At 42.7% G+C, this 288,358-nt stretch overlaps 1 protein-coding gene and 1 long non-coding RNA gene across 2 annotated transcripts; both read right to left on the minus strand.

Moving 5' to 3' along the window:
- Nucleotides 1-20,761: 20,761 nt before the first annotated feature.
- LOC126260854 (uncharacterized) lies at nt 20,762-222,348 on the minus strand. Its single transcript, XR_007546651.1, has 3 exons — nt 222,287-222,348; nt 102,860-102,958; nt 20,762-20,828 (listed from the first exon to the last, which is right to left on the minus strand). It is a non-coding gene; the product is annotated as an uncharacterized LOC126260854 (long non-coding RNA).
- Nucleotides 222,349-269,492: 47,144 nt separating this feature from the next.
- Nucleotides 269,493-282,609, minus strand: LOC126259628 (fucose mutarotase-like). Its single transcript, XM_049956549.1, has 4 exons — nt 282,468-282,609; nt 277,544-277,683; nt 273,011-273,189; nt 269,493-269,704 (listed from the first exon to the last, which is right to left on the minus strand). Exons 1-4 carry the CDS (start codon nt 282,550-282,552, stop codon nt 269,653-269,655), a joined length of 456 nt encoding a protein of 151 aa, XP_049812506.1. The 5' UTR covers nt 282,553-282,609; the 3' UTR covers nt 269,493-269,652.
- Between the last annotated feature and the right edge of the window lie 5,749 nt (nt 282,610-288,358).

Genomic DNA, 288,358 nt, shown 5'->3' on the forward strand with positions numbered 1-288,358 from the left:
GCTCCTGGGGTATCGGCGAGGACCATTCGCAGCCGTCTCCATGAAGCTGGGCTACGGTCCCGCACACCGTTAGGCCGTCTTCCGCTCACGCCCCAACATCGTGCAGCCCGCCTCCAGTGGTGTCGCGACAGGCGTGAATGGAGGGACGAATGGAGACGTGTCGTCTTCAGCGATGAGAGTCGCTTCTGCCTTGGTGCCAATGATGGTCGTATGCATGTTTGGCGCCGTGCAGGTGAGCGCCACAATCAGGACTGCATACGACCGAGGCACACAGGGCCAACACCCGGCATCATGGTGTGGGGAGCGATCTCCTACACTGGCCGTACACCACTGGTGATCGTCGAGGGGACACTGAATAGTGCACGGTACATCCAAACCGTCATCGAACCCATCGTTCTACCATTCCTATACCGGCAAGGGAACTTGCTGTTCCAACAGGAAAATGCACGTCCGCATGTATCCCGTGCCACCCAACGTGCTCTAGAAGGTGTAAGTCAACTACCCTGGCCAGCAAGATCTCCGGATCTGTCCCCCATTGAGCATGTTTGGGACTGGATGAAGCGTCGTCTCACGCGGTCTGCACGTCCAGCACGAACGCTGGTCCAGCTGAGGCGCCAGGTGGAAATGGCATGGCAAGCCGTTCCACAGGACTACATCCAGCATCTCTACAATCGTCTCCATGGGAGAATAGCAGCCTGCATTGCTGCGAAAGGTGGATATACACTGTACCAGTGCCGACATTGGTGCATGCTCTGTTGCCTGTGTCTATGTGCCTGTGGTTCTGTCAGTGTGATCATGTGATGTATCTGACCCAAGGAATGTGTCAATAAAGTTTCCCCTTCCTGGGACAATGAATTCACGGTGTTCTTATTTCAATTTCCAGGAGTGTAGTTATCATAAATAATTTCATGAATTTCTGTAAGTAAAAAAAAATAGTCTGTAAGCTCACATGTCAGTAGTTACACTGTAGTATTCATGAAGTATAAATCCCAAAAGGGGAGAATAATGTTTCTTTATGATAAAAATTTTAATTGTTGTGAAAAGGTCGTTTACTCCGTAAAAGTTAGTGTAAATGCTATCTCAGCAAACATAATTTTCTTATTTGAAGAAGTTGCCAATATATGAATTTATGAATATAAATAGATACTGTGTTTATTCGTGTATGAGGGCAAATGAGTCATGACTGTTTCTATGACCCTCACCTACGTAAGCGCACACACGTGACGGATGTTAATTGAGTGTGAGTTCGAGTGTTTGTATCTGCATTCGCTCCTTAGGGAGCATTTTCCTGTTGTGTACCGTTTTGGTATGTTTTTCCTTACTAGGTTATCTTTGCCGTTTGCTCTCAAGAGCTTTTCTCTTGTTAGGTGAACCGAACATGGACATCTGTCCCATAATCTGGTAATCTGAATGAATGAGTATAAATAAAAATAAATAAAATATATGTCACCAAATATGGAAATGTACTGGTACCTACACGGTTCATTGATGATCCTATGGTCTGAACAATGTAGAGGATTCTAACAGTCATCTTGTCATTTTTTTACAGTATATGATCTTTGTTATCATGTTATTACATTATGAAACAAAGTTAACATGAACAAAAATCATTACTTTGTTAAGCGTCAGTTGTATAGAAGATTGTGTCTTGTGAGGTTTATGAAACACTAGCAGTAATCAGGACAGTGAAGCGTGTCTCACAAGAACTATGGAAGTCTAGTAGACGCGTGAAAATCTGAGTTTTCTTTTAAGGAAAGTGATGAACAGTGATTATAGCTGTGATCATTGAACATATGAACATAACAACATACATACATCAAATATGGTTATGAGACAGTCTGGACAGCCAGCCGCGCGGCAGCAAAATAATGCTACGCTGGTACGCAGCGCCTCGTGGGAATGTTTGCTTACCGCAGAAAATAAACAGAGCACAGGATGGAAACCAGAATGAAAAACGGTGCAATGCCCATAGCCAATTAAAGTTAACAATGAATGACTACCTTCAAATGAACAGTGTTCAGATGCAGGACATCGTCCGAAAACAAACTGTATGAATGCGTGTGAATGAATGTGAACTTGAAACGAACACTTCTTCCACGGAGTGAATATAAAAATTACCTTGTTACTGATACCCCTTTTCGACATTTCAAGAACCTACCTTGTACGAGAGGGACGTGGAAAGAGCGAAGCAGGATCTGCTGCAGTAATACTTCCAGACAGTAGCAGATCCAGACCATGGAGCGGCCGATGGCAGCCGACGCTCCATTCACGCGGTCGGGGGCGTTCCAGCAGCGATTCCCAACTGCCTACGATCCAGCGGCTCGACGTCGTCGGGAATCGTTATATAAACTTTTGATATTTTGAACTAAATGAACTTTTAATTTTCATGTTAAACCTCGGTGAAAGAATCTCTTGACCTCTGATAAATAAACACAAACATAAATACTCGTTTTCAAAATATTATCTGTTATAATCATGTTAAGCCTAACAAATACGAGTAGGTAACTAAATTTTCTTGAAGCCCCTTGGACGGTTTTGTTCCCGGTTTTCCGGATCCAGGGGGTAATTTAATCCAGAAAGTCTCCACCGCATTTTCCATGATTCTACTAATACCGAAGTCATTTACACAATCACATCAACACTAATTCTTTCATGAGTTACTCAATGTTATATCTGAACATTTGCATGATGAGAACAGTGTGTTAATGAAGTGAAAGTGGACAATGGTGGTCTGATAAAAAAAATGCAATGAACAAACTAGATTTTTTTTTCTCAGCCCAAGGGGCAATGTAATATGCACGCCTACATTTTATTCAGAATAATACTCACGACAGCATTGTGTGTGGCATGAGAATGAACATGAATCGTATTCTCGTAATATTAATAAAAAGAACTTCATCGTTAATAAAATAATAAATAATTATTGTCAGTGACATAATTTAATATTTTATAAAGAATTATATCTTAGACAATGCCCATGGAAAAAGATAATGAAAATCTCAATCTTTTGTTATCTATGACTCTTCTAGAAAAATCCTTCTTGTTGTACGAACTGTTGTACTGATAGGATGTGATTAGTGTCTCGTAACACAGTGATCCGTAAAAAAACTGTATTATGTTGCCAATTTAATATTTTAAAAATAGAATTTATGTGTCACTGAAATGAATCTTCTTTGTTTGGAATTTTATTTCATTGTAATTCTCGTCGTATATAAACGTTACGTTTTCTGCTCAGCTTCAAAAGCGCGCAGCCATTAGCGCAATTGATCTACAGCGCGGTTTATTAGTAAATGCTGAATAACAAGCGATTAACATTGAGAAATATTTTTAAATGTTAATACATATAGTGAAGGTACAAAAAGATTTAATATATGTATTATTTGTTAGTAGTAAAACAGGGCCTGAAGCAGAATCGATAAGTGATTGTCTAATGTTAACCGCTATTTTAGTGAAATATTGCAGCGGCAGTTTTAAATTGATAACAAATTGCGATAATAATTGTGCATTGGTGGCCCAGAACCCACTCTGAGGTTATAAATTCCAGATAGACGGTGAATACAGTGAACTTCTATGAATGCTAACAGCATCTTACGTTATATAAATTCTTATCTGCTGATGTATGAAGCCTGGTTATTTCCTTACAACTTTTATGAAATATTTTGACAGGAAATATTACGTTAGTTTTGTGTGCGTGTGGTATTTTGTGACAAAACTGTTAATTTTGCTTAAAGAGAAATGTTGCCACCTCGAATAACAGTAGCGTTAAATTCGATAAACGATCTCAATCTAGTAAAGAGACTACTATACAACAGCACTGAAAATTACTAAGAATCATTAATCTTGTTTAGTTCAGATTACTTATCATACATGTAGCTAGTTTGCTGGTTATATATGAATACTTTTGTAAATGAATGTAGTGCCATACACTACCCAGGTAGAGATTTCTTTAACAAAATAACGATCATTAGCCGGGAAAACCAATGATTAAATGAAACCACGTGTTATATTAATAATGAGTAAATATTTTTATTGTCATCTTGCTGAAATTGTACAACACGCAACGAACCATACACGCCACAGCAATTACCGCTAAATGTGGAACAATGTAAGTTAATGCGGATGAGTAGGACGAACAAACCCGTAATGTTCGGTTACAGTATCACTAGTGTCCTGATTGACACAATCAAGACGTTTAAATATCTGGGCGCAACGTTGCAAAGCGATATGAAATGGAGCGAGCATGTGAGATCTGTGGTAGGGAAGGCGTATGGTCAACTTCGGTGTATTGAGAGACGTTTAGGAAAGAGTGATTCACCTGTAATGGAGACCTCATATAGGATATTTGTTCGACCTTTTCTTGAGCATTGCTCGAGTCTTTGGGATCCATACCAGATCGGATTGAAGGAAGACATCGAAGCAGGTGAGAAATTTTAGAGAAGCGGAACTGAAGCTGACTGCAGGACGATTCTATTGCCACCTACGTACATTGTGCCTAAGGACCACGGAACTAGGATAACAGAAATTAGAACTCCTACGGAGGCATACAGATAGTCGTTTTTCCCTCGCCCCATTGCAAAAGGACCAGGAAAGGAAATGACTAGTAGTGATGCAGTGTACCCACCACCACGCACCGTACTGTGGTTTGCGGAGCATCTACGTACGTGTAGATGCAGACCAGTCAGCCAAGCAGAGACCCACAATAAAGCCCCTTTCAAACACTGTCTGGCGCTCATAAGGCTGTCTCAGACGATTTGGCTGCGTCTCTGCGTTCTCTACAGTGACCACTCAGAATCTGTCGGTGTTGACGCCCTTCTATGCCCCACCAGTCCTGATAAGACTGAACACGAATAACACTAATGCACTCTTGTGGACATTCAACCCATTACAGAGAACTGCAACTCTAACACCGGCCGATGTTTGAAGTTACATTGCCATCGGATATACCTTCTGGGTGCTTCGTTTTCTTTGTCAAGCACTGTACTTACTCGATCTTGATGCGCCTTAAAATAGACAATCGCTGCTTAGATGTGGATGACGTAAGTTGGACTGCCTGTCTTAATGTGCATGGAATATTTTGCAAGTCCGTTTTATTTTGGCCACCCTGTGTGCCTCAGGGTTCCGTCCTGAGCGCCGTCATCTTTGCTATCGACATTAACCCTTCAATGGCCTGCCTCCCACCGGGCATCGCCGGCTCCCTTTTTGTGGACTATTTTGCTATCTATTGGAGTTTTCCACGGACCTGTCTCACTGAGCGGCGTCTTCAGCGATGTCTTCATCGTATTTACTCATGGAGCACCGACAATGGCTTTCGTTTTTCCACTGACAAAATCGTCAGTATGAATTTCTGGCGGCGCAGTGGTTTCTCCCACCATCTTTGCATCTTGGGCCTGCTGCTCTTCCGTTCGTTGAAACTACGAAATTCCTCGGGCTCACGCTCGATAGGAAACTCACTTGGTCCTCCCATGTGTCTTACCTGGCAACCCGCTGTAAGCGGTCCCTCAATATCCTATGTGTCTCCAATGGTACTTCCTGGCGTGCAGATCGGTTCACCCTCTTCCGTTTTTACCGGTCCCTTGTCCGTTTGAAACTAGACTATAGGCGCTTTGTTTTGCTGCGTTTGCACGTCCGTCAATCTTACGCCATCTCAACACTATCCACCATCATGGCATCCGTTTGGCCACTGGTGCCTTTCACACTAGCCCGGTTGAGAGTCTGTATGCCGAAGCTGCCGAACTACTACTGTCCTACTACCGTGATTTTCTCCTCAGCAGGTATGCATGCCGTTTGTCTGCCATGGGTGGCCACCCATCCTATGTCTCCTTCTTCGATGTCACCTTTGATCGCCAGTATGGGGCGTGTCCCTCGTCTCTGTTACCTCCTGGAATCCGCTTTCAGCACTTGCTCCGGCGGCTTAACTTGACCCTACTTGCAACTTTCCCGGTGGGTGTGAATCCTTTTCCACCATGGCCTCTTGCGGTGGTCCGTGTTCACCTAGGCATTCATACATTTCCTAAGGACGCTGCTCCAGCCTCGCTCTATCGCCTTCAGTTTCACGAACTTCGCATGGAACTTCGCGATAGTACCTTTGTGTATACTGATGTTCTCTGACTGTCCTTTGTGTCGGGTATGCCTTCGTCACTGGCGCAGACGTTTTTCGATATCGGTTTCCGGCACACAGCTCAATATTTACAGCCGAGCTCTTCGTCCTGTATCAGGCCACAGAGTACATCAGGCGACACAGGCTCTTCAATTGTGTCCTCTGCTCAGACTCTCTCAGCGTCCTTCAAAGTCTCTGTGCGCTTTCCACCACCCGTACTTTACCGCAACGGCTCCAGGAAAACTGTCACTTGCTCACTCTTGATGGAGCCACTGATGTTTATGTGGGTTCCTGGTCATGTCGGTCTGCCAGGAAACGAGGCTGCTGACGCTGTTGCCAAGGCTGTAGTCCTCATACCTCAGCCCATTTGTTCGTATTTCCCTTCGATGATCTCTGTATTGCCCTCTGTCAGCAGGTGGTGTCACTTTGGCATCGCCATTGGTCCTCCCTTAATAGGAATAAGCTCAAGATTATTAAGCCCCTCCCAGCGGCTTGGACGACCTCCTCTCGTCCCTCCCACCGGAAGGAGGTCATTTTAACTAGGCTGCGTATTGGGCACTCTCGTTTTAGCCACCGTCAATTGTTAAGAGGTGATCCCCCACCACTTCGTACACATTGTGCCATTTCCTAAAGGAATGCCCATTTTTTAACCGTTTACGTTCCCGCTTGGGTTTGCCGTCTGAATTATCGGCCGTTTTAGCAAGCGACGCGCGGGCTGTCGACCGCGTTTTACTTTTTATCCGTCGTAGCAATATGTCGAAGGTCATTTAATTTTTAATTCTGAACCTCCATTTCTGTTTAATGTCTCTTATAGCTCTTTTTCACGTACCTGTTTTTAGCTGTCTTCTCTTACGTCACTTGGGAATGATGTATGGTCGTTTTTTAACTCTTCTGTCTTCGTGTTCTATATTTTTGTCTTTGGCGCGTGTGACCCCAACTGTTTTTGCGCCCTAAAACAAAATAACCTTGTAATTGGTAGACACCAGATATCAACCTACATCTGGTTTGAACCTCGTATGACTGCTTGATAATGAGGTTTTTGTCTTGAAAACAGTTCTCGGTAAACAAATGCAGAAAGAAACTACAGCTTTTGAGGAGTATCTGAAACACATTGAATGTTTCGTCTATTATTGTGTATACAGTTGCAGAATATATAGTATAATTCCGTTATTAAGTACATACAACCAGAATCAATACAGACAAACGAATTCTGTCAGACTGCTGTAGGTCTACGGTGGTCTGTCAGATACTGAGTATCTCTCGGTGTGCTCAGCTTGTACGAATAAACGGTACAGGCCTAAGGCTAAGATGTCAGCATCAAGAGCAAGCAGTTCAGTATGTGAACGGAACCACAAAGGCTATTTTGTAAGGTTTATTATCACGCGACCACGACTGCACTCTCATGCCAGTCTCTCCCCGCAGGCCGCAAGCAGTGACGTCAGTTATCGCTGAAACAACAGTTTCAACGCCACTTTACCCGGACTGTTAAAATCGCTCAAAATAGTCGTTTTCTGAAACAACCGGTTTTCGGTACGTTATTCCAATTATTCCCTGTAATAAACGTAGAAATCGAACAGAGGCTGAAAACTGTTGATGCCCTCGGTTTCAAGTTACGTAAAATCAAAATATTATATTAAATATGGAAATAAAATAAAACTTACTCTGTCCACTGTTAGCTGCTTTCCTCTGACCGTGATAACTGATTGATTACCAGAAAAAGTCAGCAGTATTCTCCTTTTTGTCCGAAATATTTTAAACTCTGCTCAAAAACCATATTGTAATCGGCGATCATATCACTATTTGGACACTACGAATAGTCAGTACTAAAGAGTGAAAACTGAGGTTGAAGAACTCTATTTTTCGTATTAATTTGTCGGTGTCCAAGGGATACAAGCAGATAAAGGCGCGTTATGTAGACACGGGCAGCATATCAGCCGCTTGCTATTTTAATTGTAAACTGTGAATCAACTGGTCATTTTTAAGTTTTCTCCTTATATTATGTCACTAGTTTGTTGCGTTTCCAATCGCTTTTAATCTTTTAAAGCAAGTGGAGCATTTACTTAATCGATACCGCACTTTGTAAAATATTTCCAGACTGGAGATGGTGCCTTCCTGTAATACACGACAGTGTGAAAATACCAATCGGACCAGATGGGGCAAGGCTTGCAAACTGCTTGTACACCCGTACCGCCTAATATTACACGTCACATGGCGTCATAAAATATTGTTTTACAAATGCTGTACCAATTCTTATTTAATGTGTTTGTTGCTCGTTTCTTTCGGGATTGTAATTAAAATGGCAGTGATCGCTTTTCCCATTTTCTATAACAGCACAAAATTATTTTGCAAGTAAAAACTATTCGCTCTTTAAAAAATCTGTATTTAAAAATGAATAATTTTAGCACTGCTGCTATGGCTAATTCATGTTTCGGTTCATTTACCCAGTTAGTAGTAAAAAATAAAAATACCTGTTAAAGTCGAGGCCAAACAAATACCTAAAAGTACCGGTTATTCAGAACTAAAATACCGGTATCGGTTATAACCAGTTGGTTTTTCCCATCCCTAGTGCACACGACTAGGCCACCCGCAACCAACGCGCAAGAGGCGCTCCGCTAGTATAAACTTTGAGACAGCCGCAGTATCTCGACACTTCCCCACAACATAATAGGTATGATAACCGTCGTACCGTCAAACCGACCTTTCCGTCTCTACATTATCATTGTTATAGGTGTTATGGAGTCATGTTGAATTTAATTTCTCGAAATATGAAGGTAATGGATAACAAGAAGAGGAGAAGAGTGAATGAAGGCAAGACTACATCTAACAGTGAAAACCTTCCTCAGGTAATCACAGAAGCGGCACGCAAATAGCCGCGTTGCGGTGCCGGAATGGCCGCAACCAATACAGCAGCGCGGATATTCCGGTTGCATAAGTTACAGGCGAACACGTAAGCGAAGGCAGCCGAGCGGCCTTATTCGTTTATCAAAGGACACGAACGCTCTTAGGTCGTCACCCGATCCTTCAACAATTAGAGGCCTACGCGGCTAAAGGCAGCTGCTGCGTGTGCTCAGTCATTTCATAGACCTTCGAAAACAAGCGAGTTGATAGACTTGCCGCCAGACTGTTGAGGACAGATAGCAGTTCAGATACAATATTCTGTAAATGGCAGATTTGTAACTATTTATTACTCCTTTGATTCACTGCGAAACAAGTGCAATTTCACACATTTTCGAACAGAAAATGGACGATAGTATCACGTTGACACGCTGGTCTGACATAGAATGCCCAGTGATAGTTGAATCAAGAAAGGTTAAACATTTAGCACAGTGGCTAACAAGATCAATGAACACTTTCGACACTGTATCATGCCTCCGTATGTTACTAGATTAGCAACACAAAATCTAATGCATTTCCACTGGAGTCACAAAATGCGTCAGATATGCACTGTCGGCGACAAAAATCGCCAAGCGTGCGTTTCTCTGTGCTAGGACTTGTTATGGCGAACAAAATACTTACTACACTAAAACTTGGTATGTATATGAAGGGTGAAAGTTCGTTGGATTCGGATCCACTATTTGGAATCAAAAAGCATCGCAGCTAATATTGAAATAACAAATTGCCTTATTGCATCAATCAAAAACGTTAAGAAGAAATGTTGATCTCTATTGTTTCATACCTTGATGACTCTTCGTTCAGATCAAAATAGACAGCAATTTAAACAATGAGTAAAAATAAAAAAATTAGCGCAGCAGTTTAATTAGCATTTAGCACAATATATTCAAATGTTTCTTATTTTCACGTTCTGTGCAACGTACTTTTGTTTATTATGAAAAATTCTAGCGCTACTTTTACGTATTCACATTCGTTCAAATGTATACCATTTATCTACCATTGTGATTGATGACAATAATTTCAGCGTGACTAGTTCACACACCACGTAATGGGATGGCTGAACGAAAGGCAGGCTAGTGCTGCTATCTGTCGACGAACTTGCAGTGCACACCGTTTCCTCCCGACGCTGTACGCTGGCGGCATCTGGTGTGTAGGTTTTGAAACACAAAGCTCCAGCGCCACCGGTAAGATACAGCAGCTCCATTATGTGATTTTTACGGCTTACATTTACCCTGAAAGACGCTAAATCATCCTTCATCACTTTATTAGAACCGTAAATTTTGACGGAAGCGTATACTGCAACGAAGTCTATAGGCCCCCACTCCCCCTGCAGAATCCCATCGTTGGCATTAAAATGGAAGATATAGTATATAAGTACATTATACTCCAATCAGCATTTTCAGTAGCAGACAAAAAGGATTAACAGGCAATTAACGAAGAAAAACAGAAACTAGAGAGAAAGTTCATCATAAACATGTCAAACAGTACTATCTTACTGTTTATATTTGCCACTGGCTTTTACTGTGTTCCTCTTTCTCACATTCCCGTCACGTAAGTAATATCCCGACGGTTCACTGATACATAAAAGTCATGTCACGCATTTTGAGCTATGAAACCCAGCAGCACGACGTTTCATGTTGATGAAATTGCAAAACGCCAACACTTCCTTCTTTTTGGCCAGCCAAGTATTCTTTTCATTGCGGAAAACGATATTCCTCTAGGAAAAGTAGCAACTGATACTACCAACTAATGATCGTAAAGTACTAACCGCGTCGAAATTTATCTTTAATAAATACATCAGTTAATAGAATAGTATTGGGAGAATTTTGAACTCAATTAAAAACATTGACTTCTAGTCGGACAGAATGGTGCATTTTTGAATTATTGTGAGATATTTTAAAAGTCAAGGGAAGTTGTTTCTCTATAGAACTACGTTGCATCTGAAGGGATCTAGGAAGATACGTAGATTTCAAATGGACTTAGGAGCAAAATCTTTCCCTTTTTGTATAATTCTGTCCTTAAATATCTTGTTACAAACAGCCCTCATTAAATGTATAAAATATTTTAACGTTTATAATTTTGTTTAGAAGTACTGTCGTCGAAAATATCATAGCTCTGCCGGTATGAGACTTAGAGCTCTGTCTGCTGATGTGTTACACTTCTCTCTTTATACAAAATGCAGAATAACGCATATTTACTTCTATATTTGAAATATTTTTATCTTCTGCGTATACCACTGAATTCCCAATGTGCAGTTATTATAAAGAGATGAGCTGCCAGATGGTTCAATGTTTTTTGACATTGTTTTGAGAAAATAAACTTTGAGCGTTGGCTATTGAAGCATTTGGAGTCAAACTGCTTTACCAAGTTTTTAGTCATTCTTGTTACTCACTGCACATAGAAATTCCGCTACAACTTTGTATTGTACAACATGTCTTGCTGGTAGATCGAAATCCTGTTAAAGAAGTTTGAATGCATCAATTAATCCGGGGGCAATGGGCATACATAAAACATGGAAGACGTACCTAGTCCAGCTAAATGAAGCATATGTGGTTAAAGCAAAAGCATAAAATTCAGCTGCAAAAGACTGATAATAGTTAATCTTACCTGCAAGACAGAGGTGCCGAAATTGCAAATGACGAAGAATGGTCGCAGATATCAACAATACGCGATTGTCGAGCCAGTGCAGTCAGTAAAAGGTATGTAACAGGTAGCTATGCCACATACATAAATCACCATTATGTATTAAATTACTGTGACATATCAATTTTGTGACATTTTTAGTCAGTTCTGGGGTGTAATGAGGTGCTGTTGTCCACTTGAAAGACATAGTCTGAAGTTCATTCAGCTGAAGATACCATCTCTGGATCTCTGGTCATTACAGAATGAATGGCCTAATATCCATCAGTCATCGAACACTCAATACATTTTCTTTCGTGTGAATTATTGATGTTACTTGCAGTCATGTATAACGTACAATTTATAGTCAGACTCCGAGTGAGGTGGGTGAACGTCGTATATTGAACCAAAATGTATTATGTATCTATTACGCAGGAGCCAAGGTAGCCCCTGAGGGCGGCAACCCATATTACACCACAGAGGACGAGATTGTCTATGGCCAAGGCGTACCAAAAGCGCTATGGTAAACACCGGCTCTTTACACACAAGATAATGGAAACACACATTCCGAGCACTACATCCTGCACGGGGAACTCGAACCACGGCCTGCAAGAAGTATCACTACGCCAAAACCTAATCGGCTGAAGACAGCTATTTAGGGGCTAGAACCAACCCCGAAGTTCAGTTCACTCTGGATGCCGACCTCGTGTACTTCGACTGAAGATTACGTCTTCGTCTCTGAATTGAACTCTTACTAGTGTATGTGTGTTACCACGAACCTTTGTGGAATATTAGAAGTGAACATTTGTTTGCCTCAATTAGGAGACTTTCACTGGCTTCGTTATTGTTACCTTTCGTTTGTTGTTCAGTCATCAACTTTGTGAACTTACATCAATAAAAGTTGTGTTTGTGAAAATTGCGAATTGTCAGTCACAACAGTATTCTAGCAAATACTGGAAGTAAAAGTGTCGTTTTTAAATATGTACTCTGACATGTTCATATAGTTCAAGTGTAGTTCAAATGGTTCAAATGGCTCTGAGCACTATGGGACTCAACTGCTGTGGTTATTAGTCCCCTAGAACTTAGAACTACTTAAACCTAACTAACCTAAGGACATCACACACATCCATGCCCGAGGCAGGATTCGAACCTGCGACCGCAGCAGTCGCACGGCAAGTGTAGTTGTTTCCTGTGACATTTGTATGCAATTTGAATTAATGTAATATAAATGAGTTCTGTACAAAGGTCTTCATCAGAATATGTTAACAAATATTAATGTTCATAATGTTCAAGAAGAATTTATCATCTCTGGACAACGTGTAACGAATAGAATCTCTGCCATTGACAGTGGCTGAATTAATTCAGGTCATCGACCATTTCATTCCTTACAATATTGTGAAAGTTTATTAAGTTTCTACCTACCGAACCGATTTAGAAACAACAGCATAAACGGAAGCGCATTTGGCAAAGTCCTATATCACATTATAGCCAACATTAATTAACAAGACTATACGTCACAGAATTAAAGAGTAAGTAAACCATTTAAAATGGATTAGAGTAAACGATGTTTAGTGTGTACCAGTACAACATACTATGCCCTCTTCCCCCCCTTCCCCTTCCCCCGTACTCAACGTTTTAAGGTAAATTACAATTTGTCCACAACGCTTCGAGGTGCGAAAATCACAGCTCCCTGCGCCAGATGGCTCGTACTCACCTCTCTTATGCACACAAATTACATCGTGTAATAAGGTGGTGTGTACACTCAGCAGAAACACTGGACAACAAATTCGTACTTTACGTTTGTCGATTATTTTTTCACTATTTATGAATGGTCATGTTTCCCTAAATTTAAGGATAATCTAGGACATAAGGGTTCTGATATGCCTTTTAGTTTATCCATTGTTATCAAATGCCTCCATGATTCTTTATCAAATATTTTTAAGAAACGTTTGTTCAGAATTTAAAAAAATGAAAGGAAAAATAGAAAAATATCTTCCCAACCCCTACCCAACGATAAATTATTTCAGATCCGCTGCAGAAAGAAAATAAAAATAAATTTAAATTTATCATTTTTTTTAAACATGGATCTTTCAGAATTCATAATATCATTTCACTGAAATAAAGTTTTACGCTATCTTAAACACAGAATGGTCGTGGACAGAACACTACTGCTGCGTATGTGTTGCACATGGAACTCTCATATTTTGAAGCTGTTAAGTGTTTCGCGGAACTTCAATCTGTACCCATGTTCAATTGCAGCTTCGAAGACTTCAGCAAACGTCAATTAAAGCGTGTTGTATTATCCACTTGCATTCTAATATATCATTAAAGTCCTTATCTCAGCAGAATGGTAAAAGGTTTACGATGACAGGCATTATTTTTAATTGAGACGTAGAACCTCTGTATGCGTTGTGCGGTGGCAAAGCCTTTTTCGGTACAGAGAACTTTATCGAAGATTTTAGGGTAGAGCAAATTTTCAGTGGTTTTCCAGAGCAAAGTTTGGCCAAATTACAAACTAGGAAAATCGTAGAAAAATCAAAAGCTCTAAAGGCACATCATTACGACTATATCATTGGTTTTATGTTGTTTTTACGGCAAAAGCAATCATCTCTATAAGGGAAGAACCGAGAAACTGTATTCATTTTGACCGGCATAATTGTGACATCACTGAAGTGAATAGAATAGGAACGTCTATGGAGGGTTTGTTATATGACATGTACAACGATGTTTGTTTACACTTTATCTCGAAACTGTAACTATTACACTGCAAGTTCTTTCCCTGTCTAGCCGGCCGGAGTGGCCGAGCAGTTAAAGGCTACAGTCTGGAACCGCGCGACCGCTACGGTCGCAGGTTCGAATCTTGCCTCGGGCATGGATGTGTGTGATGTCCTTAGGTTAGTTAGGTTTAAGTAGTTCTAAGTTCTAGGGGACTGATGACCACAGCAGTTAAGTCCCATAGTGCTCAGAGCCATTTGAACCATTTTCCCCTGTCTTTACACATTATTTATTAGTATAAGAACTGATGAATAATTGTAGCTGCTACGGATGCAAATCGGAGTACGTGAAAGGAGGAAAAGTCACTTTTCATGCGTAAGTACCAAAAAGGTCTCACTATAGTTATGATACCAGTAATAGGCGCTTTGTGTGTTGCAGAATATCGAGAGACAATCTAATAATTAGTAAGGCTAATTATGTTAGTGCATAGCCATATATTTGTGAGACAACTGCTAGACGAATTATTTAGTGTTGGAGTGTGTTGCCAGTCGAACCTTTAAAGTTATACATATTTTGAGCTATTTGCACCTGTAGATGGCATTTATGTATGACCGTCTGAGTCGTTTCCGCAGGCGCACACATGACATGTCTCCGTGCCATTATGCTTATTTTAAAACAATCACAATAGTAAACTTTTGTACTGGTACCTACGAAATGGAGAGTGATCGTGTGCGATTAATACTCTAGTTTCCCTAAGAATGAAAGAACGTTAAAAAATATTTCAGTACTTGATAAATCGCTAGATTGCTGCATGTCACAGTTCCAAATTCGATGTTCCTCGCTACTCTTTCAATTTGGTGTACTAGGAAACCATTTCTTAATGGTGCCGGAACATAATTTATTAAAACAAAGACTCGAAAATACCATCAAGTGCAGTTTAAAATCTAAAAATAAAGGTTTAGCTTTTAGTTCTATTCCTGTAAGATCATAAAAATAGCGACATCTAAGCTGTGATACTTGTAAACAACAAAATGCCCCTGCATTTATCTCTTAAACGCTTTAAGGCAATCTCATTCCAGATATTAAGCGCGAACAGTTAAGATGCCTACGAATCACGTGTGGTAAATGGATAATATTTTTTATTTTAGTATGTCTCTAACGGTCATGTAAATTTTTCGGGGTCATTTAAGGGCAAGACTTACGCCATGCCTTAGTCACTTGACCGTCAGTGTCGGTGAATGTTTGACACGAAAATCCTGTTCCGGGAATCTAGATGCTGATTTTATAGAAATTGCTAGTCTGTGCCGAACCCAGGGAAGTGAGCAGCGCTCTCGGAAAGGCAGTGCTGAAAAGGAAAGATCCCGATCGCAAGCCCCCATGAATTTAGTGATAAGATGACCCAATGGACAGCCAATAAAAACTGAACACAAATCGAGGATGAAAACAGGAAGAAGGTGTACTGAATCGTGAAAAATGAAACAAAACAGAAACGGCGAACGATCCAAGCTCATGACGTGCAACTTCGGCCGAACTTGAATAGCCCCGGCGTTGTGGTTATGTGGTCACGGTGTTGTACTGCGCGGTGGGTGATCCCTATTGAAGGGATCAAGTGGTAAGGAAGGGACGTCCAGACGTATGTATCTCCTATTTGTTCTACGCAAGTACCACATGTTATGACCCTTGCGTTTCGTTTTTGAAATTTTGGTTTTTAATTCCTTTGTTGTAGCATAGTTCACACTAGTTTATTCGTTGTTTTCATTTCTATGAGAAACGTATTCGACATCTGTCCTGCAATTACGTGCGACGGTAGTATATTCTTACCACATGACTCATATTCTGTGATCAACCTATTGTATGACAATTGCCAACGCTACAGAAGACGAGCAGGATCTCGTCAATGGCCGGACGGACAGTCCATAAATTTGCAGAAAAAATGTGGCACGAAAGAGATTTGAACACGGATCTATCGGTACGCAGTCCATCATGACCACACAGCCACAACTTTTGACTATTCAAACTAGCTCGATGTTGCGTATCTTGAATTTGGATTTTACGGTGTTCCTGTTGTTCGTTTTTTCACAGTCCAGTACACCTTCTTCCTGCTTTGATGCTTGATCTATGTTCTGTTTTTGACGAGCTATACAGAGGGCCATTTTACCATTAAATCTGAGGGGGTGTCATGGGTAGTTTCTCTTGTGAGCATCGTTGCCTGCGGCTGCCAGTTCATACTGCTTCTTATAACGGAACACAAAATGTCCCTCCACGTAGTGTGTTGTCTAGATCTGTTTATTTAGTAATTTTCTTAAAAGTTTAATTAGAGTCCTAAATGCACGATTGAATTACTGTTCTGCAATTAAGAAGAAATAACAAATCTGAGCTACTACTTAACTTGGCATTGTTATTACCAAAGGTACAACAGCCGGCCTCTGTGGCCGAGCGGTTCTAGGCGCTTTAATCTGGAACTGCGCGACCGCTACGGTCGCAAGTTTGAATCCTGCCTCGGGCATGGATGTGTGTGATATCCTTAGGTTAGTTAGGTTTAAGTAGTTCTAAGTTCTAGGGGACTGATGATCTCTGATTTTAAGTCCCATAGTGCTCAGAGCCATTTGAACCATTTGAAAGGTACAACAATACGCATAAGAAAGAGTGAAGACATTAGGTCGGGCAGAGGCCAGACTTGCCGTTCAACTTTGGTGAACGTCTTTCCTACAAGGGAAAAGGCGAAGTACGCAGACCTGGCGGGCGGTGTTGCTATAGGACTGACAGGTTGCCTTGTCGCGTTCCGTTTTGAGAAACACGTTTTATGTGGGAAAAAAAGTTTACCGCAGACAGACTGAGCAGTAATTGAGCGGTCGTGTCTTCTTGCGCTCTGCGAGACGTAAGTTTTTTGTGCTATTATAGGCACATATTACTGGAGGACTACATTTATTACTGCTTCTGCATTGAGAAGTAGTCTTTGGTAATTATTCACCGTCGATGTAAGACCTACTAGGCTAAATTTTGGTTTTGCAACGTTTGTAAACCTGGCGTCAAGTAGGCTTAACCCTTTTGTGGTTGATGGGACACATATGTGCCAATTAAGTAATATGAGGTTTTGAGCGTTTAAACGTCTACGTCTCAAGTGCTAGCATGTAGCGAGATGCTTTAGGAACTTCGAGGAAAATCCCAAAGACCACGAGATGGTTATATGTAGAAGACTGAGTGAACAAGTGGAGCGGCGAGTGTTTATAGTTGGTCTGTTTCACGAAAATCATATCAAATCGCTGTCCTATCCATTCCAACAATGTCTGAAGTAAGCGATTATGTTTTATTATACGTAACAGACACCTCTGTAGTTCTGATCAGCTATACATAATCAGCTGAAGAAATTTTAACCATGAAAGTGTTAATAAGGGCATCCATTGTCGTACCGTTTTAATCAGAGACGTGAAGAGATTGTAAAAGTGCTTTTGGCGTCAGATCCTCAACTGCATTTGTGATAACAAACTCCAAAATATTTATTCATTGTTTCTTGTAAAAGGAGGACCAGACAATCCAATACGCACTGTGAACAAGTGTAGTTTTGGTCAATATAGAGACATTTAATTTTTAAAGCTTGTGAAGTTTAATTTCAGATAATCATTTTATTTTTCTTAAACCCTACATCAGAATTCATTAATGCTGGATGTAACAACAGTAGTTTCATTGTTATAGTCAGTTCACTGAGACAGAGTATGAAATATCTTCAACGGGTTACATTGTTGCATTGCTTAAGTAACTTCAAATAACAAATATCACATTTAAACATTTGTTGAGTAGACTTAAAGTAACGAAAGGAAGTCGATAAGCATCCTGTTATTTTCATTCTGATCCCGAAAAGCAAATTATAACGTTATTCAGACATAAATTAAATAACAGTTATAAGTTGAATGAACAGATTTGGATTTCAAAATCCGTTCCATTAGACTTGGCGCATAAAATTCCAATAACTGAGTTGAATTTCAGGAGGAACTGCTCAAGGTGAATTTAGTCACGGTCCTTGTTCCAGTTGTAAATGCAGTCACTGTGTTTAGTGGTAAATACAAATTGTCAAAATGATAATTCAAGGTAAGCAAAGAAGTGCGATGAATACTTTGTTGATGAAAACAATAACCCAATAGTTTGTTTACTAAACCCTTCAGAAGAAGTTCGATAGCCAAGTTAAGATAATTTCCAAGATACGGTTCGCATCAAAGTCGCGACCTCACTGCGAGCGACATATATATCGAACGCTCGACTCTCGAGATGTCGAGTTGTTGACAAAAGAGACGACTAAAGACGATCGTATTCAAGACGAAGTTATTAAAAAAAAGAAAGTAACAGCACTTCTTTCACTCAAGGCAATTTATTTAAGATATCAATGTTATGAAACCTGCATTTGGATCGGACTTCCTGAAGTCTTGTGCAACAAGGTGTGCGGTATACTTCTGGATCCATTTTCAATAAGCTACCAGTCGAATTTAAAAATCTTATCAGTAATCCACGCGCTTTCACATCGAAACTGAAGAGTTTCCTCATGGGTCACTCCTATTCTGTCGCGGATTTCCTTGAAAAATTAAGCTGATTCTTGCTGTATTGTGGATTGAGTTTACTTAAACTTATGGACTGATTTTTTTCGGGTTCATAAACATTTATTTTATCTGTTATTACGTTTATGTTGTAATTTCATGTGCTGACAAGTTAGATGACTTTGGAGATTTGCTCCTCAATTTCGTACTACTGAACTTGACGTGTAAATAAAATTTAAAGAATCACTTACATTACTCATCAGCTTAATCATCGTCGTGCAAAATATCGTGCATGGTGTAGGCAAATGATCACACTGCTTTTTTCTCGCACCCAGAATACAATTTTGTCATATCTTTTGGAAAAATTGGGAGATTTGCCATATAGGCGTATTTTGTGAAAATATAAAAAAACTGAAATATGTACAATTCATCTCGATGCCCAGGTCTCTCCTATTTCTTACCAGATGATTTAAGTGACTCCCAGAGACGTTCAATGATTTGTGTGTGCACAGATGAGTTTTCGGACGATACAAATTCTACTGAATGACCGACGAATTCATGATCAATTCGCCAGTCAGTTTTTCAGTGTTATGTTTTGTATGATTTACAGCCATCGATGATCACTTTCACACCTGGTAAAATGAATTGTTGAATGAGAGGTACAATCGGTTTCTTTCCCCTGGAATCCACAAGTAAAATAAAACGCTTACTTGACTCCCGCTGGATTCCGCGAAAACACAAACATGTTTTGTTTGATTCTTAAATAATCGTCTTTCCACACTTGCGGGTGGCCACTTGAGATTCAACTACTTCTATAGATTTGTTTTGTCCACCTATGAGGACGCTACTATTAGTAACAATAACATAACACACCTTCCTATAAAAACTGTAGCCGCGCGGGATTAGCCGAGCGGTCTCAGGCGCTGCAGTCATGGACTGTGCGGGTGATCCCGGCGGAGGTTCGATTCCTCCCTCGGGCATGGGTGTGTGCGTTTGTCCTTACGATAATTTAGATTAAGTAGTGTGTAATCTTAGGGACTGATGACCTTAAGAGTTAAGTCCCACAAGATTTCACACACATTTGAACATTTTTTTTAATAAAAACTGTAGTAACCGGAAACCGTTTCACCGAAATTTCACCCCCGTTCTTCCAGTGCAAAATTAGGCATCTAGTACGCAATTTGTATGACGCTCTGGCAATAATTAGCTTTGCAATATCAAACCACGTTTTCTTTGTTTTACTATTTCTCTTCCTACATTTCTTACACATGAGCTGGAAAGGAAAATTAACTTTCACTGTCCTCTTCGCCAGGGTCACAATTTTCGGAACCACAGTGAACGCAATTTATCGCACCGTGATTTGGGAGCAATCCATTTTTCCAACAGAGTTCAGGGCATCGTTCAGTATCGTTCAAACGGAAAAATCACCTCCTAGCACATAAGAGAATTCTATATGGGCATTGCAGTAGAGTCACTTATCACTTCTACTGCTCTCATGCGACCTTCCGTTGTCAAAGCAGAAAACAGTACGTATATTTCGAGCGTTCGATATGCATCTCTCGCACTGGGGCCGCGCCTTCGATGTGCACTGTTTTTTTAGAAATTATCCAAGTTAAAATTCAGTGAGGTAAATACCCGGTAAAAATTAGTGAACGAGTGCATAATAGCCTAATATAAGCCTACTGATCAAAGTGTTAATATCGTTGATGGATTTAGCAACTCCGAATTTAGGAACTAGGGATAGCAGACAAAGTCGTAGCAAAGTCACGTTGTTACACAGATGCGAACAGACTCTCGCAAAAACAAATGTAAAGAAAGCTCTGTATTTGAGAATAGGAAAGAGTGTGCCAGTGTGGTTATACCCTGAATCACTACCACTGGAAACGCCTGGGAAGGCTGCTGAGCGTACTCACCCTCCAGGTAGTCCCACGGCTCCTCCTTTGGCCGCTCGCTCTCCGGCCGCTTCATCTTCTCCCAGGCTGCAACACACAACAGCGCCACAGTCAGTTGCTGAGCAACGTCTAAACAAAGTCGCGTGCGAATGCTCAGTGTTGCAGAATGGAAAGAACATCTCCTTCAAACTCAAGACCTCTACCTTTCTCTCTCCATCCCTTCCTCATTTACTTTCATAATTTAATATTTTAACATTAGGATGGACATACGAAGCGTTTTTACCAGTGCCTGCTACACTACAGGCCATTAAAACTGCTACACCACGAAGATGTCGTGCTACAGAAGCGAAATTTAACTGACACGAAGAAGATGCTGTGATATGCAAATGATTAGCTTTTCAGAGCATTCACACAAGGTTGGCGCCGGTGGCGACACCTACAACGTGCTGACATGAAAGTTTCCAACCGATTTCTCATACACAAACAGCTGTTGGCCGGCGTTGCCTGGTGAAACGTTGTTGTGATGCCTCGTGTAAGGAGGAGAAATGCATACCATCACGTTTCCGACTTTGATAAACGTCGGATATAGCCTATCGCGATTGCAGTTTATCGTATCGCGACACTGCTGTTCGCGTTGGTCGAGGTCCAATGACTGTTAGCAGAATATGGAATCGGTGGGTTCAGGAGGGTAATACGGAACGCCGTGCTGCATCCCAACGGCCTCGTATCACTAGCAGTCGAGATGACAGGCATCTTATCCGCATGGCTGTAACGGATCGTGTAGCCACGTCTCGATGCCTCAGTCAACAGATGGGGACGTTTGCAAGACAACAACCATCTGCACGAACAGTTCGACGACGTTTGGAGCAGCATGGACTATCAGCTCGGAGACCATGGAAGCGGTTACCTTTGACGCTGCATCACAGACAGGAGCGCCTGCGATGGTGTACTCAACGACGAACGTGGGTGCACGATTGGCAAAACGTCATTTTTTCGGATGAATCCAGGTTCTGTTTACAGCCTCGTGATGGTCGCATCCGTGTTTGGCGTCATCGCGGTGAACGCACATTGGAAGCGTGTATTCGTCTTCGCAATACTGGCGTATCACCCGGCGTGATGGTATGGGGTGCCATTCGTTACACGTCTCGGTCACCTCTTGTTCGCACTGACGGCACTTTGAACAGTGGACGTTACATTTCAGATGTGTTACGACATGTGGCTCTACCCTTCATTCTATCCCTGCGAAACCCTACATTTCAGCTGGATAATGCACGACCGCATGTTGCAGGTCCTGTACGGGCCTTTCTGGATACAGAAAATGTTCGACTGCTGCCCTGGCCAGCACATTCTCCAAATCTCTCACCAATTGAAAACGTCTGGTCAATGGTGGCCGAGCAAATGGCTCGTCACAATACGCCAGTCACTGCTCTTGATGAACTGTGGAATCGTGTTGAAGCTGCATGGGCAGCTGTACCTGTACACACCATCCAAGCTCTGTTTGACTCAATGCCAAGGCGGATTCAAAAATGGTTCAAATGGCTCTGAGCACTATGGGACCTAACTACTGAGGTCATCAGTCCCCTAGAACTTAGAACTACTTAAACCTAACTAACCTAAGGACATCACAAACATCCATGCCCGAGGCAGGATTCGAACCTGCGACCGTAGCGGTCGCGCAGTTCCTGTAGCGCCTAGAACTGCTCGGCCACCGCGGCCGGCGCCCAGGCGGATGATGGCCGTTGTTACGGCCAGAGGTGGTTGTTCTGGATACTGATTTCTCAGGATCTATGCACCCAAATTGCGTGAAAATGTAATCACATGTCAGTTCCAGTATAATATATTTGTCCAATGAACACCCGTTTGTCATCTGCATTTCTTTTTGGTGTAGCAATTGTAATGGCCAGAAGTGTACATATTCAAGGGGGTTAGAGGGGAGTACGTACATAAGGTTTTGATACGGAAGCCATGTCCGGAAACGTAGCACTTTTATGTGCAGTGATGATCCAGAACATTATTACTATCGACATACTATCAAAATAAACTCGTCCAGGCGATAGCAGCGTCAGCTGGAGCGGCATGACAGCTAGTCAGACAGACACGCAGCGGTGCATGTAGTGTCAGCTAGCGTGCTGTCCGTGTGTAGAGTGCGGATGACGCGCAATCAGAATTTGACCGAGGGCAGATTGTAATGGGCCGGAGGCTCTGCACGGGCATTTCTGAAACCACACGACTTGCCGGGTATTCGAGGAGCGCTGTGGCGAGTGTCTCCAGCACGCGGCGAGACCAAGACGAAACGACTTCCAGACGTCGTGGGGTTGGGCGGCTACCGCTCATTACTGATGTCGGACGTCGTAGGCTGGGGAGACTGGTAGAACGGGGCAGGCGGTAAGCTGTGGCGAAATAACACTAGAGTTCAGTGCTGCGCAGAGCACAAGGGTGTCTGAACACACAGTGCACCTAAAGCCGTCGGCACACGGACCGTGCATCCAAACGTTGAGCGTTGAGCGTGCCCAGTTTCCGACGTCATAGCGTGGAATAGCACGCTCTGGAGTCTTCTTGAACGTGCAGAGCAATATTCGGCATGTCAGATACTCTGAGCGTGCGCCTGAGCGTTGACCAATGAGATGGCACAACACCACCTACGTCACGTGTACGCCATCTCCCTTCAGTACGGAGTTGTGAGGCGCCATATTGGCATTCATTTCAAGCCTATATTTGTAAACGCCGTTTCTGAGCACCAGCAAATTGAGAATCACTAGAAAACCCGTTGTTCGTTGTGTGATTAGTTCCAATAAAATAATGAGGAACATCATATTCGTGGCAAAAGTATTATTGTAACTTGCGTATTATGAGAGTAGGCTATTTGAAGAGAGCGACAAAATGAAGATCCACCGAAAACGCATTGTTCTTGGTACAATTTGTTATAATTAAATTGCAATCAGTGACATATCTACGATTAAGGTTTTGAGCGAGAGGTAAGACAATATAAATAGAAGCAAAAGGCGTGATGTTGGTTTAGCGTAATGGATAGCGTCACTGTCCTGTAGCTACTTGTATGTTGGGGTGGTGGTTTGCGTCATGGCACTTCCTAATTTTTTTTCCTAACATTCGCGTTTTTATTAGATTCTGATACTTGATTATTAGTTTAACATAAGTATATACTATAGTATTTGATGTTATGTAAATATAAGTTCACCTTTTTTTGATGGGTGACTTCGTTCGATTGGCTTAATCTACAGGACAGCTTGCGCTACTTCTATAAAGATATTTTTCTCCTTTTTCTTTTACGCTTCGTAATTCACATGTTTCAAAGATTCTGCTACTAGGTAGGAACAGTGATCAAGTAAGATTGACCTTGGGGTTGTACTAAAATGTGGAAATGATGAAATAATGTTTATCTTATGTGGAGAAGTATTCCAAATTTGTAACGCACTGTTTGTAATGCAACTTTTATAAGCCTGTGTCCTTATTGATTGGACATGGTACTTTCCTTTTCGTGGACGATGGAGGAAATGTGCGTTTCAATAGAGCTAACGTGGGAATTTTAAACGCGCCCGTTGAGTAAACTGTGTGATTTACGAACTAGGAATGTCGCTCAAGTGCCGCTGGAGTGCGTTGCGATCGCGTATACCACGTTGGGGCCAACGTACCGTAAGCACGAGTGGCATCGTTCCTGAGCGTTCAGCAGGACGTTGAACTTGGCACGCTGAGCGTTAACGTTCGACAGCACGGTCCGTGTGCCGACGGCTTAACGCTCCTAACGACATGCTTCCGCAGCAGACGACCCACGCACGTGACAATGTTAACACCACGACATCGGCAACTACGACTGAAATGGGCACGTGAGTATCGGCACTGTTGCGTGGTCTGACCAATCCCGGTACCTTCTCCATCATACCGATGGGAGGGCGTGAATCCGTCATCTTCCAGGGGAACAGCTCCTTGACACCTGTACTGCGGGACGAAGACAAGCTGGCAGTGGCTCCATTAAGCAGTAGGGAACACTCACGTGGGCATCCATGAGTCCATAGAGTTCGTACAAGGCACCACGAGGAGTATCGTTCAAATGGTTCAAATGGCTCTGAGCACTACGGGACTCAACTGCTGAGGTCATTAGTCCCCTAGAACTTAGAACTAGTTAAACCTAACTAACCTAAGGACATCACAAACATCCATGCCCGAGGCAGGATTCGAACCTGCGACCGTAGCGGTCTTGCGGTTCCAGACTGCAGCGCCTTTAACCGCACGGCCACTTCGGCCGGCGGAGTATCGTACACTCGTTGCAGACCACATATACCCTGTCATGACAATCATGTTTGCCGAAGGCAACGGTATTTTTCATTTTTGAAGTGCACCATGTCAGAAGGCCAGGAGTGTGATCGAGTGGTTAGAGGAACACAGTGGCGACTTGCAATTGATGAGCTGACCCCGGAACTTGTCAGATGTGAGCCCTATCTAACACACCTGGGATGTGTTTGAACGTGGCGTCAGAGCTCATCCCTCCCACCATACCCCCCCACCCCCCCACCCCAAATTACGGGAATTAGGAGACTTGTGTGTGCAGGTGCGGTGCCAGCTCCCTCCAGCGATCTACCAACATCTCCTTGCTTCCATGCTATGACTCGCCACCGCTGTTATCCGTGTCAAAGGTGCACGCACCAGGTATTAGGTACGCAGGTTCGAATCCTGCCTTGGGCATCGATGTGTGTGACGTATATAGGTTAGTTAGGTTTAAGTAGTTCTAAGTTCTAGGGGACTGATGACCTCAGAAGCTAAGTCCCATAGTGCTGAGAGCCATTTGAACCATTTGATCGGATCACCTTCGAATCTCCCGCTCCACGGCACGCGCACAGCGAATCCTGGCCTATGATCTCTAGAGGGGCTGCTCCACGTGGCAAAACTGCTGTTCGTTGTACAACATGTATCTGCGACACCTGTTTTCATACACTCGGAGCCGCGCGAGGTAGCCGTGCGGTCTCAGGCGCCTTGCCCCGGTTCACGCGGCTCCCCCCGTCCGAAGTTCGAGTCCTCCCTTGGGCATGGGTGTGTGTGCAGTCCTTAGCGTAAGTTAGTTTAAGTTAGATTAAGTAATGTGTAAGCCTAGGGACCGATGAACTTAGCAGTTTCGTCCCATAGGAACTTACCACAAATTTCCATAATTTCCACTCAGTCCCGAACTGTGATGATGATGATGTTTGGTTTGTGGGGCGCTCGACTGCGCGGTTATCAGCGCCCGAACAAATTCCGAACCTTTGCTGAGCCCAATTTCATGACGACGATTAAATGATGAGGACAACACAAACACCCAGTCACCTCGGGGCACGTGATCCACGAGCTGTGGTGGGCGCCCGCCGAACACCACAGTCGACCCTTTCAGTTACGAGAGTACTTCTAGCTCGCAGGCGTTGTTGTAGTCTGACGAAAATGATATGAAATGGACTGACGCGACCTGGAAAACGTTCTTGATGCATGCTTTGTGCAGTTCTACCTTTATTTACCGCACCGTTAAGCGGAAAGTTTGAAAGTGACCCGATTTTCAAACTCGCTTTACATCGAAACTCTGCTTTTTTTGATTTGTTCCTTATCAAAACTTCATCTATTAAGTATCTCAACAACCCCAAAGAGCTGTACTAGGAATTGTGAAAGGCCCTGTATTTCCTTTCTGTAGTCCTCCATAACAAAATATCTTAAATAAGCGATATATGTATCTTAAATAAGCCGAGGTAGTTCTCGGTTGTGTGGATCTATTCAAAAAATTGGGAACAAACCATAATTTGGTAATTAGCGCAGCAGTTATCATTAACTTTCAAATTTATACATTATAACAATATCTTCATAATGTTATAGTGAAACATTGTAAAAAGAAATGACAAAAATATTTCTAATATTGTAGCACTGAGGATCTGCAGATATTATATATACCTGACAGAATTGAAGTTGTCCATCAGTAAGTCTTTCACGATCAACCTATAATGTACCGTATTACAAACAAATTACTTTATAATTGCTAGGAAGTTATTGACTATTTGTATTCCTGAATAATGGAGACCTTTTCGTACGAAATGGCGCGGTTTCAAACGAGTCGCTGTGTAGCACGTTCGTACTCTTGGATCTGATTCTGTGAACTTAGCTGTTACTTGGAAAAAGGAAAAGGATAGTTTACTTACAGATTTTCCGGTATATATGTGTTGAGAATCAGTAGTTAGTGTAGATAACTTGGAAGAGACTTTTCAGGGATTTTGTGGAGATACACCAGGACTAGTTCTTCATTACAAGCATTCGGCCTGGGAAATTGTGACTTGACTTGCTGAGTTACTCCCTAGGCCCCAGATATGGTAAAGAACGGCGTTACGAAGTATGCGAGTAAAATGCGTCAGCTTCTCTTGTTCGTTCGTTTCCTGTGTCTGACAATATCTGTATTACAAATACGAACTTGTTTAATTGTTTCAGCACGGTTTTATAACATGTTTCTAAAGCTATTAACAACTTTCAATCTCAAGAATATATCGTTTTCGACTTATCATTCATATGCTATATGGAAATATCGTACAGGTTCTGATCATTGTAGGGCGAGGTTTTTAAAACTTAAATGGCAAAAGGTTTATTGTAAACCAATTTATTAATGTCCATTAAAAGTTTATCAGCAGCTCTTATCAGACCTGTTCTTTATTTGTTGTTTTCAGCAAAATTTGAATCATTTGCAAGTCAGAACATTTTTAGGGTCGTCTAAATAACGTTGGCCATAAAATCGTTTTCGCTGTTTCGGACAACGTGATCAATACATCGAAGGCACTAATGGAAAACTATTAGATAATAGTTCGATTAGCAGGAAACATTACTCCTGAAAAAGATCGGCTGCGGAAATGACCCGGAGATTCGTGACACCTGTTGGGTGTGCGAGTGGAAATTAAAAATTATGGTGTCAGACTCACCAGAAAGAACCTGTCTCTTGATACTTAACACATATGTTTTTGTGCATGGATTACGAGTGCAGGCCAGCTGGTGTGTGTTCAGTTCTCCCCGTGGTGTCTGAGATTCCCAGTTCGTCATTTCTTTAGAATAGTTCTGTGTCAAGTTTTCTGGATATGGGAAGTCAGAACAAGCACCATTATGCATTAGAAAATCCTGAACATAATGTTGAATAGCCGTAACATATCGTTTAGATTATTGTACGGTGTGCAGTTTAAGATCAGCTTCTGTGAGAAAGCGACAGAAAGGTAGGAGAGCCATCATTGAGGATTATGAGGTGATTGTCTTGTATTACGTTAGCTGAGATCTGTACTGAGCCTCTGAAATACCCACAGAGCTTCGCTTACCTTGCTTTACGGGGAAATGATCCGATAACAAAGTTAATGATATGGTCCTTATTTAATTTATACTACTGCTAATTGTAGCTTTGTGGTGGTGCAGTTGATTAGTGATTCCTTTTCGTAGCAGGATCGCGACATAATCTTTTCCGTCTGGTCTGTATAAACCGACAACACAGAATCCTCTAAAGTTGATATGTCAGGTTTGAAGCACGTTTTGGAAATCTAGCCGCAGATGTATTCTGTGTGTTGGCTGCGGCTGACTGAGCATTCCACTCAAGGAGCCCGAAAGTCATTATCCGATATATTGATTACAACTCTGTTCCTTAAGTCTATGATAAGTAACCCTGAGTTGGTAGAGACTATACCACAATTGCTTATATCCTACGTAAATCATATCTGTGAGTTGATTTCTGCTACCATTTTTCCTAGAATCAGACGAATGACTCTAAGGGCTAGAGGGATTCATGTTCATAAAACTTCCGACGCATCATCTCAGGTGGGGTCGGGAGACAGCGCTCTAAATTCCTGAGACTGGAAACCAGTAAGTCTACTAAACAGTCGAATGTAATGTTGGGGATTGTAATCTCTGAAACCTGAAGTCTGTGCTGTGTTATTCATGTTAGTCGTTTCGGAGAGTTGAGTCGACTGGTAAGCTCTTTACATGTCTGCATCTAAGGGATGGGTCTTGAGATGTCTATGGAGGAACACGAACCTCCTTGTGTGATCGTAATTTAAGGGAGGAAATGAACTGTAATCCCGTACATCGAAAATTTTGTGCTGAATTTGAGAACTGAATGCATATCCACGTGTACTGTCAATCAAAGTGTCATGTGACAACTGCATAGTTAATTTCATTAAGTCTGACCTCGGCGTCTTTGAACGACATGTTATTTGTGGAAATTAAACTTGCGTTTTCTGAGAAAAACGAGGTAGCTCGCGTCTTGTCACGGTCTATGAGGCTCCCCTCGTCGGAGGTTCGAGTCCATCCTCGGGGATGAGTGTTTGAGTTATTCTTAGCATACGTTAGTTTATGTTAGATTGAGTAGTGAGTAGGCTTAGGAATCGATGACCTCAGCAGTTTGGTCCCATAAGACCTTACCACAAATTTCCAAATTTTCCAGTGACCTGGCCTCCTGCACAACGCAAACACTGTAAATTAGTAGCTATGCAGTTAGTTGAAAGGTGTTCTCCGTCACATTTACAACAGCGCTTGGGACGGGAGCACTGGTTGCTGAAGTGCCCGAACCTGAGGCGTTTGTAACACTGATGGATAGAGGAATCTGTGGATGCTCGTTTACTTTTAACGTCAGCTTAAATGGTAGTACATGCTTCTTCAAAGTAACTACAATATTGGGCAATTTACGTTTACACTTCTACTTTTTGAGTTCCATTTAATAACTGAATTTTCGGAACCTATTTTCTTTCATATGTGTCTTGACTAACTGCCTGATTGCCGAGTGGTGAATGTGATGTTATACATTGCTCTATAGTCAAAAGGCCTCAGAATTTTCATGATTTGTAACGTCAATAGTTGAGGTTACTAGACTTAGTTTCCTACACTCGATTTATTCGTTCACCAATCTCCTGAAATATCCAAAAAGTGATTCCGGATAGTTTTGAAATAACATATGTATTACAAAAATAACAATAAATCTTCTCCATGCTTACTCCAGTAAAAATACTGAATTTTACCGGGAAGTAAGCTTTCTTCAGAACACATAACATATCTTGACAAACGTTATGTAATATCCCTTACCTCCACTATAACGTAAGGAAAGATTTGGGTAGGCTACAAATGACTATTACTGAATTCAAAGTCTCATTATGAGTGATCGTAGCTACCTCTTTGTAAATTATTTCTGGCCACAAATGACGATTGTTTTGAAATGAACTGAATATTAGAATTGAAAACTTGGAACACTGTCATCTTACGACATATTTTGCATGCTCTAAAGGTGAGGAGTGTACACTCTTTCATCTTTTGTTGTTGTGGTCTTCAGTCCTGAGACTGGTTTGATGCAGCTCTCCATGCTACTCTATCCTGTGCAAGCTTCTTCATCTCCCAGTACCTACTGCAACCTACATCCTTCTGAATCTGCTTAGTGTATTCATCTCTTGGTCTCCCCCTACGAGTTTTACCCTCCACGCTGCCTTCCAATACTAAATTGGTGATCCCTTGATGCCTCAAAACATGTCCTACCAACCGATCCCTTCTTCTGGTCAAATTGTGCCACAAACTCCTCTTCTCCCCAATCCCATTCAGTACCTCCTCATTAGTTATGTGATCTACCCATCTAATCTTCAGCATTCTTCTGTAGCACCACATTTCGAAAGCTTCTATTCTCTTCTTGTCCAAACTATTTACCGTCCATGTTTCACTTCCATACATGGCTACTCTCCATACAAATACTTTCAGAAATGACTTCCTGACACTTAAATCTATACTCGATGTTAACAAATTTCTCTTCTTCAGAAACGCTTTCTTTGCCATTGCCAGTCTACATTTTATATCCTCTCTACTTCGACCACCATCAGTTATTTTGCTCCCCAAATAGCAAAACTCCTTTACTACTTGAAGTGTCTCATTTCCTAATATAATACCCTCAACATCACCCGACTTAATTCGACTACATTCCATTATCCTCGTTTTGCTTTTGTTGATGTTCATCTTATATCCTCCCTTCAAGACACCATCCATTCCGTTCAACTGCTCTTCCAAGTCCTTTGCTGTCTCTGACAGAATTACAATGTTATCGGCGAACCTCAAAGTTTTTATTTCTTCTCCATGGATTTTAATACCTACTCCGAATTTTTCTTTTGTTTCCTTTACTGCTTGCTCAATATACAGATTGAATAACATCGGGGAGAGGCTACAACCCTGTCTTACTCCTTTCCCAACCACTGCTTCCCTTTCATGTCCCTCGACTCTTATAACTGCCATCTGGTTTCTGTACAAATTGTAAATAGCCTTTCGCTCCTTGTATTTTACCCCTGCCACCTTCAGAATTTGAAAGAGAGTATTCCAGTCAACATTGTCAAAAGCTTTCTCTAAGTCCTCAAATGCTAGAAACGTAGGTTTGCCTTTCCTTAATCTTTCTTCTAAGATAAGTCGTAAGGTCAGTATTGCCTCACGTGTTCCAGTATTTCTACGGAATCCAAACTGATCTTCCCCGAGGTCGGCTTCTACTAGTTTTTCCATTCGTCTGTAAAGAATTCGTGTTAGTATTTTGCAGCTGTGGCTTATTAAACTGATTGTTCGGTAATTCTCACATCTGTCAACACCTGCTTTCTTTGGGATTGGAATTAATATATTCTTCTTGAAGTCTGAGGGTATTTCGCCTGTTTCATACATCTTGCTCACCAGATGGTAGAGTTTCGTCAGGACTGGCTCTCCCAAGGCCGTCAATAGTTCCAATGGAATGTTGTCTACTCCGGGGGCCTTGTTTCGACTCAGGTCTTTCAGTGCTCTGTAAAACTCTTCACGCAGTATCGTATCTCCCATTTCATCTTCATCTACATCCTCTTCCATTCCCATAATATTGTCCTCAAGTACATCGCCCTTGTATAGACCCTCTATATACTCCTTCCACCTTTCTGCCTTCCCTTCTTTGCTTAGAACTGGGTTGCCATCTGAGCTCTTGATATTCATACAAGTGGTTCTCTTCTCTCCAAAGGTCTCTTTAATTTTCCTGTAGGCAGTATCTATCTTACCCCTAGTGAGACAAGCCTCTACATCCTTACATTTGTCCTCTAGCCATCCCTACTTAGCCATTTTGCACTTCCTGTCGATCTCATTTTTGTGACGTTTGTATTCCTTTTTGCCTGCTTCATTTACTGCATTTTTATATTTTCTCCTTTCATCAATTCAATTCAATATTTCTTCTGTTACCCAAGGATTTCTACTAGCCCTCGTCTTTTTACCTACTTGATCCTCTGCTGCCTTCACTACTTAATCCCTCAAAGCTACCCATTCTTCTTCTACTGTATTTCTTTCCCCCATTAATGTCAATTGTTCCCTTATGCTCCCCCTGAAACTCTGTACAACCTTTGGTTCTTTCAGTTTATCCAGGTCCCATCTCCTTAAATTCCCACCTTTTTGCAGTTTCTTCAGTTTTAATCTACAGGTCATAACCAATAGATTGTGGTCAGAGTCCACATCTGCCCCTGGAAATGTCTTACAATTTAAAACCTGGTTCCTAAATATCTGTCTTACCATTATATAATCTATCTGATACATTCTAGTATCTCCAGGGTTCTTCCATGTATACAACCTTCTATCATGATTCTTAAACCAAGTGTTAGCTATGATTAAGTTGTGCTCTGTACAAAATTCTACCAGGCGGCTTCCTGTTTCATTTCTTAGCCCCAATCCATATTCACCTACTACTTTTCCTTCTCTCCCTTTTCCTACACTCGAATTCCAGTCACCCATGACTATTAAATTTTCGTCTCCCTTCACTATCTGAATTTCTTTTATTTCATCATACATTTCTTCAATTTCTTCGTCATCTGCAGAGCTAGTTGGCATATAAACTTGTAGTACTGTAGTAGGTGTGGGCTTCGTATCTATCTTGGCCACAATAATGCGTTCACTAAGCTGTTTGTAGTAGCTTACCCGCGTTCCTATTTTCCTATTCATTATTAAACCTACTCCTGCATTACCCCTATTTGAGTTTGTGTTTATAACCCTGTGGTCACCTGACCAAAAGTCTTGTTCCTCCTGCCACCGAACTTCACTAATTCCCACTATATCTAACTTTAACCTATCCATTTCCCTTTCAAATTTTCTAACCTACCTGCCCGATTAAGGGATCTGACATTCCACGCTCCGATCCGTAGAACGCCAGTTTTCTTTCTCCTGATAACGACATCCTCTTGAGTAGTCCCCGCCCGGAGATCCGAATGGGGGACTATTTTACCTCCGGAATATTCTACCCAAGAGGACGTCATCATCATTTAATCATACAGTAAAGCTGCATGCCCTCGGGAAAAATTACGGCCGTAGTTTCCCCTTGCTTTCAGCCGTTCGCAGTACCAGCACAGCAAGGCCGTTTTGGTTATTGTTACAAGGCCAGATCAGTCAATCATCCATACTGTTGCCCTTGCAACTACTGAAAAGACTGCTGCCCCTCTTCAGGAACCACACGTTTGTCTGGCCTCTCAACAGATACCCCTCCGTTGTGGTTGTACCTACGGTACGGCTATCTGTATTGCTGAGGCACGCAAACCTCCCCACCAACGGCAAGGTCCATGCATGGTTCATGGGGGGTCTTTCATCTTATCCTCAATAAAATAGTTTTTGAGCAGCTTACGGTTTAACGCTATCCATCACGGGGTCTTTGCAGGTGATGCTCAAGCTCCGATTGGGAAAGAAAGCAGACAGTATTCTTTTCAAAGGAATCATCCCAGCATTCGCCTAATGCGGTTTAAGGAAACTAGGGAAAACTTTACTATTTACTTCAGCTATTCCATATGTTAGTAATGAAATTATAGTTTTGGCATTTTTTGGCTGCAATACCCCATCTGGGGTTGTTCTGCCACCTAGTGCATGTCTATTTTTCGCCACTTCGGCGACTTGTGCGTCGATGATGATGATGATAACACAACAACTAATCCCAGAGCGAATAAAATGTCTGACCCGGCCGGGTATCGAACCCGAGTCCAGTGTATGGCAGTCAGTCTTAAGGCCATCGTTAAGTCGTGAGATGCCGGAACATAGTTCCCAGCAGTCTGTATCCAAATATGTCTGGTGGAATAAGTATACCCGCTATTCACACACACACACACCGTGTCAGCAAAAGCCATGTGGCAAGCACAATAACAGTAGTCATCTTGCAAAAAAATAAATAAATAAATAAATAAATAAAATAAAAAAAATTACTACATCCACAATACATGCCGGAATGAAGCGCTTTTGCAGCCACACAGTGATTGGATTACAATTACATTAAGGGTGCGACTCAATCCTCATGATACTTCTAAACCATAATTTTTGCTGTCAGATGGAGACCTGAACAACTATCCTCCCAATTATAATTAGTTTCGTGCAAGCAATATCTCTGCTATGAAACTTATCTACAATGTTGACATCTCTCTCATCACTTACATGTGGCATACTTTTCCCTAGTCAATAATTCGTATTATAGCTAACGAGATTGTTGTACTCACATTTGATGCAGGTTTTTTTTAAAAAAAGAATAAGACTGTGCTAGTACCTAGTGGGCAGACAGTAATACGTTCTTAGATCTTAGATCAAGCGAATATAAATAAAAAAGGCCGATTGTACAAGAGGGTGTGAAAACACGCATTTGGTCTGATAGAAAATGCTTACATGAATCGTCTGAATATATACGTGTGTGAGATTAAGCATGACGCTGACATGTTATTGTCACCTAACATATAGGAAATCTATTAATACATACATCTCTTCTTAGTGATTTTAGTATGGCTTTATATATACAAATTTGGCTGACGGCCTTTTGCAGACCTTACTACAATTCGCAATACGATTAAAGGATCAACTTTAAAAAACCTGTCTCCTATTCCGACTCAGAAATTTTGAATTTGGTGCAAACGTGCCTTCAATGTTCCTCTGCGATGGTGCAAAAGTGTGGCGTCTTGCGACGTGGACCTCGAGCTCCACGATCCTTAATCAGTGAGTTGCTGCACATGCTAAAAAGGCCATACTCAGAAATTAATGTGACGTGTAAGGTGAGTTGATGGTGTCGTATTGGCACCAAATTTCTGCACAATTGCTCCCACTTCCACAGTTCCACTATGGCCATGTCAGACGACGGGAAGATCATCACAACCCCCTTACCCACATGTCACCCCTTCTCTTAACGTCTCCCCGATGTAGGTCAGAACCACGATGCCCAGCATGGAAATCACGCTGTTTTCGGATGGGAAGTCGAGGAAAACATATCACACACATTGCCACTCAGAGTCGACAAGAAAAGGCCTTATGGGGTGGCAAAAATGGCGTCAGTGAAACCATCCCCTATCCTGGGGTGCTGATACCCCCCACATTTCGCGGTCAAAACAACAGTTCGCTGTGCGATGAGGAACACGACAACGTTGTTGACAATCTTTGATATTTCTGACACACCAGACGTTTCAACCATTCTCTATTTTTTTCAGATCCCTTCCGAGTGCAGCGCGACCACAATTTTTGCACTCGTCGTCGACCCTTTCCTGTATTACTTCACTATGAATATATCACAAATTTCCTCTTATTAACTATTTTATTTTGCCATCCCCCTTCCCACGTTCACCCCACTTGTTCAGTGTCTTGTATAGCCATAATCTGAGGAAGAATTTTCTGAGAATGACGTTTGGAGCATAGCGTCAAATGGTAGTCAATCATGGACTGCGAGAAAACGAAAAAAGAAGCGAATCGAAGGTTCTGAGACAGGACCCAACATGTCCAAAATTATGTGGAAACACCGAGGTTCGTCACAACTTCTGTGCAGCAAGGGCCATATAGAAACCACTGCTGAGAAGAAGGGAGATGTGGTAAGACATCAGAGAATAACTTCCGTGGTACTAACAGGGAGCTGTTGGAGATACAAAACAGTAGTGGAAGACAGAGTGGAATACATCCAACAAATAACTGAGAAAATACGATGCAAGTGTCACATTCGTGGTGGGATGCTTCTAACCAATCAGAGAACATATGATTTTTTAAAAAAAGTAAATAAAATAAAAAAGAGCGTGAATTTCTTGGAGGAATACTACCATCATCGTGAGCGCAGACTTCCTGATCGGTTAGAATTAGAGTTTTACAATTGCTGACCCACATATTAATTTTTTCAGCAGATTCGGATAAGTTTTGTTTCTTTCGTGGTTTGTAAAACTCTAATTCCTCTCTCTCAAACCCTGCCCTATGAGGAGAGAGGGAGAGTTTTAGTTTTAGCGAATCAAAATTTACGAAGTAAATAAGTATTTCTTATTCATCCGTAATCATTTTCCATGCAGAAATGAGAACATAGGTTTTCTTGAATTACAGGGCCAACTACCGAGAACCAAAACAAATGTTTAAGACAAAATGTAAGTAGTTTAAGTAAGAATCTGATTCTGCAATAAAAAGTGGGCGTTCCCATTTGAAATTTTGAAGTTGCCTACCGCTCCATCCCCATGGGACTGGGGTGGCGAGCTAGTTTTAGCACCAGCAGATGTCTCCCTCGAAAATAACCAATTTTGAATTCTACATATTTTTTCGTGTGAAGCTTATTTTTCGAGTTATTCTGGTTTGTCAACTTAAAATTTACACCCTGTATATTTAAACAAACTTAGTTACTGAAGTCTAACAACAGCACTCTTAAAATTGTGTTTTGAAGTGTCTCATTATACTAAGAAAACAAACCAGAAGTAGCTGAGTAACGTGTGAAGAAGAAGCTGAAATGAAACTTGGGTTATAAACTGATTTTGAGTAAACTAGAGGCGGAATGAGGTGAAAGAAAAGGAAAGGGAAAGGGAAGGAATCAGTGATGTCAGCTGCACTAGGACTTTGTGCGGAATCGGTGACGAAGAATGAAAATGTGTGCCAGACCGCGCAATTGCGATAAACACTGCGTCCGGGTGGCGCAGTGCTTAACACAACTGCCTAGTAAGCAGGAGGTCCTGGGTTAGTATCCCGGGCCAGCACACATTTTCACTCGTCGCCGCTGATTCCGCATAAATTCCTGATGAAGCTGACATCAACAGCTCTTTCCCTTTCCTTTACGCCCCTCCCACTTTCAGTTTACATAAAATTTATCACAGGTATGTCCGAAAGAACAGACAGCACACGTTGATATGAAACTGACTTTGCCTTATGAGGACTGCACTACTCTTCATAAAAGAAAGACTGCGATTCAATATTTCGAATTTACAGCTAGACACAAAACGAAGTTATCTGTGTCAGAAGGTATGGAGGGAACTGTTGTAGGAAAAGAAGTGTATCCGTAATGGGTCTAGTAAGGCATGAAACATTGTACATATAAATCAAATTAGAAAATCTGAATAACAACGAGTGACGCAACCACGCGGGCTTGCTAACAGATATACGTATAAGGAGACTGTTTGAGATTATTTTACGCGGTCGTCTGTTTTACGAAGTACGATCTGAAATTACTATCTGGAAATGAACAGATGATAGAATTATGAAAATCGAATAGATGTGAAAAAAGAACCTGCAACACGCAAGACGTAAAAATAGTTATCTTTTCAGAGAAATATTCATACAACAAAAGTAGACTAGACAATACTGAAATGTTCAGAGACAAGTATTAAAGAAAACGACGGATTTAGGAACGTGTTTTAACATACAACGAAAAACTGCCTGCTACACGTTTATAGCAAGTACATCACCTGATCAAAAGAATCCGAATACTTATTTCTGGGCATTAAGGTGACATGTGTCAACCCTTCGCCCTTGAGACAGTTTGGACACTGCGGGGGACACTTTTTAAATGAGGTGTCTGAATATCTGTAGCGAAGCTGACGTTCTAACTCGTCCTACAGGTGTCTAATTATGTTCAGGTCGGGACTGGGCAGGCAGTCCACTTCATGAATGTTATTGCCCACGAACCATTGCCTGCTAGAGGCTGCTTTATGGCAGGGTACATTGTCACGCTGACAACTGTCGTCCCTGAAACGTTCTTCTCTACGTATTATACAACGCTGCAAAATATGTTCATGTTCTTCCTCATTTACCGTTTAAGGGGACAACACCATAACCACCAAAATCACCCCTGTACCACAACACTACCCCCTGTGACTCCACAAGTGGTACTACACACGATAGCAGATAATGTACGCTAGGTATTCACCGACCACAAATCCGTTCCACGGACTGCCACAGGGTCTAGCATGCTTAATCACACCAAATTACTCGTTTCCAGTCATCCACTTTACACCACCTCAACTGTCGCTTAACGTCGACTACAGAAACGAGTGGCTTATGAGAAGACACTGGAACATGGCACCTAAGTATTTTTAACTCCCTACGCACAGTATTGTGTGACTCCTGGTAGCACTATGAGTGATTCCTTCCGCTGAGTTTGGCCCCATAAGACCTTACCAGAAATATCCAAAAATTTCCTTCTGCTGATTCCACTCGATTGTTTACAACCAACCTCCCCAATGTTGACGGTTCTTGTCCTTCAGTACATGAGGTCTGCCTGATTTTGGTTGAAGCTCTCGTTGTTTCTTCGCGTTTTCACTTCACAGTCACATCACCGCGATTCCACTAGGGCAGCATTAGAATGGCTGAAATGTTCCTGATGATCTTTTTTACTCCGGTGTATTCCGATGATTAGCGCATTTTCGACGTCACTGATCTCTCCTGACGTACCCATTTTGCTGTTACTACTTCTCTACTGACACAACACTCCCCCCGTCTCGTTTTATACAAATACCAGCTGATCACCTCTCGTAATGCCTAGTGGTCTACATAAGGAATGTCCGGATACTGTCGATCAGATAGTGCGTGTGACAGGGCTGGTTCTCTTTCTCCAGAGTTACTTTTCAAAATGATAAGACAGTGGTACGAGAAAAAAAATCAAAGTAAGACATTTCATTACAAGAGTGCACTTTAATTCCTCTTTGTGTTTGTTGTTCTGCAGTCAAAATATTACGAAAATTTTGGAATGTTGTTGTTTTTGTTCATTGTCGGTGGGACAGATGAAGTTTGCTACCTTCCCAGTTCTCACAAATCCCAGAATTGTTGGTGACACCACTGCCCTTAAGCATATGCTGGTCATGTCCGTAAACTGTCCGTCTGTCTCAAAAGTTGACAGCTGGGGCTACGGTGCTTAAATCCACTATGAAGAATGTTTTCCATGCTGATCGGGTATTTCCAAGCGAACAATTCTGAATTGAAAAGTTAATAATAAATTCGGCCTATTTTCTTTCAGTATCGTATTTACTTCATCAATGTACATTTCGGGGTACAGCTTCATCATTATTGTTTATCGAAGTAGCCTCATTGTGGCGTGAATGTCGTGCGACTAGGGCCTCCCGTCGGGTAGACCGTTCGCCGGGTGCAAGTCTTTCGATTTGACGCCACTTCGGCGACTTGCGCGTCGATCGGGATGAAATGATAATGATTAGGACAACACAACACCTAGACCCTGAGCGAAGAAAATCTCCGAGCGAGCCGGGAATCGAACCCGGGCCCTTTGGATTAACATTCTGTCGTGCTGGCCACTCAGCTACCGGGGGCGGACGCCTCATTGTGATGTTAACGCGCCACAAATGCTTATCCTTGGGAGGCGGTAAAAACGCTGTTTAAAAGAGACACGGATGCAACTATTTTTACGTTCCTTTGATTGCCTCCTTATTGCCAAGAATAGCCACTAATTATAAACTCAAGCATTAAACGTTGTTATGCATGACTTTGATGTTAGTACTTGTTACATTTTGTCATTTCACTGTCGCGAACGTCAGGTAACATCCTGTTTATCCACCTCTGCTGGATGTTTACGAAGATATCAGTGCTCGGTCAGAAATGTTATTGCTGTAATAAAAGTGTTTATGGCATTCAAGGTTTTTCAGAGAAGTTCCACCTGCTAGTGTCAGATTTCTGCCAGACTAAACAACGCGCTATTCATCTCCAGGGAAAAATTAGCAATGTAGATGTATAAAGGGGAACTGCTCCGAGAATAACGCTGATTCGAGTGATGACGTACAGATCTCCAGATGGTACCGATACAGCGGTTGTTTCCAAATGAGATTTTCACACTTGCGACGTACACAATTATGTCTAGATCTTTGACAAACCATAGAATGCTGTAAGATTGGTCCAGCATCAACGAATATGTAGAAGAAGTGCAGTGCTAACTCTACTGGATGTGGACACTGCTCTCAGTTTATTTTCCTGGACTTGAAAAGGACAGGCGAAAATTCGTGGCGCCGCTCTTGTCTCCTAATACTTGCGGACTTCCAAAATAGATCGTATAAAAGGGGAAAGAAATTTGTATGAGCTTATCTACTATTTGAACATTGATTTCATTGATGTCAATACATGGATCTCCCCTAAACCTAAAGTTCAAATTTTCTTTTCCCTTTTAAAGCCTTGTTACCCAGAGACATTAAGTTCAGAAACAGAGTTTGGAAACTTTGCTCCTGTGGTAGTCGAGACGAAACTATTCAGCTTCACGACGATAAACTGTCTGTTGTGTATGTTTTTAGGTTTGGTGGTGTTTCAATAAATGGGAAATGGAATGTGGGATTGAGAAAGTTCCTAGTTTTCGGCAATTACACTCTGTGTAGGTACTTGTGGGCAAAGTACGATGTAGTGATGCGCTCGAAACAGTTCCTCGTTATACGTACAACGAAGGAATGACGATGCCGGAGCTACTGACAAAAATAGACTGTATAAAATAATAAGACATCTACGATTAATAATGATCGCTTCCTACATTTGGAAAGTTATGTACAAGCGATTAGGCCAATATGTATCCATCCTGACATCAGAAACATCTGTAACAAATACGCCAATTGCGTGCACTGGAATGCGATATGGGTTGTGCAGGGACGAGGAATAAAAATCTCAACTTGCTAAAAAATTGTGTTCCCCTATTTCATATTCGACTATAATGGTTCACTCTTTAGTATATCTTCTTTCCTTACAGCATCTTAAACATTGCTACGATCAGTGAACTGTTGTCGTGGCTGGGATGCCATCTTAGTTGCACACTGTGACGCGCCTATTATCGGTAGTGCAGTAGAACTATGTGTGCAGGATACCCGGAACATATAATGGCTGCTGAAAGTGCGCCACTGTGTTAGTATAATGGTCTTAGAGCAGGATGACACGTGAAACAACATTCTCAAATCTCTACATACACGGCCCAGTCACATTAGTGTGACCACTGCGTATATACGACGTCAACATACAGTAACCACTCACAGACGGTAGGCGGCAGCACTAGTGGTGGAGGCTACAGAAAACATGTCGGGGGAGGGGGTGGGAGGGGGCAGGAAATCTGTTCAGTCGTAGTCGTAAAGAGGAAACAGAACGAGGTGTCTGACGTCCGAAGTGCACACTCATGGGCTTTCTACCTGCCCCGATAGCTGAGTGGACAGCCGGCTAGGTAGCTTAGCGTGTTCGGTCAGAGAGCTGGTTGACCACTGTAATAAAAAACTGAGTGGATCAACATACGAACTAGACCGGATGTTACGTGACGTCCGCAACGACCAAACACACAAAAAAAGAAGTGGTGAGTGCAGTGGACTGTCATGCCAAGGGGCCGTGGATCGATTCCCGTCACGGTTGGAGATTTTCACCGCTCAGGGACTGGGTGGTGTGTTGTCTTCATCATCATGATATCATCCCTATCTACGCGCAAGTCGCTGAAGTGGCGTCAATTCATAATTTTTGCACCAGGCGACCGGTCTACCCGACGGGACGCCCTAGCCACACGACATTTCCGATTTCCAAGGGACTTTTTGGCCGAGAGTGGAAGCATATCCGAAACAGCAAAATTTGTGAACTGTTCGCGTCCTTCCGCGGTTAAAATGTACCGTGCAAGACAAAGTGGCGATACCCAAAACTGGGGCCGAGGCTTCTGTGGTGAACCACGGGTAAAAGACGGCTGCAGAGATATGTACGGGCGAATAGACACGCAACTGTTGAATAGTCGACCGCCCAGATGAACCAGCAGGCTTCCAACGGTGTCTCCTCGCCGTCAGTTCAGCTAACGTCGCTACGTATGTGCCGCCGAAGCAGGCGCCCATACTGACTGCTGTTCATCGGCGACGATAGCTGGAATTTGCACGCCAGCATAGCAACTGGACCTCCAGGATGAGTTTATCGTACTCCCGTGATCACTAAACTCCCCGGAGTTAAACCCAGTAGACAATCTGTGAGACCACCTCCAGCGGTCTGATCGCGCCATGGACCCTTAACCGAGAAAGCTGGTGCAGTTCCCCAGCTACTGGCGTCGCATCACTGTCGGTACCTTTCAGAACCTCTGTCTTCCTGCGCGTCTCGCAGCAATTCGCATTAACAAAGTAGACTCATATTAGGCCTACGTTTCAGTTAAACTTCTTCGAGATTAAATGTTTTAAAAGCGTGTGCAAAATTAGAATTATTATATTACGGACTGAGAGGACAGATTCTTAGTGAAGTTAAAATCTTCTGGGTTATTAGGCCGCGTCATGTTTCTTCTAAAATGTTGGACGTTTCGACCCCTCTGCTGGGATCTTCTTCAGGATCTTTTGGTGTCCACTACTGCTAGTACAGTGTTCTAGAAGTAGTGGACACCAAAAGATCCTGAAGAAGAACCCAGCAGAGGGGTCGAAACGCCGAACATTTTAGAAGAAACATGACGCGGCCTAATAACCCAGAAGAATTTAACTTCAGTGACAACGGCCACGAAAGCCTGCAGACTTACATAGACAGACTCTTGTTTGGAGACGGCCGGTGTGGCCGACCGGTTCTAGGCGCTTCAGTCCGGAACGGCGCTGCTGCTCCGGTCGCAGGTTCGTATATTGCCTCGGGCATGGATATGTGTGATGTCCTTAGATTAGTTAGGTTTAAGCAGTTCTAAGTTCTAAGGGACTCCTGACCTCAGATGTTAAGTCCCATAGTGCTCAGAGCCATTTTTCTTGTTTGTAATGCGTTTGGAACCTACTGAAATGAAGTAGGTCTCTATAAGCATATCCTTTTCGAGCGTCAAACAGATGTGCATCATCATGGTGATGAATGCTCAATGCGAGGCAGGCAGAAGATGCGGCATTCCTGCCGACCGCTGGGCTACGGCAACACTCGGTTGGAGCGACGCGTACGCCCGGTGCGTCACGCAGAAGGGATCCACGGGACGTGGGCCGCGGATTCTTGAGACTAGGCCAAAGCGCGTCAGCCGCGCTCCATCCAAAGCGGAACCGCCGAGCCTCCTGGCCGCTCGTAACGCCAGTCCTGCACTGCGAGGCGCGCGGCGACACCGCCAGCCCACCATAGGTACTGCTCCCTCTGACCAGCCGGCCGCTAACGAAAAGTGCTGTGACTAGCAAGGGGAGGAGCCACGACGTAGGGATCACAGATTTATTTCAAATTTTGTACATCTTCAGTAGGCAAGTTTCGCAGAGGAAGACTGCACTGTAGTTCATAATGGCTCTGAGCACTATGCCACTTAACTTCTGAGGTCATCAGTCGCCTAGAAATTAGAACTAATGAAACCCAACTAACCTAAGCACATCACACACATCCATGCCGGAGGCAGGATTCGAACCTGCGACCGTAGCGGTCGCTCGGCTCCAGACTGTAGCGCCTAGAACAGCACGGCCATTCCGGCCGGCACTGTAGTTCCTTCTCTAGATTGTCCCACAGATGATAAAATGGTAGATATCGAAATAGATGACAGAGGGAGAGAAAAACAATTAAAATCTCTCAAAAGAGGAAAGGCCGCTGGACCTGATGGGATACCAGATCGATTTCACACGGAGTACGCGAAGGAACTTGCCCCCCTTCTTGCAGCGGCGTGCCGTAGGTCTCTAGAAGAGCGTAGCGTTCCAAAAGATTAGAAAAGGGCACAGGTCATCCCCGTTTTCAAGAAGGGGCGTGGAACACATGTGCAGAACCATAGACCTAAATCTCTAACGTCGATCAGTTGCAGAATTTTGGAACAAGTTTTATGTTCGAATATAATGACTTTTCAGGAGACTAGAAATCTACTCTGTAGGAATCAGAATGGGTTTCGAAAAAGACGATGATCTGAAACCCAGCTCGCGCTATTCCTCCACGAGACTCAGAGGGCCATAGACACCGGTTCACAGGTAGATGCCGTGTTTCTCGACTTCCGCAAGGCGTGCGATACAGTTCCCCACAGTCGTTTAATGAACACAGTAAGAGCATATGGACTATCAAACCAATGGTGTGATTGGATTGAAATCCAGGAGGATCTGCAGCGAATTGACTCATGGTGCAGGGAATGGCAACTGAATCTCGATGAAGACAAGTGTAATGTACTGCGAATACATAGAAAGAAATATCCTATATAATTTAGCTACAATATAGCAGGTCAACAACTGGAAGGAGTTAATTCCATAAATTATCTGGGAGTACGCATTAGAAGTGATTTAAAATGGAATCATCATATAATGTTGATCGTCGGAAAAGCAGATGCCAGACTTAGATTCATTGGGAGAATATTAAGGAAATGCAGTCCGAAAACAAAGGAAGTGGGTTACAGTATACTTGTTCGCCCACTGCTTGAATACTGCTTATCAGTGTGGTATCTGTACCAGATAGGGTGGATAGAAGAGATTGAGAAGATCCAACGGAGAGCAGCGTGCTTAGTTACAGGATCATTTAGTAATCGCGAAAGCGTTACGGAGCTGATAGATAAACTCCAGTGGAAGACTGTGCAAGAGAGACGCTCAGTAGTTCTGTACGGGCTTTTGTTGAAGTTTCGAGAACATACCTTCACCGAGGAGTCAAGCAGTATATTGCTCACTCCCGTATATATCTCGCGAAGAGACCATGAGGATAAAATCAGAGAGATTAGAGCCCACAGAGGCATACCGACAATCCTCCTTTCCACGAACAATACGAGACTGGAATACAAGGGAGAACCGATAGAGGTACTCAAGGTACCCTCCACCACACACCGTCAGGGGGCTTGCGGAGTATGGATGTAGACGTAGATGTAGATGTAGGCCATCAAAGCAAGAAGTAAGGAGCACAACCCTGGCATTTCCCAGAAAGTCGCGAGAAGTTTTCCGCGTCTGTTATGTAACTGATATACCTGTGCGTAGGCACCGGACTTTACGCTTCATGGTGGTCATGACGTTACCGCTCGAGCTTCGTATAGACGCATTTGTATGAGGCAACACTTCGACTCCCGCTCAAGGCCTTACTTTTGTAGTGCAAGTGGGAATTGTGCAATATTAAAAAAAATTGCACCTACGCTATTCGTTGTTGCTACATGAGCAACGTCTCACCGCTACGCAGGTTAAATGCCAAAAGGGGCCGCCCTCTGTGTCTGCAGATCGAAGCGCTGAGGTAACATAAAAAAAAAAATTGCATCACCTCGGTTCCTATAGACATGCTGCAGCGTATTGACATTAATGCCACGTTCCTGGAAAGATGTATCTTGTCAGATGTGGCAACCTTTCACGTATCGGGAACGATTAATTGGCATAATGTTCGGATTTCGGTCTCGCAACATCTATGACTGAACACTCCGTGATAGCCCTAAAAAGGAATGTCTGGTATGGGCTAATGTACGACAGAATTGTTGGACCTTTCTTCTTCGCAGGAAACACGGTGAATGGGTCAGTGTATCTAGACATTTTGTGAAACTTCCTGGACCATTAAAACTGTGTGCCGGACTGAGACTCTAACTCGGGACCTTTGCCTTTCGCGGGCAAGTGCTCTACCACGTTTGGAAGGTAGGAGACGAGGTACTGGCAGAATTGAAGCTGTGAGGACGGGTCGTGAGTCGTGCTTGGGTAATTCAGTTGGTAGAACTTTAAATTGTGTTTCCTGAAAAGTTTGTTTTTTAAAGTTTATGCACCTTTTCCTCAGATTCTACGAATGCTAGAATTATGAAATTTTGTACACATATTTCTGTAAACCTAGTAAACGTTGTCTCAAGAGCAAATTTTGAAATTCTGATTGCAAGCTGAGATATCGGGCAAAGTGCTTGGAACTTTGCATGAATTTAAAATTGTACTTGTGGAATTATAATTAAAAAATTATGAAAATTCTCCTATTTGACTTATTCGAAAAACCTCATAAGAGAAGCTTACTACATATAAGGAATTTTTTGTAGAAACCTCTTGAATAATTTCCGAGAAAAAGGAAGATACATTATTTTTTGAAAATAAAACTTCAAGTTTCATTCAAAAAAGTTGAATACATGTAATCAAAGTATTTTATATGTAAATGTGTTACTTTCAAGTAAAGCGTAGTACAATATCTCATTGCCATATCTCCAAAATTGTGGATTTGATTCATTTTTGAAATAGAGTGTGTGTTTTTCATCAACGTCCCCCCTTAAGTGTCTTACCCTGGCAAATGTATTCCCGAAAATTCATTACTTTATATTGTATAGTTTTTGGTGTTGTGACTTATTTCGGTAAGTGTATATTAACTTAGAGGCGTATTAAAATGCAGAACGAGATAAATTTTGACTGTCTGCGACTGCACAAGCGGTAGAGTAGGAGCGTCAGTGTCTACATCTACATCTACATCTACATCCATACTCCGCAAGCCACCTGGCGGTGTGTGGCAGAGGGTACTTTGAGTACCTCTATCGGTTCTCCCTTCTATTCCAGTCTCGCACTGTTCACGGAAAGAAAGACTGTTGGTATGCCTCCGTGTGGGCTCTAATCTCTCCGATGTTATCCTCATGGTCTCGTCGCGAGATATACGTAGGAGGGAGCAATATACTGCTTGACTCCTCGGTTAAGGTATGTTCTCGAAACTTCAACAAAAGCCCGCACCGAGCTACTGAGCGTCTCTCCTGCAAAGTCTTCCATTGGGGTTTATCTATCACCTCCGTAACGCTTTCGCGATTACCAAATGATCCTGTAACGAAGCGCGCTGCTCTCCGTTGGATCTTCTCTATCTCCTCTATCAACCCTATCTGGTACGGATCCCACACTGGTGAGCAATATTCAAGCAGTGGGCGAACAAGTGTACTGTAACCTACTTCCTTTGTTTCTGGACTGCATTTCCTTAGGACTCTTCCAATGAATCTCAGTCTGGCATCTGCGTTACCGACGATCAACATTATATGATCATTCCATTTTAAATCACTCCTAATGCCTACTCCCAGATAATTTATGGAATTAACCGCTTCCAGTTGCTGACCTGCTATATTGTAGTCAAATGATAAAGGATCTTTCTTTCTATATATTTGCAGCACATTACACTTGCCTGCATTGAGATTCAATTGCCACTCCCTGCACCGTGCGTCAATTCGTTGCAGATCCTCCTGCATTTCAGTGCAATTTTCCATTGTTACAACCTCTCAGTATACCACAGCATCATCTGCAAAAAGCCTCAGTGTCGACAATTTTGTGGCAGTGCAAGCCTTCACAGCGACGTGGAAGCGGGCGTTCTCCCGCAGAACTGGCCGCCACGCCCGGGCTTGTAATCTTCCAGCGGTCCGCTTCCTTGGCGCCCGGCCGCGACCAACGTGGTATTTATTCTTAGTTTCTTATATTCGCACTGGGCACAATGCCACCCCTGTCCGCGACCGAGACGTCGCATTGGGCACCTCCGTGCCCACCGTGGACTCCAGCGGAATTAATTCTGCTAGGAATACAGGAAGCGTGGTTAGTCGTAAGAAAGTCAAACTTCTACATCTACATCTACATCTACATACATACTCCGCAATCCACCATACGGTGCATGACGGAGGGTACTTCGTACCACAACTAGCATCTTCTCTCCCCGTTCCACTCCCAAACACAACGAGGGAAAAATGATTGCCTATATGCCTCTCTACGAGCCCTAATCTCTCTTATCTTATATTTGTGGTCTTTCCGCGAAATGTAAGTTGGCGGCAGTAAAATTGTACTGCAGTCAGCCTCAAATGCTGGTTCTCTAAATTTCCTCAGTAGCGATCCACGAAAAGAACGCCTCCTTTCCTCTAGAGACTCCTACCCGAGTTCCTGAAGCATTTTTGTAACACTCGCGTGATGATCAAACCTACCAGTAACAAATCTAGCAGCTCGCCTCTGAATTGCTTCTACCTCCTCCCTCAATCCGACCTGATAGGAATCCCAAACGCTCGAGCAGTACTCAAGAATAGGTCGTATTAGTGTTTTATAAGCGGTCCCCTTTACAGATGAACCACATCTTCCCAAAATTCTACCAATGAACCGAAGACGACTATCCGCCTTCCCCACAACTGCCATTACATGCTTGTCCCACTTCATATCGCTCTGCAATGTTACGCCCAAATATTTAATCGACGTGCCTGTGTCAAGCGCTACACTACTAATGGAGTATTCAAACATTAAACGATTCTTTTTCCTATTCATCTGCATTAATTTATATTTATCTATATTTAGAGTTAGCTGCCATTCTTTACACCAATCACAAATCCTGTCAAAGTCATCTTGTATCCTCCTACAGCCACTCAACGACGACACCTTCCCGTACACCACAGCATCAGCAGCAAATAGCAGCACATTGCCATCCGCCCTATCCAAAAGATCATTTATGTAGATAGAAAACAACAGCGGACCTACCACACTTTCCTGGGGCACTCCAGATGGTATCCTCACCTCCAATGAACACTATCATTACTTTACAATACTAAAAAGTTCGCTAAGTGAAATGACAGCACGCATAAAAATGGCGTGGACAAGAATGTACGTGCACGTGGAGAAACATGGCGACAGGCGTCGGACACATTAAGCTTAAGGCATCCGTGACCCATTTATATAGCTGCTACTTTAACTAGAGGCGCATCTTCGTGAGCGGTTTTGAGCACGGGTTTTAATTTCCGGTGTATGACCCACCAAGGACGTACACAGGTTTATGTCAAAGTAGGGGTTCCAATTTGTTAAATAAGAACTTAAAAATCCTCATGTTTTTATTTATCTGGGAACAAAATTACTTACATTTTAATTTTTATGTACGTAATTTTCTTTCGGGGAGCTTTAAAACAAATAGTATTTGGTCTGTTAAATTAAGCAAGAAAAACTATTCTTAAACAAGTATAACATATATCCTCAACAGAAATATTTGTTTGTTTGGCAGTAAGATAACTTCACTTTATTGCCAAACGAATTAAAACTCTAATATAATGTATTGCTTATTGGCTCTTTGCTAGAAAAACACAACACAGTCTTCTAATGTAAGGATCATTACCGCAGAGGAGAAAAAGTTTAACTTTGGGTTGAATAATTTGTAGTTAAAGGGATCAAACGTCTTTTGACAGTAGCTATCCTTCTCCTACTACTATCTTGTATTTAAATTTCTGATTTGCCTGAAATCAAGTCAGAATTCCTTCACCACATCAAAGCATCCCACGTTCCTCAGTTCAATCTTAAATTTTATTAAGGTCTATTTCACTTTTGTAAAATGCTTCAAGTTCATTTATTGATCAAGAATTTCGTTTTAAATATTTCAATAGTCAACTTCAAGCTATAGGAACCCAGTTTGTTTATAAAACAAGTCAGAATTCACAAATACTGTGAGCTACGGTTTTGGGATCATGACACTGATTCACAATTGATTTCAACTGGATTTGTATGCTACCTCACAAAAAGGTTTGCATTTATCCTCAATAAAATTGTTATACAGTCTTTGATGCTAATAAACTCCTGTGTGATGTACAACATAAGTTGTCGCTTATAAGACGTTTATACAGCCGTGCTGGATGGACTCACTGTTGTATGGATGTTACGAATACACTTCACAGTAGAATATTTTCCTTGCAGTAGAACTTGAAGACAAGATATATCGCCATTCCACAAGTGAGCCACATTTATGCACATTTACGCAAAACAACATTAAAATTAAACACCTATCTGCCCCAGAAACAAAAAACTGTTCTCCAACTCAAGACATGTACTGTTGGAAAAGTAATGAAAAAATTATTTTAGCATAAATATCTCTTAAACTTGAAAACATTACGTTCTGAAGCTAATCACAGAACATCTGAAAACGCCCCAAGAGCGTAAAAAGATTATCGGCTAAAGTGGAATGGGGTGGGGGAGGGCGGAACTGCAGGGCGCAGTCGGCTCGGTCGAATTCAAGCAGTCCGCTGAAAAAATATTTTAGAAACGAACAAACTGTGGAATACAAAATTTTTTAGGCTTTCGTGGCCACTTGCTGACAAACTGTAGAACGCGCTGTCATCGGATACCCCTTCCGCGGTCCATAAACACCTTCCCATCATTCAGCGTCGGCACTGGTTTTCGTAATTTAGTACCGCCTGTGTTACCAGATTGGGCAATACTTTGCCATTTGGGCTACTAATGATAAGAATTTTGAGCAATTTTTTTAAAGACATAAAACCATTGCCGCTTGGGCGATATTTTTGTTGATCAACTTGATTTTCGAGTGAAGGCAAATCCAAGCATATTTTTACGCGATGATTTTAATTTAAGATCATTTGTAGTTATGTTTACCCCTCCACTACCTTGTGACATACTGAAATATTGCAACCCTGAAGTTCTACCAGTCTTAAAATAAGGAATTCAGTGTTAACATTAAACTCTGTAGACAGGTATTTAGGGTACTATAGCAGCGTGTAATATTTTTAACTTAGCACAACGCTAGTCGATGAATCAAAATTGGATTTCCTCTTCTTTCTTGTAACAAACTTACGTGTAATTATAAAAAATGGTTCAAATGGCTCTGAGCACTATGGGACTTAACATCTATGGTCATCAGTCCCCTAGAACTTAGAACTACTTAAACCTAACTAACCTAAGGACATCACACAACACCCAGCCATTACGAGGCAGAGAAAATCCCTGACCCCGCCGGGAATCGAACCCGGGAACCCGGGCGTGGGAAGCGAGAACGCTACCGCACGACCACGAGATGCGGGCCGTGTAATTATAAACTATCACAACAGGACACAGAATAAAAGTAATAAATAGCAGGACTTGGATTAAATTCAGCTGCAAGTAAGACCCGACCGATGAACACAACCACAACTGAGATCAAGTAAGGTCAACAATGTCCAGTGGTTGGTTTTGTCTAAAGTATGGATGGGCGACAGCTGGCAGTGCTATCGATATACAGATGCTTTAAATCTACCGAAGCCTTCTTGACTACCGACATTGTGTATCCCTGTTTCGTCGTATGACTGAAAACCAAAATACCATTTCAATTTCACTACACGACAACAATGTCGTGTGTGAGTTCGTTTAGGCGAGAGGGAGGGGGGGGGCGTGTGGACCCCTGGATTCCCCTCCCCCTCCCCTGCTTTGGCTGCGTCCTTGCTCCCAGGAACAACAGGTATAAGGTTTTGGGTTCAGTCCTTGTTCTGTGCATACTGGCACATTCTGGTGCATACTTGCCCAACGGTGTCATTCCTGTCTCAAGTCGATATGATACGTGCCTTGACAGTTGATAGTAAACAATGAATCGGACAACTACACATTTTTCAGATACTGCTTGTGTGGCCTGTTTAAACATGACTGCCATCCTGCCTAAATTTCAGGATAAAATTAGACTGGTAGCCCTCCACGCATTTTAATCGGTGTAATGTTATAGATAGACTTGAAACTAGAGTCGATATTATCCGAAATCGTTGTCTATAAAATTTCTGCTGTGAAGCTACACTTTAGTAAATGGATTTCCTACTACCTTAACAGTCTAGCTAACGTGTTCAAATGGTTCAAATGGCTCTGAGCACTATGGGACTCAACTGCTGTGGTCATCAGTCCCCTAGAACTTAGAACTACTTAAACCTAACTAACCTAAGGACATCACACACATCCATGCCCGAGGCAGGATTCGAACCTGCGACCGTAGCAGTCGCACGGTTCCGGACTGCGCGCCTAGAACCGCGAGACCACCGCGGCCGGCTAATGTGTTCAAATGAATTTGCGTGTACAAGTTGGCGCGTTTTCAGGGGACGTTCATTTTTCTACCGTGCGGCAGTAGCACATCGTAAAAATGGGTCCCTCATTATTGCAATTACACTACTGGCCATTACAATTGCTATACCAAGAAAAAAATTCGGATGATAAACGGGTATTCATTGGACAAATATATTATACTAGAACTGACATGTGATTACATTTTCACGCAATTTGGGTGCATAGATCCTCAGAAATCAGTACCCAGAAAAACCACATCCGGTCGTAATAACGGCCTTGATACGCCTGGAAATAGAGTCAAACAGAGCTTGGATGGCGTGTGCAGGTTCAGCTGCCCATGCAGATTCAACAGGATACCACAGTTCATCAAGAGTAGTGACTGCCGTATTGTGACGAGCCAGTTGCTCGGCCACCATTAACCAGACGTTTTCAGTTGGTGAGAGATCTGGACAATGTGCTGGCCAGGACAGCAGTAGAACATCTTCTGTATCCAGAAGGGCCCGTACAGGACCTGCAACACGCGGTCGTGCATTATCCTGCTGAAACGTAGGGTTTCGCAGTGATCGAATGAAGGGTAGAGCCACGGGTCGTAACACATCTGAAATATAACGTACACTGTTCAAAGTGTTGTCAATGCGAACAAGAGGTGACCGAGACGTACAACCAATGGCACCCCATACCATCACGCCGGGTGATGCGCTAGTGTGGCGATGACGAATACACGCTTCTAATGTGCGTTCACCGCGATGTCGCCAAACACGGATGCGACCATCATTATGCTGCAAACAGAACCTGGATTCATCCGAAAAAATGACGTTTTGCCATTCGTGCACCCAGGTTCGTCGTTGAGTACACCATCGCAGGCGCTCCTGTCTGTGATGTAGCGTCAAGGGTTAACCCCAGCCATGGTCTTCGAGCTGATAGTCCATGCTGCTGCAAACGTCATCGAACTGTTCATGCAGATGGTTGTTGTCTTGCAAACGTCCCCATCTGTTGACTCAGGGATCGAGACGTGGCTGCACGATCCGTTACAGCCATGCGGATAAGATGCCTGTCATCTCGACTGCTAGTGATACGAGGCCATTGAGATGCAGCACGGCGTTCCGTATTACCCTCCTGAACCCACCGATTCCATATTCTGCTAACAGTCATTGGATCTCGACCAACGCGAGCAGCAATGCCGCGATACGATAAACCGCAATCGCGATAGGCTACAATCCGACCTTTATCAAAGTCGGAAGCGTGATGGTACGCATTTCTCCTCCTTACACGAGGCATCACAACAACGTTTCACCAGGCGACGCCGGTCAACTGCTGGTTGTGTATGAGAAATCGTTTGGAAACTTTCTTCATGTCAGCACGTTGTAGGTGTCGCCAACGGTGCCAACCTTGTTTGAATGCTCTGAAAAGTTAATCAGTTGCATATCACAGCATCTTCTTTCTGTCGGTTAAATTTCATGGTCTGTAGCACATCTTCGTGATGTAGCAATTTTAACGGCCAGTAGTGTATCTGATAAGCTATTATCTGTACAAAAAATATCTTTAGTGTTTTCTGTAGAATTTTTTGGGGAGCTATCCGAAATTGTGATGATAATCTTTTTTGCAAATTGTCATATTATTTGTTTACAAGATTAAAATTTCTCCCGTTAGTATTACTTTCTTCGCGAAATGCTGTAGAGCTATTTTGAAAGTTTGTACGGAGGACTCTAGAACTAAAACATATCTGTTTTAAAACTGTGAAAAAATGTACATTTCTGGATAATCGGTGCCAAGTTCACCGTACTCACAATATTCTGCAATAATGCTCATGCCGAAATCTGATGCACTGATATGCTGCAATTTATACTGCTCCGATGCACTCTGGTATAGGCTGAGGCTGCTCACCAGCTCTACGTGGTACAATTGTATATTCATCACTCGCGTGCAGACAGAACCTACTTTCAGCACTGAAGACGACAGTGCCTATCTTCACTCTTTTACACCAGATGGTCCGGGGTGCCATTTATTTCCATAGCAGGACGCCTTTGGCTGTCACCGTGGCACCCTTCCATCACAGCGGTAAGCCGATGTCACTCTATGCCCGGATTTGTTACTTTTCATAGCAAGAAGCCATCATGAGCTGACATTACAGCAAGACAGTGGTCTCTCGTACACGGCGAGAGTTTCTAGTGCTTGTCTTCTTGCTTTCCATACCCTACCTCGGCCAGTAAAGTTGCCGGGTCTCTCCACAATTAAGAACATTTGGAGTGTTATAAGGGCATGGCGCTGGCCCGCCAGCCAGCTAGGGATTTTGACAGTCTAAAGTGATAGTTGGACAGAATATCTCTCAGCAGGTTATCCAACAACTCTGCCTATCAGAGGTAAGCCGAATAAATGATTGCATAAGGGCTCTCTTCACTACGACACTGGTATTCATGAACAGTAATCATCATTGGTGAAGTAAAAAGAATACCTCAATATCTTACAATTAAATCACATTGCCATCGCCAGAAAAAGTTTCTAATCGGTGCTATTAGAACGAGGAATACCTCAGTATGTTAAATTTAATACAGATTATCATAGCTGGAAAATATTCTAATGAAGCAGTGTTAATAGGACCAAGTTCTAACACCGATACTCGCTTACCGAAGACGGCCTGTTATTCGGCATGCTCGGTTCACGCTTCCCCGAGGGACTGGGCGTGTACGAAATCAGATGCGCTTTCTGGTCGTACTCAACTGATCCCAAAGAGGGCAGTCTCTGGGATGTGGAAGTACTCCAAGGACGTAATACTTAACGTTTGAAATACCATTGGGTTACAGTGCTAATGGTAGATTAACCTAAAATACTATTTTAACAGTTTCTTTGAAGATAATCTTGACTGGAGTAGAAAGAGCTGCCAAAAAGAGAGTTCTTTAATTCAGTCTTAAGCTCCTCCGTATTTTCTATATGACATTTAATATGCTTTGCGAGGCTGTTAACTGAAGATCTGTCCCTGTATCTTACTTATTTTCTGTGCTGATGTTAACCGTTTTAAGACTCTGTAGAATTTGTTAGTACATTTTTATCATAGTTTCAGAACAGAGAATATTGGTACTGACAATGGGCATTAATGAGTATGTAAGTAGGCTGTTTACGTTTTTATATTGGTAACGCCACGTAGCGCTCTGTATGAAAATCACTGGCTGTGCTGTGTGCAGTCTGTGGCTGGTTAGCATTGTTGTAATATTCGCTATTGTAGTGTTGGGCAGTTGGCTGTTAACAGGGCGTAGCGTTGCGCAGTTGGAGGTGAGCCGCCAGCAGTGGTGCATGTGGGGAGAGAGATGGCGGAATTTTGAGAGCGGATGATCTGGACGTGTGTCCATCAGAGACAGTAAATTTGTAAGACTGGATGTCATGAACTGATTATATATATATATATATATATATATATATATATATATATATATATATATATATATATATAGTAATCTGCAAAAACCATGACCTATTTTTCAAATCAACATTTGTCAAGAAAAGAGCCTCGAAAACGAAAACTTGGATCTCACCTAATCCATTACTAGGTGAATATCAGTTGGATCATGTAATGATCTCCCGCGTAAATACAGTAGAAATCATGAAACTTAAAGTCCTTAATGGGTTAGACCTAGATTCCGACCATTACCCAACAAAATTCTCCCTAGATATCATTCCAGAAAAAAGAAAATTCACTAAGAAATCTCCACACCGTAAATATGATGTACAAAAGATAAATGGCAATGAACAATTTACAAAAGAAACGCAATATTTAAAACCACAAAATTGGCAACAACTGCAAGCAGGACTTTTAAATGCAGCTGAAACTGTAGCACCGCAAACAAGAACACGTAAACACCCATGGTGGACAGATGAGTGTGACCAACTGATAAATCTCAGACAACAGACGTGGCAAAATTGGTTGTCCAACAAAAATCAAAAGACCCTGGAAGATCTCAAAGATACTAGGAAAACAGTCACAAAAGCAATACGAACAGTCCGTAAACAACACGAAGACAAAAAATTGCAAGGCATAGAAAATGATTTCAAGAAAAACAATTCCCGAAATTTCTACAGAGTATTCAAACAAAAATTAACAAAGTACTCTCCTCCATCACTCCAGTTCAAAAATGACCATGGGGAAATTGCTCATACCAACACCGAAAACTGTGAAATTCTTGCAAAATACTTTTCTAAATTACTGAATTGTGAAAAGCCTACAGAAAAAATTTGAGTTCCATCGTACACAACGAAACCCAGACTCACAGCCACCAAGTTTACAAGAGATTAAAGAGATAATTCAGTCACTGAAAAATAACAAAGCATCAGGAGAAGACCAAATCATCGCAGAATTATGGAAAAATGCAGGAGAAAATCTTATTGCAAAACTCAAAGAAATTATACATGAAATCTGGAAAACTGAAAAAATCCCCACAGATTGGAAGACTGCAATCATACATCCTCTGTACAAAAAAGGAAGTAAAACAGACCCCAACAACTATCGTGGAATCTCTTTATTGTCAATAACATACAAAATTCTGTCTAAAGCCCTACTAAACTGCGCAGAACCTCAGCTGGATTCAAAACTAGGCGAATACCAAGGTGGGTTCAGAAAAGGTAGATCTTGCGTAGAACAGATCCTTAACTTGAAAAACGCAATGAAATATTTACATAGTACTTCAAACAAAAGTTATGTCATCACGTTTGTCGACTTTAAAAAGGCATTTGACAGTATAGACCGAGAATCCCTTTTTGAAGTATTAGCAGAATTTGGACTAGATCAAAAGACAACAAACATCATAAAAGAAACACTCACGGAGACCAAATCCAAAGCAAAATTTATGGGAGAATTGAGCACAGAATTTGAAATAGACACAGGAGTGCGACAAGGGGATGTACTGTCCCCAGTGCTCTTCAATTGTGCTCTTGAAAAAGTTGTTAGAGAATGGAAAAAAGCAGGTGCACCAGCACACAGGCTGGGACCAAGACATAAGGGCATAGAATTACACTGTTTAGCATTTGCTGATGACATGGCACTGATCGCACAAGACATTACTGATGCACAGAAACATCTAGAATTATTACAAGAACAGGCAGCTAAAATAGGATTACAAATTTCATTTGAAAAAACAAAATCTATGACTGACGTCAAAGATGCACCTTGTTGTTGTTGTTGTTGTTGTGGTCTTCAGTCCTGAGACTGGTTTGATGCAGCTCTCCATGCTACTATATCCTGTGCAAGCTGCTTCATCTCCCAGTACCTACTGTAACCTACATCCTTCTGAATCTGCTTAGTGTATTCATCTCTTGGTCTCCCCCTACGATTTTTACCCTCCACGCTGCCCTCCAATACTAAATTGGTGATCCCTTGATGCCTCAGAACTTGTACTACCAACCGATCCCTTCTTCTGGTCAAGTTGTGCCACAAACTCCTCTTCTCCCCAATCCCATTCAGTACCTCCTCATTAGTTATGTGATCTACCCATCCAATCTTCAGCATTCTTCTGTAGCACCACATTTCGAAAGCTTCTATTCTCTTCTTGTCCAAACTGGTTATCGTCCATGTTTCACTTCCATACATGGCTACACTCCATACAAATACTTTCAGAAATGACTTCCTGACACTTAAATCTATACTCGATGTTAACAAATTTCTCTTCTTCAGAAACGCTTTCCTTGCCATTGCCAGTCTACATTTTATATCCTCTCTACTTCGACCATCATCAGTTATTTTGCTCCCCAAATAGCAAAACTCCTTTACTACTTTAAGTGTCTCATTTCCTAATCTAATACCCTCAACATCACCCGACTTAATTCGACTACATTCCATTATCCTCGTTTTGCTTTTGTTGATGTTCATCTTATATCCTCCCTTCAAGACACCATCCATTCCGTTCAACTGCTCTTCCAAGTCCTTTGCTGTCTCTGACAGAATTACAATGTCATCGGCGAACCTCAAAGTTTTTATTTCTTCTCCGTGGATTTTAATACCTACTCCGAATTTTTCTTTTGTTTCCTTTACTGCTTGCTCAATATACAGATTGAATAACATCGGGGAGAGGCTACAACCCTGTCTTACTCCCTTCCCAACCGCTGCTTCCCTTTCATGTCCCTCGACTCTTATAACTGCCATCTGGTTTCTGTACAAATTGTAAATAGCCTTTCGCTCCCTGTATTTTACCCCTACCACCTTTAGAATTTGAAAGAGAGTATTCCAGTCAACATTGTCAAAAGCTTTCTCTAAGTCTACAAATGCTAGAAACGTAGGTTTGCCTTTCCTTAATCTTTCTGCTAAGATAAGTCGTAAGGTCAGTATTGCCTCACGTGTTCCAGTATTTCTACGGAATCCAAACTGATCTTCCCCGAGGCCGGCTTCTACTAGTTTTTCCATTCGTCTGTAAAGAATTCGTGTTAGTATTTTGCAGCTGTGGCTTATTAAACTGATTGTCCGGTAATTTCACATCTGTCAACACCTGCTTTCTTTGGGATTGGAATTATTATATTCTTCTTGAAGTCTGAGGGTATTTCACCTGTTTCATACATCTTGCTCACCAGATGGTAGAGTTTTGTCAGGACTGGCTCTCCCAAGGCCGTCAGTAGTTCCAATGGAATGTTGTCTACTCCGGGGGCCTTGTTTCGACTCAGGTCTTTCAGTGCTCTGTCAAACTCTTCACGCAGTATCGTATCTCCCATTTCATCTTCATCTACATCCTCTTCCATTTCCATAATATTGTCCTCAAGTACATCGCCCTTGTATAGACCCTCTATTTACTCCTTCCACCTTTCTGCTTTCCCTTCTTTGCTTAGAACTGGGTTTCCATCTGAGCTCTTGATATTCATACAAGTGGTTCTCTTATCTCCAAAGGTCTCTTTAATTTTCCTGTAGGCAGTATCTATCTTACCCCTAGTGAGAAAAGCCTCTACATCCTTACATTTGTCCTCTAGCCATCCCTGCTTAGCCATTTTGCACTTCCTGTCGATCTCATTTTTGAGACGTTTGTATTCCTTTTTGCCTGCGTCATTTACCGCATTTTTATATTTTCTCCTTTCATCAATTAAATTCAATATTTCTTCTGTTACCCAAGGATTTCTACTAGCCCTCGTCTTTTTACCTATTTGATCCTCTGCTGCCTTCACTACTTCATCCCTCAAAGCTACCCATTCCTCTTCTACTGTATTTCTTTCCCCCATTCCTGTCAATTGTTCCCTTATGCTCTCCCTGAAACTCTGTACAACCTCTGGTTCTTTCAGTTTATCCAGGTTCCATCCCCTTAAAATCCCACCTTTTTGCAGTTTCTTCAGTTTTAATCTACAGGTCATAACCAATAGATTATGGTCAGAGTCCACATCTGCCCCTGGAAATGTCTTACAATTTAAAATTAAATCAAGAGTCCAGAAAATGGAGACGGCGTTTCTGTTAACAAAAAACATTTACAACAAAAAGAGTCTCTCGTGGAACTGCAAAATACGACACAACACAACAGTAATTAGACCCGAAGCCCTCTACGCATCTGAGACACTAAACCTTCAACACAGAACACTAAAAGAGGAATTAGAAGTGAAAGAACGTAAGATATAGAGGAAAATCCTAGGACCAAGAACTAAAGATGGGGTACATTATCCAAAACCCAATGCAGAAATATATAAAAATATCTCCAAAATAACAGACACAATGCGCATGAGAAGAATCCAATTCATGGGGCACTTAGAAAGAATGGACTCAAACAGGTTAACGCACAAAATCCATACATTTTTAAAGAACAAAACCACAAGACCGAACTGGTACAAACAGACAGAAAAAGACCTGAGAGAATTAGGGTCTCCAAATCTACATGATAGAAATGAAATCAGAAAAATCACAAACACACGGGGTTTTGAGGAAGAAGAGAGAAAAACTAACCGACATACATGGTCTACGCAACGAAAGCTAGCCTATTCGTTATTTATGAATGAATACTGGGTGAAAAGGAAGGCCAACAAATGTTGATTACGCGTGGTCCTAAGTGATCCATCCGCGAATAAGAAGAAGAACAGTAGTTAGTGCCTTCAATAGTTTGAATCTTTTATTTAGCTGGCAGTAGTGGTGCTCGCTGTATTGCAGTAGTTCGAGTAACGAAGATTTTTGTGAGATAATTGATTCGTGAAAGGTATAGGTTATTGTTAGTCAGGGCCATTCTTTTGTAGGGATTATTGAAAGAATGCGTTGCGCTAAAAATATTCTGTGTCAGTTTAGTGTTGATCAGAATAAGTAAAGAGCGAAATGTCTGAGTATGTTCAGTTCTGCTCAGCTGTTTGAAAATCAAATAACGTAAGGGGATTACCAGCACAGTAATTCAATCATTTTTCTAAGGGGACGTTTCAAGTATTCCGATTCAGTCCTCAAAATACTAAGCATATTTGAAGAAATCTGTGCAAGATATTCGAAAATCAACACTAGATGTAATTCTTACAAATCCCTTTTTTATTATGAAAATATTATTCCTCTACGTCAGATTCGCCAACCCCCCCCCCCCCCCCTCAAAAAAAAAAATTCCGTAACTTGTTAGTGAATCGAAATATGCAGAAAAACTAGTCTCTTTATTGGTGAATTACCAACAGCTGCAAACGTGCAAATGCAAACGTAGTGGTACTAAGACGTCTCTTTAATTATAGGGATCAGGTTTTTAGTTGTAAAAACCTAAATTTCTACTTCTTGTGTTACATGGTCTAAAAGTGCATGATGATTGGCTTTCGGTCCATGAGTGGAAGCATTATCGCAGAGGCTAGGTTTCGAAACTGTTCGCGTGCCGCCATTCACCTTTGAACCGGATGGATGAGAAACACAAACCCTCAAGTCTTCCGTAAATCCACCTTAGCAAGACTCTTGATGGACAAACAATACTTGAGGTTTGATCGAACGAAGCATTTGCAGGGTACCTCCTCACGTTTGTATATTAAAGTTACTTAGTATTCTTAGGAAAAATACGAATCCTCCCTCTTCCTTCCACATGGTTAAATGCCTGTCATTATTCATTCGACATTAAATCGATCTAGACATACGTTTCCAGATGACTGATTAGTGATTCCAGTGGCTAGTCGCTGATCGAATGCTTAAAAAATTATGCTTTTACGACTGTTTATAAATTTTACATTAAGTTTATTTGTGTTTCTGTAAATCTATCACTCTTCTCTCCAAGGATCATCTACAGGACTTCTTGAACTTTTTTTATAGTTTTCTAGCGACGTGACCTCCCTGAACAGAACTGTGTCGTTTGCGAAAAGCTTCAGAGAGCTACAAACAATGTCTCCTATTAGGTGTATAGTTCAAATGCTGTATTAACGTTACCTCATTCACAGGGTACTCATTTCGCCAGTTTCTATTAGAAACGAAAACAAATAATAAACTGCGTTTCTAGTGAAGTATAGAAAAAATGCTGTCTCCATGTATTCGTGATAACTCCTTTAAAATTATCAAAAGCCTAAGAAGGAAATATCGATAATGCACAGATGTATAGGTACAGTATTCAAATTAAGAAACATGATCTCTGACAGTTTCTATACACTGAGCTCAGCTGCTTCGCATGTCTCCAATGGGATTTTGTAATCATCTCCAAGCCAATGCCTCTTCGTACCTCTATAAGAGCCTATCTTTTTCATCTGCAGCCAGTTGCTCTTCACTATTGAAAACTGTCCAAAGCGCTACAGGGTATCAGGGATTTCCTCAAGTTGACTCGACTGCACCAGTGTCTTAGTACTGAAGAACCAATGTATTGAAACTTCATGTATGTAGCGGCATTTTCTCACGCATCTCAGTGTCTATCATGACATATCTCTTGAAATGTGTATCGTACAATTATGCATCTGTATAGGTACCTTCAGCGGCATATGTGGATGCTGTCTGCAAAATGTGCTCCGAATGTAGTTACTGGAAAAGAAATTACAAATTTCAAGGTCATCTACAATGCGGCTGTGTCTTATTGTTTATGACGACATCTCTCCTGAACTGTGATAGGTAGGTGGTTCTTACCCCCACAACGATTGTCGCCTGACAATAACGGATTTGAGTACCAAGTATGGTTGATGTCGTTCCAGTGATTTAGGAGGAGATATGGTATACACCACACACACAAACACACACACACACAAACACACACACACACACACACACACATATATATATATATATATATATATATATATATATATATATACTCCTGGAAATGGAAAAAAGAACACATTGACACCGGTGTGTCAGACCCACCATACTTGCTCCGGACACTGCGAGAGGGCTGTACAACCAATGATCACACGCACGGCACAGCGGACACACCAGGAACCGCGGTGTTGGCCGTCGAATGGCGCTAGCTGCGCAGCATTTGTGCACCGCCGCCGTCAGTGTCAGCCAGTTTGCCGTGGCATACGGAGCTCCATCGCAGTCTTTAACACTGGTAGCATGCCGCGACAGCGTGGACGTGAACCGTATGTGCAGTTGGCGGACTTTGAGCGAGGGCGTATAGTGGGCATGCGGGAGGCCGGGTGGACGTACCGCCGAATTGCTCAACACGTGGGGGCGTGAGGTCTCCACAGTACATCGATGTTGTCGCCAGTGGTCGGCGGAAGGTGCACGTGCCCGTCGACCTGGGACCGGACCGCAGCGACGCACGGATGCACGCCAAGACCGTAGGATCCTACGCAGTGCCGTAGGGGACCGCACCGCCACTTCCCAGCAAATTAGGGACGCTGTTGCTCCTGGGGTATCGGCGAGGACCATTCGCAACCGTCTCCATGAAGCTGGGCTACGGTCCCGCACACCGTTAGGCCGTCTTCCGCTCACGCCCCAACATCGTGCAGCCCGCCTCCAGTGGTGTCGCGACAGGCGTGAATGGAGGGACGAATGGAGACGTGTCGTCTTCAGCGATGAGAGTCGCTTCTGCCTTGGTGCCAATGATGGTCGTATGCGTGTTTGGCGCCGTGCAGGTGAGCGCCACAATCAGGACTGCATACGACCGAGGCACACAGGGCCAACACCCGGCATCATGGTGTGGGGAGCGATCTTCTACACTGGCCGTACACCACTGGTGATCGTCGAGGGGACACTGAATAGTGCACGGTACATCCAAACCGTCATCGAACCCATCGTTCTACCATTCCTAGACCGGCAAGGGAACTTGCTGTTCCAACAGGACAATGCACGTCCGCATGTATCCCGTGCCACCCAACGTGCTCTAGAACGTGTAAGTCAACTACCCTGGCCAGCAAGATCTCCGGATCTGTCCCCCATTGAGCATGTTTGGGACTGGATGAAGCGTCGTCTCACGCGGTCTGCACGTCCAGCACGAACGCTGGTCCAACTGAGGCGCCAGGTGGAAATGGCATGGCAAGCCGTTCCACAGGACTACATCCAGCATCTGTACGATCGTCTCCATGGGAGAATAGCAGCCTGCATTGCTGCGAAAGGTGGATATACACTGTACTAGTGCCGACATTGTGCATGCTCTGTTGCCTGTGTCTATGTGCCTGTGGTTCTGTCAGTGTGATCATGTGATGTATCTGACCCCAGGAATGTGTCAATAAAGTTTCCCCTTCCTGGGACAATGAATTCACGGTGTACTTATTTCAATTTCCAGGAGTGTATATCCGTTTATATAATATGCATAGATTTACCGGTTTCGGCTTGGCAGCTACACTGAAGCGCCAAAGAAATTGATACAGGCATGCGTATTCAAATACAGACATATGTAAATAGGCAGAATATGGCGCTGTGGTCTGCAACGCGTATAGAAGACAACATGTGTCTGGTGCAGTTGTTAGATCGGTTACTGCTGCTACAATGGCAGGTTATCAAGATTTAAGTGAGTTGAACGTGGTGTTATAGCCGGTGCACTGGCGATGGGGACATAGCATCTCCGACGTAGCGATGAAGTGTGGATTTTCCCGTACGACCACTTCATGGGTGTACCGTGAATATCAGGAATCCGATAAAACATCCAATCTGCGACATAGTTGCGGCCGGAGAAAGATCCTGCAAGAACGGACCAACGACGACTGAAGAGAATCAATCAACGTGACAGAAGTGCAACCCTTCCTCAGATTGCTGCAGATTTCAATGCTGGGTCATCAACAAGTGTCAGCGTGCGAGCCATTCAACGAAACAGCATCGATATGGGCTTTCGGAGCCGAAGACCCACTCGTGTACCCTTCATGACTGTACGACATAAAGCTTTACCTCTCGTCTGGGCCCGTCAACACCGACATTAGACTGTTGATGACTGGAAACATGTTGCCTGGTCGGACGAGTCTCGTTTCAGATTGTATCGAAAGGATGAATCCATGGATCCTGCTTGTCAGCATGGGGCTGTTCAAGCTGCTGGTGGCTCTGTAATGGTGTGGAGCGTGTACGGTTGGAGTGATATGAGACCCCTAATACGTCTAGATATTACTCTGACAGCTGACACGTACGTAAGCATCTTGTCTGATCATCTACATCCATTAATGTCCATTGTGCATTCCGACGGACTTGGGCAATTCTACCAGGATAATGCGACACCTCACACGTCCAGAAGTGCGACAAAGTGGCTCCAGGAACACTCTTCTGAGGTTAAACACTTCCGCTAGTCAGTAAACTCCCCAGACATGAACATTATTTAGCATATATGTGATGCCATCCAAAATGCTGTTCAGAAGAGTTCTACACCCCCTCGTGCTTTTACGGATTCATGGTGTCAGATCCCTCCGGCACTAGTAGAGTCGATGCCACGTCGTGTTCCGATACTTCTGCGTACTCGCAGGGCCGTACATGATGATAGGCAGGTGTACCAGTTTCTTTGGCTGTATAGTGTATAATCAGATCAAATGATTATGGCATCGTCACGTAGGCGCTGTGTCAACGTAATGATTCATATCACATATACAATGTATTGACATCACCATACAGTTGTTTTGACTCAGTTCAGCTTTTACTGGTTCAAAATGGTTCAAATGGCTCTGAGCACTATGGGACTCAACGTCTGAGGTCATTTGTCCCCTAGAACTTAGAACTAGTTAAACCTAACTAACCTAAGGACATCACACACATCCATGCCCGAGGCAGGATTCGAACCTGCGACCTTGCGGTTTCACGGTTCCAGACTGCAGCGCCTAGAACCGCACGGCCACTTCGGCCGGCCAGCTTTTACTGGCAACAAGAGTTCAGATTTGTTTAAATAAAATAACCAGGCTTACAGAACTACGCACACTGCCTGAAGAAAGAGTGAAGCACTCGCACGATACGGTCGGAAGTCCCTGTAACTTCGTACATTTAGACTTCATAGGAGGCTGTGTAAATGGTCAGAGTTGCAATTCTCTATGACAGGTAGAAGAGCCAGCTGAGTTCATTAGTGTGTCTCGTGTCTAATGTTGTTACCAGGCCTGGTAGTGTATATAAGGGGCGCGAAAAGCGTCATACGTTAAGTGATCACTGTGAAGAAGTGGACATGCTGGGTACTCGTATGAGACACTGTTATCAACACACGTCAGAATTCTAAAGGGGGCTGTTGGTTGAATCGTGCAGTATCCAGATTTGTGTGTCATTCGGATGTCACGCAGCCCGGTACTACGCTGCATGGCAGTGCAAAGACAGGAATATCTGTCGTCATGGTTCTGGCCCCTATCACCACGAACGACGATAGCTGTATTATGCACAAACCACGTCTTTACCATTTCACGATTGGTCGGAGACTAGTAGCAGTTGACGTAGGAAATCACCGACCTATGCGTCGACTGCCATTAACGCCACAACACAAACGGCTGAGTGTGGAGCGGTGTCGTGACCGGATACCATGGAATGTTGGTGAATGACGTCGCATCCTATTCAGCCTCGAATCACCATTGTCGGCGAGTATGATGGTGACCTGTTGAGAGATCCCATTCTTGAAACGTTTTGTAGAGGTACAGCGGTGTTACGCCTGGCCTTATGGTGTGGGGAGCCCGTGGAGTATGCCTCCAGATGGCGGCCGGTAGTGACTGAGGGAAGTCTGACGACACAATTATGCGTCATGCACGTCCTGCCACTCATGGGTTACCACTCATGCGACAGTATCGTGGTTCCATTTTTCAACAGAGCAGTTCTCGTTCACATATGGCATGCGTCTCTGTGAACTCGTGATGCTGAAGTGACTCTTGCGGCCAACAAAATCCACATTTATTTCCCTGATAGAACATCAGTTCTGTCCCTTGCCACTATCCAGGATCAAGGACCAGTCACAAAATTTGTGGGTCGCCTTGCCTCTGGAGAGGATACAGCGTTTTATGGCGTGCTTCCCCAACGAATCGGTCCATGCATCCAGGCCAGAGGCGGTGCAACGTCATAGTGGTAACTGGCCTCTTACTGCCAATTTCTTCGTAAATTTGACTCGATTCTGTAGTCACGGAAAGAACATCACGTACCACCAAAACCCATGAAATTTAATTTCGTTTCGTCCTCCCCGCCTGGGTGCCTCACTCTTTTTGTTTAGTAGCATATAAATGAATTTAGATTTAAGAAATTTAGTATTATGTCAAGCTTCAACGTGCTGCAATCAGATCTTCTGAACTTCTTGTCACGATATCACAAGGTACCTCGCCGTGTTACGGTGTACCGCACACCACTGCAGTGTTTATGCGATTCCTCATAGCATGCTACATTCCTGGAACAATTTCAAAATTAAAAGTTAGAAACCAGCGATACAAGATACGGCAAGTACATTGCGGATTCTTATATATCGAAATGCTGTGCGTGGTGCGCTGCGGAACCTACACTTTGGTAAAGTGCAGATTTAGCAGCATGTGGTTTTGGTTTGGCGCTGCATTGCTGGATAAAAATTATGGCACCTGGCCATACAAAATAGATTTTACTTCAATGGCTGTATGTGTAACTTTGTATCCATTCTGATAAAGGTTTCTGCGGCGTCTGTCACCATACAGCATAGTGGGGCGACTACGAGAGCTCTATTTGAATGCACCGTTGCCTATGAATGTATCGTTGCCTATAAAATTTCCGCTGCATAGCTACACTTTTGTAAATGGATTTCCTATTGGCTCCGAGCATTATGGGACTTAACATCTGAGGTCATCAGTCCCCTAGAACTTAGAACTACTTAAACCTAACTAACCTAAGGACATCACACACATCCATGCCCGAGGCAGGATACGAACCTGCGACCTTAGCGGTCGCGCGGTTCCAGACTGTAGCGCCTAGAACCGCTCGGCCACCTCGGCCAGCACCGCTATTGGTGTTTAAACAATTTAGCCAATATAAAATTTAATTTCAACAATTAAAGTGAAAATAACGTATGAGAATGCAGCCTGGTAAGGTCGTTGATAACCGCCGATGTTTCGACAAGTGAACAGCCGTCATTTTCCGGGCACAAATGAAACGAGTGAGGGCTGAGCACGGCAACGTAACACTAGGTTGACGGGATTGCATTAACCAGGAACCAAAAAATAGTGCATGTAGAATGATTGAACACAGAGCTAGTGGCTCCACACAACCAAAGACAACCAACGTCGATAGTGAAATATAAATTAACAACGGAGTGGTAAGTAATGTTAAATCTATCATTTACTATCAGACTAGGGTAAGAGTAGGATTCCAAGCAGAATTTAACATTACCTCCGTCTGTATTCATATGGTCACTTGCTAGTTTAACTCAACAGCTTCCTTTATAACGCTACCCCAGTAACTTTGCGTTCTAGAATTTCTGTGTTATTAAATTCCATCGGATGGTCAGAACTAAAGCAATGTTCCACAACTGCAGATTTTTTCGATTGTCGTAAACAGGAGTGACGCTTATGCCATGTACACCGGTCTACTACGGCCCTAATAGTCCGACTTATTACAGAGAAAAACAGTACGAGATACGGTAGACAACTGTCTTCAATAAACCAAGCTTATGCGTTACAGACACTTAAAACTGCTCTAATCTTAGATGGTCGAAAATCGCCTTCCCTTCAGTCTGGAACCGCGCGACCGCTACGGTCGCAGGTTCGAATCCTGCCTCGGGCATGGATGAGTGTGATGTCCTTAGGTTAGTTAGGTTTAAGTAGTTCTAAGTCTAGGAGACTGATGACCTGAGATGTTAAGTCCCATAGTGCTCAGAGCCATTTTAACCATTTGAAAATCGCCTTCAAGCAGTGTTCCCTCAGAATACGATCAAACCTGTTCCAGATACTGACTGCGTAAAGCGAAAAATGTTTGTATTTGGGAACCATGTCATTATTCTCATCATTCATCCAATTAGCGGCTGGTCGACAGTTCAACACGAGTCGGATTTATCTCGCACTGTACCCTTTCTAAGGAAAGGTGACTTCAGATAACTGAGCTGACTGAATTCAGGATCTGAGATTACGTAGACCGTATGAATCAAGAAACAAAGCACGTCTTTACGTTAAGCCATATGTGCCTTGGAGCCATACGCTCGACGCCTATAAAGGCTCACTTGGTGGAGGCAGGAGAGATGCCCTTACTAGTAGACGTCAGACGTTCTTAGATAAATTTTTCGCTCAAGAAATGGCGTCCATGGAATGTCCTGTCTATAAGAGCAGAGAACTCATTTACCAGTTACGGAAGGTCTCCAACAGAAGAACTCTAAATTCCGGTTGTCTGCACAAACTTTGACAAGTCCCGTCATACATTCTATGCGATGTTCTTCACGTTTGCCCTTATTTGAATGTGATCGTGACACACTCAGCTGCCAGATTCCAGTCTATTATTGTATTAGAATATGACGAGCTCGTTGACTGTTATCGTACACTGCATGTTTAATGTCTCATTGAAGCTCAGTGTGCCGGCCGCCGTGGCCGAGCGGTTCTAGGCGCTACAGTCTGGAACCGCGCGACCACTACGGTTGCAGGTTCGAATCCTGCCTTGGGCATGGATGTGTGTGATGTCCTTAGGTTAGTTAGGTTTAAGTAGTTCTAAGTTCTAGGGGACTGATGACCTCAGAATTTAAGTCCCACAGTGCTCAGAGCCATTTGAACCATTTTTTTGAAGCTCAGTGCCCTGGTTATGTACCTATATGCACTGATGGAACAAAGTCCACAAGAGGAATAACCTGGATGTGTTCTTCTACGCCTTCAGACCCAAATCAGTAAGGCCTACAAACTGCCTAAAAGTGGTTCAGTTTTTACAACGGAGGCTACGGATATTTTAGAAAGTTGGAAAACTGTGGAAAGTTTGTAATTTCAACTTCCTTCTTAAATCCAGGGTGATTCAAAAAGAATACCACAACTTTAAAAATGTGTATTTAATGAAAGAAACATAATATAACCTTCTGTTATACATCATTACAAAGAGTATTTAAAAAAGGTTTTTTTTTCACTCAAAAACAAGTTCAGAGGTGTTCAATATGGCCCCCTCCAGACACTCGAGCAATATCAACCCGATACTCCAACTCGTTCCACACTCTCTGTAGCATATCAGGCGTAACAGTTTGGATAGCTGCTGTTATTTCTCGTTTCAAATCATCAATGGTGGCTGGGAGAGGTGGCCGAAACACCATATCCTTAACATACCCCCATAAGAAAAAATCGCAGGGGTAAGATCAGGGCTTCTTGGAGGCCAGTGATGAAGTGCTCTATCACGGGCTGCCTGGCGGCCGATCCATCGCCTCGGGTAGTTGACGTTCAGGTAGTTACGGACAGAGAAGTGCCAATGTGGTGGCGCTCCATCCTGCTGAAATATGAATTGTTGTGCTTCTTGTCCGAGCTGAGGGAACAGCCAATTCTCTAACATCTCTAGATACTGTAGTCCAGTTACAGTAGCACCTTCGAAGAAAAAGGGACCAAAAACTCTATTGGCTGAAATGGCACAGAAAACGTTCACCTTAGGCGAGTCACGTTCATACTGAGTTGTTTCCCGCGGATTCTCAGTGCCCCATATACAGACATTGTGACGGTTGACTTTCCCATTAGTGTGGAAAGTTGCTTCATCACTAAACACAATCTTTGAAACGAAAGATTCATCTGTTTCCATTTGAGCAAGGATAAAATCACAGAAATCGATTCTTTTAATGTTATCAGCTGCAGACAGTGCTTGAACCAATTTCAGACGATAAGGTTTCATAACTAACCTTTTTCGTAGGACTCTCCATACAGTTGATTGTGGAATTTGCAGCTCTCTGCTAGCTCTGCGAGTCGATTTTCCTGGGCTGCGAACAAATGCTTGCTGGATGAGTGCTACATTTTCATCACTCGTTCTCGGCCGTCCAGAACTTTTCCTTTTGCACAAACACCCATTCTCTGTAAACTGTTTATACCAACGTTTAATACACCACCCATCAGGAGGTTTAACACCATACTTCGTTCGAAATGCACGCTGAACAACTGTCGTCGATTCACTTCTGCCGTACTCAATAACACAAAAAGCTTTCTGTTGAGCGGTCGCCATCTTAGCATCAACTGACGCTAACGCCTAGTGAACAGCGCCTCAAGCGAACAAATGTACAACTAAATGAAACTTTATAGCTCCCTTAATTCGCCGACAGATAGTGCTTAGCTCTGCCTTTTGTCGTTGCAGAGTTTTAAATTTCTAAAGTTGCGGTATTCTTTTTGAATCACCCTGTATATTAATCGTGTCCGTCTCCCGGAGTGTTCTTAGAAGTATTCAACACAGAAGAGGGAATAAAACTACCAACCATTATTTTTGATGTGATATTGGATTATGTTCGTTGTAAACGGAGAGAGCACACAGTCGTTCTGCTCTGGGTGCATTCCGCGCTGGCATCCGCTATAATGCGGAAGTTGACGTCTTAGCGAAGCATGCTGCAGCTACAGCACTTATTCTCGACGTAACTTTACAGTGTACGTACTACTTACATGAAGTCAACAGCCACGGAAAACAGGTATGGCAAGTGATGTGGAACGTGTCCCAACAAACTGAATGACGATATTGTGCGGCATTACAACCTCAAATTACTGCAAGGCAGTGGTTTACGAGGATACATTTGGACCGATCAACGATATCTTGCCATGATTCGACTCCGCGTTAACCATAGCTCGTTTCCTATACGTCTGTATGGAACCAACATTTACGATTCCCCGACATGTGAGTGTGATTCAGAGTCAGAAGCTGATGTAAACAACTCTTGTTTTCATGCTCAAAATTTGACAGGAGGCGATCGGAATGACTAATGTTTTCATTTACCTGTATCACTTATTATTAAATTGAATTGGTAACATAAATATGTCCAGTTCACTTATCATCCTATTTGTTAAGCATTTGTTGTGGAAAAAGTTCACGGTTTGAGCTTTCAATTCTGTAAATAAGCTTTTTTTTATTTTCTTTGTACAGTTATGTATTGTAAGTAGAAATGTTATCTCGGTGGGTAAACAGACTAAAATTTCTGGAGTCCAGATAACACAAGCAAACAGGTGTGAGTTGGCTTCAATAAACGGCATTTATGACATACCATTGTCCTTCCTTCTTACCAACAGTCAAAGGAGGAAAGGTAATGTTTCTTTTCCCTAGCGTAATGAAATGAATATCCAGGTGGACTCAACTGAGATGTTCCAAGGGGTTGTGCAAGCTCTCCCTGCCACGTGGCCAGATAACAAGAATATCATGTACGTATTTAAAAAAAACCGGAAAATTGCGAGAAAGACTCGTGCTCCAAAGATTCCGTACTAACTTTATTATGTCTGCAGATATTCGATCCATCGTGGGAATCGAGAATCTGGACTATAGTTGCCTGTTATCGATACTGATACTAGCAAGATATCGGTTCCGGGATGTCCAAGACTTTCGACAATGTTTTAATTTTAAGTTTAAATTTTTTGTGTGATTTGACATTTGTCATGGTAATTTTTCAAATATTTTATTAATTTTAGAATTATTAAGCATGCTGTGCTAACTGGCAATTGCAGATGCGTTGACTTCGTCTGCCATTGGCCCCATTCAGATTACTGGTAAGATCTGACGGAAGTCTCCGCAGAAGAAAACGCTAATACCCACCGTAGGGTTATTCTTGTTGCCAAAATGTCCAATTGTTCAATATAATACTTCAACGGATATTGTGACATATTGAAACCTCATCACAAACATAGGAAGTTGAATCCCGCTAGATGTCAAAGTCATCGTTTTCACAGCGGTAGGAGGCTTCGCTATTGCAATTGAACCAGTTAGCAGGAAATACTTATAAATTACTCATTCATACACAAACCTTTCTCCTGAATCACTCTATACATTACTGAAAACCAGATCAAAGTTCGTACAGCAAGCAGTTCCTGAAACCTTTGACACATTACGAATCCAATGGATGTAATGGTAAAAAAATATTTATATATGAAGATGGTATCTCTTCTTTCGGACATCTCACATCTCGGAAAGAACAGGTACCATCTTCAAGGCTCACCGGCCATTTGACCATCTTCTTCTGTGTGGATGCACAAAGAGTGCCCGAACTCTTACGGGAATCGGCAAAAAGCCGCGAGTAATGAGTATAATGGGCAGGGGCACTATGGAAATAGTGTGGGACAATAAGTTGGGAATGTGTGTCTCACGGGAGAGAGAAGTCCCTGCAGTCGCATTATCCTGTGTGTCCTCGGTGACTCAGATGGATGCCGGCACGGTAACTCAGCGTGTTCGGTCAGAGGATTAGTTGCCCTCTGTAATAAAAAAAAACTGAGTTATTGGATCAACGACGAACTGAAACGGGTGTCTTACGACGTCCGCCGTGAGCAGATATAACGAACGAGAACGAACAACAAATGAGATTAAGAAAAAAAAAGTTGGACAGAGCGTCTGCCATGTAAGCAGGAGATCACGGGTTCGAGTCCCGGTTTGGAGCACACATTTTCAACTGTCACCGTTGACTTATATCAAGGTCTGTTTCATTTCATTGTAAAAAAAAATATTTGTGTGTGTGATATAATTACAAATTTGTTTTCGGATTTTTTCCTTTACTTGTTCTGTGAAACCTTACTTATTGTCAAATTTCATGATTTTTGGTCAACGAGAAGCACTCTGCAGGTTTTGATGAATGAGTTTGTCAGTATCAAGATATAGCTCTATCCTTTGATCGCATTGACTTTGGGGCTTAAAGTTTCTACGCCGCCCGGAGACCGTACACCTGAGTATGTGTCATAAATTTAAACTTGATAGCAAATTCCACGCTTCAATGCCTCCATCTCTTTGGCAGTTTCCACAAAACACATAAAAATGTTTGCAACAATAAATGACAAAGGACTCCTCACTGCAATTTTATCTGTTTGCTCATGGAACTAGCCTCTGAACAAAAAGTAGGTGGAAATCAACGCTTGTAGAAATCAACTAGTTAATCCACCACCGAACCTGAGCGTAATGAACAGTAACGAATCCGACAGATGGACACAAATGAAGAGAACGACCACATCAAAAAACGTGAGAGATTCAACCCTCTATTCGACTTATGAAATTTGCATATTTCCTAATGTGATTTGCATAGTAATCCACCCGTGGACTCAATACAGTAGTACGTCTCAGCACCGTTGTTACTAACTGGGCTAAGAGCAACCACTTCCTTACCGATTTGCCGAAGGCCATATAATCTAGGAGGAACAGTACACTGTGTTGTTGTGGTGGTCTTCAGTTCGAAGGCTGGTTTGATGCAGTTCCCAACACTAATCTACAATGTGTAAATCTCTTCACCTCTCCATAACTACTGCAACCTATATCCATTTGAACCCACCTACTATATTCCTCCCTTGATATCACTACATAAATTTTACCTCCCATCCTTCCTTCCATTACCAAAACTGACTATTCCTTGATGCCTCAGGATATGTACTATTAACCGCTCCCTTTCTTGCATCAAGTTGTGCGTAACTTCGTTCTCCCTCAATTCGTTTCAATACCTCCTCACAGTTATTCGATCTACCCATCTACCCAGCGAGGTGGTGCAGTGGATAGCACACTGGAATTTCTTTCTGGAGGACGATATTTTAAAACCGCGGCCGGTCATCCTGATTCAGGTTTTTTGTGACTTCCTAAATCAGCTCAGGAAAATGCTGGGGTGATTACTTTGAAAGGGCACAGCCGGCTTCCCTCCCCATCGTTTCCTAATCCGATGGGACGGATGACCTCGCTCTTTGGTCCCCTCCTCCGAACCAACCAACGAACCAACCAACCAACCGTCTACCCATCCAGTATTCAGCGGTCTTCTGCAGCACAAAATTTCAGAAGCGTCTGCTCTTCTTGTCTGAACTCTTTATCGTCCACGTTTCACTTCCGTACATGGCTACACTCCACACGAATACCTTCAGAAAACACTTCCTAACACTTTAATTTGCAGTATACGGTAAAAGGCCCCTATCTTTCTGGAACAAGTTCCTTGCTATAGCCAGGCTGCATTCCTTCAGCGTCAACTGATTCCATTCGACTCGTACCATTTCTGTTGTTTCACTCTTGTTGTTGCTCATCTTACAATCTCTCTTAAATTTACTATCTACTCCGTCTAGCTGTTCTTGTAATTCCTTTGTTGTCTCTGACAGAATGACAATGTCGTCAGCAAACCATGTATAATTTATTTCTTCTCCCTAAACATTAACTCCCTCTCCCTATTTCTCCTATATTTCCTTTACTGCTTGTTCCAATCTACAGATTGAATAACATCATGGATATGTCAAAGCCCTCTCTTACTCCCTTCTCAACTACTGATACTCTCTCACTACCTCTGTTGGTTTCTGTACAGGGATTAAATAATCTTTCATTGTTTATGTTTTATCCTTGCTACTCCCAGAATTTTAAAGACTTGTTCCAGTCAAAAGCGCCAAAAACTTTCACTAAATTTACAAATTCAATAAACACAGATTTTCCCTTCTTCAGTGTATCTTTTAAAGTGAGTCGTAGATTCAGTACGGCCTCACGTGTTTTTTCATCTGTCCGGAATCCAACCTGTTCTTCCCCGAAGTCGGGTTCTACCAGTTTTTTCCATTCTTCTGTAAATAATAAGTACAGGTATTTTTCAAGCTTGACTAAAATTCTTAGTAAACTGACAATTTGGTAATATTCACGTATGTCAGCACCTGTCTTCTTAGAAATTAAAATTATTACATTTTTCTTGACGTCCGAAGGCAGTTCGTCCTTCTGATATACTAAGTGGGTATAATTAAAGTGCAGATACTCAGAGATCAAGTGTGAGCTGTAATTATTTCATGACAGCGAACTTCGTAGGTATTGTAATGTGTTAATGCGGAACTGATTTACGCTGGAAAAAAATTAGTTCCAATTTTGGTCACCAGGAGCAAATATGGCGTTGTACGACGTTTCTTCCGTGTGTCTGATGCTCATATTGCACAAACTGTGTAAGTGGTGGTTAATAATAAAATCGTCATTATCTCTGTCTCTCTTTTTTGACCTTTTCTGCCCACGTCCCGTTCCTAAGCCATTACATATGAAAACATTTCTATACGTCTCTCTTTCAGTCAGAACGCCATATTTGCATCTGGTGGCGAAAATTTGAGCCAGTTTTTTCTGGCGGTAATCCGTTCTACTTTAACTCATTGGAATATCTACCAGGTTCCGCTACCATATGATAATTCTGTGAATAGCTGCGCTTTTATTATAACCACTCTATATCTTGTATACAAGCTAGAATCGTTTGGTCATGGCTAGCTCTCCCGAGGATTTCAATAACTTCCGCATGAAGAGATTGTATGAGCATTTCTTAGGTACTAGTCGGTAGTACGCTAGAATACCAATCGCATCTCCCTACAAGTCTGCCTGTTCGATGACGTCTAGTGGTGGTAAGAAATCGTGTGTGGAAGTTCAGAGCTGCGTGTCACACAAGAAGTGTTTCTCGAACTCGCGCTCAGCCTCTGATAGAAGATTACTTTCACCCTGAAACGTCAAAGTGTTCTGCCTTAGGCTATGCTCCAGCATCTAGAAAATGACTGATGTGAAGGAAATTGTGAGCTGCAGAGGTATTGGTTTTGTTAACGTGCCGTTGCAGGACCGAAGCAAATGAGGTGGAAACGCGCGGCAGACCGCAGAGGAAATGCCCGAAGACCTACAGCACAGCGCAACACTGCCTCTCTCTCTCTCTCTCTCTCTCTCTCTCTCTCTCCACCCTTTCATGTTCACCGCCCGCCCCGTGGCCTGTGGCCACGCCTCCCAAATTACAGGGGTATACCGGCCGCTGTCTGCAGGCGGGCACACTCTATGGAAATACCCACGGTCGGCGCTTACTCTTCTGATCCGACAACACGCCCAGACCTCGTTTGCGAAACGCCTCTATATCTCTCTGAGACAGTCACGCAGAAGCACCTTGGAAAATTTAGTGTTCCACGGGTAAAAAGAATAATTTCGCTTTCCTTACAGGGGAAGTGGTTGTTTCTGTGAAATCTGTGGCGCTCATAGTGTAAGTAGAACAAATTAAACAAATCTTCGGCCGTTGCGTTTTCAAAGATTCCATTGACGTTTCGCCAGCACAGGTGGCTGGCACTGTGAAAGACACGCCCTCTTTTCACAATGGCATTCACTTGTGCTGTTGAAATGATAACAAAATGAGTTGAATAAACATCGGAGGAAGATCTCGAGACAAAAGACAAGATGGCCATGAAAGCTACAAGAAATCTAATCAAAGTCTGATTTTTCGATATTGTTTCGCACTTGAGTCAAAATTATGCTCGTCAAAAGAGCATTGTCATTTTCAGATGCTGCATTTCTGCCTTACGTTAATGCTTTTTGTACCTTTTACGGTTTGAATATGCAGGTAAATATAAAAGATTGTTATTTGTTCCCAACTGCAATTACTTCTTGCATTAGACCTTTAGACCTATTGTGATCTTCAAAATTTATTCTTTCATTTTCTCCTTCGTCTGCCCTGTCTGCGGACCCCTCTAGCCTTATACATGTAGACTGACTTTGGAAAGCGTTCTTTACGATACTTCCAGTTCGTAGAGATCGAAATTCGGAAAGTTGGACTCCGCTTTTGTCTTTGCTAGCGCGGATTCACTCTTCAGCCCGGTAAAAAACCTCCTCGTACAGCCTTCATTTTGTAGAACTTAACATTGTTTCCTTTCTTTTTCTTAGCGTTCTACTGATTGTATCACACATTTTGTTATTTTTTTCATTTTTGTTGTCAACGCAAGGTTATTGAAATTCTATAGTTTTCATAATGACATAAAACTTTTCGTTACATCATTTACTCAGGACGTTTTTTCAGGCGCGTTTGTTGAGCTAGGCCAGCATTTACGATTCATTTTTCGTAATTAGTGTCCTGACTTTCTCTACAAGAATATCAAGGGGAAAAAATAATGCACATACAAAAACCTGAAAATGTAACTTGGGATGTAGACCGTGGTCATCACAAAAAGGTTTTGCGACCAAATGGTACAAGATAATTGAAATTCTCAGAAGAACAGGTATGACTTTTAGGAACAGGTAATACACAATACGTACAAGGGCCGAGTGGGAACAAGATTAATGGGAGACCAATGGAGAACTGCTCGGATTGAAAAGGGCGAAAGGAAAGTGCTCAGTTTCTCTCCGTTACTGTTCAGCTTAGAAAACGAAAGAGCAATAGGGGATGTAAATGAAAGATTCTCGTGTGGAAAAACAGAAAATGCTGTTGCCGTTACCCTGTAACGGTATCTGTATTGCCCACGTATCCAAGGCAATACCAGCACATTCTAGACTTGAGCAAATGTTAATGTAGCTTCGATTATATTTAATATTGTTCTAATTTTCTTGCACAGCTATACATCTGACATTCCTACGTCACACAGGATGTCATGAATTTTTCCATGGAAGTGTCAGATTGCAAAATATCATCATCATCATCTTGTGAGTATTCTACGATTGACGCCGTTTCTAGCTTTACGCTCTCCATTTCTTCCGATCGTGCCAGTCCTTGTAACCCTTTGGCAGCCATCGCGATCTCTTGATGGCAGTTCCTCCCAGATCGTCAGGCTTTCTTCTTTCCGTAGGGGTCCACTGCCACATTGTCTTTGTCCATCGGCTATCGTCCAGCGTTTCTACATGTTCATATAATATTAGACGTTTTATCTCCATAGTGTCTACTATTGATTTATCGACTCCCGCAGCCTCTCTTATGTTGGTATCTGCTATCGATCCAGCTTGGGAATGCCACAACTTCACTTTCAGAAATTCATCTCCAGCGCAGACAACTTGTTTGTCCGTCGCCTGTTATTTTGCCACGTTTCTGCCCCGTACGTAGTGATGTTTTCAACATCTGGACGATATATCACCTATTTGGTTCTTTTTGTTATTCCAAAGGACCGAGTTCAGCTGAAAGGCCCTCCTGTCTTGCTCTGTTTTATTATTTATGTCATCTTCAATTTTTTTCCGTTTAGCAACATCAAAGACCCCAGATGCTTAAAAGACTTACGTCCCCTGATCTTACTGGCTCCAGTCTCCAGATACTCTATGGTACTGTCGGATATTCAGTTTTCGTGGCGCTTATTTTGAGGCCACATCTTTCAGATTCTCTTAAGGTGTCGGTATGCGGTCTTAAAATTCTGACTCTTACACTCGCCCCCTTGTGTTCGAGACTTTTTTTCTCTGGGACTTGTGGGCGCTTTGAAATTTACGCCAGAGCAGTTTGCTGCTGTCGGCAGCAGCTCGTAAGCTATCGGATTAGTGCTCGGTGGTCACCCGTTAGAAAGAGCACAGTGGGCGTGGCTGCCCCACCCACATGCTACAACGTAGTTGCTACCCTGGAGCCCTCCATAGCTCACAGATATTCCGCTAGCGGCATCTGTGTTCGCTCTGCTTTCTACGAATCGCTGGTTAATAAGCGGGCAATCTTTCACCACCATGTTGCTACCTAGCTGAGTCTGAAACGCTACCGAAAGAAATACAACTGTTGCTTTTTTAATATCATTTCGTCTTCATCAGTATGTGAGATATTGGAACCAGATATGCATTTCTTGTCTCAGGCAATCTGAATTAGCAACATACGAAAAATTACTCTTCGTAACATAAGACCGCACTGGTAAGCGAACGATATCTGTCCGAGAAGTACTGCAGAAGTTATCGAATTACTTTTTGTAACTGATGTACATACATTAATCAGCCATAACGTTATAAACTCGCCCAGTCGAAAGAAGTGTCACCTAGCGAGGAATGACTGCTAGTCAGACACACTTGCGGTGCGAGTAGTATCTGTGAGAGCTGTCCGAGAGTAGAATGGGGAGGCCCGCTATCTATCTCAGTTTGACCGAGGGCAGATTTTGATGGAGCGGAGGTTCGGAACGAGTATTTCGGAAACGGCTCGGCTTCTCGGAGGAGTGTTGTGGCAAGTGTCTTCAACTAGTGACGAAACCAAGGTGAAACTGTTGTGCTGGCAGAAGAGCCAACACAGTGTTATTAGGGGAGGCCGAAATGCACGCGTTTTAGCTCACGCAGGCTGGAGTGAGGAGGGAAGGACTATACTGACGTGAGGTCTGGAACATGACAAGGAATTAGAATTCAGAAAGCGTACGTAATTAGTTTCATACTTAACTTTAATCCATTAATGATGAACGTTGCTCTTGACGGTATATGATTCACAATATTATCCGTTCAGAATACGTAGTAACTGAATATGGCGCCTTGCTAGGTCTTAGCAAATGACGTAGCTGAAGGCTATGCTAACTGTCGTCTCTGCAAATGAGAGCGTATGTTGTCAGTGAACCATCGCTAGCAAAGTCGGCTGTATAACTGGGGCGAGTGCTAGGGAGTCTCTCTAGACTAGACCTGCCGTGTGGCGGCGCTCGGTCTGCAATCACTGATAGTGGCGACACGCGGGTCCGACGTATACTAACGGACCGCGGCCGATTTAAAGGCTACCACCTAGCAAGTATGGTGTCTGGCGGTGACACCACAGAAACCACAGCCAGACGTCGTGATGTTGGGTGGCCACCCCTCATTACAAATTTGGAACGTCATAGGCTGGGCAGACTGGTAGAACAGGACTGCAGCCAGCTGTGGCGAAACTAACATCCGACTTTAATGTTGGGCAGAGTACAAGTGTGTCTGAACACACAGTACACCGAACACTCCTGACGATGGACCTCCACAACGGACGACTTACGCATTTGCCAATGTTAACACTACGACTTTGGCAACTACTACTGAGAAGGACGCGTGACCATTGGCACTGGACGTTGGCACAGTGGCAGAGCGTTGCATTGTCTGATGAATACCTATATCTTCTTCATCATGCCAATGGGGTGAGGGCGGCGCCAGACCACGTACACCCCTTGTGACCATCATGTTTCTCCCGGCAGTACCATTTTTTTTAACAAGATAATGCGCCATGTTACGAGGCCAGGAGTGTGATGGAGGTACACAGTGGGGAGTTTCAGGTGATGTGCTGGCTCCCCAACTCGCCAAATCTGAACCCCATCAGACGTATCTGGGATGTCAGTGAACGTGGCGTCAGAGGTCATCGCCCTACTCCGCGGAATTTATGGGAGTTAGGTGACGTGTATGCAGATGTGGTGGCAACTCCCTTGAACGACCTGCCAATATGTCATAGCTTTCATGCTACGATGCGTCGCCGCTGTTAACCTGCCAAAGGTGGACACCTGTTCGGTAGGAGGTCACAGTGTTCTAGCTGATCAGTGCATTTCCATGCCCGTTGTTCAAATTACACGTGGAGTTTATGCATCCAAACACGGTGTTTCGGGAAAAATTCTAAACATACTGGGTGACCAAATAAAATTCGCCGAGAAGATATTTAGATGAAGACTGACTCGGGCATTAGCCTTGTCAATGAACATCACAGACGATCGTATTTATCTTGTTGTTTTCCGTCTTTCCTCTAGTTGCTTTAAATTCGTGGAGGTATATACCGTCTATGCAACTAACTGAAGACAGTTTGTTTATTGCCATACGCGTTTCGCTTCATTTACTTGGGAAGCATCATCAGTGGCCTGTAATACGTTTTCTTTTATACATACAATAAATGTATTTTGTTGTAGATATAATACGCTACTATAACTCATTTTGTCGCATCTTTCTCTTGTTTTTTAGGTTCATATCAACTTTGTAGCACAAAGTTCGTAATGTGAACTTATCGTTCGATGTTACTTACGATTTCCAGCGCTGTTAACTCATGTGTGTGTTCCTGGAGACGTATTCGTTAATTTCCAAACACCAGCTGGCTGATTCCTGGCGTTCTTTCACTCCCATTTGTCACATCACGTATGTTCCTTGCACTTTCCATTTTGTGATCAAAATACTTGTGTTTTCGTGTGTGTAGTGTTGCCAACTGTTCAAAAAATTGTTCAAGTGGCTCGGAGCACTATGCGACTTAACTTCTCAGGTCATCAGTCGCCTAGAACTTAGAACTACTCAAACCTAACTAACCTAAGGACATCACACACATCCATGCCCGAGGCAGGATGTAACCTGTTACACAGACTAAATAACTCTCAGCAAAGAAAACTATGAAAAAGAATTACAAACAGTACAACTCACAACCACAAACAATGATTACTTGGGCGGCCAGTGTGGCCATGCGGTTCTAGGCGCTTCAGTCTGGTACCGCGTGCCCGCTCCGGTAGCGGGTTCTAATCCTGCCTCGGGCATGGATGTGTGTGATGTCCTTAGGTTAGTTAGGTTTAATTAGTTCTAAGTTCTAGGGGACTGATGACCACAGATGTTAAATCCCATAGTGCTCAGAGCCGTTTGAACCAATGATTACAACACCAATATAATACAAAAACTCAACCAAAAAATTTACACACAACTAAAGAAAAATCAAAACAAGCAGAGAACACAAACACTGAAGAACCCCACAGACACTACAGCACACACGGAAACACAAAATAATAACAATCATGACATGAAAAACAGGAAAAAATGGTACACTCTTACAAACAGACACAAAGTAACAAATGTACTAAAGAAACAGGGATTACACATAGCTTACAGAACAACAAACACACTCCAATTACATTTACGAATAACAGACAACCCATATAAATATCAAGGAACAGGTATATAGCAGCTAGAGTGAGAAGAATGTAAATCGGTATATCTGAGGATGACAAGCAGGAACTAAATATAAAGAACATATAAGAAGTTGGATATATGAAAATAGCCATCCTACCTTTGCTGAACACCTGATAATATATGGACATGAACCATCCAGCATGGAATGTGACATGACAGTTGTCAGAATGAATAATCACAACATAAAGCTCCTGACATTGCAACAAAACTTTCGAATATGAAGAGACATTGCAATGAAGAAGATAATCAGTGACCAAATCCATATAAACAATAACTCTCTGGTCATGCTAGCCACCTAAACAATAACAAACTGAAATGTAGCTAGCATAAATAATTAATGAATCTCATTTAGACCCCTCCCCCCCACCCACTCACACATATAAACACATATTTATGTATGTTAAAAAAAACACATATACACACAGCAAAATACTCACACACACACACACACACACACATATATATATATATATATATATATATATATATATATATATATATATATATATATATATACGGTGGTACATTGATAGTGACAGGGCCAAATATCTCACGAAATAAGCATCAAACGAAAAAACTACAAAGAACGTGACTCGGCCAACTTGAAGGGGGAAACCACATGGCGCTATGGTTGGCCCACTAGATGGCGCTGCCATAGGTCAAGCGGATATCAACTGTTTTTCTTTTTTAAATAGGAAACCCCATTTCTTATTACATATTCGCGTAGTAAGTAAAGAAATATAAATGTTTTAGTTGGAGCACTTTTTTCGCTTTGTGATAGATGGCACTGTGATAGTCACAAATACACTCATGGAAATTGAAATAAGAACACCGTGAATTCATTGTCCCAGGAAGGGGAAACTTTATTGACACATTCCTGGGGTCAGATACATCACATGATCACACTGACAGAACCACAGGCACATAGACACAGGCAACAGAGCTTGCACAATGTCGGCACTAGTACAGTGTATATCCACATTTCGCAGCAATGCAGGCTGCTATTCTCCCATGGAGACGATCGTAGAGATGCTGGATGTAGTCCTGTGGAACGGCTTGCCATGCCATTTCCACCTGGCGCCTCAGTTGGACCAGCGTTCGTGCTGGACGTGCAGACCGCGTGAGACGACGCTTCATCCAGTCCCAAACATGCTCAATGGGGGACAGATCCGGAGATCTTGCTGGCCAGGGTAGTTGACTTACACCTTCTAGAGCACGTTGGGTGGCACGGGATACATGCGGACGTGCATTGTCCTGTTGGAACAGCAAGTTCCCTTGCCGGTCTAGGAATGGTAGAACGATGGGTTCGATGACGGTTTGGATGTACCGTGCACTATTCAGTGTCCCCTCGACGATCACCAGTGGTGTACGGCCAGTGTAGGAGATCGCTCCCCACACCATGATGCCGGGTGTTGGCCCTGTGTGCCTCAGTCGTATGCAGTCCTGATTGTGGCGCTCACCTGCACGGCGCCAAACACGCATACGACCATCATTGGCACCAAGGCAGAAGCGACTCTCATCGCTGAAGACGACACGTCTCCATTCGTCCCTCCATTCACGCCTGTCGCGACACCACTGGAGGCGGGCTGCACGATGTTGGGGCGTGAGCGGAAGACGGCCTAACGGTGTGCGGGACCGTAGCCCAGCTTCATGGAGACGGTTGCGAATGGTCCTCGCCGATACCTGAGGAGAAACAGTGTCCCTAATTTGCTGGGAAGTGGCGGTGCGGTCCCCTACGGCACTGCGTAGGCTCCTACGGTCTTGGCGTGCATCCGTGCGTCGCTGCGGTCCGGTCCCAGGTCGACGGGCACGTGCACCTTCCGCCGACCACTGGCGACAACATCGATGTACTGTGGAGACCTCACGCCCCACGTGTTGAGCAATTCGGCGGTACGTCCACTCGGCTTCCCGCATGCCCACTATACGCCCTCGCTCAAAGTCCGTCAACTGCACATACGGTTCACGTCCACGCTGTCGCGGCATGCTACCAGTGATAAAGACTGCGATGGAGCTCCGTATGCCACGGCAAACTGGCTGACACTGACGGCGGCGGTGCACAAATGCTGCGCAGCTAGCGCCATTCGACGGCCAACACCGCGGTTCCTGGTGTGTCCGCTGTGCCGTGCGTGTGATCATTGCTTGTACAGCCCTCTCGCAGTGTCCGGAGCAAGTATGGTGGGTCTGACACACCGGTGTCAATGTGTTCTTTTTTCCATTTCCAGGAGTGTATATGGCTCACAATATTAGACGAACAGTTGGTAACAGGTAGGTTTTTTAAAATAAAATACAGAACGTAGGTACGTTTGAACATTTTATTTCGGTTGTTCCAGTGTGATACATGTACCTTAGTGAACTTATCATTTCTGAGAATGCATGCTGTTACAGCGTGATTACCTGTAAATACCACATTAATGGATTAAAAGCTCAACATTATGTTCGTCAACCTCAAAGCATTTGGCAATACGTGTAACGACATTCCTCTCAACAGCGAGTAGTTCGCCTTCCGTAATGTAAGCACATGCATTGACCATGCGCTGACGCATGTTGTCAGGCGTTGTCGGTGGGTCACGATGGCAAATATCCTTCAACTTTCCCCACAGAAAGAAGTCCGGGAACATGAGATCCGGTGAACGTGTGGGCCATGGTATGGTGCTTCGACGACCAATCCACCTGTCATGAAATATGCTATTCAATACCGCTTCAACCGCACGCGAGCGATGTGCCGGACATCCATCATGTTGGAAGTACATCGCCATTCTGTCATGCAGTGAAACATCTGGTAGTAACATAGGTAGAAAATTACGTAGGAAATCAGCATACATTGCACCATTTAGATTGCCATAGATAGAATGGGGGCCAATTATCCTTCCTCCCATAACGCCGCACTATACGTTAACCCGACAAGGTCACTTATGTTCCACTTGTCGCAGCCATCGTGGATTTTCCTTTGCCCAATAGTGCATATTATGCCGGTGTACGTTACCGATGTTGGTGAATGACGTTTCGTCGCTAAATAGAACGCGCGCAAAAAATCATCGTCCCGTAGTTTCTCTTATGCCCAGTGGCAGAATTGTACACAACGTTCAAAGTCGCCGCCATGCTATTCCTGGTGCATAGAAATACGGTACGGGTGCAATAGATGTTGATGTAGCATTCTCAACACCGACATTTCTTAGATTCCCGATTCTGGCGCAGTTTGTCTGCTACTGATGTGCGGATTAGCCGCGACAACAGCTAAAACACCTACTTGGACATCATCATTTGTTGCAGGTCGTGGTTGACGGTTCACATGTAGCTGAACACTTCCTGTTTCCTTAAATACCGTAACTATCCGGCGAACGGTCCGGACACTCGGATGATGTCGCCCTGGATACTGAACTCCATACAAAGCACACGTCCGTTGGGGATTTCGTTCACAATAGCCATACATCAACACGAGATCGACCTTTTCCGCAATTGGTAAACGGTCCATTTTAACACGGGTAATGTATCACAAAGCAAATACCGTCCGCACTGGCGGAATGTTACTTGATACCACGTATTTAGACGTTCGTGACTATAACAGCGCCATCTATCATAAAGCGAAAAAAGTGGTCCAACTAAAACATTCACATTTCTTTACGTACTACACGAATATGTAGTAAAAATGGGGGTTCCTATTTTAAAAAAACAGTTGATATCTGTTTGACCTATGGCAGCACCATCTAGCGTGCCGACCATAGCGCCATCCGGTTTCCCCCTTCAAGCTAGACAAGTTTCGTTCTTTGTAGTTTTTTCGTTTGGTGCTTATTTCGTGAGATATTTGGCCCGGCCAAATATCTCACGAAATAAGCGTCAAACGAAAAAACTACAAAGAACGAAACTTGTCTAGCTTGAAGGGGGAAACCGGATGGCGCTATGGTCGGCACGCTAGATGGTGCTGCCATAGGTCAATATATATAGAATCACCCTCTCATAAAGGATTACAAAGAAAATACACACACAACAAATAAAAATATCAAAGCACAACACAAATAAAAGACAGACAAACACACAACAACGGTTGGCAACACTACACACACGAAAACACACATATGTTGATCGCAGAGTGGTAAGTAGAAAGTGCTAGGGACATATGCGAGGTGACGAATGGGGGTGAAAGGACGCCAGAAATCAGCCAGCTGGAGTGTGGAAATTAAAGAATACATTTCCAGGTGCACACACATGAGTTAACAGTGCTGGAAATCGTAAGTAATATTGAACGATAAGTTCACATTACGTATTTTGTGCTACGAAAGTCGATTGTAACATAAAAAAACACGAGAAAGACACGACGAAATGAAATACAGCAGCATATTATACCTACAACACAATAAGTTTATTGTGTGTATAAAAGGAAACATGTAGATTAGATTAGATTAGATTAATACTTGTTCCATAGATCATGAATACGACACTTCGTAATGATGTGGAACGTGTCGGTTAATAAAAGACATCTGTAAATGATATTACATTACACAAAATATTGCATGACACTAACGTTTAAGTTGGGGTTTTTATTTTTTTGCCCCCCTTAATTTATATCTAAAAATTCAGCCAATGAGTAGAAGGAGTTGTCATCTAGAAATTCTTTTAACTTATTTTTAAATGTTAGTTGGCTATCTGTCAGGCTTTTGATGCTGTTTGGTAGATGACCAAAGACTTTTGTGGCAGCATAATTTACCCCTTTCTGTGCCAAAGTCAGATTTAACCCTGCATAGTGAAGATCATCCTTTCTCCTGGTGTTATAGCTATGCACACTGCTATTACTTTTGAACTGGGCTGGATTATTAACAACAAATTTCATAAGTGAATATATATACTGTGAGGTTACTGTGAGGATCCCTAGATCCTTAAATAGATCTCTGCAGGATGACTGTGGGTGGGCGCCAGCAATTATTCTGATTACACGTTTTTGAGCAATGAATACTTTTCTACTCAACGATGAATTACCCCAGAATACGATGCCATACGAAAGCAGTGAATGAAAGTAGGCATAGTAAGCTAATTTACTGAGATTCTTATCACCAACATTTGCAATAACCCTAATAGCATACGTAGCTGAACTCAGACGTTTCAGCAGACCCTCGATGTGTTGCTTCCAGTTTAACCTCTCATCAATGGACACACCTAAAAATTTTGAAAATTCTACCTTAGCTACAGACTTCTGTTCAAAGTCTATATTTACTACTGGAGTTGTGCCATTTACTGTACGGAACTGTATATACTGTGTTTTATCAAAATTTAAAGATAGTCCGTTTGCTGAGAACCACTGAATAATTTTGTGAAAAACATCATTTACAATTACATCACTTAGTTCTTGGTTTTTGGATGTTATTACTATACTTGTATCATCAGCAAAAAGAACCAACTTTGCATCTTCATCAATGTGGAATGGCAAGTCATTAATGTATATCAAGAACAGTAAAGGACCTAAGACCGAACCCTGTGGGACCCCGTACTTGATAGCCCCCCAGTTTGAGGAATCAGCTGTTGTTTTAACATTACATGAACCACTTATTTCAACTTTCTGCATTCTTCCAGTTAAGTATGAATTAAACCATTTGTGCACTGCCCCCCTCAAACCATAATGATTTAGCTTATCTAAAAGAATTCCATGATTTACACAATGAAAGGCCTTTGAGAGATCACAAAAAATACCAATGGGTGATGTCCGGTTATTCGGAGCATTCAATACTTGATTAGTGAAAGCGTATATAGCATTTTCTGTTGAAAAGCCTTTCTGAAAACCGAACTGACATTTTGTTAGTACTTTATTTTTACAAATATGGGAGGCTACTCTTGAATACATTACTTTCTCAAAATTTTTTGATAGAGCTGTCAGAAGAGAGATTGGGCGGTAGTTGTTCACATCCGACGTATCCCCCTTTTTATGCAGTGGTTTTACAATGGCATATTTCAGTCTATCTGGGAAAACACCCTGCTCCAAAGAGCTATTACATATGTGGCTGAGAATCCTACTTATCTGTGGGGAACAAGCTTTAAGTACCTTGCTGGAAATGCCATCAATTCCGTAAGAGCTTTTACTTTTCAGCGAGTTTATTATTTTACTGATTTCAGAGGGAGAGGTTGGTGGAATTACAGTTGTTTCAAACTGCACAGGAATGGCCTCTTCTATTAGTAGCCTTGCCTCTTCTAGTGAAGATCTAGATCCTATTTTCTCCACAACATTTAAAAAATGGTTATTGAAAATATTTTCAGTTTCTGATTGTTTGTTAGTACACTTGTCATTCAGTTTTATGGCACTGAAGTCTTCCTGTGCTCTTGGTTGCCCTGTTTCCCTTTCAATAATATTCCAAATTGCTTTAATTTTATTATCAGAGTTACTGATCTCAGACATGATACACATGCTTCTGGACTTTCTTACAACTTTTCTTGGTACCGCACAATAGTTTTTATAATATTGAACAATTTCGGGGTCAGTACTCCCTATTGCTGTTAGATACAGTTCTCTTTTACGGTTGCAAGATATTCTTATTCCTTTAGTTAGCCATGGTTTTTTATATGTTTTATTGGAATTATGTTTAACTATTTTCTTGGGAAAACAATTTGCAAATACCCTTAAAAATGTATCGTGAAATAAGTTATATTTCAAGTTTGCATCAGGTTCCTTATACACTTCATCCCAGTCTAGTTGCTGTAGGCTTTCCCTAAAGTTTGCAATATTTATATTGTTAATTGACAGCACTGCTTTGAAAGTCTGATTTGATATACTGCATGGAGCTATGTCATGTACTGTAACTAGCTGTGCACCATGATCTGAAAGACCATTCTCAACAGGATAAGCATTTATGTCCTTAAACTTATCTTGGTCTATAAAAAATTATCTATTAATGTACTGCAGTTCTTTGTTATCCGAGTAGGAAAATCAATGGCGGAGCTCAAATTGAAAGAACTGAGTAATACTACAAGGTCATTCTTCCTATTACACTCTTTCACGGAGTCAACATTGAAATCCCCACAAATGATAATTTGCTTCCCCCTGTCTGACAGATAGCACAACAAAGCATCCAAGTTTTCTAGAAATAGCTGGAAGTGCCCTGAGGGGGACCTATACACTGTTACAATTATGAAAGTGCCATCATTTAGTTTAATTTCAGTGGCACATGCTTCCGTATGTTGCTCTACACAAAATTTTTTAGTTTCTAAATTTTTTACACTGTGGAAGCTTTTGACATATATGGCAACTCCTCCTCTCATCATATTATCTCTACTTACATGTGCAGCTAATTTGTACCCATTGATATTAACCTTTTGCATATCAGTGACAATGTGATGCTCAGACAGGCATAGTACATCTCTTACATTCTCAGCTTCTGTATCTTCTAAACAAAGCAGAAGCTCATCAATTTTATTCTTGAATCCCCCAATATTTTGATGAAATATACTAACCTTATTTTTCACTTTACTTTTGTAAGTATCTTGAATTTTTTTAACATCTTTTGTACTTGCCTGGCTGAGTTTCCCACTGGACACTGATCTTACACTAAAAAAGAGTTTCCACCATGAGATGTAGTTCCTCCCCCCTTTAAGTTTCCTGCTATCAGCCCAGCCAGTTTACCCTTCCCTTTCTTGTTGAGGTATAGGCCATGTCTAGTATAGTCCCACCTACAGAGTGAATCAATAGGAACCACACCAATGTGTGACCCCGCACCAGATCCAAGTAGCCGTTCCAACTCCAAATTAACTCTCTTGACAGAACAGCTCAAATGAGGTCGGTCGTGGCGCTCCAGAACCGACACAAACCCAACACTGGTATGACTCGATGTTGATGCAATCTTTGCCAGGTCACACTCTATGCTGTACCCCGGATCTCTGTCAATACTGTTGCCCGGCCCACCCACAATAACCACGGTATCTTCCTTAGTAAAGCCTCTACATAGTGAACCTAAATCCTCTGTAACCTGCCCCAGTCCAGCACTAGGTTTGAAAAAAAACTTGTGACCTGGTATTCTGACCCTAATTCATCCTGCAGAAGTTGGCCCACACCCCTAGCATGGGAACTACCTAGCAACAAGACTTTCTTTCTCTTTGCAGACTTCCCTACATTCTTATTCAATTTGCTGCTGAAAGCTTGTTGAGCCCTGTCTACATCTACTTCTGTGAGAGGCTCATCAGTTTCTGACTGAGGCAACAGGTTAAACCTATTTTGTACATTAATAACAAAGCTGTCAGAAGAATTTCTTGGCCTGTTCCTTATGCCTGTTGCCACCCCAGTTTACCCTTCTCCCCGTTAACCTGCCCAGTTCTCGCCTAGCCTCATCTAACTCAGCCTGAAGGGCAGCAATTTTCCCCTCCTGTTCCACAATCTTTCTATCTCTACTGCATAGCCTACAGAACCACTGATGAGTCTCGCTCATTTTCCCAATTCCCACGCCACTACAATCGCCCCAATGAAATAAGTTACTACATAAATCACACCAGACCCCGGAGCTAACAATTCTACGGCACGTCAGGCACTTTACACTCATGGTACAAATCGATTTTAGTGACAGAAAGACAATTAAGTTACCGGAAAACAATGAAAATACGTGTACGAAAAATTAGGCCTACTCGCGACTATGTACACAGTGGTTCAGAAGTTTTTTTACTGGAAATTACTTGAGAGATGACTATACTCTGCAGATATAAAGGGGCAGCAAACGTATTTAGCACACTAAACGATCAGTAAATGCATTTAAAATTGCGGTATGAAGTTTAATCTGAAAGCTCAAAAGTTCGGCCTGGCCGCGATATGTAAACAAAACGTACTTTACGTGATTACTGTGAAAATACGCGAGTAAGACAAAAACCTTTAATGGTGCGCTTGAAGAGCACTATAATTAACGTAATTAATTAGTTTGAAGTGTTAAAAACAGTTTATCACTACTTAAATTACTTATCTTGTACGAGAGCTGTGACACAGACGTCCGTATAGCAGGCGCAGGGCTACCAACCCATGTATTAAGGCCACTGATGATGCTTCCCAAATAAATGAATCGAAACGCGTATGGCAATATAAAAAACAGCCTTAAATTAGTTGCATAGACACTACACACCGCCACGCATTACAGACGATGCTGGAAATGGCCGCCGTTGGTGTCGATGCAGCGCTGGTGAGAGACCGCAGTGTTCTGCTGTAGCTCTTCCACTGTGCGAGGATTACTTCAGTACACGTGACGCTTCAATGTGCCACACGAATAAAAAAAATAGGGACAGAGCCCAGGCGATCGACGTAGACAGGAGATTGTTCTGCCGCTATTGATTTTTGTGTGCTTATCGAACACCTCATGAAATCGTGACAAAGTCATCAAGGCGGTGTATTGCATTGGTCCACCTTGGTGAAAATATCTCTACAGTCGCTCTGTGAGTTGATCCACATATGGTTTAAAGAGTTTCTGGACATGTTAACGTCAATAATTTTATGAAATACACTTGTTACGATGTGGACGCCAGACGTAGCGCACCAAACAACAAACTTTTAACTATACGAATACAACACCTCTTCAGAGTACTGACGGGGATTGTCCTATGCATAATGACGCATTTTCTGTGAATTCCTGTACCCAGACTGGCTGAACCCGACCTCATTTGATGAAAAGAAAAATCATGGATCCAAAATTCCTGGTTCCACTTTACTCAGAAACCACCGGCAGAACTTATCAAGTGGAAGTCCAGTTGATCAATTTAACTCACCAACAACTGAAAATTTGAAAAGTTTTAGCTTCAGGTCATTTTTGATAATGTTCCGACGAGACGAACTGTTAATTCCCTTAGGACAAACGAACGGCGTTGAGATTTCCTAGGACTTTGTTCTACATTTTTCTTCTTCCGAGCAGTGTTTCCAAGTGATCGAACTCTTTTCCGATAGTTGTCGTTTTTATTCGCCACAGTCCCCATTTTGAATCATGATGATGATGAGATCCCATACTCCGAGGAGCGTAGGGGACGATACGGGAGACCCGCACCGCCGTACTAGGCAAGGTCCTAGTGGAGGTGGTTTGCCATTGCCTTCCTCCGACCGTAATGGGGCTGAATGATGATAAAGACGACACAACAACACCCAGTCATCTCGAGGCAGGAGAAATCCCTGACCCCGCCGGGAATCGAACCCGGGACCCAGTGCTCGGGAAGCGAGAACGCTACCGCAAGACCAGTCATATTCTCCACTAATTGTAGACTACGCTGGAGGTTTTGCCAAGAAACTTCGAGTCTTAAATTCTCGAGTAAATAGTTCTACACATTTTCCACAAAGTGTGATTCACATAAAACTCGGAAATAAATACGCTCTGTTTTTCGTGAGAAACATTTTGTGTTGCATTGAACTGGTCACTAGTCACGCCTACTCCTCATACGAGGTGTGGCTAGAAAAAAACCGGACTAGTACTGGTGAAACAATAAATCGAATGCAATAAGGCTGAAAGTCGCGTGGCCTGTCACGTGACTCTCGCTCCGCCTACTGCTCGAGTTTCATCTGCCTCCTGCACTCAGTCTGCCCGTGGCGTCTGTTTTAAGTAGTTGACGTTTTGTCTGTGCGTCGGAAAATGTTGAGTGTACAGAAAGAACAGCGTGTTAACATCAAATTTTGTTTCAAACTAGGAAAATCTGCAAGTGAAACGTTTGTAATGTTACAACAAGTGTACGGCGATGATTGTTTATCGCGAACACAAGTGTTTGAGTGGTTTAAACGATTTAAAGATGGCCGCGAAGACACCAGTGATGACACTCGCACTGGCAGACCATTGTCAGCAAAAACTGATGCAAACATTGAAAAAATCGGTAAACTTGTTCGACACTTTCCTTGTCAACTCCTGTTAACTCAGACACTGCTCTGATTGTTAAACGGCGATCTTGTCGAACAAGTTTACCGATTTTTTCAATGTTTGCATCAGTTTTTGCTGACAATGGTCTGCCAGTGCGAGTGTCATCACTGGTGTCTTCGCGGCCATCTTTAAATCGTTTAAACCACTCAAACACTTGTGTTCGCGATAAACAATCATCGCCGTACACTTGTTGTAACATTACAAACGTTTCACTTGCAGATTTTCCTAGTTTGAAACAAAATTTGATGTTAACACGCTGTTCTTTCTGTACACTCAACATTTTCCGACGCACAGACAAAACGTCAACTACTTAAAACAGACGCCAGGGGCATACTGAGTGCAGGAGGCAGATGAAACTCGAGCAGTAGGCGGAGCGAGAGTCACGTGACAGGCCACGCGACTTTCAGCCTTATTGCATTCGTTTTATTGTTTCACCAGTACTAGTCAGGTTTTTTTTCTAGCCACACCTCGTATTCTTAAGGAGAAGTACGTGGGACAGAGCATGCATGAGATGCTCATGTGCAGCATGAGACACTAAGAGATTGGTGACTCGAAATCAAAGTTTCCAGCATTTTCTGTGATGTGCACTGTTCACGTTCGTTAACAAAGTTCAGTTCCGCGTCAGGCTTATTAATACGAGGGGTGTTCAATAAATAACGCAATGCACTTTTCTTCTCAGCCAATTCTGGGTGAAAAAAAGACAGAATTTGTTGTGCGACATCGCGGAATATCCCCGCTTCAGCCGCTATAGTTTCACGAAGTTCCGATAGGTTGCGGCGCTATTAGTAGCGTTCAAAGTGGCGTCTGTAACTGAGGTGCGTTCCAAGCAGAGAGGTGTCATTGAGTTTCTTTTGGCGGAAAACCAGACCGTCGCAGATATTCACAGGCGCTGTAGAATGTCTATGGAGACCTGATAGTGAAGAAAAGCGCAATGAGTCGCTGGGCGAGGCGTCTTACATCATCGCTACAAGCTCGTGATAACCCTTTGTGACTCCCGCGTGCTGGCCGACCGCATACAGCCGTAACTCCAGTAACGATGGGAGTTGCAGAACACTGTCATTCAAGGTAATCGATGGACTACAAACATCTCGCTGCTTAATTGGACGTCTTTGTTCGCAATGCTGACATACTCGTCCGCCAGTTGGAGCACTAAAAGTGTGCGCTTCATGGGTTTCTCGCCGCCCAACAGAAGATCATAAAGAGCAATGAACTACCGTCTGTGTGGAATTTATTGTGTGTCGCGAGGCTGATCGTGACAGTGTTTCGGTTGAACACCGCCACAGAAAATGTACCCCGGATCCATCACTTCGAATCGGAGACAAAACGGCAATCAGTAGAGTGGTGCCACGCCACCTCTACTTCGAAGGAAAAGTTCAGAAACGCACCCTCACCCGGTAAACTCATGGCGACGGTCTTCTGTAACTTTGAAGAGGTTATTATGTTTGATGTCCTCGCTCATGGCGCACCGATCAAATCAGATGTGTGCTGGACTACCCGTTGGAAATTGAAAGAACGACATCGGCGTGTTCGTAGCCGCAAAAATGCGAACGAATTTCTCCTTCTCCAAGACAACGGAATGCCTCACGCAAGTCTGCGGACACGAGAGGAGCTCAAAAAGCTTTATTGGACTTTTCTTCCTCATCCACTCTCAGCCGGGATCTCGCACTTTTCGGCTTTCAACTGTTGGGCCCAATGAAGGATAGACTCCGCGGGATGCAGTACGTGGATGATCGGGAGGTTATTGGTGCAGCGCGATGTTGGCTCGGATGTCGACCAGCAGGGTGGTAACATGCGGGCAAATAGGCCCTCTAAGTAAGGTGGCGTGGCCTTCGCACTGAACTGAGATTGTATTGAAAACTAGTGCTTTCTTGCTAAAGCAGTGGAGAATAGTATGGTGTATTGGAATACTGAATAAAACCAATCTGTTTTCAGAAAAAAATAGTACAATTTTGAACATGGCCGATAATGCAGCAACAGTAGACGAAATTTATAATATTACTTGAAAATACAGCTCTTCGGTTGCACAGGTAACAAATTTTCAACTTTACCTAGGTTTCAACTGCTCTAAGGCAGCCTTCATCAGAAGTAAAAAAAATTTACATTACATAGAGTAAATAGTTATGAAATGGTTTAGAGCAACAGTGATCACGTTAAAGATGAAAATATATATCAGTCTGATGCTGCTTACAGCGCCGGACGCACACACGACCCTTAGCGGCGCGTCTTAATCAAGTTGTGCATTCCTAGGAAAATTTTATAATGTACAAATATATTTTTATCTTTAACGTGAGCACTGTTGCTCTAAACCATTTCATAACTATTTACTCTATGTAATGTAAAAAAATTTTTGCTTCTGATGAAGGCTGCCTTAGAGCAGTTGAAACCTAGGTAAAGTTGAAAATTTTTTACCTGTGCAACCGAAGAGCTGTATTTTCAAGTAATACTAGAAATATAGTGTTGCTCTACTTATTGAACGACCCTCGTATCTTCCGGTCCAGCTTAATTTTCTCCTCTCTGCATCAGAAGGTGGTCGTATACACCAACTCTAATAAAACATTCAGTATAACATGAGTGTAATATTTATTGGTCACGAAGATACTACTCTTCGAATGTAACTGAAGGCGTTAAGCGACGGCAAATGACTAAGTTTACTTTTTTTTGTGGTCTTCGCCCTTTAACATTCCCAACAGGCAAAAATGTAGATGGGTAAGCTTCAGGGACCTACGTGGCCAAGAAACGTTATTATTTCTGCATCCGTCTACCGCTGTGTACTAGGTTTAGATGAAAACTCACCCAGTGACTAGAATGTACGAGGGTTGCCTGAAAAGTATTGCCTCCACCTTCGCAACTCTTCAACAGTTTGCAGCATTGGTATGCGGCAGGTACTGGCTTGTTCCGTAGCCTCCTCTTTGCAGCTCCAGTTGGCCGGGCCGGCCGCTGTGGCCGAGCGGTTCTGGGCGCTTCAGTCCGGAACCGCGCTGCTGCTACGGTCGTAGGTTCGAATCCTGCCTCGGCCATGTCATGGATGTGTGTGATGCCCTTAGGTTAGTTAGGTTTAAATAGTTCTAAGTCCAGGGAACTGATGACCTCACGTGTTACGTCCCATAGCGCTTGGAGCCATCTGAATTTTTTCAGTTGGCGGGAAGCCTTAACATTGAACGGTTGTGTTGTTACTGTGTAAAGTATGGAACCCTGCGCAGACACTCGGTCAATGCGATTTAAGTAACGTGCTGTCATTGAATTCTTGACAGGAGAAGGTGTCACCCAAAAGGTGATTCTTGAGAGAATGAAAGCAGTTTTTGGTGATTTTGTTGATGTGAGCACTGTGCGTCGTTAGGTCCGAAAGGAAAAGGGAAATGTTTTCCTGAGGCATGACAATGACAAACCACGCACTTCACTTGCCACCACAGCAGAACTTCAGAGACTGAATCTCACCCACGTATGGCATCCTCCATAAAGTCGAGACTTAGCACCGTTTGACTACCATCTGTTACCGATAATCATCATTATGCTTCTGATGAAGAATTTGGGAGACGTGTGAGACTGTGGTTGCGGAAACAGAGTGTCAACTTCTTCCGTGACGGTTTCAGAAAACTTGTTCATCGTTACCAGAAATTTATTCAACTGGCTGGCGATTACGTGGAAAAGTGAATAGTGGTAACTAAAGATCACATTCTAAGGATTATTTCTGCGTTTGATTTATCAAAAGATTCCCATCCAAAGCCAATTAACGATGGTGGAGACATTACTTTTTATTTGACCATCGTACCGGGCACTGTTATTCTGGAAGAACAACATTCCCGTTCGGGTACCCAACGTAACATCTTTCAATAATGCTGGTAGCTCGTTGTCCGAAAAGTCTAAACAACGAGGAGGTGGAAGACGATGCGGTGACGCAAAAGACTCAATCAACTGGCTGTCACACCACTCCACGTTTTTACAGACAAGCTTTCTTAACCAATCTCATACAAGAATTATTTTGTTTCCGAGATCTTCCCATTTTTACACATATTCAGCATAGTGATTAAAGTATCATATGTTTTAACATTTCCTGCCAATGTTAAATGAAAGGATCAAATAATGAGGAATTACGATAAGCGAGTTTTAGAATAAAACGAATTGATGTAGGTTCTGAAGAATGGTTTATTTTTATAATAAGCAATAAAATACACATTCATATGTCTTAAAATGTATACTTACGAACTTTACCAACGTTTTACAAATTGTTTCTTTAGTACGCCTTTTACTGTACATAATAAAGCTTTTGACACGCAGGGTGCAGAGCAGTATTATACGTTTCACATCTTAACAATGTTATGCATTCACAACGCTTTCATCTTTAATTTGGCTGCTCAGTTCTGACCATCCAATGACCCTTGCCATCGTATCTTATGGCACTGAGAACATTAGCATTCTACTGCCGCCAGTGTACTTTTCGCGTAGATAAGATAAGGGAAATTATGGTTCGTACGGAGGCATAGTGACACTCGTTTTTCCGTCGATCTATTTGCGAATAGAACAGGAGAGGAAATGACTAGTTGTGGTTAGGGATACCTTCCTCCACCCGCCGTGCTATGGCTCGCGGAGTAGATGCGGTGACGTACGACTCATCTAGTGCAAGCTCTTTGCTCTCCATATTTTGGGAGGAGTTAGTATGGACGAAAAGAAGAAAAAGATATCCAGTAAAAATGGGCTCAGAAATGCATAGGTTAAGAGCTACAACCACTTGCTCGTCTCTTCTATAGTGAAACACGGCCCTTCTATTGAAAAAGTGCTGATAGGTCTTAAGGCACGCATTTTAGAGCCTATGTTTGCTAGAATTTTTTTTCTTGTTTTGGTGTAAGGAACCTGTCTTCAAAATCTGTGTAGGGAATTTGGTTGTATATCGTATACTGCGCAGTACATTGAAGCAGCGTCAGTATTTTAAAGCTCTGCTGTCTCCTTCAATATACTGCGAAAACCAATCAATACCATTTTGAGACAGTCATTATTACTACATATTGCTCAGTATTGCGCAATAAAAATGAAGCGTGTGAGAGTCCCTTCCGTGTCGGAAAAAGCGCGAGTGAAATTGTTTGTGAACTGTGATATGCTCATATAACGTGAAATACTTGTCACTGGGGAAACTTCATCGTAAATATATTCGGTATTATATAGAATTGGGTGTTACTCTGACTCTCCTTCATCGCTGCAGAACCATTGTAAAAGGGAGTATCAAAAATGTAAGGCAGTTTCCTTATTTAAATGAACCGACAGTAGTCATACATCTTGCTTTATTCAATCACGACGTCTTGGAAACAGATAGATGTAGTTGAACAGATAGAATCAGTCTTCTTACATTTCAGAAAGTTGGACATTGTAACACATTGACGACATTGAAACAAGATACAATCATGACAGATATGTGACTGGTTAGATCAATATCTCACTAACACAATCCAGAACGTTATACAGACGGAGAATATTATTCAGAAATGAAAGAATCCTCGAATTTGCCCCGAATAAAACTAACAGCGCCTCTTATGCTTCAGTATACATGAAAGATTTATCAGACAGGATCAGCAGCACAGTTAGATTGTTCGCTGGTGATGATGACGTTGTTTACGCGAATGTATCGTTGTTGGACGAAAGGAAGGACGTGTTGGAAGACTTGGGCGAAATTTCCATTTGATACAATGAATGGTAGCTCTATTTAAATGTCTATCAATGTAAGATTAAGCTGTAAAAAAAAGAAAGAACCCAATGTATATTCTTAAACCACTATGCCAGAACCCAATATCACTTAGGCGTTGCCTATCTAACGGCTTCCAGGGGAAGGAAAAATCTGATTTTCAGTATTTTGCGTAATTATTGAACGACTTATAAATTCAAAATGCTGTCATAATCCGCTCACTAAGACGTATTATAATTGTAAGTTTCCACAGCAAGACAAGTATCACAGTCAGAAACTGCTTGTTTCTCGTGAAGCACCGTAACTAATGACGTGCAAATACACGGACTACGTTCATCCAGTATTTTGGAATAAGAGCGCTTAGCGACTTCCAACAAACTTCACGCATAATTCCAAACTTGAACGAAACCTTTTCGCACTGATATTCCCAACAAATTGGCTAAAGGAAAAGGTTTATCGCGTACTACATTTACGCTGTTCATTTAGTCACAGTTCAGTATTAGGTATAATGTTTTAATTTATTGTTTCTTTACTACTAACTCTATTAGCAACGCACTTTGGGGGCAGTTTCTACGTATATTTCTCAATATACGTGCAAAATTATGTCATTGTACGAATCATTGTTCAGGAGATATTACATCATAAACACTGAGACATATGAAAAACTTGCTTTTCCTTAAAATGGAGCGCAAATTACCCAGACTACATTCATCCACTGTTCCGTAATGAGAGTACTTTGCAACTTCCAACAGACTTAATGCATAATTTGAAACATGTAAAACTGTTCTCTCTTACGTGCTTAAAGTCAAATATTTAACACATTGCGTCATTTTTAATCGGACGTTTGAAACCGTTTTATACATGGGAGTGCGATTCTTTAAGAACAGATGTAGGAAAGAATGTGAAAAATAGAATTTGTTTATTGTTTAATTTATTTGATTTATTCTTTAAGAAGAACATCACAAAGTTTCATAATCGAATTCTGGCTGGAAATATGTTTTTAAAAAGTTTCTTTGGCCGTCTGCGCTTGCCACGCCCTCTCTTTCTGTTCTGTGATCCACACCTTTTCTACACTTGAATTTTTGTGTGTGTTAATTTTTTGTTCACGCAATCTAAAAGAACTGCATATGAGTCTAGAAGGCTTTGAGGACGATTATATTTGCTTGTTCCTTTGTTTACATTTTTTTTTTTACACACAGGAGATTAGAAGACGGAAAGCCACTGGGAGGTGTTAACAGAGTGACAGACAAGAAAATTCACACTTTACAAATATATTATGGAAAAGTTATCACGGATAACCTATATAGCGTGAAAATAATGCAGTAAGCCCTGTGGGAAATATTCTTTCACAAACGTTCCACAGATGATAATCCTCAACATCTCCTTTGTGACATATCATGGAGCAAATATCTTTAGGCAGAAGCCAGTGAAAAACCCTACACCAACAAACATGGTTTGCCATTTGTTGTTTTAGATGTTATGAAACCAGCTTTCTGGTACCTAGATATTCCTGAACTGCTGAAAAAAAGTGTACATGGGAAAACACAAAATACAATCATACAAATATCACCTTATATGGACGCATTGTCCTAAAACAGTATGTCCTCAATTGAATTGATGAGAACATAGCTGCATGTGACGTCTGTATAGTGCTGAATAATGGAAACGTAGGTGGGATTAAGTGCGTGCAGAGACTAGGCCTCCATCCAGGTGCATTCACACTGAAGATACTCTGCAGCATCGATGAAGCGAGACTGGACAAAGCTCAGGCAGCAGAAGAAAAAACGCAAACGTTGGCTAGGCAAAAGGAGGCAGGGGAAGAGGGTACTCCAGAAAGACGAGGAAGTGAATAAAGATTATGGATATGGACAGCATTAATCACTAGAGGTATAGCGAAATTGTCGAAAATTGAAATAAAAACAGTCAATACGAATTGACATAAAGAGACTTTTTTGAGCTATAATGTACCTTTTCTCAGGAACTATAAAAGCTAACATCCTAAAATTTGGCATACTTCTTAAGTATTAGTTACTAAATAATCCTATGCAGCACTTCTCCGTTACCTTTTCTCTGATAAATGTTCTCCTTTAAAATTTGAGAAATGTAGGGCAGGCCCAGGCAGCACAAAACTGAAAAATTAATTTCAAAGCAACTGTGACCTTAAACAAAAATGTGTCGCACACGTTAATTCAGATGCAAACTGTGAAATTCCAGTTTTATTGCTTGATTAGTTTATGAGAGAAGGTACAGCATAGAAACAATGGTAATTAAAAATTCAAATCATTATAACATTTATGTCGATGTGCGTTTTCAAACAAAAATAGGCACAGAATATCAAGCATTATGACTGTACATAACAGTCTCAAATTTACTGTTTTAGCCGTAATATTTTTGGAGATACGTATGTACAAGAATGCTCTTTGCCCTACGTCTGCCCTTAACGAATCTGGGTTTTGTGATTCTATTCGATTACAGTGTTGGTAGTAAACATCTGGAGAACATCACATTGTATAAATATTCAGGGGTAATAAGTACTACGGAGTTACATGAAATGAAAGGCTCACATAAAATCGGTATTAGAGAATAGGAGTAGAGGGCTTTTATTTGTTAGAAGTGTTACGGAAAGGTGTAATACATCCATAAAATAAATCACAGACAAGACGCCAGGACGACCAGTTCTGTTGCTTCAGCATCATCAAGGGTGTATGACAACGGACATCGAACAATTCAGAGGTTCACTGTTCGGATCGTTAGCAGGATTGTATTGCCAATATTACATGTAAAAGTGGAAAAGCTCGGAGAACTTAAGTGGGGAAGACGATGTTCTGACAAAATCGTGTTAGGTAAATTTGAAGAACCCATATTCGAAGCAATTATCATGCATATCAGGTATGGACTACGAGAACAGGATAAAAGGGATTAGCGCGCTTACAGAGGCATGCAGTCATTTTTTCTGTTACTCAATACGCCAGTGGAATAGGACCGAAAATTGCGGACCATACAGGGTGAAGAAAAATTTGTGCACTTGGACTTCGCAGCGCGATTCCTCATATACTAGCAAATACAAAAATTTCTCTCACAAAATTTCGTCCTGTACGTATTTCGGGCAGAAAAAGGACGTTAAAGGCTGGCAATCTGGGAACTTCGTTATCACGTACGCGTACCGTAACTACCTCTGCCGGATACAGCGGAAGTAGAGTGCAGTTGGTGCAGTGGATAGCATTTTGGGTTACCATGCAGGAGATAAAGAGTTCAGTTCTGGGTCGAGGCTTATTTTCTTTTATTTGCTAAAAGTAGTCTGCATGGTACGGTATATGGCATGTTGATCGTCATACAGCGAGTACAGAGGGTCTTCTATAAAACATTTACAGTTACGTACCACGAACACGGAAGTGGAACTATCTAGAATCGTTTTCATCGGTCAGCATTTAATGAAACCTTCTGTAAGCCGTGGATGCGACTTGTTTGGCACCACTGCATCGACTAGATTCGAAGCCTGTTTTGTGTGTACCGAGCGATTAATAACAACTATTATTCTTTGCCACGTTCAGATCCATTACGTTTCGTTAGAGCCTTACGTCAACAGTACGACTAGCAACCCGCTTTCCAAATAATTTTGATGAGACCATTGGGGGATGGTAGACAGAAAAACAGGTTTGGAATCTAGTACGAGGGCTGTTCGGAGAGTAAGGTCCGATCGATCGCGAAATGAAAACCTCTCTAAATAAGTCGCCTCTCCGACCTAGACATTTGTCGCGGCGTTGTACAAATTTTCCAGTACCCTCGTCAGAGCATCCGCCTGCGCTTTCCACCAATTCTCAACGCTGGTCTGCCTTTCGTTGTTTGTGCCAAAATGTTGTCTTCGTAGCCGGCGGTTCATGTGAGCAGAGATGAACAACGGAGGGAGCCAATTAAGGGCTGTATTGTGGGTGATCATACAATTCCCATCGAAAAAGCTGCAGGAGCGTCTTCAGTGCCTCTGCAGAATGCGGCTGAAAATTGACTTGAAGAAAGAAAAGCATGACATTTATGTAATGTGGCTGCATAGCTTTAGGCGAAATCTCTCAGCAGATCCACGTTCTTGGCGATAGACACTGTTGTTTTAGGCATTTCCAGGTGATCACTTTGCGCTCTGAGCGACGTGAAGCCATCGACAGGCATACTAAAGACACTGCCCAATACATCTGTGTAAGTTCCATCGGATTTTCACAGTGATTTCCATTTCGTGTCTAACTGGACCTCACTTTCCGAATACGCTCATAGATGCACTGGCACGAAACAATTCCCGTCAACGCCGTGCAAAAGGTTTATTTAAAAGCAGACTAATGAAAATAATTGCTCTTCCAGTTCTGTTTTTGTATTATGTAACTGCAAATGTTTTGTAGGAGACCCACTGTAATCGCTGTATTTGCTACTTTTAGCAAACAAAATCTAACTCTCGACCATCTGCATGCTAACCCAAAACGCTCTCCCTTGCACCAACTGCACACCACTACCACATCTGCCGACAGGGATAGCTATGTTGCAGGTTACCAAACTTTAACTCCCATTTACTGCGCGAAATATGGGCAGGACGAAATTTTGTGAGAGAAATTTTTATATTTCCAGTACGTGTGGAATCACGATGCGAAGTCAGACTTCGCGAATTTTTCTGCACCCAGTATATCTAGATGTCGAATTTCTGACTGTGTTAGTTAGCCTTACCCTTAAAAAGACGTACACCACATCTTTTTTCTCATATGAGATGGGGGAGGGTATGGTGGAACATAATACAACAGTCCCCTGGGTTGTAAAGGAACTGAATGTGCCCGTACAACAAATATTGGTCCTGTATTTATGCAAGACGAAAGGCGACCTACCCTTCTTGAAGAACCTGCCGAGGAAGCCCTTCCGCTGTCGGGTAGATGTGGAGGACGGCGTCATTTCTCTGGAAGCCCGGCGACGGCTCGTCGAGGGCTCTGCAAAACAAGATTTCAGGTTTTATGGATAACTGACATTTTCATTGGAAAGACAAATTCATATAAACCCAGTTAAATATTTTTTTTAAGTTAAACATATAAGTTCAGAGCTTGTGAGAAATGCGTTCTCTCTTGACTTTTCTGTTCGTACTTAGACCAGGGCTGTGAGAAATATAACCATCGGAGCGCTATCTGTGACATTAATAGTTATCTTCTGGTCACTAGGACGTGCGTAATGGTAAGGAGTGGTCCCGTCAAAACGCAGCATTTGATGTAATTCCAAGTACCAGATGACGTGCATGCTTATTAGATCAATTGGACCTACAATCTCGATAACAGACTGACTGCTCTGGACAGGAATGTCTTTGGCCAATAATCTAAATTTACTTACATTTCAGTTAACTCATGTGGGGAACCTAATACACACGTTCAGTTACCAGTTCTCTGCATGTGCGAAGTTATTCACGGAATACGTGCTTCACCGCATCCATTAACTGATGTGTTCTGCGTCAACCGAACATCTCTCAGCGTTAACACAGTTCCTGGGATGATCAAAGATGTGCAAGGATCTGTGTGAACTTACCGTTCTGAAATTTCACTCAAAGTCGCATCACAGTTTAAGTAAATTCTTAGGTAATGTAAAATATTGCCTGTGTGATCGCCTTTCTGGAGTGCTTAAGGGGCTTGTGTCAGAGACAGAATCAAAGTGGCTCTAAACCTATATCTTCACTCTACGAATTACTATAAAAATATACGGTACTTCTTAACCCTACCACATGATACATTGTCTTTTAGTCCAACTGAAGCATTAACTGTAGAAAATGTGATTATTTATTAGCTTTTGCACGTTCAGTTATTCCTCTAAATTTATTTTCATAGTCTTTACAGGGAAAAGAAGTAGCTGTATGTACACACTCATTTGTAGACTTCGTCGTGAAAGATTGTTCTTGGACATTTCTGTGCATATTTTGCGAGTTATTCAACTTGCAGTTTGTGTCGGATCAAATTCATTAACACATTTTCCTAGGGGGGAGGGGGGCGGCGGCGGACAAGGCTGTTGTTACCCACATTGCCCTTCTTTGCGAACGCCCCCAAGTAGTATAGTCAGCACAGCATTTCTTTGGTGCAGTTTGACCGACCTTCAACCCTGGAAATGTCAACGCTGTACTTGGCCATGAACACATGGCGTCAAGAGCCAAATCCCTCCCATCTGTGACATCATTACCCTTTATTAATCATGCTGATCATTGAATTGCTTCTGGACTGCTGATGTTCAGTTCGGTACCTGGATTTTGAAGTCAGGAAAACTATCCATTGTATGGGTACATTCCAGCAGCCCTAAGTTTGACATTCAGAAGAAGTTTCATCAAGACCGCTGCAGTGTTTGAAACATTAGCTACAGCAAGGAAACAAGTGTGGATCTAGCGACCTGAGAATAACTCGACCTGGCCGTCTCATTCGGAAAGCTTCCCACCTTGGCTTGAACAGAATTGGATCGTGTGGATGTCACTCAGCTGCCTTCGATCTAGAGTTAGAAGATCTAGCAGTGACCTCCAGAAATGGCACCTATCTGTGGATACCACCAACTGTGACTCCGGAGAACAACACACCATTGAACACCTACTGGTGTGTCAACTATGCCCTGCATGTTGCCTAGAAGAAGATCTTCCGCTCACCACTACGAGCACAATTGATTGTACAAGATTTTGAGCAACAATAGTGTAGCTTAATAATACTTTCTGTATTTTGTTTTTTATTATAATGCATTCTGTTTGCTGATGATTCGCATATATAAATCTCTCTTTCTTAGTTATATCATAATCATGATGTCACTAGGCACACCCCTTTTTATGACGTCTCATTGGTGGGAAATTCAAAACTATTGACGAAACAGGCAAGTTGTAAGTATCCATGTTCGATCCAAACGTCTAGTATAATTCTTTTTAAACGATACGCAATCTTCACTGCACCTGAGAGAAATGGTGCCAGATAATCCCAATGCTACAGTATTTCCAAATCGAAAAACACACAGGCATTACCTGAACTACGTAAAATGATCCTCACATTAACAAACAAAACAAAAAAGTATTGTCAGTACTACAGTAGTTTAAATAGTTATGAGAGCATGCTGAAACGTAATGTTTCCAATTCTTTTTATTCTGCTCTCAATATCGGTTACCGTATTACATGTCATGCATATTACTCGGTCGACTTTACCGGCTTGGAATGGACGAACTCTACAGCAACGGATGACACTCATCGAAATCGGTTCATGAACTCATCTGAGAAAATCGTCGGATAATACACACATAAATCTGAGTTACGCGTGGCAAATCACGAGAGCGTGTATGGGCGAAGAATTTATATATATATGAACAAAATACATATTTTCTGATACAGCAAATTTGGGAAAGGGAAATTTAAGAAAACTGCATCGGATAAGAACACTGGGACATGAGGAAGATCAGGTTGATAACTATTTCTAGGCGCCGTGCGCTTTCTGTGTAAAATCTTGAGGGATAACACCGCTGTGATCAGTAATTTGAAGTAACGAGTGCACACAGGGACAATGGTAACCCTTACTGCTGCTTTAGCACGCATGTCATTAACTGTCTTCTGAAGCTGGAAATGTTATTAAGTTCTCTGATATAATGCGGGCGGATATTCCAGAGTCTGATTGCTACTGAGAAGGATTTCGAGAAAATGGCTGAACGATGGAGTGAGACAGAAAGGATTTTGCTCAGAAGGGAGCAGATGTTCCTGCTGTGTTGTTCGGACATGTCGAGGAGAGATGCGGGAAACAGTGCACGTTGATAAGACAGTACAGAAGGCTGAGGGTATGGAAATCTCTAGGCCTGGAAATCCCTACGCTTGTCTGCATGCAGCCAGGATAGCTGTCCATATAAAGGTGAAATATGAACAATGAGTCGAAATCACAGATATAACGAACATAGACATTGATAACTATTTCTCGGCGCCGTGCGCTTTCTGTGTAAAGTCTTGAGGAATAACACCTCTGTGATCAGTAATTGGAAGTAGAAGTGTTTATGCTTTGTCTACAGTCCTGAGTTACTTATTTCACTATAACAGAAGTATACAACTATGCCCATATTTCACTTCCCCTATAGTTACTTTTGACCCTTCGTTTTGGCTACTGATCAGAAATTGTTTGTCTAATTATTCCAGTTATTGCTTTCGGACCCTTGCTGCATTTCGTGTGTTGTTTGTGCGGAAGTATTTCCTGTGTGATTGCTATTGATCTCTCTAAACCAGTTCAGTGATGTGCCCTAATACTTACCATACAATTGCTATGAATGTCGTTAGTTACATATGTTTCACGAATCATGTTTGCGGCCGTACATGTAATCCAGCACCAGCTGTTTCAGTATAATAGAAGTATACAACTGCGCTCATGCTTTCTCTGCTCTGTAGTTACTTTCTGATCCTTCATGTGAACTACTGATTCAGAATCATCTCTCCACTTATACCAGTTAGATCTTCCGTCCTCATAATCTGCTTCGCACTTTGTTTTCGACGACGGGTTCCTTGCTAACATACTACTCATCTCAATACACCTGTTTAGGCGAATAGTTCCTAAAATTCCCATCCATTGCGCCACCTGTCATTTGTACTAACATGTTTTATTTTCCATTAATAAGTAGGATTCTGCATATTAATTAATAAGTTAGCTACGTGCACTTACAAATCGTTTATTTTTTGTGGCAACTACAGTTATGTAAGACGTTGTCTCGTTATTTTGTCTTACTTTTGTCCCTCTCTGAGACCAACCTCAACATATGCATGTCATTAGCTTGTATTATGTCCAAATTTGTTGTCTGATTTCCTTACACCGTATCTGTACATGCAGTTTTATCCCTAAATAAGCACTTACAAGCTCTCTTGGCATTAATGTATTTCATTGTTGTTTACATACTATTCCTCTTATTTTTTGGGACTATAGTATTATGCTGGGCACAACTTGATTTTTAAATCTCGTAATATTGCGGTAATTCTTATTAAGTAGAATTTGTATCTTTAAATTTTTTTGTAGTTTTCTTTCTTAAAATTTAATATTCTTGTCTAACTTGTACTGAATTGTCGAATGTATAGTTATGTGAAGAAGACGACGAGGTGCCAGAAACCGGTCAATATATAATATTTTTTTTTTTGCGCAACTGGTTACTGATTTTTTTCAACAAACCAGAAATTGCGTAATAGGTGTAGTTTACTGTATTACCAAACATATCAGCACCTAAAATTCTGTCTCATCATCGTACTCCTTCACAACTAACAGCAACAAAAATTGCATCCTAGTGTAGTACATTAAAAATATGTAAACACCCACAATTCTGCCTCATCAATAAATTTCTCTCTGTATTATGTACTTCATTGCAAAGGTATGTCAAATTTCATCTGACTTTCTCTCTCGCTCTTTCTCTCTCTACTTATCTGTCTATATATCACTCTGTAGTGGTTACTTGAATAAGTCCTCAACAACATAAAATATTTCAGACGGGAATGAGAGGAAAAACCCCAAACAAGAACACTGTAAATGTAAATTTTATTACAATTTTTTTCAGTATCACATTATAAATCTCTTTTACATTTTTTTACAGTTTCATGCATACCCTGAAATCATAGTTAACTTTTTCTTGCAGCACAAATTGTTTAACGTTTTATGCTGTCACTCAGTGGGAACATAAGAATTTAAACACATTACTATTCACCTTCAACACTTTTTAGATTAGCGTTTATTGCAAACAGTAGGTTGCTCCAGTTCGAGTAAATACGTGTGACTTCGCCATCATATAACCAAGTTTTAACAGTGTATTTGTCTTACTACAAAGTGAATTGCATTTTTCGCAAAACTATATAAAATATGAATAATATATCATTAATGTAACAATCAATTAGTGTGTTGTACTGGAATACAAACAATTCAGTGTAATAAACACATTCATTTAATCATACACTTCAAAAGCAACAAAGCGTTCAGAACCCATAAATCACCCCTTCTTGAGCGACTGTATTATTTCACATTAACTTCTGAAGGAGCAAATAGATCATAAGCAAAAGCAATGATTTGTTTATGATAAATATGCTTGCAAATTAAACATAATGCCGAAAATCTGTTTTTAGAGAATGAACATTAGTTTCTCTTATAGTTCCACTTTGTGTTACTTAACTGACATTATATATATATATATATATATATATATATATATATATATATATAGTTCTCTAGTACAAACAGATGACTGAAAAGAAATTAGGTTAAGTAATATCACTATTTTCGAAATAATTTGTGTTCATATTGTTCAGTTGTTCACTCTATCTTGACGAATCATACACACACTGTGTCATTGTTGATAAAGTCAAGTTCACCATCAGAAACAGCCAACAATCTTGATGGTACATATATTGTACAGTTCCTCAAGTAAACCAGCACTGCCACCCCAAATTTGGTGTTGATGCATCTGCCACTGAGGAATGGGTGTACTCTCTCTTCTCGAATGACAGTAATCTTCTGGTACATCTACGCTTCCACCGTCACCCTGGTGCTTCAAGTTCTGCGACATGGAAGCAGAAGAATCCGTATGTTCAATAAGGAAGTGCCTTTATTTTTCAGTGTACTTGTAGTTCGATGCAATGTGAAATATCAAAATTTATGCCCGATTGCATGTGACCCCTGATTTGCATTTGTGAATGTATTTCATAGTCCCCATTATCTTGAATTGCAGCAAGTAATTTAACTATAAATTTGATACTTGAGCCCTGACTTGCATTTGTAAATGTATTTCATAGTCCCCATTGTCTTGAATTGCAGCAAGTAATTTAAGTATAAATTTTATACTTCATTGATAGAAGTGGTATGTAGTGCATGGGAATTTTACATTTTATTTCCAAACAGAAGAAGAAAGAGTTGAACTAAGACAACTATTATGATGAAATGACAGCATTAATAACGTCCTACTTATAGGGGCTGGTCTACTTTTATAATATACCCACTTGCTGCGGCAACAAGCTACGGCTTGTTCCGAGTTGTTCCAACTTATTCCAACAGGCAAAAGTGATCCATCAGCAAATTGTAACGAGTCCTGTCTTGTCGACATCTGCTTTCAAGAAATCAACATATTTCAATGAACTGAGTCGAATACACATGCACTTACACATTCCAAGGAAGGGGAAACAAACTAGAATTCAAATACACCTTTAATATATGCACATTTTGCACATTTAAGAAAACGTAACACAGTCTCAAATGCCTCTCCGTCTCGAAGCTGCATATCAAACGAAAATGCTTACTTTGACTATCATAGCAATAATTACAATTTTGTGGTGAAAATCATCTCTCACTAACATACGAACGTTTCTGATAAGCCGAACCGCCACTTCTTGAGTGTCGAAACAACAGAGACCGCTATGAGCCAGGATGCGAGATTTGATACACATACACAATGGCTGGCCAGAGAACACATTACGGTCCCCTCTGTCACTCTGTTAAGCTCTAACCTTTTGTCACTGTGAGTCCATAATGATGACACTATAATTCGGCCTACATATTAAGTTCCCCTTTAAAAACATATACCCTTCCTCAATATTTGTTCCCAAGTATCCAGTGCATGCTTCTCAATATGCTACATAGCATGCCATAAATATAAGAACTTTTCTAAATCCGCAAAATGCACCTGTTCTGGGTGTTTTTAAATTAGTGGAATGTCCTCATATACACCTTCCAAATCTGCTATTGAGTCTTCCATTTTATTATTTTTATAATTTTGGTAAACATCAAGCAATAATCGATACCTTACAAAGCTCCTATTCACTAGACATTATTTTATTATCATGTGAATCATTACCCACTGCTTTGAAGCTATCAGTAAAACTGAACAAAATCGATATGTGCTGATGTTTAATTGGAGACTATTTTCCAATCGTGAACATCAAATGCATTATCGTTCTCCCCAATAACGATATGTATGCCATCACCTCTCAGTCACATGTATTTCATGCAGGCGTGAGATTTGGAGATATATATATATATATATATATATATATATATATATATATATATATATATATAGCCTTTGTTTGAATTTTAATATTCTGGAGGAGAGATGGCTTTATTAAGGGCATCAGCAATCCTGAGAATTTTACCGTAATTAGTTCTGAAGAACTTGTGTAACGCTGTTTAGGAGGTTTAGTTTTAAACAACAGGTTATCTAGTCCTTTCATTCCAGGGTACTTCACGTTGCGAATTACTTAAATATTTCCATCATCAGTTACCTGTAAATTGCGAATCACCTACACTTTTCCTATCAGTTCAAATATGATGGCGTATACTGTACAACACATTTTCTTTGTCGGTCTACTAAGAATTGATGCTGCCAGTTTCCTCTGCCTGTACTACAATTTTCTCATGTGACTTCTCATCATTTCATCATACTTCTCATTATAATCATTATCTCCATCTTTTTCATTGCCCTCATCTTCTTCTTTCCTTTTATTTGCGAATGTTTCCAACTTCTGCTTTCATAAATACATTAGTTTTCGTTTGTTTGTTTGGATTTATCTTCTTCACCTTGATCTGTCTTCTTTCGAAACAATCAACTGTATTTTACTAAATCTTTTTAGCAGCTGAGAAACTGGTCTAAATTCTTTTTCCAGTACAGGCTCAAATTAAGTTTTCCTTTATTTAGCTACAATGGTTTCCTGTGGATATTACAGCGCAATTTCAAAACTTCTTTCATCCAATGGAACTGGGAGGCATGTTGACAATCGCAATGCTCAGTCAGCATAATGAACTGGTGACATGCAAAAGTCTCCATTTACATCACAATGAAGAACTGCTCTTACGTAGCACAGGATGTGAATTACAAATATAGGTAAAGAAATTAATACAATAACGTCCGTTATTTAAATTATCTGCTTATAGCTAGGAAATTGTAGGCATTATCACTCGATGCTCTTTTACGTATTTCGAGGAATGCATTGAAATTCATATCTGAATTAACATGATCGCTAAATGCATGTGTCAAATTACGTACGTCTTGTTTGACTTGAATTGTTACATTTGCATTTTCTCTCATTAACTGTTTCAGAATTTTGCTGCAAATGAAATGAAACCGTTTCGCTGTCACGCAAAGTGGTAGCTATCCGACTCAGCTTAGGACATTATCAAAACCGTGCTAGGTGAACGAGTTCAGCGCTCGTTATACATCAGTTAACCAACTGATCACAGTATCTGCGTATAAGATGAGTCAACAGAAGGCTCCGCCACTGAAACGGAACAACGTCACACTTAGACAAATGAATTGCAAATGAAGATAAATTGGCTATGTTTATTTTTAGAGGGTTGTCTAAGCAGGGTCAGTGGTTGGACAAAGAGTTTGGTTCTCAGATTCAAATCAAGTCTTAGTTTAATTAGTCAGTTATTTACTCTAAGATCTGGACATGTGACACATTAAAATGTCAGAGAATAAGGTTCCAGCGAAATAAACGTAAAATTTCGCAAAACTGACTGGGAAACTGCTCCAACACAACTAGCACGACCTCACCTAAAATAATGAAATTTATAGCTATGTAGAAGCTCAGTTGAATCAAGAATATCCCGCTAACACTGTGGGTAGGTACCTTATTCACGTGGAAGATAGCGTGGGAAACACTATAATCTTTGCTTATGTTTGCAGATAGCTAAAGCAAAGTAAACGTGTCTAAGATACACGAAACAATACAACTGATCAATAAACACAAGTTACATAGCAAATCCTGCAAATTGTAAACTTCTCGGATAGTATACAGTGCTAATGTGAAATGCGTCACTTACGCCAAACTCAGGAAATAGGCGTGAGATCCGGAATGTAATGGCAACTGGGTTAATGATGCATAGAAAAAGGTGAAAAAGAAGCCGGAAGAAGCTATAGTGAAGAACCGCTACGGTCGCAGGTTCCAATCTTGCCTTGGGCATAGATGTGTGTGATGTCCTTAGGTTAGTTGGGTTTAAGTAGTTCTAAGTCTAGGGGACTGATGACCTCAGTTGTTAAGTCCCATAGTGCTCAGAGCCATTTGAAACCAAATCAAAATCACCTGTGGATATAATTGTTTTTGTTAATGTTGTTTTGCCCATAGTTACCGGTTCAAGGATTAGATACCTGCGGTGGTATTATAGTTTGAATGAGGAAGCAAAACTTTCTGGACTTAACATTCCCCCTCGTTTTAATCCAATACAAATATGTTCGTTATCTTGGCAAATCACGTCAATTGTGTAAAATTTATGTTTCATGTAGTTTATTTCTTCTTCGTATTTACAGAAACGTAGCCTGGACTTCAGGCCAATAGAATAAGCTTAACTCAGAATTTTTTCTGTCAGATCGTGTTTTGTGGTAGTTTATTTTAATGACTCTGATAGTTCGGGTTTAATTTTCTTGATTTCGCTGCGAGCAGATAGCCCCAGAATGAATCATCCCGTATTTCCTGCAACGGCTACGTAATGAATGTATCTTAAGCAGTTACTCTCACGTATTTTCTATTTATTTATTATTCTCCTACTACCTTCAGCTATCCATAAGATAGGGCTTCTCTTCACATGCAACCATCACTTTACAGCGCGATGAAAAACAAGTACAAAAAAGGCAAGTAAAGAGCAAAGGACAGTTAACACAATTGTTATAGCAACAAACAACCTTTACATATCTGTTTCAAACAGATGAGGCGCAATACTACAGATCCCTTTGCAAAGAGAGTGAGCTGTCAGTCTCTGCTCCTATGCGGATCTTCCGGCATTTTATTACAAGCATAAATTTTTGGAGTTCCTTGTATTCTGTACCATTGCATATGGACAGGTTCACCTGGCTTTCAACGCCATACACCAAGTCATTGGTAGCAGGAAAGAGATACAGAATTAAGAAAATCCCTTTTACCCCTAGCGATAGTGAACGGTTTTACCGCTACGTGGCTATTTTACATTGTGTAGAGCGAGTTATTAGCACAGTCATTTGTGCTGAAGCCCCAGAAAGTGAGAATGTTCTACAAAAAAGTGCTCGGTGTCCCGCAAATTCTATCAACAACTCCTTCCGACTTGGAAACACTGTCCACGTGACTTTACGGAACATATTCCAAGCATTATCAAACAAATCGAAATCTTGAGAACCACGTAAAGAATATGTTGGTTGTTCTTCGACATTAACGACGTAATCCACCATGAATTTGTTTCCGAAAATACCGCAGCTGACCAGTATTGTCATCTTCAGCTGAAAAAATTACTGTGTATTGCCTGAAATGTGGCGATCAAAGAATTGGTTTCTTCAGCATGACAACTGTTCTGTTGATAAAGCATTGAGTGTCATTTACATTGTGCCCCCTCTCGTAAATAATGTCAAGACTGTGGGTCGTAAAACACCTTCTTGTGTGATCTGGACACTATTTTTACATCTGATGAGTTTATTCCATAGAGGGCAACAAAACTAGCCAGAAATTTGTTAATCTTCTGTTTTGTTCACTCGATGAAAGTGTGGAACCGTACAGATAGTCCTGTGGTAGTCAATCAACACAGCATTTAGTTCGTAGTAACCTCTCACCTGCTGTGTGACGTAGGCGGACACAGAGAAGTTACTTTACTACGCTGCGTGCAGATCCCATGTACGACAGCGTGCTCAAAGGTAATGTCTCCGTATTTTTAGGTGAGAACTCTTAATGCTTTTTGAATAAAGCAAACGTTATTAACATTGTGAATCTTTATTCTTCATTTCTACGTATTTGCAACCCTTTGCCGCTAAAGAGCTCCGAATTGTAGCGTGTAACATGGCGATGTTTAACGTAGCAACGTTGTTGCGTGTGAAACAGTGTGCTGTAACCGAGTATCGAAATGGAGGAGTCCTTTCACACATAGCGTACCCTCTCCTTCAGCAAGACAATACTTGGCCACACACGAGTGCTGTGACATCTGCAACAATCCGAACCCTTGGGTTCAGTGTCATCGGCCATCCTCCTTTCAGCCCCGACTTCATCCCGTCCGATTTTCATCTGTTTCCAAAATTCAAAGATCACCTTCGAGGATTTCACTTTGATAGTGATGAAGAACTGCAAGCAGAGGTGAGGCTGCGGCTCCGTCAACAAATTCAAACATTCTATAGTGATGGTATCTATCGACAAACTGGTCTGTTGTCGGAGGAATAGTGTTTGTGGCCAGGGTGACTACGTTGAGAAATAAATACGTGGATTTGAAGAATAATGACTTAGAATGTTAATAAAGTCTGTTTTATTTAACAAGGTTTAAGAGTTTTCACAAAATAAATACGGAAGCATTACTCTTCAGCAACCCCTTGTAGATTCGTAAACAGGAGTGTTTCAGACTGTGAAAATGTCACATAAAACGTGTTCCACAATTCCACAGAGTTTTGATATCAGCGATATAGGTGTTCGGTTATATGCAGCTGTCCGACGTCCTATTTTTGCAACCTGGAATGATTGTCATTTCTTTTAATTGCTTCGAACACTTCAAAGCTCGATCTATGTAGGTTAAAACGATGTTAGAAATAGACCATGTTCTTTGACATAATCTTTGTAGAGTCGAACTAACACTTCAGAATGTCCAGAGAGCTATGCCATACTGAACTATTTTAGTTGTTTTTTAATTATGCTGCCCTTTGTCTGTGTATCATTTCAGCGTTAGTGCGACAATCTAAAGAGGAATAAAAGACAAACCACGTCCACTGAGAATAAACCTAATTACGTTTCTCTTATTTACATCGCAAGCTTCTGTCTTAAAGAGAATTTTGCTATGGTCGTAAGAGTATAATGTGTTCACTCAAATTGTTCGGTTGATCATTACTCTTAGCAAAACAAAACAAATAAATAAAATCCTCTGGGGGGATTGACGTACCGCGTATTGTTGCAATTTTTTTTTCATAAACAAATGTCGGAATGTGTCAAATTTCCTCGCGATTGTGTCGTATGCCCGTCGTGGAATGCCTGTCTCAGTTATGGAACCTTAAAATTCAGATTGGTCTCTAATGGAAAGCCAGCTACCAACAGCAGAAAAATTGTGGACCAACGACGAGAAACAGTCATAAAAAAGTGGGGCTTTAATTTTTTGCTTATTTACAGGCACATGCCTGCAGTCCCGGCACACACTGAAATCCTCGTGTGATATTACCGTAGCACGCCGGTAGGAGACCTAAAGACATATGACGCATCACGTGCACCAGTGGACCTGAATTGCGACGTTTGCTATTCGGTCCTCTAGTAGCGGCGTGCCACGGTACTGCCACGCGAGTGTTTCAGTGGGTGTCCAGGCTGCAGGCTTGTGCCTGCAAACAAACAAACAAATGTTACGCAACTTTATTGTTTCGATCCGATAATTAAAACTTCATCACTACCTCTCGTACATCGTACCGGATGGTTTTAATGATAGTGCAGCTTTTTTTATAACGTTGTCAGAGAGCCTGACTTTTTTTTAATTGACTAACCACGTCCGTGAACCTTATCACGAGGTGTTGGCAGAATTCTCTAACAGCTGCTTTCTAGAGATTTGAGATGTGGTATCGTCAACAAACTGTCGTCTCTTTTCTTTGGGCACATGGACTTTTAACCCAAAAAGAAAGGTCATTGATGTTCCATTTGTATCTATAACCCACCGCACTATTTGCATCCGTCGATTTCCTTTAGGTCTTGACACTTGTAGTGATATTTGCAGGTAATTCAAAGGTAACCGGAAAGTCCGCGACGGTAACCCGTGACTGGAGTATGGGACTGACCGCAGGTACACTGCATCCTTTCTATTCACCGTGACTCTAGGAGGGGGAGGAGTGGCGTGCCCATCACCGTGGCCGCCTTTTAGCTCCCACTAAACGCCTCGGTACTCATTTTGACAGCAGGATGATGGAGCTGGAGCATTGTTGATGGGACTGGAACTACGAAAATTCCCCTCCCCACTACCCACAATTGAACCCGGAATCTTGTGGGCCGGAGTCTACTGCTCTATCCGCTACACCCCAAGGACAAGTAACAAAGGATAATTGTTGAATACGGCATTCCAGACGAGCACAGACACAGAGAGGTCTTTACCCTCTGTGACAATAACACTGGCTCGTCGGTTGGCTGATTTGGGTGAGGAGACCAAACAGCGAGGTCATTGGTCCCATCGAAGGATGGGGAAGGAAACTGGTCGTGCCCTTTCAGAGGAACCATCTCGGAATTTGCCTGAAGCGAATTAGGAAAATCACGGAGAACCTAAATCAGGATTCCCGGATGCTGGTTTGCATCGTCGTCCTCCCTAAAGTGAGACCAGTGTGCTAACCACTGCGCCACCTCGTTCGTTTGTGACAGAAAGAAGAGTCCACTTACCAGTTTGAAAGAAATCCTCCGCATTTAATCAGATGACTCAATCAGTTCTAAAGCTCTGTTGAGACCGTGACAACAATTAAATACATGAAGGCTGCCGTTGACCAGAATTTTCAGCCTTATCGATGCGAAGTCTATCATACTGAACGCAATTGCCATCTTTGGACAGCTGCAGGAACTGAATTGTTCGATGGAACTCTTTCATGGACAATAACAAATGGTTCATAGTAAATCCTTTGTCGCTAAACTTTGAAAAAACACGCTACATGCAGTTTAGATCTTATATGAGGTTACCTGCCAGTATGTGCCTAAATTCTGAAGACAAACAGATAGAAGAAGGTGACAACCTTAAATTATTGGGATTACAGCTTGATAATAAATTCAACTGGTAGGAGTAAAGTACAGAACTGCTGAAGCGCGTGAACAAATCGCTGTCTGCAATGCGAAGGGTGTCAGATACAGGTGATATAAAAATAAAAATCTGACTTAGTGTACTTATTTTCATCCTCTAATGTCGTATGGGATTATTTTTTAGAGCAAATCAACAAGCATAGCTAAAGTTTACTGGGTCCAAAAAGGTGTAATAAGAATTATTTGTGGTATGAACACAAGAACATTCTACAGAGGCCTGTTTAGGGAACTAGGAATACTAACTACTGCTTCCCAGTATATATATTTCTTAAATAAATCTTTTTTTCAAACCAGCAGCTCAGTTCATTGAATGATTCAATGGGTAAAAACAGTCTTGGTTGCAATTTTAGTTTTTTTATTTTTCAACTATGCGTTTCGCCTTATTTAGGCATCTTCAGGTTGATCTTAATTTGGTATTTCTTAGAACGATCTTTTAGACAGTGTAGTCAAAGGGCATTGTCGAATACATCAGGCCAACATCGTCTTCGTTAAAGTCAGTAAAATCTTTCGCGTCCACCTAGAAAAGATTTTACTGAGTTTCACGAAGGTGATGTTGGCCTGATGTATTCGACAATGCCCTTTGGCTACACTGTCTAAAAGATCGTTCTAAGAAATACCAAATTAAGATCAACCTGAAGATGCCTAAATAAGGCGAAATGCGTAGTTTAAAAATAAAAAAACTAAAATTGCAACAAAGACTGTTTTTAAACAATTACTGTTAAGCACTAGTTTGCTGTATGCCACATATGGATTTGAAGAATTTCATAGAATCATTACTGGAAATAGGAATAATTTTCAGAACAGTTAAAGTCACTTACTTTGGTCCAGAAAGGTGTCCTTTATTCAGGAACACACATTTTCAGTAACTTACCAGCAGTCATAAAAAGTTTAACTACTAATAAAATTCAGTTTAAGAGGAACATAAAATTTATTAGTAGCCGTCTCTTTCCACTGATGTGTGTGGTACCAATAATCAAGGACGGCCATACCTGGAGTCAAGAGGGCGCGACCCCTCCCCCTCCCAACCATCCCCTCCACCCCTCGCCCCATATCCCCCAAGGAACGGAAAAATATAGTGTAGTCAGCGGTTTTTCTTTCAATATCGTGATTTACGTAAATGTCGCTACTACGCATTTTCTTTAACAGTGTTGGAGATTTTTTTGCTACTTAAAAGTCACCATCAGTCTTGCAAAATATTAAAAATATTCGATACCTCCAGGTCTACCCGCCCTCCTCCCCTAGAAACTTGCTAATAATATTAAATAATGCGAGTATTAATATAATCTGACCCCTGTACAAATTCAGTGCAGTAGTTTTCACTTGGGAACTGTAGAAGGTACATTAGCACATTTGTTTCTCTTTGTAAATATTTATTATGTATTATAGTTTTTCTGACTTGGTCTACATTCTGCAGGATCTCCTCATTATGGATCTATTGGAACAAAAAGTGCACCTAAACTTATTGAATTCACTGTACGATTGACTTTTACAAGGAGCGTTCAATACGTAATGACACATATCCTTTTTTTAATGAAAGCGGGTTGGTTTTATTCAGCATTCCAATACACCATATTATTCCCTACTCTATTGGCTTAAAAACCCTGTTATTCAACATAATCTCTGTTCAATGCGACGTCCTTGCGTTACTTAACTGGGAGGGCATCTATGCCCGCATGATACCACTCTACTAGTAGATGTCGGGGGCAACTTGCTGTAGCAATAACCTCTCTCGTACCGCGAAAGCAATTCCACACAGATGGTCCTTCGTCCCTGTTTATGGTATTCTGTTTGGGTGCGAGAAACCAAGCGCGTGCACACATTTGACTACCCAACTGGAGTACGAGTGTGTCGCCATCACCAACAGAGGTGTCCAGTTGTGCAGCGATATGTTTGACTGTAATCCGTCCATCACCTCGAATGAGAGTGTCCGCACGTTCCAACATTGCAGAAGTCACAGCTGTGCACGGGTGAGCGGCACGTGGGACGCGGGTGGTCGGATACGTGTGCGCGGACTTGTTGCGGTCATGACAGACGCCTCGGCCAACGAGTCGTCGTGCTTTTTGTTGACTTTCAGGTCTACTTAGACATTCTGTGAGCGCCTATGAATACCTGAGATACTCCAGTTTTCCGTCAAAACAAACTCAATGACAGCTCTCTGCTTGGAAGGCGCTTCCGTGACGGACGTCATTTTGAAGGTTACGTATAGGGCTGTTATCGACTGGAAATCTATGAAATTGTAAGGGGTGAAAAGGGAGTATTCCACAATGTCCCACAATAAATGACGCATTTCTTCTGTGGTGCCACCGCCAGACACCACTCTTGATAGGTGGTACCCTTTAAATCGGCCACGGTCCGTTAGTATACGTCGGACCCGCGTGTCGCTACTATCAGGATTGCAGACCGAGCGCCGCCACACGGCAGGTCTAGTCTAGAGAGACTTCCTAGCACTCGCCCCAGTTGTACAGCCGACTTTGCTAGCGATGGTTCACTGTCTACATACGCTCTAATTTACAGAGACGACCGTTTAGCATAGCCTTCAGCTACGTCATTTGCTACGACCTAGCAAGGCGCCATATTCAGTTACTATAATTACTTCAAGAAAGTATTCTGAACAGATAATATTGTGAATCATGTACCATCAAGAGCGACGTTCATCATTAATGGATTAAAGTTAAGTATGAAACTAATTACGTACGCTTTCTGAATTCTCATTCCTTGTCATGTTCCAGACCTCACGTCAGTATAGTTCTTCCCTCCTCACGCCAGCCTGCGTGAGCTAAAACGCCTGCATTTCGGCCTCAACTCGTAACACGGTGTTGGCTCTTCTGCTAACACAAAACCTTCAATGGAAATTGACTGAGAAAAAGGGTTGATTTACTTATTTAACGACCCTTGCGTACATTGCCCTACAAGAGAAAACGACTTACGATTTTTTGGTAACTTACATGCTTTCCCCTTTCCAACGCCTCACTAGTGTGTAGACAGAGATTGTTTATTAACTCATAATAAGTCTGATTAAACGTATTTTCCGATAGACGTCCCTTTCTGCTCAATGATCGTGGGTCGTGTGAGTGAAGCAGTACTCTGAGCTATCGAGGTTCGCTGGTTTACAACAGTGGATGCAGCGGACAGCATTCGGGCGGCAAAGCGGAGAATGAGTTGTTTATATGCCGAGTCCAGTGAGCAGTACGAGAGCGGGGAGCGCGGCTGTAAGTGGCGGGAACAAGCCGGCCAACACTATTTCTCGTTTAAGCACCCGTTAACGTGTTAAGTCAATTAGAAAGCGCGCCCCGGCGGGCGCGCGGCCGTTCGCGGCTAAACGAGTCCTTACTCGCTGCTGCCTGCTCGGACCCCCGGGGCGAGCCCTCGTAAAACCCGCGCTGCGTCGAAGGCCGATATCCTATCCCCGCTTACGTAAGCCTATTTATTTCGCTCCTCTAAAACAAACCCGCCGCTGCCGCCACCTTTCCAGCCCCGGGGAGAACACTCTTCGGCTTTCGGCACCTTTCATCATTACCAGATGCCACTAATGGGATTCGGAGTTTTTTTATCTGCTCGCTTCGGATACAACATCTACTGTAACACGTAACCGTATATTTTTTACGGCTTTATTCCATCTTTCCGGTGTCTTTTTATTAACGTCCGGAGAGCCGTCCGAACGCCGGTCGCCCCGGCAGCAACAAAATGGACGGCGGAGGGAAGAGAAATAACAACTTGTGCCGTAATGGACCTCCGGAGTGGATCGCCGCTATTAGAGAGGCCCGCGCCTCGTTAGGCTCTGCGGTTTGTCTTTGGCGGTGAGGATGGCCACCCCGAGTGCGAAACGTCGGCTAAGCAGCACCGTCACGCGCCAATACCTGCTCTGGGCGACGGCACGCCACACCATCAGCTCCTGCAAGCAGTTTACAGCTCACGGCGCACAGTACTTTGTACCATTGTCAGCAACAAGCAATACGGGCCTCAAGTTCAGCATTAGTCATCTAATACAGTACTGGACATTAAAATTGCTGCAGCAAGAAGGAATGCAGATGATAAACGGGTATTCATTGGACAAATATATTATACTAGAACTGACATGTGATTACATTTTCACGCAATTTGGGTGCATAGATCCTGAGAAATCACTACCCAGAACAACCACCTCTGGCCGTAATGACGGCCTTGATACGCCTGCGCATTGAGTCAAACAGAGCTTGGATGGCGTGTACAGGTACAGCTGACCATGCAGCTTCCACACGATACCACAGTTCATCAAGATTAGTGACTGGCGTAATTGTGACGAGCCAGTTGCTCGGCCACCATTGACCAGACGTTTTCAGTTGGTGAGAGATCTGGAGAATGTGCTGGCCAGGGCAGCAGTCAAACATTTTCTGTGTCCAGAAAGGCCCGTGCATAACCTGCAGCATGCGGTCGTGCATTATCCTGTTGAAATGTAGGGTTTCGCAGGGATCGAATGAAGGATAGAGCCACGGGTCGTAACACATCTGAAATGTAACGTCCATTATTCAAAGTGCCGTCAATGCGAACAAGAGGTGACCGAGACGTGTAACCAATGGCACCCCATACCATCACGCCGGGTGATACGCCAGTATGGCGATGACGAATACACGCTTCCAATGTGCGTTCACCGCGATGTCGCCAAACACGAATGCGACCATCACGATGCTGTAAACAGAACCTGGATTCATCCGAAAAAATGACGTTTTGCCATTCGTGCACACAGATTCGTCGTTGAGTACACCATCGCAGGCGCTCCTGTCTGTGATGCAGCGTCAAGGGTAACCGCAGCCATGGTCTCCGAGCTGATAGTCCATGCTGCTGCAAACGTCGTCAAACTGTTCATGCAGATGGTCGTTGTCTCGCAAACGTCCCCATCTGTTGACTCAGGGATCGAGACGTGGCTGTACGATCCGTTACAGCCATGCGAATAAGATGCCTGTCATATCGACTGGTAGTGATACGAGGCCGTTGGGATCCAGCACGGCGTTCCGTATTACCCTTCTGAATGCACCGATTCCATATTCTGCTGACAGTCATTGGATCTCGACCAACGCGAGGAGCGATAAACCGCACTCGCGTTAGGCTACAATCCGATCTTTATGAAAGTCGGAAAAGTGATGGTACGCATTTCTCCTCCTTACACGAGGCGTCACAACAACGTTTCACCAGGCAACGCCGGTCAAATGCTGTTTGTGTATGAGAAATCGGTTGGAAACTTCCCTCATGTCATCACGTTCTAGGTGTCGCCACCGGCGCCAACCTTGTGTGAATGCTCTGAAAAGCTAATCATTTGCATATCACAGCATCTTCTTCCCGTCGGTTAAATTTCGCGTCTGTAGCACGTCATCTTCGTGTTGTAGCAATGTTAATGGCCAGTAATGTACTTACTTTTTTTTGTCACCTTATAGTAGTCCCCTGCCTTCTCCAATACTACTTCTTCTGCGCTTCAGGGCTTACGGACGTATACCTACTTCATTCCTGATATCTTCATTTCTTGCGCGGTCTTCCACGGTAATACTTCTCACTTTCCTAAGGAACGTCACTTCTGCTGATGGTAGTTTTCTTTTATTGCGCTTTTTGAGGATCCATTACTCGCTTCCATATGTCAACAGAGGTGTATCCATAGTTTTATAAAAAATGTTTATTTCATTTCGTTCCGCATCTGTTCTAGAATGTTTTGTTTATCATTCCATATATTGATTGATACTTCTCAACCTTATTTTCTACGTCCTTTTCCATGTCATAGCTTACGTCGTATCATAAAAAATTAAAGTTGAAGACCTGCTCAAATGGTATATTATCTATTATTATTTTTGAGCTTGTGGGGCATTTCCCCTGATGCACAATTATTTTACTTTCCTTTTTTTTTATATTGGAAGGTTATATATCTTGTCCGTAACTGATGTCATTAATATACAGATATTTGTGGCTCATCTTCACTTTGTTCCAAAATAGTAACATTATCTCTGTGTGCAAGGATATTAACATATTTATTTCCATTTATCTATATACTTGGATTTATCTCCTGTCTCCAGTTTTCAATCTGATCATTTAGATATACATTAAATAAGGTTGGCGACAGGCTAGACTCTTACGTAAGTCCCGTATTGGTAGTTACTTCTTCAGTTTTATTATTACCAATTTTTATTATTGTTTTTGTGTCCATTACAAGCTTTTTATAGTTTATGTTAGATGTCTAAGGTATTCATCTTTAGTCATTATGTTCCATAGTTTTTTCTGTTTATACTGTCAAAAGCTTTTTAGAATTCAGTAAAGGCTATATCTGTCTGTAAACTCAATTCTCGTCATTTCTCTAAAATTAGTTTGATGGTAAATACATTATCACTGGGTGAACGACCTTTCCGGAATCCGTATTTTTCTTCCAATAGTAGAGTCTCTGTTATGGTTCTTAAACGATTATTGATTAATTTTGCAAATATTTTATGGGCTGAGCCTAGGAGGCTAATCCTTATAATTTTCACAATCATTTCTTTGACCTTTTTTAAAAATTAATATCACTTATCATACTATTCAAGAGTTTGGGATTTGACACCAGTGCCAACGTTCATAAATAATCGAAAATGTTATAATCTAAAATCAGAAAAGGTATCATCGTATTTTAAAAGTTCAATGTTAGTACCATCTGGTTTCCTGTTTTTCATACTTCTTGAAACAAAAGTTCCTGTGGAGGACAAATTGAAACCTTAGGAATAACTTTGGGTTCTCCATTATCTCCAGCAATGGCTATCTTTTTTATGGAAAATTCTGGGGACTGTGCATTAAATTTCGCTCCCCTTCGTTCATCTTCATTTTATCGTTATGTGACTGAATCCACCGTAAAATTATGTGATGCGATCTACTCCTCCTTCAATTCTTGATGGTTTTTTTTGACACAATTTTTGTAAAATTCTATCCACTGATATTTGCTAATTATATTTCTGCAGTACCTTTTTCAGTAATATTTAAGTGTTTCATTAATTTATAGGCAAAAGTCTGCCTCCCGTGTGTCTACCGACGTGTAAACAAAATCAGAATTGCTACAGTGATCGCCTGAGAGCTGACTGTAGTTTTCTTTGTGGATACATCTTCGCCACTAGGCCATTATCTATCGTCTGACAACCATATAACTTCTTGTCTGATCAAGCACTTGGAGTAGTTCTCTGCGGTAGACTTGGTGTGATTGGTAATAGTTGACGCCAGATGTGTAGCCAAGTTAACTGACAGAAGAATGTAGTGTTCGCACACACTCGCTTCCGAGACGCTGCTTTGAGAGGTCTGACTGCTGCAGCTGCAGTTGCTGCTATCTGCGTGCAGAATGTGGTAGAGTGTACGGGCGCTTTCGAGTGTACCGCTATCTCTAAGTATTTTATAGTACGACCAGTAGTGAATAACAACATTGAGAGTTATTCTTGTGATATGAGAATCCTGAATAGAAAGCCATTGGCTTCGTAGCTGCTTCGCGATAGCCACTTCGTTTTAAGTATAAAGTTGGATTAGTTTATTTGGGCCTACAGCTCGATACCATACGACATCATATTATTATAATTATTACGTGCAGTCAGAATTTCACTCTACACACTCAGTGGTGTAATTTGGTATGTTCAAACAGTAGCCACATGCTGTAGCCTTAAAGTAATTTACGTTGACGGAACGTCAGTTATTTCTCGTTTTGCACGTGTTGAGGAGCTTGGTGTCCGATCCCCTTCCTTCTGAGGATGTACACATATTTAATGTAGAAATCTTTCGACTAATATATGTGGTGTTGTACCAGCAGGGGTTCTGTATTCCATGCTTGCCTCAGCGTTGTCGTGACTGACAAATTTGCCTAAAGAATCATGTATTTGAAACTTAAAATATAAATGGCCTTCTTTAATCACCTTTTCTACTATTTGCAGTATGAAATTTCTTCTGAAGTAAACTTTTGATTCAGATTGCCTTATGACTATATACCTCTCGCTTACTGCCGGAAAACCACTTTGTACAAAAAAAAGCGCAATCGCATTGCACCGTAGTGTGCTTCAGGTGCAGATACAGGCGACTATCTTTCACGTACCGATATAGAGGAGAGATTCAGTTACGCTGGTAATTTTGTATTTCAGGGCCGTCAGGAACTGTTTATTTTGTTTGTTTTACGGCGACACAACATATATTTAATTCCTTGTAAGTTCAGCGTAGATCACTAACCGATAAATGCTTGGATTAGCTTACCACGCTGATTTTAGACATATTCAGGACTTTACCCACAATGTTCCAGTATTTGAAGATGATTAAAGTTACAGTCAAAATTTCAGCAGCGGAAAAAATAAAATAAAATAAAAAAGGCATTGCACTGAAAGTTAATGATCACACATTGTGATCAACAGTTCAGGTTTAATGTTTTCACTACTGTTGTCTCAAACACTGAAGTTCTGCAAAAGAATAACAAAGTTTCACACTGTTGATTTGGTGTAAATAAGACTTACTACAGTCGCAGGTGACAACATAGCCCCCACATTATTTGTGAAAACCCCCAATGTCGAAGGGAAGGATCAAAAACAAAAGACAACATGAATATCAGCAACTTCCTAGCTTATTCATGCAGTGTAGTAATGACCCCGTCCTTGCTTTAATCTTAACACCGATTAAGTGAAAGCCAGCTTGACCCGTTCGTCTTCAAGATGCAACAGGCTGTAGATGGCCGTACTTCTCAACTTCCGGAGAGCGTCCGAAACAGTTCCAGTTTCTAGTAAACAAAATTAGTGCTTAGGGAACATCGTAAAGCGTGTGGGATTGGACTACAGATTTACAGCGGGGAATATGTTGGCAGGACAAAAAGTATCAACCTTGAGGTCCATGGACTGATACAGTAATTTATAATGTCAGTATTGCCAAATTATTTCAAGAATTCACATTACTGGTGATAGCATATTATTGTCATTTTCCGATATGATAAAAATCCACAGATAGTTTCGTCATGGTGCATAAAGTCAAGTTATATACTAACCCAGCATTACGAAAATGATGTAAAGTGTGTGAACACTATATGCTTCATGACGGCTATATGCATTGTAGAACATTCTCGAACATTCTATAACTTTGGTCTGGAACATTCAGTATCATTCAGGTGTATCGGCCACTTTGTCAGTCGATTTCCAGCTGCTTCACCAGCTTCCCATAATAAGTCCATTGGTGCGGCGCCCTCTTTTTACACCAGTTTCTTCGAATCCAACCCCTGCATTTCCAAACTGAAATGTTCTTCAAGGATTAGGTATGTGGGACTACCACGTCATATATGTGCTGGCGTACGCTGGCGCCAGCACACCATGCGGCATAGAGGCTACGAGAGTATCGATAGAGGCCAACGACAAGACTCGCTGAAAAAGCGCCACCAACGCCCTCTCAGCTGCCAGTATTTAGGATCGCCGGAGGGCCTCTTTATACCGTGAGTTATCCAGTTAGTTCGAACCTGTTACGCTGAGTTAGTCCGTTCCAGTTAGTTCCAGTCTGTATGCCTTGGAACTCCAGCATATCGCCGAGACGGAGCCGCAGACTTCGCCTCTAGCACAGAGACAGGCAGCACATTGTAACCTTATAGTGATCATAGCGGTCTTCTACTCCAACAGCACTGAGGCTACGTGGACTATACAGAAGAGAGCATGTACCACAGCACATGGAAACTTAAGTTAAGTATCTCTTTAAGAAACCAGTTATTAATTGCGTGCAGTTTGTGTTATAGAACGAGGATACCAGCGGCCAACCCACATCCTCTCCTTGATTCCCATGGTACAGCTCTACATAGACAACGAGACGAAATAAAAGCTCCTAAAGTGAGTACAGCAATATAAACCCATGGAACTGGGGAGTAAGTTGTAATAGCACGCACGGACAAACGACGCTTATATCTATTGTACGAACAGATATCGATTTTCAAATAGTTCATTCACCAACTGTGTACTTTTCCTGCAATTATGTTTAAAGAAGTATCGGCCGATTTCATAAGAGTATGTCATTTACATGAATGAAGACAGAAACGCACACTGAGTTTTGACTTCCACATAGAAACTAAAAGTTTACCTCGGCGCCAGTTGTAAGTTGTCGGTTCATGTGGTTGCCGGTTGTGGTCCCCCAGGACCAGCTAGATTGCTGGATTCCTCGTTCACTACCGAATGTGAGTCAGTTGACCACAGACAGGCAGTGACTCAGGAAAGGGAAATCCACGGAGGATGCGGTAAATCGCGCAGTGAATATTGTGAGTAGTTTAGACAACAAATATGTTATAGGTATAATGACTGATGTAGCTGGGGCGTTTGATAGTTTCTGGTGGCCTGCCCTGTTCAAAAGACTGAAGCAGATGGACTGTCCCAGGTGTCTCTATAACAGTCAGAGATTGTTGCAAAGACAGGCAGGTGCAATGATAGTGCCCTGTAAAGAAAATTGTGAAAGTCATCGCCAAAGGCTGCCCAAGGGTCTTTGTTAGTGGTCCAGAGTTCTGCTATGTTGGCAAGGAGGCATTACTGAACCAACTTCAGGGTATGACAAACACTAGAGGCTGCATCGCCCATGTAGACGATCCGCTAATTACAGTATCTGCGAACACAAAGGCTAAATTACAGGAAAATATTAGAGTAGTTTTGAAAAGACTAAGTGAATGATGCGTAGAAAACAAACTAACGATAGCACCCCACAAAACAGTCTGTATGCTACTAAAAGGAATATTATCGAGAACGAGAAATCCTACTGTCAGAATAAATGACCATTCTGTGAAAAGAAAAGAAATATACAGGTACCTTCCATGTACATGTAGAAGTCGTCTGCCAGAGAGAGATTACAATCCTAAATAAAATAGCAACAATTGGTCAAAGAAGTTTTCAGCCACGAGTAAGTGCAATAAGAACGTACCACAGCGCAATCTCACTCGCTGTTGTGGGCTACGGGTCTAGTGTTTGGGCTCGTAGAACCAGAAACATTAAGGGCAGCACAGGCTCTAAGGCGAGGACAGAGGAGTGTACTCCTGCGCGTTAAGAACGAGACCGACTGAGGCGGTGGTGGGGGTGGTACGACGCTTGCTACACCTAGACCTAGCATTAGGAAAGAGAAGTGTGGTATACACCACTTCTAACACACACCGAACAACGCGCTCCAGTACGCGACCGCCAATTACATCGCTGGCCGCATTTCTCTGGGCGGCCCGCTGCTTCCATCGCTGGCCGTCTTCACACGCACGCTTCCTTACGTGGCCGAGAAATACATCGCTGGCTGCACTTCTCCGGGCGGCTCGCGGTTACCATCGCTGGCCGCCTTCGCGCGCGCGCGTTTGTCAGCACACAGCAACTGGCTACGCCAGAAAACATTGCGATTGGTTTTCTCTGGAAAACAGCGACCCCAGCCGACGGCTCCATTAACTAGCAAGCCTTATATAAACACGGCCGCCGCCGCAAACGACAGTTCTCATCGGGAAGTGCAGTACGCCGTGTTCCAGCTGCTTGTGGATGACTCGCCGCACCACTCGAGGTTACCTGGCTGCTCGGCGGAAATCTTGCGACTTCACTTGGAGAGACTGAACTTCACTGGACATGGGAATAATTACGGGACGTGCACCCCACCATGCACGTTTGGACATTGGTATAACCAAACTTTAATTATGCATTACTTCTGAGTGTGAGCCTGGGTAGACGCTTGGCTAACATAATTGTTAAAGTGATTTGTGATTTAATAAACCAGACTGAAGAGGTTATTGTGTTATTCCTGGTTATAACAAGAAGTGCCCAATACTGGCTCAAAAAGCGAGAATATGATAAGGTAAAAAAGATTCTGGGCACAAGAGCAGTATGGAATAAAGGAATGAAAGCATACGTTTATAGAGAATGGCAAGAAATCTGAGGCAGGGCAGAAACACGGAGGAGAACCTACCAGTTGCTTCCTAACACAAAAGAAAGCACAATAACAACACACTTCTTTCCGACCAAGGGAGCTTCACACAACCTGTCGAGACACGGTTAGTATCCCAGGTACTTATCAAAAATACGACAGCGCACTACAAACACTTGTGAATGTGCAGCAATGGGCAAACCAGATTTTATCGTCTGAGAATGTGCCATTAGACAAGATGTTACGGATCAGGATAGGAACGCATTTGGTAATGCAACAGTGTATAATGTAATGAGGAACTGTGCTATGAACTGAACTCGCTGACAGCTAAAATGCCAGCTTATGAACTTCAAGCCTACATGGCTAAGAGACAAACCAAGAAGAGGCCATACATCATGAGAACGAGACGCGCCACGGCAGAACGTCTACCTACAGTAACCTTCTTGAAGCAATGAGGAGATGGGCCTTGGGAAGGACCAGGGAAGATTTCAACAGATCCTGACAGCCATCCCCCAATTTCCACCGCAGCACAGCCCCTGTGAATCTCGAGTTGCTCCTCAGCGCGCCGGAGGCTATCCATCTAGACAAACGAGAAATCCAGCACCCAGACCAGTAGTGTAACGTACAAAAAATGTTCAAAGCTTACACACTACTAATCCTAAATTATCCTAAGGACAAACACACACAGCCATGCCCGAGTGAGGACTCGAACCTGCGCCGGGACCAGCCACACAGTCAGTGTAACGTAGTTCAGTGATCTGTAGTGTAGTGTTATGTAGTAGTGCAGTCCAGAACTGTGAATTACATAACTGTGATCTACCAGTGCTGTTTAGTGTAACAGACCAGTAGCGTGTGCCTTCTGGGTTCCGGATACAGAGGTCTGTGCGCCAGATGGCCGCACAGCAGTAAATAGACCGTTATTAAATACTATTATTTTCCTTATCGGGTAGATATTCTATGTAGATTTTTTCCTCCCCTTAAACGGCATAATGCTTAGTTATTGCTAACACATTTGAAATTAGGTTACAATATTATGTCCTATATTCATGCCAATTCATGTGCAACATTGTTCTTTTATAGCCTACAGATAAAAGACTAAAAGAAAATACCAAATAAGTAAATAAAATAAATAAATGTGATTCGAGTCGATATCGCGGTAACAGAACGACACGAAACACTTTCCGTTCTCTTTTCATCATGTGCAGGTCAGTTATAACTGTGAGGCATGTTTTTCGTCGAGGGTGTGGCCTCCAAAAAGGATTGGCCGTAAGGGGCGTGAATATCTCGATTTGCATCATTGGCTTCTAAAGTCGCATGAGTGGACAGCGACGGCGAAAACTACAGTGAACAGCTTAACTCCACACATACTTGCAAAAACCGAGACCTCTTTGACTATTGTTAGTACGTTTGTCGTTCGTTTGGTGGAAGGCATATGTGAAGGTCGTACAGAATCTATTACTTGGAACGGAAGGATTCTTTGCTATAAAACAAATGATAACTGATAATTAATCGAGTTTTATTAGTGTCTGAACATTTTTCCCCCGTCTTTAAAATGGAAGTTTGTGTTAGTTGCCAATAGCTTCTGCTTCAAAATGTTTTTAACTCATGACTGATTTTTGATAATATTTCTTCTTAATTTGTTTTCACTTACTGACTGTTGGTGTGTAGTAGAGTAATAATGTAACACCTAGACTATTAAATGCAATATTGACAAGATTTTCTCGATTGGAACATTTTAAAATTTGAATGGAATATTTCTTCCTAGGCACATAACCCAACTGTACCTTGTAAGATGCTTACTCCGTTATTAGTGTCTACCACAGCTAAGTTTCTCTTTCAAAGCACTGTGCTGATATAGCCACGGCGTTCGGACTCATGTTTATGCTACCCAGCTTACAATGGGCATCTTACTTCCAAGGAACATGCACCCGCAGACTAAAACGGAGGCCGTGTGCTTACTGGTACAGGTCCTGTCAAAATCATCACACTTGCAATTAAAAATCTTTACACTCACTTCTAAGAGATATGAACACTGACTTCATAGAACTGACAGGTCTATTGTCTCTATTGCGGTAAACGTGTCGAACGTTTCTGCGCACACATACTGTCGTTCACTCTTCATTCGGCTTTTTATTATTTTTCTGAGGTAATCATCGCTTCTACCAGTCTTTGCTAACGACCCGCTTCTAATATTGATGTGTTTTAAGTCCCGTCCACGAACGGTGCAATATTTAACAGACCTGTCGAACTTCTTACGGGACGCGGCCATGTATCGTCCAATCACGCGTGGCATCCCGACACGACTTCCCACTACTCGTTGCCTTCTGCCCGACCCGTAACGGTTGGCACCTAACAGAGCTTCTCGATCAGTGGGGGTTCCCATGGCGGCAGTGCTGCTGCACAAGGCCGCCACATGTAACGTACAAACATCGATACTCAAGAACTAACTGCATCTGTAACCTTACAACTTTGGAAAAGTTTCCCACATTTCGAGAATCCTTACTTTTCCTGAGCAATTTCATTAAGACTTGTAACCTCCGCCTCACTTATCGACCTTAATGACAGTGAAAAATCAAACCGCTTGCACCTAATGGAAACTTGGGAAAAGCAATCGTCACCGAAGTTAAGAGGGAGGAAAGGGTTACATCTAAATGAAGGAAAAAATGTAAATGAAATTGGTGGAAATTAATTTTGAGAATAGGGTAAAACTAATAATGAAGGTAAATGTGCGGTCGTTACGTTAACAATTAATTGGCAGTAATTAGATATTTGAGATTTGGGGAAAATTACTGTCGCCAGTCCTTTGGACAACTACTATAATAACTGAAAATGAAAAATTAATGCACATATAATTAGCACTAAAGGCGTGTCAACTGAAGGTTGATACGTGTTGTGTGAAAACTGAATGTTTGTCAGAAGTAATAAATTTCGCTACACTCTGACTTAATTTAGCAAAAGAATTAATAAAACAGGAAAAATGAAAGTTAATTTAGTGTCTCAAATTAATAGTGAACTTTGTTTCTGAAGCACTACGAAATTCAATAAAATAAGGTTAGTCTTGGGCTACCTCAACAATCATTTCAAAAGCTACTTGAATCTACGCAATTAAGAAATAAGAGATTTAACTTTGAACTTGAATTAAATGATTCAGAACAATTAACAATAGTAAAATTTAGTACGTACGAAGCTGAGCTGCAGTCACAGGTAAGCCAAAATACGGTAACAAAACTCGCACTCTTAATTTGTGCTTGTGCAATTTAAATATTGTAGCCAGCTATGAATGCCTTAACTGAACTTTGAAATTAAAGTAGTGAAATCGAATGACATTAATTTAATGCTGGCGTTTGAATTTCAACGACACTTGGGTTCATTCCGGAAAAGGAAGGGACCCTGCTTGGTAATGCAATTGGGACAATGGGCAACAAAGGTTCATGCTACGTTGCTGTAATTTAGTGAGAAAAATTTAACAGTTTGAAAATCTGAGGTCTGCCATACAGTTCTAAGACTTGACGTGCTTTTAGTCTTCCTTGTTGGTTGATTGAAGGTTTGCAGTCGTCGATCGGGGAGGTGGCGACAGTCACTCATTGTCGGCCGTCGCTGTTGCAGAAGCTGGATGTTGGCGCGCCTTCTTCTCGATACGGTCACCAGGCGAAACGGGCTTTTGATGTGCGCCAGCTAATGCTTCCCGTCCGCGACACCGTTTCAGAAACTTTCATAGCAAGTCGAGCGCAATTACATGCTGCTAAACCCCGAAAGCGCGGCAACTCGCGGGAGCGTCACACAACACACCTGCTCCACTGCCCTACTCCAGCCATACTCTCTTTGCCCGCGCTCCAAAGATCCTAAACACTTTGGTTCTCCACACGACCCATCGATGTAGTCGTTCGATAGCATAGTTTTCCCTAGGCCAGACCCAGCGTAAAAATACAAATAATATTTACAAAACAAACCAATTATACATCAACATATATATATATATATATATATATATATATATATATATATATAAAACAATTACAATATATAAAGACACAGAAATGAGAAATGTCAGATCTTCAGGTAACAAAATAAGGAAAAAAAATTATAGTACAAAAGATGGAATTAGGAGGATATGCATTTCCATCGTTACAGACTGCACCACACACAAAATGAGTACTATCATTTCCAAATGGAATGAGGAAGTATTTTGAACTTCTATTACAGGAATGAGTGGTGACCGAAGTCTGAAAAGTATTACGTGATACAACACTCCCCCCCACGCCCGCCCCGCCCCGCTCATCCCCCTCACACAGCATGACAAACAGATAAACACGTAATAACTGTCGGTGTGTTTTTCAACATGACTCTTACAAAATAGTTGAATGGTTAGCTGGAACTCTGGAGGCTGTAAAACGTGGAGAAATGTTGTTCAGCCGTTAGGTGCGTATTTTTCGCTCGCACTCCTCTGCCTTATGGGGTACTTGAACCCAGCGCTGGCCGATGGAGTAACGCTTTGTGTCTTTCTCGCTAACTAAAACATTTAATTGTTGGTCTTAGATTTGGGCCAAAACTACATTGGATTATGATCGCCAAGATTGTATTAAAGACGAAAATGAAATATTTTTTCTCTTAATTATAACCTGTTTTCTGAGTTAAATAATTTAAAACTTAGTGCTGCTCAGAGAGAAATTTCACATTCTGCATACCACTAAGTTGTATCTTTTCGAGGGCCTCTTCGCGTGCATACTCCACAACTCCCTGTTGGTCTTTCCTTGGTTATGATTATCGAATTTCTGGAAAATGCGTGACTATGAGACGAATCGTTTTTTATGTTCGAAACGGGTGTCCAATTGACGACTCTTGTTTCAGAGAGTATACGGCTGATTGTTTCCCGAGGCTTGCCATGAATTCCAATCTGATTTTTTTCCACTGCCGCGTTTTTTGTACAGAACGTATGCACTGAAGGATGAGAAGTCAGTAAAAGGCGAAAAATGCTCCTGGCCATGTGCTATCTTTGCTGTAATCCACGACTATACTTGGCTTTTGTACGATTCCATTCTTCGAATTCTTGAACTGTATCGTCATAGAACGTTCTGACAATTACGTCTCTATTGCTCTCACGTTTTATCAGCATCTGCTTGTTTCTGTATGCCGTTACGTATTCGACCTCCTCCTGTTTCTCATCTTTCGTGAAGTCGGGCAACTTGTTTCTGTCTTGTTGTATTGTGCAAACAACATCGGTGTTCTTACTTATTAGTTTGTCAACCAAATCTGGATTGATATTGTCGAAGTGAATAGGTTACCACAACCCTTTGCAGCAAATCACGAGCAAGTTCCAAAACAATTATTTCCTATTCAGGATAATAACTGCAATAATTCATTTACGTAAAAAAATGGTTCAAATGGCTCTGAGCACTATGCGACTTAACTTCTGAGGTCATCAGTCGCCTAGAAATGAGAACTAATGAAACCCAACTAACGTAAGCACATCAGACACATCCATGCCCGAGGCAGGATTCGAACCTGCGACCTTAGCGGTCGCTCGGCTCCAGACTGCAGCGCCTAGAACCCCACGGCCACTCAGGCCGGCACGTATACGGACTAGTGTAAACAATGAAACACTAGGAATACGTTATGTAGACCAGGGATGGTCAAGATTTCGACTCGTGGGCCATGCCCAGGGTCCGAGTGGCAAAGCACTCAACCTGGTTTCACATTTCCCCCAGCGACACGCCGCACTATCTGAGTGCGAGAAGGGTGAAGAGGGGGAAGCAGCGAACGCGCCGCATTTAAACAGCCGTACAGTCGTATTGCATATGACTTGGTTTTATATTTCACATTTCTCAACAGCACAGATCACAAACAAAACAAGTTTTCAGTACTAATTAACTACTTTTGGCGCGCTGAAGAATAATTTTTATCGGGTACGAACGGCCGGCATGTAAGACAGATGCAGATAATTTCATAGAGTTTCGGACTCAAGTTGCCGCGTAGCACTTTCGCAACCTCATCATGAAGACTTGGAAAATCTACCTAAGAAATGCAATGCAGACGCCCTGGGCAGTTTTAACGTAAAAATATTTGTGATTAAAACTGAAATTACATTGCAGATCAATCAGCTACATCCGCACATGTGCAGGAACGCTTTCATCTCAAACGGCAAATGATCTCGAGCACATCTCGAAAACAGATGTAAGACAGTGTCCTCAAAACTATCGTCGTATTTCTTACAAGGCTACAACGAATTCTTCAGACCGCATGCTTTCTTTGATGCCAGTGAGCTTAGGTGATTGGATCGCCTTTGCCAGAGTGTATCCCTTCCACAACGCGATTTTCTTTTTAAATGCATTTCCATTAAATAAGAAAGAAGTTAACTTGCAGTGTCTTACAGTGGGCAGTGTGCAGTCAAGTCCACTTAAAATGGCGGTGGTCGAGCGGTTCTAGGCGCTTCAGTCCGGAACCGTGCGACTGCTACGGCCGCAGGTTGGAATCCTGCCTCGGGCATGGATGTGTGTGATGTGCTTAGGTTAGTTAAGTTTAAATACTTGTAAGTCTAGGGGACTGATTAACTCAGATGTTCAATCCCATAGTGCTCAGAGCCATTTGAACCCTTTTTTTTTTTTTAATGCGAAGTCTGCAATCCATTGTGCCTGTTCTAATTTTCGTTCCTGCATTCCTTTTTCCTTCATGCGCTCAACAATAGAGAGATTTAAATAGAAAAGTCGTCCCGGGCATGCCTCTTGACGTAATCAAGGCACTTTGCAGTAACATATGAAGTCTACAGACTCTTCGTTGATTTCCATTGAAAACCGTTGCAACTAAAAATGGAATTACAGGTACAACGTGAGAAATTTTGCTATTCGTACCACCAGTTTCTTCAGTTGCTCCGTGCCGGCAGATTTACACAAATCGCTTCTTGATGTACAGAACAGTGAATCCCGTCTGTCGATCGTTGTACTTTTTTGCGCTTTTATTGTCATCTAAAAAAAAATGGTTCAAATGGCTCTGAGCACTATGGGACTCAACTGCTGTGGTCATCAGTCCCCTAGAACTTAGAACTACTTAAACCTAACTAACCTAAGGACATCACACACATCCATGCCCGAGGCAGGATTCGAACCTGCGACCGTAGCAGTCGCACGGTTCCTGACTGCGCGCCTAGAACCGCGAGACCACCGCGGCCGGCTGTCATCTAAAAGTTTAAATTCTATCTGCATGGTACTGTAACGTCGTTTCGTAGTAAGTAAGCAGTACCTGTCCCTTATGCGAACTGAGAATTTTCATCCCTGTCTTCTGTCAGTCCCATTCATTTCAATGGATTGTGATGATGGATCGCTAGGTTTTATCTCTTTATGGGAGCAGCCAGTGGAACTGTGAACGTCCTTCATATCACGAACAAATAGCGAAGGGTTAGCCGCGCTGACACGACGATATTTAAAGAGTTATGCCGACCGCAAAATGCCGCACCGCATTGCTAAATGAAATGTCCCGCTCTTCTGGATACTTCCGAGAAGGACCGAATAAAGCCGAGTGACTGGCCGTGTCTTGGCCCGCCCGTGGCCTGCACACGATGCACGCGTGGAACTTGGCACGCCGTGGCCGACGTTGGCCTAGACCAGGGCCGGCCAGAAATTCTGCACGCGTGCGGTGCTGCTGCACATGTGCAACTTCCGGGTCACAGCGTGCACGCCGCAGCCGTCAGCGTTCATGTAGTGCGTGTTTCTACCCACAGATGTCGCTTTATCCACTTGCTGGGATACTCTGCACCGGCGCATTCTAGTGCTCTTTCCACAGCTTGCAAGCCAACCATGGGAAGGTATTTCGCGTATTAAACATTTAAAATACTGTCACAGTCTACTCATTGAGACGTCTACTTTTATGTTAACACTTTAACCCAGTAAGACAAGTAGTACAGTTAACAACCGTGGGTTTTTATTAAGGCAGCTTGACTGACGGCACGTAAATACGCGTAAAGTTTTTGATCTAGTATTTAAGAAAGAGAGCACTTAGCGACTTCCAACGAACCTTGTCATGATTTCAAATAACATTAAACCAATGCAAGGTTTCCTATAACTAATTCTCGGTGCCCTCAGTTACGCCCACATAATTTCTGTCTCACTGACCTCTGAACAGAATGACAACCGCAGACCTCTCGATGATCACCTGTACCATTATTGCTGTATCTTTCATCAGTTCCGTCTGAAATCTGCATAATAGCCGACAATTAGATGAATGTTATGTTTATCGACTTCAGCTGAGCGTAGCCCTTCACACATTTAAAAAAACACTAAATGTAAGTATACAACAATCGGTTTAATGACCAATTTTCCTGATAATAATGTAACATGGAGCAGAATGAGGCAATAATGCACAGTTAGTAAAAAATAATTTTTAATTATGAAAGGAATAAATCCAAACAGGTTTATCACTGGTCATGAGAAATGATATAGTTAATATCGGGCACAAAAGCACGGATATCATTGACTAACGCAAGCAGTTGCGGGAGATTTTCATTACTGATGCTTGATCGAAACGACTGGGAACATAGATCTCCCGTCCTTTGCTTTTTCACAGTACCTGCCATTTCTCAGTACTTCTCTGTTAAGGGAAACGAGACTGGGTATGTTGCGCTCTTGCTTGTACCACATAAACCGGGAAGAGGAGCCACCGCCGTTCATTTAGGACACTCGTCTAATAACAGATGTCGCTGTCGCACACGTGTGCACATGTGCAGCACTTCCGCAGGTGAGCACACTGTGCAGTGTTTGGCCGACCCTGGCCTAGACTGACGAGGGCTGCCGTCTAATGGAGGAAGTATATCCTAATAGCATACCCGATGCAGCAGCGAACTGACAGCCGACCGCACACGGCCGGGGCAGCTGCCTTGGCCGCACTGCAGTTGGTCGATCACCGTCCTGCCCAGCTTGCCCAGCAGGTAGCCACATCGGATCCTCCACTTACATCGGCTTTGGAGCCAATAGGAACACCTTTGATGTTGGCTGAGCAGGTAAGAGAAGGGGATGCCGAAGGGCTAGGGTCCTACATGAGACTAGCAAGCCCGCGTCTCCCAAGGTCAACGTCCAGATCACTGACAAGGCATCACTCTGTGGACAGGACCGTTGCTCTTACGATCTGTGAGCCATTTTCTGTGAATGTCTCCCCTTCCATGGGCTACAGAACTCAACAAATAAGTAATAAAGATGGACAACGGCGTGACCAGCTTGCCAGAGACAGGGCCGCCCGACTAGGGAAAACTGCACCTGAACGTGACGATAAAGGCTCTTCTGAGGGGGAGGGACTGCGAAACTGCACTACTGCATCCGGATCAGGCACTGCCTGCCATTCGAAGGACGATGAGCATCTCCAGGACTACTGAAATGGTAAACAACCCTTTCCATTGGTCGGACGTAAGACAGCTGTCCGGAAAACGAAAAATTCCCAACAACAATAAAACTTAACTGAGCGACAGAATCCACTGCCAACGTCAGCCAATTCACTCCACTGTAGGCAGACAAAGAACTAATGGAAGTCACCACTCACCCAACTGGCGATGCACAGTCTCAAGTACCTGCACTTCCAACGACCCAACAACTTTGTACAGCAGCAAATAAAATAACTCTGACACAGTCCAGCACATAATGTGCTACATGACACTGAATTTGAAATTGAAGAAACACATTGCTCAACCGATCAAGGGGATATTCAAGGGCGATACAATCAAGTACCTTCTTGAATTCCTCGCAGATCAATGTGCTGACCTACGATTCTTTTATGAGTCCCGAATTCCGTTTCTCTGTCGCCCCCTGCCAACAGAGGAAACACAGAGCTGTTTACTTGCCAGCTAAGATAACCTTTGAGGAAGCTGAGCGGAAACTCCGAACCATGGAATTCACCCACGTCTTCGCCCATCAATTCCAATCACGTGGCAAACGAACCAAACAGCTAAAGGGGCAACCTGTGTGTTGTGTTTCACTTGTAGGTGGACGAATTAACGACTCGATTTACGGTAGAACGTTCGCCACTTCATAGTCACCAAGATCCAGATGGAAACGTATCGCCCGAAGGACGCACCACCGCAGTGTAAGCGTTGTGACAGCTTCTTACAAACGGTATCTATTGTTCACTACCACCCGGATGCGTCAAATGCCCCATACAAAACTTGCACTAAAGCAACACCGCAGCAGGCGAAATGGGTGTACAGCGAAGTCGACCATCCGCCATATGGAAGGGGTATGTCACTTTTCGGTAGGTGCTGAAAAAGTAAACTGCACAAGTACAAGCAGCTCAGTCACACTAACAACATCTAGCCAGTGCTCCTCCGTCAGGAGGACTTCCCTACATTACCTAAGAGGACAACATCAGCACAACGCACTGGACGATCTTCATCACGAACTAGCGGCCGCAACCCACCTGCTACCTCAACACGTTCACCACAAGAATAGTCCCATTTTAGAGACATCACTCAAATTTTCTCGAGGATATCGGAATTCATAATATCACTCCGCCAGAAAAAATTTTTTGCCATCCTTAAGGAAAATTACCAAAAATGATAAAGATGCACTGGACAGTCCCTCAAAATTATTCATCCTCTTCGAAATTGCTATTAAGATCCTCGCCACCAATCATGGCCTGTAGATCTTCAGAGCTACAAGACCATGCCAAAGGTGTCAGCACTAAGAAGCATGAACTGGATGATTTTTCTCATTCGACATAAGATGGGAATTCTGTTCTTAACGGAAAAACAATGGCAACCCACTCAAACATTTAAACTTTGGAACATTACAGGAGAGACTGAGTGAGTCGACGTCCGAGAGGGTGGAATTACCATATATCTTCACAAGGCCCTCACGGACGTATCACTTGCACTTCCTCAATTCACATCTCTTGAGGCAACAGCAGTGAACGTCTGTTCTTCTCACGCCGTTGTCACTATGGTGTCTGCATGCTTTAGCCCACAACGACAGTTCGACGAACAAGACCTCAAGACACTCTTCGGCCGATTTGACAAGACCCTCATGTGCCACGACCTTAACACAATATATTACGGTTAGTACTCTTGACGCAACAACCCAAGAGGAATACGACTCCATGTCCATAAAAACGGCTATAAGCCATTACCTTACGCCCTAAAGAGCGGAACCACGTCTCAACCTACCCCAACTATCATCCAGATCATCTCGATGTTGCAATACTGAAAAACCTGCGACTAGATCTACACCTCACCACTGTTACGGATCTGATTTCGGAACATCAGCCTGTCATTGGCTCCGTCCAAGAAGCTTTTTCCCCCTTCGTCGGCCTACATCTGTCACAACAAACTGGGATCAATTCAGCTCATGACTAAATAACAATGTTCGTCCAATGACAGATATCTCCACCATGTCAGCCTTTGAAGAAACCATCTCGGTACTAACCAGCAAAATCAAGAGGGCATACAAGCAAGCCTCCGTACAAACAACTCATCAAATCCACCAGGACGAGACCTTTCCGCTATTACTTCAACATCTTAAGTGCACTTACGAATTTGCCTCCACAGGTACCTGGTACTCGAACTCACTACACGGGCGAAGGTCAAGAAGTTCATCAGCCGATTAGGAAATGATTTCATCCTTCACCCGGTCGGAAAACTGACGAGCAGTTGAACCACCTCCCAAGACAGCCTCTACCACTTCTTACCAACATCTACAAGTAGTGCATGCTCCTAGGACACTTCCAATTCGAATGGAAGATAGTTCGGGTCATACCGTTGCCCAAACCACGCAAGCGCCTCACGCAACCTTCCAGTTACCGACCAATTAGCGTGCTGTCGACATTTTCCAAGCTGCTAGAACGAATCATACGTCAGCGGATCAGACACCCTATCGTGGTTGGCTCTGAGCACTATGCGACTTAACTTCTGAGGTCATCAGTCGCCTAGAACTTAGAACTACTTAAACCTAACTAACCTAAGGACATCACACACATCCATGCCCGAGGCAGGATTCGAACCTGCGACCGTAGCAGTCGCGCGGTTCCGGACTGAGCACCTAGACACCCTATCGTGGAAAATGACATTATTCACCCAGAGCAATTTGCTATCTAGCCCACATTATCGGCTTAACTGCAGTGCTTCCGCTTCAGCTTATAAAGTAAACGTCTCCAACTAAGCTGCGTCAATGTTCCTGAATGTGGAGAAAGCCTTTTATAGGGTATGGAAGGATCACTGATCCAACTCCAGAACCTACGATCTTTACGTGATTGCTTTATACCGCTCATCAGTGGTTCCGTACAATATCGCAGAATATTGGTAAATATCGATGGGCTACGTTCCAGTCTCAGCTTGCAGACAGCATCCCACAGGGAGCAGTCCTCTCACCAGTGCTCTTCGGTATATACGTGAACAATCTCGCGACTTAGCACAGGTGATGCTCGCTCAGTCTGCCAACGACATTGCCCTCTTCAGCAGCTGACGAGTAGTTGTTGTTATGTGGCGCTGATAACGGCAACTGGCAATCACTGCTCTCAGTGTCTATCGTCGCTACATCGGGGCCGCTTCGTCGCCATTCTTTCCAACCGTCCTCACGATCTGATGATGGTCGTACCAAAATCGAAACTGGTCACCAGATTAATAAATTTTATATTTTAACAACTTACAAGCGATCCTAGATAGTTTTTATCCAGAAACTTTATATACTGTAATGAATAAAAAAAACCGCATTCCAGGAGTAAGTGCACCCCCTTCCCCTCACCGCGACGCCATTACGAATGTAGATGATTACAAGCCAAAACATGGAAGAAGGATCGGCTAACGACACAAGAAGAGGTTGAACCAAGAATTTTGAAGATGCAACACACCTGGAACACTTCAATCTTTGTTGCAGATGATGATGAAATTCTGCTTTACTGATTTCCAATTAGTCGTAGCGTAATCTGAACTTGTAATCTAATTCGACACACGAAGCGTATCTTCCTAGTTCTGAGTTTAATTGTAATGTTTCCTGGTAAGTGATAATTCCGGCGTAAAATGTGATTATTTCATCACAAAACAAACTCAAAATTCCGTGATATTTGACTGTACAGTGCCTGTGTCGTTCAGGAGTACGATGCAGTAGTGCTCCTTCGAATATATACGCATGTCCAAAGGAATAGGTGCTGTAGCGACTACAGGCGTTACGAGATACATGAAATGTATTCGCAGTTGCGAATACGAGCAACCATCACCTTTATAATATGATGACGTCGAAACTTTGGACTGGAACGTGACTCGAACCTGGGTTTCCCCCATATCGTTAGCGATCACCCTATCATTAGGCTATCCGACCACGCTTCGTGATCAGACCCAAACTTCCATATGTTGGCGACCGTTTGTCTACACCTGATGGTTGTTCATATTCACAACTGCGAATATGTATTTCATAACGACTGTAATCGCCGGAATGCCTGCTCCTTCGAAGATGCATGTGTGTCAGAAGGAACATTGCATCGTACTTTTGAACAACACAAGCATTCCAGTATCGTATTTATACGCCAAGGTCGGACAAGCGACTTTCAATTAAAATATATCCCCCGTACCGGAATACAGATAACGGATGTACGAGTGCAGGTGGTTTGACATGGCCGAAGAGATATGGAGGTTTTGATCTGGCCGTGAAGCGTGAACGGAAAGCCTACTCTGCAAAGTTTAACTGGTAGGATTATCTGGCGCCACTCTGTATTTAGCGTGCGTTATGGGGTCATGGCGCGCCCCCGTTTGCAGGGAGGTTTGGGCCTCCCTGACATTCGGTGGTGGTGGTGGTGGTGGTGGTGGTGGTGGTTAGTGTTTAACGTCCCGTCGACAACGAGGTCATTAGAGACGGAGCGTAAGCTCGGGTTAAGGAAGGATTGGGAAGGAAATCGGCCGTGCCCTTTCAAAGGAACCATCCCGGCATTTGCCTGAAACGATTTAGGGAAACCACGGAAAACCTAAATCATGATGGCCGGAGACGGGATTGAACCGTCGTCCTCCCGAATGCGAGTCCAGTGTGCTAACCACTGCGCTACCTCGCTCGGTAGCTGACATTCGGGTTAAGGCTTCTGCCTTCTTCATCCGTCGCACCGCTTTAATATGTCAACGTACGCCCCGGTTACTTACAGCTCGACTTTATGACTGTATCCGACCGGCGAGTTTAACACCTCCAGTAGATATTGGTAAAATTAGTTATAAACTACGGCACGTTGAGGAATTTTTTCTTGAGGTCAGTTATTTAGGAGTAAATATCCTTTCCCAAGCGAATCTCTCCCTAAAAATGCTGACCAATTCCTCATAGTATTCCCTCTATGGAAGCACTGTCGCCAGAAAGGAATTGGAAGATTGTTTGGTCTAACATTAGCCTCCCGATTTTCCCGATGGAAGTGGCGTCCTCGTGGTACCAAGTAGTTCATGATATTGTACCTACCAACGTGCGACTTTTTCGTATTGGCCTCAGTGTAACGGATCGCTGCAGTACTTTCCATGAAACTCATACGTTATCTCATCGGCTGATTTCCTCCGGTCATGACCATTGGAGATGGCATCGCCGGCAACCGGCTTTTCTCCTCAAGACGTCGGAGGCGGGCCGGCCGGAGTGACCGTACGGTTCTAGGCCCTACAGTCTGGAGCCGAGCGACCGATGATGTCGCAGGTTCGAATCCTGCCTCGGGCATGGATGTGTGTGATGTCCTTAGGTTAGTTAGGTTTAATTAGTTCTAAGTTCTAGGCGACTGATGACCTCAGAATTTAAGCACATAGTGCTCAGAGTCATTTGAACAATTTTGAACCGTCGGGGGCGGCTATCTCGGGAGAGATTCTCGTGCGTCCCAATTCAACCTTCTTTCCCCGATCGAAGAACAATGGCATCATGTGGCTTGTTGGACATTATGTCCACTACGTGATGGTGAGTGGATATGACGCAGATCCGTGTGCCTTTTCCCAATATATGGTCACTGCCCGTTTGACGTGGCTCAGGATGCCCCGTTATCGTGAATTTTTTTCTAATCTGTTGTATGTTGTTTTTCATCGACAAGGCGTTGGATGAGTTTCCATTCCCTCCTTTTTTACTAACTTATTTATTTATTTTTTTTAAATTTTGGTGGACACTTCTATGGATTTAGATGTTCCACGATGTAGAAGTGACGGAGGAAAGAAAATTAACGCCCCATTCCTTCATATACGTTTTTTTCATGTCACCCTTTTGTTTTTGTCGCAATGACTTCTTTTGTTTTATTTTAATTGATTGCCTTCAATAAGTGCTTTAGAACAAAAAGAGTGAATATTTTCGTTTTTTGAAGGAATACACTGCCATTTGAGTGTATATTTCGGTGTGTTTCCTGTGTGCAAAAAAGAAAAAGGTATAGCATCTTTTATTAGTTACTCGAAAATGTCAACGGTCCAGGATTCGAAACCAGCCACCGCTTAAATTTTGATTAATGAGCACCTTTGGTGCCCGAAGATTTTCGGCATGGCAAAAAAAGTGGCAAATGTCGGGCAGTGTAGATGTAAAGTAGCCAAATCTACTCCTCGACGTTTTAATTTTGGAATCGTATTTCTGGTGTCTGCGGAAGTTATGTCTGTTAAAAAAAATAAATAAATAAACGAGGAATGCGGGTTCGAGTCCCGGACATGCACAAATTGTCATTGTCGTTATTCCATTATACAGCTGGTCGTTGTACATATTCGAAACTGCAAATACGTTTCATGTTTTCGACTGTAGTGCCTCTTCCGAAGTTATTCACCAATATGCTACAGTTATCTAACGACCATAATGAGCTTGTATCTGACGTTGGCATTACAAGCCGTAAGTTAGTTCGCAATATAAGGATGTAATGTACGTCATAGAATGTTGTGCTTTTTTCAATAAGTGGCTGCATATACATAAAAATTGCCATTGACGGTTCGTCACAGTAAGAGAAAAAAATTAGTAAATCGCGTTTCCTTTGCTGAGGCTCGCGCAGTCCTTTCCTATCTGCACCAGCAGGTATGCAGCGGACGAGTGCTCCCGCCCCCAAAGCTGCAGTCCCATGTTGCTGTCCCGCGTGCCAGTGGCGTGGCGTCGGAAAACCGCAGCAAACCAGTCACCCTGTTTATTTTAGCCGCATCTCGACGGCGGGGAGCCTAAATGTGTCGCCGGTGTCACATTATAAATAAATCACAGACCACATTCGCCGGATCGAAGGCACCCGTCACGCTATTTCGGGAGCGGAGTTAGCGGCGCTCGGTGTTTACAGCGTATTGCAACGCGCTCCAGAATTACGATCCGGTGACGGCTGCCCGGAGCTTGTCGACGTGGGGCACAGCGAGAGATACGAGGGTCAGAGGTTCAGCGATAGACATCCATTCTGCCGTGTCAGGTCGCGACAGCAGAGCTTCGTCACCGAATACATCGTGGGGAATCAGCTATCACATTTCGTGCCTCCCACTGCCGCAGCGTCGTCGATGCTCCGTCAACAGTTACTGCTTACACACACACACACACACACACACACACACTACTGGCCATTAAAATTGCTACTTCACGAAGATGACGTGCTACAGATGCGAAATTTAACCGACAGGAAGAAGATACTGTGATATGCAAATGATTAGCTTTTCAGAGCATTCACACAAGGTTGACGCCGGTGGCGACACCTAGAACGTGATAACGTGAGGAAAGTTTCCAACAGATTTCTCACACACAAACAGCAGTTGACCGCCGTTGCGTGGTGAAACGTTGTTGTGATGTCTCGTGTAAGGAGGAGAAATGCGTACCATCACGTTTCCGACTTTGATAAAGGTCGGATTGTAGCCTATCGCTATTGCGGTTTATCGTATCGCGACATTGCTCCTCGCGTTGGTCGAGATCCAATGACTGTTAGCACAATATGGAATCGGTGAGTTCAGGAGGGTAATATGGAACGCCTAGCTGGATCCCAACGGCCTCTTATCACTAGCAGTCGAGATGACAGGCATCTTATTTGCATGGCTGTAACGCATCGTGCAGCCACGTCTCGATCCCTGAGCCAATAGATGGGGACGTTTGCAAGACAACAACCATCTGCACGAACAGTTCGACGACGTTTGCAGCAGGATGGACTATCAGCTCGGAGACCATTGCTGCGGTTACCATTGACGCTGCATCACAGACAGGAACGCCTGCGATGGTGTAATCAACGACTGACCTGGTTGCACGAATGGCAAAACATCATTTCTTCGGATGAATCTAGGTCCTGTTTACAGCATCATAATGGTCGCATCCGTGCTTGGCAACATCGCGGTGAACGCACATTGGAAGCGTGTATTTGCCATCGCCATACTGGCGTATCACCCGGCGTGATGGTATGGGGTGCCATTGGTTACACGTCTCGGTCACCTCTTGTTCGCACTGACGGAAATTTGAACAGTGGACGTTACATTTCAGACGTGTTGCGACCCGTGACTCTACCCTTCATTCCATCCCTGCGAATCCCTTCATTTCAGCAGGATAATGCTCGACCGCACGTTGCAGGTCTTGTACGGGCCTTTCTGATTACAGAAAATGCTCGACTGCTTCGCTGGCCAGCATATTCTCCAGATATCTAACCAATTGAAAACATCTGGTCAATGGTGGCCGAGCAACTGGCTCGTCACAATATGCCAGTCACTACTCATGATGAACTGTGGTATCATGTTGAAGCTGCACGGACAGCTGTACCTGTACACGCCATCCAAGCTCTGTTTGACTCAACGCCCAGGCGTATCAAGGCCGTTATTACGGCCAGAGATGGTTGTTCTGGGTACTGATTTCTGAGGATCTATGCACCCAAACTGCGTGAATATGTCATCACATATCAGTTCTAGTATAATATATTTGTCCCATGAATACTCGTTTATCATCTGCATTTCTTCTTGGTGTAGCAATTTTAATGGCCAGTAGTGTACATACGTATGTTTGTATGTGTATGAATTCCTAGGGGACCAAACTGCTTAGGTCATCGGTCCGTAGACTTACACACTACTTAAACTAACTTATACTAAGACCCACACACACACACACACACACACACACACACACACACACACACACGCCCTCGGCGGCAGTGGCCGCGCAGTCCGTGACATGACGCCTCAAACCTAGCTGCCACTCCGCGTGGCTCATTCATACGTACAGATAGCTATTTAGGAAGGATGCCGAATAATTCGGGATTCCGTAGGAGGCGTAGTTTTGACTTCACTCTGTAAACTGTGGCAGCTCACCCATTATTATAAATAAGCTGTCACCTAATTAGTTACAGCCACTTCTGTTTGCAAAACAGGACAGGATATTATTCTATAAGATGTGCAAAAAACAAAAAGGGAAATAAAACAATTGCAGATCAAGAACAAAGAGCTCAGATTAGAAGTCGTCTAAGAAGGGTAAGTAGTTTTTTGCCCCACCTTTTCAGTATATACATCGAAGAAGCCATGACGGAAATAACAGAGAGATTAAGGAGTGAGATTGTAATTCACGTTGAGAGGATATCAGATAAGATTCGCTGATGACATTGCAATTCCCAGTGAAACTGAGGAAGAATTATAGGATGTTTCGAATGCAATGAAGTCTAATGAGTACACATTGTGTATTGAGAGTTAACCGAAGCAAGACGAAGGTGAAGAGAAGCAGCAGGCGTCAGAAGAGTGATGGAATTCGCGTTAATATTGAGGACCACGAAGTAGACGAGGTGAAGGATTCTGCAAGCTTAGAAGAAAAATAACCCATCACGGACAAAACAAGGAGGACGGGAAGACTAGACTAATACGAGCAATGAGGAAATTCCAAACCAAAGAATGTCCACTAGGATCCACCATCAGCGTTAATTTGAAGAGGACATTTGTAAGTATACAGGATGATTAGGGCACAGTACTGCATGCAAGTACACACAACAACAAAATTTTTGCGTCACCTCGGTTCCGGAACCTGTACAGAAAATTGGAATAGAGATCAACATCATTGCCGCCCTTTTTATTGCTCATGAACACCACACATTCCGTGTTGTACCACCATACAGCGAGACCTTCAGAGGTGGTAGTCCAGATTGCAGCACACATCGGTACTTCTAATACCCAGAATCTCGTCCTCTTGCATTGATGCATGCCTGTATTCGTCGTGGCATACTATCCACAAGTTCATCAACGCACTGTTGGTCCAGATTGACCCACTCCTAAACGGCGATCCTGCGTAGATCACTCAGAGTGGTTCGTGGGTAACGTCGTCCATAAACAGACCTTTTCAATGCATCCCACGAATGTTCGATGGGGTTCGCGCCTGGAGAACACGCTGGCCGCTCTAGTCGACCTTTGTCGCTATCCTGAAGGACGACATTCACAAGAGGTGCACAATGGGGGCGAGAATTGTCGTCCATGGAGACGAATGCCCCGCCACTATGCTGCCGATATGGTTGCACTGTCGGTCGGAGGATGGCATTCACCCATCTTACAGCCGTTACGGCGCCTTCCATGGCCACCAACTGCGTACGTCGGCCACACATAATGCCACCCCAAAACATCAGGGAACCTCCACCTTGATGCACTCGCTGGACACTGTGTCTAAGACGTTCAACCTGAACGACTTGCTCCAAACACGACTCCGACGATTGTCTGGTTGAAATCATATGCGACACTCAAAGGAAATAGAACTTGACGCCAATCCTGAGCGGTCCATTCGGCATGTTGTTGGGCCCATCTGTACCGCACTGCATGGATTCATGGTTGCAAAGATGGACATCACCAAGGGCGTTAGGAGTGAAGTTGCGCATCATGCAGCCTATTCCGCACAGTTTGAGTCGCAACACGACGTCCTGTGACTGAACGAAAAGCATTATTCAACATGGTGGTGTTGCTGTCAGGGTTCCTCCGAGTCGTCATCCGTAGGTAGCGGTCATCCACTGCAATAGTAGCACTTGGGCGACCTGAGCACGGCATGTCATGGACAGTTCCTTTCTCTCTGTATCTCCTCCATATCCGAATAACATCGCTTTGGTTCACCCCGAGAAGTCACTTGTTAAGAGCCCTTCCTGGTACAAAGTCACAAAAAAAAAAAATGGTTCAAATGGCTCTGAGCAGTATGGGACTTAACATCTGAGGTCATCAGTCCCCTAGAACTTACAACTACTTAAACCTAACTAACCTAGGGACATAACACACACCCATGCCCGAGCAGAATTCGAACCTGCGACCGTAGCGGTCGTGCGGTTCCAGACTGAAGCGCCTAGAACCGCTCGGCCACACTGGCCGGCCAAAGTAACAATGCGGATGCGATGGAACCGCGGTATTGACTGTCTAGGCATGACTGAACTATGGACAATATCTCCTTCCTGTTGGAATGACTGGAACTGATCGGCTGTCGGACCCCCTCCATCTAATAGGCTCAGCTCATACATGGTTGCTTACATCTTTGGGGGCCGGCCGCTGGTGGCCGAGCGGCTCTACGCGCTTCAGTCTGGAACCGCGTGACCGCTACGGTCGCAGGTTCGAATCCTGCCTCGGGCATGGATGTGTGTGATGTCCTTAGGTTTGTTAGGTATAAGTAGTTCTAAGTTCTAGGGGACTGATGACCTCAGATGTTAAATCCCATAGTGCTCAGAGCCATTTGAACCATTTTACATCTTTGGGCGGGTTTAGTGACATCTCTGAACGGTCAAAGGCACTGTGTCTGTCAGCGTCTATCTTGAGGAGTTATGGGAACTGGGGTGATGAAAACATTTTTTCATGTGTATATGTCAAGGACTATGGAAAAAACAGAAAAAAGTAAATCGAAGAGTTTCAGATGTTGTATAACGGAACAGTGACGAAAATTAGGTGAAGTGAAAGATTCTCAAGTTGTCCTTAAATTCGCCGAGTAGAGAAACGTGAGAAAATCTTTGATAGCAGGATAGAGCAAGATGAAAGGACATGTTTAAAACATCGCAGAGTAAATTCAGTGGTATTAGAGGGAGCTGTAGAAGGTAGAAATTATACGGGAAGACAGAGTGGAATACTTCCAACAAATAATTGAAGACGTAGGGTGCAAGTGCTACTTTGAGATGATGTGCGCGGGAGAGCAGTTCATGGCGGTCTGCATGAAACAAATGAGAAGACTGATGACCTAAAAATATAAATAAGTAGTTCGTACCAGCTGATAACATAAAGCATCTTTAAGGACAGATCTGATGACTTGTTGTTCACTTTGTTAAGTTAATAGGCAACTAGCAACAGCACAGAGACTGTTCAGATGAAAACTCTGGGATGCTGCCATACTGATCTGAGCACTAGACTGTCAGATATTTATTGTACGAAAATTAAAGTATAAAAATCACATAATTATCATTTGTACTCACATTCACTTACAAGAACATATGTACACAGACACACACACACATTATATATATATATATATATATATATATATATATATATATATATACACCGGGTGATCAAAAAGTCAGTACAAATTTGAAAACTTAATAAACCACAGAATAATGTAGACGGAGAAGTAAAAAATGACACACATGCTTGGAATGACATGGGGTTTTATTAGAACAAAAAAAAGTTCACAAAATGACCGACAGATGGCGCTGGACCGCAAAACGTCAGTGACTGCGCATGACAATCGTGTATAAAATGAGCTGTAATGAGAGAGAGAATCAAATGTGCCAGCAGTCGCAGCATATTGACGTTACCTGAAAAGGCGCTTTTAGTGAAGCTTTATTATCAGAATGGGGAATGTTCTATTTCAGCGTTACGATCCTGTCGCCATAGGAAGGGGATTCGGAGGGGTAAAGGTCCGTTGACAAATGCAGCTGTGGCGAGAATGATTTCGAATCCATGGGTTCTTTAGACGATAGACCCCGTAGTGGCCGACCGAGCACAAGACGTAATGCTGCTGAGACAGTTCAGGAAGAAATGGAGACTGAAGCGGGTTCATCTATGCACGGGGAAGTCAGCGCTCGTGCAGTCGCACGTCGCACCGGCATTCCATACACTACTGTTTGGTTGGCACATAGCCGTACCCTCCGATGCTATCCGTACAAAATCCATCGGCATCATGAACTGTTACCTGGCGATTTAGTGAAGCGGGCCGTGTGGGCGTTTGAAAAGATGGCGGAAGATGACGATTGGTTGAGTAACGTATTGTGGACCGACGAAGCTCATTTCACGCTCCGAGGGTCTGTCAATGCCCAGACCTGCAGAATTTGGGCTACCGAAAACCCTAGAACTGTCGTGGAAACTCCACTGCACGACGAGAAAGTCACGGTATGGATTGGATTTACCACATCTACCGTTATCGGGCCTTTTTTCTTCGAGGAAATGCGTCATTCTGATTTTTTAACTTCTACCGTGACGGGTGAGAGGTACGCCGATGTGTTACAGAATCGCATCATCCCCAGGCTCGCTTATAAACACCTGCTGGAACGTACGATGTTCATGCAGGACGGCGCTCCACCCCATATTGCTTCACGGGACGAGTTTGTCATCGCGAAGCAGGCCGCCTTGAAGCAGACCACAGGTGGTGTCCCTAATCGTTGCTGTGCACTACATCTTACGTAACATGTTCCCCAACGTGCTTTGCGACCTCATCATTCTCCAGTGGTGGTCTGCGGCATCTGGCGCATAAATCCAAGTTTCCTCTCTAAAACGGACGCTAGTAAAATAGCAGTATTAATTCTATCAGAAATTTGCCGAAGGAAAGCGGATTAACTCGAAGAGACGATTCTGGTCTCATCGACGGCCTGAACAGCGAATAATGCTATACAACGATCTGTATAAGTGGCTTTAAATTGAATGTACTTGAAGTACAGAGTTTAATCTCAGTTTGCGCATGCATAATGTGGCTCTGAGCACTATGCGACTTAACTTCTGAGGTCATCATTCGCCTAGAACTTAGAACTAATTAAACCTAACTAACCTAAGGACATCACACACATCCATAACCGAGGCAGGATTCGAACCTGCGACCGCAGCGGTCGCTCAGCTCCAGACCCATGCATAATGTCCATATTCTCAATGCAGCGTTGACTACCATCACTCTGTAGTAACGTACTTCATCCCATAGACTTCAAGGTCAAAATTCGTTTTGTAATTTCCTAAGGATGGAAGAGGAGGTTTTATTCGAAGCTGCTAGCCGTCACTGAAAAACATATTTACGCAAAAGGAACAAACATGAGGCAGTTCATCAAACCGAACATTTTACACAAAGTTTCATAAGAGCAACAACTTTCAGTGTGTAGCGTACATTTACCTTTGGACAAAGAGTGACTGTTACGCTAAATACTTCTGGCTACTGGTGCAACATTCCAGTCGTTGGCCCTTGCAGCACGAATTGCAGCAAATGAATCATTTATAATAAATAACATCAACTACAGCAGTAAATACGTCTATTAAATTAATAAAAAATATCAGAATCTTTCAGAAAACAAAAGCGGAAAAAAATTGAAACAAGACGTACACAAGTCTGTTGCCTTTCCCTTTGCAGCTCACGGCCCAACCATCTCCGCCTTGACCTGAACACGTCAGACTGCCTTCTCTACTGCTATATTATTTCCTCTCATTTTATTATAAAAAATCGTAGCTAAAGTGACGCGTTTTGGAGGGACCCTCAATTTGCTAGTGTTTTGAAACAGATCATATTCATATCATGTACTTTACTATGAAGAAAACCCATAAAATCCGTGAGCCGTGCGTGGCTCATGTTCCCGGCAGCATGTATTTTACACCCCTTTTTTAACGTAATTCCACCTCACCAGGTTAATTTAAATTACTTGTGTCAGTGAGCTGCTGCTTTGCCTGACCGTGAGTGGCCTTAGCAGAGCGTATCGATATATCCTCTCTCGTAGTATCTTTGCTGGACTGCTACTACTTTCCGATCGTTGTCGGTCATAGGGAGTTCGGGCCGCGAGTTCGGGCTGCCAGCCAACTGGAACGCGTCTGGAGCGCAGTCCGGACCTGCCAGTCAGGGAGTTGCAATGCGGCACTAGTGCAGCCGGGTTGGAGCAATAAGGTCTGCGCCGACATGGCTCGCCCGACCATTGCCGCGACGCATCACTTGAGCCGGGCCACGGTCTTGATGGATCGTCGGTCGGTCGTCCTAACGGACGGCGCGTTTTGGCTCGCCAATCTTCCATGAGTCGGCTCTGTGTATGTGCATCGACTCCCGATTTCTCTTCGTGTGTGTTTAGTTACTATTGGCTATTATCCAGGTCTTCGTGCAAGTGTTTATCAGGTATGTGTAGTTGGCGTTATTTCCACTGACGACTATTTTAGACGTTGTCGGCATCCTGAGTGCAGTCTGTCGGTTGCTGTGGACTAGGGAATTTATTTCCGCACAGTGCAGTCGGCTGGGTCCGCTGTCGGTCCCTCCGCAGTGTCGGAGCGTGTGTGGAGCTGTCCGATAGCTACGAGCTTCGTGGTTCACCGATCCAGGACGTAAAAGTTGAGTAGTGGTTTCAACTACCCAAGCCATGTCCATTCATGTTGTGTGGTTCGTTTCGGTGATTCGTTGTTGGGTAGATGTTCCTGTGAGCAACACCGAGTGTTTCATTTGCTGAAATTTAGCAGCCAAGCGGTGCAATTCACTAAACTGGTTGACTACAATTCAAGTGCACCTGCGGAATTTTCTGCCTTGTGGCCGACAGTGTTTTGGTTACATGTCCTGGCCACTAACGTAACTTCAGGCAGCGTCCTTTCCTCACCTGTTGTCGCTGTCCAAGATGGTGTGTACTTTTGACAGCTAATACATATTTCATTGTGGATAATCACGTTGGAAACTTTGGTACTTCAGTTCTCATGTACCTATTGGTGGCTAGCAAGTCGTTTTGTCGGTCGGTCCGTGGCTGTCCCCTGATTGGGTCCCGACGGATCGAGTGTAGTTGGGCTCACCACCTGTCGCACCTAAGTGAACGAGGGCAGACCGACCTTCCTGGAGGCTTCTGAGTGCCGTTTTCTTTACTGTCCTTCTCAGCGGTGTCAGAGGTGTTTAATTTTCTGTTTATGATCATAGCCAATGTTCTTGCTTTTATGGGTTTTATGTATTCTGAATTTTGGAAAATCAACTGTGGCCCTTCAGTCACTTAAATCCTTATTTCCAAAAAAAATAAATAAATAAATAAATAAAATCGCGGCCTTTTGCCTTTGACAAGTTATGGTAATTTATTTTAAAATCATGAGAATTTTACTGTGGGCTTTCAGCCGTTTGTATTGCATCTTGTTTATGTTTGTCTATTCACCCTTGCCTTGAGGCCCTCAGTCTCGCCGTGTATATATATGATTACTTTATTTTCAGTTTTAACTGCATGTTTTTACCACTTGAGATTTATGTTGTTGCTTTAAGATTTCTTGTTTGGAGGCCTTCAGCCCTGAAATAATTGCTTTTTTGAAACTCGTAGTTCTAAAGGCTCGGCTATGTGCCGTTTTGGTTTAAAGATGTTATTAAATTACAGTTTTGAGTGAACCTGACCCACACCTTATTTGGTCCTTTCCACAATCCTAATCACCTGTTCTGCTCAGCGGGTTTAGCGGGCGTTTCAATATCTAGTTAATACAATATGGCGGCTCCTGATTTCCGCTTGTGACGTAAAATGATTTCATAGCTCATTGTCCACATTCCTCTCCACTAGGCAAACATCTGATATGCCAGATCTTCAAAAATGGTTCAAATGGCTCTGAGCACTATGGGACTTAACATCTGAGGTCAGCAGTCCCCTAGAACTTGGAACTACTTACACCTAACTGACCTAAGGACATCAGACACTGAAAGGGTACAGTACCGCCCGACATTGAAAATAGGTACAACATACTTCAGTATTCTTGTCAGAACAACACATTTTTTTTTTGTAAAACTAACTCAATTTCAATTAATACAGCGAAGCCGGATACCAGTGTGGGAAAGAATGACAATTTATTTATTTAATTGATCACATGTGCACTCCCACAAAGTAAATCCCTACATCCAGTTTGGTGAGATCTGTGAAATGAATGAATGTGTGGTCGTCTGCTAACCGCAGATAGTGAATGTGAATATATTATCATCTTTGAGACGATCCTTTGGCCACCTTTGGTGGGACCAAAGAGATGAAATTTACCTGAGCTTTGAGCGCCTGAAATGTGGCTGTGCTCCCCCACTTCAGCAGAGGTGCGAGAGGACCTCGAGTACGGACATGTTTCAGCACTCTGCCGCTGGATCTTGTGCTGTTAAGACCTTTCTTAGTTGTGCTCCGTAATGACAAAAGAGTGGAGACATGGTATGCGTGTGGAATATGTAAGAGTAGTTTGAAATAATAATTTCTCTATTTCAGGAACTTTTATGGGGAGAATTAAATGTCAGGCAGGTAATATTAAATGGATCGTAGTAATCTTCCGAAGTGACCAACGGTCACAATAAAACCACGTGTAGCAATAAGTTGAAATACTTCTGTGTGCGTAAGTTAAGCTGAATTACTAGCGTGTGTACAGTAAGTTGAAATATTTAAGAAATAGCGTGTGTACCATAAGTTGAAATATTTAAGAAATGGCGTGTGCAGGACTTGAAATCAGAGACGAGTACTTCCACGTGGTGAGTACTGTGTGAGTCTCAATCTGTGTATGAGACAAAGGATAAAGAGAAGTACTCGTCCATGGTATCAGTTGAGGACTCGCGTGTGTGATGAATATGTTCTTAATATTACTTTGCGTGATATGATTCCGTGTGAGGCTAGATTCAAACTCAGAGAGAAGCAAGGTGAGTCGGCCATCTATCCAGCAACGCCACTTGGCTTGCATTGCACAGGAGAACGTGCAAATATCTCCAGAGTTCATAGTAGGAAAGTAGAATTACAAAGTGGGGCAGTGTCGTGTGAAACTGGGATAAATACTAATTGAAGTGGGAAAGCTGAAAGTGATAGTGTTGTGACTATGTAGTGTTTTGTATTCCATGTCGTAGTGTGGTGTATGTCATGTAATTTGGGTATGTGTGGTTTGCATGGGAGAGTAGCGAGGTAGTTTCAAAAGATTAGTGGGTTATGCATGTTCCTTTTGTACTGCTCGGTCTAGAGGAACGTTTCGTGATGATGATTGTGAGAGTCGAAGTGTGAGAAATAATAAAAGATCCACCATCCTATCCAGAAAGTGCACTGTAGCGTTAAATAATTACGAGACCATAATATAGAGATTCACCAATGTAAAGCCATGCCCACTGGGCGGAATTTCTCATGTGTTATTGTTGTAGGTTATAGAATTTGTGTGTTTAGGTTAGAGAATTTATCGGAATAAATAAGATAGTGAAAAGAAAAAGATTGGTGGACTTTTCCTTCGAATTGTATGTTGTCATAATGTCCCGAATTTATAATGTGTGCGCCATTCATATTCAGTGCGGTGGCCACGTGTTGACAAAAGCCGTTAAATAAAAAAAGAAAGAAAATGTGGTATTGCCAGTGCGTAGTGTACAGTCAGAGTTCTGTAAATTACTGATAGTCAGATGTGCGTTTCTGTTGCGTATTATTCATACAGGAGGTTGATTAGTGACTTAACTGTGAGTACGAGAGTTCATGTTACTCGATAAATTAAGAATGAATCCACTCGCTTGGCAGACCACTCATCTTGCAGGCCTGACTGCTTGATGCCACAGTATGAGCAAGGCATGTGGGCGCCTCTCATAATTTCGACCCTGCCAGGATATTTTCTGCTAGGATAGTTTGCCAGGATATTTTGCTTTTAGGGTTTGCTGTTAAGATTTTTTTTTATTTTGATGGAATATATTGTGATAGCGCTAAGAAATAAATTTTTTTCTGTTTTCAATTTCTTTCCGGATTGGTGAGGATCTTTTATTTTTTTATGTAATTAATTGCTATATCGTCCAAGGCTAGAAGATCGTTGTATAATTTTTATTTTTTTGCGTAATGTCCGTAGTAACTAGGTCGCAGTCGAAAAGTGTAGTCACCATGGAGAATAGCGATTCTGGGGTGAACGTAGCAGTGCAGCAGGAAGTAGGTGTCGACCATGGGCTAATGAGTGGGAACGGCAAACACTCGGAAGGGCCTGAATTGTTCAATGGACCGCTGCTAGGTGATCCTTTGAGCGGCGGGCTCTGTTCACAATCGGGGGCTTTTCCCGACGACGCGGGCGAGCCGGGACTAGGTCAGGTATGCAGTGAAAGTGCAGCTACCCTTAGCGAAGCTACAGTTTCTCAGGCGAACGAGGTGAGCGCACCGAAAGTAGCAAATGACAGTGTGCTACTGCAGTTTTTACAGAGGATGGATAGAGATAATAAGGAAAGATTAGAAGCGATGAATAGAGATAATAAGGAGAGAGATAGGGAGAATAAGGAAAGATTGGAAGCAAATAAGGAAAGATTGGAAGCGATGGATAGAGATAATAAGGAGAGAGATAGGGAGACTAAGGAAAGATTGGAAGCAAATAAGGAAAGATTGGAAGCAAATAAGGAAAGATTGGAAGCAAATAAGGAACGATTGGAAGCAAATAAGGAACGATTGGAAGCAAATAAGGAAAGATTGGAAGCAAATAAGGAAAGATTGGAAGCAAATAAGGAAAGATTGGAGGCAATGGATAAGAGAAATAAAGAGGCAATGAGGAAGCTACACACAGTTATCGATGAGCGTCTGTCCACAGTTAATAATCGGTTAGATGAGGGGGAGAAGAATCTGGATGCGTTGAAGCAAGTATGTGATGCCGTGAAAGAAAGAGCCAATGATTTGGAGGTACGAATAAGTGCAATAGAGAGCGATATTACAGAACGTAGGGACGTGTTGCCGGATGAGCGAATCAAAGAGATAGTGGAGGACTTACTTGCAGATAAACAAGGGGTATTAGACAGCGTGGAAGCTCAAGTCACCCGGCAGGAAGTGGCGCTAAATAAACACAGGGATGAAGTTGCGGAGGTAGTGGTCAGAATGAATACGATTAGCGCAGATGTAGAAAAGATCAGTATGAGAGGCGAAACAGGCTCTGACAGTACGCACCTCCTCGTCCACGTGTGTTTTCACTTCCCGTGACAGGACGGCTTAACTAAGGGTAGCCGAATTGTTTGTTGTTTCAACGCGCATCCTATCGAAGATTTATACGCATAAAGAGGAAGCAGAAAAACAGCATCCGCGAAATGACAAGGCGGACGAAAGTAAGTTGAGTGATCGTGACGGGCGGTCATTGAAGAGGATCGCGACGAAAAGTAAGAGACGATAACTGCTGAAGTCACTGCAGAACTGAATGCCGCACTCATGGACCGTGTCAGCATGAAACAACATGAAGGGAGTTCCAGAAGCAATGAATTGCAGGTCGCGCTGGAATCCCAAAACCATTCACCAGTGATTCAGCTGACTGTAAAAAGGGAAACGTGGTGCCGAAGTCCTGAAACATGAGCTATGGAGCAGTGGAAGAACGTCATTTAGTCGGATCAGTCTTGTTTCACACTGTCTCCCAATTTTGGCCGAGTTTACGTATCAAGGGTGAAACATGGAGGCGGTTCGGTGATGATTTTGGCATCCTTGTCGTGGTATTCCTACTCTGCAAGGCCGCATTACTGTGAAGGATTATGCCACAATTTTGACTGATTAGCCCCATGCCTAGGTACAATGTTTGTCCCCAATGGTGATGCTGAGTTCTATAATGAAAGGATCCCTGTTACCACAGATCACATCGTCCAGGGCTGGTTTAGTGAGGACGTGGATGAAGTGTCGCGCCCTCATGCCCATCACATTCACCAGATATCAATGTTATTCAGCCTATGTGGTTTGCTTTGGAGAGAAGGATACTTGATCGTTATCCTCTTCCAGGACCGGTTCCTGAATTTGTCGTCTTGTTTCACTACCAATGATCTAATATTCTCCTGGAAACCATACATAACTTGTGTTCATCCAGTCCGAGAGGACTGGAAGCGGTTTTGAATGCCAACGGTTGTTCTACACCGTATTCAGAATGGGAATGTGTTGCGAATTTGGTGTTTCAATATTTTTGGCCACCCACTGTATATGTCCTTCACTGACAACAATTCTTCTTCTCGCAGTTGCATGGCGCTCTCATTCAACAGTGAGATGGCAATCACAGGGAAATGGCACATTACGTTGTGTTTTACTCTCTGTAGTTCCAAGCAAAAGATAACAGAACATACAAAGTGTTAAAAAAAGGTTGTCACAAATTAATACAGGAGGTAATATTGGTCAAAACTAGAAGAAAATTCGCTATGTCCTGAAATGAATACCTATTGAGATATGGGTAATTGAAGAAGAGAAATTCACAGTTTACCTTTTATTCATAGATGAGACAGGGTTCACTAGAGATGGCGTACTAAAGTACCAGATTATGCATGCGTGGGCAGAAGCAGATCTTTAACTATCATGGAATTGAGGCATTGAGACCGCTTCAGTATCAGTGTATAGGCCGGAACTGTCGGCGCCTTACAATTTGGGAAACAGATGTTCTTTATCACCGATTTCTGTGAAATACCAGCGCTACTGGAGAACGGTACCCTTGCAGAAAGACAAAAACTGTATTTTATGGACTACGGGGCACTATCTTAGGTTCTACGGACCACAAGACACTACCTCACCGCAACGTTTTGTGTGCGATCGATTGGTTGAAGAAGTCTGATAGTTCGGCCTCCCCTTTCACCGAAGTGGATTTCATTGGATTTCTGACTGTTGATACATTTACAAGTATTGCACTATGCCCAGCCTATCGAAAATATGCAGACGTTACAGAAGCGTGTGAATGCATATAACGCAGTCCGAATGGAGCCAGGGCTAGAAGAAGAGCTGAAGGATGATTCATAAGACGTGATAAACATTTACAGTACTGCCTATACCGTCTGCTTCTACGTAGCAAACAGATAGGAATGAGTGTCTAGAATTCAAACATCACTTCCAGAGAGAAATTAACGTTTTAAGGGGGATGACCTGCAAGAATATGGTATGACCCTGTTGTTTATCTAATGTAATCAACAGTACGACGAAGAAGCAGCATTGATAACTTGCCAGCTTCCACTGCACAGAGCTGGAATTGAAATTTAAACATTACAAAGAAATAGTCAGAAAAAATAATTTCTTTTAAAAGTTGTCGGAATAGACAAGTAGTCACGACGGACGATAGGACATATTTCTCAATGTGGACACTTACCGCAAAACGTAATATTAGTGTGCAAACGGCAACTAATTTCATATTTTAAGAAATCTTTAAGTTGTACTTCACAGCTCTGGAAAAGTGAGTAAAATAAGTAAGGGAATAAAGAATTATTTGAAAACAGTTTTGTGGTGATGTAAAATTCTCCTTTAAATGAAATATAAAGGCTGTTTCAAACGATTTAAGGATTCCATTACACTATGTGATACGATATTGCTACTAGAGCGTCAAAGATAAAAGTGAATGTATTGTATAAACAGGCGAAACGCGAGATCTGAAATGCTGTAAACGGATTCGTAAACAAGGAGCACACAAAGAGCAGCAGTTTCGGATTTCTGTGAATTTACTTCGGCAGCAGACCTTACACAGCCGCTAGGATCAACCGTGCGCTAGATGTAGTCACTAACTGTACCAAATATTTACAAACCATTAGTAGCTTTGTGAATACATATGATCCTAGAAGTACAACGTCAGTGTGAATTTCACAAGAGGTGAAATTCGATGACGGCATTTCCTGACTTTTGTGATCTGGAAAACATTTTAAAGAAATTATCGTGAAATTCAGTTCTGTACGACAAAGCGATAGAGTAGCAGTAAAGGAAAAAGTCGAAGTACACTGTAAAAACGAAATAATAAAAGGTAAAGAAAAAAGAATATGAACGTACTTCTGTGATTGAAGAAATATTATCCTTAAAATCTGCTGACTTTTTGAATAATAACTACACAGCATCAAATATCTCGAGGATTCAGAGAAGTCGACTTATCCTGTAATATCTAAAGTACGTAGTCACTGTAACTTCTTACATAAAGGGCAGGGACACGAAGCGTTAGGACAGTACATCTCTGTAAAATACAAAGATAAAAACAGTCTTCCACACAGTCGGCTTACTTGCATAGAGAACAGTGAATGTCTTGGAATGGAAATATTATTATTGTAATTTAGAGCTTCCGGGTGCACAAATGGTATCATCGCCAGTTTCACAACGCCTATCCCAGCCTGTAACGTTTTCAAGGGTGTGTAGTCGTACACGGACGCTAAATTGATTTTGTGATTCGTTTTCCCAGTATTTTACTTTCCTCTCGTTTCTTTCTGTTTTAAGCAGATCGTTTGACTAGGTCTTTCTAAAACGTCGAAATCGGTCGTGATACTATTTGCATGACGTGAGATAGAAAAATACAATAAAAGGTTTTCTTAAAAACATTCATTTTGTGATAGGTTTCGAAGTGACAGTGAATTATTTTGCGTCTGAAAAATAACTACACTAAGGGAAAACACAATTCCATTTCTCTGTGATTATTTCATACGAATATTTTAAATGCATGTTTTATGTGAACATATTAGATGTTACATTGCGCACATGCTAACATGTTTAATGGATTCTTAGGACACAACACTTCGCCATCTCGTTATGTCTTTAGCTTTCAAATGTTGGTTTACCTGCACACTAGCGTCTTTGTGGAGGCTAATCAGTTCTTACAGTCCACGACAATCAAGCAGTAAACCGCTTTATTATACATCTTATGTGCAACTCGACATATTTTATCAATAGACTAGAGGTTCTTCGTGTAAGCAGCTCGGACCGCTTGTTAGCTTTGACGTAGTATCACTTTTTATAAAGATCCCTCTCGTAGATTCTTTGGTGCTCATTGAAATAGGAATTCAGACGGATATTACTACTTTGTTTCGGCACGCTCTTTCCTTAACCTATTGTGTTCAACAAGAATATTTTGAACAGATTGACGGCGCCGCCATGGGTAGCCTATTCTCTCTCCTCGTGGCCCAACATTTTAAAGAGGACTTCGAGGAATGTCAAGTGAATCAGCGTCTCTCAGGCGATCTGTATTTTGGAGTTGTGGGGTCGGTACATTCACAGTGTCGTCTCATGAGGAAATTAAATTAATGAAATTTTTACATGACCTTGACTTCATTCGTAAGAACATTCACGTCACTGTGGAAATAGAGAAAGATGGTTGTCTGTCTGTCTTGGATGATTTGGCTAGACAGAAGAATTGTGGGTCTGTGGGCCATTCAGTTTACCTTTAGCCTACTCATATCAATTTGTGTTCGCAGTCGTCAAGCTATTACCCACAACAAACGATGAGTGTTCTTAAAACACTTGCACACAGAGCTCACTGAGCCCTAGACGCAGACAGTTTGCCTAAACAGCCCGCCCACCTGAAGACAGTGTTCAGGATAAATCGATATTCTACGAACTAGATAAACACGACACTAAAACCAAGACGCAGGAAATGGACAAACTGGAGAGCACGCCGGCCAAATCTCTAGCCTCTCTTCTCTTTGGTGGCAACATTTTATTTAAGATACGAAGAATCCTCCGTAAATATCCGGTGAAAGTGGTTTTCTCTCACACCATCTAAGACTGCAGATCTTCTGCAATCAGTGGAAGACCACTTGTTATTATGGAAGACTGGATTTTATAGAACACCTTGCCAATGTGTTCCGGCTTATACAGGACGGACGAGGCGCAAGTTGTACGAACCCTGCACTGAACATAAATACTGCAGTCGCCTTTTGCTACCAAGAAAGTCTGCTGTTCTCAAACATTGTACCACCATCCGAAATTCACGGAAGTATGATAATAATTTCAGTCCCAGTACCATCTTTATGGGATTCCCCTATTAAAGCATCCATAGAAATCCTCACGGTGGAAAATCAGATTAACCATTGTAGCAATGTAGGGGTCGCCCATTACCGGTCTGGAAACTCCTACTGTTTTGTCAGGATGCAGAGAGAGGACCTCTGTGGCCTCAGTACATGGCAATAAAACAGTATTATTATCCCACTTGTTACTCAGGCGTTGCCGTGTCTTTTGCGATGGCTGGGCTCTACGTACTATGGAGAGGAATCTGCTCAATCCAACACCGGACTCAAGGCTGCCAAGGACGCAGCATCAGATCGAGGTGAAGTCCATGACACGTTGGTTCGGCGGTATGCCGCCCGCTAGCAAGGTAGACACGCCCCATCAGTTGCCCTGCTTGGCGATGGCGAAGACCGCGATGTGTGTGTTTCGATTTACTCGCCGTTTCTTGGAAGTTCTCAATCTGTCTCACAGCACTGCCTGCATTCTCCCATCAACTGGACCACGATGTCGGATGATGTGATGTCGCGTTGAATGCTGTACCTGGCCTGCCGGTTCGGCAGGCTGTCAGACTCGTGCAATGCTGGAGTTTTAGGGCAGCTTCTACCCTGGACCGGAGCTGAGATGGTAAACCCCTGGATTACCCGTCAGTGCTGGCACCCGTTATGACCTCAGTACTGGATGCTGGACTTCATTATCCATGTCTGCAGATTGCTGATCTTCTCGTAGGGCAGCAAGTGTAAGACCAACGGTAGAGCAATCTTTACCATACAATAACCAGAGAATCGTATGCGAACGACATGAACGCCATCGGTCCTACTGATCGAGGGCCCTAGGCTAGTGAGGGTGGAGTGTTTATCTCGTTGAGTATAGGCTCCGCCCTATGACATCATTTGTAATAACCAAATCGGTTTTTCTCTTCTCGCGTAGTCAGTCATCTACATTTCCGCAACATTTGCTTAGTGAATTTGTTACAGAGTCGTTAATGTTTAGTCAAACCTGAGCTAGGTCAAGTTGCATCCTACCTACTTACATAACCTACCTACATAACGCTACGAAGCCAATTCGGTCTGCACCCATCTAACGATTTTCTGCTGAGCTCGCTCGCAGTCTCGCTCAAGGATCTCGAGGTTGCTTTCTTCCTAACCGGTGTTGACATGTTTCTGCTTCCTGGTTGGTGGCTGTTGACAGTTCCGCGTTCAGACTTAGAACATTTTACTCTCTGTTTCCTTTGTACTGTATTGCATTGTATGGAACTGGGGACCGAGAAACGACGGAGAGGCTTCGTCCCCGCCGTAGCCGTCAGTGGTACAGAAGTCCACTTACCCCAGCGCCGCCCCACATCGAACCCAGGGTTATTGTGCGGTTCGGCCCCCAGTGAACCCAACAGGGAACGTCTTACAGCAGACGAGTGAAACCTCAATGTTTGCGTGGTAGAGTAATAATGGTGTACGCGTACGTGGAGAAAGTGTTTGCACAGCAATCGCCGACATAGTGTAACTGAGACGGAATGAGGGGAACCAGCCCGCATTTGCCGAGGCAGATGGAAAACCGCCTTAAAAACCATCCACAGACTGGCAGGCACGCCGGACCTGGACACTAATCCGCATGGCTAACCAGGCGGGCCCTGTTTCCTTAGTCCGCAGCTCGTGGTCGTGTGGTAGCGTTCTCGCTTCCCGCGCCCGGGTTCCCGGGTTCGATTACCAGCGGGGTCAGGAATTTTCTCTGCCTCGTGATGACTGGGTGTTGTGTGCTGTCCTTAGGTTAGGTTTAAGTAGTTCTAGGGGACTGATGACCATAAATGTTAAGTCCCATAGTGCTCAGAGCCATTTGAACCATTTTTCGAACCTCTTTCCTTACTAATTCTTCATATAACGTTCCCCTCTACTCTAATAAAATTCTTGCCCAATTTTACCCTTGTCTTTTAATTTGGTGAACTATCTTGCATATTTACATATACGGCCGGCCACAGTGGCCGAGCGGCTCTAGGCGCTACAGTCTGGAACCGCGCGACCGCTATGGTCGCAGGTTCGAATCCTGCCTCGGGCATGGATGTATGTGATGTCCTTAGGTTAGTTAGGTTTAAGTAGTTCTAAGTTCTAGGGGACTGATTACCTGAGAAGTTAAGTCCCATAGTGCTCAGAGCCATTTGAACCATTTATATCTACTTACAGCCTTTAATCCCATTAAGCACAAAGAAAACATTTCCTAACTCAACATTAGGTTTCTACCTTGTTTCTTCTCGCTTTTTACTCTAAAGTCTCTTACTTACTAGTACTAATTCAAAATGGCTCTGAGCACTATGGGACTCAACTGCTGAGGTCATAAGTCCCCTAGAACTTAGAACTACCTAAACCTAACTAACCTAAGGACAACACACACATCCATGCCCGAGGCAGGATTCGAACCTGCGACCGTAGCGGTCGCGCGGTTCCAGACTGTAGCGCCAGAACCGCTCGGCCACCAGCGGCCGGCAGTACTAATTCATTTCAAAGGAAATTCCCTTTGCACGATTTGTTCTCTTTCTGAGACAAAAATAAACTTTTCCAATATAGGCTAACATCACAATAATACTAAGTCATTGATACACTGATTGTAACAGTATTTTGTTTATGCTTCTTTTCATAGTTACGCACATGTCATGACATTTTATCTACCGAAATTAGTTGTTTTTCTTCAATGACTAATTCCTCTGTTGACCATAGCAAAGTACTATTCAGGAAGGTTAGGGTTTCCACAGATAACACGCAAAAAGGCTTCTCCGCTCAATACAACATTCGTTGAGTCCCTGTACTTGTGGTGGTATCTGTTATCGTAGCGGTAAGGTACGTCCTTCTTCAGCCTATACCACATTTACTAACAATTCACTTTTTTTCAACTCTTATTTTATCACTCTGTAAATGTCTTATTATTGTAGCAATTCACTATTACTGTCTCTGGCGGGTACATAGAAATAACTAGTACCTGCCAATCCGTTGTAAATATGGTTGTGCCATGGAAACTTTCTTTTTTACGGTCTGGTGCTTCTGTATATCGTAGGAACAATTGAATTTCACGAGATCGCTTGTCATTTCTGTGGTATCGATAGTTACGATGCCACAAATGGTTCAAATGGCTCTGAGCACTATGGGACTCAACTGCTGAGGTCATTAGTCCCCTAGATCTTAGAACTAGTGAAACCTAACTAACCTAAGGACATCACAAACATCCATGCCCGAGGCAGGATTCGAACCTGCGACCGTAGCGGTCTTGCGGTTCCAGACTGCAACGCCTAGAACCGCACGGCCTCTCCGGCCGGCTTACGATGCCACAACGTAGGTGCGCTCTGCTAGGTCGGCACCACAACACCGACACCGACGACAGCGCCCTCTAGCCGGCGCTGTGCAGCTCCACGAGTGCCGCTCCGGATTGAGCCCATTTGAACCCGAGTAGAATACCAAGCAACGCTGGTTCTATCTCATAGTGGGCTTGTGTTGTGTACATACAGGGCTATTACAAATGATTGAAGCGATTTCATAAATTCACTGTAGCTCCATTCATTGACACACATTGACACACTACAGATACGTAGAAAAACTCAAAGTTTTGTTCGGCTGAAGCCGCACTTCAGGTTTCTACCACCAGACCGCTCGAGAGCGCAGTGAGACAAAATGGCGACAGGAGCCGAGAAAGCGTATGTCGTGCTTGAAATGCACTCACATCAGTCAGTCATAACAGTGCAACGACACTTCAGGACGAAGTTCAACAAAGATCCACCAACTGCTAACTCCATTCGGCGATGGTATGCGCAGTTTAAAGCTTCTGGATGCCTCTGTAAGGGGAAATCAACGGGTCGGTCTGCAGTGACCGAAGAAACGGTTGAATGCGTGCGGGCAAGTTTCATGCGTAGCCCGCGGACATGCTGGAAAATTGGCTCATGCCACAACTGGAGACCGACAGCGCCGACTTCATCTTTCAACAGGATGGTGCTCCACCGCACTTCCATCATGATGTTCGGCATTTCTTAAACAGGAGATTGGAAAACCGATGGATCGGTAATGGTGGAGATCATGATCAGCAATTCATGTCATGGCCTCCACGCTCTCCCGACTTAACCCCATGCGATTTCTTTCTGTGGGGTTATGTGAAGGATTCAGTGTTTAAACCTCCTCTACCAAGAAACGTGCCAGAACTGCGAGCTCGCATCAACGATGCTTTCGAACTCATTGATGGGGACATGCTGCGCCGAGTGTGGGAGCAACTTGATTATCGGCTTGATGTCTGCCGAATCACTAAAGGGGCACATATCGAACATTTGTGAATGCCTAAAAAAACTTTTTGAGTTTTTGTATGTGTGCGCAAAGCATTGTGAAAATATCTCAAATAATAAAGTTATTGTAGAGCTGTGAAATCGCTTCAATCATTTGTAATAACCCTGTAGTTCCGCGTAGTCAGCACGTACACAACTTTCCCACTAGAGCGCGTCCCGCTAAGCACAACAGCGCAGGCACAGCGCTCGTCCGTCTCCGCACTAAGAGATGGCGCTGTCTTAGAGACGGACCAAATTCTGCTTCCGCCGATCCGCGTATTAATATGTCTCGCAGATCACACTCGCGCAGTGATACCTGAACGCTCGAGGTATTATAACGAGTGTACAGACCTCCGATTAGTCAGTCTGCATTAGTCTGCATTAGTCCAAAGTCAAGTTTCAGTCTGCGCCTAATAAGATTACCATATTCCTGTGCATAGCCATGAAGATAAATGTATAGACACTTTTGTCAAGTATCAGAGATATATGTGAGAATAAGATTAACGTACCAATACCAAAGGAACTTCAGATTGTCAATTGTAAATAGCATCCAGAACCAAGTTAAGTAATTTTTATGCTTGTTATTATTTTAATAAATGTGTGTGAAAATTAATCAAGTTCTGTTTAAAGTTGGTCACCGTCAATCTGCTACTATAAGCGTGCAAGTGTCATTTCTATCGTCTGACCTAACGGCAGAAAATAAACACGCCACAATAAGACCACGAGACATATTGCTGACACTGGCCTACTTCATTAGAGAGACAAGTCAAATAATCTGATGGTGTGTGTACCGAACGTCTTACAGTACGCTCACCACAGCTAGCCACTACAGAATTTGCCTGTGTAACTTTTGTGAGCTATGAGACATCTGGCTTCGTACCTACGTGCTCCTCAGTGCAATGTCATGTGTTCATATTCTTCCTATAGTAAACGTGATTTAAATTTACCAGCAGTACCGAAGCATTTCACCTTTTCCTGCTCCTACTCGCTTCCTACATTCGGCCTACCCTTCCGTTTACAGGAGCAGACCCACGCGCCGCCTTCCAGGCAGGATACAAAAATTTCGAACCACCTACAATGGAAAGATGGTGGCTAAGACCTTGAAACAATTGATAAGGTCTCCTACTGACTTAACAACATGTGTATCTCTTTGTTCTGACACAAGTAATACTTTGTTTATTTTTACTTGTTCCCACTTATCAATAATTTTCCATTTGATCGGATATGGATGGACCGTAAAATATTGGTGATGACAATTTAAACTTTCAACTGGAAACAGAATGTTAATATTCACCCTAGGTCGATCTGAATAAACGTTAATTGTAGAAACATGAAAGAAAAATACCATATTTGGTTGGTTGGTTTGGGGAAGGAGACCAGACAGCATGGTCATCGGTCTCATCGGATTAGGGAAGGACGGGGAAGGAAGTCGGCCGTGCCCTTTCAGAGGAACCATCCCGGCATTTGCCTGGAGTGATTTAGGGAAATCACGGAAAACCTAAATCAGGATGGCCGGACGCGGGATTGAACCGTCGTCCTCCCGAATGCGAGTCCAAATACCATATTTCTTTTCACTAGTGATGCAATGTGTCATGACCCCGTTGCCAATTCTTTTTCTGCATGCTGCAGGCACAGTGGAAACTGCTGTGGTGTTAACGATGTTGTACTTTACTGTCCATGTGTGACATTGTCTATTGCTTCTAATACCCTCTCAGTTTCTGTTCTCCAACGGCTGGGTTCTAATCACACCTGCTTCGCATTCGTGCAAGAACTCTATATACATGTTAATATATTTGGACATCGCTGTCCCAGGTGAAAAAGCGTATCTCACAGAAAACAATTACAGCAAACTAAAAAAAAAAAATCTAGGTAACGCAACACAAAATTAAACACACACTCAGAAAATTATTTTGAACAATTAGTTCATGAGCCCACTCGAAGCGAAAATGCTTGCGAAAGCATACTTGACCTCTTAGCAACAAATAATCCTGGACAATTAGTGAGTATCGTGACGAGCACAGGGATTAGCGACCACAAGGCACTAGCTGCTTGCCTCAATACCGTAATTCCTACAACCATCAAAAAGAAACGCAAAGTATATCTATTTAGAAAATCTGATAAAAATCCTCTTAATACGATTTTAAGAGACAGTCTGCACTCATTCAGATCTGATCATGTAAGCGTAGAAAAGTTGTTGAATGATTTCAAAGAGATAGTATCGTCAGCGATTGAGATATATATATATATACCCCATAAATTAATAAGTGATGGTACTGAACCCCCCTGATACACAAAACGAGTCAGATCGCTCTTGTAGAAGCAGCGAAAAAAGCATGCCAAATGTAAAAGAACGCAAAATCCCAAAGACTGGCAACGTTTTGCACAAGTTCGAAATAAAGCGCGTACTTCAATGCGAGATGCTTTCCGTAATTTGCACAACGAAACTCTGTCTCGAAATGTAGCAAAAAACCCAAAGAGATTCTGGACGTACATAAAGCACACCAGTGGCAAGACGCAATCAATACCTTCACTGAGCGATAACAACGGTGATGTCATTGATGACACTGTGAAACGTCTCCTTTGAAAAATTTATACAAGACTGTGCTTAACCTGATACACAATATTTTTTAGCGCAACGCAATCTGACTTTCAAAATTCCCTACAAAAGAATGGCCCTGACTAACATTAAACTATACCTTTCACAAATCGCTTACCTCACAAAAATCTTCGCTACTCAAGCTACTGCAATACAGCGAGCGCCACTACTGCCAGCTAAATAAAAGATTCAAACTACTGAAGGCACTAACTACTGATAGGGATAGTTAGCAAATGAAAGATATTAATAGAGAACAAACAATGTATTTACCTTGATATCATCATATATAAATATAGCAGTTCATGACAAATTTCAAAACTCCGCCATCTCTCTCCCCACATCCACCACTGCTGGCGGCTCACCTCCAACTGCGCAACGTTACGCGCTGTTCACAGCCAGCTGCCTAACACTACAATGGCGAGTATTACAACAATGCAAAGCAGCCACAGACTGCACACAGCACAGCCAGTGATTTTTATACGGAGGTGGCGTTACCAATAAAAAAACCTAAACAGCCTACTTACATAGCCCCCATGCTCCCCACAAAAAATTTTACAAATTGGTTTGGGCAGTGGCCAATACAGATTTGAAAAATTCTTTTTATAATTACAATAACAAAGAAATCAAATGCACACACTTATTGATACAATGTTGGTCAAAAGCTAAAATTTTCTCACAGTCCATAAAGACAGTCCTGATCATTAATCACATTGCAGTGTTTTTCTCAAAGTCTGAGCAGGAAAAGAAAATGCACACGGAAGTAGTGGATTTCCATGCAATCTTGAAGAAGTAGCGTTGTCCTTCCAACGGAAAGACAGTGCAGACTCTCGACATGCAGACAGGTCATGGGCCACAACAGAGCAAACCCACAGCGGAGTCAGTCGACGTTTTGAAGAGTATTGGTGGGTAGGTCATCACAGAGCAGACCCACTGTAGTCCTGGTAGAGATTACGGTATTGGTGGGCCACCAGAGGTGCAGACCCAATGCAGTCCTTGTAGAAATAATGGTATTGATGGATCATCAAGGACGTAGACCCACTATAGTCCTTGTAGAGATGGCCAGCAGCCATCTGTTGTGACTATGCAGGTGCACAATCACCATTGAAGAGTCTTGCGGAGAATATAGCAAGTCCATAAACCACCACTTGTCCACTCACGAAATTTTTGGAATTGTCCTTAGAACGAGCAATGCTGTTATCCAGTCCCTTGCCGAATCATTAACACACGTGCAATCACTAACAGTCCCTACTTCTCACATATCGTCCATATACTATGACCAACAGAAACGTGTGCAGAAAAATGTAACTTACAAGTTACTTAATTTGATGAACTACAATTACAAAGGTACAAAATACTTCATTAAAGAACATAACAATACAGATAACATTTGTAGTACAGGCTTTACAAAAGAATAAAAATATATACATCAGTGTTACAAAAATAATGACATAAGTACATACATAAAAGCTCAGAATAACTTTTGAAACATCAACTTCACACATGAGCAACAAAACAGAACAGATAAATGTCTAAACATCTTTACAAAGTAAATAACATATTATTAATGCAAATTATATTTGAGGATAACAGTATTCCTCATCATAGTGAATAGTATTAGAAAAAAAATTCTATGAAACTACACAGAGACAGGAAGAAAACAAATACGCAAGGGTACACAAACATATAGTGGGAAATCACAAGGAAAGGACAGGGTTTCTTTTACTGCAGTATTTGGCAAACAAAACTTTCTTTACTTCTCGGAGATCTCCCTTCGTTCCTCATTATTTCCAAAAAGTCCTATCAATACCTGCTTTCTCTACTCTGTTCATATTTCTTTCAAAATAATTATGGATCATTGTACAATACTCATTTTGGCCCAAAACGTTTTCATATACCTTCAATGCATTTCTTTCCATTCATCACAACTTGTTACTTATATAGTCTACCCCCTCTTAAGCTAACTTAAATCTACTGAGCTCAGATGCTAAACTAAGGGACGAGGCAATGCAGCAGCACATAAAACAACTAACGCAAACAGCAATGACAGAAAAGTGCAGATTTGCAAAGGAAGCAGCATTTTAGAAATTAGCGAAGCAATTGCAATATTACGACTAATATAAGGCAATGTGCAGCAAACAAGAAAAATAAATCTGGCTTAGCAGAGTAACACAAATTAAAATTTAGTAGCACTATGCCTGGCAAACAGCATAACTTATACCCAAACATGACAAAGTTCAAGCAGAAAAAGTATTACACTAAAAATGGCCATGTCTAATACCTATGTCACATCTTAACACTAGAGTGATGCATCACAATTTATTCTACAAAAGAAATTAACAAGTACTTGAAAAGAAAACTATGATTGCAGTTACTGTGAAGGTAAATGTCTTTTTGTGCTCCCTCATTTTTTTTTGAAAAAATTATTATTTACTCGATCTGTAGACAGAAAATATTTATATTAGTACATCTATAAAATTTTATTTTAACCAATGCTGCAGTGCAGCTAGAAACTAGATATCAAATGAAATAAGCAATTACGCAAACCAAAGCATTAAAATATCATTCAATAGTCATGTGACATTTCATAAGTTAGTAGACATTCTCTCAACTCTCGTAGAAAGACGCTTGTCATAATCAGGTGTGCAGATGTAAAAATATTTCTCGTCATTTCATTAGGCATTCCTGTAAATATCATAAATTAAGAGCTCCACAGTGTCAACATATGTTTTCAAGTTCGACCGTGTCGTTTTTGCGATGCTCTCTACAAAGGAACGTCAATAGCGAGGATAATGGCCTCCCTTTTATTTTCCTACATGTGCCGCTGAAAAGGGCTCGATATAATGGCTTTTTCTCCAGGCGTCTGACACACCTGGCCGCTCACAACGAATTACTTCACGGTCACTTACCTTTCTTAACGAAATATTTACGACAGCAGTTTTCGCTACAGCGACAGTCTCATATAAAAATTTCATAGGTCAAGAATTTGCGTTACAAATCTGTAGAAACAAAATCGTATGAATATAACAGTGTCCAAAAAATTTTCGCCGGCATTGTGATACATTCACGCATTTACACACATTTCATAACTCTTCAAGTACGATTCTCGGTTTACAACATCCTTTTTCACCAGTCAGAGTCCCTACCTTCTATTCATTATTCATATACATATAAACACATAATCACATTCCTTATATAGCATCATCTTATTGATCATAAACATGCCGCAACAGCATAATACACATTGTCGTCGTAAAAATAACATCATAACACCTCAGTCAAATCTCAAAATCGTCGTAGCTTTCTGCAATAATTTCAAAACCTAAAAAAATTCTCTGCTCATTTCAATAGTGTCATCTACCTCAAACGTACTTTAAAAATCATGATCCCATACCAAATACATCATTCAAAGCTCTCATAGTATCACAATGGTTCCGAAAAAATATGAACAGTTCACAAAGTACAGACAAAATACAATTTCGTAAGTGTGAAGTTATCCAACTGTGTAATTGCGTAAACATGTGTCACTGATGTATATAAAAAAATGTTTATCTCTTAGTTAAATGATCAAATAGCTGTGTAATTTATGTGTTAGAGAAATATGGTACCGATGTGTAAAGTTGCATAAGCAAATACCATATTAGCTAGGGCTCCTTGTGGTTGCCACACACATGGTACACAAAGTAAGCGTGTACCCCCCTGAGGATTAATGTAATTATACCCTCAGGTGTTACAGATTACAGCAATGGAATGAAATGTATCACGGAAAACCCTTGTATCATTGCACTTCAAATATCTTAAAAAAAATGTTTTAAGTGCGAAATTAATCACTCAAATACGTGTACTGTAGCGCTAAACTGTGCGTCATGTTGTAAGATAACCTCTGTGGAAGTCTCGTAGTTATCGTCCTCCGAAAGCAAAGTTCTGCAGAAGTCAATGTACTTACCTCACGATAAACAAAAGTGAAATGCTTTGTGTATAGATATCGTAGTTATTACGCTTATTGTTGTGATGAAGAAAGTACTGTACTGTAACGTATTGTTGTGCCACGAAAAAGGCTGTCTCATTGTTGCTATACCACAAAAGTTACTACTAAAACATGTTTTTCTTTCCAGAAGAATTCAGAAAACTGTGCAGATATAAAACAGATACACCGGAAAAGCAACATTGTAAATTGTCATTCATTAGTAGCGTCGTGATAAAATCGTGTAGCTGTCACATAAACTAACCTCTGTGTCATCTGGTATCTCTCAGAAAGCACTTTAATTTCAGAATGTATTTTCAAATAAACCAAAATGTTGCATTAAAATCTCATTAACAGTACTGGTAAATGTTCTAAGTATGTGAGCCTTATAGTCGTTATGTAATTGTACAACAAACAAGGAAGAATGCACACACACAATAACACTGTGTCGTCTGTTCACAATAACAATGCATTCGTAATTTCTGTTTAAATAAGTTCTCTTGGTCCTTGATTGGATATTTAACTTCAAACATTGTTGTATGTTAACAGATTCTAAGTCTGACAAAGCTTACTAGCAATGTAAAGTGAAAAGTTATATGGCAAAGACAAAGTTAAAAAGCAGATTATCTTCCAATAAACGGATTTACATGTGAAGTGTGGTGCAATCCTTTACTCTTCATAGTACTCAGAGTTTGAACTTGAATGCAATTATCATGCGGTATACGTCAGTAAAGAATACTGCAATTTTTCTCAAGGTTAGCGTCTATGTTATTTTTCCGTGAGCTAGCCGGCGCACGCGGCTGCCTGCTGTGCGAGTCATTGTCTGTCTCTTTGTTGGCGTGCGTCGTTATTGGGATTAGGAGACCGAACTTCTACAAATTCGCCTTGCCGAGAGGACCCTGCCCTGTTTGAAGCTCGCCAGTTCTGATGCAATTCAGGTCTGTCGTTACGATCATATCGTCTGTCGTCATGTCGGTAGTTCCTGTAGTTTCTTTTTTGTCGGTTAAGTGGTGGAGAATTTCTCCCTGAATCGTAACTGCGCGCTGAACTGTTGCGTCTGAAACTCTTCTGTCTCCCTTGATAATAATAGTTCTGGTTACCATATTGTCTGTTTCTATAATTGTCTCTGTCATATTCATTACTACGGAAATGCGATCTTTCCCTGTAACTATTACTCTCCCAGTGTTTGTCATATGGGTGGTGTCTGTTTTGGTCACGATTTGCGTTGTAAGAATAGCCTTGTCCTGTCCAGTTATTGTTTCTGTCGTCACGGAATTGTGACGTATGTGACCTGCACTGATTGTTTTCCTGTTTTCGCGTTCCGCGATTGTCAGTGTCAATTTCCAGTTCTTGTAACAGTCCCTCAAAAGCTTCAATGTCGTCTTTGCAACGTCCTGCCAAAATAATATGTCGTAAATGTTCAGGCAGTTTGATTAAGCAAATTCGGATAAGTTCTGGGGGGCTGTATGGGTTTGAAAGATACTGATTCTTATGCAACATGTCTTCAAAATATTTCATAAGACTGGAAAATTCAGATTGTTCGAAACGTTTCATCATTATGATGCTATGTTTTACTCGGTCTTGTGTAGCTTGAGACCAATACGCTGAGAGGAAGGCATGATAACATTCTCCTTCACTGTGACAATCGTGAATGACCGATCGCATTCTTACAGCTGGTTCATTCTCCAAGTAGCCACACATAAATTCTAACCTGTGTTCTAATGACCAGTTGGGAGGAAAACAATGAGAGAATTGATGGAGCCATGCTTGTGGATGAATGTCGTTGCCAGAATTCTTAAATGTTTTGAATTTACGTGTAGTAATGAACAGCTTATAGTCAAAATCATCATGTCGGTGAGTCGCATATCGGTCATTGTTAGGTCGTGTCGGCCGTTCCATCTCAAAATTCGGTGCACATTGCCAATTTCTTTCATAACTTCCGAAATGCCCTGTGTTATTATTTTGCGGCTTTTCCGTATTTCTAAGTCCCTCATCCCGTATTGGGGCGCGAGTGTCCTCTGAAATACGTAATTCTTGTATTACCTGTGTCAGCTGATCTTGTACTTCCCGGATTTCTCTTTGGTGTTGATTCAGATTTTGTTTCAGTTTCCTAATTTGTTCGCTCTCTTCTGTATCATTAAAGACTACCGGTTTTGTGTCATTCAGATTATCATCTACCTTCGTAGATAAATTAGTGAACTGATGCGAAAGTTCGGCTACTTTCTCCGATAGTGTACTTATTTCCTCAGTGTGTTTTTCTGAACCAAGTTTCAGAGTATCTACTGTGTCCTTTAAGTTTTCCTGAGATTTTGCAAGTTGCGTAACCGAATCGGTAGATGCAACTGAGTCAAATTTAGCTTGCAAGGTCTCATGATTTTCATGAACAATAGTTTGCAGTTCTTTTATGGCTGCTTCGTGATTCTGTAATGCATTTTCATGCCGCGAAAAAATAGGTTGAAAATGCTCACAAATTTGTGTTTTTACGTCGTTACAGACTTTTTGACATTTCGATTCGATTTTATGTAACTCAGTAGTTAAATCTTCACGTGTTTGTTCAAGTGTGGTGTGAAGATTTTGTTCCATTGCGTCTAACTGTTGCTGTGTTTGTCTCTGGTGGTGTTCCATTGTGTCTAACTTTTGAAGATTTTGTTCCATTGTGTCTAACTTTTGTAGCTTTTGCTGTGTTTGACTCTGATTTTGTTCCATTTGTTTCTGAATTTGTTCAAGCGTTATGTCTAACTTTTGTAGCCTTTGTCCCATTTGTTGCATTAACTGTAATAACAATGCACTGGTGTCTGAAACACGTTCCTCAGTGCTTTTCGGCAGTGAAGTTGCTCCGGCAACATTCACATTTTGACAAGCAGAAAATGTGTCTTGACTTATTTGAGAAAACGGTGAGGACCCAAAACCTGAATCTACAGTATTTGCAAAATTGTTTCCTGTCATTTCGGATTCCTGAGGCGAGCTGTTGCCGACCGATCGATCGATAATGCTTCCCCCTTCACTAATTGTTTCACTGTCCACGCCATTGTTTGCCGCCCGCTCCATTTCCCTATGCACAGTTACCAAATTACTAATTTGAACATCAGTTAATTCATTACTTGGTGGCGCTAACACACTGCTTTCGTCTTCGCTGTCATTTCTCAATTTATTTTGGAGCCTAGTGTTACGTTTTTCACACGCCATTATTGTCACAATATTTCACACAACAACACAGAAAAACACAATTTGAAGAGCAAAAATAGGGGAACACATTAACATAGCACTGAAAATAATATCTAGTTAATTGCAGCTGCGAAATACTTGGTGCAAATCTACATGCATGCCACAACTGTTTTACTGTACAACAATGAAAAACTACAACTACAATGGAAATTCTCTCTATAATTACGCGCTGGCAATAAACAAAAACTACACTAATTACACAAACTACAAGAAAAAAAAATCAGAAGATTCCAGTGAGGTATCCTCGGCTAAGGGTCGACATATGAAACGTCCCCTTTGAACATTTATACACGACTGTGCTTAACCTGATACACAATATTTTTTAGCGCAACGCAATCTGACTTTCAAAATTCCCTACAAAAGAATGGCCCTGACTAACATTAAACTATACCTTTCACAAATCACTTACCTCACAAAAATCTTCGCTACTCAAGCTACTGCAATACAGCGAGCGCCACTACTGCCAGCTAAATAAAAGATTCAAACTACTGAAGGCACTAACTACTGATAGGGATAGTTAGCAAATGAAAGATATTAATAGAGAACAAACAATGTATTTACCTTGATATCATCATATATAAATATAGCAGTTCATGACAAATTTCAAAACTCCGCCATCTCTCTCCCCACATCCACCACTGCTGGCGGCTCACCTCCAACTGCGCAACGTTACGCGCTGTTCACAGCCAGCTGCCTAACACTACAATGGCGAGTATTACAACAATGCAAAGCAGCCACAGACTGCAGACAGCACAGCCAGTGATTTTTATACAGAGGTGGCGTTACCAATAAAAAAACCTAAACAGCCTACTTACAACTGCCACTAAAGCAGACTTATTAAACACGGTTTTCCGCAACTCCTTTACCAAAGAAGACGAACTAAATATTCCTGAATTCCAATCAAGAACAACTGCCAAGATGAGAAACGTAGAGCAGATATCCTCGGAGTAACGAAGCAGCTTAAATCACTTAATAAAGGCCAGGCCTCCGGTTCAAAAATGGTTCAAATGGCTCTGAGCACTATGCGACTTAGCTTCGGAGGTAATCTGTCGCCTAGAACTTAGAACTAATTAAACACCGACCGAGGTGGCGCAGTGGTTAGACACTGGACTCGCATTCGGGAGGACGACGGTTCAATCCCGCGTCCGGCCATCCTGATTTAGGTTTTCCGTGATTTCCTTAAATCGCTCCAGGCAAATGCCGGGATGGTTCCTTTCAAAGGGCACGGCTGACTTCCTTCCCCGTCCTTCCCTAATCCGATGAGACCGATGACCTCGCTGTCTGGTCTCCTTCCCCAAACCAACCAACCAACCCTGGCTCTTGAGAATCAATCAGTTGTTTCATGGGAAAAGGCTAGGAACCAGAAGGGGCGAGAGAAGTCGCAGAAGGAGGATGGGAAACAGAGTCGACAGGAGAAGTGTCCGAGAGAACCGGAGAAGACAAGTGGGAACCGGAAGCAGGTCCTTCACGGACGTCTGCGAAGGGGCGGCCGCGACATCAGGAACAACGCCGGTGTCAAGGGTCTCCAGCACCTGTGGCGTCCTCATCCACGACTTCAGGCTGGAGGCCCACCGGAAGGGCGAGGCGATAGGGAAGAGTCATCAGCCGCGCCATCCTGTGTTCGGCGACGCTTGTTGTGAGAAATCACGGCTAGCACCTCGGAAGTAACGGCATCAACATTCCTACGCAAGGACAGTCGGGTAAAATCACAGGCGTTGTCGGTCGACGAATCACTGCGTCCCTCAGTAAAGGGGGGGGGGGGGGGGAGTGGGGGACAGATTCAGTATGTCGGTTTTAATACCACCACACGCTGTGGGCAGTTAGTACTAAACTAACTGTTTAATTACATGTTCAAATGGTTCAAATGGCTCTGAGCACTATGGGACTTCTGAGGCCATCAGTCACCTAGAACTTAGAACTACTTAAACCTAACTAACCTCACACACACATCCATGCCCGAGGCAGGATTCCAACCTGCGGCCGTAGGGGCGTCGCGGTTCCAGACTGTAGCGCCTAGAACCGCTCGGCCGCCTCGGCCGGCAATGACATGTTCCTTCTTTGCCACTGTACGTAATATGGACCCTATAATCACACACCTGTAGATGAGAAGGAATATGTTTTCTGATCACCATTTCCACCGACCGAATACCACTATAGACCTGTAAGGGTTGCTGGGCAGGCCAGCGTTCCTTTCGAATACGACGTGTTACCCCATAAGGAAGCAAAACGGGCGTCAGAAAACAGTCGTCTGCCTCGGGCAGAAGGTTAAACAACCGGACATTCGTATATATCACTTTTGCATTTGCCAAGAGAACAATACTAGTGGGTGCGTAAAGGGTAACTGAGGACCGTGACGAAGTATCATATCAACCTGGAGCGGGTCAAGAAACTTAACAAAAAATACATTTAATTCACTGTCAAAATATGCAGTATGCACCTGATAAGTAGTGACTTCAATTGTATCGGCTAATATCGACTAACCAGTCATGTACCTACAAATAGCAGGGCTGGGCGTGAAGCGTGGATTTGTCGAAGGTGAAGCTGACAGTACCTGTACGTGGAATTTTCGTGGGAACCATGGTGGACATCACTGCGTGAGACGACGCCGCAACAGGAAGGGCCGCACGAATACCAAACAGCAATGCGACGCGCACGGAGACCAACACGACGCTAAACGGACACGAGGAAAACACGCATTGCTACGATAGAGGCGGAACTAATAGCACAACCTAGTGGCCCGACGCGCAAACCGGGAACTGAAAATGGTTCAAATGGCTCTGAGCACTATGGGACTTAACATCTATGGTCATCAGTCCCCTAGAACCTTGAACTACTTAAACCTAACTAACCTAAGGACAGCACACAACACCCAGCCATCACGAGGCAGAGAAAATCCCTGACCCCGCCGGGAATCGAACCCGGGAACCCGGGCGTGGGAAGCGAGAACGCTACCGCACGACCACGAGATGCGGGCCCGGGAACTGAGAACCGTTCATCTATTGGGGCGGACAACATGTCTACTATACAGACTGCTTACACCACAATTGTCCGTCCTATTCAGGAGTATTGCTGTGCGGTGTGGTATCTGCATTCGTGGGACTGCCGGATGACAACGAAAAAGTACAAAGAAGGGCAGCTCGTTTTGTATTACCGCGAAGTAGGGTGACAGTGACACAGGCATGATACGTGAATTGGAATGGCTATCATTAAAAGAAAGCCGTTTTTCGTTGCGACGGGATCTTCTGACGAGATTTCAATCACCAGTTTTCTCCTTTGATTCTGAAAACGTTCTGTTGGTACCCATCTGCATAGGGAGAAATGATCATCAACACAAAATAAGAGAAATCAGGGCTCGCACAGAAAAATTAAAGTGCTCGTTTTTCCCGCGTGCCGTTCGAGAGTGGAACGGTAGAGAGACAGCTTGAAGATGGTTCATTGAACCCCCTGCCAGGCACTTTATTGTGAATAGCAGAGCGACCACGTAGATTTTGATGTAGATGCTACGTTATAACTTCTGTCTAGACCTGAGCTTCTAAGCTCCACTTTGTGCTACTCTCATTCTTCGTGCTAGTTTCTTTTTCTGTGGTAACGGTGCAGATACTTACTGTAACGCATCAGCTGTCCCCTTAAAGTTCAACTTGACTAACATATGCTACTGATGTTTTGATCGGTAATCGGGTAATTGCAACTTGACATTGATTGTTGGAGTCATCTCCTCGAAATTCTTTGAAACTAAGCCAAGTGTTTTCTGGTTTTGCAGTGCTCGTATTTGCCAGTCGTACCCTGCTCTGAGGTAATTTACTTTACCCTGCCCAGTTCGATCTTGACGCTTCAGTGACTTTGTAATTGTAAGTTTCAGTCGTTGCAAAACCTCTTTCAATAATTTTGCGAATTGCTTCTCATGTCTGCCCTGCATTCTTATCTCCGTCTCGTACAGTGAACGACCTGTCCCTGCGCAGGTTTTTGATTTGTACATGCTCACCACATGGTTCATGTAGACATCCCAATCCAAATGTTGACTGTTCAAAAAATGGTTCAAATGGCTCTGAGCACTATGCGACTTAACATCTGAGGTGATCAGTCCGCTAGAACTTAGAACTACTTAAACCTAACTAACCTAAGGACACCACAGACATCCATACCCGAAGCAGGATTCGAACCTGCGACCGTAGCGGGCGCGCGGTTCCAGACTGAAGCGCCTAGAACCGCTCGGTCACAGCGGCCGGCTTATAAAAGCTACTTTCGGCCTGCCTTCTGGACATAATTCAATCACATACTTCACTCTGGTGATACCCCCTCCTTAAAACTATCACAGAAAAGAATTTACACTGTCCCAAGTTATTCAAAGATTCGGTAATATTTGGAATCGGTTACTGTAAGTTCATTTACAAACCTGTAATCACAACAGAATCTATATTTTTTCGTTGAGTCAGGTGACTTTTTTGGCACGATAACTATCTTTACTGGCCATGGACTACCGCTGTGCTCTGTTAATTCCTTTCTTAAGCTGTTGATCTATGATCTGTTCTATTAATAGCTGGAGATGTTTTGGTAATCTATATGCTTACAGTGCGCTGGTGCATGACTACCTGATGGAATCCAATGCTGTTTTATGGACGTGACTGGTGAAGGGCCTTGTGAATTACGCTAAACTCTCTACCAGATTAGCAATGATTCCATGAATGATCGATAATAACTCTATAAGAGACTAAACTTTTTATGTAACACAGAAATGCTGACGGTTTGCTTGACATTGTATTTTATCTCTGACCTACTCATGACTTCTTCATCAAGTAGCTGTAATGTAGCTACGAGCTAAAGACCCCTTCAGAAAACTTACTTCGTTCATTCCGAAATTATCCACGCTTACTGACACAACATCATATATTTTCCTAGCATGTGCTACACTTCATAGGAACCAATACTATTCGTGCATCAAGTCATTAGTCGACAGATGTTCTATTAAACGTAAAACTTGTTCTGGAACATCAACATCTACATAATTCAAAGCCGACCAGGGTGGCCGAGCGGTTCTCGGCGCTACAGTCTGGAACCGCGAGACCGCTACGGTTGCAGGTTCGAATCCTGCCTCGGGCATGGATGTGTGTGATATCCTTAGGTTAGTTAGGTTTAAGTAGTTGTAAGTTCTAGGGGTCTGATGACCTCAGAAGTTAAGTTCCATAGTGCTCAGAGCCATTTGAACCATAATTCACATTAACTTCCTGTATCTGCTGGTAATATGTTATGATAAACAACTTCTAATGTACTTGTATTCAGTTTAGTTGGTAGTACCTTAGCAATGGGTGTACGTTGTGACTCACAAACGTTTCAATGATTGCACCCATCGAGAAAAAAAAACTCTCACTGAGTTCAACAGTTTGCTGCCAAAGGTCGATTTTAGCACGATGCCCAACCCTAAAGTGTAATCCGAGTAATGCAGAAAATCCCTGCCCCACAGTTGGCAACACTTCCTTTTACTCCTGAACCTCGTGTTTCCTGCCCTAAACTTGAGCTTTGTTGTCTGCACTGAATCTATTTTGTTATCCCCTCTTGCGCACAATCTGTATCTCAGCGTTTTCAGTCTCCTCTGGTCCACGAGGTCCAGATTCACTTCCGATACATATGCCTCAGTATCTATTAAAAACTTATGCCTCATTTTATTTATGCAAGCTATCAAGAAACAATCCATCTCCGTGTACGTTTTTTATAGTACTGCGATATACTGAGAACACTTCCCGATGGGATATCTGTTTATTTTACGCATTTTACTTGCCCTCTTTTCTAAATTCACAATCCTGAACCGTAAGCCCAAATTATTCTCAATTACAGACACTGTGCCTTTAAATGCCCCTGCGGGTCGCTATCCACTTCTCGTAAATGCGTAGCAACGTGGAGTGCTGCGGCTAAATCCTCAGAGGTTTCTATTCGCAACCACCGTGAAAAATCTGGGTGAATCCTTCTGAAAAACAGATCTACCTCTCTATTTTCCACTTCTTAGAGCAAGACTGTTTGCATCCGGCTTGTGCGTCAGCTCACAAGTCTTTGCATCCATTTTACGTATTCTCTCTGAAATTGGTACCACTATTCCATTCGCCTTCTTTGTTAAACTATTGAGTTTCATCCTAAAAAACCGTGTACTGTTCTCTTTTCTGTGCCTCAGAGACAAACTCTCCGCTAACTCACTGAATTTGGATATCTTATTAAGCACCTCATGATACGAGATATAGGTTTTTGTCTCGTCTCTGATATGTAACTTAACAATCCGCAATTATGGTTCACCTAACCAACTATTTAACGCAGCCGTGGCTAATACATCGTTTATAAACACAGAACTTCCTCTGTGGTTTTCCCGGAGAAGGATCAAGGGACGAAACGGGCACTTGAACTACAGTTTTAACTTCAGTCAGACCTAATTGGAGCTGCTGTTCTATCAATAAAGCTTGTAACTACTGACTTGTCTGTTCATTGAGTGATTTCTGTTATTCATTATCCTTCAAAAATTAGGAAACTTGTCCCGTCAGAGCTTCTATCGCCTCGTTAGTACTAGCTGATCGTGTCTGTCATTTTTGTGAAATTTACCTTTCTCTCTTTCACACGAATCACACTAGTATTACTTCCGACAATAGCTCTGCAGCGACAGTTGCAAAAAATAAAACAATTACCTCGAATTCCCACGACTAATCATCAACCAATAACTTCGCATGTGGCAAATTCTTTTTTGGTATGTGTGTGTTTGGTGCTTTGCACAATATGGAGATGTACAAATTACATAAGTGCTGGATAAATTTAGGAATATTCGAAAAATACAATCCTGCAACTTCGCAAAACAATCGCGCGGAATTTTCGACGTAAGTACCATAACCACTTTACCTCACATGTTTATTTACGCTGTATTTCATCGTTTGGAGGTTAGTTATTTTCACATAGGGCGCTTCTAACACTGTTTTCTACCGTAGGGCAACAACATACCAAAAATACTTCGCCACGGTGGAATAATAAAAATCGAAAACGGACGATAATGTAAAGTGTATCTTGAAAATCATGTGAACAGCCGTCTGATGATGAACTTGCCAGTTAGAAAAAGGTAGTGGCTGGTTGCTGTTTTCTTCTTTGTAAGAATTAACCTACATTAACCAACTACACTCTGAACAAATTACATAAGTGCTGTTATATTTAGGAATATTCGAAAAATACAATCCTGCAGCTTCGCAAAACAATCGCAGTCGGGAAGAACGACTGCCGGAAAGCCTCCGTGCGCGCTCGAATCTCTCTAATTTTACATTCGTGATCTCTTCGGGAGGTATAAGTAGGCGGAAGCAATATATTCAGTACCTCATCCACAAACGTACCCTCTCGAAACCTGGACAGCAGGCTACACCGCGATGCAGAGCGCCTCTCTTGCAGAGTCTGCCACTTGAGTTTGCTAAACATCTCCGTAACGCTATCACGCTTACCAAGTAACCCTGTGACGAAACGCGCCGCTCTTCTTTGGATCTTCTCTATCTCCTCTGTCAACCCGACCTGGTACGGATCCCACACTGATGAGCAATACTCAAGTATAGGTCGAACGAGTGTTTTGTAAGCCACTTCCTTTGTTGATGGACTACATTTTCTAAGGACTGTCCCAATGAATCTCAACCTGGCACCCGCCTTACCAACAATTAATGTTATATGATCATTGCACTTCAAATCGTTCCGCACGCATACTCCCAGATATTTTACAGAAGTAACTGCTACCAGTGTTTGTTCCGCTATCATATAATCATACAATAAAGGATCCTTCTTTCTATGTATTCGCAATACATTATATTTGTCTATGTTAAGGTCAGTTGCCACTTCCTGCACCAAGTGCCTATTCGCTGCCAATCTTCCTGCATTTCGCCTGCAGTTTTCTAATGTTGCAACTTCTCTGTATACTACAGCATCATCCGCGAAAAGCCGCATGGTACTTCCGACACTACTAGGTCATTTATATATATACAAGGTGCGTCAAGAAAACGTATACACACTTTGAAGCGTCATAGGAAATTTATTTCCCGTTCTACAATGTTAAATTTCTGGAAATGGAAAGCTTAAAGTTCAATTGGAAAAATAAATGTACTTTGCAAATGTGATTAATGTTCAAACTGGTGGCCTTCAGCATCAATACATTTCTGAGTATGAGTCACCACTGATTCCGTACATCGTACCAAAGTGTCCAATGAGATTTCTGCGGACACCGCCTGAATCTCATTCCAAAGTGTGTCCAGGTTACGTGGTTTACGTTTGTACACCTCATCTTTTACTGTGCTCCATAAGAAGACATCCAGCGGCGTGAGGTCTGGAGAGCGTGCAGGAAACTCGATAGGTCACCTGCGTCCTATCCACTGGCCTGGCACATTGTGATCCAGGTATGTTGGTACTTCCCTATGATAGTGCAGCGGGGCACCATCTTGTTGGAAATAGAACTCAACATTACCGTATAATGCACGAATGGCAGGGAATATGGAGTCAGCAGGCATTGTTAGGTACGTTTCTCCAGTAACAGTACCTTCAAAGCGGAAAGGCCCAATGAGTCCCCTTGCAGACAAACTACACCACATTTACACCAGGCAAATTCACAGCCTTTTCAACTGTAACGTGAGAATTATCTTCAGCCCAGTACACACAATTGTGCCTATTGACAGTTCCATTGAGTTTGAATTGGGCTTCATACGACCAAATTATGCTACCTACAAATCCCGGTTCACGTCTCACCATCTACTGAACCCATTCACAAAATTCTAACCCTCGATCTGGATCGCCGTCACTTAGCTGCTGCACCAGCCTTAGATTGTACACACGAAACTTGCCTTTCTTCAGAACGCGTAGCACACTACTAGTACTTACATTACTCTCACGTGCCGCTTGCCTTGAAGATTTTTGAGGCGAACGCTGAAACAATTCCAAGACCACAGTTGTGGTATCATCACTTGTAGCTGTACGAGGTCGCCCTGACCGACCTTTATGCACATCACACACTGTTCCACGAATTTCGAATTTGTCTCGTAGACGTGTAATTGATAACCTTGAAGGTGGTGCTGTACCATACTCACTTCTCCACTGTCTTCGAACCGCAGTTACATTCTCAAACTTCCAGTACCACTTAATTATCTGCTTCCGCGCTTCAAAGCTCAAACGCACGTCCGCTATGTTGCAGTTACGTCCTTGCCACTGCTGCCACCTGTTGAAGAAACATGACATAACTTTCTCACAGATATTTAACCTTGTAGAACGGGAAATAAATTGTCTATGACAGTCCAAAGTGTGTATACATTTTTTGGCGCACCCTGTATTGTGAAAAGCAATGCTCCCATAACACTCCCCTGTGGACTCAAGACTGCCGAGGACGTTGCATCTGTTCGGAGTGGAAGTCGATCTATCGATGACATCCAGATCCGGCCACCTGCCACCCGTCGGCGAGGTGAGCACGTTCCGTCGGTAACCCTGCTTGCAGATGGCGGTGCACGTGGCGCACGTGGCGGAGTAGTCTGCCCCTCCCAGATCACTGCCTACCTTGCCCCATCAGGTGGACCACGATGTCGGATGCTGTGATGTCGTGCTGAACGCGGAACCAGGCCCGCCGGAATGGTAGGCCATCAGACTCGTGCATCGCTGGAGTTTTAGGGCAGCTTCTGCCCTGGACCGAAGCCATGTTGGTAGATCCCTGGACTATCCATCGCTTCTGACTGCTGTGCTGACTTTAATACTCGATGCTGAACGCCATCAGCCGTGGCTTCGGATCGCATATCGTCTCGTAGGGCAGCAAGTGCAAGATTAACACTACAACAGTCTCTCACATTAGAAGTAACCAAACCACAACGGGAGAATCGAGTGAAAACAACATGAACGCCATCGACCCTACTGAGTGCTCTGGGCTAATAGAGGAGGAGTATTTATGTCACTGAGGAGAGGCTCCGCTCTACAACGTCAATCGCAATGACCGAATCGATTCTGCTCTTTTAGAGTCATGAGCCGTCTTCATTTCCGCTACATTTGCTTAACGAATTTGTTGCAATGTCGTTACTTCTTACAAGGGAACCTCCCCATCGCACCCCCCATCAGATTTAGTTATAAGTTGGCACAGTGGATAGACCTTGAAAAACTGAACACAGATCAATCGAGAAAACAGGAAGAAGTTGTATGGAACCGTGAAAAAATTAGTAAAATATACAAACTGAGTAGTCCTTATGCAAGATAGGCAACATCAAGGAGAATGCGAGCTCAGCAGCGCCGTGGTCCCATGGTTAGCGGGAGTAGCTGCAGAACAAGAGGTCCTTGGTTCAAGTCTTCCCTCGACTGAAAATTTTACTTTCTTTATTTTCGCAAAGTTATGATCTGACCGTTCGTTCATTGACGTTTCTGTTCACTGCAATAAGTTTAGTGTCTGTGTTTTGCGACCGCACCGCAAAACCGTGCGATTAGTAGACGAAAGGACGTACCTCTCCAATGGGAACCGAAAACATTTCATCGCAAGGTCATAAGTCAACCGATTCCTCCACGGGAAAACACGTCTGATATATTCTATACAACATTGGTGACGGCATGTGCGTCACATGACAGGAATATGTTGTCGACCCACCTAACTTGTACACTTAGCGAATTGGTAAAAAGATTCTTCTACCTTGCCCGATTTAGGTTTTCTTTTAGATGTGATAATCACTCCCAAAATAGCGACGAAAACATAAGAGTTTGTCACATAAACTGAAAATAAAAAATTAAACTTTTCACTCGAAGGAAGACTTGAACCTAGGACCTCTCGTTCCGTAGCTGCTCTCGCTAACCACGTGACCACGACGCACCTTGACTCCCAGTGTCCTTAATGTTGCCTATCTTCACATGGACTATTAACTTTGTATATTTTACTAATTTTTTTCATAGTTCCATACAACTTCTTCCTGTTTTCTCGATTGATCTGTGTTCAGTTTTTCAAGGTCCATCCACTGTGCCAACTTATAACTAAATCCGAGGGGGGTGCGATGGGGAGGTTCCCTTGTTAGTCAAATCCTTGCAAGGCGATGTTGAGTCGTGCCTAGTGTCTCTTAGAAATCGTCACGAAGACATTCTTCCAACGATTTTCTGCTGAGGTTCATTTGCAGTCTCTCTCAAGCGAGTCGAGGTTGCAGTCTCACTCAAGAGAGTCGAGGTTGCTGTCTTCCTGACCGATTAATGGCGTTTCAGTGTTTTCACTTCCCGGCTAGTGGCTGTTGATAGTTGACTCAGTAACGCTGGCTGTTGGAACTTTTTACCCTCCCATTTTCTTACTACTTCGTCTCGTAACAGCAGCCACCAGTTGGATAACGCATGGGACCCTCTGATTTTCAAGATTTTGTCTAATCAAAGACTTCAGAATAGGCCTATGGCGAGCGTGCAACCATCAGGAGAGTTGAGTTCTGGAATTCCACCACATATGGTACTGTCTTCTGGGTAGTGCGGGCAGTGCGTCTGGGTCAGGGCTTAGGTTCTCCATGATATTTCGGCAGACAGACTCATAGCCATCTTCAGGCGGCTCCTGATCTCTGTTGCTCCGCTCTTGTGCTGTGTAAGTTAGCCTTTATCGCCATCACTCCGCTTCTGTCGCTGTCTGTGCAGCCGTCACGATGGGAATGGCGGTGGCGGGGATGGCGACACCTAAATGTGGAAAATGGTTCAAATGGCTCTGAGCACTATGGGACTTAACATCAGTGGTCATCAGTCCCCTAGAACTTAGAACTACTTAAACTTAACTAACCTAAGGACATCACACACATCCATGCCCGAGGCAGGATTCGAACCTTCGCTGCGACCGTGGCGGCCACGCGGTTCCAGACTGAAGCGCCTAGAACCGCACGACCACACGGGCCGGCCCTAAATGTGGACTCCAGTTTCCAGTACCTGTGCTATCTATCGTAGTCAGATGTGGGCTTTACTGTACGGGATAGCTTTTTTTTCCTAGTCTCAGTGCAAGGTTTCACGCTTGGCGCAGTTATAGGCTGCTATCTTTGTTAATTAGACGATCTTGACTCCTAATTACAATGGTATTTTTAATCACAGTATCCCAGAAGGAGGAAGATTTTCAATATTTTTTTCTTTTTTGTTTTAATCCGTAGTGTGGCAAGTTTTCATGCTGTGCTTGGACCCGATTGAATTAATTAGTGGTCTGACAAAATTCAGTGAGGTGTCTACAACATCTACAAGAACTTCGCCTCAATAATAGTGGGCTGTTGGTGAAGTTCGACGTAGCGCCCCCGTGCACCAGGGTACCGCTAAAGGACTCCAAGGGGTTGATAAGCAAGAAACTCTAGTCCAACCTGACAAGATTCTTCGAGTTTGTGCTCAGATCAGCTCACTTCCTGATCGATGGAAATTGTACAAAGAGACGAATAGCACCGTCATGCAGTGTCTTTTGCCATGGTCGTGGGGCACTTATTTACTGGACATGTCGAACAGAGGCCCCACAGTAGGACCAAATAAAATCATCTTGTTTCTATCGTTGCGTGGATGAGTCCTTCGGCGTTTCGTCACATTGACGGGACAGCTTAGGTGTATTTCTTCATCTCCTCAAGTAGCTGCATCAAAACTTAGAGTTTAGTACAGAGAAGGAACAGGATTGCCCCATCCCGTTTCTTCACGTCCTACTGAAACGGAAACCATATGTCAAGCTACAATACAGCTAGTACTGAAGTGGAATGCACATTGCCCTACACTGAGGTGACAAAAGTCATGGGATAGCGCGATGTACACATGCATATGGCGGTAAATGGCTCAAATGGCTCTGAGCACTATGGGACTTAACATCTGAGGTCATCAGTCCCATAGACTTAGAAGTACTTAAACCTAACTAACCTAAGGACGTCACACACATCCATTCCCGAGGCAGAATTCGAACCTGCGACCGTAGCGGTCGCGCCGTTCCAAACTGAAGCGCCTAGAACCGCTCGGCCACACCGGCCGGCTCAGTTTGCATTCCGGAGAAATGTAGGAACACGAGGGGCAATACTGACCCTATGGCTTCTCATACAAGATAGGATAAGGAAAGATAAACATACGTTTATAGGATTTGTAGACTTAGAGAAACTTTTTGACAATGTTGACTGGAATACTTTTTCAGATTCTAAAAGTGGCAGGGGTAAAACACAGAGAGCAAAAAGCTATTTACAGTTGATACAGAAACCAGATGGAGTTAGTTATAAGAGCCGAGGGCACGAAAGGGAATGAGTGGTTGAGAAGTGCCCGCATCTCGTGGTCGTGCGGTAGCGTTCTCGCTTCCCACGCCCTGGTTCCCGGGTTCGATTCCCGGCGGGGTCAGGGATTTTCTCTGCCTCGTGATGGCTGGGTGTTGTGTGCTGTCCTTAGGTTAGTTAGGTTTAAGTAGTTCTAAGTTCTAGGGGACTCATGACCAAAGCTGTTAAGTCCCATAGTGCTCAGAGCCATTTGAACCATTTTTTGGTTGAGAAGTGAGGGAGACAGAGTTGTAGCCTATTCCCGATATTATTTAGTCTGTATACTGAGCAAGCATCAAAGGAAACAAAAGAAATATTTGGAGTAGAAATTGAGGCCATGGAGAAGAAATAGAAACTTTGATGTTTGTCATTGACACTGTAATTCTGTCAGAGATAGCATATGTTTTGTGAGAGCAGCTGAAAGGAATGGACAGTGTCTTGAAAGGTGAACATCAACAAAAGCAAAACGAGGATAATGGAAATGTTAAAAAATATATCGGCTCAACCACTTCTTTATAGTGTAAAACGCTAAGATTGACGCTTTTTGGAAGTCAAGCTTCCATCATCAGAATAATAAAAAGTAAAAGAACCTGTTAAAACTCGCTAAAGTGGAACATGCACCAGGCACAATAAAATTGATAATAAAATTAAAACATCGTGGCTACTTCCCTTGTTGCAGCCGTGTCTTCCAAGGTGCATCACCTCATAGTCGTCAAAACAAAAAACTGTAAAATAGTGCCGCCTATGGTGTTCAACATTTAACCACATGGCTCTCTCCTCTATCGTCGTAAACCGCCCGTGCGTCTTCGTTGATACCACACACCACGTAGCCAAACACGACACTGAAACGCGAGGGAGTTCACGCGCAAGTAAACAAGGAAGTCACAGAGATGTCTATACAAACAGATAACGTACACATGTTCCAAGGACCTCATGAAATGATGGTATCCTGCCAATTGCTAAAAATGTAGTTACTAAAAGAAACCAGTGAAATGTTTGAAAAAGTTATTTGTATCACCAGTTAGCTGTTCATTCAGTGTGTCAAAACATGAATAATGCAATCTGAAATTATCTAACGCTGAACAGACTTAGATGGATTCATTTACAGAAAAGTTATACTACGTTGACGCAGCTGAGAACAAGTGGCAAGACTGTGATTCTGTTTGACCTGTCAAGCAAGAGCAATTCTGAACCCCTTTCTCGTTGCGTAGCAGTGTCTCAGCTGAAGGTCATGGTGCAGGCGTCTGCAGAGCAGCGATGTATGACGCCCTGTGTCGCAATTACTCTCTCATTGGGACCTGAAATCTTGGCAGATGCCAGCACGTGACACTCTTGTTCGCTGATTGTACCCTAAACCGATTTGACTCACTTATACCGCAGTGTACAAAACGTCAAGGCGGTAGACCAGATACGAATAAGATTGTTCTCGGCACAGCGAGTTCTTCACGATAACTCAGGCCTGAAGTGTTGGTACAGCAAAGACTCCACCATAGGCTCCCCAATCAAGACCAGTGCCACTGCAAAGTCATTTTCAGGACAAATGTCCCAAGTGCAAACCACTTATAACAAGGGTCAAGACCAGACTCTGCTCTCCAGACCAGCTCCATGTCTGTGCTTGTCCCTTCCCATCAAACCTCAGTAAACTCAAAAAGTGCACCCACACAATTGCCCCCACTGTTTTGTGCCAATTACAAGACTCCACGTGTGCCATGTCTCTCCCCCCCCCCCCCCCCCCCTCTAAGTCATCTGTTCTACCTCTTCGCCAATATTAAAGTTAATAATATTCATTTCCTTGCTGAAGAAGCAGCCGATACCTGACTCGTCAATTTCCGTGCAGGGAGAAGAGATTACGCTTTCGAATTGTTTTTCCGACGGCCACTTTAGACAGCGTGTTTTGAGATTTCGTTTAGGTATAATGTGAACAACACATGTATCACACAATAATTTTCTTGATGGGCCAAACGTCACAGCATGTTGGGCCAGGGCCCTCAGCTAAATAAAGAGAAGTGCTTTTGTCTCATTATACGGACCATTTCAGAGCCTCCATGAGTGTTGCGTTCCATCCAAAAATTCTTCTGAAGGCCTGAAGCTTCCAAAAAAATCTGCAGGCAGAGGGCAGAAAAAAAATGGCTCTGAGCACTATGGGACTTAACATCTGAGGTCATCAGTCCCCTACAACTTAGAACCACTTAAACCTAACTAACCTAAGGAAATCACACACATACCTGCCCGAGGTAGGATTATAACCTGCGTCCGTAGGGCAGAGGGAATACACCACCTGATTGCTCCATCGATAGTGTCTGGTCTAATTCGAACATGAAAACATGCGGATTTTTATGGATGCCAGCTCTTTACATATGGCTTTGGCCATGCGGCCACTTCTCTCCTGCTCCCCTGACTCTGCTATGGCCAGAAAAGCACAGCAGGTAGATCCAGGTAGGCAGTTCTTCGTCTCTGTAGTCGAAAGCATTGTCTGCACGCCGATGCGGGAAATCCTTGAGACTAGAGTTCGGTCCCTGGTAAATGCTTTTACATGTTTCTCTCGCTAACAGGCGCATGTGGCTCCCAAGCCCTTAATGTCCACTGCAAGATTTGTTGTTAGATAACCAAACCACCTGCTTGTTCTCAAGTGCAAAAATACTATTCGAAGGAGAGCTATCTTAAAGATGTCACACCAATTAACAATGTACATGCTCCCATCAATGTCTTTCTATCACCCCACAAAAATAGTATCTAGGGTGTAATAACAACATTAAAGAATAGCCTTGAATATGAAAATAAGTGAGAGAGTGATTTGTCCTCTCTCAGTCGTCTGAACACAGTGTAAAATGATGCAACCATAGTAGAGCTTTATGGACCAGTGTTGCCTGTTCTCCCTCAGACTTGGGTGGAATGGAATAAACGTATCATTCAAGTGTCCTGCAGGATGAAATTGAAAAGACTGAGGTAATGTGAGTATGGAGGCATTAAAACTGATCTCAACAATCGAACCTCTGTTCAAATACCACTGCACTTTCATTCTAGAGTGCGCGGGTGCAACAAAATGTTGGTTGCCAAACAGAAAGTGAGGAGGTATATGACAGCTCTCTACCGCTATCATTGCCAAATCCAGAACTACATAACGACCCTTGACGACACGGGATAAGGGCAGGAAAAACAGGAAAGAACAGAGAATGCAAGTTATCTGCGAAACAGTTGGTAGCTCTACAAGTGACGTAATCGCCATATTATATCTATCGAAAGGGGAAAGAATTTGAAGGGTAAGTGGTATCTGATGAGACTAGTTGCAGAAGAATATTCTAGCAAATACTGTGGAAATCTACATCCAAATTCAGTGGATGACTTGGTGCAAAACCGAGCGAGGTGGCGCAGGGGTTAGCACACTGGACTTGCATTCGGGAAGACGACGATTCAAACTCGCGTCCGGCCATCGTGATTTAGTTATTCCTTGATTTCCCTAAACCGTTTCAGGCAAATTCCAGGACACGGCCGACTTCCTTCCCCGTCCTTCCCTAATCCGATAGAACCGATGACCTCGCTGTTTGGTTCCGTTCCCCATATCAACCAACCAACCAACCAACTTGGTGCAAAACAGTACGTGTGAAAACCCATATTTAGTGAACGAAATGGTGTGCAGCAGAACACTTATAAATGGTGTGATTATATATGACTGACTGGAGATGGCCAAGAAAAGCTATCGTTTCATCAGTGGAGAATGAGAAAGGTAGTGGTAGCCTAAAAATAAGATGGAGTCCCTTCGAAGACATATATCTAATGAACTAGAAGTGCTAACATTTGATTAGTCAATTTGAAAGAGTGTACACACTTGAAATATAAATGTAATGTGCCAACCAGAAGGGACATCCAGGCGCCACGAGAGGCAGGGAGAGAAAGCCGTTTTTTCTGAACAGTACTGGCGCAAGCCAAGGCGCCTGACCAGACAATGAAGCTGTGGATACCTTCTGGTAGGCCACTGTATATGTACATCTGAAGAGTCAGATACAGAATGTGGTGATGGCTTGCTATCAGGATGGAGATATTTGCACAGCAAAGGTTCTAGTCAAAGGCATCTGATAAACTGGCGACATACCTGGACATGGTATCAGAGAACCTAACACAACTTGATATAACTATAGAACAACTACAGGGAAAAACTTATTTCGTGAGTATAAGTACGTGTCTTTCGGTGTGGGAAAGCAGTACATTGTGGAACAGCTACGAAAATTGCTGTTAACTGAGTCAACTGGTGAAACGAAGTATCCGAACTGGCCAGTAATATGGATTGACACGCTCATAGCAGTTTGTTACACAACGTTAGAGAACGCTAGGTACAGGTCCTCCTGCAACGATTGTTCGAGTGGGGGCTTCATGAGAGGCACTTGTTGCTAGAGCTAATCGAAGACGCTTCAGCGTTTGTTGAGTGAACTTTGCTTATGTTCGAAAGTGATGACTGGCAGTAATATTCATAGCCAATAACCACTAGTAATACTGAGCTGCTACCATTCATAAGGACTTCCCTTTTCCAGAGCACAACACGAACACCGCTCAGAAGCCGTATTGCTAACAGACCGGTCATCGCCCGGAAGGAACACCTACTTAAGTTTTCCTATGATAGTCTGACTCACACGGTACACTTTGTCTCACCAGAACGGCTAAAATGGAAAAACGACTATGAGGTCCTTATTAATTTAACGGACATATCATGGTTTTCCCTTCTCGATTGTAGTCACGTAAAAATATTAATAAATTTTGTATTTCGGGTTTTTCAATGGTCATTAAAATTGTTGTTGTTGTTGTTGTGGTCTTCAGTCCTGAGACTGGTTTGATGCAGCTCTCCATGCTACTCTATCCAATTAAGTAACACAAAATTTAGTGACAAATACAACTAATGCTGGTACTTTATCTACAGTACTGTAAATGGTGCAATTAATATCATTGTTTCTTGCTAATTCCAAATGCCACCATCAATCAACATTAATTAACTCTAAAATCTGAAACTAATTCCAGTATTAGAATGTGTTTAAAAATGGAACTGTCAAAATGTCTTTATCACATTCCCATGTCAGTATAAAGTAATTTATACTTATATGGATATGGTGTCTGTTCTTTCGGACATGTCAGAAAGAACAGACACCATATCCATATAAGTCTATAGTTCTGGCAGTACCAGCCATGACCTTCTTCTTCTGTGCGGATGCACACATATTCCCCGAGATCTTACGGGACTTTGAAAGAATGTCTTCCACGAGTAATGAGTGTGTTGGGGTGGGACACTACGAATGTAGTGTGTGGATATACAAGGTGGGAATGTGGGTCTCACGGGATGCGTGGGCGAGATAGTCCCTGCAGTCGCGGTATCTTCTGTGCCCTCGGTGGCTCAGTCTGCTTTCGGCTGCGGTGGGGCGAGGACGTCCGCTGCGCCCCGCCGTGCGCGACCGTGAGCGCTTGCTTGTGTTTACGTTCTCGCGGCGCGAGATGTATTTGTTCCAAGTTCAGTGCGACTATGGCACACACATGGCGCCACGATACGATCAAAATTACTTTCCAACCAGATCACGCGCGTCCTCGAGCCTATGAAATAGAACAGTTAATACGCGACGATCTACGTTTAGATCCGGCGACTGTCGTCGGAATACATTTTTCTATAACGGCGAGCGTGGTTTATGTTAAAATGACCAGTGCAGAGGTCTGCGCGACAGTGGTTTCTAAATACTCGAACTCTCTGCGATTCAAACATTCTGACGGGCATGTCGGTGCAGTGACGGTGGATCATGCAGGCATGAGCCTAAGGACTGTAAGGGTTTTTGAGCTCCCCTTCGAGGTCCCAGAGGAGGTTGTCAAGGACGCCTTCCGACCATATGGCAATGTCATCAGCCACGTTGCAGAAAAGTGGCAAACTTTCTCGACGTATAAGGTCTACAATGTTGTTTCTGTTGTGGTCTTCAGTCCTGGGACTGGTTTGATGCAGCTCTCCATGCTACTCTATCCTGTGCAAGCTTCTTCATCTCCCAGTACCTACTGCAACCTACATCCTTCTGAATCTGCTTAGTGTATTAGTCTCTTGGTCTCCCTCTACGATTTTTACCCTCCACGCTGCCCTCCAATTCTAAATTTGTGATCTCTTGATGCCTCAAAACATGTCCTACCAACCGATCCCTTCTTCTAGTCAAGTTGTGCCACAAACTTCTCTTCTCCCCAATCCTATTCAATACCTCCTCATTAGTTACGTGATCTACCCACCTTATCTTCAGCATTCTTCTGTAGCACAACATTTCGAAAGCTTCTATTCTCTTCTTGTCCAAACTGGTTATCGTCCATGTTTCACTTCCATACATGGCTACACTCCATACAAATACTTTCAGAAACGACTTCCTGACACTTAAATCTATACTCGATTTTAACAAATTTCTCTTCTTCAGAAATGATTTCCTTGCCATTGCCAGTCTACATTTTATATCCTCTCTACTTCGACCATCATCAGTTATTTTACTCCCTAAATAGCAAAACTCCTTTACTACTTTAAGTGTCTCATTTCCTAATCTAATCCCCTCAGCATCACTCGATTTAATTTGACTACATTCCATTATCCTCGTTTTGCTTTTGTTGATGTTCATCTTATATCCTCCTTTCAAGACACTGTCCATTCCGTTCAACTGCTCTTCCAAGTCCTTTGCTGTCTCTGACAGAATTACAATGTCATCGGCGAACCTCAAAGTTTTTACTTCTTCTCCATGAATTTTAATACCTACTCCGAATTTTTCTTTTGTCTCCTTTACTGCTTGCTCAATATACAGATTGAATAACATCGGGGAGAGGTTACAACCCTGTCTCACTCCTTTCCCAACCACTGCTTCCCTTTCATGCCCCTCGACTCTTATAACTGCCATCTGGTTTCTGTACAAATTGTAAATAGCCTTTCGCTCCCTGTATTTTACCCCTGCCACCTTCAGAATTTGAAAGAGAGTATTCCAGTTAACGTTGTCAAAAGCTTTCTCTAAGTCTACAAATGCTAGAAACGTAGGTTTGCCTTTCCTTAATCTTTCTTCTAAGATAAGTCGTAAGGTTAGTATTGCCTCACGTGTTCCAACATTTCTACGGAATCCAAACTGATCTTCCCCGAGGTCCGCTTCTACCAGTTTTTCCATTCGTCTGTAAAGAATTCGCGTTAGTATTTTGCAGGTGTGACTTATTAAACTGATAGTTCGGTAATTTTCACATCTGTCAACACCTGCTTTCTTTGGGATTGGAATTATTATATTCTTCTTGAAGTCTGTGGGTATTTCGCCTGTCTCATACATCTTGCTCACCAGATGGTAGAGTTTTGTCATGACTGGCTCTCCCAAGGCCATCAGTAGTTCTAATGGAATGTTGTCTACTCCCGGGGCCTTGTTTCGACTTAGGTCTTTCAGTGCTCTGTCAAACTCTTCACGCAGTATCTTATCTCCCATTTCATCTTCATCTACATCCTCTTCCATTTCCATAATATTGTCCTCAAGTACATCGCCCTTGTATAAACCCTCTATATACTCCTTCCACCTTTCTGCCTTCCCTTCTTTGCTTAGAACTGGGTTGCCATCTGAGCTCTTGATATTCATACAAGTGGTTCTCTTCTCTCCAAAGGTCTCTTTAATTTCCCTGTAGGCAGTATCTATCTTACCCCTAGTGAGACAAGCCTCTACATCCTTACATTTGTCCTCTAGCCATCCCTGCTTAGCCATTTTGCACTTCCTGTCGATCTCATTTTTGAGACGTTTGTATTCCTTTTTGCCTGCTTCATTTACTGCATTTTTATATTTTCTCCTTTCATCAATTAAATTCAATATTTCTTCTGTTACCCAAGGATTTCTATTAGCCCTCGTCTTTTTATCTACTTGATCCTCTGCTGCCTTCACTACTTCATCCCTCAGATCTACCCATTCTTCTTCTACTGTATTTCTTTCCCCCATTCCTGTCAATTGTCTCCTTATGCTCTCCCTGAAACTCTCTACAACCTCTAGTTCTTTCAGTTTATCCAGGTCCCATCTCCTTAAATTCCCACCTTTTTGCAGTTTCTTCAGTTTCAATCGGCAGGTCATAACCAATAGATTGTGGTCAGAATCCACATCTGCCCCTGGAAATGTCTTACAATTTAAAACCTGGTTCCTAAATCTCTGTCTTACCATTATATAATCTATCTGATACCTTTTAGTATCTCCAGGATTCTTCCAGGTATACAACCTTCTTTTATGATTCTTGAACCAAGTGTTAGCTATGATTAAGTTATGCTCTGTGCAAAATTCTACAAGGCGGCTTCCTCTTTCATTTCTTCCCCCCAATCCATATTCACCTACTATGTTTCCTTCTCTCCCTTTTCCTACTGACGAATTCCAGTCGCCCATGACTATTAAATTTTCGTCTCCCTTCACTACCTGAATAATTTCTTTTATCTCGTCATACATTTCATCAATTTCTTCATCATCTGCAGAGCTAGTTGGCATATAAACTTGTACTACTGTAGTAGGCATGGGCTTTGTGTCTATCTTGGCCACAATAATGCGTTCACTATGCTGTTTGTAGTAGCTAACTCGCACTCCTATTTTTTTATTCATTATTAAACCTACTCCTGCATTACCCCTATTTGATTTTGTATTTATAACCCTGTAATCACCTGACCAAAAGTCTTGTTCCTCCTGCCACCGAACTTCACTAATTCCCACTATATCTAACTTTAACCTATCCATTTCCCTTTTTAAATTTTCTAACCTACCTGCCCGATTAAGGGATCTGACATTCCACGCTCCGATCCGTAGAACGCCAGCTTTCTTTCTCCTGATAACGACGTCCTCTGTAGTAGTCCCCGCCCGGAGGTCCGGATGGGGGACTATTTTGCCTCCGGAATATTTTACCCAAGAGGACGCCATCATCATTTAATCATACAGTAAAGCTGCATGTCCTCGGGAAAAATTACGGCTGTAGTTTCCCCTTGCTTTCAGCCGTTCGCAGTACCAGCACAGCAAGGCCGTTTTGGTTAATGTTACAAGGTCAGATCAGTCAATCATCCAGACTGTTGCCCCTGCAACTACTGAAAAGGCTGCTGCCCCTCTTCAGGAACCGCATGTTTGTTTGGCCTCTCAACAGATACCCCTCCGTTGTGGTTGCACCTACGGTACGGCCATCTGTATCGCTGAGGCACGCAAGCCTCCCCACCAACGGCAAGGTCCATGGTTCATGGGGGGGGGGGTCTACAATGGTGTGCGCCAAATTAAACTTGAGCTCAAGAAACATGTGCCGTCCTATTTGAACATCGGTGGCTGTCGTGCTATCATCATGTACGACGGTCAACAGCGTACCTGTTCCGGATGTGGGCAGGAAGGCCATGTTCGATCGAGCTGCTTACAACGTAGAATTACGCAGATACCCGTGGGAGACTCCGTTTCCCCGACGGGGACGACAATCCTGCCCCTCACGTACGCTCAGACGACGATGCGCACCATAGTTGAGGACGAAACTGGCGATCAGACACATCCATCGACGCCAGAAGTACCAAGGGTGGAAGAGGAAGGACCCTCGGTGCCAACCCATATGTCGCCCCCTCCACAGCAACAACAGCAGCAACAGTCCCACGGACTCCAGACGCAACATAACATTCAGAACGCGATGGACGTGGACGCGAACATTGTCCCGACCGCGGCTTTCCTAGCGGAAGGTGATACGACGCTGGATTGCCTCCCTCATTCGGATAAGGATGTCCACGTTCGAAAGCAACGTTTGCCTCGACGACGCAAGCGACGTCGGCGGACCGCTTCTGACGATTGCCTCCTACACACGGCCGGTCAAGAAGGTGACATCTCATCAGACAGCATGGATGTTGCGCCTGCTGAGGATCTAAGTGGTGTAGACGGTTCACTTGCCCATACTACGAGTGCCCAGTTACTTCTTGCACCACAAACGCGGCAGATCGCGTCGATGGATGGCGCTCCGTCTACCTCTACCAAAGACGACGTACGTGAGAGAGATTTAGGTGCCGATCAGCGACACAGCATCATGTTGCACCCAATGTGGTCGGACGATGTTGAGGATCTTCCTGAAGAGGGCACTGGTGACAGGGGAGGGGGCGGCATTGGGGATGCCACTCCTAGCGTGAAAGACTCATAATTTGTAACGGGTTTGGTGGGTCCGGCATCTCTTGCGGTTAGCTTTTCTTGCCATGGCGTCTACCCTAGGTGAAGAGGCTAGGCAGCACACCTTTCGCCTTGCCACAATCAATATCAACGCGATAAGGGCACCACACAAACTGACAATGCTACAACGCATGCTTGATGCGGCGGACATCGACGTGGCCCTCTTACAGGAAGTATGTGTCGCTAGTTTCCCTGACTTCTACGGATATACCGCCCACATCTCCCACGCCTCTTCTACCGATTGTGGCGTGGCTGTTCTGCTACGGGACGGTTTGGCGGCTACGGACGTACTGTACTTACCGAGTGCAAGAGCCATGGCAGTAACTGTCAACGGTGTACGACTCAATGTATATGCCCCTTCAGGATCAGGGAGACGGAGAGATCGGGCCCGCTTTTTTTCGGAAGATATTACGCGTCTATTTATGGGCCGCATAGACGATATGGTGACCGGAGGAGATTTTAACTGTACATTAACTCCATCTGATCAGCAGCCACATCACGTCCCGTGTGCGGAATTGGAAATGCTAGTGCGTGACCTCCACCTGATTGACACGTGGCGCCACATCCATGGCCCAGCTCCTGGTTACACCCATTATACAAGCCATTCATCAAGTCGGTTGGACAGGATTTACGTCACAAGCACCCTTTCGACGGCGACGAGAGGAGCAGAGCTCTGGCCCACTGCATTCACCGACCACACAACCTATATTTGCACCATTGCCCTCCAACCTGCACGTGTGTGGCGCAGTAGGCCCCCCTGGAAACTGAACGTCGCCCATCTGGACGAGCCGGCTTGTAAAGGTGCAGTCGAAGAGTCGTGGAACGCGTCCTTACGGCGTCGCTGTCGTTACCGATCGACCCTCAGTTGGTGGATTGAATGTGCGAAGCCAGCTCTTAGGCGCACCTTCATGGCTTACGGCCGGGAAGCAGCGGCATGGAGGAGGAGCACGGAAAACTTTTATTACACCGTCCTACGGGAATGTCTTGCTATGGAGCCCTCACCTGACAGGCAGATCACAGTCAATCGCGCGAAAGCGCAGCTCGTCTCCTTAGCATGCCATCATTTACAAGGCGCTGTTATACGGTCGCGTGCTCCAGACACGATACAATCAGAAAGGCCATCTATGCACCACGTGCTCATAGAACGCAGGAGGCGCCGTAGGGCACTGGTAACCGACATGATAACCGACGACGGTCGACATGTGGTAGAACAAGCAGATATAGCAGAAGCCTCCTATGGGCATTACGCTCAACTTTATTCAGCAGTGCTCCCTGATATGGCGACGGTAGACACCGTTTCAGCACATGTCCACGGTACAGTTCCACCAGACATGGTACCGACTTTACTGGGAGAAGTGACAGAAGAGGAAGTGCTCGACGCCATTGGTAAAGGTGCTCCCCATAAATCACCAGGAATCGATGGGTTACCATTAGAGTTCTATCGAGCCTTTAAACAACTGTTGCTACCGTGTTTGATTGAAATTTGTCAGGAATTGATGTCCCCGGGTATAACATTGCCTGCGCTATTCTTGGAAGGTCTGATTGTCCCCATCCATAAGCCGAAGGGACGGAATCATGTCCGCGACTATCGTCCCTTAACGTTATTGAACAGCGACTTCAAGATCTTTTCGAGGCTGCTATCAGAACGTATTCGCGGCACACTATTGCACGTCTTGTCCGGCGATCAGACGTCCTTGGGGGGACCCAACAACATCAGAACAGCGTTATGTCGTTACAGAGACCTCACCTCCCTTGCACGGGTGAGACGTTTGCCGGCAGCCCTCGCGTCTATCGACTTTAGCCAGGCTGTTAACCGTGTGGGCCACACTTTCCTCACGGCCGTTCTACGGCGCCTGGAGTACCCCGACCCCTTTATCGCAGTGTTGACACGCCTACTACATGGTGCAACTTCTCGAGTTCTTGTCAATGGAAGACTGACGGCACCCATGCCGATCCGCCGATCAGTACGACAGGGATGTCCATTATCAACATTGTTATTTGCATTGGCCTTAGGACCTTTGTTGTGTGGTCTCCGAGACAGGCTCACTGGGATACAGTTCGGCGGCTCCATCTATCGTTGCACCGCATATGCGGATGATTTGATGATCGTCATACGTGGAGCTGACGACATGGCCGCGGCTTTGGACTGGATTGCAACCTACGGTACAGCTTCTGGTAGCCAAATCAACGTTGACAAGTCCGTCGCCTTGAGCATCTGGATTGGGCTACCGCAGGAACACATTGCCCCCTTACGCTTCAGCGATACTGTACGCTGCTTGGGCTTAGATTTCATGAACGACATGCGACGCGCGACGACGCTCAATTATCGACGCCTTCTTAACCAAATTAGGGCCGGAATTGCAAATCAGTGCTTGTGATCCCTCAACATCGTTCACCGGGCGTATTATGCCAATGTATACCTTACGTCCCGCATACCGCATGTCGCCCAAACGCTACCCATTCCGAAGCCCTTGGCTCGTAGCATTATGGCAGCGCTGGGATACTTCGTCACCGCTGGTATGTTACTGAAGATCAGATACGTATCTCTTACCCTCCCCAAGGAAAAAGGTGGTCTCTGCCTAGTTAACGTCCATGATAGGGCCATTGCCCTCTATGTCAGCTCACATTTATGTCTGCTGCGCCGTTGTCCTACGATCCTCACGAGTCTGCTTCTGACGGCGCTACGACCTGCTTCACTAAGAGCGCCGGTGCCACTACAGGACATCCCAGCGCCCCTCTTTTATATAGGACGTTTCTATTTAGAACAAAGTTATTGCAGTGTCGCGCTCACAACACCACAAATGGCCACAACTCGACGCCTATATCATGACATGATGCAACGCCGCCCCCTAAATGTGGTCGAACTAAAATATGCTGACGTACTGTGGCGCGTGGTGCGGAAGACTGTACACGATGCCATGCTTGATTCCGATGTTTCTCAATGGTACGTAGTCGTTAATGGGAAGCTCGTGACGCAAGAACGTCTCTACAATATTCACATGGCAGAATCTCCCAATTGTGTGGGTTGTAATACAGTAGATTCTGACGAGCACCGCCTCAGCTGTGGAGAGGCGGAACCGGTTTGGCACCTAGTGCGGCAGATGCTGGCTTATCTCTTGCGAGTTATGCCGGAGCATATATCTGCACGCACGTTATTGTTTCCGGATGAGACATTTTACCCCAAGACTCGAACCAACTCTGTCACCTGGATACGTGGACATGCAGTCCATTACCTCCGTCGTGACGGACACAAGAATTTCCTTGACTTCTGGCTCTATTTGCAAGAAAGACATCATGCTATTTCCGAGCATACCAGGTATCGACAGTGCTTCGCAAACTACGTATGGAGTGCCTTTCACAGCCCGCCGTGTAGCTGGAATGTTCCAGGCAGTGGCAGATGAAGTCAGAACGAACTGCAAACGACCATATATTGAACAATCTTTATCAGTGGGCGCAGTCGCTGGGAAGCCTCACTACGACGTGGTAGCTTTCTTTGCATGTTATGTATGTTTCATATCTTCGATGGCGTCTTCATTCTGTTTTAGTTTTCCTGGCTTGATTAACTATGACTGTTCGCACATTGATATCTATATATATTAAAAAAAAAAAGTGGGCAGGAGATCTGCGTTCGAATCGAAATAAATACACAAGAACAAAATGAACAAAAAATAAAATATAATAAAGTATTATACCCTTTCCTTTCTCCTTTTATTTTATTTTTTTATACAAAGTTCAGAGGCATATTTAATTTTTGTTCGTTGGCGGGACCTGAAGTGGTTAGCTTTAGGATGAAAGTGGCGGTGGCACTAGCTTTGTTTTTGTTTTTAGGCTAGATAGGTTAAAAAAATAAATAAATAAAAAAATAAAAAACGGAACGAGAGGTCCTTGGTTCAAATCTTTCCTCGTGTGAAAATTTTAATTTTTTATAAAATAAAAAAAAGAAAAAAAAGAAAAAAAGTGGCTCAGATGGATGGAGCGTGTGCCATGTAAGCAGGAGATCCCGGGTTCAAGTCCCGGTCGGGGTACACATTTTCACCCTTTGATATATATCAACGCCCGTCACCAGCTGAAGGTATTAATACAATTCCAATTTCATAAGTAATTTATGTACTGCATACGACTAGCTGTAATGACGATTAGCAATATGTGCAGAATAAAACAGACAAATAAAACCAGATACCGATTACATGAATTATGGATTATGTTGTGAGGCTTGTAACAGTTAACTAGAACCAATAAGTTACGTAATTATGCATCAGTTACTAGAGTTCGCTGTAACTCTGGACACGACAAAAGTGTTACTATACTGTGATACATCTTATCTCCCATACCTTATAGTCATAAATCTCATAACCTAGAAAGTTTATACACAGATATTTTCGTGTACGTGTAAAGAGTACCTACATTACATTTTCTATATGCTATTACACAAAAATTTGTAACAGTAAAATTGTATGACATTAGGAAGTAGTTTAATCAGAACCAACTGTTGTCCAGCGTATACAAAACATCCTCTGTGCCTCAATAATGCAAGATGCGCTACACATATATGTCTTAATCATCACCTTTTGGTAATAATTCTGTTATGTAAACTGTTTGATTTTAAGCTCTTTTGCCAAAAAATATAAGTTCTTTGCAGCCTTTCATATACAGGGTGATTCAAAAAGAATACCACAACTTTAGGAATTTAAAACTCTGCAACGACAAAATGCAGAGCTAAGCACTATCTGTCGGCGAATTAAGGGAGCTATAAAGTTTCATTTAGTTGTACATTTGTTCGCTTGAGGCGCTGTTGACTAGGCGTCAGCGTCAGTTGATGCTAAGATGGCGACCGCTCAACAGAAAGCTTTTTGTGTTATTGAGTACGGCAGAAGTGAATCGACGACAGTTGTTCAGCGTGCATTTCGAACGAAGTATGGTGTTAAACCTCCTGATAGGTGGTGTATTAAACGTTGGTATAAACAGTTTACAGAGGATGGGTGTTTGCTGGCCGAAGTGGCCGTGCGGTTAAAGGCGCTGCAGTCTGGAACCGCAAGACCGCTATGGTCGCAGGTTCGAATCCTGCCTCGGGCATGGATGTTTGTGATGTCCTTAGGGTGGTTAGGTTTAACTAGTTCTAAGTTCTAGGGGACTAATGACCTCAGAAGTTGAGTCCCATAGTGCTCAGAGCCATTTTTGATGGGTGTTTGTGCAAAGGGAAAAGTTCTGGATGGCCGAGAACGAGTGATGAAAATGTAGCACGCATCCAGCAAGCATTTGTTCGCAGCACAGGAAAATCGACTCGCAGAGCTAGCAGAGAGCTGCAAATTCCACAATCAACTGTATGGAGAGTCCTACGAAAAAGGTTAGTTATGAAACCTTATCGTCTGAAATTGGTTCAAGCACTGTCTGCAGCTGATAAGATTAAAAGAATCGATTTCTGTGATTTTATCCTTGCTCAAATGGAAACAGATGAATCTCTCGTTTCAAAGATTGTGTTTAGTGATGAAGCAACTTTCCACACTAACGGGAAAGTCAACCGTCACAATGTCTGTATATGGGGCACTGAGAATCCGCGGGAAACAACTCAGTATGAACGTGACTCGCCTAAGGTGAAAGTTTTCTGTGCCATTTCAGCCAATAAAGTTTTTGGTCCCTTTTTCTTCGAAGGTGCTACTGTAACTGGACTACAGTATCTGGAGATGTTAGAGAATTGGCTGTTCCCTCAGCTCGAACAAGAAGCACAACAATTCATATTTCAGCAGGATGGAGCGCCACCACATTGGCACTTATCTGTCCGTAACTACCTGAACGTCAGCTACCCAAGGCGATGGATCGGCCGCCAGGCAGCCCGTGACAGAGCACTTCATCACTGGCCTCCAAGAAGCCCTGATCTTACCCCCTGCGATTTTTTCTTATGGGGGTATGTTAAGGATATGGTGTTTCGGCCACCTCTCCCAGCCACCATTGATGATTTGAAACGAGAAATAACAGCAGCTATCCAAACTGTTATGCCTGATATGCTACAGAGAGTGTGGAACGAGTTGGAGTATCGGGTTGATATTGCTCGAGTGTCTGGAGGGGGCCATATTGAACATCTTTGAACTTGTTTTTGAGTGAAAAAAAAACCTTTTTAAATACTCTTTGTAATGATGAATAACAGAAGGTTATATTATGTTTCTTTCATTAAATACACATTTTTAAAGTTGTGGTATTCTTTTTGAATCACCCTGTATAACGACACTGTGTGGCTGATGTGCTGTGAGAAGAATTTACGAATTTCAGCAGCAGAATGAAGAACACTCACGGTTCCTCTTGCACCCTAAGTACCTTAAATATCTTTAAGCCAAGTGCTGTGTTGTATCTGTAAGTTTTATTGCTGATTCACTTTATTATTAATAGTGTAAAACGTGCCCATCGTTTCGCTTCACATAAATTCACTAAATTTCGCACTTGCGTGTCATCTTTGTTACGCCGTTATCGAGCCTTAAAAATGGTTCAAAGGGCTCTAAGCAGTATGGGACTTAACACCTGTGGTCATCAGTCCCCTAGAACTTAGAACTACTTAAACCTAACTAACCTAAGGACATCACACACATCCATGCCCGAAGCAGGATTCGAACCTGCGACCGTAGGAGCAGCGCTGTTCCAGACTGAAGCGCCTAGAACCGCTCGGCTCCAGCGGCCGGCTATCCAGCCTACCACGCAAAATTTTTACTCTGGCAAGATTACATTAAAACCTCCGGTGAGGAAATGGACGAAGTTAGATGTTTAGCATCCATAGCAATAAATTAAATAATTTTTAATTTCCTTTAATCTGTTTCATAAGTGATTGTCATTGAATTATTGTGTGCGAATTGACATTGCAAGGAAACAGAGAAACAAAAAGGCTATAAGTCATATTGTGAGAAAGTTGGTTGGGAGATTCAAACCCAATGAATTTCCCATCCCCTCTACTTGTTAAAAGGAGGAACCGTTCTCTGATCAGAGTCGTTTTTGGAAGTGACAGAAGGGAATTGGCCATGAGAAGAAGAGAGAAATAGAACCCTGAGGTAAGCGAGTGGTTGGTCATTTCAAACCGAACGAAACTCTCCCCTCTACTTTTTTAAATGAAGGGTCCATTCTCTGAATGGCGTGGTGGTAGACGCGACTGATACGGGGACAGGTTCGGACAAGGACGAAAAGGTTAGACCCGGAGTAAGAGATTCTGCTTGCTCATTTTTAAAATTAACGAATCTCTCACTCCACTCGCAAGCTCAGAAGAGTTTTTTCGCTAGCAGTAGTGTTTTCGAATCACTTCTGGTTAAAGTGGATAAGACAGCCGACGTACTCGTCAGAGCATTTGTGTACGGTCTCGTGAAAACGCTATCAAAATGCGTTAGTTTTGTGATTTATCCCTTTCAATTTAGTTTAGATCAGTTAAGATAGTGATGCATTTTGTCTTGTTATCACGTTTCACAGCTGTTTTTCGATTTAATGGGAGATTCATTGGCTCTCGATTCTGCGTTAGGCAGTGCTATTCTGCTACCCTGTCACCAGTGTTTTGCATTATTGAACGGTAATTAATAGAATTGCATGTTTTCCACGTGACTATGTAAGCATCCGTAGACCAGATTTAGCTGAAATTCAAAGGAATCGTATATTCATCTATTGAGAGATAAATACAAAATAAATTAATAGGAGATGGTACTGATCGCTCATGGCACACAAAACAGGCCACAAAGCTGTTGCAGCAGCAACGAAAATCACCCCAAATTCAAAAGAACGTAAAATCTCCAAGACTGGCGGTGTTTTGCTGAAACTTAGTGCTCACTTCAGTGCGATATAATTTTAATAGTATTCACAATGAAACTCTGTCGCGAAATCTGGCAGAAAATTAAAAGAGAATCTGGACGTAGGTAAAATACATGAACGGCAAACACAATCAATACGCCATAATAGCAGTGTCGCTAAAGCAGAGTTATTAAACGCAGTTTTCCAAAATTCCTTCATCAAAGAAGACGAAGTAAACATTCCAGAATTTGAATCAAGAACAGCTGCCAACATGAGTAACTGAGAAGTAGATATACTCAGTACAGCAAAGAAACTTAAATCACTTAATGAAAGTAAGGCCTCCAATCCAGTCTGTACACCAGCTAGGTCCCTTTCAGCATATATTGATAGAACAGCCTCTTACTTAGCAATCATATACAACCTCTGGATCGACCAAATGTCCGTACCTAAACACTGTAAATCTGTGCAGGTCACACCAATACCGAACAAATGAAATAAGAATAATCCACTGAATTACAAATCCATATCGCTAATTTTCATTTCCAGTAGAATTTGGGTAAATGTACTGTGTTCAGACATGATGGATTACCTCGAAGAAAGCGACTTCTCGACAAATAGTCAACACCGATTGAGAAAATATTTCACTGTGAAACACAATTGGCTGGTTACTCAAACGACATAATGAGTGCTATCGTCAGAGGATGTCAGACTGATTGCATATTTTTAGACTTCCAGAAGGCTTCATACGTACGGGTATCGTCTCAGTTGTGCAGCTAGATTCGTTGTTTCCCGTTCATAGTGACTGACAGAAAATCATTGAGTAAAATAAAGGAGTTGATTCTGTCATTTACCGCCTCTTAAAGTCTTTAGATGATCAAAACCAATTGCAGAATGATTTAGAAAGATATTTGTGTGGTGCGAAACGCGGCGATAGACTCTCAAATGGTTCAAATGGCCTTAACCACTATGGGACTTAACATCTAAGCACATCAGTCCCCTAGAACTTAAAACTACTTTAACCTAACTAACCTAAGGACATCACACACATCCATGCCCGAGGCAGAATTCGAACCTTCGACCGCAGAAGCAGCAGCGCGGTTCTGGACTGAAGCGCCTAGAACCGCTCGGTCACAACGGCCGGCCGATAGACTCTACTTCATCCACATGAGTACGAAAAGGAATCTGCTAAATTTCAGTTACGCGATAAATCACACAAACCTAAACGCTGTTAATTCAACTAAATACTTAGGGATTCAAATTATGGTATTATAGGGTGTAAATTTTAAGTTGAGAAACCAGAATAACTCGAAAAATAAACTTCACACGAAAAAATGTGTACAATCCAAAGTTGATTATTTTCGAGGGAGACATCTGCTGGTGCTAAAATTAGACCGCCACCCCAGCCTCCTGGGGGTGCGGCGGGAGGCAACTTTAAAATTTCAAATGGGAACCACAATTTGTTATTGCAGAATCAGATTCTACATAAAAAAACTACCTACATTTTGTCTTAAACATTTGTTTTGATTCTTGGTAGTTGGCGCTGTAATTCAAGAAAATCCTTGTTCTCATTTTTTGGTGGAAAATGGTTACAGATAAATAAAAATAAATTATGAACTTTTTTACGTTTTTCCACCCGAAACAAAACGACTCAAATTAAGCAAGCACCCCAGTTATGAGACTTCTCGACAAACAAGAGAGATTTTTCCGGATCTAACAAAAAATTAGGTTCGTGAGTCAGTTACTTTTCTTAGTTAATGAGTCCACTCGTTAGTAAGTATGGTGTTTGGTTAATTAGTTAGCTAGTCAGATGATTTGATTGATAATTAAAAGTTGTGTGGCCTCATGACCACGAAACAGACAAAACTTATCCGGATCTGCGGAAAAAATTAATATTTGGGTCAACATTTGTAAAACTAATTCCTCTGTCTCAGACCCCACCCTATGGGGAGACAGGGAGAGTTTTAGTTTTAGCGAATCAAAATTTGCGAAGTAAATAACTATTTTTTTGTCTATCCGTAACCATTGTCCAGGCAAAAATGAGAACTTGGATTTTCTTGAATTACAGCGCCAACTATGAAGAATCAAAACAAATGTTTAATACAAAATGTACGTAGTTTTGTACGTAGAATCTGATTCTGCAATAATAAATGGGGGTTCCCATTTCAAATTTTAAAGTTGCCTCCCGCCCCACCCCCAGGGGGCTAGGGTGGCGGGCTAATTTTAGCACCAGCAGATGTCCCCCTCGAAAATAATCAACTTTGGATTCTACACACTTTTTCGTGTGAAGCTCGTTTTTCTAGTTATTCTGATTTGTCAACTTAAAATTTACACCCTGTATGTACCTTGTATGCCCATGTGACACTGCATGGAATCACAGTTACTTTGCAGATTTTTTGTTATTTGACTGATTTTAGCACTGATGACGACTGTTCTGTAGTTGAAATCGATAAAAAATAAAATTCTAATTGTTTGCGATGGATCGCTGTTCTTCCTTCCTGAAAATCCAACGGTCATTGCTTAACAGTACATCAAGGATTCGAACATAAATTGCGAATAACTCAAGTTGGAACGACGACGTGGATAATGTGGGGAAAGCGAACCGAAGATTGCGATTTATTGACAGAACACTTATAGGATACAACAATTCTACTGAAGAGACTGTCTATACTTCGCTAGTCCGTCCTCTTCTAGAGTACTGCTCTGCGACATAGGATCCGCACCGACAGCATTGACGGTGTATATCGAAAAAGTTCGAAGAAGGGAAGCTGATTCTTTTTATTATTGTGAAACAGGAGACAGAGTGTCACGGGTATGATAGGCGACTTGAATGGCAATCCTTAAAACAAAGGCTTTTACTGTTGCGGTAGGATCTTTTCAAGAAATTTCAATCAGCAACTTCTTGCTCCGAATTCGGGGACAAGGAGGGGGGTCCCACTCAGTTCTGACCTTAGCAGTCGTCGCGATGCCACCTGCTCTGTTTCTAGTTTGGCGCTCTGCCGTGACACAGCTGTGAGAACTGCGGGCGTAACTGCTGCTACCTAGGCAACCGTCCAACCAGACAAGACACACGCGAGGCCTTCCTCTCTGCCATCTGCCAACTACTCCCACCCTCCATCACCAGTTCCCCTCCCTCCGTACAAGCTCAGCGCGATGGGGGCCTCTTGAAGCACCGTTTGCCACGGTGTTCTGAAAGAGCAAGCCACCCATAAATGGAAGGAAATGTGCTACACCGTGAAGTACTAGGCCAATATTTATTAAACACTGTTGTCATGTTCAGCAGACAACGAGTATTAAATTATTACCTTTCATTCCATTGAAAACTAATATCCACTCCCAACATCAGCTTGTGATGTGACCCCAAGGATACAAACAAACTATCGCATTTCTTGTGACATCAGAACAAACAACCCACCAATGTCATCTGGAGCAATTTCTTGTCATGCCTTAAACACTTGCCATTTCAAATGGAACCATATGGTTCCAGAGACCTCTTGGATTCTCGTACTTCTATGAGAGACATTTCATAAATAATGCTCACAAATTTTTTTATAAGTATACTTTTTTTCATTATCTTTTCGCAGTCGTTCAATATATTCTCCCTGCTCCTCTATGACTGAACCCAACGTCTCGGTAGCTTTCTTATTCCACCCAGGACACAACTTCGGTTCATCTGACTTAGGTAACGGTGGAAGAAAACTCTTGTAGAGAAAGGTAACGACGCCCACGCATAGGTTTTTCCACATTCGGGAACAAATCCGGGCTGTAGGGAGGATGCGGCAAAACTTCCCACCCGTATTCGAGCAGTTTTGGGGCTACAACATTGCTGATATGCGGGTGAGCATTGTCGTGGGGAATGAGTGACCGAGCCTCGAGCAACTGAGATCAGGTTTTGTGCATTTTTATGCACATGTTTTGACTGAAGTTACGATAACACAATGCTCTGATACTTGTTCCACATGGGATTCTGTCATGATAATAATGAATAGTAATGAGCGTATGGCATTGGTGGCCGGGAGACCCCTCGCGGGGCGGTTCGGCCGCCGCTCCCAAAGTTCTTTAACGCCACTACGGTGACTTGCGAGTGAATGAGGATGAAATACACACTACACCCAGTCATCCTGAGGCAGAGAAAATCCCTGACCCGGCGGGAATCGAACCCGGACCCCGTGCGCGGGAAGTGAGAACGCTACCGCCAGACCACGAGTCGCGGACACTGTCATGATAATTCTTCGGTGATCATAAGCAACAATGACTGAACGCGTCGAAAACTTTTTGAACGTGGAGAATTTGAAGCACTCCACTCATTAGACCGTGATTTCAGTTGCGGTTCTAAGTCACTAATCTACGTTTCATCAATAGCGACAACTCGAGACAAGAATCCTTGACCTTTACAGTCAGATCGTTATTTGAGGACGGTTACAATGTCCAGACATTTCTGCTTCTCTTCAGCAGTTAAACGGTGTGAGAAATTTTCCTCTTCTTCACATCATTTCCTAGAATGCGGAATACTGAGATGGAGGAATTCCCATGGCTCGAGAGAGTTTCTTAAGAGTCGCACTGCGTTCTTCTCCTGCTACAGATTTCGCACTTCATTCATCTCTTGACGTTTCTGGCCTTCCGGGGCTTGGATTATCGTCTTTGCTCGTACGACATCACGAAAACGATTAACCCAACGTGAAATTGTACTACGGTCCACTGAAAATTCACCCCAAACTTCACTTAACGCACTGTGGATTCCTGTTGGCATTTTGCCGCGAAAATTTTCGATCTTGAAGTACACCTTTGGTTTTCAACAGTCACAGTACGCGAAACCCCTGCAGGGTCCATTTCTACCTTTCACCAATTTTATGTTAGGCCGGTATTACACTATCAAATTTCTTTGTCAAACATTTGATTAAAGATGTGAGCAAATATTCGCCAAATATATTAGACAAAAATCTTTGACGTGGCGCTAAAAAGGGGTATTACACCGTCATCAGATTTTTCGTCAAAGTTCAAGATGGCTGGCAACAACAACTTGTTATTAATCGCAGTAGTTGCATGTACCACAGTTGCACTGTGTGCACTTGCGGATGAGAAGTGGGGGAAAAAAAGGAAACGTACCTGGGTGAAGCCGTGGGTTTTACGACGACGCGATAAAAGTATTCAACAAAACTTTTTGCGTGAGCTTGTAGTTGAGGCCGTCAAGTCGTACATCAGTTATTTAAGAATGGATGAGCATACATTTCGGTATGTGCTTAGTGAAGTATGTGCTTAAGAACTGTTATATCTGCAGAAGACAGGCCCACTGTAACGCTCCGATTCCTTGCTACAGGAAAGAGCTAGGTTAGGTTAGGCTAGGTCTCCAATCTTCTTAATCTATTTTTGTATTTAGGGTGCCTAACGGTGTAAAGCGCCTCATCAGCTTCACACATCTCTATTTATTTTGTAATTGTCGGTACACACCAATTGTATTTACCGGCAATATTTATAAAAACACTACAGATGACAGAACGCTGCAGCGATGCTAGCGCTCCACGTGGTAACATGTCACATTGCATTGAACAGAAGACAAGCGACTTCTTTGATCAAATCTACAGCGAGGCCCTAGATTTGATCAAATTTATTTGACGACAGGCGAGATTTGACAAAGTTTCCTATTACACCATCAAATTTCTTTGACAAAGATATTTGACAAAGAAATTTAATAGTGTAATACCGGCCTTAGAGTACACAGCGAAAAAACAGAATCACGTGCTTCTTCCTCAAGTTTCCAAATTCATCTGATATAATTTTCATTGCTGTTGCATCAAACAGTCCACAGTAATATCAATCTGTGCATTATTTATGAAATGTCTCTTGTATTTGTATCATGTATATATGCAGACTGAATCAATTTTTTGACGGGGGGGGGGGGGGGGGGGTGTCAAGAGGGCTCACGTGCAAATGGGAATTTGGATTGAGGAGGGTGGCGTGCTAGGGTAGCCAGTGCTGTAGTGCAAAGCCACTGTGCCAGGGTGGCGTAGTGGTTAGTGCATCTGCCTCTTGAGCGGAAGACCAGGCTCAAATCCCGGTCTTGGAACGAATTTTCATACGTCACTTCAGTCTGGGTACAAATATGCCACGTCAGTTCACGAAATTTGTTGGCTGGAGGGCAGTGTGAAAGGATACGTTTTATCATAACCTAAATAAGCTATACAGGAGACAAATCAGAGGACCCGACAGCCGAGTCAAGCACCTGTACGTGCCTCAACGAGTTTGTGGTGGAAATTGTAGTATGGGGTCTCCATTATGCTGCTGGAATAAGTCACTTGTAACAGTGGTAGAGAAGGGTTGTACCAGTCTTCGCACACCCTGTTGAACGTTGGACTCCCTTCAATAATTACCACATCAGATATGTTGTCATATCCACATGATTAAAGACGTGCAGGTCTCAAGAATCGCTGCTTCTTGTGACCTTTCAGATCGTCTACGGATACCTTTGCGTCGACCACATCGACACAGACAGAAGCGAGACTCGTTGCCAGTCTATCTCCCAGTTGATCTGACACTACACTGTGCAAGTCTTTATTTTCTCTGGTAGTGTGGCAGCGATAAGCGACTCACGGTAACTCGATATTCCAACTCGAATTATAGTAATAATTTATTCACGGTGGGGCAGTTGATGGCAACACTCTTTCATATATGTCTGTTTTCCACCTGTTTCGCCCATTTGTTTCGGAGAGCGAGTGAAACACTCCCGCGATCTCCTCGCTTTGCAGCCCTCTGGGAAGGATCCTCGCCTTCCGTGAGGTTATGGCACAGCAGTCGACATACCGCTTTGGTTATCAGAATATTCTTACCAGGTGACCCTACCCATAAACAGATCGATCATCAAAGGATCACGAGAATTTAGTTGCAGGTGTTGAGCAATGGATAAGTTGATTAATTGAATTAATTAAGCAGGTGTGGACTAACTTACATGGTACATGTGCAATGTAACTCACAAAGATGATAAAAATTTACAGTTAGTCAAATTACTAAATGAAACACCTGGTAACTAGAAACTATTGTCTATTACAAATCCCTGTGTACTTCAGATTATACAAAAAAAAATGCACAAATGACAAAGAATAGTTATGTTCATGAATGATCCGGCAGGAATAAGTTAGAATCAGCACAACATTCCAGGAAACAACTAAGTTCGCGGAAGCCGTACAGTGATTATCAATTATTAATCAAGAAGTAAGGAAAGAAAACAGAAAGGGTCAGTTACTCACTTACTACCTCGATTGACCACATGTTGAATCTGCAGTTGCTATTAAGCGTACTTCAAACATAAAAGTGAAAGTCCTAACATTAGCTGAAGTCTTTACGGTCCTTCTACAACTTAGTTTGTGAACGCTGTTGTTGCCCGCCGCACTTGGAGTTAGCAGTGACAGTGAGTCAGTGCTGTGGAAGCATTTTTCCTACATCGACAGCTGCCCTCTCTCAGGACCTGGAATTGAGGTCTGCCTCTCACGTCCTTCACTACAGAGCACTTCCAGCAAGAAGTGAATTTTTCCTTTTCCTTTGTGAGTGTGAGCCTTGTGCATGATTTCCGTCAACAATCACTGTGGTTCTTCTGAGTGCTGACCAATCAGATACGATCTAAGAAGACAGTAGTCTACCTTCCATGCTCAGTTTTTATATAGCAAACAGTGGAGATTTTGAGTGCTGGACTCAGCAACAGACAGCTTCTGACTCCCAATATCTGTCCCATTTCGTATTTCAGCCAAGTTGGTCCCCTCGACATATACAGAGGTGAGCACCGTTCTCCCACTCCAGACTTTATTTGTATTAGCTAACGGTAGTTGCTCTTACTGTTTGTTAGCAGGAGTCTACAACCTGAAGTAGTTTCATGTCAGCCTGACAACTGCTGGTGCCACGCTCCCCAGCACCGAGGTGCAGGATGGCCTGTCTGCATTGAACCTCACAGATCTTATCTCTGATCCATCTCTTACTCGGCGTTTCCCAGAATGAGACTGCTGCTGCATTCATTTCTTCATGATTTTGCACGTCCAATCGCAATTGTCTTATGGGAAAAATTACCCAATAGTCTCCCACCGCGTAGGATGCAAACTACTTATACCTTGCCATCTGAGAAAGTGTAGATGGCAACTGTCCTGCTCACATACGATACACTGACGACTTGCGGCCCTCCGCAGTCGCAGGACGTGTCTTTTGAAAAGCATCCGTGTCCTCCACAGGACTAATGGCCCGATGCTGGCCCTCTCATATTGACCCTGGTAGGCTTCACTCCACATACTTTCAAAAAGACTCAACTACTCATATACGTAATCCTCCATAAAAAGAAATTAACGTGGAGTTTTATTAGTTACATATGGTAGTCAATGGCAGTAACTATCTCAATATTCTTATTTTCATTTCTTAATGGAAATTAATTTTGATTACATGGGTTTATCACTTTAATGGAGTTCGATTATAATATTTGGAAGTTTTGATAAAAGAAGGTGGCGCATCAGCACCCCTTCTGCCTCACTGTTGCCTTGAGTCGATGTCCTTACCAGTCGTTCTACAGCTGTTGCCCAGTAGCTGGCTGTCTGTTCAGTCTGTCGGTATGATGCCTCCATGTCCCTCATACTAATAATTCGACCTTCCTCAAATTGCAAAAGATGGAGATAAGCAGAATGTTTACGGTACGCCCTATTGGTGTACAGTGCTCTTTATCTGAAAATATCCAATAACGCTTGGAAACACTCAGTAACCATAATGAACTCGCATCATTCTTCATTGTAAGGAGTAACAGTTTCTTAATAAGCCTATCCAGTTAAGGTTTCTATGGTGTAACTTTTCATTTTGCGTTAGTGTATTTTCTCGTAACACTAGAGAAAAAAAGTCTCGCAGCATCAGCCCTACTGCATTTATGAACAGAGTGGTATTTTTCTCATTATCGTCAGAAGAAAAACAACACAAAACAGAAAAAATTGGAAATATTGATGTTATCAGTGCGGAACAGAAATCTTATTTCTTCAGAACACATTTTATTGTATCTACATATTAGCATTTCGTGGCTCATGTTTCATCGGTCGTAACATTATTCTTTTTAATTAAATTTTTCCTTGTGTCATATACGTATCTGAGACAAAACAGTTGATTGTGTTGCTTCCCTGTATCCATTAGCTATGTGTAAATGAAGTTGTTTCCTTAAATTTTGGCTGTACAATGTCTAATTCAGTGTATATATGCGTCAAATTTTTCGATTTTTAACAAATTATTCCTACTTTACTTGAAGTGTTAGGTGAATTGTGCATTTAAATTTTGGTTTTACAGCTTTGGCGACACCAACAGTAAGTTACTGTCTCACTGTTATCCACGTATCGAACAGGCATTAAGACAGCCATTCGCAACAGATCACGACGGTAACGTGTGCAGAAATAGTGCAATCTTAAACTGTTTTAATTTTGTCAACAGGCACTGATGAGTCGAAAGATGGTGATCACAGCCGACCGCACGTTTAAATGATTCCCGATGGCACTGCGGTAAGGAAAAATAGTTAACGGAGTACACGCTGATGAGTAATCAATCTAGCGACGATATGGGCTGTAAATGAGGAAACCCAAAGACATAAGATTGTTTCGTACAGAGCACATTGTTAGGCTCCGGAAAGTGGGAATATCGTCTAGGAAATGGCGAACCTGGTCAGCTGTTCTTGTGCTACTGTCGTGAGTACGCTTGGAATGTGGTTGAAGGACCGTGAAATCACGAGTAGGTGACAGGGCGTCAGACTTTCATGCTTCATAATACAGGGTGATTCAAAAAGAATACCACAACTTTAAAAATGTGTATTTAATGAAAGAAACATAATATAACCTTCTGTTATACATCATTACAAAGAGTATTTAAAAAGGTTTTTTTCACTCAAAAACAAGTTCAGAGATGTTCAATATGGCCCCCTCCAGACACTCGAGCAATATCAACCCGATACTCCAACTCGTTCCACACTCTCTGTAGCATATCAGGCGTAACAGTTTGGATAGCTGCTGTTATTTCTCGTTTCAAATCATCAATGGTGGCTGGGAGAGGTGGCCGAAACACCATATCCTTAACATACCCCCATAAGAAAAAATCGCAGGGGGTAAGATCAGGGCTTCTTGGAGGCCAGTGATGAAGTGCTCTGTCACGGGCTGCCTGGCGGCCGATCCATCGCCTCGGGTAGTTGACGTTCAGGTAGTTACGGACAGATAAGTGCCAATGTGGTGGCGCTCCATCCTGCTGAAATATGAATTATTGTGCTTCTTGTTCGAGCTGAGGGAACAGCCAATTCTCTAACATCTCCAGATAGTGTAGTCCAGTTACAGTAGCACCTTCGAAGAAAAAGGGACCAAAAACTTTATTGGCTGAAATGGCACAGAAAACGTTCACCTTAGGCGAGTCACGTTCATACTGAGTTGTTTCCCGCGGATTCTCAGTGCCCCATATACAAACATTGTGACGGTTGACTTTCCCGTTAGTGTGGAAAGTTGCTTCATCACTAAACACAATCTTTGAAACGAAAGATTCATCTGTTTCCATTTGAGCAAGGATAAAATCACAGAAATCGATTCTTTTAATCTTATCAGCTGCAGACAGTGCTTGAACCAATTTCAGACGATAAGGTTTCATAACTAACCTTTTTCGTAGGACTCTCCATACAGTTGATTGTGGAATTTGCAGCTCTCTGCTAGCTCTCTGAGTCGATTTTCCTGGGCTGCGAACAAATGCTTGCTGGATGCGTGCTACATTTTCATCACTCGTTCTCGGCCGTCCAGAACTTTGCCCTTTGCACAAACACCCATTCTCTGTAAACTGTTTATACCAACGTTTAATACACCACCTATCAGGAGGTTTAACACCATACTTCGTTCGAAATGCACGCTGAACAACTGTCGTCGATTCACTTCTGCCGTACTCAATAACACAAAAAGCTTTCTGTTGAGCGGTCGCCATCTTAGCATCAACTGACGCTGACGCCTAGTCAACAGCGCCTCAAGCGAACAAATGTACAACTAAATGAAACTTTATAGCTCCCTTAATTCGCCGACAGATAGTGCTTAGCTCTGCCTTTTGTCGTTGCAGAGTTTTAAATTCCTAAAGTTGTGGTATTCTTTTTGAATCACCCTGTACAATGACGAGTAAGAAGGCTCGCCCGCTCTGTAACACAGGATACCGCCGCTCTGTCGCAAATGTGATGATAGACAACAATACTGGTGCAAGCGCAGGTGTTTCGGAGCACACCGTTGTGCACACTGATTAATCTGGTGTTCCGCTGCAGACGATTCCTACGTGTTCTCATGGCCAGTTACCAATGCAGCGGGCAGGGGAAAATCGAGATTGGACCATAAATTAATAGAAAGGTGTCGCCTTGTGGAATGAATCACAGTTTTTGTCCCACAAAGTCGATGATTATTGCAGTATACCCAGTGATCTACACGTATGGCTGTTCAAAACATGCATCGCACCACGTTCGCAGGCTTCTATGGACCTGAGTAATCTTAGGCATCGTGACAGCTGTGGATTATGTGTACATGACTGTGGACCGCCTGCGTCCCTTCATGAGTAAACAAGGCCTAAATTGTGTTTTATAGATTTAAGGAACATGTTAGTGAATTCAAATTGATGTCTGGTCACCAAATCAGCGTGATCTGAGACAGCTAAAAGGCATCTGGGATACTATTGGGTGTAAGATCCTCACCTACAAACCACTAAATTCACAGGAATCATGTGCCCTGTGCGTAGACATCTTCCGCCTCTTAACTCCCTACACCTACCAAGAACTTGCCGAATACATCCCAGGCAGAATCGCTGCTGTATTGCGTTCCAAAGATGGACCAGTACATGATGAAGCCGGCTGTCTTAATGTTATGTTTCACCATTTTACCATCTATGATTATTATTGTGGAAATTCGTAACATATTTTTAGTTTGTTCCTCATTGCATTCTGTCAAACCTGGACTACCGTTTCAATAATATTGCAGTTTTCCTTACATGATCACTTTAAAATCACATTTACGTTGTAATTATATTTATTTCAGTAATATTCTGTTATTTCTGCAGCTATCACGCAACTCGTAACACCATAGTTTATGTTCATATTTTCCGTTAATTCCTTTCAGACGCCGAAATATTGAATTAGAAAACGAAATTGTCTATTCAGCGGAAAGCCCGAATACGTACCACCAATCGACAATGCCAATTCACTCTATTTCACCCACTAATTGGTTGTCTTCTGAACGCTTCAGCACCAGTAGCTCTTCTTATTAACACTGAATTATTTCTTTCTTAGTCACCGCCATATTTAGAATGCAGAATGACCTTGAAAAAAAAAACAAAAGATAACAGTCTCTTGTCAGTAATGTACAGAGACTCGCTAAAAGCTGACGGAAATGTACGAAAGAGGATACCGGCGTAGTCTAGTAGCTGCGAATGGTTCGCAAGAATAATCTTTCGACAACGACTTTAGCTTCCGAAATGAAAACAGTAAATAATTAAATCAAACAAAAATATGCGGAATCAAACTTCGAGTGTCTGCAGAACATAGGCATTTCGCAACATCGTTTTTTGCATAAAACTTTTAATGGTTTTACAAGTATATTTCATCGGACTGAACAAGAAAATCTGATAACTTACTACTCTACTACCGATATTTTTTTCCCTAATTAAGTTATGCGTGTTTGCGTGAATTTTACCCCTAAACTTATGGAAAGAGTCTCCTGCCAGAACAGTCTGCTGAACTGGCAATACAAAAAATAGAAATGTACGAAAGGCTGTTCTGGATTCCGTGGACGGTGTAGAGAACTGCTTCTAAAGTGCGGCCAAGGGCATTACGTGTAACACAGTACCTAAATCGTCAAGTCGGATCAGACATCATCAAATGATCACTATACGGTCACATTATTTTCACATTAAGGAGTCACATAAAGACAGCCGCCCGTTAAAGTATTAAGTATTTTGTTATTTTGCAATCGTTAAAGAGGGAACTTGTGTTTGTGCTAACGCCTATGACATAACGTAGTGGCGAAACACGTAATTTAATTTGCTAGTGAACTATCTGCCCTGGAGTAAAATATTATTCCACTCTCTTGAGAACGCACTTCACAACAACCACTCTTAAACAAAAACAATTAAACGCATCTCGTAAATAAAACAGTGGTTGGAGACGCTTGTAATTATTGGGTAATAAGTAATGGTTGAAAAATACTGTTATGTGTCATTTACAGAAGAACATAAAAACTGGTAGTATCCGATCTCAGGGAAGATCAGTTTGAGGAACACATGAAGGCATACTGGTCGTGCGACGTATCATAGAAGATAGACTGAAGAAAGCCAACCCTGCGTTAATAGCATTTGTAGATTTAGAGAAACTTTTGACAGTGTTGACTGAAATACACTCTTTAAATTTCTGAAGGTAACAGGGTAAAATACAGGGAGAAAAGAGTTATCTACCGCTTGTACAGGGAACAAATTGCACTTACTAGGGTCGAAAAGCATTAGGGGGAAACAGTGGTTGAGAAGTGAATAAGGGAGGGCCATAACCTCTTCTGTACGTTGAATAGCAATATAGGAAAGCAAGTAGAAATTTTGAAAGGGAATTAAGGTTCATCAAGAAGTAATAATAATTCATTGATTCCGAATGATATTGTAGTTCTGTCAGAGGCAGCAATGGACTTGCGAAAGCCGCTGAAAGGAAAATGCATTGTCTTGAAATGAGGTTATGTGATGGACATCGACAAAAGTAACATAAGGGTAATGTAAATCTGCAGGCTTTCGTGGCCGTTGTCATTAAAGCCTATGACTATGATCCACCAGTGGTATCCATATGAATTTTAACCAATACTATCAGTTCTCCAGCACGAACGCCAGGAAACTCCCCCTTTATAAGTGGACGCGACACTCGTCTCTGACAGTGTTCTAGCAGTAGTGGACAGCAAAAGATCCTGAGGAAGATCCAAGCAGAGGGATCGAAACGTTGAACGTTTTAGAAGAAACATGACGCGGCCTAATAACCCAGAAGATTTTAACTTCAATAATGGTAATGGTCTGTAGTCGAATTAAACCAGGCGACGCTGACAGTATAGATTAGGAAATAAACATTAAAAGTGGTAAATGATTTTTGCTATTTGGGTAGCAAAGTAACTGAAGACGGCTGAAGTAGAGAAGATATAAAATACAAACTGGCAATAAGTAGAAACGCGTGACTGAAGAAGAGAAATTTGTTATGGAATGTAGATTTAAGTGTTAGGAACTCTTTTCTGAAGAAGGTGTTAGTATGGAGTGAAGCCTTGCACCGAAGTCAAATGTAGAATATAAAAATTCAAAAAAGAAGAAAACTGAAGCTTTTAAAACATGTGCTACAGAAGAATGGTGAAAATTAGATGGTAGGTCAAGTAAATAACGAGTGTAGGGAATAATGGGAAAAAGGAATTTATGGCATAGTTATTACAAGAACGGATCTGTTGATGAGACATTCTGAAGTATCGTGGTATCATCAGTTTGGTTAAGTGTGTGTGTGTGGGGGGGGGGGGGGTTGGGAGTGAGGCTAAAAACTTTAGAGCGAGACGAAGGCTTGAATGTAGTAAGTAGGTTCAAATGGACGTAGTTGCAGTAGTTACGTAGAGATGAAGAGGCTTGCCTGGGTAGACTAGACTGGAGAGCTGCAACAAACCGGTCCCATACTGAAAAACACAACAAGGAGGTCACGATCACGTTGCCCTACATGTATTTGGTTTGCACACTTCGAAAGTCGTAGTCCGCTGTTGGCGCAGGTTGAGTTCGCGAATGTGAGGCAGGGTGCCTACGCTGCGACAGTTAAGGGGCGCAGCCAGCAGCCCTGCTGACACTGCAGCAGGTAAGGCGGCGGCGGCGGCGGCGGCGGCGCTCTCTACCTTGGAAGTCGTCTTCGTACATGGCTGCGGGCGGCGGCGTCGCGGCAGCGCGCGCGGACGGCGGCCACTCACTGGCGGCGCCCTGGCGCTGCCTGGACCGCGGCCAGAGGCGCCGCCCACGGCTCCCCAGCCTTCCTGTTTGCGACACTGTGCGGCCTGCGGGATATCCGTACATTTCACCTGTGTCATCGCGTTTGGTGATCCACTCGTGAAATACATGCACGGAAACGGTAAGGTCGCGGGATCTAAACCCAGTCGGATCATGGAATATGTCTTTGGGGTAATAAACGACCAAGCGCTCGAGCTAGCTGCACCAGCAAGAGCTCCACCGGCAATCGTGTAAACACGAAACTTAATATAGGTGCCAAAGTCTATGTCAAAAAATATATTACCAGCCCAAATTTCTCCCTCCATGTACAAGGAGAGTTCAATAAGTAATGCAACGCATTTTTTTCTCGGTAAATTTCGGTTTAAAAGCGCGGAATTTGTTGTGGAACGTGTACGAACACTCACGCTTTAGCCCCTATAGTTTCATGAAGTTCCCATACGTGCCGAAGCCGTACGCAATCTTCATAATGGCGTCTGTAATATAGGTGCATTCCAAGTAGGGAGCTACCACTGAGTTTGTTTTGGCGCAAAAGCGAAGCATCAAAAATATTCATAGGCGCTTGGAGAATGTCTACGGAGACCTGCGGTGAACAAAAGCACGCTGAGTCGTTGGGCGAGGCGTCTGTCACCATCGAAATAAGACAGCCCAAACCTGTCCGATCTATTTGACGGCCGGTTTCACATTGTTGTGAGTCCTGCAGTGTTGGAATGTGCGAAAACTCTCATTCAAGGTGATCGACGGATCACAACCAAACGCCTCGCTGCACAACTGGACCTCTCTGTCGGTAGTGCTGACACACTTTGGGTACTGAAAGGTGTGTGTCCACTGGGTTCTCCATCGCCTAACAGAAGACCTTAAAGAGCATCGAAGAAGCACCTGTGCGGAATTAACTGCGCCTACCGAGGCTGATGGGTACAATGTTTTGTTGAACATCATCAAACGTGATGAAATATGACAGGAAACATGGTCTGGCGTTACACCATCTCTCTCCTGAAGAAAAAGTTCAAAGCTGCAGCCTCAGGCGGTAAAGTTAGAGCGACGGTCTTCTGGGACTCTCAACGAGGTTTTCCACTACACGCAACTTCATGGTGCATCGATCAACGCGAAAGTGTACTGTACTACCCTCATGAAAGTGAAGAAACGACTTCAGCTCGTTCGTCGCCACAAAAATGCAAACAAAGTTCTTCTGCAGTACAACGCAAGGCCTGACTCGGGAGGAGCTCATAAAACTTCATTCCACTGTTCTTCATTATCCACCCTACAGCCAGGATCTTGCACTTCCCGACTTCCATCTGTTTGACCGAATGAAAGATGCACTGTTAAAACGAGTAATAACAATAACACTGTATAGCCTACAGCGCATTGTAATGGCCTTTATTCACAGACTGTTGTTTGAATTTTCTCATGTCGAGAAATGAGGAGGAGCGATCTGTGGTACTTGGTAAAAAGCTTTCTATAGCCAAGATCGCATAAATATTTCTTAATTTCACCACCCGGTTTCCACAGACTTTGCTGACATCTTCTGGTCTTGAGAATGTTTTGTTACAGAACTCACAACGCCGGCCGGAGTAGCCGAGCGGTTGTAGGCGCTACAGTCTGGAACCGTGTGACCGCTACGGTCGCAGGTTCGAATCCTGCCTCTGGTATGGGTGTGTGTGATGTCCTTAGGTTAGTTACGTTTAAGTAGTTCTAAGTTCTAGGGGACTGATGACCTCAGAAATTAAGTCCCATAGTGCTCAGAGCCATTCGAACCATTTTTTGAACTCACAACGAACACGTTTTGTGACACAAATTTTTGAAAACCAGATGATGACAGTAAAATCTGTCGAATCAGATTGTTGGAAATAAAGTATTTATGAGGTAATGGCTATAGAAAGTTTTTTCCAAGGTACTGTTGTGTAGTGCTTTGGTTCAAATGGCTCTGAGCACTATGGGACTTAACTTCTGAGGTCATCAGTCCCCTAGAACTTAGAACTGCTTAAACGTAACTAACCTAAGGACATCACACACATCCACGCCCGAGGCAGGATTAGAACCTGCGACCGTAGCGGTCGCGCGGTTCCGGACTGTAGCGCCTGGAACCGCTCGGCCACTCCGGCCGGCTGTAGTGCTTTCAATTAATTCGTTTATCTGTTACGAAGTACAGTAAAATGTTGTTTATTCGAGCCCCAGATATCTGCGCCTCCGTTTAATCCGAAGTGAAAGATGGATGCCTACTACTTTACAAACAGAATATCATGCATACAATTATTTTTTTATTTCGAAACGAATTTGAAAAAAGAGAAGAAAGTTTTTTGCTAGTTCTGGACGGCAGGACAAAGGAAAGAGATGGTATGGACTGCGTCAGCTTGAAATTTACGCTGTAAAGTTACCCTGTGACAGTGTAGATGCCACAGTGCTCCAAGAAAAAGTAAAAAAAGAAACTGGGAAATCTGTCACTGGGTGAAGTTTGTAATTGTGATAAGACAGGACTCAGTTACAGAATGCTTCTGACTAAAACGCTAGCAGCTATGAGTAGAGTTTACGCTCCAGAATATAAGAAATCAGAAGATTAGACGATCATTGGTTGCAGGAATACCTTTGGAGATCATACGTTGCCACTTTTATTAATTAGTAGATCTTCCAGAACCCTAAAAAATATACAGATGTCGGCCTTATGAGTTTTGTACAAAGTTCAAAAAGTGGCTTCAGGTAATTCTTTAACTGATGAAATAATTTTGTTTACTCTAATAATACTGTGAACACCACCTTCTGAATCTATTTTTAAATAGAAGGTCTCTAAAATTTTCCCACATTAGATGCCTACTCGGCCCCAATTACCTCGAATTACCGGCGTTTTGCTGTAAATAGTGAAGCGTTTTCTGCTCCATTTGTGGGAACTTCCTACAACTCAGACAATGGATTTTCTTGAGATGCGACACATATGAAATACTGGATGGGAAAAGGATGGGTGGGAAAGCTGTATCAACCGCACAGGGCACTATGGTAATGCAATGGCGAAATATGAAAATCTGTGCCGCAATGTGACTCGAACCCGGATGCTCCGCGCCTCTACTACAGTTGCCCTAACGGTCACTTCTCCACCCCGACCCCTTCATTTATATCTTTATTGTCCTTGGTATTTGGTCTGAGCGGATGTCACATGACACCTGACCGAACACGCTGAACTACTGTGCCGGTGACCAGCCGGACATCTTATCCCACGCCACACAGCAGCGTCTCTCTTCTATTAATTCCCTACTCGCAAATTACTGATTTCCGAAGGAGTTCGGACGATATTAGTGCATCCACACTGGAACAAAGATCAAAGAGCCTTCGTGCGCTTACAGAAATATGTATGTTTGAGTGGTGTCTGTTTTATCGGACATATCTGAGAGTAAAAACATAGATGTAGGCTTGCTATAAATTTTGCTCTCAGTCCAAAAAGTTTTGAGTCTGCATAAAAAAAAAATTGCGTGTGATCCACATAGCCTTCTCCCACTTGAGGACAATGCACAGAACGTCCATACAATCATGTTGTAGTGCCTCAAGCGCCTTTCTTTGGGGTGTTTTCCTAATCTAGCGTCACATCAGCTTGACTGTCGGCAGTGTTGCCGGTAAAGCGTTGAGCCCTTATATGAATTTCTGTACTTTTTCATTTTGTGGTAGGTTCACGTTGATTTTTTCCTGAAAAGAATAGCACGCCTTTTGAATTTCACTCAGCTCGGGGCAGGTTTTCAGACACTGAGGTATGTTTTAGGGAACTACATATGCAGAACAAAGTTCACACACACGTTCTTCTTCTTCAAAACATTCTGGAAAATGCCTTGAGCGCTCTAAGTAGAGGTGTTGCATCACTGCGACTTGTGACACAACGAAGCTCTCTCACATTCACACATCCACTGCTTTGCACTGCCCGCTCACATCTGACCGATCGAATGTCCGTCTAGTGTTTACAGTTTTTTGTTCAAGCCGCCAGGAATAAAATCGATCTCGCAACTTTTTGGACCGACCGAGTAAACATAGTGAAGATTACTGATGACGTAAACCTGCTTTCACTCATTCACAGATTACAAAAGCAGATGTGGATTTTTAATAAGATATGCCTTCGTTATTTAATTTACAAAGTGAAAATGTGAGACCAAGCCCTATGTCGGGTGGTGGAACGATTATAGATAGAAGCCTTCTCTGGATGCTACTTCTGAACCTCGTTATCGAGCAAAGAGTACTTTGGCATTTCGCTACAGGGCGCAGCAGGCTCCATCACCTGTTGGAGTTTAGAGCGCTGGGTCCGCTGTCTCGATCTATGTCAGTGCAAGTTCCTCGCAGCGGCATCGAGTCTTAACCAACTGCCGTGAATTAAGTGGTGGTTCTGAGAAACACTAGTATGTTCCTTGTATTTGAAGACCGTGACTGATGTTTGGTTTCGTCTTCTGTCAACTCGAGGCACCTTTGACGCAGGCCCACTGGGGATATTGCAGTTGAGTAGATACGCGCAAACATATTGCGGTCTGAAGGCTCGGGCTGGTTGGAAACGGACACCACAAGCCCGTGCAGCGCTAGCTGTGGCTGCCTTTCGTTCACCGCACTGCGGGTGAAACACCATAGAGGAATGAACTGATGAGAAACGTTTTGAAGCAAATGCTTCCGTCGAGTGACCTGTGTGCCTTCAGCTAACTGTCGCTTAAATTGTCAAGGATTATTCGATCTCTCCCTGTTGTTGCAGGACTGCTTGCTCCTGGTGGCGTTCGTTGTGATGGTTGTAGCACCTGTGCCAGAATAAAGGGAAGGCTTTTATTTTAAATAATTTACTATTGTTGTTGTGTTTCAGAAAGTGTTTTCATGTAAGATTTATGGTTTCCTTATTTGATATCACTAACCTTTTGGATTTAGAATTACACAGTTCTGAAAGCTTTATGTTGTCTGGTTGATATATCTCTTGCACTGCATGTGCCTCATCTGTTCACATGTTCTGTAAAAGTTTTCCAAATGTTGCAGCAAACATGTACGGGCCATTTAATGCGGTCAGACATGGTGACCGAGGTCAACTCTTTATTCTATATACTGTTGTTGTGGTGTTCAGTCCAAAGACTAGTTCGATTCAGCTCTCCATTCTACTCTATCCTGTGCAAATCTCTTCACCTCCGAGTAACTTCTGCGACCTACATCCTTCTGAATCCTCTTAATATATTCATCTCTTGGTCTCCCTCTACAATTTTTACCTCATCCCGCTTCCTTCCACTACTATACTGGTGATCCCTTGATGCCTCAGAATGTATCCAACCAACCACTGTATTTGTGATTGAAGCCTCACGTCAAGAACACTGAGTAAATTCTATCTCTTTTGTGTAACAGCGAAACCAAATAATGTAATTGTTTTTTGAGCTAAATATTGTTTTGTGGCTTGGCCCTTCCATTCCATGCTCATCGCTCTCTAACCTTTCGTAGTCATAGAGTGTTTGTAAGATTTGACTGCTTTTGTTTTTCTTCCATACAGCTTGCTTCATTTTATTCGGAGAGCTGAAATGCAGCTGTAGATTTCTGATGAAGTATGCCTTCTCTCTTCGATCCATAGAGTGTCTTTAAAAATGTTGAGGTACGTCTGCCTTATTTGATTTACTGGACTGTAAATTTAGATCTAGAGTGCTGGTAACTTACTCCTGTATTATGGCACCATCCAGACGGACTGACTATGACAGAACCAACGTCTTCGCAGAACTACTGCAGTTTTAGAGGCAGTCTACTTCAGAATATTGTAAGAGTACGAACTGTGTAGCTGTAGCAGTAAGTTGTTGCTAGTCTGGGCTTGTGTGGAGTCTGCTCTGCTCTGGTCTGGTGTATCGTGTTGGCTGGCCGGTCGCGGTGCAGCGATGCCGGAGCCTGAGTATTATTGTATAAGGTAAAAAGCAGCCTCGCGTATATCTAGTAATGTTATGTGAACTCCCATGTAAATCTTTTAAAAATGTCCTAATAATAATCTTTGTTATATAAAGTAATTTCCAACAAGCATTCATTTCAAATTAAAGAATTTACTAATTTCTCCAATCCATGATCATTCGGATTGTTGCAAAAGAAAAATCAGTTGCTTCCTTTCATAAATGACAAATCTATCGGCCAGCATTGCACAGAGCTGTGCCGGAAAAAGTTATTGTAAGAGCAGATAGTTGACGACTTTATTGAGGTAAGAATTTTTGCTTTTTTATTCAGAATGATCTTACAGGGCCATGACGCAGCACTGCTGTCGTCCAAAATTTACCAGGTTACTGAATTTATTTTTTATTACGAGGTTTAGGAATTTTTATGTTTCGAGCTTACAATAATGAGAAAAGAATTTTGTGGGTACATTAAATGGGAACCAATTTTGTTCAGAGATTACACTAAAATTAGAATCATATTCTTATTCATTATTATTATTATTATTATTATTATTAGATTATAAAATTTTTGTGGGGAGGTTACACTATAATAAAAACTTTGAGAATTAAAGCGTTTTCGGATAGCATCGAATGTGTATGAGAAAATAATTTTCCATTTAATCTCAACAACAGTTAATCTGATAACATGTACGCTGGACCACTAGGCTGTTGTCAGAAAGACGTACTAGCTGTGGACCTCCCTTGGGTTGTAGCAACATTCCATATGTCGTATTCCTGACTCTCACTTCAGTTTTTAAATTATGTTCTCTTTTGTGAGATTTAGATGTTCCGCTTCGGCACTGACTGGCACTTACCAGTGGATTATGTATATTCAGCAAAGAGCACTCCTCCTTTCTTTCTGTATGTTCTTCCCTTTCTCTACATCTGAGTCCCCCCGCCCCTCCCATCGCCCTTCACACTTCCGCTCTCTTCTCCGCCCCTGTAAGTCAACCCCCCCCCTCCCGACACCTCACGCCCCGCAACCAGGCATGCACGAACACAAAACACACACACACACACACACACACACACACACACACACACACTCATTCCACAAAAACATTGAGATATGTGGAAAAGCACCAAATATCGCTGGAATGAATTTTGTAGCATTGGTCTGGTATATGATAATACACATATCAAAAAAGTTTTGCGCCACCCCGGTTCCCAGAACTCCCGAAGATAGACGTTGACTGTGGATATTGTATCACAGACACAGTCCCTTTGACTGATCAGTGATGTCACTAAACCCGCCCAAAGATGTAAACACCCATGCATGTGCAGCAGCGCCTATTACACGGACGGGGTCGGACAGCCGATCAGTTCCAGTCATTCCACCAGGAACGAGGTACACGGCTCTTGTTTGCCGTTAAACCATGCCTATACGGTCAATAACGCGGTTCGATCGCATCCGCATTGTTACTTTGTGCCAGGAAGGGGTCTCAACAAGGGAAGTGTCCAGGCGTCTCGGAGTGAACCAAAGCGATGTTCGGACATGGAGGAGATACAGAGAGACAGGAACTGTCGATGACATGCCTCACACAGTTCGCCCAAGAGCTGCTACTGCAGTGGATGACCGCTGCCTACGGGTTATGGCTCGGAGGAACCCTGACAGCAATGTTGAATAATGCTTTTCGTGCAGCCACAGGACGTCGTGTTACGACTCAAACTGTACGTAATAGACTGCATGGTACGCAACTTCACCCCCGACGTCCATGTCGAGGCCCATCTTTGCAACGACGACCCATGAAGCGCAGTACAGATGGGCCCAACAACATACCGAATGGACAGCTCAGGATTCGCTACACGTTCTCTTCACCGAAGAGTGTCGCATATCCCTTCAACCAGACAATCGTCGGATACGTGTTTGGAGGAACCCGTCAGGCTGAACGCCTTAGACACATTGTCTAGCGAGTGCAGCAAGGTGGAGGTTCCCTGCTGTTTTGTGGTGCATTATATGGGGCCGACGCATGATTCTGGTGGTCATGGAAGGCACCGTAACGGCTGTACGATACGTGAATGCCATACTCCGACCGATAGCCCTACTATATCGGCAGCATATTGGCGAGGCATTCGTCTTCATGGACGACAATTCGCGCTCCCATCGTACACGTCTTGGGAATAACTTCCTTCAGGATAACGACATCGCTCGACTAGAGTGACCAGCATGTTCTCCAGACATGAACCCTATCAAACATGCCTGGGATAGATTGAAAAGGGCTGTTTATGGACTACGTGTCCCACCAACCACTATGAGGGATCTACGCCGAATCGCCGTTGAAGAGTGGAACAATCTGGACCAACAGTGCTTTGGTGAACGTGTGGATAGTATGCTACGACGAATACCGTCATGCATCAATGCATGAGGACGTGCTACTCGGTATTAGAGGTACCGGTGTGTACAGCAGTCTGGATCACTCCCTCTGAAGGTCTCGCTGTATGGTGGTACAACACGCAGTGTGTGGTATTCATGAGCAATAAAAAGGGCGGTAATGAAGTTTATGTTGATCTCTATTCCAATTTTCTGTAAAGGTTCCGGAACTCTCGGAATTGAGGTGATGCAAAACTTTTTTTGAGGTGTGAACAAAAAAAAATTGTGATTGCGCTACAACGAAGTCTGACTTTCATGTTAAAAATCGTCTTTTGCAATTACCGTGCCAAGATTTCGTCATTTGATGTCGGCGAGGCTTAGGGGCACTATCTTGCCCTGTCTCATTTCGTTTAAGGTCACTTTACCGTATGAGATTGAGAGGTAGCTGCTGGACCTGCTTCTGAGTTATTTACCGGCAATCTTAAATCCTTGTGACTTGTGGACCGCTCTGAGTCCAAATTCTGATTTATTCAGGCCATTATTTCTGGGCACTGCAATTCTCGATGCTATCTGCAGATAGTGGCATAAAGGGAAATGTGCTTATAAAAATCCTATTTTCCTGTATTAGGTACGACTTTTTTTCCGTTGCTTTGCCGCTATCTTCGAAATCTGTGAGATTAAAGGTAGGTCATACGCAACAACTACAATTTATTGATAAATTACGCCTAACTTTAATTTCCCAATAGAAATAATAATTACAGTAGTAAAAACGTAAAAGATGTATAGGCACTTGGCAGTTCTCTTGTGCTTCATTTCGGTGCAACACTTTTTATTATTAAATAATTCTACGGTCCATTCCTTTCGTGTTTGTTTCTGACTTCTAAGGTACGAAACTGTCAAACCTGCTGTAATCATATCACGGTTACAGTTTGGATGTTTTTATTAACAGACTTAGCAAAACTTTCCATACACTTTAATTTCTGTCTGTGGTACAGGCTGTTCAGAAATCGTAGGCGTATTTCAGTGGTAGTAATATGACCGGGTATTAATAATTTCCAGATGCAAACAAGACACTGTCTTCAGTGCTCTTCTTGTCTGAAGTTTCTTCTGGCCTGTCCAATGTATACCAATTTCCAGTTAGAAATATGAGGGCTGTTCGGAAGATAAGTTACTGCCGGTCGCGAAATGGAAACCACTGTGAAAATGAAAAATCTTATTTGCAGCAGTTAGGCACATCTTCCAGCTACTTCTCTACATTGTCTCCGCTCCTACTGAGACATTTGTCGTATCATTGTGCTAACTTTACAATACTTTTCGCGAATACTCTACGCTGGTCTACAGTTCGTTGTCTATGACAAAGTGTTGTCTTTGTCTATGACAAAGTGTTGTCTTTGTCTATGACAAAGTGTTGTCTTTGTCTATGACAAAGTGTTGTCTTTGTCTATGACAAAGTGTTGTCTTTGTCTATGACAAAGTGTTGTCTTTGTCTATGACAAAGTGTTGTCTTTGTCTATGACAAAGTGTTGTCTTTGTCTATGACAAAGTGTTGTCTTTGTCTATGACAAAGTGTTGTCTTTGTCTATGACAAAGTGTTGTCTTCGAAGTTGCGTTTCATGTGAGCAGAGATGAAACTCAGGGGCAGCCAGTTACGCGCTGTATTGTGGGCGATCAGACACTTCGCATCGGAATCGCTGGAGGAGCATCTTCATTGCCGCTGCACAGTGAGGCCGAGAATTGTCATGAAAAAGGAACGGGATGACAGTTGTGTTACGTGGGCTGCATGACATCAGGCGAAAACTCACACCAGGCTCTCATACTTGGTGGGAAGCGTCATTTCCTAGGTATCTTTATGTGCTCACTGAGCACTCAGACCTGAAAAGAGCGATGTGATGCGATCGAAGGCCATACTAGATACACTGCCCAACACATCTGTGCAGAGCTTTATCGGATTTTCACAGTAGCTTCCATTCGCGACCGACCGGGAGTTATTTTCCGAACAGACCCCCTGTTTAACTGAAGTGTTGCACATTTTTGCGATTGTTAGTACCTGTAAATGTTTTAAGTCTTTGCTATAAAGAATTCATAATACTCAGTGCTACAGAATTTCCCCCTTGTTTACTAAATATTCTCCTTATACTGTGAAGTACCTTAACGCTGCACAACACAGCGTGTGAGTACCATAGCTTCCAGCGCTTATGGTAATTTTGTTTAGCAGAAATTTTTGTTGTATTATTCTACGTTTTATTGTTTGTGTCACGAGCTGTACCTCTTTCTTTTAAGGAGTTCTGGTTTCAATGTTCTTCAATTTTGTGATTTAGTTTTTATTTCTCTCTGATTTATATTTTTATTGGTTCTATTTTTCATTTATTCTTTTGTGAGGAGTTTTAGAATATATCTGTGTTATCCTCTCAGTGGAGAAGAATTGATCAGAAAAGTTATGTCGATGTGCATAGGTGAGCCTCATATGAGATTTCGAATTTTGTCTACTATTTGTGTTGAGAAAATGTGAAACAGAAAGTCTAAATTACCCTTACTGCTAAAATGAAACTAAATCAAACGAAGACTACTGTTCATGAGAGTTCAGAGGAATAGCAACCTTTTCAAAGAATTCCGTAACGCTTGTTGAAACAAGTTTGAATAGGAAGATGGGTAGCATACTGAATTTACAAGAGCAACACAATGACTACATTATTATTCCAAGAATTATTTCACGACGGGCCACCCATCAATATACAAGTTTATGTGGCCATGTTAGAAGCCGAGGGACTATATTAAAAATTGAGAAACTGATAAAATTTAACACGAGATGAAAATCTTACATTATTTGTGGATTGTGGTAGATAGCAGAACTGCTAAAAGTTATGGATGATGTAAATAAGTGAGAGAACAAACACATAGGACGTTGTAATTATTTAAAACCATTTTTTGTGAACTTCTTCCTTGAAACTCTTAAGTGAGAAAGCTTTATTGGGAAAGGAGAAGGACTCACAAGTGGTATTAGAAGGATCGCGCATTGTTGAATAGGGACTTGGAAAGAAATACTATCGCTGCAGCCAGCGATTCAGCTAGCTAGACTACGTACTGGCTCCTACAACTGGTGACCACGTATGTGCAGCACACTGTAATGGGCCAGAGACACGCCCTCCTCCACCACGTCACAAAGCTACCTGGACTGTGGCAACACGCTGGTGTCATATTCACCCTAAATGCTTAGAACATACACACCGGCTACCCTCTTTTTGACGAATTGCACTATGAGACTTGATTCTGGCTAGTCCATTGATAGCGAGACGACCGACTTGGTCTCTGCTCACGAACTTTAAGTATTTCGCATTGTTCATTTGTGGTGCACCTGCAGCTAGCCAGAAATTTGTCTTATGCGCTGAACTTTCAACCTATACTCAACTTTTCACAAGTGTTTTTGGGAAAATAAAGGGAACGTAAGTAAAACTTATTGAGGTGTGAATACGTATTATTATTCAAAATATTCTCTGTTGGACCTCCCCCCCCCCCCCCCCCCAGTGTTTCCACTCGCAGTTCACTGGGAATTAGCTGAAGAGAAAAGTGAATCTTATAACAACATTCAAGGCTCTTAGACAGGAAATTAAAGATGCAGAGAGAGAGAGGAAAACCAGTAAAATGCGTAGCCTAGCAGTGATGTAACATAGGATGAAATGCAAGGAAAGTGGGGATAGGCTGAGTTAGTGTGTAATGGACCGAGTAAATGTGTGTACGATACGTCAGTAGAATGGTAGTAAGATGAGTTAATATATCATAAATGGTATATTGTCCACAACATACATGGCAAGGTAAAAGGTATGGATAGCTCATAATGTTATCCTCATCCATGAATAAGGGAACTACCAGGTGCACAAGATATGCAAGTGAAAGGAAAATCATAAGTGTAGGTAACTCTGAAATGAAATCAGCAGCCACTTCTGATATAAATTTAACCATATTAAAAGTAGCCTTCCTCTTTTACAAAGGTGTATAGATAGCTTTATTACTTCCTACTCTCGTGGTATCACACTCCATCTAATTTCTCTATATCATTAGTAACTGTACATGGGCAGGGAAGGGGGAAGAAGGTTGTTGCGTCCAGCTTACGACGACAATGTAGAGGAGGACGAGCGGTCAGGATTAGGGAGTGGGCATCCAGGGCTGCCGTTAAATGACAGAACAGGAAATTAGGTAAAAGACAGAATATATTTCAGTGTACGCTATACAAATGGCGCGCCTAGGGTCGGAAGTTACCAGGTTCAGGCCAGTCTAGGAGGTCGAACAACTAATTGAAGTGGACAACAGAAGGGGAGGCGGTTCTTGTTAACTTATGTTGGCGGCCGGTCATGGAACGCAGATCCAGAGGATCTGCTTTCCAAGAAAGACATCTGTTCTGCTCGAGATCTGGATCCCAATAGAGCGAAGCAGCTGTGTTCCGAACTGCAGAATCATACAGAATCCACACACGTGACCTGTATCCCACGCACGCTGTTAGCTAAAGTCGATGGCGTGAATCCGCTAGCGATTCCAGCATAGGGCTCAGGGCGTCCCTTTGTCAGCAGCCTTAACTGGACAGAACTGGCTCGGTTCTGAAACGTAGGCAACTTGTGTCACGTAGGCACAGTGGAAGTTGCTCTGGGAGAAAACTTGTAAAGATTTGACTGGTCCTTTGGCATAAATTTTTTAACCAATTCCCTAAAATGTTCGTGGACTAGCTGTCACCCAGTACATTCCTTCCCCTTCCAGAGGAGTGATGACTCACACTGGTTACAAAAGAATGTCACTCACCGGAAAGACGGTTTGCCATAGTAGGGGCCTCAAAGCTATGGGAGGGATCTGTTACAATTGATTTCATTTAGTGTAAGTTTATCAAAGAAAATGGTAAAATATTAAATGTTCAAAATTTGTGCAGAAATACAATATCTTCTACAATAACTTAAATCATCACTGTCCATATAATCAAATCTTAGAATAAATCAAGTTAAAATGGTGCCACTTAGCTTCATAAAAGAGGACTGAACTATTATTGTTTCTCTTGGGGGAAAAATCCGTTATCAATCTGCTGTTGCAGTACTAAACTCATTGTCATAGAAAGTAGATTCTGGCCGAACTGAATCAGCACTGATCTTATAATGGTTTATAGGTCTCCTTAGAAATGTGTAGCTGTTTGTATTGTATGGCAAGTATTAATCTCGTTGCTTCATAGTGGAACTAATACCAAAACATATAATGCATCAACAAAACGACAGAATACTTAATTCTATGGCAATCAAGAACTGGATTAAGTACATTTAAAAGAGTGTTGGGTTGGGTTGTTTTTCGGGGAGGAGATCAGACAGCGAGGTCATCGGTCTCATCGGATTAGGGAAGGACGGGGAAGGACGGGGAAGGAAGTCGAGCGTGCCCTTTTAAAGGGACCATCCCGACATTTGCCTGGAGCGATTTAGGGAAATCACGGAAAACCTAAATCAGGATGGCTGGACGCGGGATTGAACTGTCGTCCTCCCGAAGGCGAGTTAAAAGAGGGATAACAAATGTAAAATCTTAGTACATCATCCGTGTATTAGTTACAGGCAATGGTTACACGAAGTTCCACAGGCTACAACAAATTAAAACAATTTCAGTAAAATGTAGAATGCAGTTAGCAAGTTGAAGAGTTGGTGTACTGTAAAGCACATAACCCAAACCTTATCTTATTAAGCCATGTTAAAATTGTTAAAATACAGAATGCAATGCCTTCTCTTATACCGACAAATCACTGGAATTGTAGATGAAATAAGGGGATAGCAAAGGATAGACATCGAAACCCATGAATTTCTAATATTAAACATTCTACCTACACAATTTAAAATACCTTATATCACTTCGTAGAGTAACAGTCCTTCAAAATATTACACACTATGGCATACTTATGACGACACAGTAAGAGAGAGAGAGAGAGAGAGAGAGAGAGAGAGAGAGAGAGAGACACAGAGATACAGTGAAATATTACACCTAGGTCAAAATTACTCAGTAGTTTCAATCGGTACTGCATGTCTATAATCGATATTTCTCATGAGTTACTGCTCAAGATACAGCACAATATTGTTCAATTGCCAAATGAGTATATGGCGTGATTTCAAGTATTTGTGGGTTGAATACACCTATTGAAGGGCTTCCTAGTAATAATATAGTTTAGATTTATATGCATTGATTGTAGAAACCACATACTCCTTTAAATGCTTCTCTAATTCCCAAAACCACAAAATGAAATCAACATGTGTCACATCATTACATCACATTTATAAAAAGAATATGAGGCAAAAGTGCTTAAGGGTTATGGTAAATCGTTAATATCCATTATGTTACGTAAAAATACTGCCCATTAACTCATCAAAAATATGGTACCACTCAAAGTCTCTTTTGCAGGAAACACATGAAAAATTACTAATTCCCATTATCTACGAAGATAAAATATGAAAATACTCCAAGACAGTACAAGATCTAGTGATCTGGAGAACACACAGATTTAATGTTTTTCCCAACAGCGTCACTCAACCACAATGCTCTGCAAAAATGTTACAATAATTATTAACAAACTGTCCACCGTAACTAAAATTACAACTAGAAATTCAGAAGTACAAGACCAGAAACAGCGCTTGTTGGATTGTCAATTGAAAATAAGGATTGCTTACAACTTTATTTTTTCCTCTAAAACGGCAAAGTTCAAGAAAAATATCTGTCCTGTCTACTATTATTAGAGTTTGCAGTTTTCAGGTTATCAGGGACCTTCATTGGCATAACATAAGCTTGTAAAACAAAGTGATAGGCACGAAGAAACACAAGGCAAAACCCTACAAAAGACAATTAAAATCTGTGTCTACAGTGACAAAACACCTAAGAATATCCTCGTCCTGTTCATAAAACTTCACATAAAAGAAGACAGAATGCAGTGAGTTTATAATCAGTTCATAAAATTCGAGAAGACTCGCAGCTAGAATGTGATTCTGCGCGACAGAAGCGATGCACTGTTTGTAAACAAACTTCCGACTGACGGGAAAAGAGCACGTGGTCTGCCCGGCGGGGAAAGAGATATGCGTGTATGACCACGACAAACTTTAATGGCTCTTCTATCCAGTAGGGCGATGGGGGGAGGGCACTATCTGAGGCGTAACGTACGTCTTGCGGGAGGGGAAAGAGCGGAGAGGTAGGCGCGAGGGCGTTGGAATGGCGAGAGGGGAGAGGGGGAGGTAGCACTTGCAACACTCGGCACGACACACTTATGCTTACAAAGACGATCTTGAAGAAATCATTTATTGAAGCACGGCTAGTGGCGTGTAAGCCTACTGACGGTAAAACCCTAAGAACGCTCAGAAACATAGGACAATGCTATCTGACAGCAGATTAGACACCAGACGCAGGGCGACACCAAATTTGTACATGAGAGACTTAACGTTTGAAGGACAAAACGAATTGCATGGCAGCACAGTAAACAACGTTTAAGAAGGCTCAATTCAGATCGTTAGTACAACACACATTAATTCAGAAACAGATATAGGATGACTGACCACCTTTTTGTCGGTTTTCAGCAAACACGATATTCAGAAAACGCTGCCCAATCGTTTTAGGAGTTAGTTCTAGCATAAAAACTACAACAGAGTTGCCTCAAGACGATTAAAATTCCAATACGTAACGGTCAGAGCGTGTGATAGAGTACTGCAGGACTTAATATAGGGTGCCGTGTAAAAAACGTAGGTAAGAAAAAAGTAAAATTAATTTCACTGGACACAGTACAAGAAAGCTTTGTAAAGAGAGACTGAAGGGAAACAGTTAATTCGGCGGATACGAGAACTAAAAAGGTGTAATCATCTTTAACTCCTAGTGAAAGCTTGAAAGAAAACAGGGAAATAAATGCGTCTAAACCGTCAGTGAGATTAGCTCGTATAAAGAGATATAAGAATTTACAGCCTACAGTTGCAGGTTAACTTTGTCGTTTACCTAGGTTTCAACGTTAGTAATAACGTCTTCTTCAGAACCCGCAAAAATTTAATATTATAATGTGCTAGTAAATTATATTAGATATGGTCATCCTACAGGATGCAACGTGTAGTACTTACATAAAGTATTATTTAAATGTTTGCCTAAAACAAGCCATGTCCTAAGTCAACTTTCTAAAACTTGATGCATAACCATAAGGTTTTGTCACTTCCATTAAACAAGCTGTAGCAAATTCACTTTAAGCCCGTTGTATGGGCCTCGTCGTGTGAGTAGAGACTGCGGACCGCGAGGGCTTCGCGGTCTGCCTCACAGAGGGCGGCGCGCATGCGCGAGACGTATAGAATGAAACTCTTATTACGCACGCGTCAGATAACATTTTTGCTATGAATTAATTTTATACTTTGCTATTGTAACTTAATTACAGTATCCAGCATGACTACGTTTTACATTCTACTACAGAGCCTTATAAACTGACCAACAAATCTCGTATGAACATCTGTAGGAAAGGTTCTATTATTACAGAAACTGTAATGGTCACATGCATTATGAATTATTGTAAACCTAATATAAGCTGGAAGCCTTCGAAGTATGCCCAATTTTTTAGGTACAGTTGATCGTTCAGTGAATTGCCTCTACCTGTAATTGGATGTCCATAAATCTCTAGTTCCTCAAGCGTGTCGAGTCTATATCCCTTAACTTCATGATGTAGTAGCTCTATGTTACGTAAAGGTTTAGGTATATCAGCCATTTGCACCAGATGTTCCGCAAAGGTTGACCCCCGTGTTCCTACGCCCTTTATTGCAAGATGTTCTTTAAACCTTACTGCTATAGCTCTGCCTGTTTGACCCATGTAATAACATGGGCAATCATCACACATAATCTTATATACGCCTGATTTCGCTGACTTACCACAGTCTTTCTCAAGGGTATGAATCAAATTTCGCTTTAAACTATTGCTCGCCGAGAAGGAAATTTTAAAACCTGAATTTTTCAACAGGCGCCCTATCTTGTAGTAGATATTACCTATATAAGGAACCGACAACCATTTCTTGGTCTGATGTTGGGTTTGTGTTTACTAAAGTCGTTGTCCTTTTTCGCGCTTTCTTATGATATAATTACCTCACTATCTTTGGATCATAGCCATTATTCTGTGCAATACTCTCGAGAATTTGTAATTCTCTTTCGAGGTTGATATCTGACAATGGGATAGAAATGGCCCAAGAATACGTTATTACTAACGTTGAAACATAGATAAATGATAAAGTTAACCTGCAACTGTAGGCTGTATATTCTTATACAAACAACATCTGTTGCTGTCGCTGCATAAACGTATGAAGAGAAGTAAAGATGTAAATGTTGTGTGACTAGGGCCTCGGGTAGACCGTTCACCAGGTGCAAGTCTTTCGATTTAATGCCACTTCGGCGACTTGTGCGTCGATGGGGACGAAATTATGATGATTAGGACAACACAACACCCAGTCCCTGAGCGGAGAAAATCTCCGACCCAGCCGGGAATCAAACCCGGTCCTTTAGCATTGACACTCTGTCGTGCTGACGACTCAGCTACCGGGGGCGGACATGAAGAGCAGTGGAATGTCAGTTATGAAAATCAGATGAAGATTCGAAATGTAATCGTCCTTTGAACAACAAAAAAACAAGTAGAATATACACCGCAAAGAGAGCTGCACATTCTAGGTTTGACAACAAAACGAAACATCAACGATGTAGGCTTGTAAAAAGTAGCATTCTAGAAAAACTTTATCAAGGCAAACTTTTACATTCTTTCAAATGACAAAACAAAAACCGTGTCAATAAAAGAGATCTACAAGTGGAATACAATACATCATCAAAATTCCATGACAAAGCTGAACAACGCAGGTAGCTTAATTCATGACATGACAAAGATCTATCCTGTAAATGAGAGAGGGTACCTTTAAACACCTCAAAATCTTCAAAATACCTAAACTTTCCCCATAATACAAATAGGCTTGTACCTGGGCCATCCTTCTCACAAAAATATTCAACTGTTACTTGCAGTCACTTAATATTTGTGCTCTACATACTCGTAATAATCTCAGTACATTGTCACTCAAAACATATGCAATAACTGAGTTAAAAATCATATAACATGTAAAAGTTAGACACGATTGTGGCAGACAAGACGAAGAAAAGGGAGAGATGTGATAGCGTGTGGGGGCGTGGCTGGCTTATCGCAAGACGACGGCTGTGCCAGTCCACGTGTTTGCACCATGTGGGCTCTGGTTATAGTAAGCGTTCACTAGTAACATAACCTGCAATTTAAACGACTAAAAAAAACATAGTCTGAACTGAAAATTCATTGCATGGTAGAATGAATCATGGGTAACGGTTCGGCTCTGACCTCTGGCGGCGACAGCGTAAAATACACCATTTAACATCACTGAATCATCTTCTCTCACATAATTAGCAACATAATTAGCATTCATTGTGTCCTGCTCAGCTTCCACAACAAAACAAAAACAATGGTTCAAATGGCTCTGAGCATTGTGGGACTGAACATCTGTGGTCATCAGTCCCATAGAACTTAGAACTACTTAAACCTAACTAACCTAAGGACATCATACACATTCTTGCCCGAGGCAGGATTCGAACCTGCGACCGTAGCGGTCACGCGGTTCCAGACTGAAGCGCCTAGAACCACACGGCCACACCGGCCGGCCACAACAAAACATTATTTGTGCAGTAGAAACAACATCACTTAAAACAACTGAAACAAGAACTCATTCCTGCACAAAATTACCTCAAACCACGTGAACCACAGGACTTCTTGACTGCTCACGAATAACCTCAATGAAACTATCTCATCCATGTTTTCGTATCAACAAAACTTCGCTGTCCCTGGGGGATAATAGCCGGGAGTCATCATGTCCTCTCTCATCAACTTACAGGGGTACAACAGATCAATTCTCCTCCCATCATTCACTATAACTCTTATTAGAGCACATAACTTAATACATCTTAGCTTCGCGCATTGATTTAACCAGGTGATCAATTACCACTTACAAAAGACAGACGGGATGGACAGAAAAAGAATAAGAATTCAGGAAAGATAATGTAGAGAGACGAGAAAGAAGAGAAATAGAAGGGAGGAAAAGTTCATTCCTTTCTTTCCGCAGTCCGGCACGCCACTCAGCGTCCTATCGGTTTCGGCAACACAATAGTTAATCGTGTAATTAAGACTGTGTTTGCGCTTGTGGCCTCAAGTCGGCTAGTACCAATAGCAAATTATGGACAATACCAGGATCGTCAGAATCTAATGGTTTCTTGCTTTTCTTACAAGACCTAGACATTCATTTCGCATCTGTGCTCGTCTTGCAACAAAACAAATTCCCACCAAGAAAAAAAAGATTTAGTGCGCCAACAATTTCGAAAACCTTGAAGCCTTGATTTGGAGGCATAGGGGGTTACAGAGCCCATAAGGGGAGGTTTACTATCTTTGGCCCGAGAAAAGCATGTACTTTGAGAATTCTTTTTCGGGATGTGTTATAGATATCAATGTCAAATTTGGTCAAAATGTTTACTGATATTTCCTCTACAGACTGGAATTTTTGTCGACCGGAAATGTCGAAGAGCAAAGAAGGAAGTGCCGTCAGAACGAAACAAAATTTCGATGTGGACCACCACCACGCGCGGTATGTCACAGGTCAGCCGGCTCGTCTGAAATCAAAATTGAGTTGACGTTAGCGAAGTATATAAGATTCTTTAGGAGTTGTACCACGCTTAAGTTATTTGGACCATAGGAAACAAAATGGCGGCCATTTGAAAAAAATAGGGTTTTTTCATCGATTTTCCGACATCGTCGGCCAAATAAAAATATTTATAGTTGATGGATAGGAATAAAAGTGGTACAACTCCTGGACAATTTAGCTAGCTTCGTCGGAAACAAAGAATCATGCCAATCAGTTCAGTAGATTTGAAGTTACCATACCGGGCGATAAAAAAAGCGTAATTTCGAGAAAAACGCGTTTGAAGTTTTGACTACATATGTAAGTAGGCTGTTTAAGTTTTTATGTTGGTAACGCGACGTAGCTCTCTTTATGAAAATCACTGACTGTGCTGTGTGCAGTCTGTGGCTGGTTTGCATTGTTGGAATATTTGCTATTGTAGTGTTGGGCAGTTGGCTGTTAACAGGGCGTAGCGTTGCGCAATTGGAGGTGAGCCGCCAGCAGTGGTGGATGTGGGGAGAGAGATGGCGGAATTTTGAGAGTGGACGATCTGGACGCGTGTTCTTCAAAAAGAGTAAATTTGTAATACTGGATATCATGAACTGATATATATATATGATGACTTTTGAACATTATTAAGGTAAATACATTGTTTGTTCTCTATCAAAATCTTTCATTTGCTAACTATGCCTATCAGTAGTTAGTGCCTTCAGTAGTTAGAATCTTTTATTTAGCTGGCAGTATTGGCGCTCGCTGTATTGCGGTAGTTCGAGTAACGAAGATTTTTGTGAGGTAAGTGATTCATGAAAGGTATAGGTTATTGTTTGTCAGGGCCATTCTTTTGTAGGGATTATTGAAAGTCAGATTGCGTTGCGATAAAAAATATTGTGTGTCAGTTTAGTGTTGATCAGAATAAGTAAAGAGAGAAATGTCTGAGTACGTTCAGTTTTGCTCAGCTGTTTGAAAACCAAATAACGTAGAGTTTTTCCAGCACTGTCATTTATAAAGTTTTTCTAAGGGGACGTTACAAACATAAATGCAATTTTATGCAACGTACGTTAAATCTGCTATTCCGAGTCCATAAACTAGTCCTTCCTCTTCCTCATAGCGGGCGTTCTGCTCGATCTTGGCCATCCTGCGCTGCTCCAGAGACGCTCGTACGGCCGGTGACAAGCGGTTTTCGGCCGCTTGAATCCGGTGGTCGTCCGAATGCTTGCCGAACTGCGTCGAATAGTGTCCTAGGGTGATGTCCATCGTTGTCATGGTCTTCAGAATTGCTGAATACCCTTCGTTGAAGCTGCTCACTGCCAGGAAAATCGCAGTCTCCACAGTCTTCGCACCAGAATGCAAATGCTTGGGGGCTAACTTCCAAACACACGCGTTCAGACTTTCATTTGAATTTTGTGTGCTTCCTCCCAAGCACCGGTACAATAACTCGTCCTCCGAAAGAAAAACAACTGGTGCGTGGAAAAGGCCGATTTCAGGCAGGTGCATTGTTTTGTACAACCGCGAATAACAAACATTTCCGTTCCGTATTCGGAAAAACCGTTTCAGGGGTGGATTCTAACCACTTTTATGGATCCAAAAATTCAGTTTAAAAAAATCGATTTGTTTTAAGAAAAAGATAGTAAACCTCCCCTTAAGGGGCTCACGTTTGTGGAGCAAGTAGTAGGAACTTACTTTCATCAGAGGGCGAAGCAATGATGCTTCTAGGAAATATGAAAAAACAAAGAATTGATCGTGACACGAAAACGAAATGTAAGAAAATGCCATGAACGGCTGGGAGACTCTGTGGTTACCAAACACATTTTGCAAACTGCAAGTCCCTGGAGATTAATAGAAAACGGTCGAAGATGTACCTTAAGAAATTTCTCATCAGAACTAAGATGACATACTTCGACGACAACACAGCTTAAAACTAGTATAAGAAATTTACTGCAGTACACAGGTTAAACGGAAGTGTGTTTTAAAATTACACAGGCATTAACTATCCAATCAAAAAACATCTGAAGTGCTTATCTAGGACTAATTACACATTCAGCGTATCTCATAGTAATTAGACTTGCAAAAATTTAAAGTTCAAAACGTCCTAAGTAAAGACATCTCAAAAAAAAAAAACAGGTTCAAATGGCTCTGAGCACTTCTAAGCAGGCTGTTTAGGTTTTTATGTTGGTAACGCCACGTACCGCTCTGTATGAAAATCACTGACTGTGCTGAGTGCAGTCTGCGGCTGATTTGCGTTGTTGGAATATTTGCTATTGTAGCGTTGGGCAGTTGGATGTGAACAGCGCGTAGTATTGTGCAGTTGGAGGTGAGCCGCCAGCAGTGGTGGATGTGGGAAGAGAGATGGCAGAGTTTTGAGAGAGGACGATGTGGACGTGTGTCCGTCAGAAAAACGAAATTTGTAAGACTGGATGTCATGCACTGATATATATATTATGACTTTTGAACACTATTAAGGTAAATACATGGTTTGTTCTGTATCAAACTCTTTCATTTGCTAACTATGCCTATCGGTAGTTAGTGCCTTCAGTAGTTAGAATCTTTTATTCAGCTGGCAGTATTGGCGCACGCTGTATTGCAGTAGTTCGAGTAACGAAGATTTTTGTGAGGTAAGTGATTCGTGTAGCTATAGGTTATTGTTAGTCACGGCCATTCTTTTGTAGGGATTATTGAAAGTCAGATTGCGTTGCGCTAAAAATATTGTGTGTCAGTTTAGTGATGATCAGAATAAGTTTTGCTCAACTGTTTGAAAATCAAATAACGTAAAGGGTTTGCCAGCACAGTAATTCATAAATTTTTCTAAGGGGATGTTTCACACTATGGGACTCAACACCGAGGTCATCAGTCCCCTAGACTTAGAACTACTTAAACCAAAGGACATTGCACACATCCATGCTCGAGGCAGGATGCGAACCTGCTACCGTAGCAGCAGCGCGGGTCCGGACTGGAGCGCCTAGAACCGCTCGGCCACCGAGGCCGGCTCTCCAAAAACCAGGCAATAACTGCATAAGATGCAAAATTTATCTGTGTGCTGTAATTTACTAATCTCTACTTCTTCTCTGAACAAATGGCTCCAAGCGCCTCACTGCATATCAACACTCACAGTACAGTAGACGCGTCGCGACGCGCAGAAGCGGCGGCGACGGTGGGGTGGCGGCTGTGGGCCGTACGCACGTGTTACTCGTTTAGCAGGATGGGTGGCGGGGCAGCTGGGATGCACGGCGGCTAAGGTATCGCTCCGGACGTTGAGGCCAGGACCCTGACGCAGATGGCAGCGAGGGGCTGACCGGTGGCTGTTCGGCGCGGCAGCAGGTGGGCGGCGCAGCTGGGCGGCTACAGCTGAGCCCGCGACGCCGACTTCTCGGCCGGTGCGTGACGGCAGAGCTGTGTGATTTGCCACATTGCACTCAGCGAACGCACGTCGTCAGTGGGCGACGCAGATGGTGGGCGGCAACAGCGGCAGTGGGTGTCACGCCCGTGCGCCCATTGAACCACGGGAGCGATACGAACGCAACTCCTGTTTTTTGTTTATGTCTCGGCTCCACGCTCAGAGACAGAGGGGGGCGACTGAGAATCTGGGTCGGCGACGGCGCTCAAATGGGGCCGGAGCGAACGCAGCCCACACGTGTGCTGCGAGGCACTGCTCGCTTTAATCGGCGCGCACGTGTTGGTGCGGCGCGCTTGTGAGAGGCAGGCGCTCCGTGCGCTGGCACAGCATCGTAGCCGACGCGCTGCAGCACACAGGCTTGGCTCGTAACGGACTAACAGCGGAATCGAACCAGAAGTAAACGGTCGCCCTATGGACCGAACGATGGGAACGAACCGCGTTTCTGACACCAACGTACAGTCGTGGACAAAACGAGCGAGACCCCTCGCCTTTTCGTTATGCTGATCCGCACAGTTTTAAAGTCTGCTACACAGCATAACAGGCAAGGCGACGAAGTGCTACCAGCATACTATGCACAGGCGTGAAATTGAAAAACTATCCGAACTTTGTCAGATTGGTTTCAATCATGTCTAAGACTATATTAATGCTGATTAGTGTGTTAAACACAACACGTAATTATAAGATATAAGCGAAACGGTCTGTATCAAGGTTCTGACCAGACATACTGGATTACTGTTGCGTAAATTTTCTTTACATAAACAGCCTTATCTTTAGATTGCGATCACACAGAAGCTCACTTGTTTACACCACCAAGGGTCCGTATACCGCAGGAAGTGCGACACATTTCCGCTTATTATGTCTACTCGTACACGAGGTAAACGGGTTTTAAGGGTTGGGTAGACAAATAGACGGACAAGAAAGTGAGACTAGTAGGGTTCCATTTTTACCGATTTAGGTGACGAAAGCCTAACAACGGATATTGGTACGACAGTTACTGAAGATGAGGGCCGCATAAATAATTCCCCCCACTCTTTATTCGAAATTTTCTAGATGCAGTCGATTCATCAGCATATTAATCGTAGCTACGTTTTCGATCCAAATCACGTTTACAGGAAAGCAAATAAAATGCATTTGCCTATGCACGTGGTAAGTCAGATCCTATAATTAATGCCACCGCGTCTAAGAAGTGCGAGCATTCCCATTGCTTAAGAAACACTTCGGCTAATGAACGTTTCCTGGCTGTGGCGAGTCTAATGGAGAATTCGAAACATTGTGGAATACGTTTGGCAGCTACGTCGCCGTTTATTTCCTGGGGTGGTGCAGAATTATCCTACTAAATTTACTCGCTAATAGCAGTATTTGGTATTTCGATAAACATCCCGAATGGTTGTCACGTAAGTGGTGAGATAAAGTTAGAAAATTCATGTTTTTGAGTCCAGAAAGCTCTATGCAACAGAAACTGCAAATCATTTTGCCATTTTCATTGCGAAATTTCCGGCTTATTCATGTCTGCGGTAACAATAGAGGGCTGTTTGTCTAGGCTGTCTGCTGGCGTAGTGAAAGTTTTTTGCTACTGCAAGGGAGGCCTGGTTTGTTTTCGGTTCTACTCTCGATGGAGGCAGATAGACTATCAATAAAACAATTTCAAGAATTTCTCGCCCCCCCCCCCCCCCCCCAATACGTTTCATTGCTACCTTTATTGCCGGCCGCGGTGGTCTAGCGGTTCTGGCGCTGCAGTCCGGAACCGCGGGACTACTACGGTCGCAGGTTCGAATCCTGCCTCGGGCATGGGTGTGTGTGTGATGTCCTTAGGTTGGTTAGGTTTCAGTAGTTCTAAGTTCTAGGGGACTTATGACCTAAGATGTTGAGTCCCATAGTGCTCAGAGCCATTTTTTTGCTACCTTTATTATGTGCCGGCGCCCTGTGGATGTCAATATGAAACTCTTGTAGAATTTCATACTTGTTACTGCCTACTTTTTCCGATTCTGTCAGTAATTGAATTTCGTTATGAATCTTCACGCATTGCTAAATTTGTACACTTTCATGGTAGGTCATCAACGGTTATCCAATATGACTGGACTAAACTTTGACACAGACCGTTTCGCGGCCGAATGTGCATAATATTTTGCTACTTCGTAACGATCTGGGGTATTTTGTCTTACTAAAACAGTTATGGTATCTCGATAGCTGAAATTCATTTTTATTAGTACAGTTCATACTAATTAGCATTTCTTCTTTCTATTATATCTTATATTTACGTGTTGTGTTTAACACACTAATCAGCATTAATATAGTCTTAGACATGATTGAAAAGAGTCTGACGAAGTTAGAGTAATTTTTCAATTTCTCGCCTGTGCATAGTATGTTGGTAGCACTTCGTCGCCTTGCCTGTTATGCTGTGTAGCAGACTTTAAAGCTGTGCGGATCAGCATAACGAAAAGGCGAGGGGTCTCGCTCGTTTTGTCCACGACTGTACATGGGCTGCGAACGGGGAAGAAGGTTGTTGCGTCCGGCTTACGACGACAACGTATAGTAGGTCCAGCGGTCAGGACTTGTGAGTGGGCATCCAGAGCTGCCGTTAAATGACAGAACACGAAATTAGGTAAAAATGATAATATATTTCAGTGTACGGTATACAAATTAAGCGCCTAGGGTCGGAAGTTAGCAGGTTTAGGCCAGTCTAGAATGTTCTGCCTCCCAAGAAAGACATCTGTTCTGCTCGAATTCTGGATAACAATAGAGCGAAGCAACTATGTTCTGCACTGCAGAATCCTCCAGACGTGACCTGTACCCCACGCACATCATTAGCTGCAACCGATGGCGTGAACTCGCTCGCCATTTCAGCATAAGGCTCAAGGCATCTCTTGTCAGCAGCCTTAACTGGACAGAGCTGCCTCGCTTCTGAAACGCAGACTACTTGGGTCACGTAGGCACAGCGGAAGTTGCTGTGGGAGAAAACTTGCAAAGATTTGACTTGTCCTTTGAAATAATTTTTCTTTAAACCAGTCCCCTAAAATATTCCTTGACTGGCTGCCACCCCGTACATAACACTACTCTATCGACAAATAGTGTTTCCCACCGATCGCCAAACAGGTAATGTGGTATAAGGAGCTTTAGAACTCCCCCACAGGTTCGAACCCGAGAGGAAACATGTCATGTTGCCCAACGGGTTATATAGCTCATAACATGTTATGTGGGACACCGACACAATTAGACTGCTTCTGAAGAATGACTTTGTTCGTTGCCCTAAATGTATACACTATGTGATCAAAAGTATCCGGACACATAGATGAAAATGACTTACAAGTTCGTGGCGTCCTCCATCGGTAACGCTGGAATTGGACCACCCTTAGCCTACATGACAGCTCCCACTCTCGCAGGCATGTGTTCTATTAGGTGCCGGAAGGTTTCTTGGGGAATGGCAGCCCATTCTTCACGGAGTGCTGCACTGAGGAGAGGAATCGATGTCGGTCGGTGAGACCTGGCTCGAAGTCGGCGTTCCAAAACATCCCAAAGGTGTTCTATAGGATTCAGGTCAGGACTATGTGCAGGCCTGTCAATTACACGGATGTTATTGTCGTCTAACCACTCCGCCACAGGCCGCGCATTATGAACAGGTGCTCGATAGTGTTGAAAGATGGAATCGCCATCCTCGAGTTGTTCTTTAACAGTGGGAAGCAAGAAGGTGCTTAAAACATCTATGTAGGCCTGTGCTGTGATAGTGCCACTCAAAAAACAAGAGGTGCAAGACCCCTCCATGAAAAACACTACCACACCGTAACACCACCGCCTCCGAATTTTACTGCTGGCACTACACCGCTGGCAGATGACGTTCACAGGGCATTCGCCATACCCACACCCTGCCATCGGATCGCCACATTGTGTACCGTGATTCGTCACTCCACACAAAGTTTTTCCACTGTTCAATCGTCCAATGTTTACGCTTCTTGCACCAAGCGAGACGTCGTTTGGCATTTACTGGCGTGGTGTGTGGCTTCTAAGCAGCCGCTCGACCATGAAATCCAAGTTTTCTCACTTCCCGCCTAACTGTCATAGTACTTGCAATGGACCCTGATGCAGGCTGGAATTCCTGTGTGATGGTCTGGATAGATGTCTGCCTATTACACATTATGACTCTTTTCAACTGTCGGCGCTCTCTGTCAGTCAACAGACGAGGTCTGCCTGTACACTTTTTGTGCTGTACGTGTCCGTTCACGTTTCCACTTCACTATCACATCGGAAACAATGGACCTAGGAATGTTTAGGAGTGTAGAAATCTCGCGTATGGACGTATGACACAAGTGACACCCAATCAAATGACCACGATCGAAGTCCGTGAGTTCTGCTGAGCGCCCCATTCTGCTCTCTCACGATGTCTGACTACTGAGGTCGCTGATACGGAGTACCTGGCAGTAGGGCAGCAAAATGCAACTAATATGAAAAACGTATGTTTTTGGGTGTGGTCGGATACTTTTGATCACATAGTGTATATCTATATTCAGCCGACAACCATGTCGTTGAACACCATAAAATCAACATCATCAAATGAACAGCATAGGCCGAGAATCATAATCAGGTAAGATGAGAGGAAGTATGAAATAGCTGGAACACAGACAAACTGTACTTCATAGGGAGGCAAAAGTAAATATTCAAACCTACAAAGCGTATGATAAATGGAAATCCAGTGTGCAATACATGAGACGTAATTACCTAATGGAGATATTGTGCACCCTGAAAAAGTTAAACAAATTCTACACCACAGGAGGCTGTAGAGGAGCTGAACTTTTATTGGAATGTATGAAGTTCACACCCATAAATGGGAAGCACACAATCCAGTTATTTGCATTTAAATTGCTTTATTGACAATACTTTACTCTGCAGGCATTATTATAGGAATGTAACAACTGTTTTATATTGTTCCCTTTGTTAATTTCGTAACTCTACCATATATTAAAGTAACAGTATGTTTACACGCTTTAGATCTAGTGCGACAAGGATAGGTCAGGTAGTCGGCTGGGGACTTGCCTCAAGTAGTGTAGAGAAACCACGGAAAAAAATGCAGATAGCCAGATGAAGATTAGAGCTGTGATCCCTTAGAATTAAAGTCCAGTCTTAACAGCCCCTAATGTACGATATTGTCTCGTTTATACATTATTAAATTGAAAATATCTCCTAATGTAAAAAGATAATGCAACAGTGTTCATTTATTTCTGAACATGTCTGACATAAAACTCATATATTACCAGCTGACCTCAGGATCATGACTATCAGGTTCGGCTTTCAATTTGCTTACCACAACTCCCGATTTCCTCAAGCGAAAAATTGTCAGTCAGCATACTTCCATAGTGAGTGAGATATAGAGTTCAGAAAGAGTCAAATATGTCAGCATTATTAACTAATGAGTTTTGGTATAATATTTTTCAGAAAAAGACACTCTGAAAATAAAATAACAGTGTTTTATTTTTATTTACTGGTGCTACAGTTCTGTCCAAACATCAGCTCTGTGTTGTCTAATCAGTCTTTCGCCACATAGAATGTACTGCTTAACAGATACATTTTAACTATCTTTCTCAATAAATATGTTTTGGTAAGCACGTTACGTCCTTAGTCAATTTATTTTACAAAATACTGTTTTGCTGTTTATATTTATTGATTGTTGCTAAATGTAAGTTTCTGTTGTTGTGAACAGAACTGGTTGTGCAGTAATTACCTAGTTTTTTTTTGTTTTTTTTTCATATGCGTCAGCTATTGCTAAATGTGCTAACATGATGCAGTAAAAAACCCCTATACTTTTAAAATATCTTTACAATGCCTCCAATTAGTACTTTTGGCTATTAATGTGACGGTCCTTTTCCATAGTCCGAAAACTGTTCATTTTCATACTGGGAGCTGAGTGTACATACGATCAATATGTACTTAAAGCAACTGTTTGTTGCACATTCATGTTAGGACTTTTAAGTGGATTACATGCGGACAGTAACGTAATAGTGGGCCGCTAATGGGAACCACACATCGGCTGTCGCTAGGAGCTGTTGCGCAGAGATGTCAATCCGTGGAGATGTAAGGAGATGCACTCAGTCGGTTGCTTGAATAATTGTGGTGAAATGTACATTTGCGACGTGATTAGCGAAATGTTACAGGGATGAGCTACGATGTGCCTGATTTGTTACAGGAATACTGAAGTGTTACACGCTTTGATGCTCCTAAGAGTAATCACTGTGCAATGCTTGTACTCATAATTAACTGTGATAAAGGGCACTAAATTAACAAGGTTATAGAACTTGTGCCAGTCTAAATAGAGTTGTCGTGGTACTACCAGTTAGACTAACTCTCTCACAAGGAATTACAGTCGTGTGAAACTGTAGTTTAATGCTTGCTGTGGAGAAAAGCAACTGAGTGGACCACTATAACCTTTTGCAATTGAATATACGAAAGAAAGGACCTCTTTTTGTCGGACTTTATCGCAGTTTTCTAAAACAATGCAACGTCCCATGTGATAGGGAAACGCATAAGACTTGCCAGTGTACATAGACTCGCAAGACAGTTGCTCACAACTGTATATCTGTCTCTTGTCGCCTGTCTTGTTCCAGAATAACTGAATTATGTACTTCTGTACAATCGTGAACAACTGCTTGAGAGAATCAACGCGGATTCTGCGAGCAGCAATCGCACGAAATGTAGTTTGCTCTCTCCATTCAGTCTTCCCTTACATTAGCAAGATTGTTCAGAGAACCTATTGGTGATAGATCGTACGTACTGAGCGAGGTTGCTGATGGAGACACGCACGTCCGGCAAATCTCGCTGTAGATACTTGAAATACACTGACCTGTGTCTTTCACATAATGATGTGTCCCCTGTACAGCAGAAGCGCTGGTCCCGGTTTCGCGGAGGTTAGGATCTGGATGAATGTCTGTTACTGTGTAGAATGACGTGACGTCTGACAGGAGTTAGTGGTATTATAAAAGCGCGCACGTCTTTTGAAGGACTGCACTTTTAATTCTAGTAATTTCCTTTGTGGCGGTTTACAAAACACTTTTACCCAATCACTTATCATACATCAGCACCTTATACAGATAACAGTGGAATTACAGTCGCTTCGCGCGACAAAACGATGAAAGTTGCGTTTAACGAACACGAAACAGTGCCACAATTTAACTGATAAGTCATATTCTATCTTGAGCAAAGGGATCTAGCGTCGACACACAACCGCTCAACTCGGCCATTCCAGACTACCACTTTGTTACCTTGACGCAGAGTAGGAAAGTATTTTTTTGTGTTTTGGGCCAATCAGAGTACTCCGTTTTGTTGCCTTTGTGTATGTTGCCTCCTGAGGACGACCAATGGCCGTCTTCTTACGTGACTGATGTAATGCAACGTCACCAGGGAAACTCTCAGTCTCTCTCACAATCCAGTGGCAACATGTCACCCAACAATGCGTAACCTTAGGTATTTTTGTGCACTCATGTTCAGAAAAAAACAGAACACTTTGAATTTCTAGTGGTAGGACGTTCCTATTCACAGGACATGCGCATTAGTATGTTATGCAGAAATTATAATCATGTGAACAACGTCAGTGGTATGGTTCAGGGTCAACTTTGACATCACGTTGCAACACTACCTACCGGTAAAATGTGTCTGCGACTCTCGTTGTCCCTATGAACCTAGGGTAAAGGATCACTCTGACTTGAACAGATGTGCAGAATGCCTTGCAGACGTATTAGTGAACCGTACTGTAAAATCAGTGAGTTTGAAATAGGGCTCATTATTAGCATGACAGACTGCGATGCATGAGTTTGGGAAATTGCTGCTTACGGAGGGAATGTGTGCAGAATTGTTCATGGAAGTCCGTAGGACATGACGAGATGGATCACGTCGCACCATCCAGATCAACCTCCAAGAAGATCGACACCTCATCCAAATGTCACTGCAGGACGGATCTGTGTACTCGGCTCCGGCGCAAGACTGGAGCAGTGTAATACATTGTACTCTACCAGGGGTGACAGACCATCGCATGTGATAAGTGCGCATCATCCACTCCTCCGCCTACTTTTGACGCATGTGCAGAAACATGCTAGACAACAATTGTGTATGAAACGACGTGGCAGGGGACAGGAATGGCACCAGATAGTGTTTTCGGATGAATCCACGTTCTGACATTTGAAAACGATGGCCGCATTTTATTTTGCCGTAGACGGGAGAGGGGGGGGGGGCACCACAGTGACTGCACTCACACAAGCATACAGCGCCAGTTCAAGGCCTTATTGAGTGGGATGCTATTGTGTACAACCACAAATCACATGTGATGCATATTCAGGGCACTGTGACCAGTGTGACCTACGTAAATCGCTTCTGCAGTACATGTTAATGGACATGTCCTGTCTCTGGTTGCTGAAAGTGTTTTGTTTTTCCTGAATATGAATATATTAAACTCGACGCATAGCCATCCATTTTTGTATCCATCATCATTACAATTCTCATAGAAGTTGAATGCTTCACATCATTAATTATATGATTATTTCTTAACTTTGTCGTTTCTGTTGATTGATGTGTCAGTACTTAATCTTGATTGCTCGTAAAAGCCGCGCGGTATTAGCAGAGCGTTCTGAGGCGCTGCAGTCATGGACAGTACGGCTGGTCCCCGCGGAGGGTCGTGTCCTCCCTTGGGCATGGGTGTGTGTGTGTGTGTTTGTCCTTAGGATAATTTAGGTTAAGTAGTGTGTAAGCTTAGAGACTGATGACCTTAGCAGTTAAGTCACATAAGATTTCACACACATTTGAACATTTTTTTGCACGTAAAATAATTCAAAAAGTTTTTTAGATTGAGGTCTTATCTTTCATGTATTTGGTTGACTGGATGTGACTGTTGTATTGTGGTCGAGGCATCTTGTTTTGTGATGAAGACCTCGATTGTTGTCGGTGTTGAGAGACAGATCAGGCAGCAGTTTTTCACAGCTCATTTTATCTCGTAAACATGAATGATAAAAAAATTCATAGGTTTGTGACAGATAACAATCCATTAAACTCACAAGAGAATACATAATTAGTTACATAACATATTTAGTTACTGATGGTTTATATTGGTCAGCAGTTGCCATTATTAACATATTTTCGTACATTCGTGTTTTCGTGTCATTGACCCTCCATTCTGTTAATCCTTTCGTGTGCGCCACTGACCTATACTCGGTGTTTTGTCCCTTCTAGTTGGCAAGGGATAGCACAGACCTCCCGATGCGACCTGCTTTACGACGACCTGGCAAGCTCTGAGTCACCCTCTCACCTGGCCGTGTCTCCCCGACCCTCAGACGATCTTCGCCGTTCCGCGAGTACTTGTCTCTAACAATGTTTCTAACAATACTTGTTTCTAACAATGGTTTGCTCTATTTGGTACCACGGCATCCTATGCCAACGATACATGAATCTTCTCTGAGGTAGTTTTAATACTAAATGCACACGTTCTTCCTCAGTCTGAAAGACGTTACTTCCTATTATACCAAGTTTGTACTTTTTTTATTGCGAATTTGTTTTTTATTTTGTATTTTTTTTCAATTTCCGTAGTCTTGCCTTATGTACTTGCCTCTACTTTTTCTTTCATTATTCGATTATTATGATGCATTACGTTACACGTATTTTCCAGATTTACTTGCTACTTCCTGATTCGTATTTCTCAGCTTCAGCACCGTGATTATCATGCAAAAGGCATATTCTGTTACCGGTATCGTTACTAGTGGTTAACACCTTCTAAGATTACCAGAATAATAAATTCTTATTTCCCTGTTTCTTATTATTGGGTAGTACATTACCTGGTTACCTGTCCCATATTTATTTACGTAGGTTAATGTGGCCAACACTGGTTATCTACATTTTACATTCACTCTTTCTCTTTCCTCTACCTTGTTACTCTCTCATTTCTCATTTGAATAATTTTAACAATTTGCTTCAGCCAGTTTTACATCAGAACCTCTCTTAGTTGTCCCTGTCATAACATTATACCTTATTATAATTCTTCTCTCACCTGCTATTTCACCTTTTAAGTGTCATTTGAGCATTTATGTAGTTTATATTATATCCAGCATCCTAATACTTTCTTTCTCTTTGTTGTTTGTGCGGTGTTTTGTGTTTATTCTTATCCAGGTACCAAGTGCTTTTCTTATCTTTGATGTTCATTAATTACTATTCTGGTTCGTTGCTACTGATCTGCTACTGACCTTCGAAATTTGATTTATCTCATGTACGAGTGTCTTGTAATTACCTATCGTATTTTTAATGTGCCTCGCCTTATTTTTACTGTTTCTTCTTTTGTTTCACTTAGCTTCGACAGTTACAGAGTGTTTCAGAATCGTGAGTTCTCTGAGTTTGTTCTCCTGGGCCCCCATTCAGTAGTTAAAGAGTGTATTTTATAGGTTTATAAATATTACAAGAGTAGACAATAGTGCAGAAAACTAAGTAAGGAAACAACATCATTGTAGCTCGAGGAAATGTAGTCGCCAATTACATATTCACAAAAGAACTGTGAGTCCTCTGACATTGTTCGTATCAATCGTATAATTCTTGGCCTCTATCTCTGGTGTTATTGTTATCTTTTTTCTCTCATTACTTAAGTTAAATATCGTGTTCATTTCGTTTCTGTAACATTGCCAAGTTTTGGTAAGATTCCTCAACCCTATTCCCACTGTTTTTCCTCTCTGTTGCCATTCACGTGGAACTAATTAATTTACAACGGACCTCTGAATTGTCATTTTCTTTTATCTTTATATCATTGTTAGTACCTACCTGTTTTGTTTTCTTTGTCTTCTCCAGGCTCTTCTTTTAACATATCTTGTTACAACAATTAATTTCTAACATATTAAGATTTTATGATTCGTCACGCCATAGGTTTATACACGTCTTCCCAAATAGACTGTATACTGCATTACTGTCGGTTCTGATCTATGTAACTTAGATGGTCGATTTCTTTCACTGATTGGCACTTACCTTTTGGAATCCTCCTCTAAACCTCTTACTTGGTTCGTTTCGGTCGACCAGTGGCCTGTGATATGTATAAACGTAAATTTTCCTTCCTCCAAGGTAATACCTAATATTATGAATTGTGCTGACATCACATTTGGCTACAGCAGTTAGCTTCTCCAGAACTTACACTGGCAGTTTAATTATTACGATTTTAATTAGATCCTGTTCTTTAAGTGCATCGTCCAGATAGAAATTCTTTTCTAAATATGTTTGAAAGAACTCCTTGTAACTCTTAGAACTAATGCTGTTTAAATTTCGACTTTCAAATAAATCCATTCTGACGCAGTTTTGAGCAATGCTTGACCCACACTGATTAGCAAACGCTTTCGTGAACTGATTATAGGTCTCACACTGCAGCCCAGTTCGCATTCCCATGCTAATGCGTCACCTTCCAGTCTGCTAATTACATCATCCTATCTTTTCCTTATCATCCCACTGTTCGGGAAATATGCCTGTGAGTTACTAGTTAAATGCTACCGGGAGAACCTGAGAAACAAAGTAAGAGCCTACGGAATATCAGACGTTTTTAGAAAACACAACACAGCATGTTGTTCTCAATGAAGAGACGTCTACAGACGTCTGGCGTGCCACAGGTGAGTGTTAAGGGACCATTGCTTTTCACAATATATATATAAATGACCCAGTAGATAGTGTCGGAAGTTCCATGCTGCTTTTCGCGGATGATGCTGTAGTATACAGAGAAGTTGCAGCATTAGAAAATTGCAGCGAAATGCAGGAATATCTGCAGCGGATAGGCATTTGGTGCAGGGAGTGGCAACTGACCCTTAATATAGACAAATATAATGTATTGCGAATACATAGAAAGAAGGATCCTTTATTGTATGATTATATGATAGTGGAACAAACACTGGTAGCAGTTACTTCTGTAAAATATCTGGGAGTATGCGTACGAAAGGATTTGAAGTGGAATGATCATATGAAATTAATTGTTGGTAAGGCGGGTGCCGGGTTGAGAGAGTCCTTAGAAAATGTAGTCCATCAACAAAGGAGGTGGCTTACAAAACACTCGTTAGACCTGTACTTGAGTATTACTCATCATGGGACCGTACCAGGTCTGGTTGACGGAGGAGATAGAGAAGATCCAAAGAAGAGCGGCGCGTTTCGTCACAGGGTTATTTGGTAAGCGTGATAGTGTTACGGAGATGTTTAGCAAACTCAAGTGGCAGACTCTGCAAGAGAGGCGCTCTGCATCGCGATGTAACTTGCTGTCCAGGTTTCGAGAGGGTGTGTTTCTGGATGAGGTATCGAATATATTGCCTCCCCCTACTTATACCGCTCGAGGAGATCACAAATGCAAAATCAGAGGGATTCGAGCGCGCTCGGAGGCTTTCCGGCAGTCGTTCTTCCCGCGAACCATACGCGAGTGGAAGAGGAAAGGGAGGTAATGACAGTGGCACGTAAAGTGCCCTCCGCCACACACCGTTGGGTGGTTTGCGGAGTATAAATGTAGATGTAGATGTAGAATGCTGCCTCTGCCAGAAAAACGGTGGAATTTACATCCCTTGAGTACTGATCGTAAAACATAACATAACTCTTATTTTTGTTTTTGGATCTTTGTTCCTCACACCACGACTCTAACCGAGCTGGGTCGTGCCCGCTGGCGCCGCCGCGCTGGCTGGGTCCACCGGGCCGGCCGAAGTGGCCGCGCGGTTCTGGCGCTGCAGTCTGGAACCGCGAGACCTCTACGGTCGCAGGTTCGAATCCTGCCTCGGGCATGGATGTGTGTGATGCCCTTAGGTTAGTTAGGTTTAAGTAGTTCTAAGTTCTAGGGGACTAATGACCTCAGCAGTTGAGTCCCATAGTGCTCAGAGCCATTTTTTTTGGGTCCACCGCCCGCCGGCTGCGTCCTCCCGCCGCGACCGCTGTGTCCGCGCCTATCCGATGGCGTCGCGTCCTTTCGCGAAGCAAATTCCCGCGCTCTTCTGTTATTGATGCCAGTTTATTTATTCATCACTTAAGATAACGGGCTCATTTGCACTGTTTCCGACCACTTCACTATCACGCTCTTCTACACTGTTTGTGACCACTCCACTGTCACTGTTCAATAGGAAAATTGTTCCGAGAAATTTTTTTTTCTATTCGACTTATGCACTGTTATAGTCAGCAGCCATCCATCTTGTCCCTATTCATTCATTCATGCACGCAAAGCATGCCATGTTCTGCACTGCGCTACAAGACCGCTCACGGAACCTATAGGTTCAAAATGGTTCAAATGGCTCTGAGCACTATGGGACTTAACTTCTAAGGTCATCAGACCTCTAGAACTTAGAACTACTTAAACCTAACTAGCCTAAGGACATCACACACATCCATGCCCGAGGCAGGATTCGAACCTGCGACCGTAGCGGTCGCGCGGTTCCAGACTGTAGCGCCTAGAACCACTCGGCCACTACGGCCAGCCGAACCTATTGGTGACAGATTGTCTGAACCCGGCGATGTTCCTGATGAAGGCAAGCGCATCCCGCGTATCTCGCTGTAGGTACTTGAAATACGCTGACCTGCATCTTTCAGATAACGGCGTGTCCTCCGCGCACTAGAAGCGCTGGTTATGGATTCGCGGGACTCAGAAACTGGATGAAAGGCTGTAGATGAGCAGAATGATATGAAATCTAACAGAAGTTAGTTGTGGAATACTAGAGCGCAGGTTTTTTGAAGGGATGTCACTTTTAATTCCAGTAACTTCGTTTTTTATGGCTTACGACACACGTTTACACAATCATCTATCATCCACCTGCAGGGTACGTAGATTGCAACGATCGTACACTCGCGTATCGCGACAGAACAATCACAGTTACATTTACCAAACAGTAAGCAATGTCACAATGTAACTGATAAGGCATATTCTTATCGCGATCAGCGAGATCTACGCCCGACACACAACCGCTCACCTATGCCGTTCCTTCCCGACTGCCACTTTGTTACCTTGACAAGGGATAGAAAAGTGCTTCCTTGTGTTTTGGACCAATCAGAGACGTCAGTCGTGTTGCCTACGTGTATGTGTTGACTTCTCGGGTCGACCAATGGACGCCTTCTTACGTGGCATTAGGTCATGCCACGTCACCAGGGACACAAGCAGGATGCTCCCTGTCCACAAGTTTATTTACCGTCTCTCTCACAATCCAGTGGCAACATATTGCCCAACATTGCGTAATATTATCACTCATTGAGTACCTAATATTAACTTAATCATTATATCTGTTTACGAAGTGTGAAGTTTAAAAGGGAATAAGATTGGCCGTGTTTACTGAAGACCAGAAACAGTTTGCAATGACATTCAAGTGGCCTTCCTAAACCAAATAGGTAATTGAGAACATCCATACACAATTTGTTTGAGACTTGCTAGAAAACAAGGAGGTGCGGCCATTAACCAGTTGTTAAGAAATGCAGGAAGACTTGCTGGTGATTAACACTTAGAGAAAAACTGGCAGTTGACTGTAAACATAAATAAATGTTATTTGACACAAACAAATACACGAAAAGATGTGATATCATTTGAATACGCGATAGACGGCAGATTTGTGGTTTCACTCACCGCCATTAAACATGTAAAAGTATCTACTCGGAGTGCTTCACAAATTATTGTCCACAAAAATTAGCTATAGTGAATGTAGGTACCAGGCTCAGTTTTATGGGCAGCGTCCTAGAGAACTGACATCCGCCCATATTAGTTACAAAACCTTGTTCAGAAAATTCTTCAACATTTTCCAACGGTTTGAAATATTCAACAATTTCTGTTAACTGAAGATAGAGTGTAGATCCAGAGGAGAACTACACGGATCATGGAGGATGTGTTTAGGCATGGTGATACTGTCACTGCGGCTGTTTCATTTTCATTATCCCTAAAATACTTCACTGCGACTGTCTGGAGGGAGTGGGGGAGGTGGTTGAGAGGACAACTGTGCCAGCTCCACCATCTGGGATTTTTTTTAAATTTCGCACTAGCTGAACTGGACTAGATCAGTCATCTTGGGTATTGACTGGCTGGAGGTAGTGGGACAGGAGAAAGGGGATATGGTTTAATGACACCATTGGTAAGAGTCATTGGTAGGAGTGATGATGTCACTTATAACAAAGGTGGCAGGGCTAATGAGGTCATGGGACAGGACATGTGATGAACTTCATCACTGCCACCAAATGGTTAGAGGGGAGTGTGTTCCAGAGTCCCCATAGATGTACTACTGTGATCATCTCTAACTTCGTAGATTAGTTTATTTATGCTGTTATGATTCAAAAATCCACCTGTTTATGTTAAGTTCCATAATACATAATCCTCAGAGAGTTAAATGCATACATTATTTTTTGAAAATTCCTTCCTTTCTTATGCTTGACTGAACCATTCCTCCAATCATTATTTTTTGGAGTATTCTAGTCCATATACTCACATGAGATTGCCAATATACAAAGTGATTAATTCAGATAACAGGCCATATCCTTGTTTAAATACATTGCTAATGTGCTCATAGTAATGTCAGGGATTGTCGTCTATTGTTATAAGGATTTTCTTATCATGTTAGAATGCTGTTTATGGCTATTGCACGGATGATGTAGGAGGAATTAATTGACAATTCCTATGGGATCTAAGTTAATACAGTACTTTCTAGAATTATGAAGTCCAGACACTAATTAACACCTGGTACTTATTCCCGATTATTTCTGGTAAGCAATAAGCACAAGGAAATGCAGTCTTCATATGATCTAAATTTCCATAAAATAACGATTAAGGCAGATCGTGCGAGTGCCCGTTTAAGTCATGAAACTCATGCCAGCGCTCTCCTGCAGATCGACTACGATTGCCTGTTTCATTATTACAGTGAGCCCCACAAAAATGTCTAAAATTTAACGTCATTCATTCAGAATTATTCAAACCTTTGCACTCTTAAAATTGTGACAATGTACGGGAACCTCGCTGTGTGTGTGAACTTTATTATAACTTTTATGGTGTGGATTAGAAAACCCTAATTAGATGTATAATTCTCACAGCTTTTTCTCTTGCAGTACTGTCATGTCCTTTGTGGAAATCATTCTGAACAATTTTCATTGAAAGGGGTAAAGTTTTTAATTTTCTAAGGGGAGAACATATTCGATGAATAAAGAGCACACAGAAAATTCTCTCTGAGACGAATTCGGAAACAGCAATTTTAAATGCTCAAAAAATAAACTTTTTTTTCTTTTTTCAGCCTCTCCTCTTAATATAGTCATGTGACAGATTACTACGATTACGTATCATCTTCCATCCCTATGACGCAAAGCTTCCGTCTTTACAACACAGATATCTGCAATAAACTGACGTCAGTAAGGTGAGTCTACGGTACTGTACACCTGAACTGTCGCTTTAGAGACTGGGCCGACCTGTATCTGTTGCTAATAACGTGAGACACTCTGTTGTTCAGCCGGTCGTTGTGGCCGAGCGGTTCTAGGCGCTTCAGTCCGGAACTGTGCTGCCACTACGGTCGCCTCGGGCATGGATGTGGGTGATGTCCTTAGGTTAGTTAGGTTTAATTAGTTCTCAGTCTAGGGGACTGATGACCTCAAATATTAAGTCCCACAGTGCTTCGAGCCTTTTTTTGTTGTTCCAGCCATGTACAATAATGAAGTCATTGTCAGTGCAGGTACTCAAACGCCTTAAAGTATTAAAAGTTTACCCTAAACAACGCACACCGAACTGCATACGTCTGCAGGTCATCACATCATTTCCGAAAAGTAGTTTCACTGAACAAATGTTACACAGTCCACCAGCGACGTTTTCTTTTGCCTTATTTTTCAGTTCACGTTTGGCGTGGAAGGAAAACGATTGTTGTAACTACTGTGTGTAAAGCCGAATTTTACTTATTTTACCGTTTGTAGACTTAGAGAAAGCTTTTGACAATGTTGACTGGAATACTCTCTTTCAACTTCTAAAGGTGGCAGGGGTAAAATACAGGGAGCGAAAGGCTATTTACAATTTGTACAGAAACCAGATGGCAGTTATAAGAGTCGAGGGACATGAAAGGGAAGCAGCGGTTGGGAAGGGAGTAAGACAGGGTTGTAGCCTCTCCCCGATGTTGTTCAATCTGTATATTGAGCAAGCAGTAAAGGAAACAAAAGAAAAATTCGGAGTAGGTATTAAAATCCATGGAGAAGAAATAAAAACTTTGAGGTTCGCCGACGACATTGTAATTCTGTCAGAGACAGCAAAGGACTTGGAAGAGCAGTTGAACGGAATGGATGGTGTTTTGAAGGGAGGGTATAAGATGAACATCAACAAAAGCAAAACGAGGATAATGGAATGTAGTCGAATTAAGTCGGGTGATGTTGAGGATATTAGATTAGGAAATGAGACACTTAAAGTAGTAAAGGAGTTTTGTTATTTGGGGAGCAAAATAACTGATGATGGTCGAAGTAGAGAGGATATAAAATGTAGACTGGCAATGGCAAGGAAAGCGTTTCTGAAGAAGAGAAATTTGTTAACATCGAGTATAGATTTAAGTGTCAGGAAGTCATTTCTGAAAGTATTTGTATGGAGTGTAGCCATGTATGGAAGTGAAACATGGACAATAACCAGTTTGGACAAGAAGAGAATAGAAGCTTTCGAAATGTGGTGCTACAGAAGAATGCTGAAGATTAGATGGGTAGATCACATAACTAATGAGGAAGTATTGAATAGGATTGGGGAGAAGAGAAGTTTGTGGCACAACTTGACCATAAGAAGGGATCGGTTGGTAGGACATGTTCTGAGGCATCAAGGGATCACCAATTTAGTATTGGAGGGCATCGTGGAGGGTAAAAATCGTAGGGGGAGACCAAGAGATGAATACACTAAGCAGATTCAGAAGGATGTAGGTTGCAGTAGGTACTGGGAGATGAAGAAGCTTGCAAAGGATAGAGTAGCATGGAGAGGTCCATCAAACCAGTCTCAGGACTGAAGACCACAACAACAACAACACCGTTGTGGGCAAGGGGCGAAACCTATTAGAGGGTCTATACGTTCAGAGTGGGAAAAATAGACTGGCTCGTAAAAATATTTGTAAGACTGACGTACAACTTCTCTTTGTTAATGAACAAGAAATGCTGAAAACCGTGAGCAACAGCACGCACCGCCTTGACAACCTTGTCACCAATGCATCAGGTGTTCGATAAGGACAGGACAACCAGAAATGAAAATAGAAAAATTCCTGGCCACATCGATCGCCTGATCTTCCTCCCTGTGATTTTTACCTGTAGGGAAAAATGAAGGGTCAGCTGTTCTCAAAACAATCTCTCGTACTGGAAGATCTGCAACAGAACATTCAAAACATTATTGCTACTATCCCTCCGGCAAAACTGCTAATCATGTCTCACAGCTTGACGAATCGAGAACAGTGCTGCATCGACGTCAGCGATAGCAATTCCCAGCATCTCCTGTGATGTTTATAACAAGAGTCAATTCTGCATCCGCCAGATTGTAATTGCCATATGTATCATTGTAAATATCTTTGGGGCCAGTTTTATTTTGTCCACCCCGTAGTTGTGGTATCGAGTTCGAGTGTTGGTAATTTTACCATTGTGGAGAATACGCGAACTGCATCTTTCATATATTTATTGACTCGTATTGGAGTGTTGCCTCAGCATCATTCACCGGAGTTTTTTGCAAATTTCTGTGACAGTACCATGACTAAACACATCTTCCATGATCCGTGTAGTTCTCCGTCGGGTCTACACTCTCTCTTGAAATTGTTGAATATTCCGAACCGTTTGCTGAACGAGGTTTTGTAACTAATATGGGTGAATGCAAAAAAAAAAAAAAGAACAATGGCTCTGAGCACTATGGGACTTAACATCTGAGGTCATCAGTCCCCTAGAACTTAGAACTACTTAAACCTAACTAACCTAAAGACATGGCACACATCCATGCCCGAGGCAGGATTCAAACCTGCGACAATAGCGGTCGCGTGGTTCCAGACTGAAGCGCCTAGAACCGCTCGGCCACACCGTCCGGCCGGTGAATGTCAGTTTTCTAGGATGCTACCCATAAAATTCAACCTGGTACCTACATTCACTACATCTAATTTTTGTGGGTGACAAAGCACTCCAGGTAGATACTTTTACATATTTAATGACCGTCAGTGAGACCACTAACCTGCCGACTATAGAGTATTGAAATGATATAACAGCTCTTCGTGTATTTACTTGTGTCAAATAGCATTTAATTATGTTTACAGTCAACTGCCAGTTTTTCTCTAAGTGTTGATCACTTACAATAATTTTTCAGTGGCCTCCCCTCCCTGTTTTCTAGCAAGTCTCAAACCAGTTGTATATGGATGTTCCCAATCACCTGTTTAGTTTACGAGGGGCAGTTGAATGTCATTGCAAACTGTTTCTGGTGTTAATTCCCTTTTAAACATCGCACTTCGTAAACAGATACGATGATTAAGTTAATATGAGGTACTCAATGACTGACACTTAACATTACGCAGTGTTGGGCAGTATGTTGCCACTGGATTGTGAGAAAGAGGGTAAATAAACTTGTGGACTGAGAGCATATATGTGTGTGTGTGTGTGTGTGTCAAACTGGTATGTAAAACATGTTTGTGGTCTCTAAAGTATGTGCACCAATGCTGTTTTCATGCCAAAACACATGTGGCTAAAACAGTGACTTGCTAAACAGACATGTAAACTTCCAGTGGAATGTAAGAATAAATGTAAAGTGTACTATGAGTATAAAACATGCATTATATATATATATATATATTCGAGAAGCTGGCATCATCTCTGTGATTTGTACAGCTGTGTAAATTCTCTCTCTCTGTCTGTCTCTCTCTCTCTCTCTCTCTCTCTCTCTCTCTCTCTCTCTGTAATCATCACTTTAAAAAGGCAACGATAGTTTAATATGTTTTATAGATGGAGTGAAAAGAATTTTCCAGTATGTAACAGCATAAGATACAACGTTTTAAGCTCCATGATGAAGTCAGAGTCACTATAGTGTTTGATGGACTTTTATGTCAAACGAGTTTTTGACATTGAAATAATTTGGTTTACTTTGCTGATTCTCAGCCGACAATAGGCTGTAAGATTACCAATAGTTCGTATATGTGGTTTCCCGCCTATTTCCATACATTTAGACGACTTTAATATACTTAGATCGAATTACGATTGCTTATTAAACGATAATTTATTTAAGTCTGACAATAAGCAAGTTACGTATATTTTAATAAGTAATACAGAATATTTAGATGAGAACATAGATATGTATAAAGATCCTTATGCCTTCAAAGTATGGAGCTGCACTCGAACTTTGGCCATTAACAAGTGCTACTTATTCGAAAACATTCATCAGTTGTGCCAATATGCAAGTAGAGTGAGGTTTAATGAGTAATACAGACACTTTAAATGTCGAAATGTTTGATCCGAAGGTCCCCTAATCATTAGGCATCGTGAGAGAGCAGAATGGGGCGCTCGCCGAACTCACGGATCTCGACTGTGGTCGTTGGATTCGGTGTCATTTGTGTCATACGTCTGTACGCGAGATTTCCACACTCCTAAACATCACTAGGTTCCCAGTGCAGATATGATAGTGCGGTTGAAACGTGACGGGACACTTACAGCACAAAATCATTCAGGCCGACCTAGTCTATTGATTGACGGAGACCGCCGACAGTTGAAGAGAGTCGTAATGTGTAATAGGCAGACATCTATGCAGACCATCACACAGGAATTCCAAACTTCATCAGGATCCACTGCAAGTACTATGACTGTTAGGCGGGAGGTGAGAAAACTTGGATTTTATGGTCGAGCAGATACTCAGAAGTCACACACCACACCGGTAAATGCCAAACGATGCCTCGCTTGGTGCAAGGAGCGTAAACATTGGACAATTGAACAGTGGAAAAACGTTGTGTGGAGTGACAAATCACGGTACACAATTTGGTGATCCGACGGCAGGCTCTGGGTATGGCGAATGCCCGGTGGACGTCATTTGCCAGCATGTGTAGTGCCAACAGTAAAATTCGGAAGCTGTGGTGTTATGGAGTGGTCGTGTTTTTCATGGAGGCGGCTTGCACCTCTTGTCGCCTTGCGTGGTACCATCACAGCACAGGCCGACATTGAAGTTTTAATAACCTTCTTGCTTCCCACAGTTGATTATCAATTCGGGGATGGCGATTGCATCTTTCAACACGATCGAACACCTGTTCATAATGAACAGCCTGTATCCGAGTGGTTACACGACAGTAACATCCCTGTAATGGAATGGCCTGCACAGAATCCTGACCTGAATCTCATGGAACACGTTTGCGATGTTTTGGAACACCGACTTCGTACCAGGCCTCACCGACAGACATCGATACCTCTCCTTAGTGCAACACTCCGTGAAGAATGGGCTTCCATTTCCCAAGAAATCTTCCAGCACCTGATTGAACATATGCCTGCGATAGTGGAAGCTGTCATCAAGACTGAGGGTGGGCCAACACCATATTGAATTCCAGCGTTACCGATGAAGGGCGGACGAACTTGTAAGTCATTTTCAGCCAGGTGTCCGGATACTTTTGATCACGTAGTGTGTTCTTATGTATGCATCCATGTGTGTTCCTCATCTCCTCCTAAACCACTGCAATCGATTTCAACCAAACGTGGTACACTGCCTGAAAAGAATCGCTGTGGGGGTACGAATCACTTACCTCTCAAAAGAATGCAAGTAGGGTGAAAAGAACTGTAGCCCACGAAGTGTAGCCATCTTTAGTGACATTTCATCTCTGTTACCATATTTGGTCATGTTGCACTAAAGCAAAGCAGATGTTCTTGTTACGTAGCACAGTGTAAGTGATACATCATTATAAAAATCCCTTCCTTATTCCTTCCTAAAATGGTGTTTTTATGAGTTTGGAGTTATTTAGTAGTTGATTATAGCTGAAGAATGCAATTTTTCCAACTGGTAAATAGTGCAGCAATTTGTTTTATGCTTAACTTCTATTATGTCTAGTTCAAATGCAGTATTAGGGACTGACTTTATTTTATAGCGATAGAACATCTGTTTCCCACTAAAGTAGTCGTGATACTGATCTGAAAAAGATTAGGTGACAACAGTATTTTTTATGATAGAACGTCAGAATGAAATTTCAACTCACTTTCCATATTTGGATACTGTTGTAACACTTGTAGATGTGGAGTATTGTGCAGTGTAGCTTACACCAAGAGTCATCATCTTGGACAGTATCCAGCCTCAGGCCGGGTCTGTATGGAACATAGGCTTTGCCATTGTCTTCCGTCTCGCCACCATCTCTCCCTCCATCTTCACATTAGTCCAGTCTTCTCCTTTCTTCTGGACACATTCCTCTACTCCTTTTAGCCATCTGTCTCTCGGTCTTCCCCTTGGTCTCTTTCCTTCCAGTTTCATCTCGTGTATTCTCCTGGGTATCCTCTTCTCCTCCATCCTCTTAACGTGTCCATACCATATCAGCCTTAATTTCTCTATCTCCTCCTATAATGGTTTCACCTTCATGAACTCTCTGATCCTCTCATTTCTTAACCTGTCTATCTCTGTCACTCCAATACTGTTTCTCAAGAATTTCATCTCTCTTGATTGTACTTTGCTTTTCTCTCTTCCTTTCATAACCCAGTTTTCTGATGCATAAGTAAGGATCGGTACATAGTATGACCGGTATATAACCTTTTTACTGATTTGGGGTACATCCTTGTTCCATATCAGTCTTCTGACACTCTTCCGAAATGCTTCTACTTTTCTCCCCCGCTTGTTTATTTCTCTGTCATTTTTTCCAGCTTCCTGTATCAGGTATCCTATGTATTTGAAAATCTCCACTCTCCTCAATCGTTCCCCACCAATTGTTATTACAGTTGTTCCTCTCTCCTTCTTTCTTGTTGTGATCATCATCTTACTCTTACTTTCATCACCAAGAATAATCCTAATTAATTACATTTTTCCAGTAGTTCAAATTGCATGTTAGTGTGCACGTTTGTCTAGTGTTACAGCTAACAAGTGGTTTCTGTCTGGTCGGGTTAGTATCGACATTTTAGGCAAAGGTTGTCTGTTCAGAATATTATTTGTAACTATGAAATAGCATTGGGGTAGTTCACAATCATGTTTTAGACATCAGCGTGACAGATATGATATGGAAAATAACCTTGTGATTCCTGTAAATATTACACTTTTTGTGCTACTGACGTATTTTGCAGACATTGTAATCTTTTAATTAACATTGCGACACTTAACAAACATCATATATGTGGAAAATAATTAATCTGAGGCTTCGTTGTCTCTTACACCAAAAGTGGTATGCAGATCGAAGTATGAACGCTTGCATCAGTAGAGCGGTTGCTTTAATTTCGCATTTTCAAGTTCTTCAGAATACTACTTGAAGTGAATTTCATTTCAAGCAAAACGTGTCTCAAATTCATTAATTACATTGTGTAAGCAAAAATTGGTTTTTAAATATTTATGAAGAGCATTTTTCATACTCTTCTCATACTGCGCAGGAATGGCTATAGGTATACTTCTGATAATGACGAAGAGTTTACCTTTCATATCACAGACTGCACAATGACAATTGAAGCTTCTTAAGTAGTTAAAGAAAATTAGTCATAATCAAATCAGTAAAGCTAAATTTAGGTAACAATCGCTTAGCTTGACAGGTCGCTCACTGACACAATTCATGAAGAAATGCTGTACCTGGCTTTGTGATAAGAGGTTGAATTTCATTGTGTTGCTAGCGAACACCTCCCCTGACCACTAGCAAAGTAGGTCCGGCTGAGATACTGCACTCTAACTGTATCTTCAGATTCTCGTTCTATTTTACTTCATTTTTGTATTTATTTTTTCATACAGAAAAGTGACTATTATCTTTATTTATGGAACAGTGAATTACATATGCTATTTTTTCAAATGCAGATATGTAACAAAGAAAAATTTCACACAGCTTTAAAAAATGTACTGTGATGCTTTGGTGAAAAATTGTAACCAATATTCTTCACGACGTCCGGATGACTATGGTATTACGCCCATCTTCAGAATGATATTTCCATAGAGAGACGTCTCCCTGCAACAGAAACGGCGTAAGCTGCACTGTCAAAACTGTTACCTTAATATAGGCTACAATGCGAATGAGAGACACATGTACATACACTCAGATTTGCTTTCCTACATGTTTTATTTTAATGTTTCACACATGTTTAATATCAGTTTTATTTAGCGAAGTTTAGTTACAGCAATCCACAGCAAATTTTCACACTTTTACTGTTCAACGATCACTCGCAGCACACCAGATTAATGATTCAGTGAACGTAGACTGAGATATAAATAACTTTATAGAATTATTTGAGTAAATCACTCTAGAAGCAGAAGTTTACCAACAGCGTGATAAATAATTTAGTTTAGTGGACTTTCCGGACTGAAGTGTGCTTAAGCGTAAGGAGCTACCATCCTGTCTCCATTGCCTTATTTTCGATACTACCATTATGACAAAAACATAAAAATGATTTTATTGTTATTACGGGATGACAATTATTGAACTCAGTGAAATAAAATCGTCATATCTTCTGAAAAGTCAACGTCAGACGATCAAAATATAGGGTTGGCCGCGGGGTATGATGGGAATGAGTATGCGCCGTATGGTTTGATTTAGCGACGAAGCTCACTTGTATTTGGCTGGGTTCATCAATAAGCAAAACTGGCGCATTTGGGGGGACCGAGAATCCGCATTTCGCAATCGAGAAGGCCCTTCACCCTCAACACAAGCGACTCCTTTTTGTGGGACTGAATTAAAGACAAGGTGTAGAGCAATAACTCCAAAACCTTTACTGCGCTGTGTTGTGTGCAACGTCCAGTCACGGAACAATCCGTGTGATAGTCCTTGATGGCACAGTACATGAAGGTTTTTGAAGATGATTTCATCCGTATTAACCACAGTGACGTCCGCGGGTCGTTGTCTTGCGGTAGCGTTCTCGCTTCCCGCGCACGGGGTCCCGGGTTCGATTCCCGGCGGGGTCAGGGATTTTCTCTGCCTCGAGATGACTGGGTGTTGTGTGTCTTTCATCATCATTTCGTCCTCATTCACTCGCAAGTCACCGTAGTGGCGTTAAAGAACTTGTGGAGCGGCGACCGAACCGCCCCGCGAGGGGTCTCCCGGCCACCAATCCCAAATGCTCATTATTATTCATTATCCAAAGTGATCCTGATTTCGACAAGATGTGCTTCATGCAAAGCAGGAGACCTGGAGGAGCAATTTGGGGACCGCATTCAACCCCATCGGAGCAGGAGTCCTGGAGGATCACTTTGGGGACCGCATTCTGACTCAGGGGTATCCAGGGGCACGGGTCTCGATTGGCCGCCATATTCTCCGGATATTAACACATGCGACTCCTTTTTGTGGGACTGAATTAAAGACAAGGTGTACAGCAATAACCCCAAAACCATTACTGAGCTGAAAACAGCCATTCAGAAGGTCATCGACAGCTTCGATGTTCCGACACTTCAGCGGGTCATGCACAATATCGCTATTCGTCTGCGCCACATCATCGCCAATGATGGCAGGCATTTCGAACATGTCATAATCTAAATGCGAATATCTGCAGTGACGTTTACATGTTGAATAAAATGTGTGCGCGCCGTAGTTTGTAACTAATTTACGTATTTTTCGTATAGTTCAGTCATTGTCACCCTGTAGATATTGCTTCTGATGTGAAAGACAGGAAAAAATCAGTTAAGTCAAGCATTTTGATTTAGGTAACGCTAATGTGGAACACATAATAATCTATGGGCTCTGTGGTAAAGCTGCCTTATTAGCCAGTGTGCAGAACTGTACTCAGGAAGCCTCAGAGACTTACCTTATGTGGACCTTACGTGGAGACTAGAAATCTACTCTGTAGGAATCAGCATGGGTTTCGAAAAAGACGGTCGTGCGAAACCCAGCTCGCGCTATTCGTCCACGAGACTCAGAGGGCCATTGACACGGGTTCACAGGTAGATGCTGTGTTTCTTGACTTCTGCAAGGCGTTCGATACAGTTCCCCACAGACGTTTAATGAACAAAGTAAGAGCATATCGACTATCAGACCAATTGTGTCTTGTATTGAAGAGTTCCTAGATAACAGAACGCAGCATGTCATTCTCAATGGAGAGAAGTCTTCCGAAGTAAGAGTGATTTCAGGTGTGCCGCAGGGTAGTGTCATAGGACCGTTGCTATTCACAATATATATAAATAACCTTGTGGATGACATCGGAAGTTCACTGAGGCTTTTTGCAGATGATGCTGTGGTGTATCGAGAGGTTGTAACAATGGAAAATTGTACTGAAATGCAGGAGGATCTGCAGCGAATTGACGCATGGTGCAGGGTATGGCAATTGAATCTCAATGTAGACAAGTGTAACGTGCTGCGAATACATAGAAAGATGGATCCCTTATCATTTAGCTACAAAATAGCAGGTCAGCAACTGGAAGCAGTTAATTCCATAAATTATCTGGGAGTACGCACTAGGACTGATTTAAAATGGAATGATCATATAAAGTTGATCGCCGGTAAAGCAGATGCCAGACTGAGAATCATTGGAAGAATCCTAAGGAAATGCAATCCGAAAACAAAGGAAGTAGGTTACAGTACGCTTGTTCGCTCACTGCTTGAATACTGCTCAGCAGTGTGGGATCCGTACCAGATAGGGTTGATAGAAGAGATAGAGAAGATCCAATGGAGAGCAGCGCGCTTCGTTACAGGGTCATTTAGTAATCGCGAAAGCGTTACGGAGATGATAGATGAACTCCAGTGGAAGACTCTGCGGGAGAGATGCTCAGTAGCTCGGTACGGGCTTTTGTTAAAGTTTCGAGCACATACCTTCACCGATGAGTCAAGCAGTATATTGCTCCCTCCTACGTATATCTCGCGAAGAGACCATGAGGATAAAATCAGAGAGATTAGAGCCCACACAGAAGCATACCGACAATCCTTCTTTCCACGAACGATACGAGGCTGGAATAGAAGGGAGAACCGATAGAGGTACTCAGGGTACCCTCCGCCACACACCGTCAGGTGGCTTGCGGAGTATGGATGTAGATGTAGATGTAGACCATGGCGCACACCTGTATGTTTCTGTCGTGGAACTGGAGGCTTTATTCCTTGAATGGGAGCAGTAACAGTTCAGCTTCCAACACGTACCCTCTGCGAAACAAGGCGTTCGCCTTTGTGTTCCTCCCGTCCAAATGCAAGTGTTATTTCATGAGCAGGATCAGTACCTCGCCGCTTCCAAAGACTTACTCTGTATAGACTATGGTACACGCCTTTCTGTTCCTCTCATGCAACTAACAACATTATTTCTTGAGTACCAACAGTAAGCCACCGATTTCGAAGACTTACCCTGTGTGCACTACGGCGAACGCCTTTTTGGCTCTCTCGTAGAACTGGAAGCGTTCTTCTTCATGGAGCAGCGGTTCTTCGCCAGCCTTCTTTATCTCCTCACAGTACTTTTTCCAGACGGGCATGGTAGCGGGGAATCCTTTCTTCACATCATCTTCAACCACAGCCATAACGACAGCCTGCGTGCAGATAACATTTCTGCACTTTAAATGTACTGTACTCCGTGATATCACGGATGTTTCTGCGATTACTACATACTAACATTTGGGGAACGATTGTTACTCATGAACACTTGACAGACAACAATCAATGTTTCATACATTTCAAAACAGTATTCGAACAATGATTAACAGTTGTGGAGGATAAGGTGCTTACTGCAAGATGCTTTAACGATACGACTTCATATACAGTGATTTTTTTTTCATTACGTCATATTTACTACCGCCGCAGAGGAGGGAGCGTTGGTGGGGTCCTGGAAGGTTAGGCTCATGCAGCTGTTTTGAGAGTGAACCTTCAGCCCATGGAACTAACCCAGGCCTCTTGCTTAGCCGATATTCTGCAGTACAGCTTCCTGAGGTAAACAAACCAGTGGCATTCGCTTACGTCCTAGTCTGCCCCATATCTCTGACGGGCCAGGAGCAAAGAGGATCGCTCATTCCGTCTCCCGGAATCATCTGCTCACTGGCTACTGCGTTGAGATCTCTGCTGATACCTCAGAAGGTAGTTTCTGATTTGAATTACCATATACGACAGCAGGACAGTGCAATAATTAAGTCACAGACTTGAACGACGTCCTTTAAGAGTATCTTAAAGACATTTGTTTATGTTTGTAATCCTAGTTTAATTCGTGTATTACACGCGCTCGCATTCTTCAGCATTGTTCACGGAATCAATGACCATGCCTTTTTGCGTGTGTGAAGTGTCTACGGATATCATTAAATGTGAGCACTTAGCAGCAGCTATTGTTTTAAAAGCATAGTTGGGAGCACTCATAGAGAGAGCGATAGGAGAATGTCATTAATGACATGTCGGAATGAAAGCGTCTTCTCACACCACCCTGATAGTTATCATGTAACACAACTGTGTTTTATGACCGGGCTTGTAGCGTGGACCAAAAGCACGCGTTGGCAGACTACAATGATTGGCCTGTAGACCACGAAACTAAGCTCTTGTTCGTTTCAGTGTAGAACTGAACTGCGAACGGTACACTCCGCTTTAGCCTATGCAGAATGACAAGACGACGACCATCAATATTACAGGCGCTCTCCATAACGACATCGTAAATGGAAATTTCTCCGAGTGCACAATCATTTTTACACTTCAAATTCAGTAGAGTCAGAGTTTCACTATTTGTTCTCTGTCTACTGACCAGTTCCACGTAAGTAGGAGCTGCGACTGCAACAATTACCTTGAGTTATATTATTCAGCACACTATCGCCGTGGGTTAATAAGGTATGTAATGACCGTTCATGTCGGGTTGCCAGAAAAAACGGAAAACCATCTGAGCATGAATATTAGGTGTAAGCCTTGTTAATTAGATACGTACAGTGTAAGCCACTTTCGTCAGTCCATTAAGAGGTCATACGCATCGAGAGACCTCAGATTTCACGCTCACTGATTGCGAATTAGAGGTAAAAAGCGACGCAGTCACGTACCATCGGTAAGCGAACACCCCAAAATGCATGTAGAGATCCTCAAATTTCAGGTAGAGTCCCAAACCGAGAAGAGTTGCGGACAGAGAAGAGTTCCAGACAGAGTAGAGTTCCAGAAAACAGCCTCGGATGATTAACTGCATTCAGCAGACACTGTGTGAGTGACTATTATACACAATGAAGGTTGCACTTCAGGAAGGACTCGCAAAGCTCGCCTGTACGTAGCTCTCTGGCGTTATTGGATTCCAACTTATGAGTACATTTGTCTTCTTATACCTATGTCTGTAAGTGAATGTCACTGTGATGTGTACCTGAATCTACGGGTTCCATTACAGTAGTCCAATCTGGCATTTACGTGGTTCGTGGTCTGTAGCGCTATCAGCAACACAGAATCTGGCACGTTCATGGTTCGTGGTCTGTAGTACCATACGTTACTGCGTGTACCCGAATCCTAATAACGTCTGTTCTGGTAACTGCTCGCAGAATCTAGTAAGCCTCACCTATGTTTCACATTTACCGAAGTTATAAATTAATTACACTGTGCCGGCCGCGGTGGCCGTGCGGTTCTAGCGCTGCAGTCCGGAACCGCGGGGCTGCTACGGTCGCAGGTTCGAATCCTGCCTCGGGCATGGATGTGTGTGGTGTCCTTAGGTTAGTTAGGTTTAAGTAGTTCTAAGTTCTAGGGGACTGATGACCTAAGATGTTAAGTCCCATAGTGCTCAGAGCCATTCGAACATAATTACACTGTAGGAAATACTATAAACAGCTACACGATTTTTAGAATGGTTCAAATGGCTCTGAGCACTATGGGACTTAACATCTGAGGTCGTCAGTCCCCTAGAACTTAGAACTAGTTAAACCTAACTAACCTAAGGACATCACACACATCCATGCCCGAGGCAGGATTCGAACCTGCGACCGTATCCGTCGCGCCGTTCCAGACTGAAGGGCCTAGAACCGCTCGGTCACCCCGGGCGGCCACGATTTTTAGAAATGATACTTTGTACCGTTATTAGTTTGGTCCGGAGCCCACCGCCAGACGGTAGCGTTGATTTCTTGGCAAGTTTTACATTTGTGTCTAAAATATAACGAAGTTTTAGTGATTTGCAAACTATTTCAAGACGTAAATGTAGAAACTTTTGTAACTATTTAATCACAAATGCTTTGTTATATCTTAGGACACAAAGGTAAACCTTGGCAAGAAATCAACGCTACCATCTGGTGTTGGGTTCAGGCCCGGAACCACCAACGGTATAATTAAACCATTTCTAAAAATCATGTAGCTGGTTGCAGTATTTCCTACAGCGTAATTTACGAAAACATCTGTCGCGTTCTCTAACCGTAATAGATAAAATAATGTAATAAACTAGTGTCTATGCTCCTCTGTATGTTCATTGCAAAGACGTCAAGAAGCAACAGAAAGCAGACCAGTAAACCAGTTTCACTTCGCTATCATTGTGCACCAAGAAACGGATGACCTAAAACTCGGCGTCACCTCTAATCTCACAGTTAGCTTCCAAGTAAGTATGTTGTGGCCCCACCTCGGGCTATGAAAAATAAGAAGTGGGGATATTAAAAAAAACAATGTCTCTGAGCACTATGGGACAACATCTGTGGTCATCAGTCCCCTAGAGCTTAGAACTACTTAAACCTAACTAATCTAAGGACAACAGACACATCCTGGCCCGAGGCAGGATTCGAACCTGTGACAGCAGCGGTCGCACGGTTCCAGACTGAAGCGCCTAGAACCGCTCGGCCACAGCGGCCGGCGAGGAGATTCACCACATAGTCGGTGATGAAACGAATACGTAAGGAAACACTGACCGGAAAGAGGATGGCACAGAAGAGAAAAACGACGTCTTGGAAGATTCAAGAAATATCCTAATCCGAGAGTCTAAGAGGTCCTGGCAATTCCTCGATTACTTAATTGGAAGATGAAGGTCGACGATTGCAAAGACACAGATATTATCTAGTTAATCAATACGTTATATATATACTGGCATACAACGTGACTGGCTCTAATGGTTCAAATGGCTCTGAGCACCATGGGACTTAACATCTATGGTCATCAGTCCCCAACGTGACTGGCCTGAGATCAACGTCTATTTGAAAATGACATGACATGTACTCTTACACATGCAGTAGACCTACGAGTCTCTTACTTCCTCCAGTCAATGTACGACCTTCAAAGAAAAACTGTGTTAATGTGACACTTTACGAATTATTCTCATTTCAAATTGCGTGTACTGTCTATAACTGCATTCCCCTGCCGAATTGTCCCTATTCAGGAGTACCACAAAAGTACTAAAAAAAAAAACCAGTTGGCTGTTGGATTATTAAAGTCTCCCCCAATGATGACAGTATGAATATGGGTCTTACGTATTAGTGAACTTAGGTTTTCTGTGAAGTTTTCGGTTACAAAAAAAAAATAAATAAATAAATAAAAAATGGCTCTGAGCACTATGCGACTTAACTTCTGAGGTCAGCAGTCGCCTAGAACTTAAAACTAATTAAATCTAACCAACCTAAGGACATCACACACATCCATGCCCGAGGCAGGATTCGAACCTGCGACCGTAGCGGTCACCCGGTTCCAGACTGTAGCGCCTAGAACCGCACGGCCACTCCGGCCGGATTTTCGGTTACATCTGTGGATGAATCTGGCGGTAGATAGAAGGATCCGATTACAAATTTATGCCAACCCTTCACAATCTGTATTGCCCAGACAATATCGCATTCAGTTTGCAACAACTCCTGTTAAACCGCCGAAGTATATTTACAATTGTTGTACACACACACATGTAGGATTTCGGTATGGTAGATCTGTTTGAAGTTACCAAAGAAGAGGATTAGTGTTCATGGGAACGGAACATGGGCTCACCCTGTAGGGCACATGGTGGTCCAGAGGCATCAGCTGCAGGACGGCTGCCAGCAGCTGCGGGATCTCGTGGCCGTCGGCTCGAACTTCGCGGGGACCCTGGCGGCAGATATGGCTGGTGGGAAAATTGGCGTCTGCGAACACTGTAATGAATAAAAGTCACCATACAGCACTGAACCGGTAGGCGCAATCGGGACTGCCAGACTAAGACCTGTTTCTACTCAAGACCTAACTGGTCACAGAGAGCTATACTAAACGAAAATACCCTCTAACAAGGAGACGTCCCCAGCGGTGCAATCGACTTTTTTACTTTTATTAGGTTAACATCTCAGGTATCACACACTGGAGCCATTCACCTGGGTAGGCTCTCGTTTACAAGTAGCTGACGAAAAAAATGGGAATTTTGTGTGTCATTCAAGAGCTTTAAAAAACGTCCGTTATAGAGTCTGGTTGCGTGGTGGATTGGATAGAGTAAGAACTTCCTTTGCAGGCGATTACGGGTTCCAATCTTGTCAGGGGCAGTAAGTTTGTTTCATTGTTAAATCTTTATCGGAATGACTTAGACTATTTTTGTTCAATTAATCGATTTAAATGTAATCTTTTAAATTCCATATTAATCATAATATCAACTTCTTCATTTGCTCTCATTTTTCTTCCTATCATGCTTTCTTCAACTGAAATCTTTGTTCATGTGTTTTAATTAATTTCATGTATTAATTTCGATTTAATTTCTTTTGCTTTATCACCTTGTTTTTCCGTCCACGTTATTGCGTTCATTATATCTATTTGACTTTTTGCTTGAATTTTGTTTAACTTATTAATCCGTCTCTCATTGAAACTTTAACTGTGTTATTTTGGCCATAGTGCAATAGGTATTCAGGTTATGTTTTAAATGTTTGTATGGCGATGACTGTGCAAAAAAATTGCACATCTGGCAACAAAAGCCGCACGGGATTAGCCGAGCGGTCTTGGGCGCTGCAGTCATGGACTGTGCGGCTGGTCCCGGCAGAGGTTCGATTCCTCACTCGGACATGGGTGTGTGTGTTTGTCCTTAGGATAATTTAGGTTATGTAGTGTGTAAGCTTAGGGACTGATGACCTTATCAGTTAAGCCCCATAAGATTTCACACACATTTGAACATTTTGGGAACAAAGTTCTTACGCGGATTAAAATGATATGACGAAGGAATAGAAATAAAAATTACTTTTGAACCAAGTAATTGAATAAAAATTATAATCGAAGTCATTTTGATAAAGATTAAAAATGAAAAGAATTATGTATGTGATGGGAATCGTATCAACAAACTCCTACATGCGAAGCTGTTATCCTACCCCTTACACCACAATTCCAGGCTACAGAGAGGGACTATTTTAATTCTGTTATGTAGCACACAAAATTCCGAATATCTTTTTTCGTCATTTACTCGCTAACGAGGGACCACCAGGGTGAATGCCTGCAGTGTGTGATACCTGAGATCTTAACCTACATCACTGTGTTGATAGTTTCAAAAAGTCTATCACACCGCTGGGAACTCTCCTTGCAAGACAAAAAGATGACGCACCATCTCAGTTAACCGAATGGGACGGAAATCGGTACATTTGATCTACGTGCACAGACAAATAAATGATTTGTTTCCGAAAACTGGATGGTTTATTCAACAGAAAGAGCTTGACAAAGTTGAAAAAGGGTGTTTATCGACTTCTGGCCCTTAGTTAAGCATTTACTCGGCTTGACATTGATTCACAGAGTAATTATATGTCCTCCTGAGGAATATAGTGCCAAATTCTGTCTAATTGGCGGTTTAGATCGTCAAAATACCGATCTGTTTCGAGGGCCCTGCCCACGATGCTCCAAACGTTCTGATTTCGGCAGGGATCCGGCGACTTTCATGGCTAGGGGGTTTGGCAAGCACGAAGACGAGCTGAAGAAACTCTCGCCATATGCGACCCTGTATTACGACTGGCCATCGGTAACCGACTCACGATTCATCGCATTCACTTCCCATCGTTCATTACGTGAGTTGTTGCCAACAGTCGTTGATACCGTTAGGTTCACTTTTACATTGTACAGGAAAGGAATTAAATCTGCCGAGGTGAAATGAACAGATGTCGCTCGACCTGATCAATGAACAGTCAGTGATACTAAATAATAACAGTGACAACCGATCAGATACGTTGAAACTTCTTTGTATTGAATGTGCAGTGACAACCGAACTTTTGCACCAGAATGGGACGCAAACCCACAACAGTATTATTCCTACATACCTCGTGCTAGAAATATCAATGACAGCGAAAGTTTCAGTCAGTCTTTGAGGCATGCTTCGTTTTAGTCATGGTCTGCCACAAAATTTCGTTGTTAAATATCTCATACAATTACTGCCAAATGTAGAAAGCTTTCATAATGTGCATAGTAAGAGGCATATTCTTGGGTTAAAGGTTTAACTTTAGAACCTGTATATATGTCAGCAGTCAGCATAATTTTGCGTACAGAAATTACCCAGAGTATATTAATCTAGTATATGAGAATGAAATCACATAGCGATTTCCACCAAACTTTACATGTTGAGTCAAACGTTTTCGAAACTACTTTTCGGTCACACTCTTTATAAAACCAAGAAAGGAAAACAGTCCAGCGCTTACTAAATTTTCACTGTTCGCACAGTACAACTTCAGCCTCAGGCAGGACGTTTTAATCTTTATTTCTTTACTACCGACTCTGTTCGCAACATATGTCACTGAATGCACCTACAAATGTCTTTGTACGACACTCACTTCAGGAGGTATGACGTCATAAACACTGAGGAATCGACACGATTTTATTCTATTATCGGCGCCACTGTACGGTTGTTTAAAGGACGACTATAAATCTAACTTCATGTGTTGTAAATGTGGTTTATTTGTTTGGTTCTACACAAACTCATCGTTAGTTAACAGAATGGACGAAAGCAAGGAAATAACCCACGGTATGTAGGGTGTCCGTAGAAGAATGTCCCAGTTATAAATTGTAACAGTACAACTGCAAGTGTCGTAGAGTTGGTTTAAGGTCACAATTAGAAGAGTAACAGAAACAGTTTTGGATTAGATGTGAACGAGTATTGCTTTGTTGTTCTCCCGCTTGCAGCGCCACATGTCACATAGCCAAAATGGCGACTCCTGGGTGTAAAACGTTTTGTGTTCTGCAGTTTCCTAAGAGTGAATCTTTAATTTCAGTTCAACGTGAATTTCTGTTTAAAGTTTCATTGTGTGCCCCCCCCCCCCCCCGCTCCCCCCTCCTTGCGCATTTTCATAGAAGCAACTGAAATCCTTGTGACTGATTATTTACTCAACAGGGGAACGGACTTCCAGCTGTGCGAGACATTGGTGCCAGTACTAAGCTCCATCAAAGCAGGACCTGACATCGGCACGGGAGAAGCAACAGGAACGGCGGGCGGAAGACAACTGAGACTCCCCCCCCCCCGCCTCACTGCAGCTGCACCCCACCCCCCGCCCCTTCCTTCAAACCCCTCCCCCACACACATGCACCCACCGGCCCACCCACCCACACACACGCACACACACACACACAACGGGGCAGGGCGCTGCTAGCGGCAACGACCAAACTCTGGACCGCCAGGTATAAATACTGCCAGCACGCAGCAAACACTTCATTGTGCCAGCACCACCTGCTGATGGCGGAACGGTTGTTCGCCGAAATATCGTGGACCTTCGACGACTGGATCCGGCAGTACTCCCGAGAACCGTCGACAGAAGATACTTTTTATCCATTACATTCGTATTGTAAAAGGTTATTCTTTTTTCCATTGCTGTGCTACTGTATCCGACCACTTTTGCTACTGTACATGTCCAATGGTCTAATAATGAATTTTAGTTTGGGGCAGTCTGATACCCCCCCCCCCCTCTCCCGACTCCACCATTTAGTATACTGTGTTATTTTTTTTTAGCACAAACTTAACCAAAGTGCGAGAATTATTCGCTTTTAGGTTGGATGTATGCCATATAACTGAAGATACATATATTCAACGTTAGTAAGCAACACTAGGTTAATCTATTTTAGTTTGATGTGTGATTTGTTGTAACTAACCTAAATTAAATGCTTAAAACACTTCATTGCAATGTGGACATTCTTTATGGACACTGTGTACTTGGGAACTATTGTGAAACTAATAAAACCTACATAATTAGGGTTCTGCGTCTTCTACCATAAAGGTTTTACTTAACGCATTAGCTCATTTATAATCAGACGTCTAAAGTTGTTTTAAACATTGCAGCTGGATTATTTAAGAAATTGCGGTTTGGGGATAACTGACAGTTTCTCACACATTGGAGCGGGTTCACCCACCCAGTTGCAAGGGAAACCGCAGTGTGACGTTGCGTACCAAGCAGGGTGTTACCTGACTGATTTTACAGACATAAAGCTTTCGTCACAGGGATCATGATGATGATGATGATGATGATGTTTCGTTTGTGGGGCGCTCAACTGCGCAGTTATCAGCGACCGTACAAATTCCCAACCTTTGCTCAGTCCACCGTCATCACTTTCATGAATGATGATCAAATGATGAAGACAACACGAACACCCAGTCATCTCGAGGCAGGCGAAAATCCCTGACCACGTCGGGAATCGAACCCGGGTCCCCACGCTCGTGAAGCGAGAACGCGACCGCGAGACCACGAGCTGCGGACGTTGTGAGAGGGAAAAGTGATACTAAGTGCCACAAAAATAACGGCAGGATGAACCGTTCTCTCACTTTCAAACAACACGAACGAAAAAAGACGCGGCAGCTACGTCGTTTTGCGTGTGGTTTCGTGCAATCAATCCTGTGGGACACCTGCGTTATCTTCTTGTGACGCCAGTGCCCATACCTTTACCTTAAGGAAACTGCGATGTAGCCGTGAAGATATTATGATAATAAGAGTACGTGACTTACCTATTTCATCTCCGTGGCCCATGCAGGCTAGGACATGTAGAAGTTCAGGAGATATAATGGTGGGAATTCCCTTAAGCCGTCCCATTGCGGTGTGTCGCGCAACCGCTCCTGTCCTAACGCAACTAACTCAGGTCGCCTTCAGACGACCTTCTCAGCGTATCAGCAGCCAAGGAGCGTCTCACAGACATTCCACTCCGGCCAGGCAGAGTTTAGCTTGCGCTACTGCAGCCGGCCGAGGTCGAGTATCAGAGACAGCCGGCCGTCAGTGATCTTGCCGACAGCAACTGTGTTATGTGTGCAGCGCTACCGAATGCGAAACAACTCTAAAGCCTGGCTAACACCGGAGTGAAAGAGAGTTTCTTTCAGGTGTAAACGGTAAGTGAGCGAGCAGCATTCCGTCTTGTTGGGTTCGCTTCACTGGTGCTCGCGCATGTTCTGTTGGTTGTCGGTCTTTTGTTGAACCATCCACGGAAGTTTGCGTTCTCTTCATTTCCGCTGTACAGGGAACAATCGTCTCCTGTTTTGCGTGTGAACTATGAACTAGTTTTCTGACTGTTGCTTTAACGAGGGAGTGGTGTGAAGTGAATCTAATGTTGGTGATAGAAGAATGTGGACGTCGTAGGTGCTTCTGAGGTCCAAAAAATCCGAAGGACAAATACTGGACAGAAATAAATATGACTGACAGAAAATTGCCAAAGCACTCGAAGGTCATACTGGAGACGTGAAAGAGACGATAGTTCATTACATGCTCCATCACCACGGGACAGAGTGAATAAGCGCAAGCTTGGTATTTTCTTTTATTAAAAAGAAACAGCACAGTACATTTCCTTGAAAGTAAACTAAAACGATTATGTATATATTATGTTTATTAAAACTGAAAATATTCGAAAGACCTGACCATTCGCATTGCTTACGTCTGTGGTGACTATAATTGTACAGCTTACACATCACTGCCATTTTAGAGATTTTTGATGTGATAACAGAATAATTAATTATTTTCCTTTCGTGTACATTAATAAAATCTTTGAATTGCTTCACATAAAGAGTGATGCCATGATAACGTTACAACTTTCAGGCATAATGGAGGAGGGTAAACGTATGAACTTGAGCTCAGGGGCCCTGATTCGGAAACGACCGAGTCGAAAGTTGTAATTGAAAATTGTTCTGATACCTCCGACAGTGGAGCTTGTTGCTATGAGTTGCGTTCTGCAAGTTGTTTCTTTACATGTTTTGAAAGGCTGTAGTATGGATCATAGCGAGAAAAAAAGTCCAATAAACATGAGCTCTAAAATGCATACCGTAAGAGCTATTAGCACTTTTTTATCCCTTGCTACTCTGAAACACTTCTGCTCAGTACTCATAGTTCTTGTGCTATGCATTTCAGAGCACATATTCACTGAACATTTTTTCTCGCTATAGACCATATTTCCTCTTTCGAAAATATGGAAAGCAAGGAGCTTACACTAGAAGAGGTCCACTGTCAGAGGAATCAGAGCGATTTTCGCTTATAACTTTTCTCTCGGTCGTTTCCGAACTAGACTCTAAATTCATACTTTTACCCTTCTCCATCCCTTTAGTAACATCATCACAGAATCAACCAGTGTGTCAGTACCGACATCAGAAACTATTAGAGACATAGTAGCTACTGAAATGCGGAACAGTTAATGTCTCTAGGTGCTAATAGCAAAAGTATAAATGGTAGCTTTTCTTCACGTTAAAGTGCTCGTTCTGCTTTTAAAATTCCTCATGGACTATATTGAGAAACCAGCGATGAGCATCAGCCGACGTATGTGCAAAGTTTTAGAATAATGGTAAGGAAGGTTGGAGTTGGAGTTTGAATTAAATGACAAGTAAATGCGTTTCACGCTCACGCACTATTTCAGACACGTACATTCTTCTCTTCCTACGTCATTAGCTTGCTTTCCCAAAAACAAAGCGCTGGATATACAACATGATGTGAGACTACGGCTGGGTGCTCAGCTTACCCATGCCTGTAACCTAATCAGCGAACAGATAGCACCACCCATGAAATCATGTGAAAATATTTAATGAAAAGTCGCGCAACGGAAACTAATGCGATCTTGGCTGACGAAAGTGGTGGTTCTATGAAACATGTTAACATGGGTCCTTAGTTCACATAGATGTATTAAAGAAGGGTTTCATCAAGCTATGGAATGAAAGAAGCTCACATCTACTTAAATTTGTTACAAAACTGCGAAAGTTCGTTAATAAACTTGGACTGAATTAAGAGTCAGCACAGAACGCACTGTGATTCAATGGGTTTCAGAAAAGAACATGTGAAGACCTTGGCATGGGTGGGGGGAAATAGGATTGCGAATAAAATGATGAAAAATCCCAACGTAGACGTCAGTTATTGCTAATGGAAGACCAGACCAGAAATAAAGGACCCAGAAAGTGATGCGAAAGCACCTGTTCCCTCACCTAAGCGCGTAGTGAGTCAGGCAAGCTGCCAGTGTGTATTAAGTCTACCACGTCTCCAGGTAAGCAAATTCGCGATCCCCTCGTCTCGACGAACGCAGTTACCGCACATTCTCACCATACCTGTATGCCGTAGTTGTTGACTGAAGTGGTGACTGCGGACTTTGACGCAGGCCACGGCACTTGCGTCAGTTTTCCGACAGGGTCCCAACTCTGAAAGATGGAGGCGAGGAAGGCCACTGAGCTTCCAAAGTCCTAAAGTTCTCGGTATCCGCCTAACATGAAATGTTTTCTCTGCCTGCCTGGTCTAAGATGAAGTGTGCTCTGCGGTTTCCCCGCCTAAGATGAAGTGTTTTCTCCCTGCACCAAGATGTGTGTCCCCGCTAGTTATTACCGAACTTCTGCTGTCTTCCCCAGTATCGGAAACTCTCTAGCCAATGACGGAAAAGACTGAGTGTTTCGACCGACGAAAAGTTCCAAAATACACCAAGAAAAGCGACGACCCATCAAGGAATTGCCCGAATGGGATAGAAATCGGTAGATGTACAGTACATGCACAGACAGACGAATGATTACAATTTCAGAAAAGTTGGATGATTTATTCAAGAGAAAGAAGTTAACAAATTGAGCAAGGAAAAAAACGTGTTGTTCCACTTCCGGCTCTTATGCAAACAGTTGTACTGCTTGGCGTTGATTGACAGAGTTGTTGGATGTTCTTCTGAGGGCCATCGTGCCAAATTATGTTCCACTGGCACGTTAGATCGTCAAAATACCTTGCTGGTTGGAAGGCCCTGCCCATAATACTCCAAAAGTTCTCAATTGGGGAGTGATACGGCGACCTTGCTGTCCAAGGCAGGGTTTGCCATGCACGATGACAAACAGTAGAAACTTTCTTCTATGTGGGCGGACACTATCTTGCTGAAAAGTAAGCCCAAGATTGCTTACCAGAATGGCCAAAAAACCGCGGCGTAGAATATCGTCGACCTAGCGCTGTGCTGTAAGTGGCCCGGGATGACAACCAAAGGGGTCCTGCTATCAAACGAAATGGCGCCCCAGGCTATCAGTCCTAGCTGTCGGGCCGTATGGCGGCGATAGTCAGGATGGTAGCCCACCGCTGTCTGTGGCGTCTCTAGACACGTCTTCTGTGGTCATCATATCCCCAATTCGAAGCGGGACTCATCAGTAAAGACAATTCTGCTCTAGCTAATGAGATTTCAGGCCGAAGACGAGTCTGGAGGCGCCCTTGAAAGCAGTAGGGTACCAACCAGTCTCTCGCCTGACATACGGCCCTACAACGAGGAGTGGTGGGCTGAGGTGCCTTTTTCTTTTCGTAGCAGTACTCCTTTCGCTGTCATTGGCGACACCCTTACAGCACAGCGATACGGCAACCATATTCTATGCCCCTGTTTGTTGCCCTTCTTGGTAAGCCATCCTGCGCTTACTTTTCAGCAAGATCATACCGCCCGCTCACGTGGAGGGTTTTTACTGCTTGTCTTCGTGCTACCAAACCATATGTTGGTCAGCAAGGTCGCTGGATCTCTCCCCATTTGAGAACGTTTGCAGCATTATGGGCGGTGCCCTCCAACCATCTCGGGTTTTTGACGCGTCCAGAAGGAGTATCTTTTTAACCCAATATTGACCCCTATGCGGAAATGTCCCACAGCGGCTCGCATAACTTGCTGGCAGAAAGAAAGTAATCTAGAGAGTAAAAAGACAGAACAGAAACTAAAGGGTTTTACAATGGTTTTAATAACCCGTACCCTCAGCTCGTCGTTTTGCGGTAGCGTTCTCGCTTCTCGCGCACGGGGTCCCTCGTTCGATTCCCGGCGGGGCCGGGGATTTTCTCTGCCTCGTGATGACTGTGTGTTATTGTGTCGTTTTCATCATCATCATTCATCCCCATTACGACCGGAAGAAGCCAATGGCAAACCACTTCCGCCAGGACATTGCCTAGTACGGCGGTGCGGTTCTCCCGCATCGTTCCCTACGCTCCTCGGAGTATGGGACATCATCATCACTTGCATGCAAACTCAAGTGCACTGCTCATATTACGACTTTATCGGGGTCTCCTACGTTAAATACATGAATGATAATTACGTTATGCGTCAGTTTGTCGAAAACTGCGACGTAACGATAACCCTATCCGAATATCAAAGTATTGCAGCGTGGCTACAGCTAATGTATCGCGTGAAACCTGTGTGACAGTTATTAGCGCCAGAAAAACAATGAATCAGCGTTGGGCACCCTATGCTTATTCTCTCCCGTTCTCTTTTGTTCCCTCCAGTACAAACGCTTATTTACAGGCACATGCGAATGGTAGTGAAGGCTGGCGAATCGTCTACGAATGCTCTTTGACCTTCTGTTCCGTCCAGTGTAACTGAGGTTTTATATTCCTCAGTAGCTTACTTGTTATTGTTTTCTCAGATCCTGTGGGAACAATTAAGCGAAGGCTGTATGGCCATGAAATGACTCAGCACAAATACAGTTCACAGAATGCTAATATATACTAATACTCATAAATCAAGGATAATTCCACAATGTGGTGCCACACAACGTGGCACTACACAAAACTGGCGCTAATAGCATAGATACATAGGGAACACACACGACACAGATCTGTAAGTCCACGGTATTGGTGATAAGTTGAGAAAATCGTCCCGAAACACATGGGTTACAAAACGCCGCTGTTTCCCGCGCATGTACCCAGACATCAATATGGGATATGATCACCATGCCCACGTACACAGGTCGCACAACGGGTTGGCATACTCTGGATCAGGTGGTCGAGCAGCTGCTGGGGTGTAGCCTCCCATTCTTGCACCAGTGCCTGTCGGAACTCCTGAAGTGTCATGGGGTTTGAAGACGTGCAGCGATACGTCGACAGAGAGCATCCCAGACGTGCTCGATGGGGTTTAGGTCTGGAGAACAGGCACGCCACTACATTCGCCTCACATCTTCTGTTTCAAGGTACTCCTCCACGATGGCAGCTCGGTGGGGCCGTGCGTTATCATCCATCAGGAGGAAGATCGGACCTACTGCACCCCTGAAAAGGCGGACCTACTGGTGCAAAATGACGTCCAGATGCACCTGATCTGTTACAGTTCCTCTGTCAAAGACATGCAGGAGTGTAAGTGCACCAATCATAATTCCACCCCACACCATCAAACCACGACCTCCATACAGATCCCTTTCAAGGACATTAAGGGGTTGGTATCTGGTTCCTGGTTCACGCTAGATGAAAACCCGGCGACAATCACTGTTCAAACTAGACCTGGGCTCGTCCGTGAACATAACCTGGGACCACTGTTCCAATGACCATGTACTGTGGTCTTGACACCAGGCTTTACGGGCTCTCCTGTGACCAGGAGTCAGTGGAATGCACTTTGCAGCTCTCTAGACGAATAAACCATGTCTTTTCAGTAGTCTGTAGACTGTGTGTCTGGAGACAACTG

Source organism: Schistocerca nitens, chromosome 5 (assembly GCF_023898315.1).
Source record: "Schistocerca nitens isolate TAMUIC-IGC-003100 chromosome 5, iqSchNite1.1, whole genome shotgun sequence".
In the NCBI taxonomy this organism is placed as follows: domain Eukaryota; kingdom Metazoa; phylum Arthropoda; class Insecta; order Orthoptera; family Acrididae; genus Schistocerca; species Schistocerca nitens.

Coding starts and splice junctions, on each gene's coding strand:
- LOC126259628 (XM_049956549.1), bottom strand. CDS start 282,552: ATGGGACGGCTTAAGGGAATTCCCACCATTATATCTCCTGAACTTCTA. Junction 273,190..277,543: donor ACCACCATGTGCCCTACAGG/GTGAGCCCATGT, acceptor ATCTGCACGCAG/GCTGTCGTTATGGCTGTGGT. Junction 269,705..273,010: donor TTCGCCGTAGTGCACACAGG/GTAAGTCTTCGA, acceptor TTTCTGTTGCAG/GGAGACGTCTCTCTATGGAA.